The sequence below is a fragment of the Oreochromis niloticus genome, linkage group LG3 (assembly GCF_001858045.2).
Source record: "Oreochromis niloticus isolate F11D_XX linkage group LG3, O_niloticus_UMD_NMBU, whole genome shotgun sequence".
Lineage (NCBI taxonomy): Eukaryota > Metazoa > Chordata > Actinopteri > Cichliformes > Cichlidae > Oreochromis > Oreochromis niloticus.
The window spans coordinates 82,603,327-82,891,684 of record NC_031967.2 but is presented as its reverse complement, the minus strand read 5'-3'; the positions used below and the strand labels follow the sequence as shown (position 1 = coordinate 82,891,684).

The 288,358-nt window shown below is 41.6% G+C and overlaps 7 protein-coding genes, 2 long non-coding RNA genes and 1 pseudogene across 25 annotated transcripts; 8 read left to right on the top strand and 2 right to left on the bottom strand.

The window, feature by feature from the left end:
• The first annotated feature begins 15,829 nt into the window (after positions 1-15,829).
• LOC102075977 (macrophage mannose receptor 1-like) lies at positions 15,830-18,324 on the top strand (annotated as a pseudogene).
• A 19,843-nt stretch (positions 18,325-38,167) lies between these two features.
• LOC102076506 (C-type lectin lectoxin-Phi2-like) lies at positions 38,168-39,503 on the top strand. Its single transcript, XM_005465224.3, has 2 exons — positions 38,168-38,522; positions 38,822-39,503. The coding sequence occupies exons 1-2, from the start codon at positions 38,168-38,170 to the stop codon at positions 39,166-39,168; spliced, it is 702 nt and encodes a 233-aa protein (XP_005465281.2). The 3' UTR covers positions 39,169-39,503.
• A 12,797-nt stretch (positions 39,504-52,300) lies between these two features.
• On the top strand, positions 52,301-115,184 carry LOC100699891 (CMRF35-like molecule 1). Of its 8 annotated transcripts, none has more exons than XM_019357269.2 (7): positions 52,301-52,414; positions 57,023-57,064; positions 57,148-57,417; positions 57,506-57,748; positions 58,602-58,609; positions 69,966-70,110; positions 70,280-70,593. In XM_019357269.2, the coding sequence occupies exons 1-7, from the start codon at positions 52,378-52,380 to the stop codon at positions 70,330-70,332; spliced, it is 798 nt and encodes a 265-aa protein (XP_019212814.1). In that variant the 5' UTR covers positions 52,301-52,377; the 3' UTR covers positions 70,333-70,593. The 8 variants fall into 8 exon arrangements, with proteins under 8 accessions (XP_019212814.1, XP_019212816.1, XP_019212815.1 ...); XM_019357271.2 differs by having other exon boundaries at positions 52,302-52,414; positions 69,966-70,173; positions 70,280-70,592; XM_019357268.2 differs by lacking the exons at positions 52,301-52,414; positions 57,023-57,064; positions 57,148-57,417; ... (2 more) ...; positions 69,966-70,110; positions 70,280-70,593 and adding exons at positions 80,442-80,604; positions 80,946-81,101; positions 84,089-84,130; ... (2 more) ...; positions 114,708-114,986; positions 115,093-115,184.
• Positions 115,185-134,424: 19,240 nt separating this feature from the next.
• On the top strand, positions 134,425-256,125 carry LOC106096543 (uncharacterized). 4 transcript variants are annotated; one of them, XM_019357233.2, is made up of 10 exons: positions 134,425-134,567; positions 136,146-136,502; positions 139,102-139,218; positions 139,662-140,003; positions 249,417-249,755; positions 252,859-253,200; positions 253,273-253,608; positions 254,122-254,206; positions 254,562-254,628; positions 254,745-256,125. In XM_019357233.2, exons 1-9 carry the CDS (start codon positions 134,531-134,533, stop codon positions 254,602-254,604), a joined length of 1,998 nt encoding a protein of 665 aa, XP_019212778.1. In that variant the 5' UTR covers positions 134,425-134,530; the 3' UTR covers positions 254,605-254,628; positions 254,745-256,125. The 4 variants fall into 4 exon arrangements, 1 of the variants encoding a protein (XP_019212778.1); XR_003218991.1 differs by lacking the exons at positions 249,417-249,755; positions 252,859-253,200; positions 253,273-253,608; ... (1 more) ...; positions 254,562-254,628; positions 254,745-256,125 and adding exons at positions 140,723-141,061; positions 143,856-144,197; positions 144,272-144,599; ... (1 more) ...; positions 145,414-145,477; positions 145,675-145,829 and having other exon boundaries at positions 134,426-134,567; XR_002061590.2 differs by lacking the exons at positions 249,417-249,755; positions 252,859-253,200; positions 253,273-253,608; ... (1 more) ...; positions 254,562-254,628; positions 254,745-256,125 and adding exons at positions 140,723-141,061; positions 143,856-144,197; positions 144,272-144,599; ... (1 more) ...; positions 145,414-145,477; positions 145,594-145,829 and having other exon boundaries at positions 134,426-134,567.
• LOC100699628 (endoplasmic reticulum chaperone BiP) lies at positions 145,835-156,016 on the top strand. Of its 4 annotated transcripts, XM_019357238.2 has the most exons (10): positions 145,835-146,266; positions 146,467-146,560; positions 148,749-148,889; positions 148,979-149,210; positions 149,307-149,444; positions 153,561-153,673; positions 153,777-154,167; positions 154,265-154,502; positions 154,594-154,761; positions 154,914-156,016. In XM_019357238.2, exons 3-10 carry the CDS (start codon positions 148,771-148,773, stop codon positions 155,423-155,425), a joined length of 1,911 nt encoding a protein of 636 aa, XP_019212783.1. In that variant the 5' UTR covers positions 145,835-146,266; positions 146,467-146,560; positions 148,749-148,770; the 3' UTR covers positions 155,426-156,016. The 4 variants fall into 4 exon arrangements, with proteins under 4 accessions (XP_019212783.1, XP_025761207.1, XP_019212784.1 ...); XM_025905422.1 differs by having other exon boundaries at positions 145,835-146,560; XM_019357239.2 differs by lacking the exons at positions 145,835-146,266; positions 146,467-146,560 and adding an exon at positions 146,653-147,417 and having other exon boundaries at positions 148,753-148,889.
• Positions 192,398-213,085, top strand: LOC102082992 (uncharacterized). Of its 2 annotated transcripts, XM_025905470.1 has the most exons (5): positions 192,398-192,515; positions 205,872-206,105; positions 208,646-208,786; positions 212,701-212,732; positions 212,942-213,082. In XM_025905470.1, the coding sequence occupies exons 2-5, from the start codon at positions 206,029-206,031 to the stop codon at positions 213,046-213,048; spliced, it is 357 nt and encodes a 118-aa protein (XP_025761255.1). In that variant the 5' UTR covers positions 192,398-192,515; positions 205,872-206,028; the 3' UTR covers positions 213,049-213,082. The 2 variants fall into 2 exon arrangements, with proteins under 2 accessions (XP_025761255.1, XP_025761254.1); XM_025905469.1 differs by having other exon boundaries at positions 212,701-213,085.
• Positions 201,272-203,888, bottom strand: LOC109201546 (uncharacterized). Of its 2 annotated transcripts, XR_003219001.1 has the most exons (4): positions 203,525-203,888; positions 202,776-202,934; positions 202,331-202,417; positions 201,272-201,949 (listed from the first exon to the last, which is right to left on the bottom strand). It is a non-coding gene; the product is annotated as an uncharacterized LOC109201546 (long non-coding RNA). The 2 variants fall into 2 exon arrangements; XR_002061601.2 differs by having other exon boundaries at positions 202,776-203,888.
• Positions 227,156-232,773, top strand: LOC112846161 (uncharacterized). The gene is made up of 3 exons (XR_003219007.1): positions 227,156-227,168; positions 231,926-231,972; positions 232,127-232,773. It is a non-coding gene; the product is annotated as an uncharacterized LOC112846161 (long non-coding RNA).
• Positions 256,126-256,269: 144 nt separating the features above from the next.
• LOC102083078 (uncharacterized) lies at positions 256,270-264,638 on the bottom strand. Of its 2 annotated transcripts, none has more exons than XM_005460603.4 (6): positions 264,498-264,638; positions 263,024-263,065; positions 262,678-262,944; positions 258,026-258,265; positions 257,481-257,720; positions 256,270-256,759 (listed from the first exon to the last, which is right to left on the bottom strand). In XM_005460603.4, exons 1-6 carry the CDS (start codon positions 264,526-264,528, stop codon positions 256,662-256,664), a joined length of 918 nt encoding a protein of 305 aa, XP_005460660.1. In that variant the 5' UTR covers positions 264,529-264,638; the 3' UTR covers positions 256,270-256,661. The 2 variants fall into 2 exon arrangements, with proteins under 2 accessions (XP_005460660.1, XP_025761222.1); XM_025905437.1 differs by having other exon boundaries at positions 257,481-257,575.
• Positions 264,639-279,455: 14,817 nt separating this feature from the next.
• LOC100705893 (endoplasmic reticulum chaperone BiP-like) lies at positions 279,456-283,852 on the top strand. The gene is made up of 9 exons (XM_003455831.4): positions 279,456-279,558; positions 280,110-280,247; positions 280,340-280,571; positions 280,664-280,801; positions 281,890-282,002; positions 282,114-282,504; positions 282,593-282,830; positions 282,922-283,089; positions 283,231-283,852. Exons 2-9 carry the CDS (start codon positions 280,132-280,134, stop codon positions 283,740-283,742), a joined length of 1,908 nt encoding a protein of 635 aa, XP_003455879.1. The 5' UTR covers positions 279,456-279,558; positions 280,110-280,131; the 3' UTR covers positions 283,743-283,852.
• The last annotated feature ends 4,506 nt before the right edge of the window (positions 283,853-288,358 follow it).

Below are 288,358 nucleotides of genomic sequence, written 5' to 3'. Positions count from 1 at the left end.
ATTGATTGATTGATTGAATCTTTATTTTGAACATGTTGAAAAAGTACAACAAAATAGAATTAAAAGAGACCTTAATTGAACAAGTCGTCAGTTGCGGTAAACCCATCATCAAATAAACTGGAGCAGCCGGGCTACGTAAAAAGTATAGGGGGACGTGTTTGCGGTCATGTCCAGTGGGTGTGTGGGCGGGAGTGTGACACAGTCGCTCCCCCTCAGGACACTACTGCACAGACTCTGGCTTCAAAAATGCAAGATGGCAGCCTCCACAAGCGGGGTATTTTGGCTTTATTTTTGCACAATGGGAGGAGGCGGAGTCGCGTCGTTCATGTTTTCAACAGTCATTGGGCCAGACTGTGCTCCTTGCATGTAACTTTTCCACATTTGCAGCAGGTGTTGACAATTCTCCTTCTTTTGTCTGTGCAAAAGTCACACTGCCTCCAGCCCTTCGATTTAATGACTGGAGAGGGGCCTACAGCAGCACCCTGCGTGTGGATTTACTAACATTTCTCCCACCTTTTCAATTAACAGCCTCCTCCTGTATGGTTTCTGCTGCTGCCAGGATGGATCTGTCGCGGTCCAAAGGACATAGGCATTGTACAGCGAGATGTCAAGGAGGTTGTGGAAAAGGCCCAGTGGCCACCGATTTGTTCGCCTCCTGAATAAGTAGGTGCCAATAACCTAACCCTAACAAAAAAACCAAATAAACAAGCAAAAATACAAAAATGAAAACATTAAACCTACGTATATTTTACACAACAAAATATGAGCAAGAATGAATAAATGTGTGCGTAACTGATGCGTAATGAACCTACCTTATCAAGGCTGTCGACACCTCCTTTGCATTTGTTGAAGTCCTTTATTATCGTGGGCTTTCTCTTCACATCATCGCTTACGCTTGGACTTCAGTGTTTTGTGCTCAGTAGGATGACATTCTTGCCACGTCACAGGATGTAAGAGGCCAGCGTGTGTGTCATGGTAAGAGCGAAGATCGAGGAGAAGACCTCTCTCCCGCTTGTCTGAAGCAAATGGAGCGGAAGCTCAGACTTGTTTTGGCGAATGGTGCCAACCAGGGCCAGTTTCCTCCTGAGTAGCTAATCTCCCAGAGCAAACGAAGTGAAAAAAATTGTCACATGTGATGACGTGTACCTGGAGCCCCTCTGTTAGTTCCAGGACCACACGCATCCCCTGGCTGAGCTCAGTATGATCATCGGCTGCTTTTCCCATGTAAGCCTGCAGTCTCCATGCATAGAACATTTCGACATTGCAGATTGCCCATATCTTCAGACCATATTTTGCTGGCTTTTTTGGCATGTACTGCATGAAGCTGCACCTGCCTTTGAATGGAACAAGTTGTTCATCCACACATATGTCTCTGTCTGGGTTGAACAGCATCTCTAGGTGGTGCGTCCACATTTTCCGGAATGCAGCCAGGTTGACACCGCGGTGTTGGGGTCGGGAAAGTTTATCATCAAAACGCAGCGCCCTGTTGATTTGATGAAATCTCTTCTTGGACATTGTAGCCCGAAAAATACTCCGTCTGCATTTGTCACTCCAAAAGCTGAGTGTTGATTCGTTTTTTGACCGGTAAACGCTGGCCAAAATAAGCAGCCCCACATAAGCCTGAAGTTCCTCCATGTCAACATCATGCCAGTCTGCGACCTCACATCTCCCATGCAGATTAGTCATGGACACAATGTGCAGCACGATTTCATCAGTCAGAAACAGTGAAAAGCTGGATTTCGGGTCACTGATTCAGGCTGTGGCATAGTGTGTAAGTCCAGGGCTACATCTTGTGGCTGCTGGTACATAGTTTAGCGTCCCCGTGTTTGTGGAAGACCACACTATTCTTTTGTTTTTAGAAGTCCATTCTGCTGGTGCTTCATCCATCTCTCCACTCTCATTTTCAGACGACACTTCACACGAGTCAGAACTGGACTCCAGCTCCTCCGTTTCCACCTCCGATGAATTTTCCGTGTCATCCCCAGAATTCTCAGGGGATGGTACTGATTACGTTGAAACCAAGCACACCATTGTTTTTCTCGTGACATTACCAATAGGTTTGATGTGTCACATGGCCCTCTTCCTGTTGAAAAAACAAAAGTTGTATCCAAGATGGCCGACTTCTAAATGGCCACCATGGTCACCACCCATCTTGAGGAGTTTGCCCCCTCACATATACTAATGTGCCACAAACAGGACTTTAATATCACCAACCATTCCCATGTTATTACGGTGTATCCATATAAATGGCCCACCCTGTATAATACTCATAATAAAAGTACAGTAACGGTAGTTAGTTAGTGACTGAGCAGCCCGGTGTGTAAACGCTGGCCTTCCTCTCTGCCATGCCCCGGCTCTTTTTAGAGAACCGGCTCTTTCGGCTCGGCTCACTAAAAAGAGCCGGCTCTTTCGGATCCAAACCGGCTCTTCAGGCTGTTTTGTTGCTTCAATTAATTTATTATTAACAATAATATAAAATTATGCACAAAAGGAATTACTAATGTAAAAAAAAGTGGTTTTATTAATATATGTTTATATATAAATATATACAGTGGCCCCTAGAGACAAAACACATTTCTAGCGTTAACTGAACTTCAAAACAGAGCTACCTAGATAACTTAAATTACACAATTGAAAGCATATGTGTATTCTTTGTGTATTTATACACAAGCACTCATATATATTCAAATAATTTTTTAAAAAAAAGCTCATTTACCTGTTACTACCACACACCAAATCCGGTCGTTGGTACTTGCTGGCTTGTGTAGCCACTAGGTAACAAAACACTGCGCCTAGCATCCTGGAGCACTTCTGTTGTGTTTTGTATGTGTTTTGGAGTTTTTACGTGTTTTTGTTAGGATCCCTGGGTCATCGACCCAGTGGTTTGTGTTTTGGTTCTTTGAGTTTGTTATTTCATTATATTCTTGTTTTGCTTTTTGGGTTTTTGGATTATTCTTAGTTTAGCTTCTCTGGGTGGGTTCTGTTAGAGTTTTAGTGTTCTGGTTTTCTGTCTGTGATTCTGAGTTGCTGTCTCCCCTGTTTGCTGTATCCCCACGTCCAGTCTGTGTCTGCCCTGGTCCCACGTCTTTGTTCCCTTTGTTATAATGCCTGCCTGTGAGTCTGTGTTATGTTTCCTGTTTTACTTTGAAAGTCCATGTCTCATGTTAGTGTATCTGGTTTTGCTCTCCTTGTCTCGTTAGTCCTGATTTGCCCCAGCTGTGTTTCCCTCCTGTTGCCCATTCCCTGATGGCTCCCTCTGTGTATTTAAGCCCTGTGTTTTCCTGTGCTCTCTGTCGCGATCTACTGTTTACCTAGCTGTGTGTTCTGTCAGTTCTCTGGTTTAAGTTTATTTTGATTTTCCCAGGTATGTTTTGTTACCCTTTTTGAGTTCAGCATTAAAGCTGTTTTGAGTTCACCTTTTTGTCTCCGGAGTCTGCACTTTGGGTCCTTTTTCCTGTCTGCACACAGCCTTAACCTAACAGTTTTGGAGTTTTTACGTGTTTTGGAGTTTGTACGTAGGGGCCACCGTAAAAATACTTTTATTTATTCACTCTACATAAAATGTAATAAATCATATAATACAAAAACCAACTATTCACATTTCAACTTTTAAATTTGTTTAAAAGGAAAAAGCTGAAAATTTCAATAGTTAAAGTGAAACAACACAAAACACTGCAAACCACAACACAATTAAATATAAATTAAAATATGAAAACAAAAAGAAGATGCACATTCTGTCATATGGGCCTGCATGAATAAACTTTCTGAATCCTTTATCATCTGCAACTGAAAATAGTTGTGGATGATTACTATACCTTTCTAATGTGACGTTGTTGTCCCTGGCTCTCTTTCTCTGTCTCTCCCTCCCGCTCTGTTCCTCTGCTACTGAGAGTGTAACTACTGCTCTCCCCTCTGCCCAGCGCAAAGCACAAGGCTCGCGTGCGGAGTGAAGCAGAAAAAAAGTGCGAGAGAGAGGGTGAGATAAGGAGAAAAAAAAAGACAAACTACGGCTCGCGATAAGGAGCCGGCTCACGTCGTTCACGTCAACGATCCGGCTCTAAGAGCCATTTCGTTCAGGACCGACACATCACTACCGAACAGAGTTTCTGCGTGACTGCAGCTGCCAGTCAAAACTGTTATGATGACATCACACCCCAATTTCACAGCAATTTGGTAGTAATTACAATCAAACTTATGAGAAAGGAGACCCCTTGAACATAAAACAGCGTAGTGAGAACTACTGTCACTGTCGCGACGTCCATGTTTTCTACAATCATTGGCTGTGACCTGACTACAGTGCCACCTAAAGGAGGCAGATTCTCTCTGTCTGAGAGCTTTTGTGTTGACACCTGAGACCTGACGACTTTTTTCCTGAAACCTGACATTTTTTTGTCTGAAATGTACACCGTAGACGGGAGTCGCGACAGAAAAGCTGATCATTGATCAGTTTCATGACTGAAGTAGCAACAGGAGAGGGAGGGAGAGAGAAGAGGCAGTCGCTCCATATATCGGTTGTCAAGCTTAATGTGGGAATTGTCATGATCCTGGGTCTTTTGACCCAGCGTTTTAAAACGCTGGGTCAAAAAATTATTTTTTTTTAGTTTGTAGGACTAACCAACTAAATTGTTTGTGGCGTTTTTTAATATTTTTTTAAAATTCATTTTAAGGCCAGTGATCCAGTCAAGCTCAGATGAGGATTGGGACAACGCTGCGGAACAGCCAGAGAACTCATCACCATCAGCAATGGAGAATAGACATTCAAGTGAAACTCCCCACCAGAACATCACTCATCCATTTGTTCGGCTACCACCACCCTCAACTCCTTCACAAGCAGTTCCAAGACAACTTGTACAAGCCACCAATACCAGCATGTTTGTACATGTTCTCTCTGGTTTGCAGCATACTTGAAGACGTAGGAGGTCAAACAACCTGATCAGCCCCACCTTCAAAACAACTCCAGTAGTATTTCAAATCTGATGTTATTTGTGAAAAAATGCACTTTTTTTCCAAGACCAATGGATCAGTAAATGAGTGAGAAGCTGTGTTTCAGTGCATTTTGTTTTCTTTTAAACTGTATAACATTGATTTGCTATTGTTTTGTGTATACTAGGGACCTTTTTTGTCAACTTGTTCTCTAAACAAAAAAATTATTTGTATAGTATATTAATCAGTATTGTAAAATAAAAAAGAATAACTGACTTTGTTGTACAGGTGATTTAAATTTTAGCTTACTGTATTATCCAAAATCCCATCTGGGCAAGCACACTTGGGGCCACCATGGAAACTGCGGACAAAAGTAGCTGGGTCCCAGGTGGGTAACCCAAATGGGCCCCAACTATCAGACCCACTCCTACCCATCTGGGTCCCACACTTGTTTTTTGGCTGGGCCTGATTTGGGGCCCATCCAGGGCCCGTCATTAACCCATCTGGGCAAACACACTTGGGGCCACCATGAAAACTGCGGACAAAAGTAGCTGGGTCCCAGGTGGGTAACCCAAATGGGCCCCAACTATCAGACCCACTCCTACCCATCTGGGTCCCACACTTGTTTTTTGGCTGGGCCTGATTTGGGGCCCATCCAGGGCCCATCATTAACCTATGTGGGCAAACACATTTGGGGCCACCATGGAAACTGAGGACAAAATTAGCTGGGCCCCAGTTGGGTTTCCCAAGTGGGCCCCAAATATTAGCCCTGCTGCTCCCTATTTGGGCCCCACATATGTGTGTTGACTGGGTTGAGTTTTAGTTTATGGTTTATGTTTAAGCTCTTCAGGTTTTCTAAGTTCAGTTTTTATCATGCCTAGGTTGTTATAGTTGTTTGTTATTGGATCCCCCTTGTGTCTTCCACCCCTGTTAAGCATATTAGGTGATGTGCATCTCTGTAATGAGAAGGGGTGTGGTCTAATGACATCAACACCCTATATCAGGTGTGCATAATTATTAGGCAACTTCCTTTCCTTTGGCAAAATGGGTCAAAAGAAGGACTTGACAGGCTCAGAAAAGTCAAAAATAGTGAGATATCTTGCAGAGGGATGCAGCAGTCTTAAAATTGCAAAGCTTCTGAAGCGTGATCATCGAACAATCAAGCGTTTCATTCAAAATAGTCAACAGGGTCGCAAGAAGCGTGTGGAAAAACCAAGGCGCAAAATAACTGCCCATGAACTGAGAAAAGTCAAGCGTGCAGCTGCCAAGATGCCACTTGCCACCAGTTTGGCCATATTTCAGAGCTGCAACATCACTGGAGTGCCCAAAAGCACAAGGTGTGCAATACTCAGAGACATGGCCAAGGTAAGAAAGGCTGAAAGACGACCACCACTGAACAAGACACACAAGCTGAAACGTCAAGACTGGGCCAAGAAATATCTCAAGACTGATTTTTCTAAGGTTTTATGGACTGATGAAATGAGAGTGAGTCTTGATGGGCCAGATGGATGGGCCCGTGGCTGGATTGGTAAAGGGCAGAGAGCTCCAGTCCGACTCAGACGCCAGCAAGGTGGAGGTGGAGTACTGGTTTGGGCTGGTATCATCAAAGATGAGCTTGTGGGGCCTTTTCGGGTTGAGGATGGAGTCAAGCTCAACTCCCAGTCCTACTGCCAGTTTCTGGAAGACACCTTCTTCAAGCAGTGGTACAGGAAGAAGTCTGCATCCTTCAAGAAAAACGTGATTTTCATGCAGGACAATGCTCCATCACACGCGTCCAAGTACTCCACAGCGTGGCTGGCAAGAAAGGGTATAAAAGAAGAAAAACTAATGACATGGCCTCCTTGTTCACCTGATCTGAACCCCATTGAGAACCTGTGGTCCATCATCAAATGTGAGATTTACAAGGAGGGAAAACAGTACACCTCTCTGAACAGTGTCTGGGAGGCTGTGGTTGCTGCTGCACGCAATGTTGATGGTGAACAGATCAAAACACTGACAGAATCCATGGATGGCAGGCTTTTGAGTGTCCTTGCAAAGAAAGGTGGCTATATTGGTCGCTGATTTGTTTTTGTTTTGTTTTTGAATGTCAGAAATGTATATTTGTGAATGTGGAGATGTTATATTGGTTTCACTGGTAAAAATAAATAATTGAAATGGGTATATATTTGTTTTTTGTTAAGTTGCCTAATAATTATGCACAGTAATAGTCACCTGCACACACAGATATCCCCCTAAAATAGCTAAAACTAAAAACAAACTAAAAACTACTTCCAAAAACATTCAGCTTTGATATTAATGAGTTTTTTGGGTTTATTGAGAACATGGTTGTTGTTCAATAATAAAATTATTCCTCAAAAATACAACTTGCCTAATAATTCTGCACTCCCTATATAAACATAACACTAACTTTGAACAAGTTTACATGGATGTTTATTAAATGACAAGAAAGTAAATGACAATAACAATAAAACAAGAATATTTCTAAAACATCAACAATAATTAAATAAGGAGAAACAAGTGTGCAGCTATTTACAGTTGTTCACACAGGATTAACCTGAGGGACCTGATCCTGGACCTTTTTTTTTCCTTAATAAAGTCTCTGATAGTATTGCTGGATCTGCTGAAGCCAGTTTAGAGACATGGGTGGGTGCTGCAGCTGAGACCCGCGGCTTGTGTGTTCTGGTCAACGAGTGGAGCATCACCCAAGCTTGCTGTGCCAAAGCTTCAGGTCATGTGAGTACATAGCCCCTCCCTTCAGAGCTGGTTTCCAAGTTGACTTTGAAACAGTTGTAAATCAATGATACCTGTGTGTGGCAGAACTGAATGTAACTGTACAGGGTGGGCCATTTATATGGATACACCGTAATAACATGGGAATGGTTGGTGTTATTAAAGTCGTGTTTGTGGCACATTAGTATATGTGAGGGGGCAAACTCCTCAAGATGGGTGGTGACCATTTAGAAGTCGGCCATCTTGGATATGTCTGTGAAGGTTCTCAGTCATCCAGGTCATCGTAGTCAAAGGAGTTTGCAAAGAAAAGCGTCTGGACTTCTTTAAGTTGCTTGAAGACGTTTCACCTCTCATCCGAGAAGCTTCTTCAGTTCTAAGGTCAAATGGCCGAGAGTCCCAGATTTAAACCCAGTGGGAGTTTCCCCCCAAAGAGGGGGATACAACTTTTGTTTTTTCAATAGGAAGAGGGCCATGTGACACATCAAACTTATTGGTAATGTCACAAGAAAAACAATGGTGTGTGTTGTGGAAGTTTTCCACTTAAATAAAGCCTGCAGATGAGCGGTAGCTAACATTCTTTAATCAAAACACACAGAACAGAAAACCAAGCTTGGTGGAGAGCGTGCATGACCACGGGGCAGGGTCAGCAGAGTCTCACTGAGCCTAGTGTGGCTCTCAGTTAAATACCTTCTCCAGGAACAAAAGGCAGTACACAGCTGTTTCACACCTTAAGGTTCACACTCCCTTGCTACTTCCCAGAGTCCTTGCAGAGACAAAAGACTGGTCCTCTGGAGTTCCTGTTTCCCCCAACATCCTACTACACCCCCTACCATTTGTCTTAAGTATGAGTGTCAGACATGCTAAAATCACCAAGGCATTACAATAACGTGATTAACACATAGGTGAAAGAAATTCCATTACAATCCCACCCTTTGATTCTTAAATCAAGAATCACATTAATACCAGAATTTCTTTTCTGACATTCTGTAATCACATCAACATTATTGTACACTTAAAGGAGTTTCACACTGTGTATCCTCACTGCACTTTTCTCCCACCACCCTTTGTTCATCTTTAATCTTCCCCACAATCTAAGCTCTCACATGCAAATGGAAACAACAATGATACAGAGGAAAGGTCTTCTCCAGAGTGTCAAAGTACTTTGCATGGCAAAGTGAAAAAGCATTAGATGGTCATTCCCAGTCACCGTCATGGTTCCTGGTGTCTGTGCCGTTTACAGAGTCATAATTCCAACGCTGGTCTCCCTCTGTGCTGTCACCTTTGGAGCTTGGCATGCTCTCTCCATCCCTCGATTTCTGTTCCAACGCGGCTGTAGATTAGGCAGAGCACGTCGTACACCTTAGTTGTCTTCCTCAACGTCAACGACGAAACTCTTTCATTTTAAGATTTTGCTGTTCAAAATCTCCTCGTGACAATCCTTTGGAAGCCCCAGTGGTGCAGCCCACTGTCGTTTGTCTGCTGTCCTGCAGATGGTCCCTGCTTGTCACTGGTCCTGTTGAAGCGTTCTCTCCCGGTCATGGACTGTATCTGCGTCAATCCTTCCATATCCCTCATGTCACGGTCACTGCAATTTAAAAATGAAAACTTCCCCGGAAAACCCTCTTTTGCCAAATGTTAGTTTAACACAATTAGACTTGCACAATGAAGTTGTGCATTGTCACTTAAAAATTCCCAGGGATTCTCCCCTGGAGTAGCTTCACTCCAGGCCCTATCTTAAGAAAAAGGTAAAACATTAGCCAGCGATGTGTCCTGCTGTAGATCATGTGATTAGATCATATGATTAACCCTCTGCTGTGGAAAAAATAGATGTTAGCGTAGCGCATCTGTATGCACACTTTCTCACAGTGACCTCTGTACTGTAAACAATACAAGGTCAAGAATAACACACCGCTGGTAAATTCAAAGACACAGAAAGTGACAATTAAAAGGTTAAATCAGCACGGCCCCAATGCCCATGCAACCCAGGATGTTGCTGTCACCTTTCTGCTCCTGTAAAAAGAAACATACATACATCCATCCACCCTTTTGTCACTGTCTGGGTGGAGGTGCAATCTTGCATACTGGTGTCAAGTCAGTAAAAGCTTTTGTCAGTCCAGTCAGTCCCCATTTTTTATTTGCTGACAGTAGAACCTTTCGTGACGCAATAAGTTTCTACTGCCAGCAATGACGCCATTTCAAAAAAGAAAAAAATAATTTAGACTGGATTACCTCGCCGAATCCTTTTTGGCAGGGACTTGTTTTCTGATTGTCCCAAATAAGTGGCTTTCTCCCGAGCCCATTTTAATTTTTTGGAGAAACTCACTTGCGATTGTTCAACATGTTGTGTAGCGCTTTCGATCCCGATCTTGCAGGCCTGCTTCAAAAAGAGAAAATTGCCAAACAAAAATCTCAGTGCACTGTTAAAAATCAAAAAATATGAAGGCCTCTTTTTAGAAGTTGTCTAAGCATGCTCTCTTAGAATGATAGATCAAAACAAAACTAATTGGCAGTTTCAAAGTGGTACCAAAGGAAAATGCAAAATCCCCAAAACTTTCATCCACCAGTCACACCTCACACAACAATATTCTATTAGATAACGAGTTTTTGTTTTCCCCCATGTAACCAGATGTGTGTCATGATAAGACCTCCCCCACACATCAGAAACCAGAAACTCAATAATCTATTAGTCTCCACTCATCTGACCCCCCTGCAGCATTCTGTTCACCCCTGCAATGATTCAATCATCCTTCCCCAAAATAATACTAGTTCACTAGCCTATGTATCACTTCTTAACCCACTAAGTGAACCGGACAAGATGATGGTAACAGCAATGCATGCTTAAAATACTATTTGATCTTCATGAGCTTCATTGCATGTGTATATGTGTTAGTAGGATTAATGCATTTTTCTGTTTGTGTAATTTTTGTGTACCTCTCCTCTTTGCAGTGCTCCAGACACTTTTCAATTCTCCACGCAAGGCAGTCGTTTTCCTTCCCAGTTTCCTAAACCCAAATTTCAGTTCCCACACTAAAACAGCCATGTTCTCCATGTTCTCCCCTGCTCCTTCCACTGTGGTCTCATCTCATCTCTCCCCCTTGCAGCAGTCCAGTGAGAGTCAGTTGTCTTTCAGCTTTGTCCTGTGTTTTCCACTGTCTCATCTTGCCATTTTGCTCCAAAAGTGGCAAATGTCCAGCTCAGGCAGACTTTTCAAAGGTCCATTTACACACACTAAAGTTGCAGCTCATATGAAATGCACACCCATCCATCCAGTCATGATGATGCCATTTTTCTCCTTGCTGCCGCTGTCTTGCACAGCTGCTGCTGCTAGACCTTTTCTTCACTGCTCAGGACACTGCTGTGAGCTCTTGATATCCATCTCGTTGTTCTGGAACTGCATTTCTTGTCTTCAGGAAGAGAATCTTGGAGCTTGTGTTCTCAGGGTGACAAACACATGGAAGTTAAGCTGTAAAACAATTCAGCCAAAACTTGGCTTGAGTGTTTCTAATGATGTTAACCTATAATTTCTTCCGACTGCTGCACATGGAAAATTGATCAGGGTCTGCTCTTCACCTGCAAGTGACACGCTGAGACATTTTGATCATTCTTATCACTGCTTAAAGAAACACGTCTCCCCTAGAGCTGGGCGATATAAGATTTTTTCATATCACGATATGTTTTTTTCATTTCAGGCGATAACGATATATATCACGATATAAGCCAAATAACTATATTTGTAAGATTTAAATGTGCCGTTGCTCACAAGTAAAATGTGAAATAATTAGCAGCTTGTTTTAATTAAAATATTTATTTCCCATAATAAGTTCAACAGGGTAGATGTACTTAAGGAACATGAGACTTCAGTTTCAGATAAAGGCAAATATTGTAAACTACACAAAAGGCAGCCGCTAAAGCGTTTAAGTTTCAAAATAGAACAAACAAAACAGACCACTAAATTGTCAATTCCACTTAGAAACAAAATTTTAATTCTAAAAATAAATCTTAGGTCGTTTTACAGAAGAACAGACAAAATTGACTAACTTTTGTCAATATCAAATAAACTGAGAACTAAAAGGAAATTCTCAGGCTACGTCCACACGTACATGGGTATTTTTGAAAACGGAGATTTTCCGTTTTCGTTTTAAAAAATAATCCCGTCCACACGTAAACGCAGAAATGAAGGAAAACGCTGCTGGGAACATGCCAAAGCAACAGGTGGCCATATATTCCTAACCGTGTAGAAATGTTGGCCAATCAGAAGTCTAGAAGCCTCGGTAGGAAATAGTAAACAAAGATGGGGCATAGAAACAGAACCGAGTCGTATGTGTGGAGGGACAGTAACTATGTGTGTATATGTAAGCATTTAAACACTGCAGAGAGTACAATTAACAGTAACAGTATTGTAGAAATTCATTTCACCGAAACAATAACGTGGCGCACAGTGTGATGTCAAAAAAGGCGCACACCTTTGACGCTGCGTTTTCTCCGTTTTTCTTGTCCACACGTAAATGCAAAAACGGAGTTTTCGAAAATATCCACCCTGGCAGGCGTTTTTAGAAATCTCCATTTTCAGTGACTGAAAACGCCGTTTACGTGTGGACGAAAGGTGCAAACGCATAGAAAAATCTGCGTTTTCAAAAATACCCGGGTATGTGTGGACGTAGCATCAATCTCTCCTTGTTGTATAGCTTAGCTTTTCAAACAGTTTTAACAGTTACTTTAGTCTGACAAAAGCCGAATGACGAATTAGCGCTTTCAGTCAGAGATTGAGCATGCACCGGTTTATTGTATTTCCAGACTTGCTTTCGGCACAATTTACAGTGCGCGCTACTCTGTTTTTTGTCAGACTTGAAATAGCCGAAATACCTTCACACTACGGAACTTCTGTGGCCCTTCCGTTTGACAATCTCTCCAGCATTGGAACCATCATCTGTTTTTTCTTCGGTAACCTTTGCTCACGCTCTCGGTTGATTTTTCTCTAGCAAACTCATTTCCTTCATTACCTGGGCGGCCCGGCTGCAAAAACAAATACACATGAGCGCCTTGGCGCTTGTGCTGTACGTAACAAGTCATGTGACGTGACGCTGCGGCTGTGATTGATTCGGCTCTGCGCTACTTAATTTGGATTGGCTGTTCTTTTTTTTTTTTTTTTTAAGAGGACAAGAGAGATGAGGCCTATCGCAATAGTTTAATTTTTCTATCGAGAAAAAGTTATTTCGCAATACATATCGTTATCGTTTTATCGCCCAGCTCTAGTCTCCCCTCTCTGGTTCTGAAGTCCCCTTTCTTAAAAACCCAGAGAGATTGTAGTTGTTCTACACTGAAAATCACCAAACCCTCTTCCTATTTTTTTTACTTATTTTCATCAACAATTCTGCTAATTTTGTGTGTGTGTCCACCCTAGGGGAGCTGGTGGCCTGCAGTACCACCGTCTCCCGCTAGCTGGAAACAACTTTTACGCACATTTCTACACTCCTCTCTTTTTTTTTTTTTCTTGTTTTTGTTCCCTATTTTCAACATTTTGAACCCCATTTTTCACTGGTTTTTCACACATTGAGTTTTGTCCCTGGCCGCCTGGTGGAACGTCTGCCGCAGTCGCCTCTCGAGCCGCTAATCCGGCTCCGCTGACTGCCCCTGGAATCTAGATTCTCTTCCTACTACACGAGGCGTCCCCCGTGAGGTTCCTTGCCTTCTACGGACCAAGGAACGAACACCGCCACCCCCAGTCTCCTTTGAAGAAGTTAGGATCTTTTAGAAGACGCTAGGGATGTCACTCCGTGATTCTACACGAAGACTCTCCGTGATTCTACACGAAGACTCCCTCGGAGCTCTTGCCCTGGAAGGTCGTAACACACCTTCTTGGGCTCCCCGAAGGCTGCAACACGCTCACTTCTTGCCAGACACAAAACTCTCGTGACTTGTAACAAGTTAGCTATCACTCACCCATCTGCAGGAGTCCCCTCAAAATCGATGGTCTCAGTGGCTGCTGAAACACACGGCTCCGTGACTCCATTTCCTTTGCTTCAACAGCCGGTAGGACAAAGGTACCTTTTCCCTCAGGGGTGATCAGCCCGTCCACGGAACCGTTGTTCAGTGACCACACGGACCACCCTGCTCGCAGCGCCATTCTGTTGTGGAAGTTTTCCACTTAAATAAAGCCTGCAGATGAGCGGTGAGCGGTAGCTAACATTCTTTAATCAAAACACACAGAACAGAAAACCAAGCTTGGTGGAGAGCCTGCATGACCACGTGGCAGGGTCAGCAGAGTCTCACTGAGCCTAGTACGGCTCTCAGTTAAATACCTTCTCCAGGAACAAAAGGCAGTACACAGCTGTTTCACACCTTAAGGTTCACACTCCCTTGCTACTTCCCAGAGTCCTTGCAGAGACAAAAGACTGGTCCTCTGGAGTTCCTGTTTCCCCCAACATCCTACTACACCCCCTACCATTTGTCTTAAGTATGAGTGTCAGACATGCTAAAATCACCAAGGCATTACAATAACGTGATTAACACATAGGTGAAAGAAATTCCATTACATGTGCTTGGTTTCAACGTAACTTTATTCTTTCATTCTTTCAAAACAAAAATAGAATTAATTTGTTTTCTCAGGTTAGTAGAATCATATTTATTTAACCAGAATTACTAAAAGCTCTGAGAAAACCCATATTTAGGTGTTTCTTCAAAAAAAAAGAAAACACAGAAAGGGAGTGTGTTTCTGTCACAGAGAGGCAACCTGTCCAGGTGTACAGGTGTAACCTTTGCTGTCATAGCCACTGCACCAAATCAAGAAATGTTAAACAAGGAAGTCATATTTAAATATTAGAATGAAACTTCCTGTTTCTGCTTAATGTAAATGAGTCCCTATATAACTCATATGTACACTGTATCTTTGTGTTAGGGGCAAAAGGTATATTTGTTCATATTCAATAGGGATGCACCGATACCGATACTGGTATCGGGTATCGGTGCCGATACTGTAAAATGTGTGCGTACTCGTACTCGTAAAAGTTAACCGATACCATGAACCGATACTCATAATTCCCATGGACTTAAACGCCACGGTAACATAAGGTGTTCACAGTTGATGTTATGTGATGTAACTCTACCCTGAATATAATTTGCCCTGTAATATGTCGCAAGGTAAATACAGGTAATTAGAGCAATCAAACTGTTACGTTAATCATAAAAGTATTATTTTATGGTATGTAACTCTGAAGGGAGTTAAAATATTTTTCAGAGTTCTAATTTTCTGGAGGCCTGTGAAGGTAGCATAAAACGGGACCTTGCATGGGGAGATGCACGAGGTTAGCTGAACCAAAGTGAGAGACTCGGCTAGTTTTACTGAGGTTAACCAGCACAAAAGAGTGTGTGACTAGAAAGCTGACCGTGTGAGAGCTTCACAACAGAGTGTGGGTGAAGTGACTTTTTGTTTCAACGGTCGCACCACCGTGCTGTGTTTCCAGCTACGACCGCCGAGGCTACAGGCTAGCCCGGACTGCTTGGCTGCGCCTCGGAGGCAGCCGCTATGGACTGTCGGAGAGCTGGACAGTGACTCGCTAACGCGCTGTAGCAGAGACAGCATCGGGTCCGCAGGGAGTGGATTTAGTGTGGGACTGGTGAACGGCGACCTACCGATCAGCTGAACTGTAAGTCAGACTTTTGTGCTCTTACTGGGGAGAAGAGGATTTTTCTCCATCGTCCGGCGTGAGCAACAAACAGGCCTGCAACAAGTGTGAATGTGAGTGTGTGTGGGGCCCATGTGTGAATATTGTATGTTTAGTGGATTTATATAACGTGTTTTGGAGTGTATATTAGTGAGTCACTTACCAAAAGGTGATAACATAAGTTGGGTTGTTTAATATAATTTGAAAGGGAATTATGTCATTTATACAGTGTATTTCATTTGGTTAAGGAATTGGAATATCATTTGAGTTTAAAAAAGGGATGTGTTGTACAGTATTTGTCTCTGCCCTTACGTTCAGTAAACGTTTCGTTTGTGTTAAAGAGTTGTGTGGGGTCGTTTCTTTACTACTGGTTAAGTTTAACTTGTGTGTGGTAGAAGTATCGGTTTTTGTACTCGGTATCGGCAAGTACTCAGATCCAAGTATCGGTATCGGATCGGTTTGAAAAAATTGGTATCGTTGCATCCCTAATATTCAAATACTGAGTACATAGAGTGTGTGTTAGTACAGATGGTTATTCACTGCAGAGCTGTCTGAACACCAGAGAAGAACCAGATTCAAACCTGCAGGCTCATTTCATGTCTGTGTACAGAGGTGCTGTGTGGACCACATTTGAACTGTTGCTTTTGTCTTCATGGACAATTTTAAACAGATGATCATTTATTAATAATAATCATATATTTCTTACAGCAGTGTGTGATAAACTAGATATCTGTGTTTAATATAAAGTGCTGCGTGTCCATCAAACAGTGAAGAGCTGCTGGATTCATTGTTTCCTCCAAATGAAAGAAAAGTCATTTTCATGTGACAGAGCGACGATGCAGTGGAGTCTGTTTCTGCTTCTTCTGATGGGTGAGTGATCATTTTACCAGGGCTCCTGATTGTTTCCACCTAAAATCCTTTAGTTTGATCAGGAGTCATTAAACAAATGAACTCTGACTGAGAAAATCCAGGATTCACCTGTAAACTGGACAGTTTGATGGGAACATGAGTTTCCTGCTTGTATCAGCAGATATTCAACAGTATTTCTTCTGTTTTAGGTCAGTGTGTCTTCATCACATGTCACCTGCATGAGTACCACTTTATTAAAGAGCAGATGAGCTGGGATGAAGCACGGGCATACTGCAGAGAGAAATACACAGACCTGGCCAAAGTGTTTGACCTGACAGACATGAGAAGACTTCAAGACTCTGCACAGAGTCAAACAGAAGCCTGGATTGGACTGTACAGCGAGCCAGGAAGAGACAACAGGAGGTGGCACTGGTCTCTGCCGGGGGAGGAATACACTGAAAATAAGACCTGTTGGGAAGCTGGAGAACCAAATGATGGAGCATATCCCGAGAACTGTGTGATGAAAAAAGACAAGTGGGCAGATTATTCATGTACATCCAAATTTCAGTTCATCTGCTATGACGGTGAGAATATGTGGACAGTAACATGATGAAAAAATATTTAATATTGTTATAATCAAGTTTATAATCTGTGTTATATCATATGTTCCTGAAAATGAGTTTTAAGAATGAGACAAATTAGTTGATAAAGATGTTTTTGTGTTTTTCTGTTGACTCGACAGAAACAATGAAAAACAACAAAACCTTTCATTTGAATGAGACGTTTGTGACCTGGACTCAGGCTCAGAACTACTGCAGACAGCATCACACCGACCTGGCCAGTGGACTCGATCAGATATAGTGAAGAGTTTAAGAAGCTGCAGAAGTCTACAGCTTTGTGGATCGGCCTGTTCAGAGACAGCTGGAGGTGGTCAGATGGGAGTAACTTCTCTTTCAGATACTGGGACATGGACTCATTTAATGATGGACTAAACAACAGGACATGTGCTACGACTCTGTTAGAGAGATCAGGAAGATGGAGCTCTGCTGGATGTAACCACAGAAAGCCTTTCTTCTGCTATGATGGTGAGTTTACACAGATTTATCTCAGCTGTTTGTCCAATAGATGAACTGCTGGAATCACTGAGAGGATTTAGGTCAGGTTTCTTTGTATCTCAGTTGGCTCCCTCTGAGATGTACAATTTAACCACACTGTTTATTAAATGTTTAGTTTATAAATGTAAACTGTCTTCATCGTCCATGCCATCACCTTCCTCCCTCCTAACAAAGCTCTCTCTCTTTTCTCATCGTTCTTCCTCAAATGTTCATTAGAGCTGTGTACCTAACACACCCTACACAGCACTACACAGTCACAGGTGTAACTGTCCTAATGTTTGTGCCTGTCTGTCTTGTTTCTGTAAGTGTGGACTGTTCATGTCTGTCATTGTTCATAAAGCACAGCAAAGACTCAGAGCTCTTTGGGTTTTGTGGTGACAGATAACATGATCCTGATCCAAGCAAACAAAACCTGGGAGGAAGCCCTTTATTACTGCAGAGAGAAACACCATGACCTGGTTTCCATCACCAACCTTCGAGAGCAGGCGTGGCTTCAGGAAAAGGCCAAAAGCGCCTCGACTCCTTTTGTCTGGCTGGGGCTGCGCTACACCTGCACTCTGGGCTTCTGGTTCTGGGTCACTGATGATGTCATTGGATATAATAACTGGGACTCTAAGAGGAAAGTTGATGTCTGTGACATGTCTGGAGCCATGGACACAGCAGGAGAGCAGAAGTGGGTCAGTAAGCCTGATAATAATAAGTTTAATTTCTTCTGTTCAAAACATTAAAAGCACTGTAAACAGCACCAACAGCTTCTTATCTCCTCAGCAGGTTTATGGTTGTGCATCATAAAAGGGCTCTTTAGAGGGATTATGGGAAATTTAGTTTTTCATAGTGAGGTTTTATTTAACGTAATTTTTATTTTCCTACATCAACAGAAAGTGAATTTCTCTGTAGAAAACGCATGTATACACACAGAAAATATATAATGTGTAAGTTTTATTATATTGATGTTGTGGTTAAAATCTGGTGATGGTTATATAAAGTAATAATACAGACAAGTCATGAAGTGTTGTTAATGGAATTCACTGTTGTTGAATAAACTGTTAAACCACAGAACCACAGAGCTGTGTGTAAATTTAACATAATTACAGATGGGACACACATGACTGGGAGAGAGGAAGAAAGGGAGGGAAACAAAAAGAGGCAGGAAGAGGGACAGTGAGAGAAGACAGTAAAAAAATCTGCTGGATCACCTGTTGAAGAGAACAAAAAAAGAAAACAAGAAATAAGATGGTACACATAACATCTGTCTGTGAAGGTTCTCACTCATCCAGGTCATCGTAGTCAAAGGAGTTTGCAAAGAAAAGCGTCTGGACTTCTTTAAGTTGCTTGAAGACGTTTCACCTCTCATCCGAGAAGCTTCTTCAGTTCTAAGGTCAAATGGCCGAGAGTCCCAGATTTAAACCCAGTGGGAGTATCCCCCCAAAGAGGGACAAAGGACCCCCTGGTGATCCTCTAATCACATGAGCCAAGGTGTGAAAGTGGGTGTGGGACCTAATCAGCCAGGGTTTCGGGTGAGCACATTGTGAAACCTGGCCCCACCCTATCATGTGATTTCCTGAGGTCAGATGGCCCAGGATGTGAGTGGGCGTTAAGGCGTCTGGGAAGGGAACTCAAAACTGGATTATAGATGGCAGACAGTTGGTGTCGTAAACCACCGCCTCTGTTCAAAGATGGTCGCTCACAGTGGACGTAGATAGCTTCTTTCACTCCTCTTTCAAACCATCTGTCCTCTCTGTCCAAAATGTGAACATTGGCATCCTCGAAAGAGTGACCTTTATCCTTAAGATCAGCAGTCCATCTGCATCTTAAGGATAAAGAGGCCATCTATGTCCACTGTGAGCGACCATCTTTGAACAGAGGCGGTGGTTTACGACACCAACTGTCTGCCATCTATAATCCAGTTTTGAGATCCCTTCCCAGACGCCTTAACACCCACTCACATCCTGGGCCATCTGACCTCAGGAATTCACATGACAAGGTGGGGCCAGGTTTCACAATGAGCTCACCTGAAACCCTGGCTGATTAGGACCCACACCCGCTTTCACACCTTGGCTCATGTGATTAGAGGATCATCAGGGGGTCCTTTGTCCCTCCTTGGGGGGATACTCCCACTGGGTTTAAATCTGGGACTCTCGGCCATTTGACCTTAGAACTGAAGAAGCTTCTCGGATAAGAGGTGAAACGTCTTCAAGCAACTGAAAGAAGTCCAGACGCTTTTCTTTGCAAACTCCTTTGACTACACATAACATCATTGCACAACCTAAATAAATGTAACAGTAAATACTAAAATTAAATGATGTTGTGCAGGACTGACAGCGCACAATGTGCTTTGAGGTAGCAGCCAAGAAAGGTGTAGTTTGTGTCTGTGAACAGTGAACACCCATGTGCACACCTGTGTTGGGTGTGCACAAGGTCTCTCCATGTAGATAGATGATGTGTGGGGAGGGTGTGGGGAGCCATAGCCCCGTCCCCCAGGTCATGAAGCAGACATGGAGGATATCCAGGCCCCAGAGTGCAAGAGTCTAAGGAGGACCATCGGAGGGGCAACCTTGCCACCCTCCTGGGAAGAGCTGAGGAGAGCCCCAGATATGGGATCACCCAGAAGCTGTGGTGCAGAAGCCACAGGGGGCTGTAGTGACACAGGCTCTGCTGGCAGCCAGCCACACCAAAGTGGACCGATCCCCACTACCAGGGGCCCGAGGGTTCTACACCCCCCGGATGGAGCCCAAATGAGCCACGGGTGCCAGGCCTCGTCAACCAGCCACAGGGAGTGAGCCGGTACACACCTAATCGCCCAGCCCTGGACACTGAGAACCACCAATGCACCAAGGTCCAAAAGCATCAGCCACCGGCAGGTAGTGTGGTGGGCAGAGATGCTTCGACATGACATATGGACACAGGCGAACAGGCACACACAGACACAAACGTACATCCCCACCCTCATTAACACTTATCAGCACTCGCCCAATGTGGAGACAAACATAAATTGACACTGTACACACAATCACACTTCCCAAACATACTCTACACCCCAGGTCCAGGCACAACCACCCCCAGAGGGGTGATGGTAACCACAACTAGGAGATATTCCCTTTTCCCTGGGGTGGAGACAAACAGACTGCCCAGGTCCTGTGGCTGTTTTGTTAAAATAATAAAAGCACTGCATTAAAAAATGTGACTAATATCACTTTATAAAATACCCTCCCGCATCCCTCTTTTAACCTCTGTATAAATCTCAGTTAGTTTAATCTCAGAATAAATGGATTCTTCTCTGTTTATCTCAGAGTTATTCACTTGCAGGTGCATCTGTATGACCTCTGTTCCTGAAGATTTACTGTATCAGTGTGTTACGTCCAATGATGGGAATAACGGCGTTACAAGTAACGGCGTTACTAACGGCGTTACTTTTTTCAGTAACGAGTAATCTAACTAATTACTATTCCTATCGTTACAACGGCGTTACAGTTACTAACAAGGAAACGCGGTCCGTTACTATTTTTCAACAAACAGACGGTTGAAGCTGTGTTCAGTTTACCGCATCTTATATCAGTTGCAGGAAGTAGCTGTAAGTAATCTGGACGCTACAGCTTTAAGCAGCTGCGCGCTCCCGCGGACGGTAATCACGATCACTGTCTAGCACAACACCTGGAGCTCAGGGGGCAAAACAATCGCATGAGTGCTGCTGTTTGACTGAGGAAGAATAAAGTAGTCGTGGTAAGCCGATCACATGACCACTTAAAGACAAAGCAACACGGTGATATATACCAGTTTTTAAATTGTGTCGATAGGCCACGTAAAACCAGAGTCATGATAAACAAGATATACGCGGCATTTTTTCCTCAATAGTTTCGCCACCTTAGCGCTAGCACTGACACATCGATTGCAGCTCTCTCACTGTAGATCGTCTGTCGATCTAGAGTGACCTAGAAAAAAGGGGGAAGTTTTAAGATTGACGGCGGGAGAAAGAGAGAGGGAGAAAGAGAGAGAGCGAGTTTTGAGATGTGAGATTTGTGACGTTTAGCGTGTTTGGAGTGTGTAGTTAATGTGTTGTCTTGTGTAGTTAGTGTGTAGTGTTGTGGATAGTTTTGTGTTGTGTGTCAGAACAATGAGGCGACTGCTGTCTCCAGGTAGAAACAGCAGTGATACACCTGCTGCTGTCAGACCTGCAGGTATCAGGCTGTGATGTTCTCCTTTATAGTGGACAGAAATGATGTTTTTGGAGTGGCACAAATAATTTGTGTGGCATCTTATTGAAGAACAGCTGATTGTTCTGTAAATAGTTTGAAATGGTTATTTTAAAAAAGGGTAAAAGGTAAATGGATGCAAATAACTTTGTTGTTTGCAAAACTTGTGCATAGGATTTTAAAATTGACAATTAATATTTGCATTTAAAGTTATGAAATATGATTCATTAAACATGTCTGTGGTTGTTACAGTAAAAATATAACTTTTTCTACTCTGATTTTATGTTTTTTGTCTGATTTTAGATCAATTCTGGTTATACAGTATGACAAAATGAGAACATAACTGTAAATTCAGACACGTGAGGTTGTGCTAAAAAGAATGATACCAAACAAGGCAAAGCAAATAGTTTTTAAAGGTAAAATGTGGAGGAAACATCAAGAGTAGTAAAAAAATGGCCAATTATACCCTGGACCCCAGAGGGTTAAACGTTCTTTGTTTTTTTTTAAAGTAACGCAATAGTTACTTTTCCAAGTAATTAATTACTTTTAGAATATTGTAACTCAGTTACTAACTCAGTTACTTTTTTGAAGAAGTAACTAGTAACTATAATTGAATTACTTTTTCAAAGTAACTTGCCCAACACTGGTTACGTCCCCAGGCTAGTCTAGGGGGTACAAGGTACTAACATGCTAACATAAAGGTAAATACTGAAGGAGGAACCAACATGGTACGTTAAAAGGTTCATTTCTAGCTAGAAATTCTGGTTGAGTTTTAGTTCAGACTAAGGATTAACTTTAGGGAGAGCCAAGGCCAACATAACAAACCAAACATCCCTGATATGAACATAAAAGGATCTTACCTAACACAAAATATAAAATGCGGCCTTTAAGGCTGCAGACCCTGAATTGGGATACAGCCTTGGTCGCATTGCTTTAAGGCTGATTACCTCACAGCGATGCGATGAAGGCTGTCCCAATTCAAATACTGCTCGAAATGCGGCCCTCAAATGTTTCCTTCATTTCCCTGAATTTGAAGGATGTGGCGGTGTAGACTTCGTGGCCCAATATATCCCAGAATGCATAGCACGGCGGTGGGTGTGCATAATTTTTCCGGTGATGGCAGTTTGTGAATGGGTGATTGACTGAATGTAGTGTAAAGCGCTTTGGGGTCCTCAGGGACTATTAAAGCGCTATACAAATATAGGCCATTAGTGATGCTTGTACTAAGTCGTTACTTTAAAATATACACCATTCAATAGTTGACCTTAATCTTAGAAAGAATGCGATGATTTAATGGATATTTAAAGCACTGAGAGAAATTTAATAATGCCAACATATTAAAAGAACAATATTTGTCTCTTATATATAATAGATTTACATATACAGTGTCAAAGGAACCTGTCTTTGAGTGAAGATTTAAGGTGACAGGAAATATAAATAAATGCACCTTAAATGACAACAACTACAACTTACTGAAGCTCAGTATCTGACACAGAGTTCATTCACTGCTGTAATAACTAATAATGATTAAAATAATAATTTTAATATTGGCCATATTTTGTTTACATTACCAAAGTAAGATGACTTGTCTCATGAACAACATGAGCTAATTGTTATTTAATGGCTCTTGAGGACCATTAAAGCTGTGTACTTTAAGGCTGCACACCCTGAATTGGGATACAGCCATTGTCTTTCAGCAGGTGTCTGTTTCTGAGTGAACCTGTGGTGGGAACAAAGTTAGGTCCTGTGACAGAATCCAGTGATTCTGCCACAGATGCCTGTGGTTCAGCATTTTAATATGCAAATACAGCAAAAATATACTGTATGCAAAAAAACACTCAAACAGAACTTTATTTACATAACATGTTGTAGCTCAAAGTGCTTTACAGGAAAAACAGCAACATATTCCACATGATTCTAGGTAATCTGATCCACTCTGAGTTCTGGATTTTTGTTTTTCTCTTTATTTCATTCCTATTTGTGACCCAAGGTTTGTTTAATATTTTATGTGATGTATTCTTTGGGGTATTTAGTTTTGCTTCCTGTTCTCAGTTGTGATCGGTCCTCTCATGTCAAGTCCTCCGTTTGTAGTCCATTCATATTTCCCTTCTTTTGTCTTCTCTGCCATCATTTTTTCCACCTGTTTCTCATTCTCCCCTCCAGCTGTCTCCACTTCCCCTAATCACCCTTCTCTGTGTATGTAGTCACTATCTACTCTTGCTTTGTGTTAGACCATACAAGGAATAAAAAACCCTGACGGATTGTCAGCTCACACTCTAAGTTTTAGGTTTTCCATCCTTTTTATGTTGCATGTCTGTATCTTTGCAGTCAGCAACTAAAAAGCTAGCTTTTTTATCACCTCAGTCACCCTCTGCATATCTGCATGTGGCTCTTCACATGTGACATGAGCAGTGGCGGCTCGCTGTGCGCCACGTTATTGTTTACATAAAATTAATTTCTACAATTGCAGATATAGACAGAATATTGTTATTGTTAACCTGGCTATCTGCAGTTTTACACATTTACATGTGGCCGGAGATATTTTTTTTTAAACCGCATGTGAGGAAAGGATAAAGAAACATTAAATAAAACTTTAAATCAGTTTTTAACTGAAGAAGAGAGAGACCAGCTAATAACAACAGAAGATAACAAAGCAAATTATATAAATAAAACACTAAATAATTCAAATATGGTGTGTAAACAGAATAGGTGCTGAGGGGAGAGTTTTGGTTAATAATCCAGTGGCAGGTCTGAGTAATGCTCCCAAATTAGCCAAAACAGCACAACGTGAGGAACATTCGTAGATGTCAAAGAGACCTTTTAGGGAAGCAGTTACAGTACTGTGCAGTTCCCAAAAACCAGACTGGATGGGAGATATCTGGATGAAAATATTATTTTAAGTTATTTATTTATCAGCCTCCCAATGACCTTAGACAGAGTTTGGAAATTGACCTGTAATTATTAACTGTTGAAGAATCACCACCTTTCAGTAGGAAGAGTACCAAGGCACACTTCCACATCCCCTGTGTAAATGTTCTGTTGTATAGAAAGATTAAAAATATACGACACTGGCTCAACTATGATAATTGCAGCCAGGTACAGGAAAAAGGAGAAAGATTGTCAGGACTGGTTGACTTTTTGGTGTTGAGACTCTTCAGAGCCTCTTCTACCGTGAAAGGTGTGAAAGAAAAGGTATCAGGGAACTACTAGCAGAGTTTTATGCAAGAAGTTTACTATCAGATACTGTGAGAAACAAGGAACAAGAAACAACAAAGTGTTTGTTAAAACAATGAAGGATTTCAGTTTTGTCTGACACAGGAGTGGAGTCAATAATTAAGTGAGGAGGTAGCTCTGAGGACTGAGAGCTGGCAGAGAGAGACTTTATAGTTTCCCCAAAACTCCTGGGTTCATTTATACTGTAAGTGGTTAAAGGGACGAAAAAAATAGTCACATTTGGCTTTCCTGATGGAGGCTGAGGGCCACATACATAAAAATATAGGAGGGGCTGGGCCACTTACTAGAAATTAGGTATATAACCTTAACTTTAGTCAAAGGAGTTTGCAAAGAAAAGCGTCTGGACTTCTTTGAGTTGCTTGAAGACGTTTCACCTCTCATCCGAGAAGCTTCTTCAGTTCTAAGGTCAAATGGCCGAGAGTCCCAGATTTAAACCCAGTGGGAGTATCCCCCCAAGGAGGGACAAAGGACCCCCTGGTGATCCTCTAATCACATGCGCCAAGGTGTGAAAGTGGGTGTGGGACCTAATCAGCCAGGGTTTCGGGTGAGCTCATTGTGAAACCTGGCCCCACCCTATCATGTGATTTCCTGAGGTCAGATGGCCCAGGATGTGAGTGGGCGTTAAGGCGTCTGGGGAGGGATCTCAAAACTGGATTATAGATGGCAGACAGTTGGTGTCGTAAACCACCGCCTCTGTTCAAAGATGGTCGCTCACAGTGGACATAGATGGCCTCTTTCACTCCTCTTTCAAACCATCTGTCCTCTCTGTCCAATATGTGAACATTGGCATCCTCGAAAGAGTGACCTTTATCCTTAAGATGCAGATGGACTGCTGAGTCTTGTCCTGTGGAGGTGGCTCTTCTATGTTGTGCCATGCGTTTGTGAAGTGGCTGTTTGGTCTCTCCAATGTAGAGGTCTGGGCATTCCTCACTGCACTGTACAGCATACACCACGTTGTTCAGTCTGTGTTTTGGAGTTTTGTCTTTCGGGTGAACCAGTTTGTGTCTGAGTGTGTTGCTGGGTCTGAAGTACACTGGGATGTCATGCTTGGAGAAAACTCTCCTGAGTTTCTCTGATACACCGGCTACATAGGGGATGACGACGTTGTTGCGTCTGTCTTTCTTATCCTCCCTCGCTGGTGTCTGATCTTCTTTTCTGTGCCTCTTTGCTGACTTTATGAACGCCCAGTTAGGATAACCGCATGTTTTCAGTGCTTCCTTTACATGTGTGTGTTCCTTCTTTTTCCCTTCAGGCTTGGAGGGAACATGTTCTGCCCGGTGGTGTAGGGTCCTAATTACTCCAAGTTTGTGTTCCAGAGGGTGATGGGAGTCAAAGAGGAGATACTGGTCCGTGTGTGTGGGCTTCCGGTAAACTTCAATGTTGAGGTTGCCATTTTCTTCAATGTGCACAGCGCAGTCCAGGAAAGGCAAACAGTTGTCCTTAGTGTCTTCCCTGGTGAACTTGATGTTTTTATCCACAGCGTTAATGTGCGCAGTGAAGGATTCCACTTCTTGTGTCTTGATTTTGACCCAGGTGTCGTCTACATATCTGTACCAGTGGCTGGGTACTCTCCCTTTAAAAGAGCCAAGAGCCTTTCTTTCCACTTCCTCCATGTAAAGGTTGGCTACAATAGGTGACACAGGGGAGCCCATGGCACAGCCATGTTTTTGTCTGTAGAAGCCTTCGTTGTATTTGAAGTATGTTGTGGTAAGGCAGAGGTCTAACAGTGTGCAGATCTGATCGGGTGTGAAGTTGGTCCTGTCTTCTAAGGAGCTGTCTTCTTGTAGTCGTTTCCTGACAGTCTCCACTGCTTCCGTGGTGGGTATGCAAGTGAAGAGAGAGACTACATCAAAGGACACCATGGTTTCATCTGGATCCAGGGTAAGTTTCTGGACCTTGTCGGTGAAGTCGGTGGAGTTCTTGATGTGATGTGGGGTGTTCCCCACGAGAGGTGCCAGGATGGTAGCAAGGTGTTTCGCAATGTTATAAGTGGCTGAGTTTATGCTACTGACTATGGGTCTGAGTGGGACCCCTTCCTTGTGGATCTTAGGAAGTCCATAAATGCAAGGTATGGTATCCCCTGGATAAAGGCGGTGATATTTGAGGCGGTCAATGATTTTGTCCTTTTCAAGGTCTTGAAGGCAAGCTATAACTTTCTTTTTGTAGCTGCTTGTGGGGTCTTGTTTTAAAGCTTCGTAGGTGTTGTTGTCACTGAGGAGAGTAGTGATCTTTGTGTGGTAATCTGTTGTGTTTAGGACCACAGTGCACCTTCCCTTATCCGCTGGTAATATAGTGATGTTGTGGTCTTTGCTCAGGGAAGCGACGGCCTTCTTTTCTTGTAGTGTGAGGTTAGACGGAGGGACTTTGGCACTGGAGAGGGTGGCTGAGACTTTCATCCTGATTTGCTCTGCTTCTGTCTGTGATAATTTATTAATCCGTATGGCGGTTTCTGTGGCTGTGATGAGGTCCACTATGGGCAACTGTTGCGGAGAAATGGCGAAATTGAGTCCTTTGGCTAAAACCTTCTTTTCAGGTTCAGTGAGATTCCGGTCTGAAAAGTTCTTTACCCATTTCTCCCGACTGTCTTCAGGTGTGTTTTCTTCTCTGAGTTGTGTGGTTTCAGACTGAGGAGTGTGGGTTTTTGAAAGCAAGGTGTGAAATTTCCACATATCTGTACCAGTGGCAGACACCAGCGAGGGAGGATAAGAAAGACAGACGCAACAACGTTGTCATCCCCTATGTAGCCGGTGTATCAGAGAAACTCAGGAGAGTTTTCTCCAAGCATGACATCCCAGTGTACTTCAGACCCAGCAACACACTCAGACACAAACTGGTTCACCCGAAAGACAAAACTCCAAAACACAGACTGAACAACGTGGTGTATGCTGTACAGTGCAGTGAGGAATGCCCAGACCTCTACATTGGAGAGACCAAACAGCCACTTCACAAGCGCATGGCACAACATAGAAGAGCCACCTCCACAGGACAAGACTCAGCAGTCCACCTGCATCTTAAGGATAAAGGTCACTCTTTCGAGGATGCCAATGTTCACATATTGGACAGAGAGGACAGATGGTTTGAAAGAGGAGTGAAAGAGGCCATCTATGTCCACTGTGAGCGACCATCTTTGAACAGAGGCGGTGGTTTACGACACCAACTGTCTGCCATCTATAATCCAGTTTTGAGTTCCCTCCCCAGACGCCTTAACGCCCACTCACATCCTGGGCCATCTGACCTCAGGAAATCACATGATAGGGTGGGGCCAGGTTTCACAATGAGCTCACCCGAAACCCTGGCTGATTAGGTCCCACACCCACTTTCACACCTTGGCGCATGTGATTAGAGGATCACCAGGGGGTCCTTTGTCCCTCCTTGGGGGGATACTCCCACTGGGTTTAAATCTGGGACTCTCGGCCATTTGACCTTAGAACTGAAGAAGCTTCTCGGATGAGAGGTGAAACGTCTTCAAGCAACTCAAAGAAGTCCAGACGCTTTTCTTTGCAAACTCCTTTGACTACGATGACCTGGATGACTGAGAACCTTCACAGACAAACCTTAACTTTACTGTATTAAAAATCACTTAAAAGTGGTCAAATGTGTTATATTGTTGAATATAATTAAAGACAAAACTGCCTTCATCACAGTTTTCTATAAATGGATCTTTATTGATTTATTCAGAAAAAGCTTTGGTAGCTCATTCTCAGAACAGCAGCCTCAGATTTCTTCTTAGACAGAAGATTTACTGTACAGCGAAAAAACAAAGCAGAAAATGGGACGGGGACATTTCAAGCTTGTTATTTAAGTTATTAGGCTTAGCAACACACCTGTTAACGTTCGTTTGAAACGATTATCAGCATTAACAGACTGAACTGGACTTAATAACAGGAGTCCATATAATTTTAGTAAATTATTCTGGTGAGTATCAGCTGCGCTGGGTATGTAAATCGGGCCATCCAGCCGCGGTGCTGATCCGACGCCACTCGTGCCAAAAATCCGGACAAATGTCACTTGATCAAGGAGCAGAGCTGCATCAGATGAGATCAGCTGACTGCGTGTGCGTGTGCTGTGCACAGCGGTGTGTACTCTGTGTGTTAACAAGAAAAACGCAGATAAGAAAGTGGTGCGCAAAAGCAGGGTAGTGACAGAATTGATGCGCATTATTGATATTTGAAGCATGTGCACCTGCACATTAACACACGGGTACTGTGGAATATATTTTTTACTCACCTAAAGCGCTCGTGCTCACGTCCACTCCCCGCAAAAAATTAGCAGCTGTGCGGTGTCTGTGGCATCGGTGCTCTCATCGCATGCGATGGAGTAAAAATCAAAAGCACAGCTTTATCAGACAGTTGCAGTTTAATGTTGGCTGACAGTCTTCAATGCGTCGCACAACTGGATTTCTGGACATGCTGACGTTGTTGAAGTCCTGCACTGTTTCCGGGCACATTATTTCGGTGACTTTAACGAGGCAGTGTTTTATGAGGTCTCCATCTGAAAAAGGCTTGCCATGTCTTGCGATGAGTTGGGCGACCTCATAGCTGCTATTGGAGCCTTTTCCTGGACAATTTGAGCACGAAAAAAATACTGTTGCTGACCCCGCAGGAGAGCTACCCTTTGCTTTAATTTCTGCTCTCGCTCAGCACCAGTGTAGGATGCATAGGCCTGTTTGGTTTCATAATGACGTCGTACATTATACTCTTTCATAACTGCCACAATTTCAGTGCAGATCAAACAGACACACGTCCCCTTGAATTCTTTGAAGAAATATTCACTCTCCCACCGTGTCTGAAATTTTCTGCACTCACTTTCTACCTTTGGCTTCTTTGGTTCTGCCATGTTTGGTAACTTGGGGGTAAATTTCTTTTGTGATTGTCCTTTTTGGTGGAGCAACTGGCTTGATCAACAGCCCCCTGGTGTTAAAACTAAGAAGTGCAATAAACTCAAGCAAAAGTTGAAGTGCGGGCCATTTTCTATCCTATTTATAAAATTACTTGCGGGCCAATTAAAACTGGACCGCGGGGGCCCGCGGGCCGGACTTTGGACACGCCTGCAGTAAACCAATACAGAGCTGATAAAAACATAGCCAATCAGGATCAGATCCAGACTTTCTCGCAGCTGCTCATTCCTGGTTTCTCTCATGTAGAACTGAACCAGTGGTTGTCCCGACCTTTCACTCTGACCTGGCAAAAATGGGCATGCTTGTCCACAAAGTAGATAAAACTCTCCTATAAATATTCCCATTGTAAATTGACATTGTCGATCAGTTTAATACGACCCCAGCTAAAACTATAAGTTTTGAAGAAAAGCTTGCTCATTGAAAAGCTTTAAATTTCTTTTTGTGATGATGCCAGGCTTGGAGCATGTGATTTCTGTGTTTCTCACATTAATTGCGCAGTGATCACTCAGGTTGTTAGTTAGGAAAAAAAGAGCCAGTAAGAGAAGATTTATCTGGTGATTTGGGATTAAAACTTGCAGGGCTTTGAATAATTTAAATTAGATTTTTTTTTAAACACCTGACACAGAAGAAAGCCAGTCCCTGTCAAAATCACCTACCAGAATGATTTCATTAAGATACAGTTCAGATAAATGTTTACCCAGAGAAGGTAACTTGCTGGGGGGAAGCAGACAACCACAATCAAAGACTGATTTCCAATCAGATTAATAGTTAAGGCCTAGATTTGGACAGCCAAGTTTCAGAAACGACAATTACATCAGCACCTGTGGAGTGGGCCCAGATTCCAGTCATATCCATGTTAGGAAGCACACTTATATGAAGGATGTGTAACCTATGAAATACCAGCTATGTGTTAATAATTTCATAAATTAAGCATCTGCATTTTAATAGAGCAGAAATTCAGTTATAGAAATGAGAAATAAGTAAAGTTTTTCCTGTTGAAATGGCTGCTGTGACACGTTGGTGCTCGGATGTAGTCATTAAAATGAGCCGGCTCTCGGTGCGTGGTTGTCTCTGCTGTAACAGAAGTTGATCATATCTAATGTTTGTTTTCTCAAAACAGCACAGATATGCGATTGGTTCAATCTACTTTGCATCAACAAACAAATTATCGAGGTGCTGAAAGCAGAAACATTCAAATCTGCATGACTCACAGACTTCTCATGCTCATCTTCCATTCATGACATACTTGCAAAGGTCAAATCTTTATTAGTGTTACATGAGCTTTGTTCACATAAAATGGAAACTTTTTACAGTGTAAACAGCAAGACTGACTCTGACACTGAGTGTGAACAGCGTCACTGATTCTTATGGTGAGACAGTGAAGTGGTCTGAAGTGTGCAACAAAGAGTTTGTTCCAGCTGAAACATTTCATGAAGTCATATAAATGGACAGGAAGTATTTCCATTTTAAAATGACACTTCCTGTTTTTAACTTGTTGGTGAAATTACACTTCAGTCTTTACTGTTTCTACTGCATGACGTAATGGAAAAGGTCAGTCAAATACACACATCATCAGATGGCTCTGGCAGTGGTCATTCTTACAAACTGCTGTATATGAATAAAGTTTAAAAGCTGCCACATTATTTTACGTTTGTGGATTTTGGCTGGTGAGGAAACATGAACTAAGCATTGCTCACAAACTAAATTAAATGATCTTAAAGTGATAACTTATGTGAGCGATGTTTGAAACATCACTTTTAATACAGAAACATTTAATACAGAAAAAATGCTGTTCACGAGCTGAACTGGTGGTCGGTGGTGCTGACAGCCCAGGCTGACTCTCACTGTTGCAGGGAAGGCTGATGCACCTGCGCGAAATATGCAATTACACCCGCCGACTTAAATAAGGGGAATTAGGGTTGTGGGGAGTTGTTGTGGTGTGAAGCATGTGTGGCTGGTAGCTCATTAGCTGCCACCGCGTCAAATGAAATGGTTCTGAAATCCGACATGTGGACTGGCCATGCCTCATTCATGCCACACTGACTTTTTTTAAAATTATCTCCTTATATGGTTACATTGAATAGTATTTTAAATCTTCTGGACATGCTGTAAAGCTCAACGTGTTCAGTGAAAAGATGTTTATACCCTTTAAACTTGTACAGATTGATTATGTTACCACCACAACCTTGATTGTGTTTTAAATGTGTGATAGATCATCATAAATTATCTCAGGATTGTGAAGTGGAAGGAAAATTATCCATGGTGTTCAAAGGTTTTTACAAATAAAAGTCTGAAATGTTTGGCATGCATTTGCAGTCACCCTCCTGTACTCTGCAGAAGATGGTCTGGTCAAACCATAACTGAACTTCAAGGCCTATATGCAAAAAACGACGAGTGGTGGAATCCTAACACTCCACAGGAACCTGACCACACTATCCCCACAGTGGAGCATGGTGGTGGCGGCATTTCTTCAGCAGGGACAGGGCTGGTGCTCAGAGGTGATGGGAGGATGGATGGAGATAAATATACTGAAAACAAACCTGTTAGAGGCTGAAAATACTGGAAACTGTGGTAGAGGTTCACCTTCCAACAGGAAAATGACCCTAAGAATAGAACTAGAACTGCAATGGAGTGCTTTCAGATCAGAGTATACTCATGTGTTAGAACAGCCCAGTCAAAGTCCAGTATTATAATACTGCTGAAAAACTGTGGAAAGACCAACACTCTAGTGATGTGTCGGTCGCAAACGAAATGGCTCTTAGAGCCGGATCTTTGACGTGAACGACGCGAGCCGTGTTTTTTTTTTTTTTTCTTTCTCTCACCCTCTCTCTCTCTCTCGCACTTTTTTCCGCTTCACTCCGCATGCGAGCCTTGTGCTTTACGCTGGGAAGAGGGGGGAGGGGCGGTAGTTACACTCGAACAGAGCAGGAGGGAGAGAGAGAGAAAGAGAGCCAGGGACAACAACGTCACATTAGAAAGGTATAGTAATCATCCACAACTATTTTCAGTTGCGGATGATAAAGGATTCAGAAAGTTTATTATGCAGGCCTATATGACAGAGAATATGCATCTTCTTTTTGTTTTCATATTTTAATTTATATTTAATTGTGTTGTGGTTTGCAGTGTTTTGTGTTGTTTCACTTTAAATTTGCAAAAGGAAAAAGCTGAAAATGTAAATAGTTAAAAGCTGAAATGTGAACAGTTGGTTTTTGTATTATATGATTTATTTATTACATTTTGTGTGGAGTGAATAAATAAAAGTATATTTACGGTGGCCCCTAGAGACAAAACAACTTTTTCTCTGCTCATTGTTGCCATGTTAGATGATTAATTCAAGAGGATTTGGAGGTTACATCACTCTTGCTTTCTTGTTGGGTAACTATCATCAACTAATCAAATATCATCACCACAGAGATAAGAACATCCTCGGATCCTGTTGGGCTTTATCTTCTTCAGCCTTTCTCCTCCATAAATAAGAACAAAATCAACATCAGCTCAAAGTAGATTAAGTCGGTTAATGTAATTTAGGTAATTTATTACACTGTGACTTTTATTTATTTGCTTTTTCTTTTGCTTTGCTCGTGCTAAACGGCTTCAATAAAATATCCTGCAGCTAAAGTCTAAATTGTCGCCACTTTTAACCCTTTGAGAAACAGTAAAGATAAAAACCCGAGTATTAATCCATTTTAGTGTAAATAACAGACGTCCAGTCTCAGGTTCCTGGGACCTGACAATCAAAACCTGTGTTCCTGCAAGGCTATACTGTGAACCATCAGAAATAAATTTCTCTGAAAGGTTGCAGGGTCTGAAGAAATGTCATCTGCTGAGAGGTGAAACAACTTCAAGAAACTCAAAGAGGTCCTTTCCAAGCTTCTTTAACTTTGTATGAGTGGGTTTTAAACCGAAAGCATGCTGTGCCCAAAACTGGTCCACCCCAAGGATAGGGGGTCCTCAGACACAGAGTGATGTAGTGTTAAGTGTAGGGATGGGTACCGGTATCTGGTGCCATGATGGCACCGGTTCTGGCATAAACGGTAGTAACCAGACTGAAAAGCAGCGCACATTTCGGTGCTTTATTTCGGTGCTTTATTTCCCCTGAGATGTCATACACTTTAGATTCTAGCCAATCATTTTACGTTTCCGAGGATAGTAGGCGGGCCCAGGTACGTACGTTCTTTTAGAGCAGAGCTACACATTAAAAATGCCCAAGGCTAAGCGATCAAAAGTCTGGCTGTACTTCACAGCAAAAGATGCAAACTCAGCAGCCTGCAACAAGTGCTTTAAGCTGATACTGTGATACTGTCAAAGGAGGTAACACCTCGAATCTGATGAAACACCTGGTGACGCATAGCGTTTTTTTTTTAAAGCCGAGAAATGCGCCGTGTTTGATAGCTTGCAGTGAGACCTCACACCGTGCACATCTACTGCGGGTGTGGTGCCTGTTATCGGACCTGGAGTTAGCAACATCCCCCAAAAACCCGAAGAGGAGAGTCCTGGCCCCTAGCCCTGTCAGCGTAGAAATGATGAGGATGATGATGGCAGCAGCAGCCGTTCTCCTCTGTGGGAGTCTAATGTGTAGTAAGAAGGAATACTATAAGAAACAATTAGATGATAATAAAATAAAAGAACATCTGAAATATCGAACAGTGTTATAAAACATTAGGCTAGAATAAATAACTACAATACATTTTATAATGAGTGGTGGTCACTGAACGGGCTGCTGTTACAGCTCTCTCCTGCACCAGCATCACATATAGAAATGCTGAACGAACAGTAAAAAGTTATATTTAGACATTATAATCACACTTCCTGTTTCTGCTTGTTAGGCATTCATTGTTTTCCTTTTAAATGGTGAAATATAAACATAAAAGTCCTTTCATAACTGATATCTACACTGTGTCTTTGTGTCAGGGGGAAGTCTGTATCTTAAAATTCAAATGCTGAGTACACAGAGAGTGTGTGTTAGTACAGATGATTATTTACTGCAGAGCTGTCTGCATGAACACCAGAGAAGAACCAGATTCAAACCTGCAGGCTCATTTCATGTCTGTGTACAGAGGTGCTGTGTGGACCACATTTGAACTGTTGCTTTGTCTTCATGGACAATTTTAAACAGATGATCATTTATTAAGAACAATCATATATTTCTTACAGCAGCGTGTGATAAACTAGATATCTGTGTTTAATTTAAAGTGCTGTGTGTCCATCAAACACTGAAGAGCTGCTGGATTCATTGTTTCCTCCAAATGAAAGAAAAGTCATTTTCCTGTGACAGAGCGACGATGCAGTGGAGTCTGTTTCTGCTTCTTCTGATGGGTGAGTGATCATTTTACCAGGGCTCCTGATTGTTTCCACCTAAAATCCTTTAGTTTGATCAGGACTCATTAAACAAATAAACTCTTACTGAGAAAATCAAGGATTGACCTGTAAACTGGACAGTTTGATGGGAACATGAGTTTCCTGCTTGTATCAGCAGATATTCAACAGTATTTCTTCTGTTTCAGGTCAGTGTGTCTTCATCACATGTCAGCTGTATGAGTACCACTTTATTAAAGAACAGATGAGCTGGGATGAAGCACGGGCATACTGCAGAGAGAAATACACAGACCTGGCCAAAGTGTTTGACCTGACAGACATGAGAAGACTTCAAGACTCTGCACAGAATCAAACAGAAGCCTGGATTGGACTGTACAGCGAGCCAGGAGGAGCCAACAGGAGGTGGCACTGGTCTCTGCCGGGGGAGGAATACACTGAAAATAAGAGCTGTTGGGGAGCTGGAGAGCCAAATGATCATGGTGGCACCCCTGAGAACTGTGTGATGATAGAAGACAAATGGGCAGATTATCCATGTACTCACACATCTCAGTTCATCTGCTATGACGGTGAGAATATGTGGACAGTAATGTAATAATACAATATTTAATAATGTTATAATTTAGTTTATAATCTGTGCTGTATCATATGTTCCTGAAAGAGACAATTTGAAGAATGAGACAAATTAGCTATCCACAAACTTCCAGAAGCTTGTGTTATAACTAATGATGTACAATCATCAGTGTTTCCACTGCAAAGAGCTACGAGGCAGGGCTGTCCTCTGTCCCCTCTCCTCTTTGCATTAGCACTTGAACCTCTAGCTGAGGCCATTCGCCAGCACCAAGATGTGGACGGTACAACAGTGGGTGAAACAAATCATAAGATAGCATTGCTGACAATATTCTGTTGTTCTGTTCAAAACCAGAACAATCAATACCAGCCATTATGTCCATTATATATGAGTTCAGCTCATTCTCAGGTTACAGAATTAATTTTGGGAAATCAGAGATCTTGCCACTGGGTGACCAGATTAACTCTTTGCCAGATATTTCTAATCCCTTTCAATGGTCCCCCAGTGGCTTCACATACCTTGGACTAAACATTCCACCAGTTCTTAAAGACTTATGGAAACTGAACTTATCACCAGTTTAAAAAAAATTAAATTAAAATTAAAAAAGATTTAGATAGATGGCAAAAATTGCCTCTTTCTCTTATGGGACGTTTGAGCCTAATTAAAATGAATATTGTCCCGCGTTTATTATATCCCCTACAAATGTTACCTCTATGGATAACCCAGAAAGTTTCTTGTGATATAGAAGAAGTCTTTTAAAACGTATCTGGCATGGCAAGAAACCTAGATTAGGAATTAGAATTTTACAGCTGCCTACAGATAGGGGAGGCTTAGGGTTACCAAATTAAAGTTTTTATAATTCGGTATGTCATGGCTGGGTTTTAATGGAGTGGCTACATGCTTATCTAAATTCTCATTCCAACCTAGACTCTTGGTCTACTTCACCTTCTTCCCTTTGGAGCTTAGCTGTCTGTGACAAAAAATATAAAAACTGAGATTAAGAATCTTCCCAATTTGTTATAATACAATAAGGGTTTGGATGGAAATGCGTAAAACGTTGGGTAGAGAAGACTTCACTTCATTCGTGACTCCTTTATTGAGAAACAAAGACTTTGTTCCAGGAATGTCTCGCAGTATGCTCGATGCGTGGTGTAGAATATATATACTGGAAGTGGTATACAAGTCCGGCCTAAGTCTTCAGTCTGAAAGACTGCAGTGCAGGACTTTAATTAAGCTCCATAGAGGAATTGGTTACATCAGAGCTTAACATGTTTAAACCAAATGTGATGCAGCCAGATGTGAATTTAGTTATATAGTTGTAGCAGATGCAGTATATGTGACTATATGCATGGTTGTCTGGAAACAGAAACAGGTAATTCTATAAGTAGTAGGGCCAAAGATAACTAAGAAACAATCATAACACATCATCTACTCAGACACAGCAATATTATACAATGTCCACAAGGGGTCAGTGTAAAACCATAAGTTGGCTAAATAGCTTTAACGGGCACAAACGACTATAGCTATTATCATACCAGTTAACTTGTCAAAGGTAGTAACACTTACAGGTTCATTAATGCACACATAATCACGCGTTACAACTAATAATGGTAATGGATTGCATTTATATACCGCTTTTCGGGACCCTCAAAGCACTTTACAATTCCACTAGTCATTCACACACACTGGTGGAGGCAGCTACAGTTGTAGCCACAGCTGCCCTGGGACAGACTGACAGAAGCGAGGCTAGCCAACACCAGTAGGTGAAGTGTCTCGCCCAAAGACACAGCGACCGAGACTGTCCGAGCCGGGCCTCGAACCGACAACCTTCCGATTACAAGATGAACTGCCAACTCTTGAGCCACGACCACCCTGCCATGCTCTGCTGGCTTTCGCCTCTCACTCTCCCTCTGCATGATGCGCACATGACCACTGTTACGCTTCAAAACAACAAACTAATTAACTTTTTGCAATTGCAGTCAGATTTTAATATTCCTACAGACAATTTTTTTGGCTTTCTCCAGGTTCGTAATTTTGTTCATTCCAAAACTCCACAGTGTTCAAAAATCATTTTATATGATGATATGGAGACATTTCTTATTAAGTGAAAAGAGAGAACTCATTTCATTTCTGCTTTTTATTCTCTTCTATATACTCTCAGTAGCAGCACACTGAGCGCTATTTATAAATGGGAGAGAGATCTTAATATTTATTATACCGAAGAAGAGTGGAAAGCAGTCATTAACATAAGTTAGATCCATTAGATCCATTTAACATTAGATCCACTTTTACTTGCAACTGCTTGAGAGAAACCCAATACAAAATCCTACACTGCCTATGCATAGCTCCTAATGTTTTGCATAAGATCACACCTCATATTTTCCCCCTTCTGTAGTCAATGTCAGAAAGAAACTTTTTTTCATTACTTTTGGGAATGCAAACTCAATTTCATTTGTAAAGGTATGTAATGACTTTAATGTATGGGATTTCCTTTGGGTGTGTTTTTTCATTTCTTGTTTGTCTGTTTTGTTATGTTTTTATGCTTTTCCTAAAAACGAATAAAAACTGTTACAAGATAAGAAAGTTTGAATAGCTATAGACACAAGAAAATGTTTGTTTTTGCTGAGAAAGAAAAGGACAAATTAGTTGATAAAGATGTTTTTTTTGTTCTTCTGTTTACAGAAATGATGAAAAACAACAAAACCTTTCATTTGATTAAGACGTCTTTGACCTGGACTCAGGCTCAGAGCTACTGCAGACAGCATCACACCGACCTGGCCAGTGGACTCGATCAGATATACAGTGAAGAGTTTAAGAAGCTGCAGAACTCTAAAGCCCCTAAGGTGAACTTGTGGATCGGCCTGTTCAGAGACAGCTGGAGGTGGTCAGATGGGAGTAACTTCTCTTTCAGATACTGGGACATGGACTCATTTAATGATGGACTAAACAACAGGACATGTGCTACGACTCTGTTAGAGAGATCAGGAAGATGGAGCTCTGATGGATGTGACCAAAGAAAGCCTTTCTTCTGCTATGATGGTGAGTTTACACAGATTTATCTCAGCTGTTTGTCCAATAGATGAACTGCTGGAATCACTGAGAGGATTTAGGGCAGTATGTTTCTTCAGCCACTTATTTCTGCATGTATGTTGAACTTCTGTCAGAGGTGAAGATGTTTAGCTGATGGTTGGAACAAAGATTTCTCTGTAGAGCGACTGATTCATCTCAAGAATCACTGGATGTTTGGTCCAATTTCACTGGAAGAACAAAATAAAACATTTCAGAGACTTGAAGTTCAGATTTAACTGATTTAATGTTTTCTCTGATTTTTATGGCAGATAAACTGATTCTGATCAGGGAAAACAAAACCTGGGAGGAAGCCTTGAATTACTGCAGACAGAAACACCATGACCTGGTTTCAATCAGCAACCCTGAGGAGCAGCGATGGGTCCACGAAAGAGCCAAAAACGCCTCGACTCCTTTCGTGTGGCTGGGACTGCGCTACGGCTGCGCTGCACGTTTGTGGCTTTGGGTCACTGATTATGTAGTGTGCTATGAGAGGTGGGCTTCAGGGGGAAGGACTGAAGACTGTGACATGTCTGCAGCCATGACCACAGGAGGGCAGCACGAGTGGGTCAGTCAGAGGAAAAATGAGACATTTAATTTTATTTGTATAAAACACTGAGGTTTAAACCTAAAGTCACTTCTTAGCTGCACATGTAGATTTTCTGGGGTGAACTCTGTGTTTCTGCTCAGTGTTTACAGTCTCTGGGTTTGAAATGGGAGAAAAATGACCAACAGATTATTACCTGCAGGTTAGATATGTGCAGAGAGCAGTCTGTGTTTCATTTCCTCTCCTTTACCAGAGTCAGGAACATCTTGGTTTCTTCCTTCATTGTTGCTGGATTGGTTCATCATTAAACTGTAGCAGGATATTTGTTTTGATTTAGTTCAGATATGTTGATGGTTTGAATGTTTCTGCTTCATGTGCTGTAAATCTTTGTATCACATCATTGTATCCTCAGCTTACAAAGCCTGTCACTAAAAGCAGGTAAAACCATGTTTGTGTCATGATTCCATATGAGCTCTATAATCTGATCATGTTTGTTCATGAAGACAAATAAACCTTCATCTAACCAAGTCTGTCACTGTTTCAGCTTTTACAGGAACAAATGCAAACAGCGCCACCTAATGGTGAAACCAGTTAACATCCAACTAACATGTATTTCCACAGCACACATGTCACACTAAAACCACTTTGCACGTACACACATCACATACCACATATGGAATTATCTTCAGTTCATGTAATGACAGCATTAATTATTAATTCATATCAGAATCTGATTTGGATGAGAAAACTGTGCTGCACTGCAATGTGCACACTGGAGTGTTTCTCCAACACGCTAACCACTATTTGATATAAAGCTCGAACATCTGCTTAGCAGCCATATTAAAATACATCCAAGCACTTAGATTTGAAATTATTTTGATGAATTATCTAAATGTCAAAAGTCAACAGGACAAAACTACTTGATGTTCAGAGTATTCACCCAAATCTAACCCAAATCTCCTCCAAGAACATGACTTTAAAAGCTTTCCCCCTGATAGTTTAACCTCCACCACGACTTTTATGTCTAAAAAAAAAAAAGTGCCATCTCTCTCCTACAATGCTTCTGCTGCTACACAGGAAGGTACCCCGTTTAGCCTGCACTTACTGCCCAGTGTTAACTTTGAATAATATACAATTATTATCATTTCAGTTTTGTCCTCTGTCTACATTTCCAAGGCACGAGTATAACCTCTATGAAGAGTGGTTATCTATAAGATCTATAAGATGTGGTGCCCAAATAGCCTGTGTGGGTTCAGGAACGTGTGTCCAGAACAAAAGGAGTCTGTCATGCGTCTCTCAGTGAGTGTGCGATGAAGGCACAAAAAAGCCATATTCAATTCAATTTAATTCAATTCAATTCAATTTTATTTATATAGCACCAAATCACAACAAAAGTCACCTCAAGGCGTTTCATAGATAGAGAGAAAAACCCAACAATCATTTTTTCCTTCCCACGACAGTGGGAAGGAAAAACTCCCTTTTAACAGGAAGAAACCTCCGGCAGAACCAGGCTCAGGGAGGGGCGGCCATCTGCTGCGACCGGTTGGGGTGAGAGAAGGAAAACAGGATAAAGACATGCTGTGGAAGAGAGACAGAGATTAATAACAGATATGATTCGATGCAGAGAGGTCTATTAACACATAGTGAGTGAGAAAGGTGACTGGAAAGGAAAAACTCAATGCATCATGGGAATCCCCAGCAGCCTACGTCTATTGCAGCATAACTAAGGGAGGATTCAGGGTCACCTGGTCCAGCCCTAACTATATGCTTTAGCAAAAAGGAAAGTTTGAAGCCTAATCTTGAAAGTAGAGATAGTGTCTGTCTCCCGAATCCAAACTGGAAGCTGGTTCCACAGAAGAGGGGCCTGCAAACTGAAGGCTCTGCCTCCCATTCTACTTTTAAATACTCTAGGAACAACAAGTAAGCCTGCAGAGCGAGAGCGAAGTGCTCTAATAGGGTGATATGGTACTACAAGGTCATTAAGATAAGATGGGGCCTGATTATTTAAGACCTTGTATGTGAGGAGCAGGATTTTGAATTCAATTCTGGATTTAACAGGAAGCCAATGAAGGGAAGCCAAAACAGGAGAAATATGCTCTCTCTTTCTAGTCCCTGTCAGGACTCTTGCTGCAGCATTTTGGATCAGCTGAAGGCTTTTCAGGGAGTTTTTAGGACATCCTGATAATAATGAATTACAGTAGTCCAGCCTGGAAGTAATGAAGGCATGAACTAGTTTTTCAGCATCACTCTGAGACAGGATATTTCTAACTTTAGAGATGTTGAGCAAATGGAAGAAAGCAGTCTTACATATTTGTTTAATATGTGCATTGAAGGACATGTCCTGGTCAAAAATGACTCCAAGGTTCCTCACAGTGTTACTGGAGGCCAAGGTAATGCCATCCAGAGTAAGAATCTGCTTAGATACCATATTTCTAAGATTTTCAGGGCCGAGCACAATAACCTCAGTTTGATCTGAATTAAGAAGCAGAAAGTTAGCGGCCATCCAGGTCTTTATGTCTTTAAGACATTCCTGCAGTTTAACTAATTGGTGTGTGTTACCTGGCTTCATGGATAGATAGAGCTGCGTGTCATCTGCATAGCAGTGAAAATTTATGCTATGTCTTCTAATGATGCTGCCTAGGGGAAGCATGTATAATGTAAATAGAATTGGTCCTAGCACTGAACCCTGTGGAACACCATAATTGACCTTAGTGTGTGAAGAGGACTCTCCATTTACTTGAACAAATTGGAGTCTATTAGATAGATATGATACAAACCACTGCAGCACAGTACCTGTAATACCTACAGCATGTTCTAATCGCTCTAATAGGATATTATGGTCAACAGTATCGAACGCTGCACTAAGGTCTAGCAGGACAAGCACAGAGATGAGTCCACTGTCAGAGGCCATAAGAAGATCATTTGTAACCTTCACTAAAGCTGTTTCTGTGCTGTGATGAGCTCTGAAACCTGACTGAAACTCTTCAAATAAGCCATTCCTCTGCAGATGATCTGTTAGCTGTTTGACAACTACTCTTTCAAGGATGTTTGATATGAAAGGAAGGTTGGAGATTGGCCTATAATTAGCTAAGACAGCTGGGTCTAGAGGTGCTTTTTAAGTAAAGGTTTAACTACAGCCAGCTTGAAGGCCTGTGGTACATAGCCGATTATTAGAGATGGGTTGATCATATTTAAGATTGAAGAATTGATTAATGGCAGGACTTCTTTGAGCAGTTTTTTAGGAATGGGGTTTAAAAGACACGTTGATGGTTTGGAGGAAGTAATTATTGAAGTTAACTCAGAAAGATCAATTGGAGAAAAATTCTAACTTAACATCGATGGTACTAAAAGTAGCTGTAGATAATATTACATCTGTGGGATGATTATTGGTAATTTTTTCTCTAATGATAAAAATTTTATTTGTGAAGAAGTTCATGAAGTCATTACTAGTTAACGTTAAAGGGATTGTTGGCTCAGTAGAGCTCTGACTTTTTGTCAGCCTGGCTACAGTGCTGAAGAGAAACCTGGGGTTGTTCTTATTTTCTTCAATCAGTGACGGAGCAGCTTCTGTATGTTAGCATTTAGCAGCTGGCTGCTGACAAAAAGGCAGTTCTGCCCAACTGAAGAGCAAACTTAAGAGTTCAGCTGCCTGAAAATCTGTGACTGTAGGATCTTTTGGCCCTACGGTAGTGTCAGGTCTTTACCTTACAATATAAAATAAAAAAACTGTGGTTGTGGTTTCGTTCTCTAAAAATGAACTGAATTGAGTAAAGGGGGAATAATGATGAATAACAAAGTTTTGCAGCTGCTTCTTTTGCACTAACATACATTTGAAGATTGTTTATGGAGTTTTCTCAGAAATCTAAAGAGATTTTTCCAATTCATTGTGATTCAGTGTTTTATTATGAAGGGACATCCTTTGAAGTCTTTATGAGAGACAAACAGGACGTGTGCTCTGTGAATGGTGTGATAGAGTCAGAGGTTTTCTCAGGCTGTACTCATTCATATAAAAAAATCTGAAAGCACAAACATTAAATTTATAACCTTCTTCAGTTCAGAACTGAAGAAGCTTCTCGGATGAGAGGTGAAACGTCTTCAAGCAACTTAAAGAAGTCCAGACGCTTTTCTTTGCAAACTCCTTTGACTTGACTTTGGAGAGTTCCTGTAAACTGTTAGGGTTAAAAGTTTTGATTTCTCCTACTGAAATAAACGATTATAATCATTTTCATATGCACAATGCAAGTGTCCTTATATGAGTTAGCGCTCAGTCTTTTGAAGGTTAAAAGCTTCGTCGGCATGATTGCCAGGACTGATTATTTTAGGAATGATGCAGAGTGCAGAGGGTTGTTTGCAAACACGCTCACACATAGATAATGTTTAGTCTCTGGGTCAGAGAGTCCCGAACATGATATTCTGAACCAGAACTTTTCTCTTTTACAACCAGCATCATTTCATTTCTTTTTGTAGTGAAAGTTAATTTAGTTTTATTATTTCGGTCATTTAGCCAGGAGCTCATCTCAGAATGAACCCCACTGTCACCAGTGTAACAAATGATAATTTGACAGGCGTAAGCCAACAGAAGAAAAATAAATTCTAAAGTTTGTACTCAGAATCTATTGTTAGAATATTTCTAGACAGTTAGTGACTTAAATAACCTACTGGACTGAACTTCTGATGAGTTGACAGATCAGCTCTCGACGACTAAAGGCTGCTGTTGTTCTTCGTCTCTTGGATTCATTCATTAATCTGCATCACGGCCCGTCATTCCACCCAGGAGCTCTCAACCTTTCAACTCATCCAACAAATAATGATTAGGTCCCCCTGCTGGTTCAAATATCTCTTTGTGTTTTTTCTCTGCTGAACGTGTCCTTTCATAAAGGACGCTCCAGTTTCTCCTCAGCTAAAGGTGACATTAAAGGGAGCATTTAAGCTCCTTTCCTTCATGGTGGGATATCACACTACCCCTGATTTTGGCTGCAGACACTCAGACACTTCCTGTCACATCTGTCACTGTGGAGCTCTCCTAAGCAACACCATCCAACCTCCACCTGCAGCAGCTTGCACTTGATTTTATGAGAAACATATATTTCTGAAATATTTCCTAACGTGCTGCAGCTCGTCCTCTGTGAGCGGTTGATGTCTTGGCTCAGGTGATCAGTTTCTGTTTCAGGTCACTTTCTACATGCTGATCATAATATGCAGGTGACCTCAGTCAGGAGGATGATCCAGGTGTTCTGTTTACCTGTCTGCTGTGTTCTACTACAGATACCAGACTGTATCAGCTTGGAGCCTCTGTCCAGAGCTGTTGGCTGGACACTCAGATAAACACTAACTCAAAACTACACTCAGACGTTATGATTGACCTTTGTAGAAAAGCCCCAGAGCTCTCTCGCTCTTCCTCACTTTGCAGAAGACCAATTAGTGGACAGAGTGCATCACACCTGTAGTCTTCACATGCCTGAAGCAGAGGAAGGGCCATGATGAGGTGAAATCACTGTTTCTGGATCCTTTATTCCTTTTCATTAGGACTGGATCTGTGTGTGCAGATGAAACATGTAGTTTCTGCTTTTCCTTATTTGTCATGGATTTGCTGTGTTAGTGAGTGATGGTTGTACTTGTCAGCTCAGGTCTGTAGGTTTCTGCAGGTGTTAGCATGTCTGGCGCTGGCAGTCATGCTTTGCTTCATAAGCTGAGGCTAAGTTGTTGTTTCTTTCTGTTTGTTATGATCTACTTTATTCTTCACTTTTCCAGAACCACAAGCAACTCCATGTCCCTGTGTGACCTCAGTCAACACTCCTGCCATTAGAATCAGACATCTTCTTATGTTCTGGTCAGTCATCCTGCTCCTGCTGGTTTCTTCTTGATATTAAAATAAACATACACTACAAAAAACGGGGACACTTGAACAACACAATGTAACTCCAAGACAAACACACCTCTGTGAAATCAAACTGTCCAGTTAGGAAGCAATACTGATGTTGTGTAATGGGATAGACAACAGGTGGAAATTATAGGCAATTAGCAAGACATCCCCAATAAAGGAGAGGTTCTGCAGGTGGTGACCACAGATCACTTCTCAGTACTTTTGCTTTGTGGCTGATGTGTTGGTCACATTTGAACGCGGTCAGTGATTTCACTCTAGTGGTGGCATGAGACGGAGTCTACACAAGTGGCTCAGGTAGTGCAGCTTATCCAGGATGGCACGTCAATGTGAGCTGTGTCAAGAAGGTTTGCTGTGTCTGTGAGCATAGTGTCCAGACCATGGATGCACTACTAGGAGACCGGCCAGTACATCAGGAGACGTGGAGAGGGCCGTAGGAGAGAAACAACCCAGCAGCTGGACCGCTACCTCCACCTTTGTGCAAGGAGGAACAGGAGGAGCACTGCCAGAGCCCTGCAAAATGACCTCCAGCAGGCCACAAATGAGCAGGTGTCTGCTCAAACAGTTAGAAACAGTCTCCATGAGAATGGCATTTCTGTGGGGGGCGGCACAGCCCTTCATGAGCTTGCTAGAGGTAGCCTGATTCCCATCAGGTACCAAGATGAGATCCTCAGACCCCCTGTGAGACCGTGTGTTGGTGTGGTTGGCCCTGGGTTCCTCCTGATGCAAGACAGTGCTAGACCTCATGTGGCTGGAGTGTGTCGGCAGTTCCTGCAAGACCAAGGCATTATTGCTGTGGACTGGCCCGCCCGTTCCTCAGACCTGAATCCAGTTGAGCACATCTGGGACATCATGTCTCACTCAGTCCACCAACACCACATTGCACCACAGACTGTCAAGGAGTTGGTGGATGCTTTAATCCAGGTCTGGGAGGACATCATCAGGAGCATGCCCAGGAATTTAGGGAAGACATACAGGCTACTGAGCCTCATGTTGACTTCTTTTAAGGACATTACATCAAAGTTGTATCAGCCTGTAGTGTGTTTTTCTACTTTAATTTGGAGTGTGTCTCCAAATCCACATCTCTATGGGTTGCAACATTTGATTTCTATTGATAATTGGAGCCTCTGTCCAGAGTTGTTGGCTGATCACACAGATGAATAAGAAAAGTTAAAGGTCAAATGAGGAGAGAACTATCCCTGCAGTAGACAGCTCTGTGGCGATGTGTTTCAGTACAGTAGTTACTTTATAGGTGATAACAGTCTTCCCTGGGTTAATGCACAGTTTTCACTATTCAACATCTAGGTAAAAATAGTTGATGCTGTGCTTTGATGATGAAGGTCCAAGAAAAGGAACATCAACATGTCCTGTAAAGCGTAATCCCCCGCCTGTACTCATGGCATCAAAAATGATAATCTCTCCGTTTTTTTGTCTTTTTTAAGCCAAATAAATGTTTAAAGTGCAAGCAAGAATACACATGACTTATAAGAACCAGTATACTAAACACGTTGCCCCTCTACAGCAAACGTACACCACACAGTATATATGTCACAATAAATGGAAAGAACTGCAGTTCATAGTGCTGTGACAAAGGATTCACATCTTTCCTCTTTTCTTACTTTTGTACATTTGTAACATGTTTCAGATCATCAAACAAATGTTAATATTAGACAACGATTACACAAAATAAATATGGAATTCACTTTTTAAATGATCACTGAATTCTTGGGGGAAAGTTTTTCAAACCTACCAGCCAAATGTGAAAAAGTGATTGGTAACAAGAACTGAAATCAAGCTCTTTTGTTAACTAGCAATGAGGAACTTTGGCCCACTCTTCTTCTTCTTCTTCTTCTTCTTTTATAACCTTGTATTTTGTCATTTTCATGACAAAAAGCACTGGCAAAACAAAAACAAGTACGAGTTGGCAACCAGGATGTTAGCATTCTCTGACATAGGACCATGAAAACCAAACAGACCAAGGCCAACGAGAGAGAGATTTCATGAGGGGAGTTTATAACCTTATAGTACAGCGTTCTGTTTCAGTCACTGGGGTATCTGGCCACACAGCTCCACCTCTGTTGGAAGATATCCAGTTTCAGTTGCAAACTTGCTGTCACTCGCATCCTTTTGTTTTCTTAGCTATCAATAGGAGTATCGTTGGAATAGTTTTTGTCAGGACTATAGGTCTATCTAGGTAATGCTCCTAAAAGAGATATGTTTGAAGTTAGTGGAGAAATAACTTTTGATTTTGTCTGTTTCTTTTTTTATTCTTATCCAGAATCCTTGGATTAATGGACAATCTCAAAATTTATGTGAATAATGTCCTGTTTCCCCAAATTTTCACCAAAATAGTTCTATATCAGGTTCTTTATAATATGAGGAGATAACAAGAGCTGTATTAAAAATATTAATTAAAATTTCCAGTCAAATTATCTCCACAGTTGACTGTTTATTCATTTGCGACAGCTTTTGCAGAGCTCTTCCCACACATACATCATCAGTGATGATAACATTTAAGTCTAGTTCCCATTTCTCCTTAATACATCCCTATTTTAGCAGCACTTAATTAAAAGCCTTTTGCATACATAGAACACATGTTTCTTAGGCGAGAGGTCATTTTCCATATTATAAATAAAGTATTCTTCTATGCTGTTTGCATCTTATCTGAAGATATCCATCTAAGTCTTCAGAGGGGAGTTGGAACTGTTTCTGAAGCTGGTTGAATCACTCAGGCTCTGTTCCATTAAATACTTGATATATTGTATGAAGGCCTGATTGGCCCACCTCTTAAAGCCACTGTCCCACACAGAAGGCTGGAATTCTAGATTGCCTCTCACTGGTACGACCTTTGAAATAGATAAATGACTACAGATGATTGTTTTCCACATCTTCAGAGTGTGTTTTATCCAATCATGAATGCAAAGTTGGGTTTTTGATGGACTTTGCATTCATGAGAGATGAGAGGTAGTGTTAATAAGACATGTATGTTCTTAGCTGACTTTCTTCTATCTGGATCAAGATTTCTGGTCCTTTCTAAGTTCGGCAGTCCCAGGCAGAGTGCTAAGTCTTATTCTGCGTCTCTTTTTCTGCCAAATGAATGTGGAGATTTGTGTATTTAGTATATCAAAGATGGACAGAGGGACTCTTACTGGTAATGTTTGGAATAGAAACAAAAGGCAAAGAAGGTTCATCCTCACCACTTTGGCTACTCCAAGTAATGAAAGGGCCAGAATATCCCATTGTGTTATGTCTTTCTTTATTTGTCTAATGGGCTTATTATAACTAGCCTCAAATAATTGCTGGGATATTGCTGTGGGCCCACTCTTCTTTGAAAAATAGCTTTAATTCAAACACATCAGAGGGTTTTCCAGCATGAATGGCCTGTTTAAGGTCACACCAAAGCATCTCGGTCTGATTAAAGTCCAGATTTTGCTCATTTGAGCCAATCAGAGGTGGACATGCTGCTGTGTTTCACATTGGTCTTTCACAGAGGGCAGCTAGGTTTGGATAGCTTTTTCCTCCTTAATTAATGAAATCATCATTTCAAAACGTCTGTATTTACTCGCATTTTCTTTGCCTAATATTAAAATGACAATCTGTATGTACTGCAGCAGGTTGCTGCCTGCTGCTCGAGCTAGCACCGCTCTCGTGCCAGAGGCAGTTCCCAGCATTTGGTTTCTGGCACAGGCTCAGGTACCTGACAGGTGTACCCATCTGTGAGTAGAGAATGGCGGGGGAGGGGCAGCAGCATATTCCATTATTGGTTACTCTGTTGGCCCTCTGCCTCCATCCTTCAAGTATTGACTTTCCTTTGATATGAATCTAATGTCAACAGGTTTTGTCTGAGGGAACATTTGGAATGAACACTCACTGAATTAAGACATGAAACCAGCTCTCCTCTCAGAGTCCCTGAATACCAGCAGATGTTGGGAAGCCAAACCTCTCTGATGTATGTAGTATATCATGATCCATAAAGATCATATAGACATATTCATTTTCCTTGTTTCAAATAATATGAATCAATAAAAAAACAATTAATCAAGTTGATTGATGCTGAGTCTTCCCTCGGACTGGGGTTGTTGAACTTCAGGACACACATGGACACAATAAGCAGGAGGGAAGCTGGACAGGAAGTAGAAACTCATTTTCCATAATGAACCAGAAAGATGAAGGTACAAAAAAAACACATGTATAAGATAGAGGGAAACATGACGCATGAGAAAAACGACATGGATTTACAGTAAAGTCAAAACACAGCTGGACCCAGAGCAACAACACAAGCTGGCATCTGTCTCACTCCATAGATGAAAAGCACTGTCAGGCTGCTTCACATCACCTATGAATTCATCAACAAAGAAGAAAGCATTTGCAGACACTGAGAATAAAAATGCTAACACCACCATCATCCAGCTGCAGACTCCAGGACAATGTGTCTGGAGAGCCCTCATCGCTCCTCTGTTTTTCTGGGCGTCACATCAGGAGGGAGTGATGAGCTACAATCATGTTCTGCTTTGAAGCTTGAGCTGTCTGTCTGGGGAGACTGTAAGCAGAGCTGTGCTCTCTGGGCTGAAAACATTTTGCATTGACAAGGGAAATAAAGCCCTGCAACAGATTTCAGACCTGTCCAGGGTTTACCCCCCTTTCACACTGTGGTAACTGGCATGGGTTCCAGCCCCCCTGAATTGGATAAGTATAAGAACATGGATGGATGGATGGATAGAATTCAAAGAAAAAAACAGAAATAGTTTTATCAACAGGTCATGAGAGGAGTTTTGTAAACTGGCTCATTTCTGACTAAAGACTGTGCAAAGAGAAGAGGCTCCATTTAAACTGTCCCAGTGGTATTGGTCTGTGGCTCTTTTCTTAACCCTTTAAAACTGCTGGGAGTGTGCAAGCTTCATTTTATGTAACTGTTTTTAAATCACTGTAGGAATGGAACAACCTAAGCTAGCGCAATAATTTTTTTTTGCATATGAAACAGGAGGAGTTGTACTTACATCTTCCATCAGCTTGTCCTAAGTCACGGTTTCCTTCCACATATAGCTTTACAAAAATTGCATAAAAAGCACTTCCATCCATCCATCCATCTTGTTCCGCTTTATCCGGGGCCGGGTTGTGGGGCCAGCAGCCTAAGCAGAGAAGCCCAGACCTCCCTCTCCCCAGCCACCTCCTCCAGCTTATCCGGGGGAACACCGAGGCATTCCCAGGTCAGCCGAGAGATATAGTCTCTCCAGCGTGTCCTGGGTCTGCCAGGGGCCTCCTCCCTGTGGGACATGCCCAGAACACCTGACCTTGCAGCAACAAAAACATAATATTCCAAGAACACGCCTTGCTGATCCGATCAACTGTTTGTAACATTTCCTACATTGGAATAGACGTCAGCGCGAACTATCTCATGTCCGCCATTACCTGCCTGAAACTGGAAGTGACGTCATTTTTGCGGAAAATGTAGTTTTTTTGCCTTCAGGGCCTGATTAGTTTAAAAGTTATGTTTGACTTTATGCTTTTCTGTATCGCTTCTGGGATGCCTAGAACTCAAATTGCTCTGCTGGAAAAAAGGCATGTGCTGTTCAGTTGTGCATTATCGCAGTTGTGATCAATGACGTTTCACACGACAGATTTTCCTCAGATAGTTCAGGTTTATTCCCACAGTTGTTGAGTTTTACTGGGAATTTATCTGACCAGCACGGCATCATTTTAAACATATAGAATCTTTTTTGACAGCATCAGAGCTCACGGCCGATAAACTTGTGTCAGATGTCAACAATCAAAGTGCCCCAAAATTTTACAATACTTTTTTTTTTAAAAAGGTAAATATGAACCTTCTCCCTGTATCATTAGCTGTTATCCATAGTGATGTTGGTAATGGCAGTTTTACTGATGTTTGAATCAGCCTCATAAGAGCTTTGGAAGACCGTGCTTTGTTATTAAGGAAAAAATGCACAACCTTTGAAGGGATAATCATGTCTCTGCAAAAGGAGATATAGCTGCAGACAACGTCAGTGAGTTCATTAATGTCTCTACATGATTCTATTAACACTGACCAGTCTGTACAGTCAAAGCAGCCCTGCAGGGCTAAAGAGGAGTTCTGACCAGCTGCATCTGAGTGTGGTTCAGAAACTGCAATGTTGGCCATTTCAGCCAGTTATAACGGATTAAAGTATCTTGGTTTTTGTACTGGAGCCTTGTCATCTCATGGTCTATATACTGCACTGAGCTCACAATAAATTTACTTTGACTTGACTTGTTTAGAGACAGGAGCAAGTTTTAGGAGTGATAGCAGTATAAACGCTGTCTCCAGGTGGAAAACAGGAGGAGTGATACACCTCCTGCTGTCAGGCCTGTATCAGGCTGTGATGTTCCCCTTTATCTTATAGACAGAAACTATTTTTTGCAGTGCCACAAATAATTTGTGTGAAATTATTTGATGCAAAACACCTGATTGTTCTGTAAACAGTTTTATATGGTTATCAAAAAATACCGTAGCTGCATTTTTAGGTAAATAGCTGAAAATAACTTTGTTCTTTACAAAGCTTGTGCATAGGATTTTAAAATGTACAATTTATATTTGAATTTCAAGTTGAAAATATAATTCATTAAACATTTTTGTGGTTGTTACAGTAAAAAAAACAACAACTTTTTTCTACGCGGAGTTTATGCTTTCTTGTCTGATTTTAGATCAATTGTGTTAATACAGTATGCAACGAAAAAATAACAGTAAATTCAGACATGTGAGGTTGTGCTGAAAAGAATAATACCAAACAAGGCAAAGTAAATAGTTTTTAAAGTTGAAATGTAGAGGAATCATCAAAAGTAGTCAAAAACGGCTGATTATACCCTGGACCCCACAGGGTTACCCACTGTTTTCTAAGTAATGCAATAGTTACTTTTTCTAGTAATTAATTACTTTTAAAATATTGTAACTCAGTTACAAACTCAGCTACTTCGTTGAAGAAGTACCTAGTAAGTATAACTAATTACTTTTTGAAAGTAACTTGGCCAACACTGCTGATAATGACTTCTCCCAGTTTGAGTTCTGACTCACTGTCCAATCAAAGCTCTTTGTTTCTCTCTTCACTTTCTTCCAGCAAAGTTTAAGAACGGCTCATGTTGAACCATCTTGATCAGATCACTGTAAATGTTTTATTTATATTGCGTCAAATCAAAACCTCAAGGTACAGAAAGAAAACCTGAAGACTAATCCAGTGTTGGCTGTGGTTGGGAGGCCTGTGCAGTCTGAGCATGATGCTGGATACTGGTTAACTTGTACCTGTGTGTATCTAGGACAGCTTTTATTGTGGAGGAGCCTCCTGTTAGAGTGGTGCAGCTTCCTGTTGAGAGTCTCCTGAGAGGAGGGTGAGGTCCGAGGCAGTGAGGAGCTCTGTAACGGGACTGTGAGGATGAAAATGAGGCTGCTGTCTGTGATCCTGCTGTACGGTAAGAAGAATTTCTCACCTCGGATCCATCACACACACTGAAGGAGCAGTTTTTTCAGTGTGTGTGTCTCCTTTACACAAACACACACAGATATTCGCAGGATTTACGTTCAGCCTGCTTGGATTTTCTGAAATAAATGATTTTCTAAAATACCACAGGTGTGGTGGATAGCGGGGTTGTTCCTTTGGGTTTCTAACCATGTATCAGAGTGTGTGTGCATGAACTTCAGTCGACTCTGAACTCTGTTAGAGAGTCTGCAAACTTTGACCTCATCTACTTGTAAATGCTTGTTTAGAGCAGTGAGCACAGAGTTTGGAAAAACTTCTTAAAGAGAGAAGGTTGTCATAAACTCTGCTTCTGTGCTCACAAGTCTTTATGCATCAGAGCTGTGTGCCTTTATTTATATTTCTTTATATTTTTGGCTTCACGCTACATGTGGTTTGTTACCGTTTACAGGCTTTATTGATCAGCACCTTCCTGTGATGGTGCTGGAGATTGATTTTGTGCATTTTATGTAAAAAGATTTTTTTTTGTTTTGTTTTTCAAAGGGGAAAGTCTGCATGTTCATGTGGACACAAGCCTGTTCATGATACAAGTCAGGGTGATGCGGGGGTGGGATTGACAGTTTCTATTGAAAAGGACACAGAAAGAGAAAAAGAAGGATGAGACCGTTACACTGATGATCCAGACGACTCTCCACTAGTCTGTACTTGTCAAAACTGGCGTCCTACATCATGAAACTGTTCTTACACTGTTGTTTTATAACCTGTTTAATACACTGACATGAGTCCACTATCAGATAAGATCATCAGTAATTATCACTCCCTCCAGTTAATACACAACACCACGGTTCTTCATTCACTGATGGATTTATTCCTCCGTCACACTTCTCCTCCGAAACACCATAAAATCCACCGTCAAACTGTCATTACATAAAAGTACAGAATGACCAAACATAAATATTACAAATAAACATTTAAACCCAAGTTAACAAATATGCGATAAACAAACAGTTAACATACCTCGCTGGCTGCACGTAACCGTGAGGGAATGAGTCCGCTTCAGGAACAAAACTTAACGAAAATAATTCCCAATTTCTTCTTCTTCTTCTTTACAGCTTTCCTTTACTTTAAAACAGCTTATCTATTCCTTCTTGTGACTTAGTTAAGTTATAGCTTAGCTTCTTTGCACATGCTCTTTTGACTTCCCTTTACGTTACTTAAAGGGGCCTGTGCGCAACACAGAATGAAACTTAGTTCCTACCCCCAAAAGAACAACAATAAATAAAGGAAATAAACATAAATGAACACAATAAATTAAACTAATTGACATAATTTACATTTATGGCAGTTAAAGTAATTTTCACTAAAGCTGTTTCTGTGCTTTGATGAAACCTGACTGAAACTCTTCAAATAAGCCATTCCTCTGCAGATGATCTGTTAGCTGTTTGACAACTACTCTGATATGAAAGGAAGGTTGGAGATTGGTGTATAATTGGCTAAGACTGCTGGGTCTAGAGCAGCGGTCCCCAACCCCTGGGCCCCGGACTGATACCGGTCCATGAGTCGTTTGGTACAGGGCTTTGAGAGTTGAGGCTCAGGTGTTAAATTTATGGTTTTAAGGGTTTTTATCTTTATATTTTTATGATTTTTATCAGTAACTCGGTTTACATGGGTCTTTTCCCGTGTGTTATGAACAAATCTTTTATTTTAGGTACCGGTACTGGTTTTATTTTTTTGTATTTATCGGCAACACCTTAAAGGGCGGCCTGTAAAAATATTGTCGGACAGAAACCACTACGTGGCTAAAAAAAGGTTGGGGACAGCTGGTCTAGAGAGTAAAGGTTTAACTACAGCCAGCTTGAAGGCCTGTGGTGCTTAGCCGATGATTAGAGATAGGTTAATGGCTACCCTGGGTATTTTATGGAAGTCTTGGAATCTTTCTAGTTCTAAAAAAAGCATTTGATTCTGTTGACCACAAAATTCGAATAATCAAACTGGAAAAATGTGTGTTTAGGGATGTAGTATTCGATTGGTTAAAAGCTATGTGATGGATTGACAGCAATATGTACAAATAAATGAGTTTAAGTCTAAACTGGTGGATATTGAATGTGGAGTACCTCAAGGATCAGTATTGGGTCCAAAAATATTTATTGTGAATATAAATGATATTTGTAAAGTATCAAAGTTACTAAAATATTTGCAGATGATACCAATAAACTTTGTTCAGGTGTGGAATTGCAAGAGGTTTTGGACGTGATCGCACAGGAGTTAAAGATATTAAAGAAGTGGTTTGATAAAAACAAAATGTCATTAAATTTAAATAAAACAAAATTTATTCATTTGGAAATTATAAGAAAACATTAACATTGAAATTTGTGTTGATAATGTATATGTAGAAAGGGTTAATACCATAACATTTCTTGGTGTGATCATTGATCATAAGGCCTGTTGGAAATCAAACATTACTTATGTGACGGGAAAGTTAGCACGGGGGATTGCTGTCTCGGGGAAAGCAAAACAATTTCTGGATAGGAAAACATTGTACATGCTATATTATGCTTTACTAATACCATATATGAGTTATTGTGTAGAGATTTGGGGAAATACATATAAAAGTAATATTCATGGTATAATCATAATGCAGAAAAGGGCTATTAGACTAATAAATCAGGAGGGGTATAGGGCTCACACAAACAGACTCTTTATTAAGACGCAAGCTATAAAATTCCAGGATCTGGTGAAGTTTAAAACAGTGCAAATAATATATAAGGCAAGGAAAGGGATGCTCCCAATCAGAATGAGTAAATGGTTCTTAGAGGGAAGTGGAATTTAGAAATACAAAGAGTAAGAACAACATTGAAAAGATTCAATTTTCAATAGTCAGAGTTAAATTCTGGAATGAGTTAAAAAAAGAAATAAAGGTCAGTATGGATGAAAACCAGTTTAAAATAAAACTCAAAGAAGAAATTTTAAATAAGTAAAAGAAAGAAGAAAATGCAATTAACCCAAGACAGCAGTCAAAGTGATGTTTATTTCATTTGCAAGTCAGGAAATGTAAACATATTTTTAGTTGAACATGAGAAAAACAGTTCAAAGTGTTCTAATGTGAAACCATTGTATGAGTTTTTGTTGTTCAAATTTAGATAGAATGATGAGGAAATTATTAATATGTCAACCAAAGGGGTCAGAGCTAAATGAGTATATACTTCTGCCTACTCCCTTTCAAACAACTGCATGGAAAGATATTATGAAATGTTGGTGGATGTATGTGTTTGAAATAAAAATGAACAGAACTGAACTAAAATATTATCACTTCTGTAGTTGTGAAAATATCTGCTGTATCACCAATAATGATTGAAATTATGAACTAACACCTTTTTCAAATGCTATCTGCTCTACATCATCATCATTTTTGCCAAGAGGAATCTAATCTCTGTTTTGTGTCTCATGTCGTTTCAGATTTAATAATAATAATGGATTGGATTTTATATAGCGCTTTTCTAGGCACCCAAGGCACTTTACAATTGCACTATTCATTCACTCTCACATACTGGTAGAAGAAAGCTACAGTTGTAGCCACAGCTGTACTGGGGCAGACTGACAGAAGCGAGGCTGCCATATCGCGCCATCGGCCCCTCTGGCCAACACCAGTAGGCGGTAGGTGAAGTGTCTTGCCCAGGGACACAACGACCAGGAAAGAGAGGACAGGGGGATCGAACTGGCAACCTTCCAATTACAGATGAGCTTCCCAACCTCCTGAGCCACGGTCACCTGATATTTAGATTAAAGCACTGCTCGCCCTACTTGTCCAGACAGCGCCAAACTTTACTCCATGGTACTTCACCACCACTCCATCCAAACACCATGGATGGAGTGTGGAGCAGAAGTCCTTCCCTTTAAATCTAAGTTCTCTAGTTCCTCTCCTGTCCTTCTTTCTTTTTTTCTCCATCTCTGAGTTAAGTTAGCTCTCTTTCTTTCCTCTCTTTGAAACACAGCAGTTCAACCTTTAGCTGCAACACACTGTGAGACAAACTGCACACAAAAAGTTTGTGTTTTTGCTGATGTTTCTTATGCTCATAGAAACGCTGCATTTGAAATGACCTGACATATAATAAACCGTTACTCCCTTTATGCTCGCTCCACTTCAGCAGGGCTAGCTAGATGCTGAAGTACTGTGACTTATTGCCCCGCCCACTTTTACCCGAGTATCCACTTAATTACAGTAACTAAATATTTGTACTTTGGTGCCCACCTCTGTTGATAAATCATGCAGGGTTTATGCAGGTTTTTTTTGTTGGCACTACAAGAGAATGTAGCTCGTACACCAGGGGTGTCAAACTCCAGGTCTTGAGAGCCGGTGTCCTGCAGGTTTTATATCTCACCCTGGGTCAACACACAAGAATCCAATGATTAGTTCATTACCAGGCCTCTGGAGAACTTCAAGATATGTTGAGGAGGTGTTTTAGCTATTTAAATCAGCTGTGTTGGATCAAGGACACGTCTAAATCATGAAGGACACTAGGTCTCGTGGTCTGGAGTTCCCAAACCCGGTAGTGCACCGTCACACTTTCTCTAACCCTCAGTGACCTCTGTCCTCCTGTTGCAGGTGTGTGTGTGCTGCTGCTGTCTGCACCGATTGTTTCTAAAGGTGAGTTGATGAAGTGAAAACAATCAGTGAGACTCCAACAAGAACACAAATACATTTACTCTGTGTATCTGTCTGCCCTTCAGTCTCTCTGAGTGTAACTCCAGATCGCAAGCAGTTCTTCAGTCGTGGTGCTCTGGTGATTCTGACTTGTGATGATGATGATGAACAGAGAGTTGATGGATGGACAGTGAAGAGGACCAGAGCAGGACTCACTGAGAGGTGTGGAGCAGCTGCAGGCCTTGTTCTTAAAAATTCTCTGTGTCAACTCATATTGATTAACCCCTCTGATGGAGCTTACTTCTGTGAAAGCTCATCTGGACAGCGTAGTGATGAAGTCAACATCATTATTTCAGGTACAGATGTTCCGGCTGTGTCTGTATGACTCTGTGTGTTGGTGGAAGTCTGTCTCTGTATCACTCTGTTTGTGTCTCTGTTGGTCAGCTGGTTCCCTGATCCTGGACATCCCTTCATCTCCTGTGTGGACAGGAAGTAATGTGACTCTGCTCTGTCAATCCAGAGAGGGTAAACCGGGGAAGTCTTATTTCTATAAAGATGGTGCTATGATTGGACCTGATCCCAAAGAAAATTTGACTCTCACTAACGTTCAAAAGTCTGATGAAGGTCTCTACTCGTGCTCAACTGATGATCATCCACATTCTCATGAAAGCAGACTGACAGTCAGAGGTCAGTGCAATGATCTTTCTTATTCAACTTTTCCTTGACTTTAGTAGAAATGTCATAGAGATCAATGAAAGGTGGCAGGTTATATCTTACTTTATCGATACATGTTCTGTTAATGTATTCAGGTCACATAAACTAGAGCAGCCAGAGAAAATTATCCCATCATAACAAAACACTGCTGGATTTACTAAAGAGACTCAGTGTCAGGTTGTGACTGACAGATGTGAACATTAGTTTCTTTTCAGGCCCATGTTTCTCTTTCAAGAGGAGAATATTTGAATGAATCACACAAATTAGAGTCACTAAGGTTTTAAGCGCAGAGAAAAGCACATCTTATAGCTGCTGTGATAAATGCAGGGAGTCTGTTTGGAATGAGACCATCTCCTCTGCTGATCGGGCCCACCACAGTTGACACACCTGTCCATTGGTATTGCAATCATGTGTGTGAGGGGAGTACAGGAGCAAGTTGGCAGTGAATATGCAAAAGTTTAATCAGATAGCATCACTCGATCCAATCGTCTGTAATTGATCCTGATCTAACTCATTTATTCTATAATGCTGATTTCTGTCAGTGGTCTTGGGATGAATATGAGAGAATAAGATGGGTACACCCAGACTGTCACTGCACTCCTCTCCATCCTTTGCCTGATAAAGTCCATAAATAAAGACTTTCATGACTGATAGTCTCAGTGTATCCTCTTCTACAGGAGGCGACAAAACCTGAAGCTCCTTTCTTTAGTCTTTCAAGAATTCAAACTGCTCTGTCTATCAGTGAGGAAGTTTCCACAGACTAATGGAACTGATGAACTGACCAGATAATAAACTGACTGAACCATCTTTGTCATTGTTCCCACAGATCCTCCTCCTTCTGTAATAGCTTCTACTACTACTACCACCTGTAAACCAGCCACTCGTCCTCTTCGTCCTCGTCCTCGTCGTCCCCGTCCTCGTCGTCCTACTCCACCTACTCGTCGTCCTCCTCCTCCTCGTCCTTCTCCTCGTCATCGTCCTCCTCCTCGTCATCGTCCTCCTCGACCTCCTCGTCGTCATCGTCGTCCTCCTCCTCCACCTACTCGTCCTCCTCCTCGTCCTCCTAATCGTCCTCCTCCACCTACTCGTCCTCCTCCTCGTCCTCCTAATCGTCCTCCTCCACCTACTCGTCCTCCTCCTCGTCCTCCTAATCGTCCTCCTCCGCCTACTCGTCCTCCTCCTCCTCCTCGTCCTCGTCCACGTGTGATCAGGTCCCACTCCTTCGGCCCTCCTCTGACTGCCTCCATCATGTAATGTCTGGTTTCTGTGGTTCTCCTGGTTCTGGTTTGAGTTCTGCTCCTTTGGAGGAAGCTAAAATGTAAGCAGTGTATCAGTTGTTCCACAGAGCACAAAGGTGTGTGTCCGGAAAGTTCAAAGGTCACCAGATCCGAGCTGAAATCACTGATGTGTGTCTCTGAACAGGAAAATGAAGACGCACCTCTATCCTACTGTCTCTGATTATCTGCTGTTCTGTGATATCATTGGCCCATCCTGAAGCTCCAGTAACCAGTATAAAAGGGGGTGTGTCTTCAGAGTGTCAGCTTTGCTGTTGTATCTTTACTGTCAGGCCTGGGATTTTTCATGTTTCGTCTTTTTATGTAGCACTTTGTGATTGTTTTTAAAAGTGCTGTCAAATATTTTGGGATGTTTAAAGGTTTTCTTGCAGCTCTGCAATGACTTGTATTTTCAGACATGACAGCTGTGACTGTGTCTGTATTACACTATTTCTCTTTTGTAATAATAAACCATTAAGGTTTCTCACCACAAACATATTCATGTCCGAGTCTTTGTTCAAAGGAACCCTGACTTATGGAGAAGAACACAGCACCATGACAGGGTTGCAGTCAGTAGAAAAAAATGCCCACTGGTAGATGTTCCTGCTCACCAGTGGGATGGTATGTGATTAAGACTGTTAAATGAATGTTAAGCCAGCCACTGGCCTCACACACAGTGCATCAGCTCACTATCATGTTGACTGTTAAATGTTTTAAAGGTAAAATATGATGTCTTTTGATCTGGTTTACTTCCTGGATGATGCTAACTTTCTTCAGTGTCTCTGAGTCATGTTGATGATGGGCAGTGAGGAGGACCGAATAAAAAACAAAACACATTGCAAATGTGATACCCGCTAAGATCATTTCCTTTAACTTTGATGATCTTTTCATTTTTAAATACCCTAAATTCCCTAGTTTAAACTAGAGGCCTGGTATTATAACTGTAGCATGATCAGTGTTTGCCTGTACTGTACGTGAGCTTAAATCTTAAATCTTGAACTTTTTTTTTTAAGAGGTTCCTGTTTGGGCATTCTGTGAGGAGCTTGCATGTCCTCCCACAGTCCACAGATATACATCTGAGGTCAACTGCTGAGTCTAAATGAGCTGCATGGATAATTGTGACTCTGAGGGGGAAAGTTCCACCTGTTGTTCTGTGAGCCAGACTCTTGAGGACAGTGCTATTTTCCTGTGTATGCAGATATCCTTCATTCATCCTTTTCATATAGTCAATAATATTATGAGAATTGTGATTTATTTTCAATATATAAGTTTTTATTTCAGTTTTTAATGACTTTGTTGAACTTGTTAGTGCTCCAGGATATAGTCTTTATACACTGTAATATCTAGTTAGTTCACAGAACTCATAAAAACTATGCAAACTCATTGCCTCAAAAAATTGAGTACAGTTTGCTTAAGACAATTAAATTAGGGCAGCTTACTCATTTTGAGTACACTGTACAACCTTGTTAGTTCCCAGAACTAAAAAAAAAACTATTCAAACTCGTTGCCTCAAAAAAACTAAGTAAAGCTTACTGAAGATGACTGTTAGGACACCTTATACATTGCATGTCTAAAGTATTAAGAATAACTTGATATTTCTGACTGAACACTACCTACTGACAAACACTTCAAGTTCAACTAAATGAAAAATAAAATTGTGTTAACCTGAATATGATTAAAAATAATTAACAACACTTTTTGTAATGGTGTTAAAATCAGCCCAACTTTTATTTTCAAACACAACAAAGTATAACAGCCAACATACTGGACACTGTTCTGCTGAACAACAAACAATTATATTGCCATCACTGTTATAATCTTACAATGAAACAAAGTCTCAGATGTAATTATTCTGAAAATAAGTTTAGGCCTACCACAGTTTGTTTTGTACTTACATTACTTATATAATCAAAATAAAATATTTATTGTTCTGTCACAAGTGCAGTCTCTAATTTAAACAACACATTTGTTTTTCATTCCAACACAGGAGCTGGTATGTTGTATTATTTTAAGGATGCTTGTTTCCAGTCCAGGCATTACTGCCTGAATGACTGTCATGGATCGAGGTGATCCAAATGTAGGTGTAGAAGAAAGTCTTTAACTTCCCTTAAGTACAGTGGCAGTGGATGTGGGTTGGAGATGCAATGAGCTTGAACCTGCAGGCGACCATCTTCACTGACCACAGCATCTGTGACGGAGGACTCATCTCTCCTGGTGTCCTATTTTTTGGAACACAAACTTAATTGCTTTCTTAAATTTTTTTTTCTGCATTTGGTATAGAACAGACTCAAATTCAAGACAATCCCAGGCTCCCTCCCCACCGGTGAGGTGACATTCAATGTCCCACTTGTCAGTCTAGATAGCCCTAATATAAATGTCACTGAAAATTGCTAATATATTGGAAGACCAAAATACTTACCACTGAGTTGACGTCTTTCTGTCCAACAGCAGAAGTGCTGGTCCCGAGCCTCAAAGATAGTAAGAAGCAAGGAAAGGCAAGGTACATTGTAGCCACAGCCACCCTGGGGCGCACTGACAGAGGCGAGGCTGCTGGACACTGGCGCCACCGGGCCCTCTGACCACCACCAGTAGCCAATGGGTGAAGTGTCTTGCCCAAGGACATAACGACCGAGACTGTCCAAGCCGGGGCTCGAACTGGCAACCTTCCGAACAAGGCTGAACAAGCCACGATCGCCCCACGATCCTTAAGGGCTGTGCAATCATTGTAACTTATAACACAGAAGGTCAATGTAGACCCCATACAATCAAATTAGACTAGCACATATAGTATTAAAAACACCATCTACTACTGTGTCTGAATGTGTGGTATTGGCACTGTCAGCTTAGGCCTAAAGAGATATGTGTTTGAAAGAAGACCACCTAATTTAAATATAATCATTACATGCTTGTTAAAAGCTAACTTTCAATATATAAAGTTTCTAATAAGCAAAATGACCAGATCTAACATATGGCAGGGTTTATATGTAACATATTGTTTCTTATGATTCAACTGTGGAATTTAACTTAATTCTTTAGAAGGACAAGCTATATTACTTTATTCTCATGTAAAGCCAACCTAGAATTTAACCATTTAACAGGCCACTAATCTGGATTAAAGCTTTATAAACACATTTTTTTAACAAAACAAATACTATTGTTATTATTATAATTATTTAAAATGTAATTAAACAGAAAAGTCGGTTAAATATAAAAGCAGTTTGCTTATGTTGTTAAAGAAAGGCTAGATTTGACATTAATAGGTGCCACAGATGTTCAAAAGCTGCCACAAAGCATTAACCAAAATAGACGTCTCCGAAAATGTTGGAGCGTTTTTGCAAACATGTGATTGATAAATCAAGTAGATATTTGAACTTTACACAGCTATATTCTCGCTTGAAAATATCTTAAAAGTTTGTTTTGTGACCCAGAAAAAGTAATATTTAAAAATCTTTTAGCGGACGGCTCAAGCAGTGTGGCTAAAGAGTAACCTTTTAAAAGTACGGACTCACTTTTATGTCACTTATCTATAAGCGATACAAATGTTTACAAAGAACATTAAGACATTACTGATGGCAAAGTTATGTGACATTAAAATTTTTATTTGGCACATACAGTACAACATACATACAACATACAGTGAACATGTAGTGAAATGCTTGTGTCTGAGCTGCGGACAGGCTGCAGATGTAGCTGCGTCATTCCAGGGCTTGGATTGAGTATGGGGGGTCTAGCCAGGACCCTTACTGGATACCAGGGGGGAATCGAACTTGCGTCTTCCACTCCAAAGGTCTTACCACGTCACTATCCAGCCTCTTTTAGTAATGTTAGTGTCATGATTAGGCTGTGTGCAGGCAGGAATTGGACCCAAACGCAAACTCACGGGAAACAGGACTGAACTCAAAATACAGCTTTATTGCTGACAGAAGTTTAAAGGCAATACAAAATAATATAAAACTAAACTGGAAGATTCTAACAGTACTGATGCATGAGGAAACACACGGAGGGGCACACAGTCATTGTTATGGTCCCCATGTCACAAGCCCGCATGTGTTTTTGTGTACATTCTCCTCTCACCTGCCCTCTGGGGCAGAACTCACTGCGGGCTCCCACCCTTGGCGCACACACACCTGTGTGTCATCATGCTCCAATTACGGGTTGGACACTTAAGGCAGGGATGCAGACAGTCACATCGCTGGGTGGTTGTGCGTGGCACATTAGTGCACCTCAGCTTTGTGTATATCACCGGGTGCAGATATAAACAGTGATGGAGAAACAGGTTTACCTTGTAGGTGACATGAATGAGTTGAAGGGAAGTTATGAACTGTTTCTGAGAGACAAATAACACCAGGATCCTTTTCTATGTAGCTGACAGCTGGTAACTGTGCAGGGGCGGGTCTAGCAAAGTTTTACCAGGGGGCCAGGTAGGGCATTAACAGGGAAAGGGGGGCACAAGGAAATACTTTTCTTTCTTATTCTCATTTAAAAAGTCTGGCTGTTATTAAATAATTCTGAAGCTTACAACCAAAGTTTTTATCTGATGTACAATGTATAGAAATCATACATATACCAACAAAACAGTGTACACCACTGTCACAACAGCATTTCTTTTCATTCAAAGGCTTTATGGCTTTCCCTATAATACCAGGTGGGCCGGTCTCTAGGCCAATTTTTTTGTCCCAGTCCAGCTCTGGGCACGACACGCAGTGAATTAATCTGAGACGGTGCATTAAAAAATAAATGGCCAGGCCAGTGGTGTACATTGCAAATTAGCTCGCAGAGACACATTAGTTGTACCGCTTCTTAATGACGGTATCTTAGCTAACAAACCCAAGTATCAGATTCAACTTGTAATTGGCTATAAATCACTTAGCCTACTGGTGAGAGGGACGTTGCTAGGTGGCAGTTTTTTCGAGTCATGTTGAAATTTCCACATTCTGACACTTCAAATGCTTCAGGAGCTGTCTGCTCAGTGCAGCAACTGTTAATATAGAGCATTATTAAATTTATAGCTAATGCAATTATATGGCACATTGACTTCTGAGGAAATTTTAGATAGCACTTGTCATCAAAAAAGTTGCCTACCCCTGCTCTACCTAATCACATGAGCCGAGGTGTGAAAACGGGTGTGGGTCAAAATCAGCCAGGGTTTTGGGTGAGCTCATTATGAAACCTGGCCCCACCCTATCAAGTGATTTCCTGAGGTCAGATGGCCCAGGATGCGAGTGGGCATTAAGGCGTCTGGGAAGGGATCTCAAAACTGGATTATAGATGGCAGACAGTTGGTGTCGTAAACCACCGCCTCTGTTCAAAGATGGTCGCTCACAGTGGACGTAAATGGCTTCTTTCACTCCTCTTTCAAACCATCTGTCCTCTCTGTCCAATATGTGAACATTGACATCCTCGAAAGAGTGACCTTTATCCTTAAGATGTAGATGGACTGCTGAGTCTTGTCCTGTGGAGGTGGCTCTTCTATGTTGTGCCATGCGCTTGTGAAGTGGCTGTTTGGTCTCTCCGTTGTAGAGGTCTGGGCATTCCTCGCTGCACTGTACAGCATACACCACATTGTTAAGTTTGTGTTCAGGAGTTTTGTCTTTCGGGTGAACCAATTTTTATCTGAGACAGTTTCAGACTGTCTGAACCAGTTTCAGACCCAGCAACACACTCAGACAGAAACGTCCAACCATTATCCTCGTGTTTTGGTGTCTTCAAGTCCACCAATTCATCCACCTCAACAACCAATATTCCAGGCCGTAGGACAATCTCTTATGTGGTTGGCAGTCCTGTTCCCATCTCAGGAAGCAACTCTGAGCTCAGTCTACAGCTATGTCACTATTACCAGTGCAGGCACTAGCTCAACTACCAGCTCAGCCATCTATTCAACCTCCATTCAATCTTTTGTTTGGCCACCAGTTTATTCTCGAGCTCTGTTCTCTGACCTGCAGCCACATAATCCAGAGCCGACCTCAACCAGAGTTGCCCGCACCAGACATCTTACAGTATTAGCTTCTGGTCAGTCACTTTGCTGATCCTGGATTTTAAGATAAACATATATTTATGACATATTTCCGCAGATAGTAACGTGGTGCAGCTCGTTCTTAGTGAGTGTGAGGTGTCTTGGCTCACGTAATCAGTTTCTGTTTCAGGCCACTTTCTAGTTTGTTTGTTTGTTTGTTTGTTTTTTTGATTAATTTTAGATCAATTGTGTTAATACAGTATGCCAATGAAAAAATAACAAATAACAGTAAATTCTGACATGTGAGGTTGTGCTGAAAAGAATGATACCAAACAAGGCAAAGTAAATAGTTTTTAAAGGTGAAATGTAGAGGAATCATCAAAAGTAGTCAAAAACAGCTGATTATACCCTGGATGAAGGTTACACATTGTTTTTTAAGAAACGCAATAGTTATTTTTCCTAGTAATTAGTTACGTTTAAAATATTGTAACTCAGTTACTAACTCAGTTACTTTCTTAAAGAAGTAACTAATAATTATAATTGATTGCTTTTTGTAAGTAACTTGGCCAACACTGCTGATGTTGACCTCTCCCAGTTTGAGTTCTGACTCACTGTCCAATCAAAGGTCTTTGTTTCTCTCCTCACTTTCTTCCAGCAAAGTTTAATCACAGCTCATGTTGGATGATTTTGATCAAATCCCTATAACTTTATCAGTAATTTTCACTCCAGTTTTATTTATATTTTGCCAAATCAAAACCTCAAGGTGCTTTATATTATAAGGTAAATACAGTACTACAACAACAGAAAGAAAATTTGAAGCCTAATCCAGTGTTGGCTGTGGTTGGGAGGCCTGTGCTGTCCGAGCATGATGCTGGATACTGGTTAACTTGTACCTGTCTGAAACAAATGAACAGGAAGTGACCAGCACAGGTGTTTATCTAGGACAGCTTTTATTGTGGAGGAGCCTCCTGTTAGAGCGGTACAGCTTCCTGTTGATAGTCTCCTGAGAGGAGGGTGAGGTCCGAGGCAGTGAGGAGCTCTGTAACGGGACTGTGAGGATGAAAATGAGGCTGCTGTCTGTGATCCTGCTGCACGGTAAGAAGAATTTCTCACCTCGGATCCATCACACACACTGAAGGAGCAGTTTTTTCAGTGTGTGTCTCCTTTACACAAACACACACAGACATTTCTAAAATACCACAGGTGTGGTGGACAGCGGGGTTGTTCCTTTGGGTTTCTAACCTGGATCAGAGTGTGTGCTAATAACTCTAAACTCTGTTAGAGAGTCTGCAAACTTTGACCTCATCCACATGTAAATGCTTGTTTAGAGCAGTGAGCACAGAGTTTGGAAAAACCTTTTCCTGAGAGAAGGTTGTCATAAACTCTGCTTCTGTGCTCACAAGTCTTTATGCATCAGAGCTGTGTGCCGTTATTTATATTTCTTTATATTTTTGGCTTCACGCTACATGTGCTTTGTTACCGTTTACAGGCTTTATTGATCAGCACCTTCCTGTGATGGTGCTGGAGATCGATTTTGTGCATTTTATGTAAAAAGATTTTTTTTTTTGTATTGTTTTTCAAAGGGGAAAGTCTGCACGTTCATGTGGACACAAGCCTGTTCATGATACGAGTCAGGGTGATCCGGGGGTGGGATTCACAGTTTCTAATGAAAAGGACACAGAAAGAGAAAGAGAAGGACGAGACCGTTACACTGATAATCCAGACGACTCTCCACTAGTCTGTACTTGTCAAAACTGGCATCTTACATCATGAAACTGTTCTTACACTGTTGTTTTATAACCTGTTTAATACACTGACATGAGTCCACTATCAGATAAGATCATCAGTAATCTTCACTAAAGCTGTTTCTGTGCTTTGATGAAACCTGACTGAAAGTCTTCAAATAAGCCATTCCTCTGCAGATGATCTGTTAGCTGTTTGACAACTACTCTTTGACATGAAAGGAAGGTTGGAGATTGGTGTATAATTAGCTAAGACTGCTGGGTCTAGATTCTTTGTCATGGTTCTGTTTTTTGTTTTTTAATTCATGATTCTTAGTTATTTTTGAAACTCTGTAATTTCCTAGCCTTTAGGTTTTTTTCTCCTTGCCTCCCTTGTGTTCCTTGTGTAGTGCCATTATGATACTTAATTCTACCAAAGCAATGTTTATCCTTAGCCAGCAGTGTCAGGGATCCCTCAGTGCTGCCTCAGGTCCGCTGTTCCTCATAGATCTCAGTCTGTAATGGTACATCTATCCTCTGCATGCTCCGTTCGTTGACCACCCCAGAGTGTAAAATATTATCACTTCTGTAGTAAATATCTGCTGTATCACAAATAATGATAGAAATGATAAAGTAAATGAGTTATTACTAGCTTTTTCAAATGCTATTTGCTCTAAATCATCAACATGATTTCAAGAGCAATCCAATCTGTCACCATGCCTGTTCACTAAGAGATGAGGAGTTTCATGATGTTGCTGTCTGTGATGACAGGAGTTTTATGATGGTCCATTTTATGTGTCATGTCTTTTCAGACTTAGTTTAAAGCACTGCTTGCCTTACTTGTCCAGACAGACCCCAAACTTTGTACGCCATGGCACATCACTACCACTCCATCCAAACACCACGAATGGAGTGTTGAGCAAAGGGAAGCCACTTTTGACGTTCCTTTTGCACAGTATAGTTACATGTGTTAGAAAATACTCCAGTAAATGATGAAGCACTGAAGAAACTTCTTCACTCAATAAATGTACAGGCTGTGAAATTAATTTTAAGAAAATTAAAAGTAGCTCGTTTAAGAAAAATGTCTAGCATCAATTTTTCCAGGAACTGAACCTTTAAATTAATTAAATATTACTCCCTTTATGCTCGCTCCTCTTCAGCAGAGCTAGCTAGATGCTGAAGTACTGTGACTTACTGCCCCGCCGACTTTTACCCAAGTATCCACTTAAGTACACTAACAAAGTATTTGTACTTTGGTAATGTCCACCTCTGTTGAGAAATCATGCAGGATTTATACATTCTTTTTTTTTGCACACCCTATAAGAGAATGAAGCTCGTACACCAGGGGTGTCAAACTCCAGGTCTCGAGAGCCAGTGTCCTGCAGGTTGTGGATCTCACCCTGGGTCAACACACCTGAATCCAATGATTATTTTATTACCAGGCCTCTGGAGAACTTCAAGACATGTTGAGGAGGTTACTTAGCTATTTAAATAAGCTGTGTTGGATCAAGGACTTGTCTAAATCATTAAGGACACTAGGTCTCGAAGCTTGGAGTTCCCCACCCCTGTAGTACACCATCACACTTTCTCTGACCTTCAGAGACCTCTGTCCTCCTGTTACAGGTGTGTGTGTGCTGCTGCTGTCTGCACCAACTGTTTCTGCAGGTGAGTTGATGAAGTGAAAACCATCAGTGAGACTCCAACAAGAACACAAACACATTTACTCTGTGTATCTTTCTGCCCTTCAGTCTCTCTGAGTGTAACACCAGATCACAAGCAGTTCTTCAGTGGTGGTGCTCTGGTGATTCTGTTTTGTGATGATGATGATGATGAACAGAGAGTTGATGGATGGACAGTGAAGAGGACCAGAGCAGGAGTCACTGAGATGTGTGAAGAAGCTGCAGACCTTGTTCTTAAAAATTATCTGTGTCAACTCATGTTGCGTAACCCCTCTGATGGAGCTTACTTCTGTGAAAGCTCATCTGGACAGCGTAGTGATGAAGTCAACATCACTGTTACAGGTACACATGTTCCGGCTGTGTCTGTATGACTCTGTGTTGGTGGAAGTCTGTCTCTGTATCACTCTGTTTGTGTCTCTGTTGGGCAGCTGGTTCCCTGATCCTGGACATCCCTTCATCTCCTGTGTGGACAGGAAGCAATGTGACTCTGCTCTGTCAAACCAGAGAGGGTAAACCGGGGAAGTCTTATTTCTATAAAGATGGGAATATGATTGGACATGATCCCAAAGAAAATTTTACTCTCACTAATGTTCAAAAGTCTGATGAAGGTCTCTACTCGTGCTCAACTGATGATCATCCACATTCTCATGAAAGCAGACTGACAGTCAGAGGTCAGTGCAATGATCTTTCTTATTCAACCTCTTTTCCTTGACTTTAGTAGACATGTCATAGAGATCAATGAAAGGTGGCAGGTTATATCTTACTTTATCGATACATGTTCTGTTAATGTATTCAGGTCATATAAACCAGAGCAGCCAGAGAAACTTATCCCATCATTACAAAGGTTGGAATATTAGAGAAGGAACAAAGAAGTCCATCTTCACTGTGGTGGCACAAAACCTCTATTTGACATTAAAACACTGCTGAATTTACTAAAGAGACTCAGTGTCAGGTTGTGACTGACAGATGTGAACATTAGTTTCTTTTCAGGCCCATGTTTCTCTTTCAAGAGGAGAATATTTGAATGAATCACACAAATGTGAGTCACTAAGGTTTAACCGCAGAGAAGAGCACATCTTATAGCTGCTGTGAAAGATACAACTAGTCAGTTTGGAATGAGACCATCTCCTCTGCTCACCAGGCCCACCATAATTGACACACCTGTCCATCGATATTGTAGGCAGGTAATTTGGCAGTGAATATGCAAAAGTTTAATCGGGTAGAAACACTCGATCCAGTCGTCTGCAGTTGATCCTGGTCTAACTAATTTATTCTATAATGCTGATTTCTGTCAGTGGTTTTTGAGATGAATATGAGAGAAGAAGGTGGGTACGCCCAGACCGTCACTGCACTCCTCTCCATCCTGTGCCTGATAAAGTCCATAAATAAAGACTTTCATGACAGATAGTCTCAGTGTATCCTCAGTGTAACCTGAAGATCCTTTCTTTAGTCTTTCAAGAATTCAGACAGGTCTGTCTATCAGTGAGGAAGCTTCCACAGACTACTGGAAGTGATGAACTGACCAGATAATAAACTGACTGAACCATCTTTGTCATTGTTCCCACAGATCCTCCTCCTACTGTAAAACCTACCACTACTACCACTACAACTACTACTACTACTACCACCCGTAAAACAACCACAACCACTCGTCGTTCTCCTCGTCGTCCCTCTTCTGGCCTTCCTCTCACAGCCTCCATCATGTCAGGTCTGGTTTCTGTGGTTCTCCTGGTTCTGGTTTGAGTTCTGCTCCTTTGGGGGAAGCTAAAATGTAAGAAGTGTGTCAGCCGAGTCACAGAGCACATACATGTGTGTGTTAGGAAAGTTCAAAGGTCACCAGATCTGAGCTGAAATTGCTGATGTTTGTCTCTGAACAGGAAAGTGGGGAAGCACTCTGCCTTATGGAGGACCTTCATCCTATTGTCTCTGATTGGCTGCTGTTCTGTGACATCATTGCCCCCACCCCCCACCCCCCCGAAGCTCCAGTAACCAGTATAAAAGGAGAGAATGCGTCTTCAGAGTGTTAGCTTTGCTGTTGTATCTTTACTGCCGGGCCTGAGATTTTTCATTTTTGGTCTTATTATGCACCACTTTATGGTTGTTATGGTTTGTGCTTTTAACCCTTTAAGACCTACCATTGAACCAAGTCCGCCAGAGCTTATCTTTATATTTTTACATGCTGCAGTGCCATTTTTGGGAGAATTTCAAGTTACTGTACATATTTTTATTTTTGAAATACACCAATTTTTATATACTGCAGGAAAAATGAAAATAAGTATTATAATGCAGATTTACAAAAAAAAAAATAGCATGTGCATCAAAATAAACTATTTCCAGCAGTGCAATTTGACTTCTAAGCATCCCAGAAATGACACAGAAAGTCATAAAGTCAAACATAACTTTTAAAAACACCAGTATAGGCTTAGAAGGCCCTGATGGTAAAAAACTACATTTCCACGAAAATGACATCACTTCCAGTTTCGGGCAGGTCATGTCGGACATGCGATAGTTCACGGTAATGGACATAGGAAGTGTTACGACATCGGATCGGTAAAGCGTGTTTCTGGAATATTATGTTTTTGTTGCTGCAAGTGCTTTTTATGCTGTTTTTGCAAAGCTATATGTGGGAGGAAACTGTGACCTAGGACAAGCTGATGGCATAAGATGTAAGTACAACTCCTCCGGTTTCATATGCAAAAAAAAATATTGCGCTAGCTTACGTGGTTGCAGTGCTACCAGGATTTAAAAATAGTTACGCAAAATGGAGCGTGTCCGCTCTGACCAGATTTAAAGGATTAAAGACACAGACAGGCAGAACAAAAAACAGCCACCAACACACATTATGGCCGGGGCCGTGACAATTGTTTTACAGCTTCACTTCCATGTGTTCCTTGTCCTGAAAAGCAAACTCCAAGGATACTAATTTCTCCCTGAAGACAAGAAATGCAATTCAAAAGCACAACATGTCAGGCCAAGAGACGACAGCATTGTCCTGAGCAGTGAGAGACCCAGCAGCAGCAGGAGTATGGGCAAATGGCATCTGCAAGGAAGAGAAAAACACCATCATCATGACTTGATGGATGGAGATGCTTTTCCAAAAAGCTCCAACTTCACTTTGCATGAAAAGGCCTTGAAGAAGACTGTCTAAGTTTGACATTTGCCATGTTCAGAGTGAAATGGCAATAGGAAGAGACAGTCGGATGGAACGGAACAAAGCTGAAAAAGAGAACTGCCACTGGACTGCTGCAAAAGGGGGAGGAGACCACAGTGGATGGAGCAGGTGAGGACACAGAGGAAAGCTGTTGTTTAGTGTGGGAAATACAAAATAGGGTTAGCGAACCTGGGAAAAAGAAAAATTGACTGCCTTGAAATGGGAAAATTGGGTGTTTTGGAGCGCCACAAATTAGGACAGGTACACAAAATCACACACACAAACAGAAAAGGCATTAATCCAATGAAAAAATCAAAACCCAAGAAGTGGAATTCTTCACTGCTAAAATTAACGCTGTGGATAAAAACATCAAGTCCACCAGGGAAGACACAAAGGATAATAAAAGGGACAATGGTAGAAAATTAGCAATAGCTATAAATTTTTTCTGCTTAGCTATGGAAAACTGCACTCTCCTTTAAAAATAAATTAAACAACTGTTAGCCTTTCCATGACATTGCCATGCACATTGAAGAGAATGGAAACCACATTGAAGTTTACCAGAAGCCCACATACACGGACCAGTACCTCCTCTTTGACTCCCACCATCCTCTGGAACAAAAATTTAATTAGGATCCTACAACACTGGGCAGAAAATGTTCCCTCTAAGCCTGAAGGGAAAAATAAGGAACTTGAATAAAGTCTGCTGTTCTGGGAATCCATCCTACCTGACAAACCATCCTTCCCATTGTTTCTGTGAATGCGCACAACACGAAATTAAGTGGTAAACGGTCCTACCTCACACTACCATTGTTAATAAGAGCTAGAAACATACCCTGATGGGTGAAATTAGTCCAGTTAGTCTTTATTAGCCCAGTTAGTGTTTATTAGTGTCACTGCAGAAAAGTGGACAGTGCAAACAAAAGCAGCAAAAATCAAAACTGTAATGTAATGACAGGGATTGACAAGAACTAATATTGCACATAGAAACTACAACGGTGTATTGTAGGCTGCAGGTACTTTGTTGTAGAGTGTGACAATGACTGGAAGTCAAGACCTTCTGACCTTCTGGTTATTAAATCTAGTAGCAGGGACTTGCACCAGAAGAAAATGGGTCTGTAATTGTAGTGTTAAAACCTGAAAAGGCTCACTTTGAGTTTAATCTATAAAAAGCAATAACTGCATAAAATACGGACAATGCGACAGCACTTCCTCTTATTTCGCAAACATGAAGCCAAAATATCCTGGTTGTGGGAGCAGCCATGTTGCACTTTTGGAGCCAGAAGCTGTGTCCCAATTCCTAGGAGGCCACATCCTTCAGAGGGCACATTTTAAGGTCAATTATGTCACAGCCAGGTGAAATTCAAAAGTTGATCCAAATAATAATGGAGCCCGTAAGTGCAACTTACTGACTCTACTCCCCAAAAATCACCAACATGTCACCATTCTTACCCTTGACGAGAACATCCTGGATCACGAATACAGCAACATGCACAGTGCATATAGGGCTGCACCACATCCCCACTTTGGACAATCTCACCACATCTACTTTACAGTCAGAAGCTGAAACAATCAAACCCTGTCACCAAATCTGTTAAACTCTAAACCCCAAAGACTGAGAGCATACTGCATGACTGCTTTGCTCAAACAGATTGGGATGTGTTTCAAATTGCAGCCACTATAGAGGGCTGTTCTGTGAACATACAGGACTATGCTGAATATCTGATTGTGGTGGTCCTGGCCTACATTGAGAGCAATATTCCACACACTCTGGATTCCCTGCAGTATGTCTACGGGCCAACAGAAACAAAGAAATGTCTTCGATCCTGCTGTTTGAATTAACATTTTCGGCACCTATCAATTTGCATACTCCTCCTTGAGATGCAGTTACCAAGTCCAAAGTCAGCCTATTTTGCACTACCCTTGTCCGTATGGGTTTTTACTCCTCAGCTAAGGCTGTCTCGAGGGTCTGGGTCCAGTTTATGTGTCTCAGTGGTGCATACCTGTTGATTTCTACATGAGTTCAGACTTCCCTGGCCCCGAACCATTCAATCCTTCCAAGAACTTGGCTCCGGGTCCCCAGATTCGAAATTCCTAGGGGACCACACTCGGATCCGTGAGCCCAGTGCTCGCACTCAGTACATCCCTCTCCATTCTTGATGCTGGATGGTGTTCAATCCTCTAGATAAGAAAAAGGCATGGTCTGATAGTTTCACAATGGCGCACAGACCACCCCACTGTGCTGGTAAAGATGGATAGGCTTTGTGTTCACATAAAAAATACCGGTTTGCCAACACCCATGTACCTCTAGGAGTTTTGCGATACATCAGTTTTATGTACTGCAGGAAAAACTCAAATAAATCATGTGCACCAAAATAAACTATTTCCAGCAGTGCAATTTAAGTTCTAAGCATCCAAGAAACTATATAAAAAAGCATAGAGTCACTTTTAGATACACCAGTACAAGCCTATAATGCCCTGAAGGTAAAAGAAACAACATTTTCTGTGAAAATGCCATCACTTCTGTCGGGAAGAGGGATAAGATGTAAGTACAACTCATTTTCATATGCCCCCCCCCAAAAAAAAATGGCACTGGCTTATGTGGCTGCCGTTCTACAGGGATTTAAAAATAGTTACGCAAAACGGAGTGTGCCCGCTCCGACCGGTCTTAAAGGGTTAATATCTTGTCTTGTTTTTATCCTTATTTATCTTGTTCCTTCAACCCTACCTAATTTTGCATTTGTGTATGGACAACAAAGAAAAAATTTCACTGCACAGACAAATGCTATTTCTACCTTACACATGACAATAAACACTTTGAAATGCGTCCTCCTCTTTGCTGGACTTGAAGAATGGGTTGGGTGTATCCTTTGTGGCGCAACCTACCCTAGAATTCATAGCACAGCAGTGGTCGTGGATAATTCAAAAAACGACGGATGGTTGAAGCAGGGCCGCTGAAGACTAAACTTTTGGGGGGGGGGCTGGAGCCTATGCCAGCTGTCTTCAATTCAATTTTATTTCATATACCGCCAAATCTGCTGTGACCAATTGGGACGAGAGAAGAAAAACAGGATAAAGACATTCTGTGGAAGAGAGACAGAGATTAATAACAGATATGATTTAATGCAGAGAGATCATGGGAATCCCAAGCAGCCTAACGCGAGGGGGGTTTCGATTGTTTAACCAAAATGCCCTACACTGTTTGCCATTCATTCTCTATGGTAGTGCTAAAAACTACGGATCTAATATCTTTTTGGCCACTATAGTCTTCCAGTGCTTTTGCGAATTTGAGATGCGACACTTTTTAAAAATTTCCACTTTTAAATTTCAGGACACAAAACGAGTAACGCGCCACTCGCAACAAAGATCTCAGAGATCCTTGTTCATTGATCAAAGGTAATAAACCTAGTTTGAAATAAGAGAAAACCAACAGAATAAATTGTCAGGTGTATCTTTAAGGTAACAGGCATGTTGCGAGTTCATTTATGAAGCCTTCATCACTTGGTTAAAGATTGTTTAATTTAGTTTACGTTTATAATATACGTCAGGCTAAATTAAAGGATACAATTTAATATGATAAAGCATGAATGAACCTGCTCCTTAAAAAAGTGTGTGTTACATTGACATGTTTCACTGTTAAATAAACTTGGTAGGTTTCTGACTGCTCTGACACTTGCATTACTATAATTTGGTGTAATTAAATAACCTATAAATAGCTTGTTATAAGCTGACATGCTAAATGACTGAACTTACTTTTTTAAAATTTTGTATTGCTTTCATATTGCAATGGTAATTAATATTATCAGTGCAACAGTCTGCCTTGATATCTCACTAACATGAGCAATGCCAACTAGTGTATCAATAATCACGATAGCTCAAGTAGAAATGTTGATAACTGCCCGCAGTTCTTCCCATATGGGAAAGAAATAGAAAAAACTTATATAAGACTTGCATCAGATTTGGCTTACTTCATATAGTGAATCATAAATGGCTTATATGAAAGTGGCCACTTTCATATGTTGTTTTAGTAAGTGTCTAAAACATACAAGTTTCATTTATATAATTTTTCAAGGGATCTTATGTCTGTTTTCACTCTTGTATGCTTTTCATACAAGTTTCACACAAGACAGATACAAACTTTAATATTTATATATATCTTTTCCATATGGGTACTGCACATTGGCACAAATTTAGCAGATAGTCACTCAACCACGAAGGGTTTTTATTTACGCACAGAAGAGTTTGTAATGCCTGGAGAAAATACACCTTTATCGCAAATGTTGTAAATGTTTCAAATTCTGTCTCTTTATCTTTCTCCTGCATCTTGCTGTCTGAACCCAGCCACAATGTGAAGCAAGATTATAACCCAAATGTCCTAATTTGTTTTTGAAATATATTTTTGAAATAATTGTTTATTTTTTCACTGCATATCAAGATGCATAAGAAAATTGTATCCAACCCAGGGAAAATCTCTGTCGTGTTCCGCAAGGGGCCACTTGGATACTGTCAAGACATTTATTCTAAAGACACTTCTTCAGCTAAGAGTCTAAGAGTGGAGACACACAGGCTGCAGTTTTTCCTTGCAAGGGCGATCACAGAACGCCCACACCAGAGTGGGGACCCTGTGATGTGCGACCATTTTCAGCACGTAAACCAGAACAACAACAAACTATAATTTTTACATAAACTAATCACCCTGTCTATAACACCCTCTTAATCTCTGAGCTTGTTTTATATGTTATGTGACAAACACCTTAATGAACACTTAAGGTTGGGTTACTCAGGCCTTGATCTATAAAAAATGAGGACACAATGAGACAACTCAGTCACTGAGAGGAAGATTTCCTATATTCATGCATTTTATTATTTTTGAACAATTGTGTGAATTTTTGTATTGATGTACTTGTCTTGATTTCATCTGTACAGGTGTTCCACACACTACCTCCTCTGACTGTAATGCTCTGATATTTTACATTTGTCCTTACTACTGGCTGGCTGAACATAAGTATTCCTCTCAGGTCAGGAGTATTTGGTCTTATGTGGAACAAGTTCTGAATGTTGTGGGGCAAAGATTTATTTGCTGCTTTGTACATTGTTTGCGCAGTTCTGAGGTCAACCAAATCTTTAAATTTGAGAATATTTAATTTGATAAAAAGTGAATTTGATGGTTCTCTTGAAGTAGCTTTATTTATTATTCTTATTGCTCTTTTTTGCAGAATGTATTGTTAAGGTTCAAAAGTTGGAGAAAAGGAGTACGGAGGGCTCACAAGCAAATAACAACTCTGGTCCGGAAGATGTGATCAAAGCGAAGATTTATTCATTACACGCGTGGAGTCCGAAGCTGGGCAAAGTCAGCAATCGAACTGAACTCACAACGATTAAACAAAGGTTTTATATGGGTACAATAACAAAGCCCCCCTCTTTTACAAAAATAGACAAAGTACAGCTTACGTCACTTAAACCACAAAATGTTCCGTGAACTTTAACATAGTTTAAAGAACATTACGTCTCTTGTCTCGACATCAGTTGCACTTCCTCTAAGTACTTCGGCACAATTCTGCAATTGCAGCAAAAATACATCTCCACTTCTGCCCTACCAAAATAGATCTGTTATGGTGTGTATGTGTGTCTGCAGTGTATGCTAAGTATGTGTCATGACCTGGTCTGCACCCCAGCTTCACCTCACACCTCTGTCATAGCCAGACATAAGGCCTGAGCTTTTACACAGCTAAACTATGAGTGACTCCTAGACTAAAGGTCACACTCGAATGATGATACTCAAACCATAAAGGAAACTTACTTAAACTGAACATAAATGAAACTTAAACTTACTTAAAAGGATATAAATGATAAATGATACAAACTTAACTCTTAGCTCTCAAGGATATAAGGATATAAGGATATAACTCCAGGCATCTGACGTGTAAGCAGGTGTGTTGCCATTCCTTTCAGAGCTCCTGTCCTCCTCACCGTGTATTGGCTGATCCTTAACGCCTGCCAAGAGTTTCTGACCTTCACTTGACCAGGAGCCACAGCTCTTTAATAAGCTCAAATGCAATCATGTGTAAAAGATTAAAATCATTTTCATAACAAAAGTTCTCTCTTCTCAGATCTACCAATATGTTTGCTCGTCTCTAATACAGTTCAATCATTGAAAATTACACTGATCAGCATACCTTGTGGAAATTACAGATTACATCATGGCAAAAGCACTTTTCAGACCCCTCAGTATATTGGATAAGTGTGTGTCTTATACGTGTTTCCCCACACTTCCACACAGTATGTCATGTATGGCAGTATAATAGAACAAAATAGAGTATATAATGATGTTTGATTTATGAGATCCTTAACCTTATAGAGAATTGCCAGAGACTTCGATATTTTGCCTTTGATATGAGTAATGTGGGGAATCCAGGATAGTTTGTGTTGTATTATCACACCAAGGAATTTTATTTCAGATACTCTGTCTAATTCAGTGTTATTTATTGTCAGTTTACTGTTAGTAGAATATGTGCAATTCCCAAATATTATGAATTTTGTTTTGCTAAGGTTCAATGTTAATTTATTATGGTCAAACCAGGTCTTCAGATTATTTAATTTAATTCATTCAACATTATGCACTCCATACTGTACATTAATGCCACTGTTTTGCACATACCAACCTCTGTATATTTTATATTTTATATATCTTATTTTATTGTTTACTCTATTTCATTTGTAAAACATGTATATACACACTCACACACACACACACGTAGAAAAACATATTTAGTACACACATTCAGTAATGTATATACCTTTATATATGGTACATATATTTATTACTTTTAGATTAACCATTTTTATATTTTGCTTGTTGCACGTTATTGTATTTTGCACAACTCTGTTGCTTGTGAAGCTTGCACACAAGAATTTCACTCGCATGTACTGTACCAGTGTACCTGCACATGTGACGTGACAATAAAGGTGATTTGATTTGATTTGATTTCTAGTTCATTCAGAAGTTGTTCCAAGTTTCTTCCACAGCACAGTAAGTTTGTATCATCTGCAAATAATATTATTTTCAAAGACTTTGAAATAGCACATATCTCATTAATATACAATATGAAAAGCAGCGGCCCCAAAACTGATCCTTGGGGAACCCCACACACAACAGGTTTCAGTTCTGACTTCATGGCATTTATTTGGGTAAATTGTTTACGGTTTTTAAGGTAACTGTTAACCCATGATAATGCCACCCCTCTGACCCCATATGTACATAGTTTGTTAAGTAAAAGCTTGTGATCAACTGACTCGATTTTTTTCTTTAAATCTAAAAAAACTCCGACAGCATATTCTTTGTTTTCAATAGCAGTTGTTACTGTATCTATAAACTCCATTAAGGCATGCGTTGTGGTCCTTTTGAGTCTAAATCCATACTGCTGTTCATATAGTACATTGACTAAGGAACTTGGAAAGAAAAGCGTCTGGACTTCTTGAGTTGCTTGAAGACGTTTCACCTCTCATCCGAGAAGCTTCTTCAGTTCTAAGGATCAGTGGTGGAGAGTCCCAGATTTAAACCTAGTGGGAGTTTCCCCCCCCAAGGGGGACAAAGGACCCCCTGATGATCTTCTACCTAATCACATGAGCCAAGGTGTGAAAGCGGGTGTGGGTCCTAATCAGCCAGAGTTTCGGGTGAGCTCATTGTGAAACCTGGCCCCACCCTATCATGTGATTTCCTGAGGTCAGATGGCCCAGGGTGTGAGTGGGCGTTAAGGCGTCTGGGAAGGGATCTCAAAACTGGATTATAGATGGCAGACAGTTGGTGTCGTAAACCCCCGCCTCTGTTCAAAGATGGTCGCTCACAGTGGACGTAAATGGCTTCTTTCACTCCTCTTTTAAACCATCTGTCCTCTCTGTCCAAAATGTGAACGTTGGCATCCTCGAAAGAGTGACCTTTGTCCTTTAGATGCAGATGAACTGCTGAGTCTTGTCTCGTGGAGGTGGCTCTAATTCCCACTAGGTTTAAATCTGGGACTCTCCACCACTGATCCTTAGAACTGAAGAAGCTTCTCGGATGAGAGGTGAAACGTCTTCAAGCAACTCAAGAAGTCCAGACGCTTTTCTTTCCAAGCTCCTTAGTCTACGATGACCTGGATGACTGAGAACCTTCACAGACATATAGTACATTGTTTTTTATGATAAAGTCATATAATCTATTGTAAAATATTTTTTCCAGTATTTTAGAGAACTGCGGTAGTAGAGAGATGGGCCGATACTTTGTGAGATGTTTATCTCCTGCTTTATATATTGGAAATACCTTTGCAATTTTCATCTTATCAGGAAATAAACCACTTTGTAATGACAGATTACAAATGTACGTAAATGGTTTCACAATACATCCAAAAATATCTTTAATTAAGTGCATATCAAAGTGTAATAATACAACAGTGAATATGTCTATTCATAGACAGAGGAATGTTAGTGCGTATGTATGTGCGTATGCAGGTGTATGTGTGTGTGTGTGATTCTGAAGGACGCGGCCCCTCTTCTTGTTAGGGAGCTCAAATAAAAGTGTCCAGCTCTCCTCTTCCTGGTAGGAGTGAGGATATCGCTGTGGGAAAGAATTTATAAAACAGTCTTGTAGTGGACAACAGTCTAAGTCATCAAAAGGTCATCATGCAGTATTCTATCATATGCAAACTTATATCATTAAAAGCTTATACTGACTACTAAGTACAATTTTCCATTGACAGATACTTTCTCCAGAAGATGTTGGATGAAGCTAGATGGACTAATAATAATGTATATTTCATTCATCCCTGTGGGAAAATTCCTCTCTACATTTAACCTATTCACTCTGTGAAGCAATGGGCAGCCACCGATCTAGCGCCCAGGTGACTGGCACAGGTGTGTATCTAGGACAGCTTTTATTGTGGAGGTGCCTCCTGTCAGAGCGGTACAGCTTCCTATTGAGAGTCTCCTGAGAGGAGGGTGAGGTCCGAGGCAGTGAGGAGCTCTGTAACGGGACTGTGAAGATGAAAATGAGGCTGCTGTCTGTGATCCTGCTGCACGGTAAGAAGAGCTTCCCACCTCTGATCCATCACACACACTGAAGGAGCAGTTTTCAGTGTGTGTGTCTCCTTTACACACACACACACACACAAACACAGATGTTGTCAGGGTGTCAGGATGTTCAGCCTCTGTATGCTTGGATTTTCTGAAAGTTTCTAAAATTCAGCAGGTGTGGTGAACAGCGGGGAACCTTGCTCACAAGTCTTTATGCATCAGAGCTGTGTGTGCTGTGTTACTGTTTGCAGGCTTTATTGATCAGCACCTTCCTGTGGTGGTGCTGAAGATTGATTTTGTGCATTTAGTGTAAAAAGAATGTTTTTTGTTTTGTTTTTTGTTAAAAGGAAGATCTGCACATTCATGTGGACACAAGCTTGTTCATGATGCGAGTCAGGGTGATCCGGGGGTGGGATTGACAGTTTCTAATGAAAAGGACACAGAAAGAGAAAGAGAAGGACGAGACCGTTACACTGATCATCCAGACGACTCTCCACTAGTCTGTACTTGTCAAAACTGGCATCCTACATAATGAACCTGTTCTTGCACTGTTGTTTTGTAACCTGTTTGATACACTGACATGAGTCCACTATCAGATAAGATCATCAGTAATCTTCACTAAAGCTGTTTCTGTGCTTTAATGAAACCTGACTGAAACTCTTCAAATAAGCCATTCCTCTGCAGATGATCTGTTAGCTGTTTGACAACTACTCTTTGATATGAAAGGAAGGTTGGAGATTGGCCTATAATTGATCCCATCATCTAGATTTATAGACAACAGCAGGAAGGACTCCCTCAAGCTTTCTTTATGGCAGCAAGGTTGAATCAGTCTGAGGGACGAGGAGCTCTGCTGCCTCAGCAGTGAGGATTGTGATGGTCATCCATGATGAAGAGCAGTTTGCTTAGTGACCTCTGACCCTCACTAGCTCAAGACATACTAAATAACTCATTGAAGTGCTGCAAGCTAACCTGTTTATCCTGCACTAAACTACCCATGATTTTCATGTATTAATGGAATAACATAAAATAAGCAGTGTTGGGGAGTAACGGAATACATGTACCGCCGTTACGTATTTAAAATACAAAATATGAGTAACTGTGTTCTGTTACAGTTACAGTTTAAAAAGGTGGTATTCAGAATACAGTTACTTTGTGGAAATAAATGGATTACACGGCGGTGTTTCATATTGTGACAGGACTGTTTGGGTTTGTTTGACAGCTACATTTCTTTTGTTCCAGGCGGCAGCGTTACGGTTGCCATGGTTACAGGGTGATGTGCTCTCTCTGCGACTGTGTGTTTCCTGGGTGAGAGAGCGCTTTTTGTTGTTGTTGTGCTAAGCTAATAGGCAGAATGCTACAGGCATACCCCTTAAAAATGTAGTCTCATGGGCAGTGTAGTCCGTGCTGCTGGGAGAATGGACTACCATACACGTTATGTGTCTGTGAGCGAGGGAGGGAGAGAAAGGAAAAGCACGAGCTGTCACGGAGCAGATTCAGGAGCTGGAAGCATGTAAATATAATAATTCCTCCGAAACAATAAGTTCTGTTGGAGCAGCCTTTCAGCACCTCTCTCTGTCTCTTGCAAGCAAAGTTGACCCAGACAACAAAGTAAAGCTAGTGTTTGGCTACGAGCCCAACATAGAACCTGACGTATTAGTCAGAAGTCCCTTTACTAAGGTCCGGAGCTGTGGACCATCAGTAAAAGTACTAAATCACACAGCAATAGTACATTCATTTAGTTGTAAAAAGCATGATAATATATACTCAGAATACTCAGAATACGTTACTCTCATTGAGTAATGTAATGGAATACATTACAAAATACATTTTGGGGCAATTTCTGTAATCTCTAGTGGAATACATTTTAAAAGTAACCTTCCCAACACTGCATTTAAGTATACTTTACTTTGTTTGACAATATGAAAGCACTTCACATACAGGTCCAATATGTGATTAAAATCATGGCTTCTTTGCATTTCCAGTTCATGACATCACACTAAGCAGTCCTTCTCTTTAAATCTGAGCTCTCTTCTTCCTCTCCTGTCCTTCTTTCTTATCTTTCTCCATCTCTGAGTGAAGTTAGCGCTCTTTCTTTCCTCTCTTTGAAATACAGCAGCTGGACCTTTAACTGTAACACACTGTGAGACAAACTGCACACAAACAGTTTTTGTGTTTGCTGATGTTTCTTATGCTCATGGAAACGCTGGATTTGACATATAATAAACCATTACTCCCTTTATGCTCGCTCCTCTTCAGCAGGGCTAGCTAGATGCTGAAGTAGTGTGACTTATTGCCCCGCCCACTTTTACCACTTAGGCACAGTAACATTATTTGTACTTTGGTAATGCCCACCTCTGTTGATGAATCATGCATGATTTATGCAGGGTTTTTTGTATGCAATATAAGAGAATGAAGCTCGTGCACCAGGGGTGTCAAAATTCCAGGCCTTGAGAGCCGGTGTCCTGCAGGTTTTAGATGGTCCCCTGGGTAAACACACCTGAATCCAATGATTAGTTCATTACCAGGCCTCTTGAACTTCAAGACATGTTCAGGAGGTTACTTTTCAGGAGGCTATTTAAATCAGCTGTGTTGGATCAAGGACACGTCTAAATCATGAAGGACACTAGGGGCGTTTATCAATATGCGTACTTGTGCGTACTTGCGTTCTCGTGTACTCGTGATACGTCATCAGTCGGAGACCAAGTACTGTTCCAATTCGAAGTACGCATCACGCCGAGAACGCGAAAAAGTCCCGGATGTGTTCTCGATCTGCCCGTTTTATCGAGCATGCATCGGTGTAGACTTGGTACAGCTATATATCCCAGAATGCATTTCGTCCAAAACTCAACAGCGGACTCCCAGCACATCGCCCCCCCCCCACCCCCACCCCCCCCCCCCCCATTCGCGGTCTTCTCACTACTCAGGTTAAAGAAACCCCAGCAGCTGTCTATAGTATTGAGTGTCCACTAGAATAGAAATAAAAGCGTTCTAACATCTCACCTGCTTGTTTTTATTAAGGTATGTACATGTACACTATTTGTATTAATAGAGGTTTCACTACTGAGGTTAAAAATGATATATAAGTCACGTAGATCACTTCTAAATGTTAATGTTTGGTTCATTTCAGTGTTTTATTTGTTCCTGAGTAAACCGGTTTGGCTGTGATTAAAGTTAAGCTTCATAACATGTTACTCACAGTTAAATTAGGAGGGGACGGCAGTAAAAACTCCGGACCTGTGACATCATCACGTACGCTGGTGTTCCGACTGTACAAATCACGAGTCCGTGCTCGCGTACTTGAGAATTGAGAAACGGCCCACGAGTCCGTGCTCGCGTTCTCGGCGGGTACGTACTCACCGAGCACGCGAGTACGTACTCGCGTACTTGGGCATTGATAAACGGCCTAGGTCTCAAGGCCTGAGTTCCCCACCCCTGTAGTACACTCTCACACTTTCACTGACCCTCAGTGACCTCTGTCCTCCTGTTGCAGGTGTGTGTGTGCTGCTGCTGTCTGCACCGACTGTTTCTGCAGGTGAGTTGATGAAATGAAAACAATCAGTGAGACTCCAACAAGAACACAAATACACTCTATGTGTGTATCTCTCTGACCTTCAGTGTCTCTGAGTGTAAATCCAGATCACAAGCAGTTCTTCAGTCCTGGTGCTCTAGCGATTCTGACTTGTGATGATGATGATGGAAAAACAGTTGATGAATGGACAGTGAAGAGGACCAGAGCAGGACTCACTGAGAGGTGTGGAGCAGCTGCAGGCCTTGTTCTTAAAAGGTCTCTGTGTCAACTTCAGTTGAGTAACCCCTCTGATGGAGCTTACTTCTGTGAAAGCTCATCTGGACAGCGTAGTGATGAAGTCAACATCATTATTTCAGGTACAGATGTTCCAGCTGTGTCTGTATGACTCTGTGTGTTGGTGGAAGTCTGTCTCTGTATCACTCTGTTTGTGTCTCTGTTGGTCAGCTGGTTCCCTGATCCTGAAGGCCCCTTCATTTCCTGTGTGGACAGGAAGTAATGAGATCCTGCTCTGTCAATTCAAAGATCCCGGGAACTTTTCTTTATATAAAGATGGTGAGAAAATGAGATCTGATCCTGAAGGAAAGTTGACTCTCACTAATGTTCAGAAGTCTGATGAAGGTCTCTACTCATGCTCAACTGGTGTTGATCGGTCTCCTAAAAGCAGACTGACAGTCAGAGGTCAGTTCAATGATCTTTCTTATTCAACCTCTTTTCCTGGACTTTAGTAGAAATGTCATAGAGATCAATGAAAGGTGGCAGGTTATATCTTACTTTATCGATACATGTTCTGTTAATGTATTCAGGTCACATAAAGTAGGAGAGCCAGAGAAACTTATCCCATCATCACAAAGGTTGGAATATTAAAGAAGGAACAAAGAAGTCCATCTTCACTGTGGTGGCACAAAACCTCTATTTCACTTTAAAACACTGCTGGATTTACTAAAGAGACTCAGTGTCAAGTTGTGACTGACAGATGTGAACATTAGTTTCTTTTCAGGCCCATGTTTCTCTTTCAAGACGAGAATATTTGAATGAATCACACAAGTGTGAGTCACTAAGGTTTTAAGTGTACACCTTACTGTAAATTGCACTGAAGCAACCACAGAGAAAAGCGCATCTTATTGCTGCTGTGATAAATGCAGGGAGTCTGTTTGGAATGAGAACATGTCCTGCTCATCAGGCCCACCACAGTTGAGACACCCGTCCATTGGTATTGTAGGCAGGTTTGCAGGCATGTGTGTGAGGGGAGTGCAGGAGAGGAGTCAGGACGCAGCCATGTGGAGCTGCTGTAGTGAGAGACTCAGAAGATTTAATATTTTATTTGAGCAATTTGGCAGTGAATATGCAAAAGTTTAATCAGGTAGAATCACTCGATCCAGTCATCTGCAGTTGATCCTGATTTAACTCATTTATTCTATAATGCTGATTTCTGTCAGCGGTCTTGGGATGAATGTGAGAGAAGAAGATGGATACGCCCAGACCGTCACTGCACTCCTCTCCATCCTGTGCCTGATAAAGTCCATAAATAAAGCCTTTCATGACAGATAGTCTCAGTGTATCCTCTTCTACAGGAGGCGACTCAGGAAAACCTGAAGCTCCTTTCTTTCTTTCAGCTCTGTCTATCAGTGAGGAAGCTTCCACAGACTACTGGAACTGATAAACTGACTGAACCATCTTTGTCATTGTTCCCACAGATCCTTCTTGTAATGTAAAAGCTCCTCCTCCTTTTACCCCTAAAACACCCACTCATACTATCAGTACAACAGCCCCTCATACTACTAGTACAAAAACTTCTTGTGTTACCAGTAAATCAAAAAAGAACAATGATGGGTGGTACTGGTCCCCATCCTCTGGCCCTCCTCTCATAGCCTCAATTATGTCAGGTCTGGTTTCTGTGGTTTTCCTGGTTCTGGTTTGAGTTCTGCTCCTTTGTTGGAATCTAAAATGTAAGAAGTGTGTCAGCTGAGTCACAAAACACATACATGTGTGTGTTAGGAAAGTTCAAAGGTCACCAGATCCAAGCTGAAATTGCTGATGTTTGTCTCTGAACAGGAAAGTGAGAACACACTCTGCCATATGGAGGACCTTCATCCTACTGTCTCTGATTGGCTGCTGTTCTGTGACATCATTGGCCCATCCTGAAGCTCCAGTAACCAGTATAAAAGGGGGTGTGTCTTCACAGTGTCAGCTTTGCTGTTGTATCTTTACTGTCGGGCCTGGGATTTTTCATGTTTGGTCTTTTTATGCAGCACTTCAGATTGTTTTTTTAAAAAGTGCTTTTAAGTAAAATATTTTGAGATTTTTAAAGGTTTTCCTGCAGCTCTGCAATGACTTGTATTTTGAGACATGACAGCTGTGACTGTGTGTGTATTACACAGTTTTTGTAATCATAACCCATTAAAGTTTCTCACCACAAACATATTCATGTCCGAGTCTTTGTTCAAAGGAACTCAGAAGAGAAGAACACAGCACCATGACAGGGTTGCAGTCAGTGGAAAACTACGCACATTAGTAGATGTTCCTGCTCATCAGTGGGATGATATGTGATTAAGACTGTTAAATGAATGTTAATCCAGCCACTGGCCCCGCCCACAGTGCCTCAGCTCACTATCATGTTGACCTTTAAATGTTTTAAAGGTAAAATATGACGTCTTTCCATCTGGTTTACTTCCTGGAGGGTGCTAACTTTCTTCAGTGTCTCTGAGTCATGTTGATGATGGGCAGTGAGGAGGACCGAATAAAAAACATAACACATTGTAAATGTGATACCCACTAAGATCATTTCCTTTAACTCTGATAATCTTTTCATTTTTAAATATCCTAAATTCACTAGTTTAAACTAGAGGCCTGGTATCATAACTGTTTGCCTGTACTGTACGTGAGCTTAAAGTCCCATCTTTCTTCTTCAACTTGAATATTGTGAAATCTACTGCAGCATCATGCTTCCATCTGCAGATGATCAAGCTTGATTTGAACTTTTTTTTTTTTTAAAGAGGTTCCTGTTTGAGCATTCTGTGAGGAGCTTGCATGTCCTTCCACAGTCCACAGATATACATCTGAGGTCAACTGCTGAGTCTAAATGAGCTGTGTGGATAATTGTGGCTCTGAGTGGAAAAGTTCCACCTGTTGTTCTGTGAGCCAGACTCTTGAGAACAGTGCTGATGAATGTCATGAGACCTTTGCACATGCAGTAAGTAAGGAAGCATTTTCCTGTGTATGCTGATATCCTTCATTCATCCTTTTCATATAGTCAATAAGATTCTGAGAATTGTGATTTATTTTGAGTATATACGTTTTTATTTCAGCTTTTAATGACTTTGTTAAACTTGTTAGTGCTCCAGGATACGGTCTTCTTATGGTGTCCGTTCTTCATTGCCCACTTTGCTGCTACTGAAACATCAGTCTTTACATTTCCTGCTCATTAACAAATCTGAATGTCTTCCAGTCAGCAGCTCTTCATCACTCCTCAGTATCACTCCTCTGCTGTTCTGATATCGTTCTGCATTGCAGACAGGTGAATGTATACATCATCACAGCTCATTTCTTCATTAATGGAAGTTAATGAAGTATTGGATCTGAATCTAAATCAGAGCTCATCATAATTAACGTCCACCAGTCTGATGAAGGTCTCTACTCATGTTCAATTCAATTCAGTTTAATGCAATCCAATTCAATTCCATTCAAATCAATTCAATTTTATTTACACAGCGCCAAATCAAAACAACAGTTGCCTCAAGGTGCTTTATATTGTAAGGTAGACCCTACAATAATACATACAGAGAAAACCAAAACCCAACAATCAATCCATAAACAAGGGCTTCCAATGATTTTCAGGTCATTGGTCTACCGACCTAGTGCTGGACTTAACCAATGCTCAGCTGACGAACTTCTGCGACTTCGCTTTCACCTGGCTGCTCCACCGCCGGCTGCGCTTTATCTCCACACAGATATCGCATTCCTCCCTCGTTGAAAGTACATTCACCGGGACTCTGGTAAAATTTTCAGCATGACGACTCTAAGCCAGTACAGTCCCTCTGGTCTCGTCGCCCTTCACGGAACTTTGAAAGGGATGTTGACCACAGTGTTTTAGCCAGCCTGCCCAGGTCGCCTAATACCTCTCTCCAGTCTGACAGCACCGATGTCAACTTTGGCTTCCTTAACATCCGCTCCCTTAGGAGCAAGGAGATCATCTTGGATCTCATCTTGGATCTCCTCACAGATCGTAAGTTTGACTTTTTCTGTTTGACTGACATGTGGCAACAGCCCAATGACTTTTCGCAGCTCAACGACTCCACTTTTTTTTTTTACACCTGCCAACCTCGTGGGTGCGGCCATGGTGAAGGTCTCACAGTAATCTATCGTGAGAACTGGAAAGTCATGCTGTTGTCTGTACCTGTCTACAATTCCTTTAAATCCATTGTCTGTCAACTCTCAGCACCTGTTCCAACTGTTATAGTTGTCATTTACTGCCCTGTATAGTCTAATTCTGTCTTCATAAGTGACTTTGTTGATCTGCAGACTCACATAGCTTTCCCCAAATATCATACTCCCAGAAGTATGATATTTGGGGATTTAATAATCATATGGATAGCAGTGATCATCCTCTCACCAAAGATCTCTCATCCTGCCTCGATACTTGTGGCTTTAAACAACATATAAACCTTCCTACTCATACTAAGTGCCATACTTTGGACCTAGTTTACTGCTCTGGACTTTTTCCTTTTAACTGCAAAGCTGATGAACTGCTAATTTCTGATGACTTTGCTTCTTTCAAAATGACCTTTTAACCAAGAACCCTCATACCATTTCTTTTCAGAATATTATGAATATCAATCCTGATACCCCTTCCTTTGCTTTCTCTAGTCATTTGCATTTTCATAACCTGCTCACCCAAGAGGACTTGGTTTCCTATTATTATTACGTCGTTGAAGAGAAATTGTTCAAGCCATGTTTCTGAAGTAACAAAGAGGCGACGAATGGCCTGGATTGCAGCCATTCAAAGACCAAATATAACGTCCCAGAGCACTCCAGCTCACATGTTAGTCTGCTCCAAGCATTCCCACAAAGGTCAGTGTTTTGTAGTAGTTAATACGTCATTTTTCATAACATAATTGGTGATTTAAGTTACAAGCAAGTGTGGCGCTGAACAGAAATTGTGGCACTATGCTCCTTTGTTTATTGTGCATAAATAGTGAAATGTCCTGACAGAATATTGCGTTTCGCTTCTGTTATTACCACGGTACATTGACAAAAAACATACTTTTATTCACAGGATAAAACAGGGTTTTTTGTATCACTAATTGCCCAGTACGATTACAGCATACAATATTATTGTCACTGCTACATTTCTGTGATGCGTACCAGAAATTATTTCCACTACTAATTAATTACCGTTGAGCTCAAAGGTCCTATTAATAAACGGTTAACGAATGTATATTTATGAAGACGATTTGTGAGACTGGTAAACTTACCTTTGTTTGTACGATGGTCTTTCGTTCTACACGGCGTATTTCAAGGTCCTGTACCCATCCGTCGGTAAACTGTACCCGGGCTTGTGTATGTGTATGTACTCACTCCAAGAACCGTATAATTATAAATATGAGCGTAGTGAAAGTTGGGCAGCACGCTAACGTTTTTTATCCACTCTGTGTGCTCGTAAGGGTCTGACCCTTTCACTCCTTTGATTTTTTCCTTGTATCTTTTCTTTGACTTTTCATTGAATATGTCTTTGTACGGTCCGGCATTATTCTCCTTCGTTTTGTACATTCCTTTTGTGGGGGGCAAAGAAAAACCAAGAAGGTATTGGAACGGGAGAAAGAACGTTTTGCGGTGCTGAAAATGTTTGCGTTTGATGCGGTACTTGGATTGTTTTGCCACAGTTTCCCGCTGCCACGGTTTGTCCTTACTCAAGGACAGCTTTTACAACAGGGCAATAGCCCTAATCAATGCAAATAGCTGACCTGACTGGCTACCTACCTGGACTTTTTTGGGGAGTGAGGTAACAACGGTAAAAACAATAACAATAATAATATTTATATTTACAACAAGGTGCATTAACAATTAATGTACAATAATAACAGTGTGCAATACAAATACACTTATTCTTCTTTTTTAATACTAAGTTATTATACTGTGTTGTGTTGTTTGTGTTGTGTTGTGATGTGTCGTATCAGGTCGTGTTGTGTTATATGTAGTGCCGACGTAGGACAGTTTTCCAATTTCATTGTACTATTGTACTATGTAAGACTGTGCAATGACAATAAAGAGTCATCTTATCTTATCTTAACCTCCTAGGACCTGGCGTCCACATATGTGGACATCACATTTTGGGTTATTTAGACCAAAATACTCAATTTTGCTTTACAAGGGCCTGATATCCACTTACAAGGACATTATACTGCTACTGTTCTATCAAAATTTTAAACAAATATCCTCATATGTGGCTCTCATTTTTCTTTAAAACAAAAATAAGGTAAAAAAATTAATCTGGTAACTCTTTGTTTTTACGTTCATTGGGCCCAAATATCAAAGAGAAATTAAAAATGCATGCCGTGGAAGAGTTCGGGTCTTAGGAGGTTAATGCACTTTTTAAAACATCTGGAACCAGCTCCTTCATCTATTCGAGAGCGGAGCTGCTGGCACTAAGAAAAAAGGCACAGACCGGCATGCGACACAACATACCGACTGAGATTAAGAGGAGCTACCGAGACTGCAAAGCTGGAACGAGGAAAGCAGATCACCGGAGGCGATTCAAACCATCAATCCCGACAGGGATAATGGGCAACGTGAACTTGCAACAGAATAAAATGGATGAACTGTGTGCTCTGAACAACCACCGACTATACCGTGAGTGCAGTTTGTTTATCTTCAAGGAGACATGGCCAACCAAGCTAAGGCCACAGGCTAACATAGACCTATGTGGATTCACATCCGTGAGAGGTGATAGGGACACACAGGCCAGTGGAAAAAGCAGAGGTGGGGGACTCATTGTCTACATTTACAACAGATATTGTAACCCCAGACACGTCTCCGTTAAAGTATCGGTATTCCGTCCGGACCTATGCCAATGTATGCCACTGTGAGAGATGCATACAGAGCCACCCCCTCATCCCATTAGGGAAGTCAGACCACAACCTGGTTTACCTACAGCCACAATACACACCCCTCGTCCAAAGGCAGCCTGTCACAACACGCTCCATCAGGAGATGGACCCCAGAAAAGGAGGATGCTCTGAGAGACTGCTATGACACCACAGACTGGGATGTGCTTCTGAGCCCACATGGTGAGGACATAGAGAGGGCAACGCACTGTCTGACGGACTACCTCAACTTTTGTGTGACACGGTCGCCCCTGCTAAGACGGTACAGTGTTATCCTAATAACAAACCGTGGGTAACACAGGAAGTCAAAGCTGTCCTCAACATGAAGAAGAAGGCTTTCAGGAGCAAAGTGAAGGAGGAGATGAAAGCAGCACAGCGGGAGGTGAAACACTGCCTGAGGGAAGCAAAGGACACCTACAGGAGGAAGGTGGAGCAGAAGTTGGAGAGGAACAATATGAGGGAGGTCTGGAATGGTGTGAAAACCATCGCAGGCCACAACACCAAGAACAGCACAGTGGGGGGGACTGTGGAGAAGGAACTCTCCTGTTGAAGAACTCAACAACTTCTTCAAGAGATTTGACCAGCCCACAACCCCCCCCACCCTCACCTTTACTACAGAGCCCTCTCCCCACTCTCCTACCTCCCTCGCTTCCCCCTCCCCCTTCCTGACACTATGACACCCCCTCCTCCAACCCTTCTCTCAACAGCAGGATATCCCCCCCCCCTTCCAATCATCTCCCAGTGTCACAATGGATCAGGTCAGGAGACAACTGAGGAAGCTTTGCCCCAGGAAGGCAACAGGTCCAGGCAAGGTGTGTCCTAGGATGCTAAAGGCGTGTGCTGCTGAACTTGGGGAGCCACTACAACAAGTCTTCAATCTCGATCTGCGACTGGGGACAGTGCCTGCCCTATGGAAGACATCCTGCATCGTCCCGGTCCCCAAAAGGAACCGTCCCAATGAGCTGAATGACTTCTGACCGGTGGCACTGACGTCACATCTTATGAAGACTCTAGAGCGGCTCTTCCTCAACCTCCTCTGACCACAGGTACAACATGCCCAGGAACCACTACAGTTCGCATACAAGACGGATGTCGGAGTGGAGGATGCACTCACACCTGGACAAGGGAAAAGGCACCAGGATCCTGTTTCTTGACTTTTCCAGTGCCTTTAATACCATCCGGCCCTGTCTGCTTCAGGAAAAACTGGACAGGATGGAGGTGGACCCCTGCCTGGTCGCTTGACTCTCCGACTACCTCACTGACAGACCACAGTACGTCAGGCTGAAGGACATCATATCTGACACTGTGGTCAGCAGCACAGGAGCACCACAGGGAACTGTGCTGTCCCCTCTTCTCTTCACCCTGTACACCTCTGACTTCTGCTACAACTCTGAATTATGCCACATTCAGAAGTTTGCAGATGACACTGCCATCATGGGGTGTATCTGGGATGATCAGGAAGAGGAGTACAGAAGTCTGGTGAGGAACTTTGTCGCATGGAGTCACACAAACCACCTGCAACTCAACACCTCAAAGACCAAGGAACTAGTTGTGGACTTCGGGAGGTCCAGAGAAGGTCCACTGCCGATTCAGATAGAGGGAGAGGAGGTGGAGGTGGTCAACAAGTACAACTACCTCAGGCTGTGGGTGGACAACAAACTGGACTGGTCATGCAACACAGAGCACCTGTATAAAGAAGCCCAAAGCAGACTGTACTTCCTCAGGAGGCTGAGGTCTCTTACCATCTGCAGGAAGCTCCTGAGGATGTTTTACCAGTCAGTGGTTGCTGGAGTTCTTTTCTATGCTGTAGTGAGCTGGGAGAGCAGCACAGCAAAGAAGGACTCATCCAGGCTGGAGAAACTGATCAGGAAGGCTAGCTCTGTGGTCGGCATGAAGCTGGACACTCTGGTGTCAGTGGCAGAGAAAAGGACACTAAAGAAATTGCTGGACATTATGGACAATGCTGGGCATCCTCTGCACACGGCCATAAACAACCAGAGGAGTCTGTTCAGTGACAGGTTGCTTCTCCCAAAGACAAGAACCAACAGACTTAAAAACTCCTTTGTCCCACATGCCATCAGACTGTTTAACTCCTCACTGGAGGGGAGAGGGAGGGGAAAGAGGAGGACAAAGGAGGGGGGAACAACTAAGCTGTAGTACTTTTTCACTGTGCAATACTTTTATTTAATATCCAACGGTGCAATAGACTTCAATACTTGAAATGTGCAATTCCATTGTATTCTTATTCCTATTTTTTCTATTTATCCCTTTGTATACTCTTTATTTATATATGTCTCTGTATTTATATATGTGCATATATGGTATATTTCTGCTCACATTCTGTAACTTCTGTCGGTGCTGTGCTATTTGGAAACCGAATTTCCCGGAGGAACCCACCCAAGGGATTAATAAATTTTATCTAATCTATTTGTCATGGATTTGCTGTGTGATGATTGTACTTGTCAGCTCAGGTCCGTAGGTTTCTGCAGGTGTTAGCATGTCTGGTGTGCTGGCAGTCACGCTTTGCTTTGTAAGTTGACGCTAAGTTGTTGTTTCTTTCTGCTTGTTATGATCTACTTTATTCATCATTTTTCCGGAACCACAAGCAACTCCATGTCCCTGTGTGACACTAACGTGCTGCAGCTCGTCCTCTGTGAGCGGTTGGTATCTTGGCTCAGGTGATCAGTTTCTTTTTCAGGTCACTTTCTACATGCTGATCATAATATGCAGGTGACCTCAGTCAGAAGGATGATCCAAGTGTTCTGTTTACCTGTCTGCTGAGTTCTCTTACAGATACCAGACTGCTTGAAGCCTCTGTCCAGAACCGTTGGCTGGTCACACAGATGAATAAGACAAATTCAAGGTCAACTGAACAGAGAACTGTCCCTGCAGTAGCCAGTTCTGTGGTGATGTATTTCAGTACAGTAGTTACTTTATAGCTGATGACAGTCTTTACAAGGTTAATGCAGCGTTCCAGGATTCTGGTCCAGTAACTGGGGTATCTGGTCACACAGCTCCACCTGTGTTGGTAGATTCAGTTGCAAGCTTGCTATCACTCTCTTACTATTGTTCTCTTAGCTATCAATAGGAGTATCATTAGAATATACAGGGAGTGCAGAATTATTAGGCAAGTTGTATTTTTGAGGAATAATTTTATTATTGAACAACAACCATGTTCTCAATGAACCCAAAAAACTCATTAATATCAAAGCTGAATGTTTTTGGAAGTAGTTTTTAGTTTGTTTTTAGTTTTAGCTATTTTAGGGGGATATCTGTGTGTGCAGGTGACTATTACTGTGCATAATTATTAGGCAACTTAACAAAAAACAAATATATACCCATTTCAATTATTTATTTTTACCAGTGAAACCAATATAACATCTCCACATTCACAAATATACATTTCTGACATTCAAAAACAAAACAAAAACAAATCAGCGACCAATATAGCCACCTTTCTTTGCAAGGACACTCAAAAGCCTGCCATCCATGGATTCTGTCAGTGTTTTGATCTGTTCACCATCAACATTGCGTGCAGCAGCAACCACAGCCTCCCAGACACTGTTCAGAGAGGTGTACTGTTTTCCCTCCTTGTAAATCTCACATTTGATGATGGACCACAGGTTCTCAATGGGGTTCAGATCAGGTGAACAAGGAGGCCATGTCATTAGTTTTTCTTCTTTTATACCCTTTCTTGCCAGCCACGCTGTGGAGTACTTGGACGCGTGTGATGGAGCATTGTCCTGCATGAAAATCATGTTTTTCTTGAAGGATGCAGACTTCTTCCTGTACCACTGCTTGAAGAAGGTGTCTTCCAGAAACTGGCAGTAGGACTGGGAGTTGAGCTTGACTCCATCCTCAACCCGAAAAGGCCCCACAAGCTCATCTTTGATGATACCAGCCCAAACCAGTACTCCACCTCCACCTTGCTGGCGTCTGAGTCGGACTGGAGCTCTCTGCCCTTTACCAATCCAGCCACGGGCCCATCCATCTGGCCCATCAAGACTCACTCTCATTTCATCAGTCCATAAAACCTTAGAAAAATCAGTCTTGAGATATTTCTTGGCCCAGTCTTGACGTTTCAGCTTGTGTGTCTTGTTCAGTGGTGGTCGTCTTTCAGCCTTTCTTACCTTGGCCATGTCTCTGAGTATTGCACACCTTGTGCTTTTGGGCACTCCAGTGATGTTGCAGCTCTGAAATATGGCCAAACTGGTGGCAAGTGGCATCTTGGCAGCTGCACGCTTGACTTTTCTCAGTTCATGGGCAGTTATTTTGCGCCTTAGTTTTTCCACACGCTTCTTGCGACCCTGTTGACTATTTTGAATGAAACGCTTGATTGTTCGATGATCACGCTTCAGAAGCTTTGCAATTTTAAGACTGCTGCATCCCTCTGCAAGATATCTCACTATTTTTGACTTTTCTGAGCCTGTCAAGTCCTTCTTTTGACCCATTTTGCCAAAGGAAAGGAAGTTGCCTAATAATTATGCACACCTGATATAGGGTGTTGATGTCATTAGACCACACCCCTTCTCATTACAGAGATGCACATCACCTAATATGCTTAATTGGTAGTAGGCTTTCGAGCCTATACAGCTTGGAGTAAGACAACATGCATGAAGAGGATGATGTGGACAAAATACTCATTTGCCTAATAATTCTGCACTCCCTGTAGTTTTTGACTGGACTATATGTCTCTCTAGGTATAACTCCTAAAAGAGATCTGATTGGATTCAGTGGAGACATAACTTGTCTGTTTCTTCTTTGATTCTTATCCACAATCATCGGTTTAATGACAATCCCAAAACGTATGTGAATATTTTCCTGTTTTCTCATCTGATTTTAAATTCCAAAATGCCTGCATTGTCCCACCTACTAAAGCCACTGCCTCACACAGAAGGCTGGAATTCTTTCAACTGCCTCTCACTGGTACGGTCTTTGAAACAGATAATTGTTGTCCACACCTTGAGAGTACTTTCTATTGTTGGGTTTTTGACCGACTTTGCATTAATGAAAGGTAGTGTTGATAAAGACATGTTCTTAGCTGTACTTTCCTTAATCTGGACCTAGTTTTCTGTCATCAGTTAAGTTTTGTAATGTTTTGTAGCGGCTCTTATCGCGGTCAGCAAATCAAGTTGCATTTTGAGTTTAAGCCTAGTTTCTGTGAGTTTGCACTTTGGTCCTGTCCTGTCTGCACACAGCATCTTTCATTACAGGATGAAGCTTGTCATGTTCTTCTTTGTCTTATAGTGGCCAGAAATTGTTTTTTTTAAGTCGCACAAATAATTTGTGTGGAGCTTATTTGATGCAGAACACCTGATTGTTCTGTAAATAGTAAATCATTATCAGAAAAGCTGCATTTTTATGTAAATAGCTGCAAATGGATTTGTTATTTGCAAAACTTGTGTATAGGTTTTTAAAATGTACAATTTATATTTTTTATTTCAAGTTATGAAAATGATTCCATAAACATGTTTATGGTGGTTACAGTAAAAAATAAAACTTTTTCCACTGAGAGTTTGTTTTTTTTATCTGATTTTAGATCAGCTGTGGTAATACAGTATGTCAAAATGAAAAAATAAAATAAGAGTAAATTCAGATATGTGAGGTTGTGCTGAAAAGAATGATACCAAACAAGGCAAATACCTAGTTTTTTCATGTTGAAATGTAGAGGAAACATCAAAAGTAGTCAAAAACAGATGATTATACCCTGGACCTCAGAAGGTGACACACTGTTTTCTAAGTAATGCAATAGTTACTTTTCCTATTAATTACTTACTTTTAAAATATTGTAACTCAGTTACTTTGTTAAAGAAGTAACTACTAAGTATAACTAATTACTTTTTGAAATTAACCAACACTGCTGATGTTGACCTCTCCCAGTTTGAGTTCTGACTCACTGTCCAATCAAAGCTCTTTGTTTCTCTCATCACTTTCTTCCAGCAAAGTTTAATCATGGCTCATGTTGGATGATTTGTCCAGTCATTTTCACTCCAGTTTTATTCATATTTTGCCAAATCAAAACCTCAAGGTGCTTTATATTATAAGGTAAATACAGTATTACAACAACAGAAAGAAAACTTGAAGACTAACCCAGTGTTGGCTGTGGTTGGGAGGCCTGTGCTGTCTGAGCCTGATGCTGGATACTGGTTAACTGTGTCTGAAACACATGACCAGGACGAAACTGGCACAGGTGTGTATCTAGGACAGCTTTTATTGTGGCGGTGCCTCCTGTCAGAGTGGTACAGCTTCCTGTTGAGAGTCTCCTGAGAGGAGGGTGAGGTCCGAGGCAGTGAGGAGCTCTGTAACGGGACTGTGAGGATGAAAATGAGGCTGCTGTCTGTGATCCTGCTGTACGGTAAGAAGAATTTCTCACCTCTGATCCATCACACACACTGCGTTCAGCCTCTGTGTGCTTGGACTTTCTGAAAGTTTCTAAAATACCACAGGTGTGGTGGATAGCGGGGTTGTTCCTTTGGGTTTCTAACCTGGATCAGAGTAAAGCAAAGGATATGTTGGATCAGAAAGCACTGCACATTTTATACTGTGCTTTACTACTGCCATATATGAGCTACTGTGTAGAGTTCCGGGGAAACACATGCAAAAGTAACACACAAACAATAGCTATAAAACAGAAAAGGGCCATTATATTAATAAATTATATGGGGTACAGGGACCATACAAATGTACTCTTTGTCAAAATGCAAGCTATTAAATTCCAAGACCTCGTGAAGCTTAAAACAGTGCAAATAATGTATAAAGAAATAAATTGCTTGAAAAAAGAAATCTGTAAATTGTTCATTGAAAGAGAAGGTGGGTATAAGTTCTAGAACAACTTTAAAAATTATGTCTATCTCATCTCGCAGGAGTTAAATTATGAAACAGTCTAACAGAAGAAATAAAAGAAATTAAAACATAAACCAGTTGAAAATAAAATATAAAAAATGTATTTTAAATAATTATAAGAGTGAAGAAAACAGGGTAAACCCAGGACGGTAATGTTGCTGACAATGGCGTTGTAGTTCTTTTCTGTTTTGTTTGTTTGTTTCCATAACTTGTGAATCTACAAATTTACACATTCTGTCTTTTTCATATGAAAAGAACTATACTGTGGTGGGGCTTGTTTTGTTTTGCTTTACTTTTGCTTCATATGTTGTTTGTTTAATTTAAGACTAAAAGAAAATTAAATGAATGAGAGGTCAAACTTGAGGAGGTAGGGACAAATAACTATATACTTCTACCTACTCCTTTTCAAACAAATAATGGATATTTTGTAACGATTGTGAAGGCACATGTTTGAAATAAAATGAACTGAACTGAATCAGAGTGTGTATGCATTAACTTCAGTAGACTCTAAGCTCTGTTAGAGAGTTTGGAAAAACTTCTTCCAGAGAGAAGGTTGTTATAAACTCTGCTTCTGTGCTCACAAGTCTTTATGCATCAGAGCTGTGTGCAGTTATTTCTATTTATTTCTATTTTTGACTTCATGCTGTGTTACTGTTTAGAGGCTTCATTCACCAGCACCTCCATCTGATGGTGCTGGAGATCGATTTTGTGTATTTTATATTTATATAAAATGTATGGAGATGTATAAAATGTATAAAACTTTTTTTGTTTTTGTTTTGTTTTTCAAAGAGGAAAGTCTGCATGTTCATGTGGACACAAGCTTGTTCATGATGCGAGTCAGGGTGATGCGGGGGTGGGATTGACAGTTTCTAATGAAAAGGACACAGAAAGAGAAAGAGAAGGACGAGACCGTTACACTGATAATCCAGACGACTCTCCACTAGTCTGTACTTGTCAAAACTGGCATCTTACATAATGAACCTGTTCTTACACTGTTGTTTTATAACCTGTTCAAAACACTGACATGAGTCCACTATCAGATAAGATCATCAGTAATCTTCACTAAAGCTGTTTCTGTGCTGTGATGAGCTCTGAAACCTGACTGAAACTCTTCAAATAAGCCATTCCTCTGCAGATGATCTGTTAGCTGTTTGACAACTACTCTTTGACATGAAAGGAAGGTTGGAGATTGGCCTATAATTAGCTAAGACAGCTGGGTCTAGAGATGCTTTTTAAGTAAATGTTTAACTACAGCCAGCTTGAAGGCCTGTGGTACACAGCCGATTATTAGAGATAGGTTGATCATATTTAAGATTGAAGCATTAATTAATGGCAGGATTTCTCTTGGTCTTTACAGATTTTTTTTTCAAAAGTAATTAGTTACTTTATTACTAGGGATGGGTACAGGTATCCGGTGCCATTATTGCACCAGTTCTGACATAAAGGGTAGTAACCAGACTGAAAGGCAGCGTACATTTCGGTAGTGATGTGCAGTTCGATCCTTAAATATTGATTTCTCCGATACCAGTCATTTATGTTCTAGAATCGATTCTCACATTAAAATTTTGATATTTTAGTATTTTAGGGTAAATTTGTAGTTTATCATTAAGAGGAACACAGTGGAAAGAAACTATAACATTCGGATTGTCTACATTGGAAGGAACTACTTCCTCTTCTGCCCTTCAAAGTCATGTGTGAAATACGGCTGTATAAATGTGTCGCAACCCCTTGGCGTGCGCACTCACAACAACGGCTGAGCGTAACTGGAGTCATGTGCGGACGTATTTTACCTCCACAAACAGCTGAGACGTGGTTTGCGATACATGTGGCAAAAAAGTGAAGTGTTGCCGCAACACCACTGACCTTGTTAAACAGCTCAGAGTAAATCATATCACAGAATATGATGAGCGTATGTTGAGGTGAACTGAAGAGGAGGAGAGGGACAGGTGCCGCTAGGGCGAGACAGACGTCTCCCATGGCGTCCTTTAGTGCTGCAGGCAGGCAAGGTGTTCAAATAGCACATAGCTTCAGGTTTTTTTTATTTCTGTATGATGAACTCTGCATTATTGAGTGATAAGAACAAGTAATCTGATGTCCTGTAATCATTATGACACTATAATTTGAGATACAATAAATAAAATACGTTTTTGTACAATGTATCGGTATCGGATCAGTATCGTTGATACCACCCTGAATTTTACTTGGTATCGGATCGGAAAGTAAATCAGTGGTATCGCACATCACTATATTTCGGTGCTTTTTTCCCCCTTAGACTCAGATTTCCTGAGTCATACACTTTGGATTCTAGCCAATCATTTTAGCTTTCCAAGGATAGTAGGCGGGCCCAGGTACTTAAGTTCTTTTACAGCAGAGCTACAGATTAAAAATGCCCAAGGCACAGAGGTCAAAATTCTAGCTGTACTTCACAGCAAAATGTGCAAACTCAGCAGCCTGCAACAAGTGCTTTAAGGTGATACTGTGATACTGTCAAAGGAGGTAACACCTCAAATCTGATGAAACACCTAGCGACGTATAGCTTTTTGTTAAAAGCCGAGAAATGCACTGTATTTGATAGCTTGCTGCAACACCGAGCACATCTTCTGCGGGTGTGGTGCCTGTTATCGGACCCAGAGTTAGCAACATCCCCCAAGAACCTGAAGAGTAGAGTCCTGGCCCCTAGCCCTGTCAGTGCTAGGGGCCAGGGGTCAGTGCTAATGGAGTTAGAAATGATGACAGATGATGATGGCAGCAGCAGCCGTTCTTCTCTGCGTGAGTAGCTTAATGTTGTACGTCTGTGAAGGTTCTCAGTCAGTCTGTGAAGGTTCTCAGTCATCCAGGTCATCGTAGTCAAAGGAGTTTGCAAAGAAAAGCGTCTGGACTTCTTTGAGTTGCTTGAAGACGTTTCACCTCTCATCCGAGAAGCTTCTTCAGTTCTAAGGTCAAATGGCCGAGAGTCCCAGATTTAAACCCAGTGGGAGTATCCCCCCAAGGAGGGACAAAGGACCCCCTGGTGATCCTCTAATCACATGCGCCAAGGTGTGAAAGCGGGTGTGGGACCTTAATGTTGTACCTGTGTAATTTACGTTGAGTAGGCTAACCACGTTATTACATTAATGCATGTAAGGTGAACTAGCAAACACAGTTGTAGTTACATGCGGCTGTTTTCTTGTTTGATGGCAGATACTCCCTTCACCCTGGCTAAAATGACCAAAGAAAAAGTGGGAAACCGCTAAACATGAGAGTTTTTTGGACAAAGTTTGTGGGTTTTTTCCCATTGTTTAAGCACTGCTTCCAGCCAAGAGTGATACCACATATACCCTATAGCTGCCGAAAAGGCTAACATTGTTATCTTTTTACCCCCCCTCCCCCCAAAAAAACAGCTAAACATGAGAGGTTTTTGGACAAAGTGTGTGTTCTCCATTCTTTAAGCACCGGTTCGAGCACCGTTTAAGCACCGGCACCGTTTCAAAAGTACCGTTTGGTGCTGGTATCAGATAAATCCTTAACCACACCCATCCCTACTTATTACCTAGTTTGGTTTTAAAACACTCTAGGCACCCTGAATAGATAATAAAGCAATCGACCTTTCAGCCCAATTCTATTTTTTCTGCATAATCCATCATATAAAATTGAATCAAATGAAAAAAGTCTCTAGTCCAACAGAGCTTATCTTTATATTGTCACATGCTGTAGTGCCATTTTTGGGAGTATTTCAATACAATCATTATAGCCCAAATTTTAATAATATTTATGCATTTGGTCCATAGTAAATACATAAATTGCAAAACAGTGCAATAACCTACAAAAAAATGAAAATTATTTCTCATTTTTAATTTTTTTTTTTTACATATATTTATATATTTTATAGCAGAGGTTTATCCCTCAAAACTTTAAATACAAAAAAGCCTTCATAGTTTTATTTTTGAGATACATCAATTTATATATATACTTCTGAAAAAACGAAAAACAATCCTATAATTCAAATTTGCAAAGAAAACAGCATATGCATCAAAATAAACTGTTTAAAGGAGTGCAATTTGAGTTCTAAGCATCCCAAAAACTATTCAGAAAAGTATAAAATCAAACATGACTTTTAAAAACAGCAGTATAAGTTTTTAAGGCCTACAAGTGAAAAACTACATTTTCCGCGAAAGTCATGTCACTTCCGGCAGGCAATCCGGTCGTAAAGTCTGACGTCACTAGCCATGTCTGGGCCTAAACTCTGCTGCAGGTCCATATATCAAACGATCACTATGGCATTACTGAGAGTTGAAAAACTGTCTAAAATCTTTCATCTTTAATAAAATGATCAGCGTTCTGCTCTACCAGGTGTAACAATTGAGTTTAACATCCAGGCATCCATGAAAATGGAATTTATGACATTTAATGGAGTTAGAAGTTAGCAGGAAGTTAGCTCGCTAGCTTCTATCTAAATACAATATATCATGTCCTGACTGCGGGGTTTTGGAAACAAATTAAAACGTACAGCTCTGCTATAACTTCCAACATAAATGAAGACAGAAAACTAAACAGCAGTGACGTTTGTAGGGTTACTGAAGTTTGGCTAGCTGGTATACAATGATGTGCTACGTGACCACTAGCGACACAGCTATGTTAGCATAATATAAACAAGCTAACTTTTTTCCCAATCGATAAAAGTTAACGTGAGTGTTCTCGGTGGTCAGGAACAAATGTAATCACATGGCAGGATGCTGTAAAAGGACTAAACTTCAGTCACGAGAACAACTGAGATAATCCATCCACAATACGAGGTTAGTCATTCATATACTGCTGCATGGGCTGGTTTTAAAAACTTAGCTTAAATAAATGATTAGCGGTAATAAAAGCCGAGGGAGGTCAACAGTGATCACTGACTGTTTTAGGAGCTTTTTGAGATTAAATAGAAGAAAATACAAAACATTAAATATGTTAACAACACAAAAGCCATATAAAACGCAGACTACTTAGGCCCAGAAGTAGGATTCATCATGTCATCACTTAACGACCGGATGGCGGACATGCGATCGTTTGCGCTGACGTCTATTTCAACGTGGGAATTGTTACAAACAGCTGATCAGATCGGCAAAGTGTGTTTCTGGAATATTATGTTTTTGTTGCTGCAAGTGCTTTTTATGCAATTTTTGCAAAGCTATATGTCGAATGAAACCGTCACCTAGGACAAGCTGATGGCATAAGATATAAGTACAACTCCTCGGGTTTCATATGCAAAAACTTTTGATGTGCTAGCTTACGTGGTTGCAGTTCTACAGGGGTTTAAAAATAGTTAGGCAAAACAGAGCGTGCCTGCTCTGACTGCTTTTAAATAGAGATGGCACGGTACCATTTTTTTATGTCCGACACCGATATCATAAATTTGGATATCGGACGATACCATATTCTGGTAAGTTAAAGAGTAAGCAACCTAACTACTAGGGTTGCAAACTCCCAGCAAAAACTAAAATAAAATAAAATAGGGAACCACCCTCAACCTCATGATGCTTAATCGACGTAATCAACTTTAATTTGATGCAGTGTGAAAAAATGCTCAGAAATAAATTATTTTTCAAGAATAATTAAATAGATTCAACATTTTTCTTCAACAGAATTGCAGACTGCCCAGATGGTACCTTCCGAAAGGAAAAAGTACTATAGCTTACTAGGGTATATCAGACTTAATAGTTACTATATACAGTAATGGACTTCTATACATTTTACATCAGATTAAAACTTTGGGTGTAAGATTCAGATAATTATTTATTAAAAGCTAGACATAAGTGTCTTTGTGCACCCCCCCCCCTTTTTTTTTTTCCTGTTAATGCCCTATTGGCCCCCCTGGCTAAACTTTGCTAGACCCGCCCCTGCACAGTTACCATCCGTCATCCGTAAATAAATTCTAACAAGCTTAAACGTGCTGCTGTTGTTCAGCCGCTGGTTTCCTCTTTCTGGCGCGTAGTGGGCGATGAACAAACAAGAGAGACGGACTCGCGACAGAAAAGCCGATCAGCTGATCATTGATCAGTTTCACGTTTGAAGTAGCAGCAGGAGAGGGAGAGAGAGAGAGAGAAGGCAGTCGTTCCATATATCGGTTGTTAAGCATAACACTTGAATGCTTTACAAACATTCAGAGATGAACGTACACACTTGCTTTACTTCTCTCTGGGATAACTTCCTCGGAGATGAAATGCTGGTTTGGTAGCGAGGCTCCAAATACTCAACCAGACCGCCGAGAGGTCTCGCACGCCACATCCACTCGATCATGTGATGCATACTGCTCCGACATGCTACGTTTATGAGCCGAGTTAAGCCATGTCACAAGTTTTTTTAATATTTAATGGATCGGATTACGTTTTTTATTTCTCTCCGATATCCAATCCAGTAATTTAGGTCAGTATCGGACCGATACTGATACGTAATAACGGATCGGTCCATCTCTAGTGAGTATGGAGTCATGTGACTCCATGGTTAGGATTTGTCTATTCTTCATTTTGATTCTTTGTCATGTTGTTTTTTAGTTTTTATTTCATGTTTCTTAGTTATTCTTTTGCAGTTCTGTGATTTTCTAACCTTTAGGTTTTTTTCTTCTTCCCTCCCTTGTGTGGTCCCAATATGAATTTTAATTCTACCAAATCCTTGGGGGGATACTCCCACTGGGTTTAAATCTGGGACTCTCGGCCATTTGACCTTAGAACTGAAGAAGCTTCTCGGATGAGAGGTGAAACGTCTTCAAGCAACTCAAAGAAGTCCAGACGCTTTTCTTTTTTTTTTTTTATAATTTTTTATTTTTCAATAGACATTTAGAAACAGACCTTCATAACATATACATCACATGGGGATACTTCTTGCATCTGTTGTCTGCCCTTATTGCCGAAATAATATTTTAGTTCATATCCTGTTTATAAGAAGAAAAAAGAAAAAGAAAAAAAAACAAACAAGCAAACAAACAAACAAAAAAAAACTTACAACCATAACAATAATTGAAAGAAACAGACAGAGAGAAAAAAAAAAAAAAAAAAAAAAAAAAAAAAAAAAAAAAGAAGAGGAAAAAAAATAAAAATAAATATGTACTGATAGGGAGTGATCTTACTCTTACATACTCTCATACTTCATAACTACTGGTTTGTGAAAGTAAAATCTGGCCTATGAGGCGTGACATATTTGACCCATTTTTCCCAATATAATGTAAATTTATCCAATTTATGATTAACAAAAGCTGTTATCTTTTCCATTTTATAAATGTCCATTGTGATGTCCATCCATAGATTTATAGTTGGGCTCTCCGATGATAGCCATTTTCTGGTAATACCCTTTTTACAGGCCACCAGCAAAATATTTACTAAATGTTTATCGCTTTTCGGCCATTCCTGAGGTACGTGTCCAAAAAACATAGTCTTACTCTCAAGGGGTATTTCACATTGGAAAATGTACTGTAGAGCGTTGTGTATTTCTCTCCAATAGTCCCTCAGAACAGAGCAATCCCAAAAAATATGGTAGTGGTTTGCACTTTGATTTCCACAGTTTCTCCAACAGACAGGGGGGTTATTATCATAATGAGACTTCTGGGAGGGTGTTATAAAATACCTAATTAGGCTCTTCCAGCCAAATTCCCTCCATTTTTGGGAGCTTGTACACATCCATTGATACTTCCATATTGCCGTCCATTCTTCTTCAGATATATTTATCCCTCCTTCCTTCTCCCATTTTATTTTAATATATGAAGTTGAATGTAATGTCAAGTCCAAAAGACCCTTATACAGACATGAGACAATTCTATCGATAGTTTCTGACTTATAGCTTTTTATAAACAAATCAATCAAATGTGTGCCCGTCTTTGTTGCATTTTTCATCTTTATATCAACATAATGCCGTAGCTGCAGATATCGGTAGAAGTCTTGTTTTTCTAGTAAATATGTCCTTTTAAGGATTTCAAAACTAAGCAGTTTTCCATCTTTCATTATACTACATAGGTCTGTAATACCCTTAGCTATCCAATCCTTGAAACTAGAATCCAATTTATTGGGTATGAACTCTGAGTCATAAGCACACCATTTAAGAGCTATAATGTTAGCCTCTAGTTTATGTTCCTTTATAACAGTTTTCCATGTTTTTAGGGTCTGTTTCACCCATGGGTTATCCATGTTATTTATGTAAGTTTGTAAATTATTATCAGCTAAAATTGCCTGGATGGGAATAGGCAACATTTTTTCCTCAAGGTTTTTCCATTGGGCAGTGTATGACGGGTTACACCAGCATATCACTGCTCTCATCTGCGCTGCAAAATAGTAATATCTGAGATAAGGCAAGCCCCATCCTCCCTTTTGCTTAGCCAGCTGTAGAGTTTTGAGGCGAATCCTTGGTCTTTTACCTTGCCATACAGACGCTTTTCTTTGCAAACTCCTTTGACTACCAAATCTATATTTATCCTTAGCCAGCAGTGCCAGGGATCCCTCAGTGCTGCCTCAGGTCCGCTGTTTCTCATAGATCTCAGTCTGTAATGATAGTTGGATAAATATCTGCTGTATCACAAATAATGATAGAAATGATAAAGTAAATGAGTTATTACCAGCTTTTTCAAATGCTATCTGCTCTACATCATCATCATGATTTCAAGAGGAATCTAATCTGTCACCATGCCTGTTCACTGAGAGATGAGGAGCTTTATGACAGCGCTGTCTGTGATGATACGAGGGGGATGATTTATGATGGTCCATTTTATGTCTCATGTCTTTTCAGATTGAGATTAAAGCACTGCTTGCTTTGCTTGTCCAGACAGAGCCCCAAACTTTGTACTCCATGGTACATCCTCACCACTCCAGCTAGGGGTGGGCGGTATAAACAGTATACGGTAGAAACAATATAAATTTGGCCAGCTAAGAGATTTTGACTATACAGGGAGTGCAGAATTATTAGGCAAGTTGTATTTTTGAGGAATAATTTTATTATTGAACAACAACCATGTTCTCAATGAACCCAAAAAACTCATTAATATCAAAGCTGAATGTTTTTGGAAGTAGTTTTTAGTTTGTTTTTAGTTTTAGCTATTTTAGGGGAATATCTGTGTGTGCAGGTGACTATTACTGTGCATAATTATTAGGCAACTTAACAAAAAACAAATATATACCCATTTCAATTATTTATTTTTACCAGTGAAACCAATATAACATCTCCACATTCACAAATATACATTTCTGACATTCAAAAACAAAACAAAAACAAATCAGCGACCAATATAGCCACCTTTCTTTGCAAGGACACTCAAAAGCCTGCCATCCATGGATCCTGTCAGTGTTTTGATCTGTTCACCATCAACATTGCGTGCAGCAGCAACCACAGCCTCCCAGACACTGTTCAGAGAGGTGTACTGTTTTCCCTCCTTGTAAATCTCACATTTGATGATGGACCACAGGTTCTCAATGGGGTTCAGATCAGGTGAACAAGGAGGCCATGTCATTAGTTTTTCTTCTTTTATACCCTTTCTTGCCAGCCACGCTGTGGAGTACTTGGACGCGTGTGATGGAGCATTGTCCTGCATGAAAATCATGTTTTTCTTGAAGGATGCAGACTTCTTCCTGTACCACTGCTTGAAGAAGGTGTCTTCCAGAAACTGGCAGTAGGACTGGGAGTTGAGCTTGACTCCATCCTCAACCCGAAAAGGCCCCACAAGCTCATCTTTGATGATACCAGCCCAAACCAGTACTCCACCTCCACCTTGCTGGCGTCTGAGTCGGACTGGAGCTCTCTGCCCTTTACCAATCCAGCCACGGGCCCATCAAGACTCACTCTCATTTCATCAGTCCATAAAACCTTAGAAAAATCAGTCTTGAGATATTTCTTGGCCCAGTCTTGACGTTTCAGCTTGTGTGTCTTGTTCAGTGGTGGTCGTCTTTCAGCCTTTCTTACCTTGGCCATGTCTCTGAGTATTGCACACCTTGTGCTTTTGGGCACTCCAGTGATGTTGCAGCTCTGAAATATGGCCAAACTGGTGACAAGTGGCATCTTGGCAGCTGCACGCTTGACTTTTCTCAGTTCATGGGCAGTTATTTTGCGCCTTGGTTTTTCCACACGCTTCTTGCGACCCTGTTGACTATTTTGAATGAAACGCTTGATTGTTCGATGATCACGCTTCAGAAGCTTTGCAATTTTAAGACTGCTGCATCCCTCTGCAAGATATCTCACTATTTTTGACTTTTCTGAGCCTGTCAAGTCCTTCTTTTGACCCATTTTGCCAAAGGAAAGGAAGTTGCCTAATAATTATGCACACCTGATATAAGGTGTTGATGTCATTAGACCACACCCCTTCTCATTACAGAGATGCACATCACCTAATATGCTTAATTGGTAGTAGGCTTTCGAGCCTATACAGCTTGGAGTAAGACAACATGCATGAAGAGGATGATGTGGACAAAATACTCATTTGCCTAATAATTCTGCACTCCCTGTATGCTCTACTGCGATAGTGCATGTTTATGGTGTCATCATCAGGCCGTGCCCATTTTGGTCGAAAGCACTGTAGCAGCTGCAAACAACATCATCTGCAAATTATGCCGGGCGACAGTAATAGCAAAGAGATAAAGCATTTTGGAATATGCAAAAAGCTAAAACTGCACTTCCTCCAGTTCTGTACCATTGATTCATTAATGCTGAATTTTTTCGCAACTGCTCTATTCCCATGTTGTTGAAGTATATGAATGACTAACCTTGTATTGTGGATTGATTATCTCAGTTGTTCTCCTGACTCAAGTTTGGTCTGTTTATAGCATCCTGCCATGCGATTGCATTTGTCCCTAACCACCAGAAACCCTCACGTTAACGTTAGTGTTCCTCCTTCAGCTTCACTGTGCTAATGTTATGCTAACATAGTTGCTTTGCTAGAGATCACATAGGACCAATGTTCCCTCTAAGCTGCGCACGTGCGCAATTGCGCATTGCTGGCACGGTGTCTGCGCACAGAAAATCTGCGTTGCGCACACAAAAAATCTAACCTGAATTGAAATTAAAATTAATGCTTTAACAATTCTGTTTTGCAGTGTTAGTCAGTAAGTGACTGGCTGCTCCCATACGGGATTAGAACGATGCCACCTTATCCCATAGTCCAGCCAATAATGCGTATATAGTAGCCAATCAACGTCGTTGACAGGCTATGACAGCGTCCTTATGTGCCGACACCGGTGTTTTAGCTAGCAAAGCGGCGTGGCTGATGTGGAGAGAAGCCACATTAATGACAACGTGTACAACCATTGGAGATGTGAGCAGGACAGACGGAACAATTGACGAAAACGTGTGGACTTTATACCAGTTTTTAAATTGTGTTGATAGGCCACGTAAAACCAGAGTTATGATAAAAATATCTGCAATGTTTGGTTTTCTTCCTGAATAGTGTCGTTGTTTATATTTACTGCGGGAAGAAACGGTAAAAACGGCGTTTTATAAGAAAAAATGCTCAAAGCACTCTCTGCCTGTGAGCAAAAACAAACCCCACCTCCCTCTTCCTTTCCTATTCGTCCAAAAAAAAGTACCATGTCGACCAATCAAAAAATGATATGGCAAGGTGGCATCTAGTTGTTAAGAAACGGGGGGAAGTTTTAGGAGTGACGGCGGTGTTTTGAGATGTGAGAGATTTGAGATATTTAGCGCAAATCTTGTGTAGTTAGTGTGTAGTGTAGTCAATAGTTTTGTTGTGTGTGTCAGAACAATGAGGCGACTGCTGAATGTTACAGGTGTTACAGCAGTGATACATCTCCTGTTGTCAGGCCTGCAGGTATCAGGCTGTTGTTCTCCTTTATCTCATAGTGGACAGAAATTATTTTTGGAGTGGCACAAACAATTTGTGTGGCATCAGATTTGATGCAGAACAGCTGATTGTTCTGTAAATAGTTTGAAATGTTTATTTAAAAAATGCCTTGGCTGCATTTAAAAAAAATAGCTGCAAAAAACCTTGTTGTTTGCCAAACTGAGTTACTTTTTTGAAGAAGTAACTATATAATTAATTGCCCAGCATTGGTCATTATATACTGTATTTGGCAGACAGAGTTACAGGACTCTCTCCCAGACCACAGACTCATACTCATGACTAGATTTTTTTTTTTAAATTTTCATTGTAAGTGGGCTAAAGCAGTTTAAAAGTAGTGTAACATAAATGTAAATGCTGTAATTTGATTATTTTAATAAACCATGTAACTTGGATGGATTAGATGCCGGTGTGACCGAAGTGCACACGTCTGATGGCGCTCACAGTGGTCCAAGGGATCGCTCACGGAGTTTGCGTGTTCGCTCACACACGTGAAAAATTAGAGGGAACATTGCATAGGACATAATTATGTATCATTTATATCATTATACATCATTATATATCAGCTAGTCAAACTTCAGTAGCAAACATCACTGCTGTTTAGTTTTCTCTCTTGATTTATGTTGGAAGTGACAGTCAGAACATAGTATATCATGTTTAGGTGGAAACTAGTGAGCTAACGTCCTGCTAACTTCTAACTCTGTTAAATTTAATAAATTCTGTTTTCATGGATGCCTGGATGTTAAACTTAATAGTTACACCTGGTAAAACAGCAACGCTGATCGTTTTATTAAAGATGAAAGAGTTTAGACCTTTTTCTAACTCTCAGTGATGCCGCAGTCTTTGTTTGAGTTTGGGACCTGAAGAGGCAGAGTTTTGAACCCAGATTACTCCGTGGGGGTCCTGACTATGGTAGCCGTAATGCTCCGGCAATCCATCAAGCGGTGCGGCTTCATAGCTTACCAAAGTCATACTAAAAAAATTTTTGGACAGATTTCTGCACGCCATGTACTATATAAAATCGGTTCATGGTTAGTAAGCACAACCAGAATTCATACTAATGTAAAAATGAAATTAATTAAAAGCAGTAAAGGTCAGATTGACATAGGAAGAACTTCATGTTCTTCCGCTGGGTTGAATCAGTGTGAGGGATGAGGAGCTCTGCTGCCTCAGCAGTCAGGACTGTGATGGTAGTGCATGATAGAGAGCAGTTTGTTCAGTGACCTCTGACCCTCACTGGCTCAAGACATTCTAAATAATTCACCACAGTGCTGCAAGCAAACCTGTTTATCCTGCACAAAACTACCCAGGATTTTCATGTATTAATGGAAGAACATAAGTGAAATAAGTATACCTTTGTTTTGCACGACATTTCACAATATGAAAGTACATCACATAAAGATAGGGCTGCCACAAACCATTATTTTGATAGTTGACTAGTCACTAATCGGAAGATTAGTTACACTAATCAGATCATGCATCCTTTGGACGTACAACGTGCACCAGCATGCATCTGCTCTAATATATCTATCATTAGCTTAGAGCTTTAAGTGTTTAAGATATGCGCTATCTAAAAATAAAGACAAGATGATAGTTTGTTGAATTTAAATGAAATTTGCAGATTGTTTCAGTGATTGTTTAATAAACTCGGCCGTCTACTCTTTGCTATCTAAAATATAACAGGACATTCTCGAGCATCTCACAATTCTGATAATCAGTTGTCTGCTTGACGTTTATTCAGCTGTGTAAAAACTATAACTTTAATCTCAGCCAAAGCGATTTACTCAGGAACAAATAAAATCCTGAAAAAATTTTTTTTAAGTTATTTAAGTGACTTATATATCATTTTTAACCTGAGTAGCGAAAGACGGCGGTTGGGTTGAAAACAATTTGGAGTCGGGTGTTCTCACCGGCTCTAGTGAGCCTTGCCCCCGGCTAGTTATCGAGCAGGTGAGTAACAGACGTCTCCAAAAACGTCAGAGTGCTTTTGAAAATATGTGGTGTCTTGATAAACTGAGCAGATATTTGAGGTTTACACAGTTACATTCTCGCCTGAAAATATGTTAAACATTTATTTCATGACCCAGAAAGAATAATAAAAGTAGTAAAACTAACTAGCTGCCGCCATGGTTAGAAACTGGGCAGGACCGTGATGGGTCGCGCTATGAATTCTGGGACACAGCTTCTTCTTCTTCAGGGTTTAATGGCAGCTGGCATTCTTGTACATGCAGTGCTGCCATCTTCTGTTTCTATCTGTTATTACACTCTTAGATCTTACTACTTATTCCTGCGAGATCTTACAAAACTTCAAATGACGCTTCGACTATTAGTCGTCGACGATTTTCATAGTCGACGTAATTGTGACTAGTCAGCTAATCATAGCAGCCCTGCATACAGATGATTCAAATCCTGACTTCTTTATACCTCCAGTTTATGACATCACACTAAGCGATCCTTTCCTTTAAATCTGAGCTCTCTTCTTCCTCTCATGTCCTTCTCTCTTGTCTTTCTCCATCTCTGAGTGAAGTTAGCGCTCTTTCTTTCCTCTCTTTGAAATAGAGCAGCTGGACCTTTAACTGTAACACACTGTGAGACAAACTGCACACAAACAGTTTGTGTGTTTGCTGATGTTTGTTGTGCTCATAGAAACACTGCATTTGAAATGACCTGACATATAATAAACCGTTACTCCCTTTATGCTCGCTCCTCTTCAGCACAGCTAGCTAGATGCTGATGTAGTGTGACTTATTGCCCCGCCCACTTTTACCACTTAAGCACAGTAACAAAGTATCTGTACTTTGGTAATGCCCACCTCTGTTGATGAATCATACAGGATTTATGCACAGTTTTTTGCACACGTATAAGAGAATGAAGCTCGTGCACCAGGGGTGTCAAACTCCAGGTCTCGAGGGCCAGTGTCCTGCAGGTTTTATATCTCACCTTGGGTCAACACACATGAATCAAATGATTATTTTATTACCAGGCCTCTGGGGAACTTCAAGACATCTTGAGGAGGTTACTTAGCTATTTAAATCAGCTGTGTTAGATCAAGGACATGTCTAAAACCTGCAGAACACCGGCCCTCGAGGCCTGAGTTGGCCACCCCTGTAGTACACCCTCACACTTTCTCTGACCCTCAGTGACCTCTGACCTTTGGTGACCTCCTGTTGCAGGTGTGTGTGGGCAGCTGCTGTCTGCACCGACTGTTTCTAAAGGTGAGTTGATGAAGTGAAAACAATCAGTGAGACTCCAAAAAGAACACAAATACATTTACTCTGTGTATCTGTCTGCCCTTCAGTCTCGCTGAGTGTATGGCCACCTTCAACAAAGTTCTTCACTGGTAATAGTGTAGGAGTTCTTTCTTGTGATGATGATGATGGAAAAACAGTTGATGGATGGACAGTGAAGAGGACCAGAGCAGGAGTCACTGAGATGTGTGGAGCAGCTGCAGGCCTTGTTCTTAAAAATTCTCTGTGTCAACTCGAGTTGAGTAACCCCTCTGATGGAGCTTACTTCTGTGAAAGCTCATCTGGACAGCGTAGTGATGAAGTCAACATCATTGTTTCAGGTACCGTTGCTCCAGCTGTGTCTGTATGACTCTGTGTTGGTGGAAGTCTGTCTCTGTATCACTCTGTTTGTGTCTCTGTTGGTCAGCTGGTTCCCTGATCCTGGACATCCCTTCATCTCCTGTGTGGACAGGAAGTAATGTGACTCTGCTCTGTCAATCCAAAGAGGGTAAACAGAGGAACTCTGATTTCAATAAAAATGGTGAAAGAATTGGATTTGGTCCTGAAGGAACGTTGACTCTCATTAATGTTCAGAAGTCTCATGAAGGTCTCTACTCGTGCTCAGCTGGTGTTGATAAGAAGTCTCCTGAATTCAGACTGACAGTCAGAGGTCAGTTCAATGATCTTTCTTATTCAACCTCTTTTCCTTGACTTTAGTAGAAATGTCATAGAGATCAATGAAAGGTGGCAGGTTATATCTTACTTTATCGATACATGTTCTGTTAATGTATTCAGGTCATATAAACCAGAGCAGCCAGAGAAACTTATCCCATCATTACAAAGGTTGGAATATTAGAGAAGGAACAAAGAAGTCCATCTTCACTGTGGTGGCACAAAACCTCTATTTGACTTTAAAACACTGCTGAATTTACTAAAGAGACTCCGTGTCAGGTTGTGACTGACAGATGTGAACATTAGTTTCTTTTCAGGCCCATGTTTCTCTTTCAAGAGGAGAATATTTGAATGAATCACACAAATGTGAGTCACTAAGGTTTTAAGTGTACACCTTACTGTAAATTGCACTGAAGAAACCACAGAGAAAAGCGCATCTTATTGCTGCTGTGATAAATGCAGGGAGTCTTGCAGTCATGTGTGTGAGGGGAGTACAGGAGAGGACTCAGGACGCAGCCATGTAGAGCTGCTGTACTGAGAGACTCAGAAAATAGTGGACAATGTATTCAAGCAATTTGGCAGTGAATATGCAAAAGTTTAATCAGGTAGAAACACTCGATCCAGTCGTCTGCAGTTGATCCTGATCTAAATCATTTATTCTATAATGCTGATTTCTGTCAGCGGTCTTGGGATGAATATGAGAGAAAAAGATGTATACGCCCAGACCGTCACTGCACTCCTCTCCATCCTGTGCCTGATAAAGTCCATAAATAAAGACTTTCATGACAGATAGTCTCAGTGTATCCTCAGTGTAACCTGAAGATCCTTTCTTTAGTCTTTCAAGAATTCAGACAGCTCTGTCTATCAGTGAGGAAGCTTCCACAGACTACTGGAACTGATGAACTGACCAGATAATAAACTGACTGAACCATCCTTATCACATTGTTCCTGCAGATCCTCCTCCTACTACTGTAAAAGATCCTTCTTCTACCCCTAAAGCAATCACTCAGTCTTCCAGAACATCAACCCCCCAAAGTACCAGTAAAAAAGACCCTGAAAATACAAATAAAAAAAACCCTCCTGCTAACAATAAATCAAAAAGGAAAGATGAGGAGGATGAGTGGGACTGGCTCCCATCCTCTGACCTTCCTCTCACAGTCTCCATCATGTCAGGTCTGGTTTCTGTGGTTTTCCTGGTTCTGGTTTGAGTTCTGCTTTGGAGGAAGCTAAAAGGTAAGACGTGTGCCAGCTGAGTCACAGAGCACATACATGTGTGTGTAAGGAAAGTTCAAAGGTCACCTGATCCAAGCTGAAATCACTGATGTTTGTCTCTGAACAGGAAAGTGGGGACACTCACTGCCTTATGGAGGACCTTCATCCTACTGTCTCTGATTGGCTGCTGTTCTGTGACATCATTGCCCCCCCCCCCCCCCCCCCGAAGCTCCAGTAACCAGTTGGGGTTTTCTCTGTATTTATTATTGTGCTATCTACTGTACAATATAAAGCGCCTTGAGGTGACTTTTGTTGTGATTTGGCGCGATATAAATAAAATGAATTGAATTGAATTGAATTGAATTGAACCAGTATAAAAGGAGGGGGTGTGTCTTCAGAGTTTCAGCTTTGCTGTTGTATCTTTACTGCCGGGCCTGGGATTTTACATGTTTGGTCTTATTTGTGGTTTTTATTAAAAGTGCTTTTAAGTAAAATATTTTGGGATGTTTAAAGGTTTTCCTGCAGCTCTGCAATGACTTGTATTTTCAGACATGACAGCCATAACTAAGTGTGTATTACACTGCTTCTCTTTTGTAATAATAAACTAGTAAAGTTTCTCACCACAAACATATTCATGTCTGAGTCTTTGTTCAAGACTGCTTGAGAACAGCTGGTCTCCAAGCACAGCACCATGACAGGGTTGTAGTCAGTAGAAAAACAGAAGATGTTTCTAAACATCAGTGGGATGATATGTGATTAAGACTGATAAATGGATATTAATCCAGCCGCTGACGACGCCCACAGTGCCTCAGCTCACCATCATGTTGCCTGTAAAATGTTTTAAAGTTAATGTTACAAAGATTCTTGTTTTTTCCTGCCCCTTTTCCCCTCGCTCTCCCTCACCTCACCAGACTTACATTGTTTCCATTTCTCTCCTTTGAAAGGCTCAAGTTTGCCCTCAATTGCACTCACCTGGCACACATTATATAAGGACTGCACACACTTACAGATCACTCTTTCTGCTTTCACATGAGGCAGCAGCTAAGAGTTTAGCCATGTGTGTCTCCCATTAAGTTACGCTACCTTACCTTCTTAATGTGTTGATGTTGGGAAATGAGGAGGACTGAATAAAATAAAAAAAAACAAACACACATTCTAAATATGATACTCACTAAAATAATTTTCGTTTAACTTTCACTGATCTTTTCATTTTAAAATGTCCTAAGTTAAGTAGTTCACACTAGAAGTCAGGGACATTGCAGCTGCCATTCCATCTTTGTACCAGTAGGTGTCGGTGTTAAACCACAGTTTGCTCTTTTGTTGGCAGTGTCCAGGTGTGACAGTGGGATACGTGATAACAGTTTGATAACAGAATATGTGAGACGTGTTTGGGAAAAGTTGGTGCACAGCTGTAATACTGTCAAGTAACGAAAGACTGCATAAGTATGAGGAGGAGTAGATAATGGTGACAAGCCCCGCCTCCCTGTCTAACCGTTCCTCTCCTGTTTATAGGACACAGTTGCTGTGACCCGTACCAGTAAATCAAAAAAGTAAAATCATCACGCTGCCATGAATAACTCTGTACCACAATAACAATAATTTTATATTAGTGTCATGACGATCTGAGAAATCTTAAATGATGACTTTAATTTACTGCAATGCTGCTTTTATATCTCCAGCTTCTTTACTTTGATATTTAATCAGTTCTCTAAATGATATTCTTTTTCTTTTTTACAGGCATTTTGTATTCTTTGAACATCTACCACTTATTTTTATGTTTTCTACTAAATGTTTGATCTTTGAATTTGTATCACACAAAGTTACAATGTTATTAGATGCTTTATTATTAAGATATTTGGGTTATATACGGACTCACAGTGCAGTTCCATGGTGTGGATGAGTTTTTCTTTTGTGTCTTTACTGGATCCAGCTGTTGTGTGTATGCAACATAAGAATCTGTCTCCTTATGTCGTTCATCTCTGTCCCACTGAAGTTAATACCCAGATCACATCTGTCTGCATGAACCTGGAAATCCACCATCCTAATAGTCTCGTGTCTTCTGTCCACTGAACATCAAACAGTACTGGGAGCATCTCTGCTGTGCACACTGATCACCATCATCATGGATTCATTGCTGAAACTCATGAACAGTGATTGGTTGGATTCTGTGTAGATCAGGACATAACTGTAGTATGATCAGCGTTGCCTGTATTATACATGACCTAAAGCCCCATCTTTCCTTTATTGAAATAATGTGAAATCTACTACAGCATCACACTTCCATCTGCAGATGATCAAGCTTGATTTGAACTTTCTTTTTTTTTAAAGAGGTTCCTGTTTGAGCATTCTGTGAGGAGCTTGCATGTCCTCCCACAGTCCACAGATATGCATCTGAGGTTAACTGCTGAGTGTAAATGAGCTGCGTGGATAATTGTGGCTCTGAGTGAAAAAGTTCCACTGATCGCTTTGTGAATCAGACTCTTCAGTTCACTTCAGAGAGGACAGTACAGATGAATGTCATGAGACCTTTGCACACACAGTAATGAAGCATTTTTTCTGCCCTCATTCATTCTTTTCATAGTCAATGAGAGTCAGAGAACTGTGATTTATTGTCAATATTTAAAGTTTTATCCATCCATCCATTCGCTTCTGCTTATCATTTTCAAGTTTTATTTAATCTTTTAATCACTCTTTTGAACTTGTTAGTGCTACAGGAGACAGTCTTCTTTTGCTCTTTCCTCTGTTCTTCTTCATCACCTGCTTTGCTGCTTCTGAAACAGCGTGAGAAACAGAACAAGTGCTCACCAACAAATCTGTACGTCCTCCACTCAGCAGCACTTCATCACCCCTCAGTATCACTCCTCTACACTCAGCTCTGTGTCATCATTACAGGACAGAGGTCACTTCCTGCAGGAGTCTGTGTGACTACCTGACAGTCAATATGAGACCAGCCTGAGATCAGCTGCTGACTCTGTAACTGCTCCAATATCTACTCCATGTTTGAGGTGGGTGTTATTCTGGCGCCCCCCGTGTGCGGCAGCCTGTTACAGCAGCTCTGCTCATTCTGAGTTTCTTTCTTTCTTATCTTTTCTTGTCGTAATTTTTTATAACTAACGTATTAGTAATTAGACTTTGCAACCATGTTCTACCGTTTTGTGTTAGTTCTGGTCGTTTTTCTTAGTTTTTTTCTACTTTTTTCACCCGTGTCTGGGGACCCAGAGCAGGGATCCTTTGTTTACAGTAAGGATCAGCTGTTAGCGCTCCGTCCCGCAGCGGTACTGCCAGCGGACAGACCCGACATTCCCAGCGAGCTGAGGAGGAAAAGACGGGGGTGTCGTGCTGGGAAGGAGCGCCGTCGCCCGAAAAGGAGACGTTATTGACCATCTCTTCCTTCTGTAATTATTGGAAATGTAAGATCTTTGCCCAATAAGATGGATGAGCTCACGTCGCTAACCTGGTCACAGAGGGAGTACCGGCAATGTAGCATCATGATGCTAACGGAGTCGTGGCTAACACCGCTAACTCCGGACACGAGCGTGACACTACCGGGATTCCAGCTGCTGCGAGCGGACAGGACGAGAGAGAGCGGTAAGAGGAAAGGCGGGGGACTGGCAGTGTTTGTGAATGACAGATGGTGTAACCCCGGGCACATCACTGTGAAAGAACAACTCTGCAGCAGAGACATTGAGCTGTTAGCCGTTAGCATGCGTCCGTACTACCTGCCCCGGGAATTCTTGAATGTTATCGCGATAACAGCGTATGTCCCCCCCTCGGCCAACGCGGATGCAGCCTGTGACACTCTCCACTCTGTGGTCAGCAGACTGCAAACACAATCTCCGAGAGCCCTCTTCATAATATCAGGGGACTTTAATCATGCCTCACTGGACTCCACACTGCCCACCTTCACCCAGTATGTGACCTGCCCAACCAGAGACAATAAAACACTGGACTTACTGTATGCCAATGCATAAGAGGCATACAGTTCATCACCTCTCCCTCCCCTGGGCAGATCTGATCATAACCTGGTGCACCTTGTCCCTGTGTATGAGCCCTTAGTGCGCAGGGAGCCACCAGCCACCCGCACAGTGCAGAGATGGTCGGAGGAGAGCGAGGAGGCTCTTAAGGATTGTTTTGAGTCCACTGTGTGGGAGGTGATCTGTGATGACCACGGAGAGGACATCGACAGCCTTACTACATGCATTACTGACTATATTAATTTCTGTGTGGATAACACCGTACCTACCAGGACTGTACGGTGTTTCTCTAACAACAAACCTTGGATTACCCCATAATTAAAGCTGTCCTCAAGCAGAAGAGGAGGGCCTTCAAATCCAAAGACAAAGAGGAGTTGAAAAGGGTGCAGAGAGAGCTGAGGGGACTGATAAGGAATGGGAAGGACAGCTACAGGCAGAAGACGGAGAACCAGCTTCAACAAAATAACGTTGGTGAAGTCTGGAGAGGCCTCAGAACCATCTCAGGCCACAAACATCAGAACTCTCTGCCTGGGAGGGATGTGAGGTGGGCAAATGAACTGAATCATTTCTTCAACAGATTTGATTCAGCCATGAGGCAGTCTCCAACATCGGCTGCAGACTCACCCACCCCCACTGCTGCTGTTCCACCTCTGACACCTCAGACACTTCACACCTCCTCTATTCACCCTGCTCACTCCTCCCCACCCCCAACAACAGCATCCAGTACACACTCAACACAAGGCTCCAGCCTGTCTCTCTCAACCACCCAGGTTCGGAGGGAACTGAGGAGGATTAAAGCCAAGAAGGCAGCGGGTCCAGATGGCATCAGCTCGAGGGTCGTCAGGTCCTGCGCGAACCAACTGTGTGGGGTGATGGAGCACCTCTTCAACCTGAGCCTGAGGCTGGGAAGAGTCCCACAGCTCTGGAAAACCTCCTGTGTTGTTCCAGTGCCAAAGACTTCACGCCCCAAGGACCTCAACAGCTACAGGCCGGTGGCTCTGACATCCCACCTGATGAAGACCCTGGAGCGGTTGGTCCTGGCTCAGCTTCGGCGCCTTGTGAGCTCATCACTGGACCCACTTCAGTTTGCCTACCAGCCTGGCATTGGAGCGGATGATGCCGTCATTCACCTCCTACATCGTTCCCTCGCTCACCTGGAGACCGCTGGGAGCACTGTGAGAATCATGTTCTTTGATTTCTCCAGTGCCTTTAACACCATTCTTCCCTCGGTTCTGAAGGACAAGCTGGAGAACTCTGGAGTGGACCATCACCTCACTACCTGGATTTTGGACTACCTCACCGACCGACCACAGTATGTGAGGACTCAGGGCTGTGTGTCGGACAGGGTCGTCTGCAGTACGGGGGCCCCACAGGGAACGGTTCTGGCTCCGTTCCTCTTCACCATCTACACTGCAGACTTCTCCCACAACTCCACCCAGTGCTTCCTGCAGAAGTTCTCTGATGACTCTGCTATAGTCGGCCTCATCACTGATGGGGACGACAAGGAGTACAGAGAACTGACCCAAGACTTTGTGGACTGGTGCCAGCTGAGCTACCTCCAGATCAATGCCAGTAAAACCAAGGAGCTGGTGGTAGACTTCCGCAGGCACAAGCATCCTCCACTGCAACCACTGAACATCCAAGGTATGGACATTGAGGCTGTGGACAGCTACAGGTACCTTGGTGTTCATCTGAACAGCAAACTGGACTGGACTCATAATTCAGACGCCCTCTACAGGAAAGGGCAGAGCAGGCTGAACCTGCTGCGGAGACTCAGGTCGTTTGGAGTATAGGGCTTTGGAGTTGACGTCACGCCGCAATGCATTGTGGGAGCGCAGCACCATTTTCGGGGTCTATGAATCAAAACAAACGCACTGTTGGAACGACGATTACAAGATGCTTAAAAGCAGCTCAAAAGAGAATGGACTGTATGGAGACCGATTGCGTCCAGAGGCGAAGCGGCGGTACCTGCAGAAATAGCGTGCATTGGAAATGTGGACCCGTATGAAATACGGCTGTGGAGTAGAAACCCTGAAGACCAACCACTATTGATGTAGCCTGACATATTTTCGTACCTTGTCTGTGGAATCAGCGCGTACAAGTCGTCATTCAAACAAAGGTAAGTCAGCTCGAGTACTGCGAGTAAAATGCGTTTGATTTTCCCCTGAACATTCAGATTAGTGCAGCATAAATTCATTCATGAGGGGGAAATTACAGTGAGAACATGTGGAGGCTGTTAGAGGGATAACATAGTGAGTTCAGTGCATTGATGTGACATTGTCCTGAAGGATTTAGTTATTCTTTATGGTTAAAGAAATTGCAATGATTTATTCATATTTATTGTAAATAATTCTAATTATACATCTTGCTTCAATATTTGTATCTTGTGTCACTAAAAATACATTTTATTTTAATTTCATACATTGATTAATGACCTGCATAATCTCCTTATCATATAAGTGATTCATAATTGTCACTTTATGCTTTCTCCATCTTGAAAGTGATTACATCCTTGCATTACATACTTTAGGTTCATTTTCTGCAGGCAGGTTTCTGACAGAGAACAGGCAGATTTAGAATATAACATGCAGCGTTCTATAGATGGATACATAAAAAAATGAAAGTGTATGTGCTAACTTTCTAAACACTTTGTTACATTTATGATAAAGTAGATAAAACACATTTATGTCGGCCTTGGCTCATAGTTCTTGTCTTTAAATGAACTTTGTGTGTGTTTCAGGTGCTGCACTCTCAAAGACTGAATGAACCAGCATTGCAGCCATGGGTCACTGTGAGCATCACAGGGAAGGTTGAAGCCGCCCACTGCACCTGTATGGCTGGAGTCATGGAGACCTGCATCCATGTCGCTGCTCTTCTGTTTAATGTAGAAGCAACAGTGCGGATCTGTGGCACAAGGACTGTTACAGATGAACCTGCATACTGGGTTTTGTCTGGGTTATATGACCAAGATACAGCCAGAGGTTGGCCATAAGATAGACTTCTCTTCTTCAGCTGCCCAAAAAAAGGCTCTTGATCAAAACATAAACAGACCATCCGTATTGAAAGGTAAAAGGAGCCGTCCTCAAAAAAGAAAAATCCCACCTGCTACTGTGGAGGAGTTGTCACTGCTATAATGCCATAATGTTTTATATAGGGGTCCAGATTTATGCCTGTAGTGCACTGCCAGATAAATAATTTGCATTTACTGAATATGTACTGACTGAGTCCCACTGTTCAAAAATTTAATAAAGAAACAAACTAAGTTTTGCCTCTTTTTTTTTTTTTATTAAAACCACTTTGTAACTGATGTGATGTTCTATAATGTAGAATCCATGTCATTTATAGTTTACAAATGACAAAATGTTTACACAAAATCATGACAGTGTTTACATGATATCACCCACTACTAACATTATTTACTGTATCATTTGAAAAAATTTTTACCGCTATTTAAACAGCAAAAGACTTAAGAATATTTAACAGGAGCAAGTTTCATTTTTCCCTGGTTTTACTACCACACTGTTCCCCAAACGCAGCAAACCTTCACCATCTTATCCAGAAGGGTCACTTCTTCACCCTCACATGGAAGAAGTAATCTGATTGGCATGGTGGTATGTTTGAAGCAGGTCCCTTGTGTAGCGCTGGAACCCAGTCACGATGTGTTTCATCCATTTCATAGGTTGGTTTGCTGCAATAATGCCAAATAATTAGCAACTCTATAAATAGAAGATAGTTCTGCAAAATCACTCAGTAGGATGTTTGTTCTAATTTGCTATGACCTCAGAGCGCGTCGAAAACAAAACTAATAGGCTATAAAGAGTGATATGAACATATTTAGAACTTACTGGAATGAAACTGTCTGGAGCACCAACAGATATTTGGAGATGGAAGAGAGCTGGATATCAGCTCGTCTCACAGCTGCTATCCAGGCTAGACGCCTTCGTTTGGTAACATCGATACACGAGCTGCCTCATGTTGCTTCCAGGTTGGGAAAGAATGAAAAGATAAACCATTTTCAAGCTTATTCTCTTGCCGGTCGTGCGATCGAACATTGCAGCCGACCGCGCAGCAAGTACGAACCATGGCTGTTGTGTGTGCCTTCGCTCCCTTTTCACTTGCGCTAGACCCCCAAAATGGCGGATCGGGCCAAAATCCTTTCCACGCCCACCCCCGTGACATCACGCTCCAAAGCCCTATAGGGCCCACTCCTGAAGACCTTCTATGACTCTGTGGTGGCCTGAGCCATCTTTTATGGTGTGGTCTGCTGGGGCGGCAGCATCTCTGCTGGGGACAGGAAGAGACTGAACAGGCAAGGGCCAGCTCTGTTCTAGGATGCCCTCTGGACCCAGTGGAGATGGTGAGTGACAGGAGAATGGTGGCTAAGCTGTCATCCCTGTTGGACAACATCTCCCACCCCATGCAGGAGACTGACAGCACTGAGCAGCTCCTTCAGTGGGAGACTGCGGCACCCACGGTGTGGGACGGAGAGATTTCGCAGGTCTTTCCTCCCCACTGCTGTCAGACTCCACAACAAAGACTTTAACTGATCAAACACACACATCCACACGTGCAATAATCTTTTCTGGCATCGTTGTATTTTTACTCAGTTGTATATAGCATTTCTATTCTATTTTTATCTTATTATATATTTTATTCTACTGTATATAGTATTTTATTCTATTCTATTCTGTACAGTTGTGTACTGTATTTATTCTTATTTTATTCTAATTTTTGCTCCATAACTTTTGCACTGTCCACTTCCTGCTGTGACAAAACAAATTTCCCACGTGTGGGACTAATAAAGGTTATCTTATCTTATCTTATAGAGTTAACTGTTATTGCTGAAGACACATGGGTGAAATCTTGGGTGCCAGGTGGGGGCAGTGCACTGCTGTGCTGGGATTGTTGCTTTGGGTTTCTAACCGGGATCAGAGTGTGTGTGAGCATGGACTTCAACATACTCTACGTTTTCAGCCTCTAAACTCTGTTAGAGTTCTACAAACTGTGTCCACTATAAAAAAAGGGGGGCTGTGGTGATGCAAACCATAAACCTCCTAACACCTGTCCCCCAAACCCTGCTATAGGCAAGCAGCGATCAGTGATCAGCATATTGACTGTCTCAATCAATGCTGCAATAAGTGTTATATGTAAACCTGAAAATGTTCCATTGCTGTATTTTTAAAGTGTATTTGAATTTTTTTTCAGTTATCAGACTGCTTCAGGTCAAAGTGGTAGGTAGACAAAGGCTCAAAATTAAAAATAAGCACACATTTTGTGGTGTAATCTATATTGATATACATGCATGCGCCACTAGGCGGCAGTACTTACCGACTAGACAGGAAATGTGTGGTATGTGAACAGCATGAGAGTACGCTAAAATAAAAGATAGTTGTTGCTCCACGTTAACGCCAGTGTTGCCAACTTAGCGACTTTGTCGCTATATTTAGTGAGTTTTCAGACCCCCTAGCGACTTTTTTTCTATAAAAAGTCGCTAAAAAAAGACGTGAAAGCGCGTATCGCTTTTACTCTCAACAAGCAGCGGGTGCTGTAACGCAGTCAGTTCTTCTTTTAATCTTTTACTCTTATGCTGTTTTGTGGATCACAAGGTTTAAAACTACTTATAAACACACACAAACACAAAGTAACTCCACCAGAGTGCCTATTTCGGGTCACTTTTGCCGGTCCAAGCCCGGGTAAAGGAGCAGGGTTGGAATTGTGACATTAAAAAAACAATAATTGCTAAAAGAAATTTAATTTGTAGTTCTAAATAAACTCTAAATGCATTTAGGACGTTTTTTACTCACTTTATGTCTCTTCCACGATGTTATTTCTCTCTCCAACAACATAGGTTACAATTATATTAGCGTGACCAATTATGCAAATTAGGTGATGACGTCATTTAGCGACTTCTAGCGACTTTTAGGACAGCCAATAGCGATTTTCCTTACTGAGGAGTTGGCAACACTGGTTAACGCTTGAGCGGGAGTTTATTCAAGAGCCCAGCACAACATGGTGTCAGAAGTGCACTCGCTCTAAGCGGTGAACTGAGAAAACTGAATAGAAAGTCAGCTTGGCAATCGGCTAGCGACAAACATGACGGAGCAAGCGGCAGCTCTACTGCCGGCAGCAGCGACACTTGGCCCAGTTATGGCAGCTCCACCAGCGGCTACTTTCACCATCAAGCCACCGGAACCGTTCGACTTCGCAAAGCCCCAGGAGTGGGAGAAGTGGATCAGACGTTTCGAGCGTTTTAGAATGGCAAGTAATCTGAACAGCTCAACAGATGCTAACCAACTGAACACATTAGTTTACTGCATGGGAGACGAGGCTGACGACGTGCTAAGGGGGACTTGACCTAACAGACGGGCAGCGCCAGCAGTACAATGCCGTCAGAAACGCATTTGATAGACATTTTGTCCCCAGAAAGAATGTGATCTATGAAAGAGCAAAGTTTAATAAGCGAGTACAACAGCCAGCAGAAACAGTTGACTCCTTCATAACAGCTCTATATGCTCTCGCTGAAAACTGTGAATATGGTGAACTTCACGATGAACTTTTGAGGGATAGGCTCGTTGTGGGTGTTAAAGATTCATCGCGGTCGGAGAGAATGCAGCTCAACAAAGATTTGACCCTAGCTAAAGCTATCACAATGGTGAGGCAATCTGAGGGAATAAAAAGACAGCAAACAGACCTAAGAGGTGAAAGCAGCACTGGCAAAACAGCCATGGATGCCGTGCATGTCAGAAAATCACAGCCAAATAAATTCAGAAGCAGAGGCCAAAAGCAGTTCAAGCCACAAAAACCACAAATAACAAAACAAGAGAATAAAACATGTTCTAAATGTGGAAAAGCACCGATGCACCCAGCAGCACAGTGCCCAGCCAAAAATGCAGAATGCCACAACTGTGGGAAACGTGGACACTACGGGAGAGTTTGTAGGTCTACAACTGTGCATGAGGTGGCAGACAGTGCAGATGGACTTTTCCTAGGTGAACTGGATTCAGGAGAAGACCCATGGCTTGCTAACATCTGCGTGAGAGGCAAAAGCATGACATTTAAATTAGACTCGGGGGCAGATGTCACAGCTACCTCAGAGGAAACATTCAAAGACATTAAGCAGCCAAATGAACATTTGCAAAAAGCTGAAAAGCCACTGTATGGACCAGGAGGTGCAGCACTGAGCGTACTTGGGTCTACAAAGGAGGACATTTCCTACAGTGACAGGAGCACTACAGAGACAATCTATGTAGTCAGAAATCTGCGTGTAGCTCTCTTAAGCAGGACAGCTTCTGTGAGACTGAAACTAATTGCCCGAATGGACAATGTTGACCTTGAGACAGTGAAGAAAGCGTACCCGAAACTATGTGATGGGCGCTAAACCTTATTCACTGAAAGTGCCAAGGCGTGTTCCACTGCCACTACTGGGCAAAGTCAAAATAGAGCTGGAGAGGATGGAACAGTCGGGAGTAATCAGTCGTGTGGAAGAGCCCACAGACTGGTGTTGCGGCATGTCGTAGCCCCTAAAAAGGACAAAGAGAATGTCCGCATCTGTGTGGACATGACACCATTAAATGAGTCAGTGTGTCGTGAAAGATATATCCTCCCCTCTGTAGACCAAACACGAGGCATGCTCACAGGTGCGCAGTATTTCTCCAAGCTCGATGCTAACATGGGCTTTTGGCAAATACCGCTGTCCAAAGAATCTGCTCTCCTCACCACATTTATTACGCCATTTGGTAGATACCATTTCAATCGTTTGCCATTTGGTATTTCCAGTGCACCAGAGCATTTCCAAAACATGATGGTGACGGAAGTGACAGCCGGCCTTGCGGGAGTCGTGTGCCACATGGACGACATCCTGGTCTGGGGATCCACGAAAGAGGAGCACGACAAGAGACTCCACGCTGTCCTCGACCGTGCAGAGAAGGCGGGCGTCACCCTGAACATGTCAAAATGTGAGTTTGGCAAAAAAGCAGTGAAATTCTTAGGCTTCATTGTGTCATCTGAAGGTATGAGTCCTGACCCTTACAAAACCAGTGCGGTGCAGAATATGAAAGAGCCAAGCACCGTGAGTGAGCTTAGGAGCTTCTTAGGAATGGTGAATCAGCTGGGGAAATACATCCCAAACCTCTCCGAAAAAGACAAACCACTGAGAGACTTTCTTTCAACTAAAAACATGTGGTACTGGGGGCACGAGCAACAAAACGCGTTTAGCAGTTTAAAAGAAGAACTGTCATCTGCTCCAGTACTGCAGCTTTACGACCCAAACAAACCCCAAAAGATCTCAGCAGATGCCTCTTCATACGGGTTGGGGGCCGTTTTGCTGAAGAAAGACAGTGACGTGTGGTCACCGGTCGCGTATGCCTCACGATCATTGACACCCACAGAGCAGCGCTATGCTCAGCTGGAAAAAGAAGCGCTGGCGCTCACCTGGGCCTGTGAAAGATTCAGTGACTTTATTCTAGGGCTACACTTTGAGCTTGAGACCGACCATAAGCCACTCGTGAGCCTACTTGGAGGGCAGGCCTTGGATTTGCTTCCACCGCAGATACAGAGATTCCGCATGCGCCTAATGAGGTATTCTTACACTATAAGGCACATTCCAGGCAAAAGCCTCACCACAGCCGACACGCTGTCACGGTTACTGCTGACACACAGTGTGATACCCAGTGACAATGATCTTATGGAGGACACTGATATTTACGTTGATGCAGTGCTGGAGGGCCTTCCTACTAGCAGCAAATACCTTGCAGATCTCCGTGAGCAGCTACAGTCTGACAGCGTCTGTTCCCAAGTCATGAAGTTCTGTGCAGAAGGCTGGCCTGACAGGAATCAGCTGCAGGGAGTAGTAAAGCACTACTGGTCAGAAAGAGCAGTTTTGAGTGTACACAATGGACTACTCCTGCGAGGCACAAGGTTGGTCATACCTGCAAACATGCGAAATGCAGTTTTGGACAAAATACACGAGGGTCACCAAGGGGTAGTTAAGTGTCGAGAATGCGCCCGACAAGCAGTGTGGTGGCCAGGCTTAAGTAATCAGATCAGTGAACTTGTCCTTAAGTGCAGGCTGTGCATACAGGAGAGAGTTAATGTGAGGGAACCTCTTACGCCCACACGTTTACCTGAGAGGCCGTGGCAGAATATAGGAGCTGATTTGTTCACACTAAAAGATAAACTATCTGTTGGTAGTAGATTATTTCTCGAGATACGTCGAGATTGCTCAACTCAGCCCAACTCGTTCAGCCAATATGATTGTGCATTTGTTACGTCCCCACATGAAAGCTAGGCGAAGAGGGTGGGGGACAGTAACAGTTGGATCCGGGTTGAAATGAAAAGAACGCCAGGCAGAGGTATTTAACACAAAATGAGTCTTTATTATAATCAATTAACTCAATAATCATAAATGGTAACAACAGAAAGAGACAGCACCACTGCTTCAATGATAACTCATGTGAACAGCACGAGAGTACGCTAAAATAAAAGATGGTTGTTGCTCCACGTTAACGCTTGAGCGAGAGTTTATTCAAGAGTTCAATTTAACACAATTACCTTCAGTTATTATGAAAGTGCATCTTCCAGAGTTTACTTCTTTTCAGATTACACCCTTTGTGGATATTTCTGATGGGACAGCTGGTCATATTTGCTCAGTCCAGCATGAAGGTGGAATGAAGAAAGTATGTTCTTCATTGTTTCCTACATGCTCTTTTTTGCGTTATTGTGAAATACAACTATATACCATTCAGAAAATGAACTATTTGGGGTTTGCATTTTGCAGGTTTTTATTTGTGTGCGTTCAAATACACTTTACAACATGGCTGGATTTTTTTCTCATGTATTTTAACAAGCCAACACTCAGGCACTTTTTAAAAATATTTGAGTGTGAAACAAACCCTGAAAAAGTGTAGATGGGCCATTTATCAAAAAAAGCACATCTTGAAAAGTTTTAGATATATGAAGCAAAAATATCCCAGCACTTATTCTATGTGTCAAAACTTTGGACCATAAAACTTAAAAAAACAATGCTGTGGTCGCCAAGTCTGACAAAAAACCACAGACCGAGCAGGTGTATCATTACCTCAACATCCTCGTTTGGTGTGGCATTTGTTCTGCATGCTATTTACCTCAAGACCTTCTGTGAGGCAACAGTGTTAACCACTGCACCACCATGCTGCCATTTACCACCATTTATGCAATCCATATGAGTCCTGCTTTACTTAGTGACCTCTGTCCTCCTGTTGCAGGTGTGTGTGTGCTGCTGCTGTCTGCACCGACTGTTTCTGCAGGTGAGTTGATGGAAGTGAAAACAATCAGTGAGACTCCAACAAGAACACAAATACATTTACTCTGTGTGTGTGTGTGTGTGTCCTCCAGTGTCTTTGTCAGTCAGTCCAAACCTTCGGCAGTTCTTCAGTGTCTCTGAGTTGTGTTGATGATGGACAGACAGCTGATGGATGGACAGTGAAGAGGACCAGAGGAGGACTCACTGAGGACTGTGGAGCAGCTGCAGGCTTTGGGAGGCTTCTTGGTTCCTCCTGTGTTCTGGATCGCTCCATCTCCTCTGATGGAAGTTACTTCTGTGAGAACCCATCTGGACAGCAGAGTGATAAATTGTCCATCAGTGTTTCAGGTAGAGACAGGGAGATGTTCCAGCGGTGTCTCTGTGCAGATGTTTCCAGAGGTTGGATGTAACATTACTGTTTTTCCAAAGACATTGTGTCATGCTCTGTTTGTGTTTCTGTTGGTTAGATAAAGGTGTGATCCTGGAGATTCCTGCACTTCCTGTGAGGACAGGAAGTAACATGACTTTGTGTTGCAGACGGAGGAATGGTGGCACAGTCAGAGCATATTTCTTCATTAATGGAAGTCATGTTGGGTCTGAATCTAAATCAGAGCTCATCATCACAAACGTCCAGCAGTCTGATGAAGGTCTCTACTCATGTTCTACTGACACATTTGGAGAATCTCATCAGAGCATTCTGTGGGTCAGAGGTCAGAACACTGACATCACTTCTGTTTTAATGACAAGCACTCACCTGCTGACCTGATAATGAACTGACTGAACCATCTTCATCCTCACCACAGCCTGCACCTCTCCTGTAAACTCTCCCGATACTTCTGCATGTCCGTGTACTGGGACAGCATCTCCTACTCTTTCCTCCTCCTCCTCCATCGTTGCCATGATAGCCGGTCTGGTTTCTGTGATTCTTCTGGTTCTAGTTCTGCTTGGAGCTCTGCTCCTCTATAGGAAATTAAAAGGTATAAAGTCTTTTAGATTTGACAGTTTGCAGTCAAATCAGTGTGGATCATATAAGAGAGTCTAGAGTGCAGCAGTGTCACATTCCTAAACCGTCCTCTGAAAGGCAGTGGGAAACCATTTTAACAGTGCTTCAGATGCTTTTTCATAATGATGATGATAATAATAATAATAATAATAATAATAATAATAATAATAATAATAATAATAATGATAAAAATGATGTGACAGCTGTTTCTCCTCTACCATCACGATGAGTGCCCAGGCCTATAAAAGGGTTCACTCTGTTAAGTTGTTAGAGTTTAAACCAGTGCAGGACCAGAGTACTGTTTAGTTTACTTGCTCTTGTACTTTAAGAAGTAAGTGATTAATTAATTAATCTTTAGCTGAGTGTTAATGTCCAATCTGGGCTCTACAATATATTTTGCATTAGAGTTTAAACAAGTAAGACCTGTGTGGTTTCATCTGCTTCTGACACACTTTATAATGTGAAAGTTTATGAGCTCTCATCTCTGTCAACAGGAAGCAGCCCATGTGTAAACTTCATATCCTGTGGTCTACATACCTTATATGTACCTGTGGCTGTAACAGGATATGGTGTTTATGCTGCTACTCTTTGTGTTTGATGCTTGGTCAGCTCAGCTGTGAAAGCATTAAATTAAACATAATCTCATCCTACTAACATATTTTCCAGGCACGTGTTACTGACTGACCTCCCAATAATAATAATATTAATGATAATAATAATAATAATAATAATAATAATAATAATGATAATAATAATAATAATCATTGTCATCATCATCATCATCATCATCATCATCATCATAATTAACAGGATGAAACCTTGAGCAGAACCTGGAGCCCAGATCTACTGTTTAACTGCAGTATAACTAAGGAAGGATTTGAAGTGCTCTAATAGAGTGATATGGTACTATAAGGTCATTAAGATAAGAAGGGCTTCAAACAAACAGTTTATTCACTAGAATATGTTTTTGTTTCCTGCTTCATTTATCAGGAAGGAGTGACTCCTCTCCTCTTTCAGATGTCACCTATGTTGATGTCTCCTTCACACAGAGAGCCAGCTGGACAGGTGTGTGTCACCAAAACAACCCACACACACCATCCTTTATAGTTTCAGTCACACACAATTTCTCACAGTGTGTGTGTGTGTGTGTGTGTGTGTGTCCAGACAAACATCCTGCTGATCCATTGAATGCCCACTTGGATGTAAGGTCTTACCCTTCAGGTAAACATGAGCAAAAACTGATGATGATGGTGGTGATTCAGTGTTCACCTTCACAACTACCTGATATTATTCCCTCATATTTCTGTCCCCAGGGTGTGCTCAGGTCAGTTATAGTCAGGTGGTCTTTAAAAAAAAGAAGAAGTCTGATGGGTTGACAGGTAACCTTGACAACAACTCCTGAAATCAAACGTCATCAGCAAATTCAAAATAATCACCTCAACCTGACATTACATGTTCTGTTTGAGCTCGTAGGGGGAGCTAGAGACAGCTTCTGTGCTCACTAACATTAAACACAAAATGTTAGTTCTGCTGGATCAGTTCAGTTTATTTTATTTTAGCTGTGAACTTTAACCACCTGAGCTTACAGGTGTAGGGGCAAGTGGAAATGTGGTCCCAAATCTTAAATTGCACAAAGTCAGTGCAAATCCAAAAAAGGAAGCAGGAAGAGAGGGCAACCCAAAAGTTGGATGAGGAGAGGAAGATCAGAGATGCACAGCTCCCTCCGCCAATCAGGATCTCGCCTGGACAACAACATATGACAACTCCATCACCCCCAACCGGGTGGACCTGAGTCTGGTTATGCCTGGGAGTTTTTCCTTCCCAGTGTCACCAAAGCACTTGCTGATAGCGGATCATAAGATTCTCTGTATGTATTATTGTAGGTTCTACCTTACCTCGAGGTGACTGTTGTTGTGATTTGGTGCTGTATAAATAAAATTGAATTGAACAGGAGAGGATCAGGGTTCCTGAGCGCACAGGAACACTCAGGTGATCTGTGTGTCATGTGTGTTTTACAGCACCGGCCCCCAGGCCACGGACCCGTGGTCCGTGAGACGTTTGGTACCAGGCCACGAGAGTTGAGCTTCGGGTATGAAATTTATGGTTTTCAGGGCCTTTATCGTTACATTTTTAAATGTTTTTATCATTAACTCGGTTTCCCTGGGTCCGTGTGTTATGAATAAATCCTCTTTTTTTTGTTACTGGTACTGGTTTTATTTTGTTGTATTTATCCACAACACCTAAAGGCCGGTCCGTGAAAATATTGTTGGACATATACGAAAAAGGGCACCACTGTTTTACAGCACAGAACAACAGTTATGAGGTGTTTCACACAGAATGACCAAAGCCACTCTGTAAATGAATGAATGCATGAATTAATCATTTTAAACATTAAAATGTTTGCAGTGATTTCCACTGATTTAGACTTGTGAACTGGCCAGGTCGTATCATCCCACTCACCTAAGGTGAGTGGTAACAGGATGCAGAGAGAGAGAAGACATTGTGGGCTGGGGAAACATGATGGAATAAAACACAAGCAGGGAAACAAGGCACCAGAACTCACACAACTATATAAACACAGACACAAAGAGGGAGACAGAGGGCAACAACACGGGGAAATCTAATAAACAAATCTAAACAGACTAACCTAGGTTATGTAGAATTAGCTCCACGCTGACAAACAGCTACCAAACAGCCATCATAATTCGTCATACAATGAGAACAGGACAAATCAAGAATTGACAATGACTAATTAATATTGTGCTGAACACAGGCTCTTTTCTACTCTGGAATATTCTCATCAATTTTCTTGATATTTATTTATAATCACCTCTGTTAATCCTTGATATTTATAATTGAGTGATCTATATATATTAGTGCTATTTCTTAAATGTGTAAAATCTATAATATAATGTATTGTTTGGAGTTTAGTCTGTTACTGTTACTATTTTTACCATTTCTTCTTGGAGCAACTGTAACCCACATAATTTCCTTAGGGATTAATAAAGTATTCTGATTCTGATTGTTTCAGGATGACCTGCCATTATCCAATGACACATCTGCTTACCTGTATCTTTTGCTCGTTTCTCCTCTTCTTTTCTCTTTTTTCTAAACTGAGCACCTGATGGCTTTGAACTTTTCTTGTCCATCTTCCATTGGTTTTTAATTTTGCACTCCAGTATGAACACAAATCCCCCAACCCGAGGATCACCACAACATATCCTAACAGACCTACACCTTAGTTCACAGATTCGCTTTGTCTAGGGTTTATTTCTGGGATTTCACACAACCCAGGATTCAAATCATGAATACATAATGGGCTTGGATTTACATCATTATGAAGGAAATGTGCTCTATTTGGAAGCAGCCGGCCCCCCTCCCCTTTCGACGGGTTGTGTGTGAGACTCTAAATAATCAAACTGTAAATTATAAATTTTAAATTGTTATTGATCCCTTTACCCCGAGTCCTAAAGTGTATATTTATTTTCTTACTCTTCTTATATTTATTGTTCGTTTACTTGCACTGCTGTAACTGGAGCCTCGTCGTCTCGTCTCTCTATATACTGGACTGTATATAGCGGAGATGACAATAAAGTTTATTTTGACTTCAGCAGCGAGCAGGCGCACCGAGGGCTCTCGCGCTCACTTTTCGCGTACAGAATTTCGAAAAAACATCGGTGCAAATTATAAGTCTGTATCATGATGTCTGGTGTTTTCGTGTTTGTTTTTGTTTTGTTTTATTTTGCCAGTTGGTTATTAGATGCTGCTCCAGCCAGCCAGAGATTCCCCCGCCGCCCCGCCCTCTCCTCCCTGTGCCGCAAGCAGCAGGCGCACTTCGCAAACGGAGGGCGCCCTTACTCCCAGCAAATGGGCGATAGAAAAGCGCTCGGTGCCTATGCCATTCCCAATATGCGCTGGCTGATGTCGGGGCAGCATGAGTACGATGCTCGTGATGGCGCCCCCCACCACGATTCCGCCCCGGGCAACCGCCCGTTTCGCCCATATCAAAAACCGCTACTGACAGAGCTTTACAAACTACAAACACTTTACATTACAAACTACGACACAGAACGATTAAAAAAAGAACGATAGTGAGAATAAAAATAGAGCTTTTACTGAGCTCCTGCTGTCACTGCAGCACTTTTCCCTCTGATGGAATAAGGAAGTCTCTGAATACGTCTCTATGAGCTTTTACTTTGAAGGTTGAAACCGAAAGTAAAACTTTCTTGTTACAGCTGGAAAGTTAGAGCCGTGTGATGTTTTGGGTGTCGGGTGGAGCAGAGTTGTTTATAGTCTCTGTCACAGGAGGATGAAGAGCCTCGTGTCCTTCCTGCTGCTCGTGCACGGTAAGAACTTTGAACAGTCTATAGTTGGGCTGCCGTCAGCCACAGGGGGATGTTTTCAGTTTTACCGTTCCCTGCTGCAAGTCAGTGAATAACAGAGTGCTGGGTGAGCCACACTCAGTCACAGCTTAGTCTGTTACTCTCCAGGTTTATCTGCTTTCAATCCATCCAGTTTTCATCCAAAGTCGCGCCCACGGCAAACACACGAAGTAGTTTTGTATTTTACAAATGAAGTTTTTTCTCCGACTGAATGCAGAGTTTATTTTAACTCTTATATGTTAACCCAGCTTTTTTTTTTACTTTTAAGAGCATGATTAGGATGTTTCACAACCTTTTCACAGTAAAGCAAGCGGTTGGCTGATCTCGGGTGACCTGTAGGAACTTTTATTAATGTCTTTCAAACAGAAGCAGCACAAATGGTTGACATTTGTGCTGCTTCTGCTTCTTCTCAGTTTTACGTCATTAATACACCATAATTACTGAGCTTTGACCAGGAATGCTCCCACACAATCTGCAGTGATCAAACGTTTGCATTTCACTGATTTTACTGTCAAAATAGGGGAGTGCTGCTGGTGTGCTAGGAAGAAGTTTCCGTGTGTGTTTTTTTAGCTGGATTGAAAAGGATTTTTACCCTGTGGCAGGAATGTTCAGGCTTAAAATGACTCTATATCATTTATGACAGATTATAGACCAACAAGTCATTTACAGCAATTTGAATAATAATAATAATAATTTTTTTGCCAATTAGCAGAAAATGTGTGTGTGAGGATTTGACTTACAGCAGACAGAGAAGCGCATATGCTGAATGAGCTGCTTTTAAGGAACTGCTACTAAAAAAACAGGAAATAAAAATGACTTGTGTCATGTGTGAGGACTTTACATCGAGTCTGAGGTCAGGTTAATCAGGGAAGGGGTGCAGTGACGTGAGATAATGAGCTTGTTTCAAATGTAAAAAGTGGAGTTTTGAAAACATAGAGGGTAAAAATATGAGCTCCCTGAGAAATGCTCAAAGTACAGAAACCTGAAAACGAAACATCTGGAATTCAGAGAAGCGCTGGAGTTTGAAAATGGAAAATTTCTCTAAAGTAGGACAGGTCCATGTGTCCTCTTTAACGTCAGCCTGTGAGCTGAGGATAGCAGCGGTTCGGGTATGATGGAGGGTTCTAGCTGCTCAGCAGTCCTGGCTCTGCTTCGTCCTGTTGTTGAGCTCATGATGCTCCAGATGTTGTCAGCTGGTGAAAGGTCCGGACTGCAGGCGGGGCGATTCAGCTGCCGGACTCTTCTCTTATGAAGCTGTGTTGCTGGAATAGATGAAGTCTGCGGTTTAGCATCCTTTGCTCAAACATGAAGGCCTTCCAAGAAAAACATGTCTGCATGGAGCAGATGTTCCTTTGGCTCCTGATCATACCTTTTAGCACTGATGGAGGCTCCTGATGGGCTTCAATATGTTTTCAAAGGTTTCTAGTGTTACACACTGTGGTCATTACTGGTACTAATTTAAAACCTGTTGTTAGAACTCATCCCGACATGTTACCCACCCTGTGGACAGACTGAATGACGACACTCTGGTTCTCTTATCAGTTTCCCAGAATGCCTCAGGGGTGGAAGTGTATGAGGTGTATGAAGGGGAGGAGTCTGTCCTGGTGCCCTGTCAGGTACCTGTTAATGTTTCCAGTAGCTCCACAGCAGTGGTCTGGGACCGTGATGAGTTCAAGATCCCAACAGTCCACATGCGTGTGCAGAGCAGAGATGATATTCTGAATGATCAGAACCATCGTTACACCAACCGAACATCGATGAAAGCCGACGCCCTGCAGACTGGAGACCTCAGCCTCACCCTGAGGAACCCTACAGTCTCTGATGGTGGAACCTACACCTGCATCGTCCGCAAATATGGAGAAGATCAGAGCAAGACACATGTGCAACTGAAGGTCAAAGGTCAGTGTGTGAAATCGTCAGTACTGTCGTTATGATGTGTGTACCGTAATGTGTGACTGGAGTCTGAGATGTTGTAACTCTGAGCTCACACATCACCACTGGCTGATAACTAGGGCTGCCACAAACGATTATTTTGATAGTCGACTAGTCACCGATTATTTTTGTGATTAGTCGACTAATCAGATCATGCATCCATTGGACGTAAAACGTACAGCTTATTGCACCAGCAGCATCTGCTCTTAAATAACTATCATTAGCTTACAGCTTTAAGTGTTTAAGGTATGTGCTAACTAAAAATAAAGACAAGATGATAGTTTATTAAATTTAAATGAAATTTGCAGATTGTTTCGTTGGAGTTTAATAAACTCAGCCGTCTGCTCCTTGCTATCTAAAATATAACAGGACACCGGAGTATATTCTCGAGCATCTCACACTTCTGATAATCAGTTGTCTGCTTGAAGTTTATTCATCTGTGTAAAAACTATAACTTTAATCTCAGCCAAACCGATTTACTCAGGAACAAATACAATACTGAAAAAAGCCAAACAATAACATTTTAAGTTATCTAAGTGACTTATATATCATGTTTAACCAGAGTAGCGAAAGACGGCGGTGGGTTTGAAAACGATTTGCTGGGAGTCTGGTGTTCTCACGGGCTCTAGTGAGCCTTGCCCCCGGCTAGCTATCGAGCTAGTGGGTAACAGACGTCTCCGAAAACGTCGGAGCGCTTTTTGAAAATATGTGGTGTCTTGATAAACTGAGCAGATATTTGAGGTTTACACAGCTACATTCTAGCCTGAAAATATGTTAAACGTTTATTTTGTGACCCAGAAAGAATAATAAGAGTAATATTAAAACTAACTAGCTGCCGCCATTGTTGGAAACTGAGCAGGGCCGCACTATGAATTCTGGGACACAGCTTCTTCTTCTTCGGGGTTTAACGGCAGCTGGCATCCTTGTACATGCAGTGCTGCCATCTTCTGTTTCAGTCCGTTATTACACTCTTAAATCCTACTACTTATTACTGCGTCTTTTGTGATCTTACAAAGCTTCAAACGACACGTCGACTATTAAATTTGTCGTCGACGATTTTGATAGTCGACGTATTCTCGACTAGTCGACTAATCGTGGCAGCCCTACTGATAACACACATTCCAAAACACTGACTAAAGGTTCGTGGAATTATACAGGTTCCATGGCCATTAAGTACACTCATGGGACACTTCATTAGGTACACCTGTAAGCTGTTCATTGATTTAAATATCTAATCAGCCAGTCACATGACACCAACTTACTGCACCTAGGCATGTAGACATGCTGAAAACAACCTGCGGAAGTTCAAACTAACCAACAGAATGGATTCAATTCAATTCAGTTAAATTCAGTTTTATTTATATAGCACCAAATCACAAGAACAGTCGCCCCAAGGCGCTTTATATTGTACGGAAGGACAATGATGGAGAAGGAACAATGACTTTAGTGACTCTAAATGTGGCAATAAGTGCTGGTTTGAATACTTCACAAACTGGTGATTTTCAGGGATTTTCCCTCCAATCATCTGTGAGTTTACAGACAAGGTCTGAAACACAGAAACACAGCAGCAGGCTAAGGCCACACCTTGGCCACACCTATCTGCTAAGACCAGAGCACAGACTCACTGGACAACAGAGGGGTAGCACATGTTTCCTGGCTTCTGCTGCAACATTCAGAGGTAGAGTCAGAGTTTGGTGAAAACATCATGAAAGCATGGATCCATGCTAACTTAAAGGCTTAGACAGCTGGTGGCGTGATGGTGTAGGGGAGATTTTCCTGAGACACTTTTGGCCACTTAAATACCAACTGGGCATTGTTTAAACCCCACAGCCATGAGTACTATTGCTGACCGTGTCCATCGCATAATGACCTCAGTGTATGCTTCCTGCAGGGTAACAAAGCTGAGATCATCTCAGACATGACAATGAGTTTACTGCACTCTGACGGCCTCCACAGTAACACATCTCAGTTCAACAGAGCGTCTTTGGTATGTGCTGGAACAGAAAAGTCACATGATAAATGTGCAGCGTGTGAGTGATGATGTCACATCTGAGCCATTAACAAGCAAAGGAACAGGATACCAGCAAGGTGTACCTAATAAAGTGTCCAGTGAGGCTCTGTGACAGTGACTCTGTAATGGTGTAAAATCTAAACTGAGAGATGTCCAAGTGTCTCCAGCAGGGGGCGTAATTCAACTTCAACACATATACACTCATTGCCACTTTATTAGGCACACCTGTTCAGCTGTTCTTTAATGCAACTATCTAATCAACCAATCACATGGCAGTAGCTCAGTGCATGCTGTAACCAATAAAATGTCTGCTTAGTAAGAACCTATCATCTTTTCACTTATAGGTTGCTGACATCTTGCTAGTTTAGCAGTTACTGCACATCTCTGAGCTGTAGATTGTACGGTCCACTTTTGTTACATTAAATAAAAATTGCATCTAAAATGATTTTATTTTGTGAATGAGCTCATTGATCAGGACGCAAAGTAGTGAACGAGTGAGGAAATCTGCTCTGAATTCAACATGTTTCATGTTCAGGTTTCTTCTGTTCACCATAGAGCGTCCTCCGACCTGGCCCTGGGTCCTCTCTGGCATCCTGGCTATCTTGGCTGTCCTGGCTCTCAGCAGTGGGATCGTCATGTGTTATAGATATACAAGGATGAAATGCCCAGCAGGTATGATGACCTTGTGTCTGTGTGTGCTGTTGTTTGGTTTGTTGTTGTAAACCAGAACTGGACAGGAAGTAATGAGTGAATGATTTTCCTCTTTTTCTTCCTTTGTGGGCACTCATTTCCCTGCAGAGGAAGGGGAACCCCGACATCCAAATGTGTGTTATCTGTCAGGAGAAGCTAGCTAATGTGAACATGGCTTAATGGTTCATTGTTAGTAGCTCTACATTGATCTGAGCTTTGTGCAGTTGTGGCTTGATGCTAATTTGCAACACTTGAGATTTGTGGCCCTAAAGACCTCCAGTGGATACAGTTGTTCTTATTTTTCTGTCCTCCATGACTTCAGCACTGAAACAATCGAACACTTTCTCTTTAAACTCCTGGTAGAATGATGTGTGGGTTGTTGGTGTTGTGTGCACACGTCATGTTCTGCTGTGTTCTCCTCACAGACAGCCAGGTATTGATGGTGGAGATTTCAGAGGGAGAGAAAACGTCTGTCCTGCTGCCCTTTAAGACCACAGAGGATCTTCCCCAGGACGCCACAGTGGAGTGGAGACTCACTGAACCCAAACACATGAAGGTCCACGTGTATGACAGTGGAAAAAATCAGCCGGACAAACAGGACGAGGTGTACCAAGGCCGCACAGAGATGAAGGAAGAGCCACTGAGAGATAAAGACCTCAGTCTGAAACTAAAGGAGCCCCGCGTTACTGACACCGGAGTCTACACCTCCACTGTCAGCAGCAAGGATGGAAACCTTCTTCAGAAAGTGGTGTCTCTCTCTGTCAGAGGTGAGTGGAACAGCTTTGATTGTTGTCTGGATCCTCCATATATCTGAACAAGATCAAACTGCTGCTGACACATTTTCATTTGAATGAATAAATGCAGACATTTTGATTAAACTTGCGAACTGAGAGAGCTGTGTGAATCCGATTAAGGCCTGCACAGACCTCTGAATGAAAAAAAAACATGGGATAACATCTGCCATTTAATTCCCTGTATAAGCTCATTAACTCATTAATTTCCACACTGTTTCTTTCTTCTACAGAACTTAATGGCAACATATTCATAACAATAATTTTTGTCAATAGATTTACCACTGTCAATATAACAACACAAAAATAAGGGTCCATCACACCACATGTGACACACACAGAACCAGAGTCCAAACAAAAGTTTGATCCATGCTGTGCAGCAGAGACTGTGATTCCTGCTGACTCACTGCTTTGTTAAAAACACAAATTCCCCAGCATCATGCTGAACAGTAGACACTGTAAGTTTCTGCAGGTGTGACAGAATAAATCCAGAAGATTAAAGAAAGCAGCAGATATCAAAACAAAGCAGCTGTTTGTGCAGCCTCACACATCAACACACAAGCAGTCGAGCTCAAAGTCAGAGAAACACTGAAAACAGGAGTGAAGAGCTGCTGGTTACACAGCAGAGGACATGATGGAGGATCAACCTCACTGATGTCTGTCTGTGTTCATGTTCTGCTGTGTTCTCCTCTCAGAGAGCCAGATGGAGACAGTGGAGGTGACAGAATGGAACAAATCTGTCCTGCTGCCATTTAAAACCAAAGACGACCTTCCACAGGATGCCACAGTGGAATGGAGACGCTCAGACTCCAAACACAGGAAAGTTCACAAGTTTCAGAGCAGCCAGCACCTTTCAGGTGAACAGGACGAGATTTACAGAGGTCGCACAGAGATGAACAAAGAGGCACTGAGAATCGGAGACCTCAGTCTGACCCTGAAAGAACTTGGCATCACTGACAGCGGAGTCTACACCTGTACTGTCTCCACGCATGGAAAAGTCCTGAAACAAAAAGTGGTGGTGCTCAGTGTCAGAGGTCAGTAAGCACATCACAGAGGCTGTGGTATGTTGTCATTTCCTGTTGTCAACACTCTGGACTCCATTGACTGTATGAAAAACATGAAAAAAGGAAATCTACACTACTGGCCAAAAGTTTTAGAACACCCCACTTTTTCCAGTTATTTATCGGAATACAAGTCGTTCAGTTCCAGTGAATAGCTTGAAATGGTACCAAGGTAAGATGTGAACTGCCAGAGAAATCTTCACTTTCTAGTTTGTACAATGCTTTCATTTCAAAGTGCAATGAAACATTTCACGACATAATTTTCAATAAAAAACTGGGGTGTTCTAAAACTTTTGACAGGTAGTACATCTGACCAAGCATAACCATCTTAAACTTAACATATAGGTAAATAAGCAGTTAGCAGTGGCATTGCTTCATTACTTTGTGTGTTAGATATTTAGTAGTTGTTCTGCCTCGATTAGAGTTAACATGTTCATAGTAAATCCCAAAAAGTTGATTCTGTTCATCTGGATGTCACATTTTCAGTGGGAGAAACGTTTCATCGTGTGTGCTCAGCCTGTGTGAGGTTTATGTGTGTATAGATGTGTGTATTACTTTGTGTGCCTCCGACTGAGTGTGAAAGAAACTCATCCCAACACCTTCCTACCAAGTCCAAGGTGTTCTGGTTGTGGTGTTTAGAGCTGCCTACAAGTGGGTTCAGGATCGAAGCCAAAAACTTTGATCTTTCACCATCTTACAATGCTGAGATTGCAGGCGTTCCCCAACTCTCTGTGAATGGTACTCATAGCCGTTGATCCTTGGTCATGAAAAATTGCATATTAGTGATCATGAAACCTAACCTAAACCTAACCTCCAGGGCAACTGTTCATTCAGTAGGCTTGTTTAAAAAAAACATTTTTCAACTGTATTTTCTGTTCCTGTTTTATCATATGTTATTCATTACAAAGAAAAGCTTATGAAGATTTATAACCTCCTTTGGGACCTGGAATGAACAATTGATAGGAACAAAGGAAACAAAGGTGGAGGAAGATAAGACTTCAGTTTCAGTAGTGAGTAAAAACTGGGTGGTTTATTTTGATCAACGGGTTAGAAAAGCAAGGGCTGAAATTTCTCTGAGTTTCTCTGTAAGCACTCATTTAAATCCTGCTGTTAAAGGTATTTTACTGTTTATTTGAATTTTTCTAAATATCTGGTAGGGCAAACTCACCTGCAGCTAAAGTATCATTGAGAGAGTGAAGAGCTGGTCCAGTTTCAGTGACCTAGAAGAAAACCACATTGTTCTTCCTCTACCCAAAGTACGACTAACAGATGGACTCTCCCTTCCAGCACCCTGGCACAGACTTTCCCAGGGAGGGTGAGGAGTGTGATCCCCCTATAGCTGGAACACACCCTCAAGTCCCCCTTCTTAACCTCATAAGACCCAAACTCTTCCACGGCATGCATTTTTAATTTCTCTTAGATATTTGGGCTGGTCGTAGGAGGTTAACCATCTTAAAGCCAACCAGACTCTGCTTCTTGGAGTGGAGTCCTGCTGACTCCAACTGCACACAAGGCCCATGACAGAATCCCAACAAGACAGTTGTTGTTGTTTTTTTTTGTTTTTTGTTTTTTTTCATGGCTTCTCCTAGTTTTTCCTTCAGCTACCACCCAAGCCACGTTCTGCTTAGCGTGCTGGTACTCATCAGCTGCCTCCTAAGTCCCACAGGGAAACAGAGCCCGATAGGACTCTTTCTTCTGCCTGATGTCTCAGTCAGAATGCTGTAGGTGATGGGAGTTGAAGATCTTACAGACCAGGACTTCTGCCAGGCATTCCCAGAGAAAGCTTACTATTTATTTAGGTGCGCCAGGTCTCCAATGCATACAGCGTCCAAGACATTCAGCTTCAGATTGATCATCAATCACATGCATACACGTGCTTACACGTCACACACATACACACATAGTGCCTTGCCTTTTGTAACCATAGGGGGGCTTTTACAATGGGAGGTGCTTGTGTGTACTGTAACTGTTTTCAATAAAAGCAGCAAGCGGAGGCCAGAGTTGAGGTCGTCTGTGGTTGGATTCAGAGTGCTTTCCTGACACAAAAGGGGGCCTCCCTTGGAAGCAAGTAAAAGATGTTTGTCTTGTTTGTCGTTAACGAGAATAAGTTTCTAAACCAGCGGGGCCTGTGGAAGCGCAGACCCAACATCTGTATTGTCTGTTTGTCTATTCTGGCAAGTACATTGAAAGTAAAGCAAAAAGATGGAGTACTTTTCCTTGTATATGTATACACATAAAAGGCCAACAAATGTGCCTGTGTGAACATTCACATTAAATAAACACTGTACGTGGAACTGCTTATATCCCTCATATACGCTCCTACAGGCTCTGGGGGTTTCCGATGATGCACTAAACAAATTTTTTTTCATGCCCATATTTCACTCCCTGTATGTTCATACGCCACTAGTTCATGTCCTGAACTTTGTCTTCTCTCTGCTGCAGTTTGTGATTTGTCCTGTTTGTTATGTGTGGTCGCTCTGATCTTCTTCCTCTACCCCCTCACCACCCAATAGATGGCTACACCTCCTTCATCCTGTTTTTATTGGAGGTCTCTTCTTTTAAAAGATCATTTTGCTTCACATGTGTTGCTCAAATGAGATTACCTGATCAGTGTGGTTCTTTCTTTGGTATTTTAGAGTTATTTTCATTATAAAGCACTCGGATATACTTTTGTTGGGATCTGACACTACATAAATCAAACTGATATGAATTAACTGCAGCACACAACTTCTGCCTGTCTATACAACTTGTCTTCTACTTTCTTCAGTCTACGAGCTTCAGACAGTGGAGGTGACACCAGGGGTGAAGCGTGTTCTGCTTCCCTTCAAAACCACAGCTGACCTGCTTGAGGACGTCAGAGTGGAGTGGAGACGTTCAGACCTTGAAGATGTGAAGGTCCTTGTATATGAGAACAGCCAAAAAAAGCATGAAGAGCAACACCAGGACTATCAAGGCCGCACTGAGATGAATGAAGAGCTACTGAGAACCGGAGACCTCAGTCTGATCCTGAATTTCCCTCAACTTACTGACAGTGGAGTCTACACCTGCACCGTCTACAAAAAAGATGGAGACATCCTGAAACAGAAAATAGTGATACTCAGTATCAGAGGTCAGTAAACTCATCTGAGGTCAGTAAATGTATAACTTGTGTCTGTATTTACAGCTCAAGTTGTATTTTATCAGGTTACAAGGTGGAAATAGTCGAAGTAACAAAAGGGAAGAAGTCTGTGCTGCTGCCCTTTAAAACCACTCTTGATTTGATGATGTCACAATCGAGTGGAGACGTGGTGATTCCAGAGACACAGTCCACACCTATCAGCACGGCCAAAACCAGCTAGCAGAACAGGGACCGGATTACAGAGGTCGCACAGAGATGAATGAAGAGCCTCTGAGGACTGGAGACCTCAGTCTGACCCTGAAAGATCCCCAAAAAAGCCACAGTGGTTTCTACATGTGCACAGTCTCCCAGGGTGAAGACATCCTGAGACAGGAGTGACGCTTACTGTCAGAGGTCAGTAAATGCATCACTAGAGGTCAGTAAATGTAGCTCCCTCCACCTACTGCTCTTTTAGTTGAGGAACTGCTGTGAAAACATCAAGTGTCCATTTTTGTTGAGTGTCAGATGCCAAATAGATTCACTTAATACACTCATTCTGAAACTGACACTAAAATAAAACAATATTTAAATGTTAACTATTAGTGTCATTTTATGGTTCTGCTTTGTCTTGAAATGAATAGTTTCCCATAGTTTTCTTTGATATCACTGAGTAATGGTTGCAGTCCTGATTCCGATGTTTCAAATATTCTTGATAACTCGCACCAGAGATTGAAGACAAGTTAAATGAGACTCTGAATCAATGTTGTTTGTTTCCTCTGAAGGAAAACATGGTGCAAGCTTTACAGAGCAGTTTCAAGGCTTCAGAAATAAGAGAAAATCCATGACTGATGGACCTTCTTCCTCTATGTAAAGTCGTCTTCCTCTTTTTTTCTTTTTGTTGTCTGTTGTAAAGTTGGTGTGAAATGTAAAGACTAGAGCTGCACCATTTAAAATGAATCTTTAACTCAGCGCACATCCTGCAGGTTTAAATCCAATATTTGCTAAAACCTGATCTCACATCAGAACCTGAATACTGAAAGCATCATTCATCTTTCTTTCAATCTACTTTACTGATCAAGTTTGTTTTATATATATTAAATATTTATTTATTTATATTAAGTGTAATCATGTGACTCAGTATTTGGTTCTTGGCATCAAACTGGAAATAGCAATGTTACATATGTTGATCTTTTGCTTGCTTCTTCCTGTTCTGTCTTCTCTGAACCAGGATTCCTGAATCTGTTCCACTCACTACTAAAGAAGCAAGTTAAATGGAGGAGAAGAGCTGGCAGGTAGGTCATTGTGCACAGCCGTCCTTCTCACAAATGTTTGATTAGAATTACATGCAGATCTGTGTTTGATCCAGTGTGTATCTCTGACTGACTGTTCTCTCTCACCTTTGGAAAAGGACGATCTTCCGGATTACCACAGGCTTTATATTAGGGCCACTTACTTTTCCCTGTATACTCTTCTTTGGTTCCACTTTTAGAAAACATAATCTGGGATGAACACCTGCTCATTCTCTGCAGCTGGATCCTTCACTTCCTGTCTGACAGACGCCAAGTGGTCAGACTGGGCAGCATCACCTCATCCCCCATCACAATGGACACTGGTGCTCCACAGGGGTGTGTACTGAGCCCTCTCCTGTACTCACTCTGCACCTACGACTGCACGGCCACTAGAAACTCCAACATCATTGTGAAGTATGTGGACAACACTACAGTGGTGGGTCTTATCACCAAAGGTGATGAGACGGCCTACAGGGAGGAGGTCAGTACCCTGACCCACTGTTGCCGAGACAACCATCTTACCCTCAACGTAGCAACGACAAAGGAGTTGATAGCGAACTTCTGGAGGTGCAGAGAAGTACACACCCCCATTACCAACATCGGAGCTGCTGTGGAGAGAGTGAGCAGCTTTCGTTTCCTGGGTGTACATCTGGCTGAGGATCTTACGTGGTCGGTACACACAAACAAAACAGTCTCCTTCGTTCTCAGGAGACTGAAAAGATTTGGCATAAGCCTCCACATCCTCCACCGCTGTGCCACTGAGAGCATCCTCACTGGATGCATTGCCACCTGGTATGACAATAGCACTGCTTACATTTATAGGTCGACATTCCTGTAATTGTCGATTTCGACACTATGCACTCCATACTGTACATAAATGTCATTTGTTTTGCAACTGCTGACCTCTGTATATTTAATTTTTATTTAATTTTGTATATGTGTATATGTGTGAATTCAAAGCAGAAGGCAGGTAAACTAACTACTGTGATCAGTCTGTCTCTATACAGCCATTTGTGCTTTGACTGGAGATTCTGATGCATCACTGATCTGCTGTGTTACACAGAACGTCCTGCTACAACGCCTCAGGTATGCCTTGCTCTGACGTATCTGCCTGGCATGCATCCCTGCAGGATTCCCGTCAGGGGAAAATTCTCGGTTGTGTGAACGGTGGAAACTCCTGAGGTCAAAGCCTTCAATTAAACTAACATTCCTAAGTGACTCAAGGTGTTATGGAGTAACTCTCTCACCAAGTCTTGAAAAATATAACCTTAAAAAGAGAATAAAAAAATAAGATGAAGAATAAAATAAAATACAGATCTTTACGACCAATAACAAAAAATTTATCTTAATTGATATATGCACATTTTTTATAATGGACTTCTCATGGAACAGGATCAGCAAATTCCTCTTTATTTTATGTAACGAAAGTGAAAGAACTTTACTAAAATCGTTGTGATTACATCAGTATGTGAAATGAGGAACTTGCTAAGCGCAGACTTGAACGCTGGGATGGTGCTTTGTGTTGGGTCTGACAGACACAGGTCCTCCAGTGCAACAGACGGGTTCATAGAGAGAACCACTTCTATCAGACTGAAACTGTTAGGTGAACAATGGACTAGTCTCCTACTCTCCCACTGACTGTACAAATACAGATGTATTTTTTAGTTGTTAATTATCTTACGAGTTGCTGTGATGTTGACGACATAGATTTGCAGTTTCATTTTGCTCTGCCCTGCCTACTAAGAAACCTGACACCCACTAACTTGCATACTAAAAGCGATGAAATCTTTAGGGGGAGGTGCTTTGCCGAGTGCTGGCACAAACAGAGAGTGAACAGAAAGAGCGAAAGAGACATGGGAATTGGAACTTCAAGGCTATCACTGTTTATACTATTTTATTTCTAAAAGAGATGCTTTTAGGACCTCAACAACAAAATCGAGCAGGTGAGACACAAAGTGGTGCCGGTTGTGTTATGGGGCCTAGGTTGTTGTGTGTTAATGTAGTGAGCTAAGCTGGCAAAGTCAGGAACAGTGTCACAGTGGTATATATGTGGGTTAAAACATCTATCATCAGCATGATAATTATTTACATTTTATACAACACTTTTTATCGGGAAGTAGTCAGCGTTTAGGAAATGTGAAAGAATAATATTTAAAAATGTTGAGTGAATTTTAAATTTGTTTTATTTATTAATTATTTTTTTTAATTGCCATTGAGTATAAAAAAATTTATTTTTAAGAGGAGCTGGCTAAGAAGGTGGTAGGAATTGCAACAAAGATTACATCAGTTTTGTCAATATAGTTTAAGGTACCAAAAGAGGACTGGACTGATTATACTCAAGGTACAATAATTTAGTCACAATATATACATAAATAAATACAATGTATAAATACAGTTCCCTCTAAGCTGCACGTGTGCGCAATTGCGCACTGCTGGCACGGTCTTTATTGGTCTTGGTCTTTATATATTGTATTTTGGAGACAGAGTTACAGGACTCTCTCCCAGACCACAGACTCATAATACAAGTCAGAGCTTTATTAAGATAAAAAAGAAAGAAAGAAAGAAAGTTGTCTTTTCAAAATTTCCAAACGTGTTTATATGCTACACAGGTCATGAACAAGATTTAAAAAAAAAAAAAATTAATTGTAAGTGGGCTAAAGCAGTTAATTAAAAGCAGTCTAACATAAATGTAAATGCTGTAATTTGGTTATTTTAATAAACCATGTAACTTGGATGGATTAGATGCTGGCGTGACCACAGTGCACAAATCTAATGTTGTTCACAGTGGTCCAAGGGACCACTCAGGAAGTTTATGTGTTCGCTCAGAAACATGAAAAATTAAAGGGAACATTGTTAGCTAGCCAAACTAAAGTAACCCTAAAAACACCACTGCTGTTTAATTTACTGTCTTCATTTATGTCTGAAGTAATAGCAGAGCTGTACGTCTTAATTTTTTTCAGAAATCTCTCAGTGAGGACAGGCTATATTATATTTAATTGTTAACTAGCGAGCTAACTCTTTGCTAACTTCTGACTCCATTAAGTTTAATAAATTCCATTTTCATGGATGCCTCAATGTTTAACTTAACTATTACACCTACAAATAATTTAAGACAGTTTGTTACTCTCAGGCATGCCACTGTGATTGTTTGGCTTATGGACCTGCAGCAGAGTTTGAGCCCAGACAAGTCCAATGATGTCAGACTTAAAGACCAGATTGTTCTCAAGGCCACGTTAATTTACGCTGTATTTCTTTCCTGCATTTCTCCTTGTAGATAGTAGAACAAACAAACAAAGATGAAGCTGTTGTGGGTTGTAATGCTGCTAGTCGACACTGTGTTTGGTGTCGCCGCCGATAACAAGAAGAAGAACATTGGGACTGTGATTGGGATTGATCTGGGGACCACATACTCATGGTAAGTCACTTCAGACTCTTTAAACAATGGCATGATGCCTCTGTGGAAAAAAATGGGATTGAGACTGAATTCAAACCGTTTTCTTGCAGTGTTGGAGTGTTCAGGAATGGGCGTGTAGAGATTATTCCAAATGACCAGGGAGGCAGAATCACCCCCTCCTACGTGGCCTTCACCAGTGAAGGTGAGCGTCTGATTGGTGATGCTGCCAAGAATCAGCTGACCTCTAACCCTGAGAACACCATTTTTGATGCAAAGAGGCTGATTGGTCGGACATGGGGTGACTGGTCTGTGCAGGAGGACATCAAGTACCTGCCCTTCAAGGTGAGCTTGTAAACTGAAAGTAAAACTTGTTGGTTCTTTGGGTCATGTTTGAGTGAAATTCTTGTTAAATTAATATTGTTGTATATTCCTGTGAAGGTTACTGAGAAGAAGAGGAAGCCACATATCCAGGTTGACATTGGTGGTGGCCAGGTTAAGACCTTTGTTCCTGAGGAGGTCTGTGCGATGGTGCTGACTAAGATGAAGGAGACTGCTGAGGCTTACCTTGGCGAGAAGGTACAAAAATGTCAGAGATTCTAAATCAGGGAAAAGGTCAATCTTAATTAACCCCTTTATGGGCTAATTAAGAGCGATAAGAGTGGGGACGCTCCGTTTAGCTTAACTATTTTTAAATCCCGGTAGCACTGCAACCACATAAGCTAGCGCAATGTGTTGTTTTTTTGTTTTTTTTTTATACATATGAAACGGGAGGAGTTACTTACATCTTATGTATTCAACTTGTCCTCGGCTCTGCAAAGATTGCGTAAAAAGCACTTGCAGCAATAAAACATTATATTCCAGAAACACAATTTGCTGATCCCATCAGCTATATATCATATATCATAGCACTTCCCATTTTGGAATAGACGTCAGTGCCAATTATAGCATGTTCATCATTACTTGCCCAAAACCAGAAGTGACGTCATATTTTGTGGGTAACATAGTTTTTCCTTTTAAGGCATTTGTAAGCCTGTACTGGTGTTTTTAAAAGTCATGTTTGACTTATTCCTTTTTTGTTAAGTTTCTGGGATGCTTAGACCTCAAATTGCTACTGTTATAATTTATTTTGGTGAACATCCTGTTTTTTTGCAAGTTTGCAATGCATTATTTATTTCCGATTTTTCCACAGTATTTAAAAGTTGGTGTATTTCAAATATAAAGCTGTGAAGACACTCAAAATAAATTTCCTGTGGTTGGAAACTACTTTGTGCAACTTTATTGTATATACAGTTTTGAGGGATAAAGCTCTTAAATTTATCTAACTAGAAAAACCCCAAACAACAATTTACATTTTTTTGTAGTTCATTGCGATTTTCTGCGATTTCTTTTTAGTTACTATGGACTTAATGCATTCATGTCATTAAAATTTGCGATATAATGATTGTATTGATTATTTTATTAATATGTATTGTGTTAGTTAGCAGCAGTTTCACACTGGTTCTTTTTTATTCCTGGGGCATCCAGAGACGGCACCGGACTCAGTTTCATTTCACAAAACCTTTATTCATCTTCAGTTGTGCATGGATCTTCTAGAAGGGAAGATGTGCAAATGGTAATGTTTGCACAAATGGTAATGTGCAAATGGCCTGTATTTGTATAGCACTTTTCTAGTCCCTAAGGACCCCAAAGAGCTTTACACATCCAGTCATCCCCCCATTCACACATTGGTGATGGCAAGCTACATTGTAGCCACAGCTGCCCTGGGGCGCACTGATAGAGGCGAGGCTGCTGGACACTGGCGCCACCACCAGTAGGCAAAGGGCACAATGACCAAGACTGTCCAAGCCGGGGCTCAAACCAGCAATCTTCTGATTACAAGGTGAACTCCCAACTCTTGAGCCACGATTGCCCCAAGACCAATATCCCTCTGCAGATCTTCACTTCTTTGTTTGTTACAACCAGTTTTATAGCAGCAACCCCATCATAAAACCCACATGGTGTGTTGTAAACTCTGTGTTTGTATATGTCTGTGCGAGCACGTGAGTACCTTTATGTGCGTGTACCTGTGTGTTTATGTGAGTCCATGTGAGTGACTGTGCGTGTGATTGTGTGTGCGTCGTAACAGTTAAAGCACTGTGTGTGTGTCTTATGTATGTGACTTCCTGCTGGTCATAAAAGTAATCTCCCCTCACGCAAGCTGCACCAAATTCCTTTACAAAACATACAAAACATATGACAAGCACTGAGACCCCCACTCTGCATCCACTGGGCCATTGGCCTCTTGTTGTCTTACTTTTACAGCTAAGCATGTGGAAATCTCCTGCAAACCTACTTCTAAGTTATGACAATTATGAGCTTTTATTACATTCAGGGACAAGCATCAGCATCAGCATCCCTCAACTGTAGCTTCCTGTCTCCTTTTATGACCGGCTGAACTCCCAGAGTCCATAAATTCCTCTCCCTCTACACAATTACACACACTCAGGGGCGGATCTAGAGAAATTTTCTTAGGGTGGCATGAGGGTGGCAAAGAAATCAAATGGGGTGGCAAAATCAAAGCCCCCCCCCCAAACACATATGCAGGTGGTTAGATATGGTTAAAATGATTCAAATGCAGGAACTATACATGCTTTTCATATAAATATAGTCTATAACTTAATTATTGTCTGTAGCCCACATAATTACACACTTTAGTTACATAAAACATGTGAGTTTTGATGTTATGTACTGTACAGCCTGTATAACAAATAAACATGTAGCCCAATAACTATAAAATACAAACACAAGTCTAACTTAAGTTTCACTGTTTTTTGTTAGAAAACAATCACATTGTTACATGTTAAATTACACAAAATGTCAGAAATCTGCACTGTCATGAACAAAAATTTTAACCCAATTTTTCATGATTTGTTGGATTAACCCACTGAGGTCTGAAATACAACCGGCCATTTTTGACTTCTTTTGAGTTTACGTTTGTATTTCACCCTCAAATTGTTTCATTTTATTTTTTTTCCCCCTTGCCTTGTTTGGTATCTTTTCAGCTCAACTGAATTTAGTTGTTTTTTTCACTGACATACTGCATTAGTACTACTATTACTATTAATAGTACTACTACTGATCTGAAATCACACAAAGAACTTAAAATCCTAGCAGTATTTTTTACTGTAAAAAAACCCCCACAGACATGTTGAGTAAATTTCTATAACATGAAATGCAAATATAAATTGTACATTTTGCAAACATATACAACTATTTATTTAAAAATGCAGCCAATACACCTGCTGGGTTTTCTTTTTCATTTTCTACAACCATTTAAAAATATTACTAAAACTAAAATGAGAGAACAATCAGGTGTCGCAATAAGATGCCCCAGTAAAAAGAAAGTTAGTCCACCAAAAGACAGAGGAGAACAGCACAGGGATAAACTTGCAGGCCTGACAACAGGAGGTGTATCACTCCGCTGGTTTTCTACTTAGTGACAGTGTTTACACTGCAATGTGCCTTTGTGACATTCATTAGTGCCCTCACTGACACACAAAACAAAATGACTACACAACAGAACAGCTACACAAGACAACACAACACACTAACTATACACTCCACACTAAACGTCACAAATCTCCCACATCTAAAAACTCGCTCGTTTGCTCGCTCTCTCTGTCTTGCTGCCATTACCGTCACTCCCAAAACTCTCCCCTCTTCCTAAGCAACCAAATCACATATGTTGACTTTTTTTTAAATTGGTCGACATGGTACATTTATCCACCAATAGGAAAGAGGTGGCTTTTTTTCCCTTTCTTTACTGTTTTCGCGCTGTCCTTAGAAAATGCTTAAAACACACACACACACAAAAACGTGACGACAGTATTTAGAAAAAAGCGTGGCTTAACTCTGGATTTACTGGCCTGTAATTAAAATTTAAAAACTTTAAAGTCTGAACTTTCAATGTGGGCTGAAACAGAGACTCAGCGTGGCTGCAGCTTGTTGCTATGTCAGCTTACATCAGTCATGTGATTTGGAGGTGCAGCGTGTCCGTGGACCACAGAGGGTTAATAACACTCACCTTCCTTCCATTTCTAGAGTGTAACATCCAACCACCTGTGTAAAATCTGAAATTCCCATGGTGTTGTTCAAAATGTGTTCTGGCACAATCAGAAGCATCACTTGCTACTGAAAACAAGAAAAAAGCCGATCCTGCTATGGGCTGAACCATTTGTTAATGGTGGAGGGGGGAACACTATGCAATATATTCAGTTTTAGCATTTATATTCACTGCTGACTATAACTACTCTCAAACTGTTAATGCTATCTTATTTTAATAAACAACACTGTCATATGCAAAACTGGGGTGGCACTTGGGGTGGCAAGGGTACATTTTAGGGTGGCACTTGCCACCCCATGCCACCCTTCTAGATCTGCCCCTGCACACACTCTCAGGTCTATAACTAAACCAAACTGAAACACACAGACAGATCCTTCCCTATTCCTCTGATCTACTGCTGGACTCTCTCATCTAAGCTAATAATTCTTTTCTTGTAGTCACAATAGCAACTTGAAATATTCCCCAAAATGGCACTACAGCATGTAAAAATATAAAGATAAGCTGTTGCGGACTTGGCTCTATGGTAGGCATTACAGGGTTAAAGAGTTAAATGGTCTATCATGAAATCTAACTTTATCCTTTTTCCTCAGGTCACACATGCTGTGGTCACTGTCCCAACCTACTTCAATGATGCCCAGCGCCTGGCAACTAAGAATGCTGTTACAATTGCTGGTCTGAATGTTATGCGAATCATCAATGAGGCGTAAGCATCCAGTCAAAAATGAATTTGATCATCTGCAATTTGAAACTGCCAAACAATGTCCCTGCCCTCCCTCTGAAAAATAAATTCTCACTGTATTCTTTAGAACTGCTGCTGGTATTGCTTATGGCCTGGACAAGAAGGATGGAGTGAAGAACATTCTTGTCTTCGATCTGGGTGGTGGCAGCTTTGATGTTTCTATTCTGACCATTGACAATGGTGCATTCCAAGTGGTAGCCACCAATGGTGACACTCATCTGGGAGGTGAGGACTTTGACCAGCGTGTCATGGAGCACTTTATTGAGCTGTACAAGAATAAGACTGGCAAAGATGTGCGCAAAGACAACCGTGCTGTGCAGAAGCTGCGTCGCGAGGTTGAGAAGGCAAAGAGGGCACTGTCTGCCCAGCACCAAGCCCGCATTGAGATCGAGTACTTCTTTAAGGGACAAGACTTCTCTGAGACCCTGACTCGTGCCAAGTTTGAGGAGCTGAACATGGTGAGATATTACTTTGGTTCTGAAAATATTGTGTACCAACCCCTATTGGAGAAGTGGCTGAACAAGCTTTTTAACTTGTGTGTTCTTTAAAACCCAGGACCTTTTCCGGTCCACCCTGAAGCCTGTACAGAAAGTGCTGGAAGATGCTGAATTGAAGAAGTCTGATATTGATGAGATTGTCCTGGTTGGAGGCTCCACTCGTATACCCAAAATCCAGCAGTTGGTGAAGGAGTTCTTCAATGGCAAGGAGCCATGTAGAGGCATCAACCCTGATGAGGCTGTGGCATACGGAACTGCTGTGCAGGCGGGTGTGCTTTCAGGAGTAGTGGACACTGGTGAGTCATAACTCTTACAAATATTTTATTAAATAGGGTTGAGCTTTCAAATTTCAACAAATGTTAACAAAACCTTTTCCTTCACTTGCAGGTAATGTGCTTCTTATGGATGTGTGCCCCATGACCCTTGGTATTGAAACAGTTGGAGGAGTAATGACCAAGCTGATCCCCAGGAACACAGTGGTGCCCATCAAAGAATCCAAGATGTTTACTACACCCTCTGATGACCAGACAACTGTCGCCATCAAAGTCTATGAAGGTAAGAGCTTAGATGTTGTTGTTTTTTTAAGTTGCCAAACAGTGTTTTTATAAAAAAAAAAAAACAATCCAATGACAAGAAATGTGTGACACTGGAATTTAATGTTCCACAAGTCTAATTGTGAATGTTTTTCCTTTTCTTTTTTTTTTTAGGTGAGCATCCTTTGACCAAAGACAACCATTTCCTGGCTACCTTTGACCTGACTGGCATCCCCCCTGCTCCTCGTGGTGTACCGCAGATTGAAGTCACCTTTGAGATTAATATCAATGGCATTTTATGTGTCACTGCTGAGGACAAGGCCACAGGCAACAAGAACAAGATCATAACTGACCAGAACTGGCTAACACCTGAGGACATCAAACGCATGGTGAATGACGCCGAGCACTTTGCTGAAGAAGACAGGAAGCTGAAGGAGAGGATCAATGCTCACAATGAGCTGGAGGGCTACGCATACTCCCTGAAAAACCAAATTGAATCCATTGAGAACGCAGTGGAGGAGAAGATTGAGTGGTTGGAGTCCCACCAAGATGCTGAGCTGGACGACGTCCAGACCAAGAAGAAGGAGCTTGAGGAAGTGGTTCAGTCCATTATCAGTAAGATCTGTGGTAGTGCAGGTGGTCCACCAGCAGAGGGCAGTAAGCAAAATGAGAAGGATGAGTTGTAGGCAAGTCTGAAGTCTTAACACTCCTTGACCCTCTGGCATGTTGGTGTACATATTGGACTGATGGGACTGAAATTGTCACAGGAGTGGTTGGGAAGGGGCTAACAATAACAAGTGACCATACTGAATGTAGCTGACGCTAAAATGTTTGTGTGGGTTGCCATGACACCAGAATCGCGTCTGAGATCGTTATATTGTTTTCTATTTGTTTTCCTGTATTTAGAACTCATGTTTGTGTAAACTTGCAGTAGAAAGAGACAATCTATGAGTCCAGTGATACATTTTTCTTATAAAAAATGTTTCTGTTAAAAATGATCCTGAGGTAGTCACTTCCTGTGAGACGCAGGAACCAGAAGTTTTGTGCGGGAGAGACAAGACAATGATAACATGGAATCTGCAACTTTTCTACTGCTGGTTTTAGCAGGCGTACACAGTAAAAAAATGCTGGTTAATTTGTTAAGCACTTGTGCACTTTGTGAAAAGTAATAACTGGTTGGATGGATGTCATATGTGCTATTGATATTATTTTACTTGTTTCTAGTTTTCATGGCGCTCCATGATTGTGAGAGGAATAAAAAAGAATTGTGGACATCAGTACGAGGCGTTCTTTTGACCAGAGTCGATACACTGAATTTCCTGAAATACTTTAAAATAAGTTTCAGTGTGTGGCTGTAACTCAGGTGGTGGACCAGGTTGGTAGGTATCTTGCCCAAGATACCCATGCTGCTAATGATGATGCCTCTATGTGTTAATGATAGATAACGATAAGATAGATAAGAAAGATAAGATAGAGGATGCCGATTGTTACCTTGCTCTTTATGTACGCCAGTATAGTAAAACAGGCCAGCTTTCAGTCATAAAGTGTGTGAAAGGTTATAGATTGCTGAGCAAGACAGGAAACTGTGCAGAATACGACGCTTTGTGCAGAGCTGCAAAAGAACAGGATGCAGACAGGAAGCGGAACTAGGCAGAATGTAGCGCAGAAGTTGTTTTAAACGAAACTGTGTGTGATGTGTGAGTGCCAAAATAACAGACTATATTATACGCATCCAGCTTAATGCTTCAGATCTGCAGAGCAAGGGTGTAGATTTGGCATGGATGGAAGGGACATGACCAATATCCAGCAACTATTGAATTGTCCCCACCTATAATTTGATCTCTTCGAATAAAGAAAAACAAACCTGATACAAAGACTAAAAACAATCTGTCAACGTCTCATTCACCTAGCGGTGCAGAAAGAGTTAAATTACGTTCTCTACTGGAGTCCTACCTTCTGTGAAAAATATGGCCAATGTGATTGGCTGTGCCTTTCAGGGAGCTCTGTTTAGTTTTAGCAGCGGTAAGCCTGCGCTGCGAGGACCTGCAAGGAGGAGAGGAGGATGGCAGCAAAAAGGAAGAACCTGGATATAAGAAAGTATTTTTCAAAGGAACCTGTAAGTCACTTAAAGTCAAGTTCACTCATAAAATGAAAATGAGTGAAAAAAATGCCCCTCCTGAAAATCTCCCTGAGACACCATTCTCCCGAATTTCTCCCCATTTTACACAACAAAATTGAAAAACCCGATTGACCTAGCCAATTCCAGTTTCCAACAATGGCTACTACTACCGCAGCTACTTAGTTTTAATATTGCTCTTATTACTCTTTCGGTCTAGCAAAATAAACTTTTAACATATTGTCAACTTCAAATATCTCAGCCGGTGTTGTGCCAGAAACTGATTTCCAATGTTTTTATGCGTAATATCGTTACGTATGTTGCTAATTACACTTTGGTGAACATGTAATTCAAGTAGTTATATATAAAATTAAAAATTTACCTGTTTTTCAGGTATCTTTGTACCTGTGTTATTGTACCTATACAATCAGCTCCCTTTTGTGCACTTAAAATATATTTACAGAACTATTTTTGCATTTCTTGCAATTTCAGCTGTCCTCTTGGCCAGATTACTTTTAAAAGACACATTTTTAAAGTAAACAAGAATTTTTTTTAACTGCATAAATTAAGGATACATATAAGTCACTGCCAAAAACTGATTACCTTCTTACTGGAATGTTGTTTGTTGCTCCAGATGACTTGATATCATTCATGAGGGATACATTTGACATATGTTTCACATATTATAGACCAACAAGTTATTTATAGCAGTTTAAGTACAAACAATCAGTTTTTGGCAAATGCCGGAAATCAGTTTTTGGCAGACAATCACTTTTTGGCACAACACATTAGACATTAGAACTTTTTTAAATAATGTTTGGAACAAATTCAAAGAGAAGCTACAGATTCTTTTTTTCGTCAGAGGCTCCATAGAGAACTTGGTGATTCATTCAAACATTCAAACCTTCTCTGGAATTTTGTCTATCTCAAGATTCATTGACGATGCAATGAATAGAGAAGCAGTGAATACATTACAGTCCTTAAATGGACAGCTGAATTTTTTACTGACTGCTTATGAAACCAGACAAGGAACTACATCTGAGAACAGACTCGTCTTGCTACCTCCACCTCTCATGACTTGCTCTCAAGGTCGACCGTGATACAGCATTTCAAGAGAGCAAATATCTCATTTAGTATCTCTTGGAATGAACTGGCAAAGCATTGCAACATGCTTAGGGGTTAGCTCCCGCACTCCGTACAGGCACAGAGAGGAGCTTGGCATTGAGCCACTGACTTACATAACATTATCTGATGAAAACCTGAACAGGGTTGTTAGGGAAATTCTTCAGTATACCACAAATGCAGGTGAACGATATGTGCATGGCAGCTTGAGGTCACATGGGTTACGCATTCAAAGGTGGCGTGTAAGACAAAATCTACAAGAAATTGACCCCTTTGTACGTTCCCTTAGAAGACGCAATGCAATACGTCGACTACTGTACAATGTTCCTTTCCCCAATCAGTTATGGTCAGAAAATTCTAAGAGAAAAACAGTCCTGATTCTAAGTCTATAGAGAAATGGATTATCTAAAGCAAAATAACTCATTGTTTTATTTACTCCAACTTGTGCATATCCTTGACCATGTCATAGTTTCCCCATACATAACTTATATTTATTTAATTTTTCTATAGGCATATAGATGGAAACCACAAACTTGTGAGATGGAGGATGGTGTTCCATGGCTGAGTGGATGGTTTCAGTAGAACCATCATCTACCTTGCATGTTTAGATAACACCAGGGCATCAAGTGTTTTGTCACTGTTCATGGTTGCAGTTCAGAACTTTGGAATGCCATCCAGAGTGAGATGTGATCATGGACTAGAAAACACTGGTGTTGACCGTTTCATGCTTTACAGGCAAGGACTGAACAGACATAGTGTTATCACTGGCAGGTCAGTGCATAATCAAAGAATTGAGCGATTATGGGCAGAATTAAATCGAGTGGTCTCATATCATTTTGTTAATCTTTTAAATTTTATGGAGGCGCATGGTGTATTAGATTCACTTAATGAGGTCCATTTATTTTGTCTTCATTATATATATTTGCCACGTATTCAAAGAGCTGCCACAGAATTTCAGAACCAGTGCAATAACCATGGACTTTCAACACAAGGCGGACAAACCCCTCTTCAGCTGTGGCAAAGGGGCATTGTCAGCAATGCAGGAATACATAACCCAAATATGAATGGTATTTTGGAAATGACTTTGGTATTGATGAATGTAGACCACTGCCAGAGCTGGAGACAAACAATAATGTCGCTGTTCCAACAATTAACATTTCCATCAGTGACACCATAATGGTTACACTTCAACAGGCCTTTGATCCATTTGGAGATGATGGCAATAACGGTGTAGATTTATTTTGCAACCTTGTTCGTTTTCTTGAGAGACAATCCTAAAATATCAATAAGGCCTCTGGAGAAATTTCATTTACTGTACTTGTGGTTGTGCAGCTTAAAAAGAATACAATGCCAAGACTGTTGTTAGTTCAGTATTATTAGAAGTTTAGTCACAGCTTTAAATTTCAAGAATGCTACTATCAACCTTTACATGCATGTTGATGGTTTGTATATAATTTTAAAGAATTTATGAGTTGTATTACTTGTGTTTAGATTTTACAACCATGTTTTGTTTTAAAACACCTTGTTAAAAGAAAAAAAATTAATTTGTCCAACAACATTTTATTGAGGTTTTTGGTAATCACAATCACCAGGTGTATTGTCTTGGAACAAGATGACTCAAACTGATAACATTAACATTAATACAGTCAGTAAATACATCAAACATGGATCACTGATCAAATAGAAGTGTCAGTGTCATTTAGCAGGCTAATGTAGCTACCACCTCCCACATTAATACAGAAGATTTAGTATAAAGTAATCTTAAAGTAAGTCTCCAAAAGTTGAATCTGTTCATCGGGACGTAGCATTTTGTGGGAGAAACGTTTCGTCACTGATCTAAGTGACTTCTTCAGTCTCAGCTGACTGCAGGTTTCCCCAAACCTTATAAACAGTACATTTGCATAATGACTGAAACCAGCCCACTGAAGGAACAATGGGCTGTGAGGTCAGTTCCTTAATCATAATTATGCAAATTCCCATGACCATTGATCAACAATCACTGACCAAAACCCACTGATCAAAGAACACTGATCAATGGCCATGAGTACCATTTACAGAGAGTTGGGGAATGGCTGCAATCACAGCATTGTAAGATGGCGAAAGATGTACCCTTAGGCCCCCTCCTCGATTCAGAGATGGTCTTTCCCTTTTCACGTAAATGGCCTCCTTGACTCCGTGCTCAAACCAGCGTTCTTCCCTGGTTTGAGCACGTCCAGATGAACAGATTCAACCTTTGGAGATTTACTTTCCTGGATGATTGAGAATGCATCAAGACCTTAAAGTAAGCATTAACTTACACTCGGGTCACAAGTACAAACAGCCACTAATATTGAAATAAATGCCACGGTCTTTACTGTTTTTAATGTGGATGCTGCTGAATAAATTAGCTAGGGCTAAAATTTTATAAGGGTAACAAAGTGCATTGCTAAATCAGCAAAGCACATTTCATATTTCGCAGTTGTACAGTTAAGTGACAATCTGTTTTGTTCTTACCTTTTCCTTGATCTGCAGTTCCAGTTGCCAAAGTGTTTCTGGGTCTGATATCACAAAGACTGCCCCACTCCAGTTGAACTCCGCGGGTGTTAGCTGGTCTAAAAAGTTCCCTCATCTCACTTTCCACCGTGCTGTGGGTAACAGTGGGTGCAGTTGAGCCGTCCCATCTCGATCAAGTGACAAGGACAACGATGTGACCGTTTCAGGAGATGATAAAATATTTCTTAACACCCCGATAGCTTGCTGAAGAACTCGAGTTTCTTCTCTCCCCTCCATGCTGTCAGACACTTGAAAGTGACCCGCTCGTGCTTCTCAGCCAATCACAGCAATACAGACACCCAGCCTTCCGTTTCCATTAAACTCCTTCCATTTCCACTATACTCTTCACATACATTATTCTTTTGCATACATATATTTTCTTCTGACATGTATGCATTCTCTTCTTACATACATATATTATTTGTGAGATTAAATGCATATTGAATGCATGTAAATGAGAGCAAAATGTAGGAATGCATAAATGAAAATGCATGTATGTTAGAGGGAAAATGTGTAAATATGTACATTAAAATACATGTATAAGAGAGCACAATATTGCAATGTGTGTGTTAAATATGTGTAAACATGAGAATAAAAATATCTAAATATAAAAATTAAAATAAATCTATGCGAGAGTGAAAGTATATGTGTGTGAAAGAAGAATATATGTATGTGAGAGTGAAAGAATGAATTTAGGCTTGTATGGCCCCTCATACTACAGTGTGCGCTGTACACCTACTTACTGGTTTTGTCGCATCAGTCTGTGTCTCTGAGTTAATTTGTGTTTCTCCTACAGCTCCAGACCGCCCAGGCAGAAAAAATGTGCGTGCTCTTCGTGAGCTAGTTCCCAGCTTGTAACCAGCACGCCTTGCTATCAAGGGCAATCATTGGTTAATTGTCATCATGCGACTGATGCAAGCCAGATCCTTTTACTTAGTAAAAATGCGATGAATAGTTAAATATTACTGTTGAGGGGCACAGAGACGACTCCGCACGCACACACACATTATAAAAAATGTAATTAAAAAAACAAGATTTCCTCAACAAAAGGGCACTTTGGTCACCCATCAGGAAAAGCCCCCCCCCATTCAGAGTTGGACTTGCTGGTCTCGAAAAGCGCTATATAAATGCAATCCGTTATTATTATCATAATTATTATTATTATTAACTTGACAAACACTGGTGACAAAGACCCCAAAGCGCTTTATACATTCAGTCATCCACCCATTCACACACTGGTGATGGCAAGCTACATTGTAGCCACAGCTGCCCTCAGGCGCACTGACTGAGCCAAAAAGGGGGGAAAAAAAGAAGAAACAGGGCAGGGTTCGGTGGTTGAATCATCTGTCACCACCAATGCCAAAACAAAATCTATGCCCTTGCCCTGTAATAACATAGAGCAGAGCAGGTACCTGAACGCTACTCCAACAGAGATTGGGAAATCTTTTTGTAGCCTAAGCCTGCTTTAAATTTCTCAATAACTTTAGTCCTGACCAGGGCCGTGCAGAGACGTTTAAAGGGGCGGGTGCTCAAAGTTAAAAAGGGGCACATTGAACCAGGCTGAATAACAACAACACACATTCATCAAGAATCTAATATGGGATCGCATCATACTACATTACTGTTGTGAGGTGGCAACAAGGCAAAGCAAACGTAGCCTATGTTTTACCTGATGGGTACAATGTTGCTGTTGAGGGGTTGTTGCTGCTCCTGCTGCTGATAGTGCTGGAGGGCAGGGCTGTGCTGATCTGAGACTGTAGACATTAAAATGTTCATAGGAGAGATGGTAGCTGACTAAACAAGTGTTATGAGATAATAACTAAACGCAAAGAACATAAGAAAATGGGCTTGGAACCACAAAGCAACAAAAAACTGTGAGAAATAAACAAGGCTCTGCCTGTGAATCACACTGCTTCTCTTCTTCTTTCCATCCCCTCATTTCACATATCACTCTCCACTTGCTGTCTATCTGAGAACAAGGCACAACTTGCTATTGCAATAAACTATTATATAATTATCCACACCTAACAACTGCTGCATTTAATCTATGATAAAATGATGACAGAAAAATGTTATAGAAGCAAAACATTCCAGTTGTGCTTATTATTATTTTTACACTGGAATACCTCTCCAACAACTGGTACATGTGTTAATGTTACCTGTGTTCTTTGTAATCCAGCTGCTGAGGGATCCACTGCCTTTAGTAACCTCACACAGCTCCTACTGTTTCCTCCTCATGTCCTTACCAGGCATGTCTGGACAATGTTATATCATGAGTAATAATTTAAAAAAACCATATACATAAAACACACACATGCACGCACACACAGGGACATTTTAGACCTTCAGAATACTGTATATAATGTAGGCATCATGGTGCTGATCCAGAATCCTTCCCTTATTATTTATTACTAGAGCTACAATAATAAAGCAATGAGGGAAAAACAATAATAAATATGAAATAATGTATTTATGATGATTCCATTTGTTTCACTAACCACTCTGTGCAGGCAGAAAGCTTATTACATTTTTAAACTGTAGAGATACAATAATTTTACTGCTATAAAATCAGCATTTTAAAATATAAATCTACTATAATCTGTGTCTTAATGCATGTTCTTTAAAATACAGCGTATGTTTTTTTAAATATTATAATTATAATAATCCATAATTATGTGGACATGCATATTAGATGGTTTTTAGTGAAATATAATCCCTCCAGAAAGGCAGGAAAAGCCCTGTAACTTACTTTAAAACTAAATATGTTCCCTAAAACGGTGACAGAGCTACAGACCCATGACAGCCTTACCAAGTGAGCCAGCAGCTATGACCAGCACTACTTGTGCAGTTAATAAAAGGACAGCTAATGTTTGTCGCGCTGTTGCACACACAGCACGCTCATTTGTTTCAGTTCGTCAGTTGTCACAAGACAACTTACCAACGTGTACGTAATAAGCTAACACTCCTGTGTGCTATACACTACAGTGTGCGCTGTACACCTACTTACTGGTTTTGTCGCATCAATCTGCCTCTGAGGTAATTTGTGTTTCTCCTACAGCTCCGGACCGCTAAAAATGCGTGTGCTCTTTATGAGCTCGTTCCCAGCTCGTTCCCGGCTCGTAACCAGCGCGTTCTGCTGTCAAGGGTGATCATTGGTTAATGGTGATCATGTGACTGATGCAAGCCAGATCCTTTTATTTAGCAAATTGTGATTAATAGTTAAATATTATTGTCGAGGGGCACAGACAGGACTCCGCACACACACACACATTTAAAAAATATATATATATATATTTTTTTTAAAAGTTGCCTCAAGAAAAGGGCACTTTGGGCACCCATCAGGAAAGGGGCAGGTGCTCAAGCACCTCTAGCCCCCCCCTCTGCACGTGCCTGGTCCTGACCTGTCTGGTGTCTAAATCCAATCGAGAATCTGTGGCAAGATCTGAAACCTGCTGTTCACAAACGCTGTCCATCTAACCTGACTGAGCTGGAGCTGTTTTGCAAAGAATGGGCAAGGATTTCAGTCTGTAGATGTGCAAAGCTGGTAGAGACATACCCTAAAAGACTGGCAGCTGTAATTGCAGCAAAAGGTGGTTCTACAAAGTATTGACTCAGGGGGCTGAATAATTACGCACACCCCACTTTTCAGTTATTTATTTGTAAAAAATGTTTGGAATCATGTATGATTTTTGTTCCACTTCTCACGTGTGCACCACTTTGTATTGGTCTTTCACGTGGAATTCCAATAAAATTGATTGATGTTTGTGGCTGTAATGTGACAAAATGTGGAAAAGTTCAAGGGGGCCGAATACTTTCGCAAGCCACTGTATAGAAAATGCAGCCATTTATAAAGCTCATAACATCTAAATAATTGTGTTCCATTCAGTCGAGTGTCTCTGCACAGTTTTAATGGTCATTGTTCACTTTAACCTCATGGTGGCAGTGTTGTTACACTGGATCATGAACATTTAGCTCTCCACAGAACACTTTAATCTTTCCTTTAACATGTCACTGATTCATGGTTTTTCACAGTGAACTTATTTAAAACTGATTCAAACCCTGTTCATTAAAAGTTAGATATTGGAATCAGATATACATGACCTGAAAAAATGAAAAGTTTAATGTTTATTTATTATTCATTTGTCTTTGAGTTTGAGCGTCGTCTCTATGATCCACCACGGGGTGCACTTCAGCATCTCTCTTCCCACAGCCCTGAATCCAGCGCTGTTCCTGCCTGATTACCAGTGATTAAAATCCAGAGTGGTTTCTGACTGCTTGATGGCCACAGGCGGCTTCTTCTCTGGTGGCTATTTAATGATTCCTGTTGGTCACAGTTTGATCCACATTTCTTCTCTTATGCTTTTTAGGCATGTGTCCTAATGTCTTTAAGTCATATCTCTGTCTCTGTCATCACCTCAGTAGAAGAATAATAGAGTAGAGTAAAACATATACATTCAAGGAAGCTGCAGTTTTCCATTCTGTTCATTTTGATATTATCTCTTTAAAAACTGTTTAAAAAATGTTGTATTTAAACACTGTATAAGAATAGTGTTAAATACAATATACAGTAAAATATATAGTTTTTAAATTCACTATAAATTCACTATAATCTAAGTTAGCAGAAATAATAATAATAATAATAATAATAATAATAATAATGACATTCAATTTCAAGATTTTCTGAACTATGTCGTTGTGTCACTATTAGACAGGCTGAGGTAACCACCTTGTTAACATCTAAGTAGCTATGTTAGCTCTACTTCCATAGAAAGAATAAAAATGGAGAAGGAAAGAAGCTATGACTGTTTTTATTGATGCTGTACATACCATGTGATATGAAACAAAACACAGCCCATTTGTACAATCAACACTTCTCACTGCTGAACCAGTCTGACCAGGATACTGACAAACACGCACACACACACACACACACACACACACACACACAAACTGAACAGCTTCACACAAGTATATACTAACCCCTTTAGACTTGCAACCATGCACAATAAGCAAACAGCCAATTACACAAACACAATTGCACACAAACAGAAGCCCCATGGGTCCCTCGTGGGTTTTTGTCACAGTCTGGCAGGGTCAGACTGTATGAAGTGTTGAAGAGGACCCAAAATGCAGACACCATGAAACAAAACTTACATGTTAACAGAAAGCCAGCCGTTTATTAAGGCTGGTGAAAAACTTTACCAAACAAAAGGCAGTGGAGAAGCTAAACAATAACTTAAACTGCAAAAGCTAAGACAACATGAAAACCCAAAACATGAACCCTAACATGGACACAAAAATACCCAGAGCACAGAACCAGGAAACATGGCACAAAGGACAACAGACGACCTAACAATGAATGAACAGAAACACACAGACTAAATACACACAAGGGTGATTAGGTGGAAGTGGAAACACATGGGGAAACAGCTGACTCATGCCACGAAGACACAATTGGAACCCAGCGGACTCTGACCTTTTTGAGTGGCAGGAGGCAGTGCTCTCCCTATGGGCGGAGAAGCTCCGGTGGAAACAGCGGCTCTTCTCAGAGAGGGAGCCTGTCTTTGAGGAGACTCATCTGGCTCTGGGCGAGCCTCGGAGATACCGCAGTCCTCCACTTGCTGCCTCACCTGCAACAGAGCACTCGCTGTGGAGAGTGGGCGTCACTGGCCAAGCTTCAGACACTCGCTCTCTCGCCGCTTCGCTCCTCACTCGCCCGCTAGCCGCTTCTCTCACAGGACCTTCAATCTCGCTGTGCCAAAGCGGCTCCACCTCCCACCTTGGCTCTACTGAGGCTCCCTCGTTCAGCAGCTCAGCTGCTTTCGCTCAGCTTAGGCAAGGCCCACGCCACCATAAAAAGGACACTACAGAGCAACTCCCAGTGGTGAGTGACAATGACTTTTATTCTCACCTCCCATTTGACGTTAAAAGTAACAAACTCACCTCTGATCTGTGGGGAGCTTCCATTTTGGACGATGGCGTGGACTGGGAAAACTTTTTTCGTTCTGCACCCTTGGTGCTGGTAAAAGACAATAGCCCTTCTAACACTACTAGCACTCCTAATTCAGAGACTTTCAGCCATGTTTCTATACCTAAGACTGCTAAGGGTGTTAACAATGATAGTTCGGAGACAATTTTGTCTGGTCCAGCCGCCTCCCATGCCAATCCCAGCACCGAGGGTGAGGGCAGACAGGATCCAGCCTTACGTCCCTTAAGGCTAAGCTGAGGCTCTCCAGCCATTGTCCTCATGCCCTGAAGACTCGGAAGAGCTAGCCTGTCCACCCGCCAGTTCACCATCCCATTCACTGCCTCATTCAGCTTTCCATGCCCTAGCACAATCTCTGGTTAGGCTAGCCAACTTATTTCCAGCTCAAGCACCAGGTTTGCTCGCCCAGGCTGCAGCTTTGTCTCCTTCGATAACCCAGTCTTCAGCTCAGCCATTAGCCTCCCCAGTCCAGTCAGTTCTGGCCTGGCTGCTCCTCACCCATAGGTTTCTGCACCTGCTGGGCCCGCCCATTGTCAGCCAGAGGTTTCCGCACCTGCTGGCCCCACCTGTCTTCAGCCAGAGGTTTCCGCACCTGCTGGCCTGGCCTGTCTTAAGCCAGAGGTTTCCACACCTGCTGGCCCTGCAGCTGCTCCTCCGCCTCCGCCAGCTCCCCCGCCGTCGCCTGCAGCTGCTTAAATAAAATGATTTTGAACTATGGAAGGTTGAGTGTGGCCTACTAGCTGTCACTGATTTGGTTTTGTTTCTATGTTTATGTTTTATTAAAGATGCTGGCTTTTCATTTAAAGGTTTCTGATTCTGGTTTCTTCACTGTGCTTTGATCCACTCCCTTCCAACCTAGAACTGTTCCAGTAGCTTTTATATCTGTCATACAGTTGCAGCATCTTACAGAAGGTAGTCCCAGGATGGACAAGCACGCACGCACGCACGCACGCACAAACAAACACACACACACACACACACACACACACACACACACACACACACACACACGTCCATCCATCCATCCATTTGCTTCTGCTTATCCTTTTCAGGGTCGCGGGGGGTGCTGGAGCCTATCCCAGCTGTCATAGGGCGAGATGCAGGGTACACCTCGGACAGGTCGCCAGTCTGTCGCAGGGCAAACACACAAGTTAATTTAAAAATCTAAATTGCCCATAGGTGTGAATGCACAGTGTTGGGGAGTAACGGAATACATGTACCGCCGTTACGTATTTAGAATACAAAATATGAGTAACTGTATTCCGTTACAGTTACCGTTTAAAAAGGTGGTATTTAGAATACAGTTACTTTGTTGAAATAAATGGATTACACGGCGGTACTTCCCCGTTTCATGCTGTCGCAGGTCCGGACTTTGGGTTTTGTTTGACAGCTATGTTCTGTTGTTCCAGGCGGCAGCGTTATGGTTGCCATGGTTACAGGGTGACGCTCTCTCTCTCTGCGTGTTTCCTGGGTGAGAGAGCGCTTTTTTGTTGTTGTTGTGCTAAGCTAAAAGGCAGAATGCTACAGGCATAGCTCTAAAGAATGTAGCTTCATAGGCAGTGTAGTCCGTGCTGCAGGGAGAATGGACTACCATACCCGTTATGTGTCTGTGAGCGAGGGAGGGAGAAAAAGGAAAAGTACGAGTTGTCATCGAGCAGAAGCGGAAGCTGGAAGCATGTAAATATAATAATAACCACTGCAGCCAAGAAGAGTGCCTGACGAGCCCAGCTGTAAGTAAGCTATTATGACTCAACTGTACACTGTGTTCGTGTTTTCCTCGGGAAAAAATAAGTTCCGTTGGAGCAGCCTTTCAACGCCTCTCTCTGTCTCTGGCAAGCAAAGTTGACCCAGACAACAAAGTAAAGCTAGTTTTCAGCTACGAGCCCGACACGAACCCGACGTATTAGCCAGAGGCCCCTTTACTATGGTTCGGAGCCGCGGACCTTCAGTAACAGTAATAAATCACAGCAATAGTACATTTACGTAGCTGTAAACAGCACGATAATATATTAAGTAATCCAAAGTATTCAGAATACGTTACTCTCATTGAGTAACGTAACGGAATACGTTACAGAATACATTTTGGGGCATGTATTCGGTATTCTGTAATGGAATACATTTTAAAAGTAACCTTCCCAACACTGTGAATGCGGGAGTGAATGTGAGTGCGAATGGTCTGTTCCTATCCCCACACATGTGTTACCTTCAATTCAATTCAGTTTTATTTATACAGCACAAAATCACAACATCAGTCAGCTCATGGTGCTTTATATTCATACCTTATATTCTAAGGTAAAGATTGTACAATAATACAGTGACTCATAATTAAATGCAGAGTGTATAAGCACATGGTGAGTGAAAAAGAAACACCCAGTGCACAAAAGTAATTCCTTAGCAGCCTACGTGTATTGCAGCATAACTAAGGGAGGATTCAGGGTCACCTGATCCATCCCTTACTAAATGCTTTAGCAAAAAGGAAAGTTTGAAGCCTAATCTTGAAAGTAGAGATAGTGTCTGTCTCCTGAATCCAAACTGGAAGCTGGTTCCACAGAAGAGGGGCCTGAAAACTGAAGGCTCTCCCTCCCATTCCACTTTTAAATACTCTAGTGACAACAAGTAGGCCTGCAGAGCGAGAGCGAAGTGCTCTAATAGGGTGACATGGTACTACAAGGTCATTAAGATGAGATGGGGCCTGATTATTTAAGACCTTGTATGTAAGGAGCAGGATTTTGAATTCTGGATTTAACAGGAAGCCAATGAAGGGAAGCCAATACAGGAGAAATCTGCTCTCTCTTTGTAGTCCCTATCAGTACTCTTGCTGCAGCATTTTGGATTAACTGAAGGCTAACCATTTCTAAGTCACTGTGGAAACACTGATCAAAGTTAAAGTCTTGATTTGAAACTCTGATTAACTACATGGGTCTCACATGGAAAACTACAGGCTGACATTAACATTAAATTACATTTAGAGCTTAAGGCATTCCACTGAGTTTTCCTGAAGTGCACATCTTATAGTGCACTTTTTACAGCCTGGAACAAACATTTCAACAATATGACTTTATAAATCTGAAACTTCAAATACACTTGATTGATTTGAAATATTCTAATATTATAAGATGATGAGAGGAAAAAGGTTCATGTCCTGAAAATCAATGTTCATATACATTGTAGTCAGATCAAATGCTTTAATACTATATCTACATGTTGATATTTGTGTGTTCCCAATTGTTCATTTTTCCCTCTTTCACACTGAAAAACAGAGAGACTAAAAAACATCTGGATCATGTGCACTTTGACTCAAATCAGATTTATTTTGTACAGTCACAAGTCCCCGCAGTGTTGTAGCTGGATGGTGTAGTGGTAAGACTATGCAACTTGGGAGTGGGAGGCGCAAGTTCAGATTCCCACTTGGTAAGCCTTAGAATGGTGTGGCTACGTCTGCAGCTTTCACTACATCTTATGATTGTGTGCAAGCTTTGATTTAGCATTACTATATAGCATAGCATAGCATCTTTATTTATAACGCACTTTACATCCAACAATGTTGACCAAAGTGCTACAAATATAAAACAGAGCGGAAACAGTTTAAATTACATATAAAATATCTTAAAATTAAAAATAATATAATTAATAAGAAAACATATTAAGAGACATCAACAAGTCCTGCTGTGCTAAAAGCCAAGGTAAATAAATATGTTTTAAGACGTGATTTAAAAACAGATAAGGAAGGTGCCTGTCTAACATGTAAAGGCAACTCATTCCACAATTTTGGTGCTGCCACAGCAAACGCCCGATCCACTCTGAGCTTATGATTTGTCCTGGGCACACTCAGGAGGAGCTGGTCAGCCAACCTGAGGGACCGGGAAGGTATGTATGGATGAAGAAGCTCAGAGAGGTACAGACGGACAAACATTTAAAAACAAATAAATGCAGCTTAAAATGGATCCTAAAATGCACAGGCAGTCAATGAAGTGAATATAAAACTGGGGTGATATGCTCGTATCTACGAGAGCCAGTTAAAAGGCGTGCAGCAACATTCTAGCTGCAGTCGAAAAACAGAAGATCGACTCACCCCAATATAAAGAGAATTACAGTAATCCTGCCGAACGGTTACAAAAGTGTGGATTACTGTTTCAAATTGCTGTCTTGTAAGAAACTGCTTAATTTTGGCCAGTTGCCTCAGATGAAAGAAACTAGACCTTACAACCAACCCAATCTGGCTTTCAAGCTTAAACTCAGGATCCATTTTAAAACCCAGATTAACAATCTCTGGTTTACAGAATGATTTCAGCAATTGCAAATCAACACACGGAACAGCAGTGGAGGCAGGTCTAAACACCATTACTTCAGTTTTAGAATCCTTAAAACAAAGAAAGTTTAGCGCCAACCATGACTTGACGTCCTCCAGACATGTTTGCAAACGATTTACAGACGACCCATCTTTCATTTTAAGAGGAACATAAATCTGGCAGTCATTTGCATAACAATGAAAAGAGAGTCTGTGCTTTCTAAGAATTGAGCCCAATGGAAGTAAATAAAGTGAAAACAGCATAGGGCCCAGAATGGAACCCTGTGGTACTCCATGAGACAATGGAGCACGGGAGGACTCACAGTTTCCTAAGCGAACTGAAAAGGTTGGAGTTTTTTAAGTAAGACCTGAACCATTTCAGAGCCACACCTGTTATACCAACACACAGCTCCAAACGCGAGATTAACATTTCATGGTCTACAGTGTCAAATGCAGCAGTTAAATCGAGTAAAATAAGAATGACACTTTCACCAGAATCACATGATAAAAATATATCATTAAAAATTCTTAAAAGTGGTATGCATTGTATACAAACCATATTGAAAAATAACCTGAACATTTTGTGCATTCAAGTACGAGATCAATTGGTCATATACAATTTTTTCCAAGACTTTAGATAAAAAGGGTAGCTTAGATATTGGTCTAAAGTTTTCAACAGCATTTGTATCTAGCCCAGGTTTCTTAAGAAGTGGTTGCACAATTGCATCTTTGAAATTCTTTGGAACCATACCTGAAGTAAGGCTGCTATTTAAAATGGTTGGACCTATGGTAGAAAAAAAGTTCTTTCAGAAAAAGGGGATAGGATCATACGGTGAGCCTACAGGCTTTAAATGATCCACCACCTCCTGTAGCTGGGCAAGAGTAACTGACTCAAACTGTTGAAAGACAGCTGAGCAAATTGGAAGATCAGAGGGGTCAGATGTGGGTAAAATAATCTGCGCCCTAGCCGAGGCTACCTTGTTTATAAAGAAGTGCAGAAACTTTTCACACATTTCATGTGAAGGCTCAAAACTAAGAGCAGAGGGAGGGCTTAAAATAGTTTTAATTGACTTAAACAATATATGTGGTTTCTGATAATTCACCATTATAATGTTTGCAAAGTGTTTCCGCTTTGCTTCTTTTATTGTAAGCTGATATAAGGCCCAGCACTCTCTTAAACTTTGTAAAGAGACCTGTAAGTTATCTTTTTTCCATCTCCACTCAGCCCTATGACATTCACACCTCGCAGCACAGGTTTCATTGCTCAACCAGGGTTCAAACTTAGTCTTAGGATGCTTAATTTTTAGAGGGGCAACAATATCCAAGACAGTCTGACAAGTGGTATGAAACCAAAAACTGAGTTCCTCTACGTATTGGAGTGTCTCAGGAATAGAGAACTGATTATAGTAGGTGGAGAACCGTGCTGCCGTGGAAGAATTTAACAAACGAGATGTCTTGGCAGGGACATGCCCCCTGAGTTCATTTCTAGATAAAAAGATGTCAAACAGAACCGACATATGATCAGAGAAAACAGGATCCGAGACTTTCAGATTAAAAACAGGCAATGAGTGCGCTAAAATCAGATCGAGAGTGTGGCCACACTGTTGCGTGGGTGCAGACACACATCGAACTAAATTAAATGAATCAGTAATATTCAAAAAGTCTTTAACCATAAGCTTATTTGGACAGCACACATGCATATTAAAATCCCCAACAATAAGAAAGTCCTTACTGTATTTTGGGGCCCTGTATATTATTCTCCACAGTACGGGGGGAGAACAGGCTATTTCAAACAGTAACAGTTCAAAACTGGAAAAACAAAATTCCAACTAAACCTGCTTGCACTTGTAGCGATCTCTGAAGATAGTAGCTACTCCTCCACCTCGACCAGATCTGCGTGGGACATTAAGATAGCAGCAGTCTGAAGGCAAAGGCGCTGGAATCACCAGCAGTTATCCACGTCTCAGTTAGGCAGAGAAAGTCCAAGTAGTGTGATAAAAAATATTCCTTAAGGATAAAAGTCTTATTCGATACCGATCTGGCATTTACCAGGCCACATTTGGCCGGAGTTGAATAGTCACTAGACTTAGAAGCTCGCGCAACATAACGCAGGTTTTGCAGACTCACTCCGCGCCGCCGTGGACAGGGAGGCAGGGAGCGGCCGGGCGGGAACAGCCCAGAGCCAGCGAGCGGCACTAGACACGCATAGGACGGCCTACGAAGATGCCAGGGAAAAGGGGGGCGACAGGCAACGCCAGGGACAGCAAAACCAAACGGCAGACAGGCCTTCAGTTTCACCAATCTGCCACTCCTTTTGCCGCGATGGCAACCCCGCCTCCGCGGAGACGGCACAGGTACACGGAGCAGGTGAGTAGGAACCAACGACAGGAGTGGAGGCAGTATTTTGTGTGCATTTCCCAGTCTACACACCGGCGTATTGGGAGATAGTTGAAGATCAAGTAAAACTTGGCAATCATAGACCAGCAGGGAGTCTACATCATAACAAAATAAAAACATTAAAACAGAAACTTGGAGGAACAGACGGCAAGCCATACACATCGACACCATCTTGATAGGAAGACAGAAATGTGATAAATGACTGTACAAACCAATCATTATAGATGTATATGTTATTGTTTAAAGTGATATTTTAACATACTATTGTGCTGGAGCAGAGCTCACCGTTTGAGATGGACATGAATCTATCATGTTAAATTTTAAATTTTATTGCTGAACATTTGGAGAATACTGTGGAAATTTGGAGATGAAAGTGAAAAATCTATTTGGAGAAAAAAGTGGAATTGTGCAGATTGCAGTTGTTGTTTCAAGACCAACTGCCACGGCTGCTGTACCCTTTATAAAAATGCCTTGTGTAGAGTTAGTGAAACAAACTGATCAGTCATCGAGTGATACAACATCCATCCTCTTTATTGCATGAGGGTGGAACCATCGATAACCTTGCATCTGTCCATGACCAGCCGTTTCATTTTCTACAAATCCACCCAACTTTTACAAGCCTGTGTCTTTTCTCCTGATTTTTCCTCTTTCTGCACCATCTTTTCAACGTCCTTATACTGATCACCGCATTGTGTTTATGAGCTCAAAGACAAATCATTGGACACTTTGGAGGCTTCCCTCCACATTTGGCTGTTGCTCATAACTTCCTATGATTGCTTGTGTCACGCAGAAACCGGAGCTGCCGTTTCCCGACAAACAATCGTCTGAGGAAGCGAGGAAGAAGAGTGGGCAACCAAGTGAGAATACGGAAATACAGGGATATCCTTGATTTTGCGTCCTGCTCGGGGCTGCCAACGTTGGATGTTTTAGCTAAAACGGGCTTCGAGTTGAGTGCATGCCTTCCCCGCATGGTTTTCATCAGGATGCCAAGCTTTCCTAGAACATGTGAGTGACCATCTCATTGTCCCATGGCTTATGATAAAAGTTAAGAAGTCTCGGGTAGTGTGCAGGGCGAATGTGTGCCAAGTGTCACGTTCCTGGGTCTGTTGACCCAGCATTTTGAGTTTTAGTTTATTTTGATGTTTATGGTTTATTTTTAAGTTCATTAGGTTATCTAAGTTCATTTTATTTAGATTCCCCTTGTGTCTTCTACCCCTGTGTTTTAGTCTCCTTTTGCTCTTTGTGTTTCCTGCTGCGTGTCTTATGTTGTCAAGGTTATATTGTCTTGTCTGCATCTCATGTTTCCTGTCTTATTTTGAAGGTCTGTGTCCTATGTCAGTGTAGTCAGCTTTGCTTCCTTTGTCTCGTTATGTCAGACCAGTGTCAGCTGTTTCCCTATGTGTTTCCACTTCCCCTAATCACCCTTGTGTGTATTTAGTCTGTGTGCTTCTGTTCATTCCTTGTCAGGTCGTCTGTTGTCCACGCCATGTTTCCCATGCCATGCCATGCCATGCCATGCCATGCCATGCCATGCCATGCCATGCCATGCCTCGCCTCGCCTCGCCTCGCCTCCAAGTTTCTTACCCTAGGTTTTTCTTATTGTTTGTTTAGATTTCCCAGTTTAGGTTTGTGTTAATTTTGCTTCAGTTTGCCTTGCCTTTTGTTTGTACCTTTTACCAGCCTCATTAAACGGCTCACTTTTTGTTAACATTCACGTTTTGCTCCCTGTTCCTTGGAGTCTGCATTTTGGGTCCTTTTTTGCAATTCATACAGTCTGCCCCCGCCAGACTGTGACACCAAGTCTCTCAGGATTTAACCAGAGATGCTTCAGCCTCGCCAATTAAGATGGCCCTATTAAACTGCCGTTCGATCTCAAATAAGGCATTTGCCCTCAATGATCTTTTGATTAGGAATAACTTGGATTTTAAGTTCCTAACCAAAACTAAGTGGAATATGTAGTTTTTTCATTTTAACCCTCTGGGGTCGCTGGACGCGCCGGTGCGTCAAAATCACATGACCAATTTAAGACGACACAGCTACTACTTGGGTCGAAGGTGCGGACTTCAAACTATATACCAGTTTTTGAATTGTGTCGATAGGCCACGTAAAACCAGAGTTATGATAAAAAATACACGCGATGTCTTTTTTCTGAACAAAACAGTGGAGTTTACAGCGGGAAGGACGGTAAAAACGGCGTTTTCTACAGACAGCGCTAGCAAACACCCTCCGCTTGCGAGTGAAAAAAGAAAAAGAAAAACACCCCTTCCCTATTGGTGTTAGAGTTTACCATGTCAGCCAATCAGAAAAATGATAAGGCAACATGTGACATTTGGTTGTTTAGGGAGTTTTTAGGAGTGACACCCGCGACGGAAAGCGGGCGAGCAAAAGACAGAGAGAGAGAGCGAGTTTTCATATGTGAGACATTAGTGACGTTTAGCGTGTTTGGAGGCTATAGTTAGTTTGTTGTGTAGTTATTGTCTTGTATTGTGTGTCTGTTAGACTGCTAAATTTCACATTTGCTCTAAAAAAGCCGTCAAAGGCAGATTCTAGTGTAAACGCTGTTCCCACATGGAAAACTGCACTCATGCACCTCCTGCTGTCAGACCTGCAGGGTTTAGGCCTTTGGTGTTCTCCTCTGTCTTATACTGAACACAAACTACATTTTTTGGACTGGCACAAATAATTTGTGTGCCTTCTTATTTGATGCAGCACACCTGATTCTGTAAATAGATTTAAATGGTTATATAAAAAACGCCTGAGGCCTTGGCTGCATTTTTAGGTAAATAGTACCATATAACTTTCTTGTTTGCAAAACTTGTGCATAATTTTTAAAAATGTACAATTTCTATTTGCATTTCAAGTTATGAAAATGATTCGTTAAACATGTTTGTGGGTTTTACAGTAAAAAATATAACTTTTTTCTACTCGGATTTTGAATTTCTTGTCTGAATTAAGATCAACTGTGCTAATATAGTATACCAAAATGAAAAAATAACTCAAATTTCAGATATTTGAGGTTGTGGTGAAAATAATGATACCAAACAGAGAAAAGAAAAACATATTTTAAAGGTGAAATATAGAGGTAAAATCAAAGGTAGTCAAAAACGGGCAATTATACCCGGGACCCCAGAGGGTTAATGAACTGTGCCAGGCAGACCATAATTCTCTAACTACACTGCGTCTTTCAGGAGATGGAGTTGGGTTGACTGTTAAATCCCGTGGATTAACATGGACATTACATGGCTCACTAAGTGATTCTCTGCATTTAACCCATTCACTCAGTAAAGCAGTGGGCAACCATTTTGCAATGTCAAAAATTCTAGATAAAGTGGCTCGTCTTAAAATCAGGAAAGCCAAAACTGTCTAAAGAGTTTGGAAAGAAAAGCGTCTGGACTTCTTTAAGTTGCTTAAAGGCGTTTCACCTCTCATCCGAGAAGCTTCTTCAGTTTTAGGGTCAAATAGTGCAGAGTCCCAGATTAAAGCCCTGTGGGGGTGTCCCACCGATAGGGGCAAAAGGGCCCCCTAATGATCCTCTACCTAATCACAGGAGGCCAGGTGTGAAAGCCAACACTGTTAAATCCTGCCCTGGTTTACAGAAGCTATCCACAGCTTTAGGCAAGTTTGCCGTAAAACTGTTTTTTCCTGTCTGTCTAAGGCTTCCTCAAATCATCTTCAAGCAAAATGCCGCATCAAGGCAGTCATAAATTCTCCCAAATGTCTCCTGTGTTAAAATCCTTGCACTGGCTTCCGGTTGGGTACAGATATCAGTTTAAAATTCTTACTTTTACATTTAAGCCCTTACAAGATGAGGCCCCCACTTATATCATTGTGATTCTTACACCTTACTCTCTATACCGGATCCTTAAATCCATTGATAGTAGTCTTCTAACTATTCCACAGACCCGTTTGAAAACAAAGGAGGATCATGCTTTTCAAACCCCAGCTCCTGTGGAACAGTTTATTCCCCGCCCTCTTCCCCCCACTATGCACCATTGACTCTGTGACTTAGACAGGCATTTGGTTAACTTGGGTTACTTACTACTTACTTGCCTCTGTGCTTCATGTTCTCGCTGTCTCCCCTGTCAGCCATGTCCCCTTATCAACTTTGCGTCTCTATGCCTGTCTCCCACTTCCTGTTATCCTTTGACATTCAAGTCAGCACAGAGACACTGAGGAACCACTACGATGAAGCCAGAACCCAAACCCAGGATAAAGCGTTTCAGTGAATGTGGTGTTGAAGGTTTGGAGGTGGATCAGAGTGTCAGAGGAGACTCTGTAGAAGGACAGAGTGCCAGCAGGACAGTCCACATACACTGCTACTCTGTTAGAGACAGAGGAGGAGGTGGAGGAGGAGATGGATGTTTCTCTGTTATTGTGACAAACAGATTCAGGACCATCATGAGAGCAGATCAGGCACCAAGACTGATCATTCCCTCCAAACAAACAGTCCTTACAGCGTCCCTTTCTTCTGATTCTTCGGTAACTCACTGATATATCAGCCCATCCTCTCCACTCAACCTCCCAGTAACAGCGACCAGTCAGACCATTTCTACACAGCAGCTGATAACAGTTTTCAAATCTGTCTGGATGATCAGGATATGACTGAATCTCCTCCACATGTGTCACCTTCCTGTTGTTGTCAGAAAGTCTGAGGTATTCGTTGGCTGTGTTTGTGTTGATTGTGAGTTGACAGGAATCTGATGGAGAGAACAAACACAATCCAGCTGCAGTTATTGATCCATCATCTGTTCATTGATTGACACTTTGATGATGACTCCTGACATCAGAGATGTGAATGAGTGATGTGACAGTTTGAAGATGGTTGAATGTGTGCTGCTTTGTTTTCATGAATCACATTAAAAACACACTTACAGTTCCTCAGACCTGGTCTCAACCCCCCTCCACCCTGAAAGGAGGAGGGGGGTCAGACCAGTACAGTCTCTTTCAGCATGCACACATGGCTCTTGTACACATACTGTTAGACACTGATAAAGGAACAGTCCAACATTTTCACAAATACACTTCAATCCATATGCGGATCAACCTGCTGACGATTTGGACTGATCCTGGATCTGTAAGTTCTTTGAAGTAATGGTTCGATCAATTGTCAATTGCTGATGCTAAGGTTGCTGCTGCTAACAAACTCAGTAAAAGGCCAGTGATGTTGTGGGGATGGAGCTGGACTATCTTAGGGTTCTTATGGAGAGGCACATGTTATTCAGGATAAAGACAATGCTGGATAATTTCTCCAACCCACTCCATGAAGTGCTGACTAGCCACAGGAGCACGTTCAATGAGAGACTGAGACTACTAAAAAGCACCATTGAACAACAGGAAACCATTCCTACCTGTGGCCATCTCCCTGTACAACTCATCCACCTAACACACTGTATAATGCTATAGCTACACTCTTTTTGCACATGCTCAGATATTTATTAGAACAATATATGCAATATATATATACTGCATATATTGTTCTATTTCTTACTTCTTGTAGTGTCTGTTTTTACTAGAGCACTGTAACCAACACAATTTCCTCTAGATGGTAAATGGCCTGTATTTGTATAGCGCCTTACTAGTCCCTAAGGACCCCAAAGCGCTTTACATATCCAGTCATCCACCCATTCACGCACACATTCACACACTGGTGATGGCAAGCTACATCGTAGCCACAGCCACCCTGGGGCGCACTGACAGAGGCGATGCTGCCGAACACCTCTGACCACCACCAGTAGGCAAGGGTGAAGTGTCTTGCCCAAGGACACAACGACCGAGACTGTCCGAGCTGGGGCTCGAACCGGTAACCTTCCGATTACAAGGCGAACTCCCAACTCTTGAGCCACGATCGCCCGTTCACCGCTGCCATGATTTTAGCCTATGTCACAGCGTCATGTGCACTTTTTACATCCAAGACAAAAACTGCAGTCGTGGTGCTTTCGATTGTACTCAGAACTCAGAAATTCTGCCTTCCGAGTCGGAAGATGTAAGTAACACCAGACTGCAGATGAGCTGCATATAGGGCTGGACTGGGACAAAAAAAGCCGGGGCTCGAACCGGCAACCTTCCGATTACAAGGCGAACTCCCAACTCTTGAGCCACGATCGCCCGTTAGTGATAAAAAAAAGTATTCTGATTCTGACGGTTCTGAATTGTGACAGCAAGAAATCCAAGTCACTTATGACTGAGAATGCTACTATTATCTCCAAACACATACTGAGAGGATGTAGTGTTTGATGGAGACCTCAATCTATAGTCCCTTTTCAATCAGTACCTTCTTGGATCGTCTCACTACAGTTCATCAAGGTTTTCAGGGTTTTCCATTAGGTACCTGGTACCAGGTGCTTTTTTAGTACCCATTCCGCCAAGGTTCTGAGCGATCCAAGCAGGTACTAAAATGTAACATTATGAGACTGCATACCATTAGCTTTTAAATAGTGATACTCGATGAGCCACTTTTGAAACCCTGCAATGAGGGAAATGGCTACAAAAACATTGCCGTATTCCCCGGGTCTCTCTACTGGTTTAGGCAGAATTTAATCAGTCGTAGTTTAGTCTGTCACCTATATTCAGTGTTCAACATTGTAGCTATCTGATAACTAATACATTCCGATTAGAAGCAGAGAGCATGTCCAGCCTGCCATGCTTTTTCAGTGGTACCGTGTATCTGTGCTTAATAGGAATCAACTGTAACTCTTATCATCATATGCAATCTGGTTTCTCTTTGATGGATTTTCTGATCATCAAAAACCTGCATCAAACTTACTTGTAGATTCTTTTATACTTGGGTGTCTTTTATTTCTGTTTTTCTCAGTTTCTCATGTTTTACAGCATTTTAATAAATCATGATACATCAATGTAATGTTGCTTCCCGTATTAAACATAACTGTGTTCAGCGTTCCACACATTCAGATAATGTAATAATTGCGTGGAAGTAACAAAAGAAAAATTCTATATTGATAAATGGTAGATGAGGCAAACAGTTTCTGATTAGCTCATAAGTGAATAGGTAAGAAACATATCTACAGGAATAATTTCTTCTAAATAGAACGCAACATAATAATGTGTATGTGTTAGTCCCCGCAGGGAAATCTCTGCTCTGCATTTAACCCATTCACCCAGTGAAGCAGTGGGCAGCAACCAATTCAACGCTCAGCGTTCATTGGAGTCGAACCCCCAAGCTTCTGATCATGGGGTCACCACTCTACCTACAGAGCTATCCCGCCCCTGACTGAGCTATCCCCCCTGAACTGAGCTACCCCCCACCCCTGCCTAATCTGGCAGTTTCAAGACAGATTTCCTTCTATCATTCATGAATTTATCATCCAAGTAGACTAGTATTTCTTTTCTGAGTAAAGAAAAACCTACTGTGTGTGGTTGCTCAGATCATGTCTGTGGGACCTGAGTGAGGGACACATAAAATGTTTCCTCTTCTTCCTCCTCTATCAGACATTCTCTCCATACCTGAGAGTGTCCAGTCTCCAGCCTGGATCCTTCAGTCCAGCCGACAGCAGCTTCACTCCTGAGTTTCCTGGATGATTGTAGCTCAGGTCCAGCTCTCTCAGATGGGAGGGGTTGGAGCTCAGAGCTGAGGCCAGAGAGGTACAGCCTTCCTCTGTGATCAGACAGCCTGAGAGACTGCAGACACACAAAACAATACATCTGTGAATAATTAACCAGAACTTTAATACTTGCTCAGGAGCATTTCTAAACTCAAAAATATCCAGTCATCTAAAGGCCTGGAAACTGTTATCCATGCTTTCATATCATCACGTCTTGACTATTGTAACTCTCTCTATCTAGGCATCTGTCACTCAAGCCTGTCCCTGCACTCGAACTCTGCACTCCTCCAGTCAGATGCTTTTATTAGTTCCCCTCTCCCAGTTCAAATCTGAAGGTGACAGGCTTTCTCCATTGCCGCCCCGAAACTCTGGAACAGTCTTCCCCCTTTCATAAAATCCTCTTCGTCCTTGGAAGTCTTCAAATCGAATCTGAAGACCTACCTATTTTCCAAGGCTTTCGGATCTCTCTGACACCCCTTTTATTCTGTTTCAGCTACCCTGGTCTTTTATCTCATTGGATGATGTTTGAATGTGTAGACACGTATACATGTATTTTATGTTCACGTATGTGTGCTTGTGTGTGAATGTGTACATTTTTGTATACGTATGTGCATATTTGCATGTACAATTTTTTATTTTTTTTTACAAAAATATATGGCTGTCTCACAATGTTTCTATGTTTTCATCTTATCTATTTTAATTCTTCTTATTATATTTCTCTGTTCAGACACCTGACAACTTTGGCCGACACCTGATGTCTTTTAAATGTACTATATAAATAAAGATGACTTGTTTTGACTTGACTTATTGGGGAAAACAGGATCATCACACTGTCTTGGAACTCTGGCATGCAGGCCATTTTGCTCAGTCTCTTTCTTATGGTGGAGTCATAAACACCGTCCTTAACTGAGGCAAGTGAGGTTTGCATTTCTTTCAATGCTGTTCTGGGGTCTTTTGTGACCTCTCGGATTAGTCATTGCTTCATTGCAACAAAATAAGTTGCAAAATATAGTTTACAAAAACAGGAAATTTATTTTGAGTGTCTTCATAGTTTTGTTTTTGAAATGCACCAATTTTTATATACTGTAGAAAAAAACAAAAATAAATCGTATAATGTAAATTTGCAAAGAAAACAGCATGTGCATCAAATTAAACTATTGAAAGCAGTGCAATTTGAGTTCTAAGCATCCCAGAAACTATTCACAAAAGGATGAAGTAAAACATGACTTTTAAAAACACCAGTATAGGCTTATAAGGCCTATATGTAAAAAAAAAAAAACCCTCCATTTTCCGGGAAATGATGTCACTTCCGATTTCGGGCAGATAATGGTGGACATGCGATAGATCTCGCGCTGACGTCTATGTCAATGTAGGACATGTTATGACCAGCTGATCGGATCGGCAAAGCGTGTTTCTGGAATATTATGTTTTTATTGCTGCAATTGCTTTTTATGCAATTTTTGCAAAGCTATATGTGGAAGGAAACTGTGACCTAGGACAAGCTGATGGTATAAGAACCGGGTCTAGGTACCCTTTCCCCTGGAGGGGGAAACTGCACCCAGACCCAGGTGGTGTTACCCTTTTCCCTGCGGTGGGGAGAAGCAGACCGCCCCTGACTCCGCAGCAGCAGGGAGGCCCCACATTCCAGACCCCAGTCGGACGGCCATCTCCTCCTTCTAGCCCCCCCGCTCCAGCAGGCTGCAGAGAACGGGGGTGTGAGAAGACTCCAAACCTCCCTCCGCCCGCTCATATCTAGTGTTGATGCATGTGTGTTCTAAGGTGCATTTAAAACCCAGGAGGGCATGGAGCTACCTGCCAGAGAGCAGCAGGTAATTGCATAGCCCCTCCTGATAGCCCTCAATGTCTACGTGTATTTAAAATTGAGAGGTGGGCAATGACGCCAGGAGTGAGGTATACACCCTGATGGTAATTTGGATTACGTGTAGCGTGCCCACCCCCAAGATCCTATATGTATGTGTTATGAGAGTGTGAGTAATGTGAATGTCTAAGTTGTGGGATAAAATTGAGGCACAGGCAGCCAGAAGGGGACAGAGGGGGGGGATGCCTCCCCTGCACCCTGGTGACACACCTTTAACCCAAGGCCCTGCATGTGTGGGTGATTGTGGTGGAGCGGGAAGAGGGAGGCAGCGGGAGATGGGGAGGGAAGGAAGGGAGGGGCAAGTGAACCCTCCCTGGGGCCAGCTCCCCCGCTGACCCAAGTAGGCACCCCCATACTCTGCAACCCGCCAGGGAAAGGGGGCCCAACCGGACCGGGGCCCAGCACAGCAGTGCCGCCCGGCCCCACAGAGCCTGGGACAGCCCACCCGACCCCACCACAGAGAAAACTGCACCCACCCCGTCATCCACTCATCTTCCAGACTACACGAGACAATAGACACCGAGGCTGAGGTCTTCCTCCACCTCTCCTGTATCTCCCCCTCCTGCAGAGTGAGTTCCTGAAGAGAGGAGAGCTCCTGCAAGATGTAACAACCTCCCCCACCAGTCGAAGAGCCCCACAGGTGGCTCGATGCACTGGTGGCACCCTGCGAAAGGGCTGGGCCCCCATACACCCACCACCCCACAACCCCGGCAACACACCAACCAGAACCCAAGCCCCTGAGGCCCAGCCAGGGCCCCAGCCCGGAGACAACCTGGGACAGCAAGGCTACCAGGTCAGTAACCCATGTCCTTCAGCACAGACTCTCCCCTAGCCCTGCTGCACGCAGCCATGAGGAAACCGTCACCTAAGAGCCAACAGAGCCCTTAATAGGCCATGACCGCAACCCCGGGTTGAGCCCTCCAAGGAAGATGCTCCTGGGGAACCCCCCGACGCCCTAAGCCCGTCCCTACCCCCACACCAATCACAACAGCGAAGGTGGGACCAAACTATGACCCCCCACCCCCACTAGGTGATGGAGCTAATCAAAGGAGCCCAGAGCAATTGATCTGATGTGGTGACAGAGGCTGTATCAAGACTAATGTAATCTAATAGATAATTTCCATATTGGCTAGAATTAAGATTATTTTTATTTTTCCAGTTCATGAGGACTGTTTTCTTGGCTATGCATAGGGCAGTGAAAACCATATGGGCTATTTTCTTTTCTCTAGTGACATTATCTAAGCTTCCCAACAAACACACTAAAGGGGAAGTTGGAATGTTACATTTCAGACACTTTGACAAGTCTTCACATATCTCGTGCCCAAACTTCAGAACTGGTGGACAGAACCAAAGAGCGTGGATATAATTTCCGGTGAATTGGTTTGGCAGTGTGAGCAGTTGTTGGTAGACGTATAACCCATCTTGAACATCCGATGACCTGTATAGTGCATTCTATGTAGTATTTTGTATTGAATTAATTGAAGACTGGGATTTCTAATTAGATGAAAGGTTTTTAAGGATATCTGAGACCAGACGTTTTGGTCTAAGTTAACTGATAAATTCGCTTCCCATTTTGCAATAGGAAGTGATATTGATTTATCTGTTTTAGAAAGCATTCTGTAAATTTTGGAAAGTAATTTTGGGGTTTTAAGAGTAAGAAATTGAACCACACTTGGTGGTGTTTGTAGTTCAACTTGGCCCGGTTTAAATTCCTTTTTTATTATGGATTTAATTTGTTCATATTCTAAAAATCTTTTCTTGTTTATCCCATATTGTGTAACTAGTCGGTCAAATGAAATAAATTATGTTCCTTCTAATATATGTTCTAAGTATTTGATTCCTTTACCACTCCAATCTGAAATGTTTATCATATTATTGTTTTGTAATATGTCAGGGTTGTTCCAGATAGGTGTACGTTTGCATGGGATTAATGAAGACTCCGTAAATTTTAGAAACTCCCACCATGCTGTCAGAGAAGAGCTGATGTTGACGCTTTTGAAGCATTCATGTCGTTGGATGTTTGAGCTGATAAATGGTAGGTCTGAAATCTCTAGATTATTGCAAATTGCTTGTTCTACATCTAGCCAAGGTTCATCTAAGAGGGTATGTTTTAGCCATCCTGAGATAAACTGAAGCCTGTTGGCTAAGAAGTAGTGCTGAAAGTTAGGTAGTTCTAATCCTCCTTTATCCTTGGTCTTTTGTAGTGTTTTTAAGCTTATACGTGGGGGTTTATTTTTCCAAAGGAACTTGGACAAACATGAATCTAGAGATCTGAACCAATCTTGTGGAGGTTTAGTTGGGATCATTGAGAATAAATAATTAATTTTTGGTAAGACCATCATTTTTATAGCGGCAACCCTTCCCATGAGTGATATGGGTAGACATTTCCACCTAGCCAGATCACCTTCTACTTTCTTTAAAAGTGGGATATGGTTTAATTTAGTTAGAACTGCAAGCTTGGGAGAAACATTAATACCTAAATATTTTATATTTCCCGATTTCAGTGGAGTAGAAGAAAAATTATGGAAGGAGCGATTAATCGGGAGGACTGTAGATTTTGACAAGTTAATTGAGTAGTCTGATATTCTTGCAAAAGAGTTTATCAATTCAATCACCCCAGAGATATTGGTTTGTGAGTTTTGGAGAAAAAGTAACACATCATCCACATGAAGGCTGATTTTATGTTCCACGTTCTTGTATTTTATGCCCTTAATTACTGAATTCTGTCTAATTGCTGCTGCTAGTGGCTCAATAAAAATTGCAAACAGTGAAGGGGAGAGTGGGCATCCCTGCCTGGTGCCCCTCAGGAGACAGAAGCTGGAGGATGTCTGGTCATTTGTTCTGACACAAGCTGTTGGGGAGTTATATAATATTTTTAACCAGTTTATGAAAGAGGATCCAAAACCAAATTTGTGTAAAGTTGCAAATAAACATTTCCAATTAACTCTGTCAAATGCTTTTTCTGCATCTAGACATAATATTGTGGTTTCAATGTTTTTGCTACATGAGTAATCTATTAAATTAAGTAATCTGTGTGTATTTGTTGATGAGTGCCTAACTTTTATGAAACCAGTTTGGTCAGGATGAATTAAGAGGGGTTATTTTCTCTAGTCTCTTTGAGAGAGCTTTGCAGATTATTTTAAGGTCTACATTTATAAGGGATATTGGACGATAGCTTGAGGGATATACAGGGTCTTTGCCTGGTTTTAGCAGGAGATTAATGTTTGCAGAATTCATATTTGATGGAAGTCTGCCATTTTCTTTGATTTCCAACAACGTTCTGTAAAAAACTGGTGCTAGAATCGTCCAGAATTCTTTGTAGAATTCTGCAGGAAAGCTGTTTGGACCTGGAGCCTTATTATTGGGCATACTTATCAGGGCTTCCTGGAGTTCACCTGATATCAGTGGTGAATCCAGTGCCATTGCTTGAGTGTCTAATCATTTTGGAAGAGTTATGTTGTCTTAAAACTGATCAATTTCCTTTTTAGATGGGTTTATTTGTGGTGAATACAATCTTTTATAGAAATCCCTGAAAATGTTGTTTATTTGTTTCGGGTCATATACTGTGTTCCCAGATGAATCTTGAACAGCACCTATAGTTGTTTTTTATTTATTTATTTTTAGCTGGTTTGCTAGAAATTGACCGGATTTATTACCTTGTTCATAATTTTGGAAGCGTAGTCTTTGTTCTAAGAATTTTTTTTTTTTTATCAATTATCTCATTTAATTCTAGTTTTGTTTTGTGTATTTTGTTCAATGTTCCCTGATCTTGGTGGGACACGTAGGCTTCTTCTAGGGATTTGATGGTTTTTTCTAATTCCTGAATATTTTTGTTTTCTTCTTTCTTTTTATGTGATGAGAAAGAAATTGTTTTACCTCTCATCACAGCTTTCCCTGCTTCCCATAGAACAGAAGCTGATGTTCCGGGAGTGTCATTATAGTCTAAATATGAAGTCCACTCTTTTTTAAAATATTGAATAAAGTCTTCATCTTTAATCAGCAGTGTTGGGAAGGTTACTTTTAAAATGTATTCCATTACAGAATACTGAATACATGCCCCAAAATGTATTCTGTAACGTATTCCGTTACGTTACTCAATGAGAGTAACGTATTCTGAATACTTTGGATTACTTAATATATTATCATGCTGTTTACAACTACGTGAATGTACTATTGCTGTGATTTATTACTGTTACTGAAGGTCCGTGGCTCCGAACCGTAGTAAAGGAACCTCTGGCTAATACGGTGGGTTCCGTGTCGGGCTGGTAGCCGAAAACTAGCTTTACTTTGTTGTCTGGGTCAACTTTGCTTGCCAGAGACAGAGAGAGGCGTTGAAAGGCTGCTCCAACGGAACTTATTTTTTCCGGAGGAAAACACGAACACAGTGTACAGTTGAGTCTTAATAGCTTACTTACAACTGGGCTCGTCAGGCACTCTTCTTGGCTGCAGTGGTTATTATTATATTTACATGCTTCCAGCTCCCGTTTTTGCTCCGTGACAGCTCGGACTTTTCCTTTCTCTCCCTCCCTCGCTCACAGACACATAATGTGTATGGCAGTCCATTCTCGCTGCAGCACGGACTACACTGCCCATGATGCTACATTCTTTAGGACCATGCCTGTAGCATTCTGCCTTTTAGCTTAGCACAACAACAACAACAAAAAAGCGCTCTCTCACCCAGGAAACACGCAGAGAGAGAGAGCGTCACCCTGTAACCATGGCAACCGTAACGCTGCCGCCTGAAACAACATTACGTAGCTGTCAAACAAACCCAAACAGTCCTGACCCGCGACAATATGAAACAGGGAAGTACCGCCGTGTAATCCATTTATTTCAACAAAGTAACTGTATTCTGAATACCACCTTTTTAAACGGTAACTGTAACGGAATACAGTTACAGTTATTTTGTATTCTAAATACGTAACGGCGGTACATGTATTCCGTTACTCCCCAGCACTGTTAATCAGCGATGTATTAAATCTCCAGTTTTTACTTGGCATAGTATTATTCTTGTGCATTAGTGTTAAAGATACAGGAGCATGATCGCTGACAGCTATAGGGTGAATCTCAGTGTCTGAAATGTCACTCAGCAGTGAGCTGCTGACCAAAAAATAATCCAGATGAGAGTAGGAGTGATGAACATGTGAGAAAAAAGTATATACCTTACTGGTGGGGTGAAGGGAGCGCCATGCATCGCAAAGACCAAAGTCGCTCATATACTGTTTGATTATATTTGTGGACTGCCAATTGCGCTGAGTTCCTGCTGTGTTGAGCCTATCCATTTCTTCATTTAGTCCAAGGTTGAGGTCGCCTCCAAGAACAAGTGTGCCATCTAAGTGTTCAGAGAGTGCACTGAAAAAACTGTGAAAGAATGAGGGATCATCAACATTTGGACCATATACACTTACAATACATAGCTTTTTATCAAGTATAGATAGTTTAATGATTAAGAATCTGCTCTCTGGATCTATAACTGTATCGAGTACTGTGAAATTAATTTTTTTATGTATTAAAATTGCTACTCCCCTTTGTCTAGAATTATAACAAGCTGAGAACACATTAAGAAACTCAGGTGTTTTAAGTTCATTCGAACCTCTAAGAGGTCTGTGGGTCTCTTGTAAAAGGACAACATCTGCCTGTAGTTTTTTGAGTTGGTTAATTATTTTTAAACTCTTTTCTCTGGAGCCAGCTGCATTTACATTCCGTGTAACGAATCTTAGTGCACCCATAGATGTCTGTGTATAACTAGGGGTGTATGCTGTGTGTGTCGCTTAGACAGGTGGAGAGAATACATCACTTGTTCATAAATAAAGAGAGGGAGAGAGAGAAAGAATGTGTGGCAAGATGCTCCCTGAGTCTGACTATGTGTTTGCATATTTACTAATAGGAGTACGCTTGGCTTAAGTGTGTGTATCCTGTAGGTCTGTATGCGCTGTCTGACTGATGTAAATGTGCTGCCGTTGAGCGCATGATTGAGCGTGATCGTGCTATGCGTATGTGTCGAAATAAAGGATGTTGTTTGTGGATGAGTGTGGAAGCAGGTGATCGAAGCAGTGAAAGAAATAAAGAAAGAAAAAAAGGACAAGGGTGAGCAGCATAAAAACAAGAGGGGGAAAAAGAGAGAAAAAACAAACAAACCCGGAAACATTCCAATCAAACCTTTGACGGAGAGTGATGGTATTAATTCTGCTATGATATCACACTTAAGATGCGATTTGATACTGGTAAGTTAAACAGATGTTAATGTTAAGTTAATGCAAGTTAGTGTGAGTGGATGGGGAAAGGGTGCAGCGGATTCTTATCTGGTGTGAAGTTAATACAGCCACGGAGTGATGCCGGGGTCGTGGTAAAGCTGTCCGTCCACGTACAGCCGGTCCACAGCGAAGACAGTGCGGGAGCCCTTCTGGATGAAGCCGTGTCGGATTGGGAAGAGGACCCTGCGTTATTCCAGGATCTCTTTGGGGAACTGGTCGTTCACGCTGAAGTCCGTTACTTTTAATTCCCTGCCGCGGCTTTTCACCTGTTCCTTTTGTTTGAAGTGGCCGAATTTGGCCACTATAGGACGTGGTCTCGTGGCCGGCGACCTCACGGCCCCCAAGCGATGCACTCTATCGAAGGCGATGTTCTTTTCGGTGTCCTCCGGCACCTTCAGGTGGATTTTAATGAAGCTTTTCACCGTTGCCTCCGCGTCCTCTCCGGCAGATTCTGGAATACCAGAAAACACAAGGTTGCCTCGCATGCTACGGGCTTGTAGATCGATAACGGACTCTTTTATTTTTTTAATTTCTATGTTTAGCTGGGTCACGTTATCGGTGAGAGATTTGACCGACTCCCGTAGCGTGGCATTTTCAGTGGCAAGCGTTTCTACCTGCTGCTGGCTGAACTCCAGGGATTCTCACAGAGATTTAAATTCCCGGTGTGAAATCTCTACCAGGGACAGCCTCGCATCGAAACTGGACAATCGCTTGTCGATTGACTCCAGGATGTCTGCAATGTCTTTGCCGGCAGGTGGTGTTGTGCCGGGGGAGTCTGCCGGGCGACATCTCTTCGATGACGGTGTCTCAATTTTGGCCGGGGAGGATGCACTCTGAGCCGTCTTCATGACTAAATCCTGGAAACAGCAGTCGATGTAATCTTGGAGAGCGTCTATACTCTCCCCGTTGTCCTCCAGGGTGTTAGAGATGATAGGACAGATGTTGTTAGTTATATGACAATTGATTAGTATATTTGGTAATACTGAAGCTTAAAGAAACTTTGTTCAATTCTAACCTACCATTCGCTTTAATTTTCCGCCAAAATCTCCGGCGTCTGACGTCAGTTACAACACGAGTCGTTTACCTTGTCCGTCACTTCCGTCACTTACCTCCTCACTTCCCTCACTTACCTCCTCACTGCTGTTGCAGTCTAACTACCGCCCTGCCCCCTCAGCGCAGTGCTGAGCAGAGGGAGGAGGGGCGCAAACGCAAGGCTCTGTTTGCCGTCTCTGCTCAGCGCAAACACATGGGTGACTTGCAGCGTGAAGCGAAAAAAAGTGAAAGAGAGAGCAAGAGAAAGAAAGAAAAAAAACCCCACGACTCCCAATAAGGAGCCGGCTCGCATCATTCACTTCGAAGATCCAGCTCTAAGAGCCATTTCATTCGCGACCGACCCAGCACTACCCTCCACAGCTTCTAATGAATTCTAAAAGACAACTTGCAGGTCAGTTTCACTGTTCACTTATCAGCAGTTTTGGGTAAGTTACTTTAAATTAGTAACTTAGTTACATTACTAGTCACTTCTATCAAAAGTAACTCAGTTACTTCAAGTTACCCGTTACTTTCAAAGTAACTAGTTACTAGGGAAAGTAACTTTGGTTTTAGTCAGAATTGTCTTGTTAATGTGTTGCTTCCGTAACTGGATACCCAGCAAGACTGCCCAGTCTTCTAGCTTGCTTACTTGCCACAAAGTGCACTGTGCCACCTGCCAACATAAAGGGAAAAATAATGTGCATATTTCCACAAGAGAAATCCCACGCCTGGACCGTCATTGGTAAATGGCCCGTATTTATATAGCGCTTTTCTAGTCCCTAAGGACCCCAAAGCGCGTTACATATCCAGTCATTCACCCATTCACACACTGGTGACGTGGGCCACTGACAGAGGTGAGGCTGCCGGACACTGGCGCCACCGGGCCCTCTGACCACCACCAGTAGGCAACGGGTGAAGTGTCTTGCCCAAGGACATAACGACCAAGACTGTCCGAGCCGGGGCTCGAACCGGTAACCTTCCGATTACAAGGCGAGCTCCCAACTCTTGAGCCACGATCGCCCGTTCACTGCTGCCATGTGTAATGGAATTTCTTTCACTTATGTATTAATCACGTTATTGTAATGCCTTGGTGATTTTAACATGTCTGACACTCATACTGTAAGACAAATGGTGGGGGTCTATTTAGGAAGTTGGGGGAAGCAGACAACTCCACAGGAGGGAGAGTCTTTTGTCTCTTCGAGGACTCTGGGAGGTAGCAAGGGAGTGTGAACCTTAAGGTGTGAAACAGCTGTGTACTGCCTTTTGTTCCTGGAGAAGGTATTTAACTGAGAGCCATGCTAGGCTCAGAGAGACTCTGCTGACCCTGCCCCGTGGTCATGCAGGCTCTCCACAAGCTTGGTTGTCTGTTCTGTGTGTTTTGATTAAAGAATGTTAGCTACCGCTCACCGCTCATCTGCAGGCTTTATTTAAGTGGAAAACTTCCACAACACATGATTTTAGCCTATGTCACAGCGTCATGTGCGCTTTTTACATCCAAGACAAAAACTGCAGTCATGGTGCTTTCGATTGTACTCAGAACTCAGAAATTCTGCCTTCCGAGTCGGAAGATGTAAGTAACACCAGACTGCAGATGAGCTGCATACAGGGCTGGACTGGGACAAAAAATTGGCCCAGGCATTTTGACTAGAGACCGGCCCACCATTATAGGAAAAGCTAGATACATATTTTAAATGAGAATAAGAAAGAAAAGTATTTCTTTGTGTCACTGGAATATTTCTAACATTTTGAGTTATTTTCCAGTGTTAGAAAATCAGCACTGCTCAGTGTTAGTCATTGTAAATCTTCAGAACTGACTAGGTGACTAGGCCATTTGTTTGGCTACATATGTTTTGGCTACATACATTGTTACATATGTACAAACTGTCTTTCCTGTGCTTGGCTGGAGCACACAGTTGGGGGGAGGGGCTAATGCCCTCTTTAAAGCTGCAGTATGAGTACAGGTGTTTGAACAAACAGCACTTTCTTCTTCTCTCCTGGGACTCGATGTTGGCAGATGCTTTCTGGACACATTTGTCACTTTGAGCTTTTTGACCTGAAGGGTCTGTGCAGCCTGGATCTGCTCCAGCATCTGCTCGGAGAATGAAAGTCACGATCCGATTGGCTGTGAGCAGCATGTGGGAGCAAAGCTGGAACACCTGAGGACAGGTTTGAAGAAGCAGGGAGTCAGTGCAGACAGAAAGCCTCAGAGCTTTGAAGGAGAGGCTGCAGGAGCCGAGAGCATAGACTGGATATCAAAGATGGCATGTTTGGAGTGAGTGTATTTGGAGCGGATGGTGGAGCGCCCAGTCTCTCAGTGGATTCATGTTTCAGTCCTGGACGTTGATGCTTGTTTGTTTGAAAGGACACAGATGGACACTGTGGTGGTTACAGTGACATCATGCAGTTTGTGTTTTGACCTCTGGAAAACCAGCAGAAATTAAGGACTTGGTGAAGATTAGTGATTTTCCGAGTTTCACCTGAATGCAACACAGACTTGTTGATGCTTTTGAGTGTCCTTAAATGCCTCTCTGGGTGTTTCCTTCCTGCTCAAAGTTCCTCTTTGCTGAACTTCGTGGAGTGGAGCTTTTTTTTTGGTGTGTGTGAAGAAACTGTAAGTTTGCTTTGTTTCCTCCTTTAACAATTTGTCTTTAGGAACTTTATTGTTTGTTCAGCTCATGTTTCATTTCTTCACACAAGTCAGTGTGTAATGTTTCCCAACGAGGCCGAGTGTTTCCGCTATTTTCTTTCTGTGTGTGATCAGACTCTGGGTATCAGACTAAACACACTGAATGTGTCCTGAGCTCGGCCAGAGAGCCTCTGAGCTCTGGGTGTTTATATTCACAGGGACAGCAGGAGAGGGAGAGTGGACTTTATAAATGAAAATTTAGTATAGATGTGTGTTGGATACAGTTTCAACATGGTGGTCTTAAAAATACTCACAAACTGTTGGATCCACCCCAACAGGAAGAAGTGTTACATAGCACACAAAAGCTATTGTAGTTCCCTAAAACTGAACTCACAACTAAAACTAGATGTGTTTTATTTGTTAGTTAATTAAAATTTAAATTAAATTAAAATTTGTACTAACGAGAATTCAAAAGGCATTCAGACAGAGGATGAACTGGGTAGGAGGCTCCAAAGGATTATTTTGAACTTCAAATCATATGAAGTTTTTCTTGTAGTCTAAGAATAAATTTCAGTATAAGAGATTCTTTTTAACCTTTTGAAATAGTTTTGTTATCACAGCATATCTGAGTGAAAAAAGTGCGAGGTTTTAAATCAAGTACTGCACAGGCTTTATAAAATATGCTTAATTAGTAATCAATAATTGAAAATAAAAATACATTCATATATGTAATAAAATCATAAACCTCAATAAAAAAAAATGAAACCTCATCAAACCATGGGTGTGTCCATAATAAAAGCAATGATTTTATGTTAACATGGAGCTGAACACCAGTGAGCTCTTATGATAAGTGTTGAAGTGAATTGTTAAATGTTGTCATTTTTATGCTTACTATCTCTACATTGTTGGAGGTTCTGGGGCGGGGGGGGGGGGGGGGGGGGGTGGCGGGGGATGTTATTGCAGATGCATCCTATCTGGAAGATCTGCTTCTTGTGATGTTGCTTCCTGCTTTTATGACCCTTTTGATCAGGAGGAGGTCACACACACACACGCTCACATAACACACACACACACATTCTTACCTGCATGCACACACACACACATATACATACAGTGCCTTGTCTTTGTAACCAAGGGGGGTTACGAGGGGAGGTGCGAGTAAACTATTGTGTATTCTGTGAAATGTTTCCCCAATAAAAGGCAGCAAGCAGAGGCTGGATTTGGGGTCATTTTGTGGTAGATACCAACGAGGCCTCCCTTGCAAGTAAATCGATCGATCGCTGTTGCCTTGTTTTTCTTTCACGGGAATAAGTCCTGGATACAGCGGGGTCTGAGTTTAGACCCAACAATAAGGAACAGGTCAAAGATCAGGAGCCACGACCAAAAAGACTCTGCTACCTCTGTCTTTGAGCCCAGATTCAAGAATGTCTACAGCTGGTAGAGAGCTGTGAGCTCAATGGACATAATATAACGGGTGCAATATACTAATATAACAACAATAATACTTACAATCATGTGAGAAAATTAGGACACCCCATTAAAAAAATTAGCTCTTTATTATGAACTGTTCAAATATATCAATTTCCAATCATGTTTTCATGTATTATTGGAAAAGAAAATGACTTCATTGCAACTAAACAACAAAAGTTAACATTTTTTTTTACTCATCAAAAAAAGATATGGACATAAAAGTGTGTGAATGTGTGTGTGAATGGATGGATGACTGGATGTGTAAAGTGCTTTGGTGTCCTTAGGGACTAGTAAAGCACTATACAAATGCAGGCCATTTACCATTTACCATTAATGAGTATTTTAATAGAGGAAAAGTTAGGACTCCCTACCCCCTAACAACTAGTGTTGCCCCCATTGGCTGATATAACTGTAGTCCACTCCTCAATGCAGAATTCTTTCAGCTGTGAGATGTTTGAGGGTTTTCTTGCATGCACAGACTGCTTCAAGTCACCCCACAGCATCTCAATGGGATTAAGATCAGGACTCTGCGCTTAGTTTTTAGCCAGTCCTTGGTGGATTTGCTGGTATGATTTGGGTCATTGTCATGTTGCAGTGTCCAGTTCCTCTTCAGCTTTAATTTTTTAACAGATGGTTTCACATGTTCTTCAAGCACCCTCCGACACACAGTCAGATGATGATCTATGAAGGTGAGCTGGCCAGGTGCTGCTGGAGCAAAGCATCCCCAAACTATGATGCTGCCACCTCCATTCTTCACAATTGGTTTGAGGTTCTGGATTTGATTTACACCAAACATGTCTACTGCTCTGGTATCCAAATAATTCAGTTTTAGACTCATCTGTCCAAAGAACATTATTCCAGAAGTCGTGGTCATTGTCTACGTTCACTCTGGCAAACTTCAGTCTGCCCTAATGTTTCTCCCAGAGAGCAGGTTTCCTCCTTGCACACCTCTCATGAAAGTCAAACTTGTGTAGTCTCTTTCTGATAGTAGAGTCACGCACTTTCACATCGACAGTAGAGAGCCTGCTTTAGTTCCTGTGATGACATTTTAGGATTTTTGACAAACACAGATATTCTTGTTGAGTAATCATACAATTCTTACTCCAGTGAGTTGAAAATTTACCTATATAAACAAAGGAAAATGTATGCTGTTATTACACTTAATAAATGATATAGAATAAAACAAAGCACAATTCAATGTTATTGTAACGTTCTCAAGAACCAGACGTTTTGGTCTCAGTTTGTCCGTTTATTCGGCGACAGGCAAACGGGCCGTTAACTCCGGGAGCGTGCTCTCATACAACACCTCCCTCAAGCTCCGCACAGTCACACACCCACAACAACAACAACCCAGGACCCCCCTCCCCTTCCTGCACACATTAACACCCTTTTTCCTGCAGCACAACCAAACATGTATCTTAAGAAACAACAGCGTGCAGAGATAAACAACCTGACTGTAACACAACATTTAACCATCGTTACATTATCTAAAAGCTTATTTATTTTGTTCAACAGTCTTTTCAGTACATTTCAGAATGTCATGGGTAGTAGGGTGAATTTCTGTTAAAAAAAACAAAAAGAAAGAAAGAAAAGAAATAACAAATAAACAAAAACGTGTTGCCAGTTTCTTTTGGGTGCTTTGAGCACCCCAGCAGAGACGTTAAAATTCCAGAGTCCAGAACCAAAAAAGAAAAGTGTCCAGCAACTTAATAATTCACCCACACACACCCTGAACGTCTTGTAAAAGCTGAACATAACTATTGCACATTTAATAGGGTAGTGGAGCCGCGGACCAGGATGGCAGCATAAAGTGGTTGCTCCGTGTAACCTGCATTAAAAACCCAGAACAACCCCAAACTAGAAACTTAATTGCTATTGGAAAAAGTCAAAAACGACTAATCTCAAGGACTGTGATATTTTCACTCGAAAACGCGGTTCCCAAAAACCCGTTAAAACCGATATTTTGGCAACGCCTGAAAACAGCGAGGGAGCTGCTAGCGCTAGTAGCATGAGTGACCTTAGCACGGTGTTAGCTGAACTTCGGTCATTGCGCTCTGAGTTTAGTGTATTCGGAACTAAACTGGACAGCATAGATAACCGTATGGGCGAAATGACGAAGTCAGTTGCTGCTTTGGAGAAAAACATGACGGAGGTAAAGCAAAATGTTGCTGCAAACGCTACACGACTGGAGGAAGCTGAAAACAGAATAATGTCGGTGGAGGAGCTCCTGGGAAAGAGCGTGGCCGATCTCAGCAATGCCATGAAGCGGATATCCTACCTGGAGGCAAAAACCGACGACCTGGAGCACCGGGGCCGAAGGAAGGACCTGCGGCTATTTGGCCTCCAGGAGGGCGCCGAGGGTCAGCGGCCACTGCTGTAGTTTATAAGGGAGATGTTACCGCGCTGGCTTAAGACCGACAGATCGTTCATTGTTGAGAGGGCTCACCGCACCCTAGCACCTCCAAAGCCAAACCAACACAGAGCTGTCCTTATCCGATTCCTGAACTTCCAAGATCGGGAGTTTGTTTTCCGCTTCACAAAACACAGTAACATCGAGCACGATCGACCATCCGGCAGCGAACTGAGTTCAACGCGATCAGAAAGTTGTTCGCCGACAAAGGAATGTTCCGCGGGTTTCAATATAATCCATGCAAGATGAGGATCCTCCACGATGGGAAGATACACCTGTTTTCATCTCCAAAGGAGACAATGGATTTCCACCGTAGACACACTGGGCAGGACTAACTGTAGCGGTGAGTGTTTCACTCCCTGAACTGCAAAATCAGCTGCTCATAACTGATAGACGGGCTGTAAAAAATCTGTATTTTCGCTCAGTTATAATATTTGGCTTTTTGCCACTCACTGATTTGCCATGTTATTGGATAGAGGAAGTTTTTGTTTTTTTTATTTTCTAGAGCTTGAAAATTTTCCATTGCGTTTTAGTAACGCTACTGCAAATGCAATTTTTTGTTTGTTTGTTTTTCCTTTTTCTCTCCTTCTCCCTCTTGAATACAACAATGTTACCTACTTTGGTCAAACTTTTATCCTTTCAAGAGGGATTCTGTAAGTCACAAAAAGGACACTGCCGTGGATCTGATATGTTAACACATATGGGTTTGTTATGTTTATGTCTTTGAATATGGTGTATGCATGGTTGATGGACACCACTGTTGCTTTTGTTGGGTTGGGTTCTTATAGTTCAGCTATTCCCCTTTGTAGTGGAATAGCACTGCCCCTAGTTTACTACTCTGAGTAAGGGAAGGGGGGGGGACTTTAAGTGTTATGGGTCAATGCCAGGGTTTTTTTCTCTATTTATTTCTCTATTTTATTTTATTCAAAGTTTACTTGTCACTTTTGTTTACTCGACATCAGCATCACGTGTTGTTATCTTAATATTACAGAATAAAACTTCCAAGTATGGACCAACTAAACACCCGCAATCTCTCTGACATAAAAGTCACTAGTTGGAATGTCCGGGGTCTCAGGAAACTAATCAAACTGAAACAGGTTATAAGCAGGATCAAGCAACTGAAATCAAAAATAGTTTTTCTTCAAGAAACACATCTGACAGACTGTGAACTAAAGTCTGTGAGGAACAGATGGCCTGGCCAGGTGATCCACACATCATACAATAACTATGCGAGAGGTGTAATTATTTTGATTCATAGAAGCATACCATTCCAAATGATGAAAATAATAAAAGACCCTGCTGGTAGGTACGTAATCACTCAGGGTACCATCCTTTCTATTACTTTAAACTTGGTGAGTCTCTATGGCCCAAATGAAAATAAGCCCAAATTTTTTGAAGATCTGTTTCTTACTGTATCTGCTTTGCAAGGACTGTATATAATTGGAGGAGACTTTAACTGTACTCTCAATCCGAGTATAGATCGCTCAACAGGCTCAGATACATATAAAGCACAAACTAGACGACTAATAAATCAATTTATATCAGATATCAACTTGGTAGAAGTGTGGAGAGAACAAAATCCTGATAAAATAGAATTCTCCTGTCATTCAAGTATACATAAATCCCGCTTACGTATAGATTACTTTCTTGTCTCAAGAGAACTTTTATCAAGGATCAAACGGTGTCAGTATGATAGCATAGTGATCAGTGATCATGCAGCTATCTCACTGAGTATCCATCTAGGAAAGTTTATCCATAACCCCCCTCACTGGCGGCTTCAAACAAAATGGCTGCAGAATCCAGAATTTGTTAAATTTATAGAGGAGAAAATAGAAAATTACTTTGAGTTAAACACAGATCAAACTTGTGCCTCAGTGAGATGGGAAGGATTCAAGCATATATTAGAGGTGAAATTCTTAGCTTTATGAGTACAAAGAATAAACAGCAAAGAAAGCGAATGGAAACCCTAGATAAACAGATTAAATCTTTGGAATTAGACTTAAACGTTAGCGACGACTCAACAAAACAAAGTGAGTTGCTACGTCTGAGAACTGAATATAATAAATTATCATCTGATGCAGCAGCAAAAAGTCTAATGTGGCTGAAGCAATCTTATTATGACCAAGGAGAGAAAGCAGGTAGACTTTTGGCATGGAGAATTAAGAAAATGCAGAGTGAAAGAGCAATTAATAGTATAAAGACCTCTTCAGGGAATGTAACAGTAGATCCATTTGAAATTAATGACAGCTTTAGAGAATTTTATGAAAAAATTGTATAAATCAGAATGTGCTCAAACCTCAGAAGAACAGGACATATTCTTAGATCAACTTCAGTTTTAGACGCTAACAGAAAACACAAAGCAGGAATTAGACAGACGTCTAACTATTGAAGAGATATCTCAGGCTATCAAAAGCATTAACAGTGGTAAAGCACCTGGGCCAGATGGCTTTCCGATTGAATTTTATAAAACTTTCCAAGACAAATTATTAATTCCACTTTTTAACATGTATGAAGAAGTGTATCAAAATGAGGCTCTCCCACCCACTCTGAGACAGGCAATGATTACTTTGATACTGAAACCTGGCAAACCACCTGCAGAGCGTTCATCATTTAGACCAATAAGTCTGATGGGTGTTGACACTAAAATGCTTTGTAAAGTTTTAGCAAGAAGATTAGACCCCTATATATCACATTTAGTTCATAATGATCAAAATGGCTTTGTGCCAAAACGTCAAGGGTTTCACAATATAAGAAGGGTTCTAAATATAATTCATGAGAAATTTGATGCTAAAGATACAGCATTATTATCACTTGACGCTCGTCAAGCTTTTGACAGAATAGAGTCGTCATATTTATTTACTGTTCTCCCAAGATATGGATTTGGAAATAATTTTCTCAAATGGGTTGAACTTTTGTATACAAATCCCACACCTAGTGTTTTAACAAATAACATAGTTTCTAACCTATCACATAGAACCCCTGGCGATGACAGTTAGAATGAGAACTGACATATTTGGTGTCCAGTTAGGAGATCAGGAGCATAGATTGGCTCTGTATGCTGATGACCTGATAGTGTTTCTGACTAGGCTGTCCATTAGTATACCAAAATTAATGCAACAAATGGAGTTATTCGGACAATTCTCTGGCTATAATATAAATGATTCAAAATCTTCAATCCTATTTCTGAACAAGGATGAAAGGCTAAATCCTATTATACAAACCCCGTTTATTAATGCAAAAGAAGGATTTGTGTATCTTGGAGTTAAAATCACCCCAGACATTGATACCATTGTAGCAACAAACTATGATCCTCTGATTAGTGAAGTGGAGGAATTTCTAAATAAATAGATGACAATGCCCATATCAGTGATTGGCCGTATTAACATGATTAAAATGAATATATTGCCCAAATTTTTATATCTCTTCCAGTCTCTTCCAGTTCCTCTGCCTCTTCCAAAAGAATTCTTTGATAAGCTAAACGGTATCTTTAATAGATTTATTTAGAATAACAAAAAATCTAGACTAAGACTTCGCTTGTTGTACCTGCCGTATGAAAGAGGGGGGTTACAACTCCCTAATCTTAGACTGTATTACTGGTCTGCACAACTGCGCTCAGCCATGTTCTACTTTTCCACTGAGACATCCCCGGCCTGGTTACAAATTGAACAAACATCAGTAACAAATCTTCAGTTAAATCTGTATTTATATTCTGCAAGCCTGAACAATTTAAAAAAATGACAAATAACCCTTTTTTAAAAAACACAATAGATATTTGGTATAGGGCCCATCAGTATATGGGAGATAAGTCTTCTATCTCTCGTTTTACACCTATTTGGGGCAACATATGTTTTAAAGCAGGAAGAGCTGATGGGGGTTTCAAAATCTGGGCAGATAAAGGTGTACAGAAGGTGGCAGATCTTTATAAGGATGGCAACCTTCTTACATTTGATCAGCTATGCCAAATATACAGCATCCCCAAAAAACTTTTTTTTTTTTAAATATCTACAAGTTAAACATTTCGTTATGTCAAAATATAAACAGATTGTATCTGAGCCACCATTATCACACTTGGAGAATGTCATACTTCAAAAGCCAGTGGGTAGAGGTCATATCTCTTCAGTTTATACAGCTCTATTAACACATGATAAGGAATCTGCCACTGACAAGTTGGACGCATGGAGGGCTGACATCCAAGAGGAGATAGAGGAGGTGGACTGGGAAACTGCATGTTTAAAAGCCCAAAGACAATCAATTAATACAAGAATGAAACTCCTCCAATATAAGTGGTTGATGAGAACTTACATAACCCCAGTCAAACTGAATCGCTGGTCGCCTGTCATCCCAGATAGCTGCAGTAAATGTTTAGATGAGAAGGGCACTCTGCTTCACTGTGTATGGAGCTGTCCAAAATTACAACAGTACTGGAAATTAATCACGCAAACTTTATCTAAGATTGTTGGAGTAAATATACCTGTTGAAGCAAAAATGTGTGTGTTGGGTATATATCCAAAGAACTGTGATTTTAGCATCAGACAGGTAAAGTTAATTGACTTTGGACTCCTGCAAGCTAGGCGCTTAATATCTTTGTATTGGAAGAAAATGGATGTACCCTCACCCTATGTGGGTGAAGGAGATGGCATCATGTATTGTGTTGGAACGACTTACTTATATTGTCAGAGGAAAGGGAGTAGATTTTGAAGAAATATGGTTACCTTTAACTGAGTTTCTGAGACATTATGAAGTGAATTACTTTAGAAAGTGATACTTGGTGCTGAATTTTTTTTTTCTTTGCTGTCTGTTTCTTTGTTTTTGTTGTTTTTTATTTTTCGTTCGCATCTTGCTTTGTTTGTTTTACCCATGCTGTACATCGATTTTTTTTTTTTTGGTTTATTATTATTGTTGTTTCTTTTAATTTATATTTGTTTATTTTGGGGACTATGTTCTTTAATATAAATCTCATGTTAACTGTACTATTATTCTTTGCTTGTTCTGTATTATAAAAATCAATAAACATACTGTTTTAAAAAAAAAAATGGGGTAGTGCCACAAACGATTGCCTATGTACCCAGACATTGACATTTTACACAGGCTTACTATGATGAACTATGGAAGTTAAAAGTTATTTCGAAATGTTACCATCAATGAAGAGGAAACTAACACTATAACAAGTTTTTTAAAATACTACAAGACAAATTTTCACCATATATTCTCAACAATACAGATTCATCTGACTAAAATTTACATTTCGAATAATGATTTATCCACTTCGCCTTCATATTGTCCGACCAGGTCAAAATAAGATGGTCTGAATTGCTTCAAAGTTAAAACTCATCTGCTTTGGATAATCAATGTTGAGGGCATACAGAAGGCCAAAGAGGTATGCCAGGGCAGTAGAGAGGTCTGGAATGTTATGTAGCATGATGTCCCCCTCCAACACAACTGCATGTTCTCGCACAGACGTATCGGCATCGTCATCTTGTAGGATGGTGAGGATGGCAACTGATGCACCGTTCAACACTGGTTCCAAAATGTCAGTGTCCTGAAGAAAAGTAAAATATGAATTATTGAAAGCTAAGAAAAACTAAAGACAAAACAAATTTCTAAAGATTTTAACTTTAACCTCTATACCATGCTGGTCGTTTGACTCATGGAGGTTTTAAGAAGAAAAAGCTTATTTTCCTTTAATTAATGCCACCTTGTGAGTTTTGTACAAAAATATTTTCTGCTATGGAACAACCACTAACAATGCCCAGCTGCTGCTCAGCAGAAAAAAAGGAATGAGAGTTGTGACAACTGCAATCCCCACTATAAAATTATCTGGACTGCACTGAGGAAGTGTACATTTCCATTTTGGATTAACTCATCCTTTAAAAACATCTCATAGCAATTAGTTTTACTTGCATTACTTTTTTGTACTTACTAAGCACTTCAGGAAAACCTCTGTTGCATCTTCCCTTGAGGAAAAAGGGCAGGCCTCTCAGTGCCCGTTGGACACAGTGTTGGATGTCTAAAGAGTAATCAGTGGAAAACAAGAATTTCAATTAGTGAAGTAACATGGTGTACTATACACAATGCAAAATCAATCTCATAGTAATGAAAGTAAAGCACAGGTCAGACCCAGCAACACGCAAAACTTACAAAAAAAAAAAAAAACACCCAACAACAACACCATGTTAACAATTTTACTTTCTTTTTACAAATTAAATAAAATACTGCCAAATAAGAACAAAGGAATGACTGATGACATTCATTTTTACTGACATGTCCACTGATGTGTTTTGTTTGAAGCCAACATCTTTTTCAGTTTCTGTTAAGAGAAAAGTATACTCTTCTAAAAATGTCAGATAAAGGAGCACTTCACTCACCTGTTCATCAAGTTTATCCAGGAGGTCTTCCATCTCCTCACAAAGAACTCCCTTCTTAGACCAGTAGAGTTTCAGCAGGCCAGGCACAAATTTGTCAAAGGATGCATTGAAGGTCCCCAGGAGGTCTTTGCTTGTGAGCCGATGAAGTTTTTCAGATATCTAAACAATACATTCACCAAAATATTGTCATTTATTCAGCACAGAAAATTCCTGGGTAGCTGTCTTGGACAGTCTGCACCATGTTATATGCCTGACTGTGTTATCAACAGCAAAACCTACTTCAAAAATCTCTCATGAATACGTCTTTTGCACAGGAATAGAAACACCCCCCACAAAACCCAGTATCAAGATGAAAATACACATTATGTTTTAAGTTGCACCAAAATCTGTGACCAATCAGATTCTGTGACCTACCCTAGTATTCTTTCCCTAACCATCTCAGTCTATAGAAGTCCTATTTCTAGCACAAAAAAAAAAAAAAAAAAATACATGCTAAGTCAAAATTATGAGATTGCCTTTCTGTTTCACAATTTCGATTTAGCATGGGGACTCTTTTCTTCTACTGGCAGAAATGTTCAGGGTAAGGATTTCAATATAACACTGGCAAGGGCCTTGACTGGAGTGGTAGCACAAGATAATAAAGTTGGCCAATGCATTACCCCAGCAAATACCGTACTATTTCAATATAAGTATAAATAATGGCCAATTTGAATAATAATTAAATTGTAAATAAATTAGGACAGTCTTACCTCCTCAGAGGAAAACAGCGCAGGTCATCTCTCCTGGACCTCAGATACCATAGGCTGACACTCCACGACCTCTCTCTGCCTGAGAGAAAATGTTTGCAATAATGAAACATTTCAATATAATGTAGAAAAAAAAACGAGAAAAAAAAGTTACGAATCGGACTCCTCGATCCTTACTGCGCATGTGCAAAGTCGGACCGTACAGATCGCGTCTACCCGTGGAATTGTACATAAAATCAATACTCCACCAACAAAAAGGCTCTCAAAACAATACAATACTTTCCACAGCTTTGAAGGATGGGTCAGGTGTATCCTTCGTGGCCCACCCTATGCCAGAATTCATAGCGCGGCCCAGCCGATTCTAGTTTCAAACAATGGCGGCAGCCACTTAGTTTTAATATTACTCTTATTACTCTTTCTGGGTCACAAAGTAAACTTTTAAGATATTTTCAGGCGAGAATGTAGCTGTGTAAATGTCAAATATCTGCTCAGTTTATTAAGACAACACATTTTTGCAAAAATGCTTCTACGTTTTCGGAGACGTCTGCTACCACCAGCTTCGATAGCTAGCTGGGGATTCAAGGCTCGCTAGAGTAGCGAGAACAGCGAACTCCTGGCATATCATTTTCAACCCCCCGTGCGGTCCTTCGCTAGCTTAAACATGATATATAAGTCCCTTAGATGACTTAAATATGTTATTGTTTGGCTTTTTTTCAGTGCTTTACTCGTTCCACCCTCCTGGGTCCTCAGGAGGATGCAGCCAGCGCTTGTAGAAAATCCTAATAACAGATGTCGTTAGCTTACCTGCTAGGGCAAATGGCCGGCAGCTCCCGCACCTGTCCAAAAAATGGTCAAATAATACACTCCAACTTCAGACCAGGTAAAATCCGTAATGGTCGAAAAATTGTAATTTTCATCCAATTTTGGCCACGTTTGTTCCAATTTTCTTAGCAGGTTTTCAGTTCAGAACACGTCGACAAACCACTATCACACAATCTGCTCAGGCTCGTTTGGTCTTGTTCAAACTTATTCAGACCACGACGTGTGCCAGTCACCTACGGGGTTTCCCACTGGTTCCCAACTCGACTCAAAAACTCTACTCAAAAGTTGATAATCTTTGTTATGCTCGCTAGAAAATCTTAGTTAGGACAACAATGGAAGAAATTTGTTGGGCAGACAAGCTATTTTAGGTTGTAAATGGAAAGTTCTATTTCTAAGTCAGTTTAATTTGAAAACTTTACTCAAATCAACAATTACTAGTTATCATTTTTAGAGTGTAGTGTATTTCTTTATGTTATAACCAAGTAACACTTACTGATTTCTGTTTGTACACAGACATGATTTAAGTGAAAAGTGCAAAAATAATAAGATATAATTTTACTTTTATATTTCAAAATCACAATAATCTTTCAATTTAGAACTACAAGTTAAAAAAAGAACTAAACACAAATAAAATACACTTCAGCTAAATACTTCTAATTTATTTTCCCAAACCACCCGGAGCTGCAAAATAAAGACTAAAGAGCCGCAGGTTGCCGACCCCTGGGATAGACATTCATTTGCCTGGAATCATGTTTGTTTGTCACAGCTGAACCCAGAGCAAACTATGCTAAATTAGCATTTTTAGCTAACAGCTACAGTAAGTATAACAGTTACTGTACGGCTATCATTTGTTTAAATGACGCTTGTTCTTATACATGTAATACATTTATTACCAACCTAAGAGTTTACCCGCTGGTCTGACATGGTGAATGACTTCTTAGTCCAGCTCAAGATGCTGTACATTCCCGTCAGTAACAGTTTCAGTAAAACGTAGTTCTATTAATCTGCGCTCGATTACTCTGGAACCAGAAACGGATGTAAGTCCCAAATAACTGAATTGTAGGACTGAAACCGAAATTATTCAAGAGCTACATTTTTAAAGGATAAAATACAGTTTCAAAGCAAACGAATTCATTTTCAAAATATAAAATTCAATTTTAATTTAGTGATGATCATTTTCAAACCAATACATTGAATTTCAAATTAGGCAAATTCAAATTACATTTTACAAAACTTTTATTCAAGTTACAATTCAGATTCAATCTGAGCAATGCAAAGTGAATTTAACTTATTCAAATTCAGTTTCTAATGGCACAAAGTTCTGCCCATATCATGGCTCCATCTAGTGGACTGATAGTAGAAGTAAAGCAGCTGATGGCAGCTTCCTCTGCCTCACACTGCTGTCTAACTGCATTCAGCTGACACTGAGATGAAGCAGGAAAGAAGCAGCTGATATTTGGACAGCACACATGATGGGAAGGAGGATTTCAGTTTATGTGCACATGAATGATTTGTGTTTCCTCTGCAGGTGAAGGTAGAAAGTGTGTGTGAGCTGATGTGAATTGAGCAGCATGGATCAGTGTGAGGACAGAGAGGAGGGAGTCCCTCCCTCTAAAAGCACTCTGTGTGGGGAACATGAGAGCCAGACCAAAGCTCAGAGGTGAGACGACCATCTCTAACTGTCCATGACTCTTCCCCATGTCACAGCCCAGCACTCACATCGCTGCTCCATCATTATTCACATGAAGAAACGAGGAATGGGGTGGGTTTTGATTATCGATTTATCTATTAAAATTGATTCTAGCTTGGATAACGTGATATCGATTCATAAAAATCCTGAATCGTTTTTTTAATATAACTTTATTTTGCCCGAAACGCCAGAATCTCAGGTTAAACCTCACTAAATTTCAACAACCACCAAACAGCTAAAACAGTCAATGAGAGCAGGTACACGGATTCTGCACAAAGACGTAAACACAAAGCGCGGCCCGCTGACGGATCAGAATCAGTGACTTTCTCACCCGACGGCACGGACACGGTCAGGGCTGAAAGCCTACAGCTCACTGATTCTGATCTGTCGGCAGGTCCGTGCTTTGTGTTTACGCCCTTTTTGTGCTAGATTCAAAAGCTGCAGGTTTTTATCTCTCTCCAAACAACATTGACTGAACCAGCAGCAAAGGAAGATCCAAACTACGCTTTACATAAATATCGTTATGAATTCCCTCTTACTTTTGCTGTTTTGCTTCCACCACGATAAAATCACACTTCATGCACAGTTCTCTCTCTCTCTCTCTCTCTCTCTCTCTCTCTCTCTCTCTCAGTATACTTCAAGAACAGTTTCCCATCTAAAAATCTCTGTTTTCTGCATTATTCGCTTGCTTGTTATGCACAAGTCTACCGTTTTCTACAGCGCTGTCGGCCGCTGTTTTTTTCCTTTTACTTACTTCCGAAAAGAAAACCAAATTTCTTCTACTGAAAAAATTTTAACTGTTTAAAATTATGCAAAATTGCAAAACGCTTAGCTGTGTCTCTAAAACATCTGTAACTTTGCTCTGCTTCACTTCAGCAGCATCAGGTACTGTTCATATGTTGATTAATGGTTTTCTTTCGTTTTTGATCTACTGAAGAATATTTTTATGAAATCCCAGGCCAGGAAAATCACCTTCATGTTTTTCTGTGTTTTATCCTCAGTTACACAAAGACATCTGCTGTGATGCTTACACCTTTGATAAAGTCTCGCAAGTGTCAGCTTTCTTTTTTATAGATATAAAAATATGGAAATGTACTGATGCATGATTTGAGGCAAAATTTCCCCGAATCGAATTGTGGATCGAATCGATTCAGGACCTTGTGAATAGGAATCGAATCGATTCTAGAAATCAGTGACGATACCCAGCCCTAACGAGGAACTAAACGTAAACATGAACCAGCACCGAGAAAGAGCGTCAAGGCTACAAGTCCCCCCTTGAATTTTAAAGTCCAGCCTCATTCTGCTGCAGAGAGGTGAGCTGTTAGTAAAATGAACTCTTTGATTTAACTGCTTGATGTTGTTGGATATAAACTGCAGTGCAAACACGTCACTCTATGAGGTGCCGGGACATTATTACTGAAATTTTCTCACACACTACTGAAACACTGATCATTTCCTGATAACATTTAGTGGGGAGTAGAATTTATCACAGTAGATGTCTTTCTGAAAGTGCTGTAACTACGTTTAACAGTGCGTTCACACCGAATGCGATAGACGCGACCAAAAAGCACCAAACGCCCCTAGCTGGTCGCATGCACATTCGCACCACGACGCGCAACCAAAGCGAATTGGTCACGCTTCAAAATATGCAATTTTCACACACGTGAAGCGGAAATGTGGATGACGGCCACTTTCAGTGGTACCACCGTCTTTCCCTCGCCCAGTTTGAGGACCTGTTGTCCCGCGTCGGTCCAAGCATCGCCCACCTAGACACCAACTACAGGCGCTCAATCCCACATGCAGAGCGCCTGTCCATCTGTCTGCGGTTAGTTAAAGTGTTTAATACGATAGGCCTTTATTGATACCTGTGCTAATATATGCTCATTTGAAGTCCCAGTGACTTCCCCACAACGGCTCTGAGCCACCCACAAACCTCTAAAGTGCATTTCTGCCTTTTTAAAAAAATTTTCTTAATAAATGGAGCTTGCCTCCAAAATAAACTAACCTCTCTTTATTCTATTAAATAATTGTTCTTCACTATGTTCCTATATAGTAGTATATTTTTTCATTAGTATAATATGAAATAAATTCTACATGTGTCAAGTTGTGTGCCAATATTTGCTGTGTAGTAGAACTGAGACATTAGTCATTACAAAAATTTATTTGAAATAATATTAAAATTCTCGGTAGAGAAAACAGCTGGTGTCGTACAGCTCCGGGTGGTTTGCTATGGCGTTGATTAGCCTGTCGTCCATATTGAATGAAGAATGAAGGGCTTTAGATGGACCTGCCCCTTTGAACTAGGTCAGAGCATCACGTCACCAGGCTCCTGGTTGGTTGTCTTGGCGCGACTTGACACTTGAGTTCAGATTTTTCCAACTCGAGCGGTAGACGCGATACACGCAAATCCACAAAATTTACCACACAAACTGCCACGAGTATTTTTATTCGTGCTTCAAACGCGTCAGTCAGGTGAGACTGACGCGTTTTCGTGACGCAAATCTGCTTCTGAATTTTCACGGGACCCCCAGTCGCGCTTCATCGTGCTCCTCCATTGACTTTACATGTAAACCTGATGCTCACTCACTGAGTGTTTGTGGTTTACTTCTCAGACTGACTGAAGTCCACAAGAAGATGATGATGGAGAAACAGGAGGACAAAGCAGAGTCTGCAGGGTCCAGCTGTCCGTCTGTGAGGAGTGACCGGTCCAAACCTCAACCTCCAGGCTTCAGTGCTGAACCTGGACCAACGAGGTCAGAGACCTGTGATGAGCTCCTTTACATGTTTGTGTTTTCCTGGATAAATATGACCTGAAACATCCTCAGATTGTTACAAAGATTCATTAAAAAGAAAACGATGAAAGAGAAAAGATAAAAAATGTTAGACTTGGTCATTTGCTGTTTGAGGACAGTGATGCTTATATCTGTGGGGAAACTGTGACCTGAGTGGGTTCATGTTTGTCTTTAAAGAACAGAGCTGCTCTGATTCTCTTTGTGTCTGATCTGTTAAACAGTCTGAGAGGTCACACAGAGACCCAGCAGCTAAAGCCTGGATCATACTGGCTGCTGTTAATGAGACTCCATCAGGACAACACTGAACCACAGTGCTGTTCATGACAGGGCTGTGGGGACAAAAATTCTGCCTACAGCTAAATGTAAATCACATGACAAGAGACAGAATTAAATGAAACGAAAGAATAAAGTGTTTTTCTATGTGTGAAACATGTCCTTGGTAGAGCTTTGGCCTGTTTTCTCGTTTCTGGGTCAGAAAGGCTCACCATCATTAATGAAGCCATGAATTCTCAATACAGAACAGCTATATGTGGACTGAGTCAAGTAAGACACTAAAACAAAGAAGAATACACACAAAGAATATACAATAATAATAATAATAATAATGTGTTTTAGAAGCACCAAAGAAACTAAAACTCTGGATCCTAATCCAGCAGAAATATTGTAGACGTTTCTGAAGTGAAAATCCACCAACAAGCTGCTCTGTGTGAAGGACTGAGCTCAGATTCACTCAGTAATGTAGGATTGATCAGCAGGTACACAAATATTTAGAGTTGCTGCTCAAAGCAATAACAGCAAACACTTTCAGCAATGTCTGACATACTTTTATGATCTTATAGATGGGTAATACTGAAATGAATAGTCACCTGAAGAATTTTTGTTTCTTTAATTGGTTTCTTTTCCCCTACTTCCTGGGTATGCCTGCTAAAAGACATGAAAAAATGCAATTTATTTTCATAGTTGAACATCACAATATGAGAACAAGTTTTTGAAAATTATGTTTAAAAGACTTTAGTTTCAATCAAAGAGTTGTAGTTTTATCAACAGGAGACCAGAGCTCTGATAAGTTATTCTAGTGAAGCTACACTCCCTAAGACTATGATCTTGAAACATTAAATTTGTACACAGCTTTTAAACCTATTAGTCAAGAATAAACATTTATATCTAGGTCAATCTCCAGCCTTCCTTTCATATCAAAAATCCCTGAAAGAGTAGTTGTCAAACAGCTAACAGATCATCTGCAGAGGAATGGCTTATTTGAAGAGTTTCAGTCAGGTTTCAGAGCTCATCACAGCACAGAAACAGCTTTAGTGAAGGTTACAAATGATCTTCTTATGGCCTCTGACAGTGGACTCGTCTCTGTGCTTGTCCTGCTAGACCTCAGTGCAGCGTTCGATACTGTCGACCATAATATCCTATTAGATCGATTAGAACATGCTGTAGGTATTACAGGTACTTAGCTACAGTGGTTTGTATCATATCTATCTAATAGACTCCAATTTGTTCAAGTAAATGGAGAGTCCTCTTCACACACTAAGGTCAATTATGGTGTTCCACAGGGTTCAGTGCTTGGACCAATTCTGTTTACATTATACATGCTTCCCTTAGGCAGTATCATCAGACAACATTGCATAGCAGTGAAAATGTATGCTGATGACACCAAACTGTATCTATCCATGAAGCCAGATAACACACACCATTTAGTTAAACTGCAGGAATGTCTTAAAGACATAAAGACCTGGATGGCTGCTAACTTTCTGCTTCTTAATTCAGATCAAACTGAGGTTATTTTACTCGGCCCTGAAAATCTTAGAAATATGGTATCTAACCAGATTCTTACTCTGGATGGCATTACCTTGGTCTCCAGTAACACTGTGAGGAACCTTGGAGTCATTTTTGACCAGGATATGTCCTTCAACGCACATATTAAACAAATATGTAGCACTGCTTTACAATATCTCTAAAATTAGAAATATCCTGTCTCAGAGTGACGCTGAAAAAGTAGTTTATGCATTTATTACTTCAATCAATCAAACCTTTATTTGTCACATGCAAGTTTGCACCTGCAGTGAAGTTGGGCATAATAACAAAGAGACAGATTTCACAGCTGCTCTGTTCCCAAGTTCTACTGTGTGACTGACAGCCTTGAGTTTGAAATCCGCTTCGTAACCATGTCTCTTAACATGTGCATTTATGGTCCTTATACACACACAATAGTAATACGTTGAAGCACAGTACGTATTACTCCGCGAGGCTCCAGACTATGGTAGCCGCAATGCTCCGACAATCCATTAAGCGGTGCAGTGCCATAGCTTACCAAAGTCGTACTGAAACATTTTTTGAGAGATTGCTAAGCGCCGTGTACCACATAAAATCGGTTCACAGTCATCAAGCACAACCAGAATTCATAAATTAAGGTGCACTGTCAACTTTTGAGAAAATGAAAAGATTTTAGGCCGTGCAGCCCCTGTGGGGGCTGGGAAGAGGGTGTCAAGACTGCCCATATGGAAAAGAAATAGTAAAAACTTATAAAAGACTTGCATAAGATGTGGCCTACTTCATATAGTGAATCATATAAGGCTTATATGATTTACTCATGACAGTGGCCACTTTCTCATTACTTTAGTATATTGTTTTAGTAAGTATCCAAAACATACAAGTTTCATTTACATAATTTTTCAAGGGATCTTATATCAGTTTTCACTCTTGTATGCTTTTCGTACAAGTTTCACACAAGACAGATACAAACTTTATAAGATTTACATATATCTTTTCCATATGGCTGGGCTACTGTAATTTACTATTATCAGGAAGTCCTAAAAACTTGCTGAAAATGCTGCATCAAGAGTACTGACGGGGACTAGAAAGAGAGAGCAGATTTCTCCTGTATTGGCTTCCCTTCATTGGCTTCATATTAAATCCAGAATTGAATTTAAAATCCTGCTCCTCACATACAAGGTCTTAAATAATCAGGCCCCATGTTATCTTAATGGACTGGTTCTTATATAGCGCTTTTCTACTCTTCTGAGCACTCAAAGCACATAACTTGTGCATTCACCCATTCACAAGCAAATTGTTCTAAGTGCTTTCTACGTAACATTCACACACATTCATCCAATGGATGCATCGGAGAGCAATTTGGGGTTAATATCTTGTCCAAGGATATTTGGCATGCAGACTAGGGGAAGCCAGGAATCGAAACACCAACCTTCCGATCAGTAGATGACCTGCTCTACCGCCTGAGCTACAACCACCCCAATGACCTTGTAGTACCATATCACCCTATTAGAGCACTTCACTCTTGCACTGCAGGCTTACTTTATGGCCCCTCTTCTGTGGAACCAGCTTCCAGTTTGGATTCGGGAGACAGACACTATCTCTACTTTTAAGATTAGGCTTAAAACTTTCCTTTTAGCTAAAGCATATAGTTAGGGCTTTTTTTCTGTTTATTGAAGTTTTCAAAATTTCTTTTGAGCTGCCGCAAATTCATACCTCCATCAGCACAAATAAATTTGGAATTACAAAGTTAATTTATACAGACAAGGAGTCTGTATTGTATTGGGTTATCTGATTATAGGTTGACAAAATGTTTTGAGTCTAGGGTTTTGATATTTTTAAGATTGTTTTATTTCATATGAGAGTAGTACAGAAAATGTGTTATTGACTTCTGGATGTAGTGCAGACTCTATAATGTATTTATCAGGATAAAGCTGCATGAACTAAACTCCCCTGGAAATGAAGCTATCTTTGGATCTATGAGCAGACACTAAACAATTACTTCCTTTTACAGAAAGACTTGACCTGATTGTTTCTTAGCAGACAACTACTGGATCTTTATCCTGTGCTTGAACTAATTCTTCATGGTTCCTCCACAGAGTGGACCAGCAGAACTCAGAGGTTCCCAGTGGTCAGTCTGCCCAGCAGCATCAAACACACCTTGACTCCATATTTATGGTCTGCACATGTACAGCAACTACTTTTACATCTATTCTGTTCACAGTCATCTCCATGCTGCTCTTTGTAGACCAGTGGATTGTCAGTGTGTCCAACATGGAGCTGATGTTTGGCTCCATGATTTCAGTTTGATTGGCTCATTCATAAAATATTCTGTTCCAGCTGCTGGAGGACAACATCATCACTTTTGTGAAGAACGAGCTAAAGAAGATCCAGAAGTTTCTCAGTCCAGATTACCCAGAATGCTTAGAGAGTCAGAGGGAGGGTGATGAGCAGATGAGGAGCAGCAGAGAGGCATTTGTGAAGATCACGCTGAACTTCCTGAGGAGAATGAAGCAGGAGGAGCTGGCTAACCGTCTGCACAGCAGTAAGAGGATTTATATTAAGATTTAAGCTGCTGGCGATGAATGAAAAATTTATTGATGTCTTGAGATGTATTGAGTCATTTCTTAGAGGGACTGAAATGTCATAAAAATTTTGTTTGATATGTTTGATTGTAGTTTTATTGTTTTTCAGAACATTTAGGTGCAGCTAATCCACAAAAACTTAAATCTGCTCTGAGGAAGAAGTTCCAGTGTGTGTTTGAGGGGATCGCTAAAACAGGAAATCCAACACTTCTGAATGAGATCTACACAGAGCTCTACATCACAGAGGGGGGGACTGCAGAGGTCAATGATGACCATGAGGTCAGCCAGATTGAAATAGCATCCAGGAAACCCGACAGACCAGAAACAACAATCAGACAAGAAGACATCTTTAAAGCCTCACCTGGAAGAGATGAACCAATCAGAACAGTGCTGACAATGGGAGTGGCTGGCATTGGGAAAACAGTCTTAACACAGAAATACACCCTGGACTGGGCTGAAGACAAAGCCAACCAGGACATCCAGTTCATATTTCCATTCACTTTCAGAGAGCTGAATGTGCTGAAAGAGGAAAAGTTCAGCTTGGTGGGACTTGTTCATCACTTCTTTACTGAAACCAAAGAAGCAGGAATCTGCAGCTTTGAAGACTTCCAGGTTGTGTTCATCTTTGATGGTCTGGATGAGTATCGACTTCCTCTGGACTTCCACAAAACTACAATCCTTACTGACCCTAGAAAGTCCACCTCAGTGGATGTGCTGCTGATAAACCTCATCAGGGGGAAACTGCTTCCCTCTGCTCACCTCTGGATAACCACACGACCTGCAGCAGCCAATCAGATCCCTCCTGACTGTGTTGACATGGTGACTGAGGTCAGAGGGTTCACTGATCCACAGAAGGTGCAGTACTTCAGAAAGAGATTCAGAAATAAAAAGCATGTCAGCAGGATCCTCTCCCACATCAAAACATCACGAAGCCTCCACATCATGTGCCACATCCCAGTCTTCTGCTGGATCACTGCTACAGTTCTGGAGGATGTGCTGGGAACCAGAGAGGGAGGACAGCTGCCCAAGACCCTGACTGAGATGTACATCCACTTCCTGGTGGTTCAGGCCAAAGTGAAGAAGATCAAGTATGATGGAGGAGCTGAGACAGATCCACACTGGAGTCCAGAGAGCAGGAAGATGATGGAGTCTCTGGGAAAACTGGCTTTTGATCAGCTGCAGAAAGGAAACCTGATCTTCTATGAATCGGACCTGACAGAGTGCGGCATCGATATCAGAGCAGCCTCAGTGTACTCAGGAGTGTTCACACAGATCTTTATAGAGGAGAGAGGACTGTACCAGGACAAGGTGTTCTGCTTCATCCATCTGAGTGTTCAGGAGTTTCTGGCTGCTCTGCATGTCCATCTGACCTTCATCAACTCTGGACTCAGTCTGCTGGAAGAACAACAAACCTCCCAGAAGTCTGAAACAAGAGAATCTGCAGAGAATCACTTCTACCAGAGTGCTGTGGACAAGGCCTTACAGAGTCCAAATGGACACCTGGACTTGTTCATCCGCTTCCTCCTGGGTCTTTCACTGAAGACTGGCCAGGTTCTCCTACGAGGCCTATTAACACAAACAGAAAATATTTCAGAGTTCCATCAGGAAACTATTGGTTATATCAAGAAGTTGATTAGTGAGGAAGACCTCTCTGCAGAGAAAAGCATCAATCTGTTCCACTGTCTGAGTGAACTGAATGATTTTTCTCTAGTGGAGGAGATCCAGTGGTCCCTGAGATCAGGACGTCTCTCCACAAATAAATTGTCTCATGCTCAATGGTCAGCTCTGGTCTTCATCTTACTGTCATCAGACAAAGATCTGGATGTGTTTGACCTGAAGAAATACTCTGCTTCAGAGGAGGCTCTTCTGAGGCTGCTGCCAGTGATCAAAGCCTCCAGCAAAGCTCTGTAAGTAAATTGTGTTCATATACTTCTTCATTTTTTAAATGTTGATTTTGCTTAGCAAAAAAGGATGAGCTGTGAAAAAAATTGAAGACTGTAATGCAGGTTTGGCCAGCTCCAGGTCTCGAGGACCAGTGTCCTGCAGGTTTTAGATATCACCCTGGGTCAACACACCTGAATCAAATGATTAGTTCATTACCAGGCCTCTGGAGAACTTCAGGACACGTTAAGTAGGTAATTTAGCCTTTCAAATCAGTTACGATGGATATGATGGATCAAGAACACGGAGCCTTGGTTTGGACACCGCTGTTGTAATAGGTGTCTATTAGCCAAAGCCATCCATTTCTAAAGGATTTGTGTGTACTTGTGAGTAAGAATTATCCAGATGCATACTATGGTAGACCTATAGTAGGTATCTGTCGATATACTCTGTATTAACATATACAAAAAATGTGCATGTAAATTCATTAGAAAACCACATGGAATAATCTGTTTCATGGTATTCTAAACTTGTCAACTAAATTCACTTTATTAGTGTACTGCTCAGTTAAAGATGCAGCTGGAGATCTTGTATGGTACAAGATCTCACTGATCTGGTACAAAATCTCTCACTATTGCTTATGGTGTATCCAGTTTGTGGACCTGGAGGGTTTTTGTTGCCAGATATAAGAAAATGGCTGCGCACAGAAGGGAATTGGCAGGAATACCAGAGGGACAAAACACAATCTACTGGTAGACAGAGAAGTCTCCAGAGACTGTAAGAACACACTGACCACCCTGTGCACTGCCTGAATTGACTACAAGAAGGCCTATGGTATAATGCCTCACACCGGGATCCTGGAATGCCTAGAACTCCATCCATCCATCCTTCCTTCCATCCATCCTTCCATCCTTGTCAGATGCCCATTTACACGACTCTGACTTATTGCCTGCTGTGTGGACCAAGCTCTTTCAACAGTTATGTAAAAATCAAATGGCCTGTAGCAATGGTCCACATCCCATACTCCCGAAGCACCTCTTACAGGACACTTTGAGTGACATGGTCAAATGCCTCTCTAAATTCACAAAACAAATGTAGACACATGGGGGTCCTAAAGGCCCTTTCTCAATTCTCAAGTACGCGAGTCCGTACTCGCATACTTGAGAGTCTCATTCCATTTGGCCTGATGGTACCTATTAGCTGGCTCTGAAGTCCCACTGCTATCAAAGCCTGATAGGTGTCTGTCTTCACCTCTGGTGTCTAAAATTTGCTTCGGGGATTAACCACCACAAAAGGAACCAACCACTTTGCCACCGCAGCTCAGTGCAGCTGCTTTGGCAATAGAGGTGCTGGACATGGTTCATTCAGAATTAATTTCCCCAGTCTCCCTCTGAATGCTCTTGAAGCTCTGCTGGAGGTGTACTATGAACATCTCGCGGACTGGGGCCTTTGCCAGGCGTTCCCTCACTATACGTTTAGGCGTACCAGGTCTGTCCAGCATCCACCTCCGCCACCTGATCCAACTCACCACCTGGTGATCAGTTGACAGCTCAGCCCCTCTCTTTACCCGAGTGTCCAGAACATATGGTTGCAGGTCTGGTGATACGATTACAAAATTGATCATCAACCTGCGGACTAGAGCATCCTGGTGCCATGTGCACTTATGGACACCCTTATGTTCGAACATGGGGTTCGTTATGGCCAAACTGTATTTTGCACAGAAGTCCAACAACAAAATACTACTCGGGTTCAGATCTGGGAGGCCATTCCTTCCAATCACGCCCCTTAAGTTCTCACTGTATTTGCCCACATGAACATTGTTTTTGTACTGAGAGACTTCAGAGCCCTCAAGTGGAGCACCCTCAAGCACCCTGCCCTGGGTACTCTGAACCATTGTTTGGGGCCTGAGTGCAGATGGCAGTCAGGACCCGTTCCCCGACCCGAAGGCTCAGGGAAAAATCCTCCTGTCCACTAGGTGAAACCCCAACACACAGGAAGCAAGCCGAGGGGATACTGTATACCCACCCCAGCCCACCATCTCTCAAGAAGGGCATCTCCAGAGCCTCCGCCTGACACACATTGGACCCAACCTCTTTGGTGCCTCCTGTGAGTGGTGGGCTCAAGGGGGATGGGCCCCACAAGGAAAGCGGCGGGGCCAGACGGCATCATGGGCCGTCTGCTGTGCTGACCAGCTAGCAGGTGTGTTCACGCACATCTTCAACGAGTCCCTGGCGAAGTCTGTGGTTCCCACATGCTTCAAAAGATCCACCATCATCCCTGTGCCCAAGAACAGCAAACCCTCATCCCTGAACGACTACCGGCCAGTTGCGCTGACCTCGGTAGTAATGAAGGTGTTCGAGAGGCTGCTGAAGAACATCATGTCCTCCTCCATCCCAGACACCACAGATCCGCTCCAGTTCGCCTACCGACCCAACAGATCCACTGAGGACGCCATCGCCCACGTTCTGCACACCACCCTCAGCCACGTGGACAAGAAACAGGGTAACTATGTGAGAATACTGTTTGTTGATTACAGTTCAGCGTTTAACACAATAGTGCCCAGCAGATTGTTCAAAAAGCTGAGGGATCTGGGACTCAACAGCCGTCTGTGTGCGTGGGTGTTGGACTTCCTCACTGGCAGAACTCAGGTGGTGAGGGTGGGTAGGTGTGTCTCCGACAGCATCACCATCAACACAGGAGCACCACAGGGGTGTGTCCTCTCGCCACTGCTCTACTCCCTCTACACTTCAGACTGTGTGGCCACCCACGGCTCCAACACCATCGTGAAGTTTGCTGATGACACAGTGGTGTTGGGTGCCATCTCCAACAGCGATGAGGCGGCCTACATGGACGAAGTGAAGAATCTGGCATCATGGTGCCAGGACAACCACCTCCAGATGAACGTCGGCAAGACCAAGGAGCTGGTGGTGGACTTCAGAAGGAGTCAGCACAGAGACTACAAGCTCATTATCATTAATGCAGCTCCAGTGGAGAGGGTGCAGTCCTTTAAGTATCTTGGCGTCCACATCTCCTCAGACCTGACATGGGCTGCCCACATTCAGGTCCAGACCAAAAAGGTTAGGCAGCGCCTGTACCACCTACGACAACTGAGGAAGTTCAGGGTCTCTCCAAAGATCCTCAGGATTTTCTATACAGGCGCTGTGGAGAGCATCCTCACACAGAACATGACATTGTGGTTTGGGAACAGCTGTGTGAAGGACCAAAAAGCTCTCCAGAGAGTGATCCGTACAGCAGAACGCTGCTGCAGGATTGCTCTCCCCCCGCTTCAGGACACCTACACCAGGAGATGCCGGACTAGAGCAGCGCAGATACTGAAGGACCCGTCCCATCCTGGCAACAAACTGTTCCAACTTCTGCAATCTGGTAGAAGGTTCCGCATCATCCGGGCAAGGACAGAGAGACTCAAGAGGAGCTTCTATCCCCAAGCCATCCGGGCCCTAAACTAACCCCCCCACCCCCCCACCCCCCACACACACACACCCGCCCTCTCACATCATCTATAATTGACTGAGACTCTCCTCCAGACACTCAATTCCTTTAACTTTAAATATGTTTATATTGTCCACTCTGTAAAATAGTCAGATGTCTATTCATATTAATGTACAGAATTCACCTGCTTGCTGCTCCTACTGCACATTCACCCAATGTATATACTATATATATATATATATTTATAATGTTATTCCTCTACCCCCCCCCCCCTTTTTTTTTTTGCACATGTCGAGGAGCGTGTCAGGTTGCATTTCACTGTGTGTTATACTTGTATAACTATGCATGTGACAAATAAAGAACCTTGAACCTTGAACCATGTCTCTTTTCCGGGCTGTGCCCCCCATGGACTAATACCCAGCAATCAGAAGCTCGCCCTCGGGCACCCTCCCCAGGCCTGGCTCAAGGGTGGGGTCCCAGTAACTTTATCTGGGCTATTCCTTTGATTTTATACTCATAGGGGTCCAGTGTTGTGCCAAACAAAACTGGGGGCCAACTTTAAGCCCATAGCACAAGTTAGCATCAAGTGCGGAATCTACCAAGGAGGTGCTCTGGCCCCAGTGCTGTTTTCTATCAATCCTAACTCCCTCAGTGAGATAATTAATAAGACTGGCTACCGGTGTTATCAAGCTGTATTTCAGAGTGAACGTGACATCAATTCACTGATCCACATCAGCAGGACCTACAGCATGGACATCGGAATATCGTTCTGACTGGAGAAGTGTACAGGGATGGTGACGAAGAGAGGGACGGTAGTCAGAACTGGGTACATTTGAACTACAAGAAGCAACCACCAAGTACCTGCAGATGGTTCAGAGTCCTGAGGTGTTAGGTAAACGGCAAGAACAGGATCCTGGCTATTGTTAAAATCTCCCAGTTCTTTTAATCTTTGGGCTGAAGGAAGGACAATACTCGGTGTATAATAATAATAATCAACCATTATTTATTTCCATACAATTCAACACTTTTGAGCATAAACCATCATGATGGGGAGACCTGCATGCAGAGGGTCACAGCAAATCTCAAAATGGTGACGGGTTAGTCAGCCTTTTATAGTCTCTAGTGGCCCCCACCTAGTTGTAAAAGCCTAAACATTCACATTCTTTCTCTCTTACGGCGCCTAAGTTATGACCTCGGCTCCCTGTCTTTCTGCTCTCCGTAAAGATGGGGGTATGGAATGTGGTCTTCTCTTCTTCTATTCTAGGCACAAGGTCTCCTGCACACAACATTCTCTTCATGATTCAGCAGTATGAAATGTCAAGAAACAGTGTAACACATTCAACAGTGTTGAGTAATACAGGTCAATCCAATAGATCTAATGATTTTCACACTCTCTTAGGTCAGAAGTATAATGCAAACTAAAACTACATACTGATCACACACTCTATATTAAGGGGTATAATATGATCTACAGCAGTATCATAATTCAACTACTTTAATTACATATATAAGGTAACATATGATAAGGGTCCAGTGTTGTGCCAAACAAAACTGGGGGCCAACTTTAAGCCCATAGCACAAGTTAGCATCAAGTGCGGAATCTACCAAGGAGGTGCTCTGGCCCCAGTGCTGTTTTCTATCAATCCTAACTCCCTCAGTGAGATAATTAATAAGACTGGCTACCGGTGTTATCAAGCTGTATTTCAGAGTGAACGTGACATCAATTCACTGATCCACATCAGCAGGACCTACAGCATGGACATCGGAATATCGTTCTGACTGGAGAAGTGTACAGGGATGGTGACGAAGAGAGGGACGGTAGTCAGAACTGGGTACATTTGAACTACAAGAAGCAACCACCAAGTACCTGCAGATGGTTCAGAGTCCTGAGGTGTTAGGTAAACGGCAAGAACAGGATCCTGGCTATCAACACCTAAGCTCTGCCCGTGATCAGATACCCTGCTGGGATAATAAGTTTGCCAAAGGCCGAAATGGAAGATGCTGGCATGCAGGGCATACATGGAATGCCATAACCAAGTGCCTGATATAGTATACAGAAACATCTGTGCCAAGTATGGCCTGGAAAGTGGTGGAGAATGACCAAGCTAAGATCCTGTGGGACTTCAAGATACAGACGGACAAAATGGTGATTGTTAACCAAGTAGACATAGTAGTTGTGGATAAACAGAAGAAGATGGTAATATTGATAAATGCAGATGTACCGAATTCAATTCAATTTTATTTATATAGCGCCAAATCACAACATAAGTCATCTCAAGGTGCTTCATAGGTACAGAGAAAAACCCAACAATCGAATGAAAGCAACATCAGGAAGAAGGAACACGAGAAGCTGGAGAAGTACCAAGGGCTCAGTGAAGAGCTCCAGAATTTACCTTCTTTCTCTCACGCCAACTGGTAGCGGCAGATGGCCACCCCTCCATGATCCTGGTTCTGCTCGAGGTTTCTTCCTGTTAAAAGGGATTTTTTCCTTCCCACCATCACCAAAGTAGTTGCTCACAGGGGATCATGTGATTGTTGGGTTTTTCTCTGTATGTCTTATTGTAGGGTCTACCTTACAATAGAAAGCCCCAACAGGCAACTGTTGTTATGATTTGGTGTCGTTTAAATAAAATTGAATTAAATTGAGAAGATGTGGACGGTAAAGGTAACAGTGATCCCAGTGGTAATCAGAGCACTAGGTACGGTGACTCCCAAGCCAGGTGAAGGGCTCCAGCAGATCCCAGGAACAAAATCTGAGGTCTCTGTCCAGAAGAGTGCAGTCCTAGGAACAGCAAAGATAGTGTGGAGGACCTTCAAGCTCCCAGACCTCTAGTAGAGGACCTGGGTTTGATGGATAGACCGCCCGCAGGAGCGAGAGGGGATTTTTATTTTTATTTATTTTTTTGTTATGTGTATATGTTTGCGTGTGCATTTCTGTTTTTGAGAGCTGCACTAAAAGTTTTCAGACCACAAAAGAGCAATAGAAAAGTATGTTTCAATGGAAAGCTGAACTGTTTGAAACAGTCCTCCACCCCAAGCAGATTAAATAATTTAAAATGTACCACACATTGAGATCATGCTGTAATCTTTGTTGAGATTATGTATCCAGTCATCAGCTGGAAACTGTTTTTAGTTCACCTCAATTCAATTTCATTTATATAACACCAAATTGCAAGAACAATTGCCTCAAGATGCTTGGTAGGTTTAGAGTTTGTTTTCCCAAATCCTATATCAGAAGGCTAAGAAGGTGAAGCAGCAACTGGCCAATCAAAATAAAGTGGACTTTTATTTACAGGTGAACTGAAAGGGCAAGGAGGTTGTAGAACCACAAAATCTTAAAGGTACTCATTGTTTTGGGTTTTTTTCCCCCATTTTATTTATACTCTCAAGCCCATAATGATTCAGGGGCTGAGCTGTCAACAGATCGCCACCTGGTGGAGAGTTGGATCAGGTGGCGGAGGAGGATGCTAGACAGACCTGGCACACCTAAATGTATAGTGAGGGCATGCTTGGAACGACAAGCAGAGGCCTTGGTTGGTGAGCTTTCAAAGCACACCTCCGTCAGAGCTTGAACAAGATTCGGAGGGTGACCGGGGACATTGAGTCTAATAGATCATGCTTATTACTTCCATTGGCAAAGCTACCTTGTAGTTAGGGACCGAATGAACGAGGTTGAGGATACAAGCCGCGGAAATGAGCTTCCTCCAAAGGGTGGCTGTCCTCTCCCTTAGAGATGGGGTGAGAAGTTCAGCCATCCAGGAGGAGCTCAGAGTAAAGCCGCTGCTCCTCCACATCAAAAGGAGCCAGTTGAGGTGGTTCGGGTATCTGACAAGGATGCCTCCTGTGTGAAATGTTCCAGGCATGTCCTACCAGATCCAGGGGGGGCAGATCCAGGACAAACTGGAGAGATTATATCTCTTGGCTGGCCTGGGGAACCCTTACTGTTACCCCAGAAAAGCTGGAGGAAGTGGCTGGAGAGGAGGAGGTCTGGGCTTCTCTGCTTAGGCTGCTGCTGGCCCCGCGACCGAAGATGGATGTATTGCTCTTATTTTCATAGTGTCGTTTACTGTGATTAGGTTTCCTAGTCCATTGGCTAAAAAACACCCCCAAAACATTAGGTTCCCACCTCCATGTTTGACATTGTTCTTAGGGTTGAAGTCAAATTAATGTCAAATGTCAAATAAAGGAAACATCTTTGTGGCCAAACAATTCAATGTTTGTTTCATCTACACATAACACAGAAGACCAGAAGTATTCTTTTTAGTCCAGATGACCATTTACAAAGGCCAAGTGGGCTTTTGTGTGCCTTCTTTGGACAAGTTGCGTTCTCAATGATAAGCATCCATTGAAGTAGTATGCAGTTTGGGTTGGACTGTCTGCCTTGTGACATTGGCAGCCAGCAGAGCACATATTTACCAGGATGGCCTTGGATTAGTTTTCACCTCTCTCATTATCTTCCTGGCCAGCACAGGTGTCATTTTTGGCTTCCGACACATCCTCTAAAATTTTCCACAGTTCAGGACATCTTGTATTTTTTTTAATAATAATTTGCACTTTAGCCACTGAAACTTGAAAACTTGTAGTCCTTTCCTTGCTTGTGAGCAGCCACAATGCGCAGCCGCAGGTCCTCACTGAGCTTCTTTGTCTTAGCCATGACTGTCCGCAAGCCAACTGCAGACAGCTGCTGTTTTTTCATCTGGTATTGAACTTTGGATTTTCCCAAACACTGTGACAGTTCATAAGGGTATGAATAATTTTGGACATGACATTTTTTGCTCAAATGTAAATAAAAGCTAAGTTTTTTTTCTTTTTTTTCTACAGTGATGCCTCTTGTACATTGTGTTATGTACAAGGAGACACCTGTGTTATTTCTGTTCAAAAAAAGTTGCTAGATTAATAAAACTTAAAGTCAAAATTGCCAGGCATATGAATAATTGTGGGCTTGACTTTATATTTATTAATGTTAAAAAATGTTTTGCACACTAATATATTCCTTGTCTTAGTTCAAAATATGATTTCATTTTTTTCAAATTCTTTTTCAGATTAAGTGGCTGTAACCTCTCCGAGAGAAGCTGCTACGCTCTGTCCTCAGTTCTCAGCTCACAGTCCTCTAGTCTGAGAGAGCTGGACCTGAGTAACAATAACTTACGGGATTCAGGAGTGAAGCTTCTTTCTCTAGAACTGCAGAGTGCACATTGTAAACTGGAAACTTTGAGGTCAGATGTTCTGCTTGTTGTTTTTACTATGTTTTATGGCTGATATCTGATGAGTTCTGATCTTAAATGGTCACTAGGCTTCCTTTCCTTTTTTTTCTTGAGAGCCATGCCTAAAGATGTCAAAAACTGTAGCAGAGCAGTACAAACTACAAAAAAAAGTTTTGTATTTTTGTAAATAACACCCTTTAACTGGGACTCTGTTTTATATGATTAGTATTTTGAAAAATGTTCCGAACACTCACAATATGTAATGTTTACAACACACTGATATCTTTTGTTGAGGTCATGTTTCCAGTCATGAGCTTGACATTGGTTTTTTGGAAACTTGCCAATCAAAATAAATTAGTCTATTCGGGATCGGTAAACTTAAAGGGGGAATGAGGTAAAATAAGTTATTTCAGATAAAGGATTAAGTGAGGGACCACACCAAGGTCTAGGATTTGATAAATAAGGATTACCTTCAACAAATATTACATTTATAAAAGTGACTAGCAGTTCTTTCTTACCAGCAGGTACAGAGCTTCAACCAATAAGTCTTCTAGCTCCTCAATTATTTATTAGGGGTGGGAGTTTAATCCTGAAATTCCTTCTGAAAAATTTAAACACAACAGTATACCAGCAAACTGTGCATTGACAAAAGTTCCCCTTTGCTTGGAATGCAAAGTGCGATTAAATGCGTTAATTTTTTTAACTCATTTTTTAAAATTAATTAAGCGCAATTAAGGCAGAAAAATCTGTCTTTTTAAAAGATGTAATTTGCTTTGGCAGTTGAAATTAGAAGTTTTGCAGTAAAGTTTTACAGAGCTGGACTTTTGAGTGAGATCAAGCATCTGTTTAACAATAAGGATGACACTGAATCAGGCGGTACAGGTTTTATGCTATAAAAAAGATTATTATGGCTACCTCTTCCCAGCACGGATGTGGCAGTCTGCTGCAAATTCTCTTTGTACTGTCCACATTCGCTCACTCCCTCGACCTTGCCTTGGATCTGCTCCCTCCTGTGTAAGAGACAGAAAAGAAAAACAACCCCTGCCTTGCCTTGATAATGTTATTATCCATTGTTCTTCTACTGATTCTAAGGTCTGGTTCAGGATATCTTGTTCAGACCCAGTGTTATGGCCCTAGCAGGGCCACCTGAAACTGCACTTGTGTGAGTGTGGTGTTGTTCTCTCTCCTCCGCCTCCTCTCTTGCGCCACCCCTCTGTCTCTCTTTTACTCTGCCCTCGCTACAGGACCCAGCTGCTGTTCATTACCCTCGTTTGGCACCTTTGATTGGTTTTTACCTTTATTGTGTGACCTATTCCTTTTTTTTGGTTTTATTGATAAAGCGGCGTTGCCATCTCTGTATGTTAAGATTATTTGTAATAGAACTATATTACATGCTAAACACCTCTGCCTGGCTTTGTTTTCATTCTGTTTTTGCCTATTTTACAAAATAATGTTTGAGCAGTTTGAGCAGTGAAGCTTATTTTTTTAAGAAGAAAAATTGCACTTTATTTTGAAATTATTGTTGTTATTTGAAGATGATACCATTTAGAGAGTGCACTTAAAGTACTTAAAACAGCACTTTATTTTTAAGTCTGCCCAGTTTTGTCAGGGGATATAATTTTTGTTTCTCTGTTTTGAATTGATATACAGTTTAAACTTTTTTTTTTCTGTAGAAAATGAAAGCGCTTGAGTTTACAACATTCATGTCCACGTCTATTATTTGATTCTGTCCCCCACTAACACACATTAAAATTTAAAAAAAGCACTTTGGGGCAAATTTTCTCAGGCAATTAAATGCGGTTAACCAAGATCAATTAATTCCAAAGTCTCTAATTGATTTAAAACAATTTCATAGAGTCACATTCCTAATGATGACAAATTGTTTTTCAGATTAAGTGGCTGTAAGCTCTCAAAGAGAAGTTGTGAAGCTCTGAGCACTGTCCTCAGATCACAGTGCTCTAGTCTGAGAGAGCTGGACCTGAGTAGCAATAACTTGCAGGATTCAGGAGTGAAGCTTCTGTTTGCAAAACTGCAAAGTTCACGTTGTACACTGGAAACACTGAGGTCAGATCTTTTCACTTTGTTTGGTTTGTGTATATATACATACATTTTTTTTCTCACATTCCCCACCCCCACCCCACAGTTTAAGTGGCAGAAAATGGATGGATCAATGAATGAATCGACAAAATGAACCAGTTAAAACTTTAGCTTATATAGATTAACTTTGTGTTTATTGCAGTTTCTTAGTATTTTTTTTCCAGTTGTAAGTTTAAGTAAACTGTTGCCTTTATCTGACGATAAGATTCCTTAAAAACAAAAAGTTCATATTCTTCATGTTTTATTTTCAGGCTGAGTTGCTGTAACCTCTCAGAGAGTAGCTGTTACGCTCTGTGCTCAGTTCTCAGCTCTCTGTTATCTAGTCTGACAGAGCTCGACCTGAGTAACAACGACCTGAAGGATTCAGGAGTGTCACCTCTGTCTGCTGGACTGAAGAATCCACAGTGCAAACTAGAAATTCTCAGGTCAAGATTCGGGCTTTTCCTTTCATTACAATCTTATATCTGAATCATGAAACCCCATAAACGGTTTCTCTTTTTAGTGAGCGTCACTTATGTTTTGGTGGAATTTTACACACCAAATTACTTTATGTAGATTTGAGCAGATGTTTCATGCGTTGTCCTGGCTGATTTCCATCCGCTACACTGACAGTACACTGTTTATGCCGTCTTAATATTAAGACTGTATAAAGTTGGTATGAAGGTGGAGTTCGGTCAATAGATCTCAGCATCATCTGCTAAAATTCATATGAATCTCTACTACACTTGATCTAAGCTAACTGACCATGAAACCACAGCCACTGTGCACAAGTCACACACTTTTCTTTATTTTAAATCCTTCACAGTACAACAAACGAACCTCTTTATTCTACACTAACCTCCCTTTATCCTCGCTCCTCTTGTATAGCTCGATAGATGCTTAAGTGTCGCAGGCCTTTGTTTTTATTTCCTGTTGTTTGCTTGGTACTCCAGCTTCCTCCCATGCAGTTATGGAGTTTATGTTAATTGGTGACTCTCAGTTGGCAATGTGAGTGTGAACGGTTTTGTCTCCATGTGTATGCCTCTTCGCCTATGGCAGCTGGAATTGGCTCCGGCTCCTCCTAGATCCTAAATTAGATAAATGGAAGAAACTGAATAGATGTAAATGGATAGATGTTGTTGTATCTGACAAACAGAAAATAATTCTTCACAGACTGATTGTTTTGTGTGTCTGCAGTTTGTCAGGCTGTCTGATCACAGAGGAAATCTGTACTTCTCTGGCCTCAGCTCTGAGCTCTAACCCCTCCCATCTGAGAGAGCTGGACCTGAGCTACAATCATCCAGGGGCCTCAGGAATGAACCTGCTGTCGGCTGGACTGAAGGATCCAGGCTGGAGACTGGACACTCTCAGGTATTCAGAGAATGTCTGATAGAGGAGGAAGAGCTGGAAACTGTGTCCTTTACTCACTTCCTGTTTGTTTCCTGCAGATGAGACATGAACAATCACACATGCAGGAATATTTTCAGGGACAGACACACTAGTCTAGCTGGATAGTACATGGATATTTATGTAGGGGGTCTCCAAGGAGTCTGTTTGCAGGAACATTAATGATAACTGATAAGTCATGTTGAGAGTTTCATTAAAGGTAGACCTACAGTTAGGTCCATAAATATTTGGACAGAGATAACATTTTGTAGCTTTAGATATACTTTATTAGGCCACAGGTGTACTGTACCTGAGATAGTGGCCACTGTGTTCCTAATAAAATGTCAGCCATGTGTATGTTTCTCATGCTGTATGTCCACAGTCTCAGTGACAGTCAGTGACACTGACAGAAAAATGAAACAAGGCTGTGAATCATTTCAGTCTGTGTGGGTGACAAAGAAGCAGACAGAAGCAGCTAACATTTGGAAATGGCAGCTTAAATATGTGATTCTCTGATAAGCTAATGCTGCTAATGGGCCTTTTTAAAATCAATATTTCATTCTTATGCTGTTGTTTGACAACAATAACAGTAAAATATGTACTTCAGAACACATTTATTGTGAGTTCAGCTGTGAATGTAGAGTTTCTCAGAATACATCATGGTCACACAAAAGAGGCAATCCTAAGAGTGTTAGCATTGCCTTCTCACATTGTTAAAAATGAAGGGAAAACAGTTTTGGCATTAGTGGATAATACAAATTCACCTGGAATTAGTATTAGCTACTAATGGTTTTTCACCTGAAATTAGTATTAGCTGCTAACAACACCTTACTTATCAGTAGCTTCTAACATTGTTAAAAAGCAAGGGAACACGGTATTAGCAATATCTGCTAACAGTTTTAAGCCTTAAATTAGCATTAGCCGCTAATAGCAGCCTACATGACATTAAAACCTCACGTCATTATAATTCAGGGGAAAAAAGTAGCATTAACTACTCTTTAGCATTAGCATTAGCTACTCACGTTGGGGTTATCCAAATTCATGGGCTGCATCCTCCTGAGGACGCATTTGTAGACCGATTACATCTACAAGGCTGTCCAAATTCGTAGACTCCTCTCAATGCAGCCAACAAATGCGTCCTCCTTTTCCCAGAATTTGAAGGAGTGGTCGGGTGTGTCCTTCGTGGCCCACCATATCCCAGAATTCAAAGCGTGGCCCAGCCATACTCCAGTTTCCGGCAATGGCGGCCGATACTAAGTTTTAAAATGACTCTTATTAACCTTACTGGGTCACAAAATAAGCTTTTTAAATATTTTCAGGCAAGAATGTAGCTGTGTAAACTTCACATATCAGCTCGGTTTATCAAGATATCGCATATTTACAAAAGTGCTTTGATTTTTCGGAGACGTCTGTTACCCACCAGCTCGCTAACCGAGAGCTTGAGGGTCACTAGAACCGCCGAGAACGGCAAACTCTCGGCACATCATTTTCAGATCACCGCGGTCTTTCACTACTCAAGTTAAACGTAACATATCACTTAGACAACCTAAAAATTTTATTGTTTGGCGTTTTTCAGTGTTTTCTTTGTTTGTGAGTAAATCGGTTTGGCTGGGATTAAAGTTACTAGATTAGATTCGATAAAATAAAACTTTATTAATCCCCCGGGTGGGTTCCTCCTTGGTTTTCACACAGCTGAATAATTGTCAAACAGAAAACTGATTAAACAGAAGTGTGAGACGGAAAGAATTTACATCAGTGTCCTGTTATTATTTAGATAGCAAGGAGCAGACACCTTATGAAACTCCACCGAGACAGCGGTGACGCTAATCAGAAGGCTAGACGGTCCAATTTCACAGCCGTTTACTTCCAGCCTACCAGACCTTCGGAGGACCCGGCCCACATAGACCGCAAAGGCCGGGTCCTCAGTAGGATGCAGCTCATGAATTTGGACATGACTATTGTTGAAATTGAAGACAAAACAGCAGTTAGCATTATCAGATAATGCTAACTCCACTCAAAATTGCATTTGCTAATAACGGCATCCTACTTAGCATTGGCACTCACATTGTTATAAAGCAAAAGAAAACAGTATGAGCATTAGCTGCTAATGCTTATTCACCTAAAATTAGAATTAGCCACTAATAGCGACCTACTTAGCATTACGTACTTACATCGTTATAACGCAAGCGAAAAGACTATTAGCATTAACTACTCACATTGGTAAAAAGTAAGGGAAAACAGTGGTAGCATTATTGGATAATGTTAATTTACCTCAAATTACCATTAGGAAAACGGTATAAGCGTTAGCTATTCACATAGTTTAAAAGGAAGGGAAAAAGGTGTTGCCGTTAGCAGATAATCCTAATTCACATGAAATTAGTAATAGCCGTGAACTGTGCTAATCAGTGCAGTTAATACTGCTAATGGCCCCAAGAGCTTTTCCCCAGTAACTGTAGCCCTGACAACACTTCAAATAAAGCCTATATTTAAACTGAGAGTGATTGCTGTTGGAAAAAATATGTTTTGCTGCTAATCATCCACAGTAATACAATTAATGATATTAGGCTGCTGTTAGCTAGCAGTGGGGGTTGTTGGGGGGTGTTGGGGGCGGGACTTCTTTCTGTGACTGACTGGAGGATTCAAACCAATCAGATGACAATATTCCACCCCTTGAAGTGTATTTGTCTTTATCAGTGTCTAACAGTATGTTTATGAGAGCGGTGTAATGTCGAGAGAGAGAGGGAGCAAGTTTTGATACGTGAGAGATTTGTGATGCTGCTTCGTGAATCGCTACCTTATTGTGGTGGAGGGGTTTTTGTGTCCCAGGGATTCCAGGGGATATATTGTCTGGGGGCTTTTGCCCCCTGGTAGGGTCTCCCATGGCAAAATGGACCAGACAAAGAGCGATTCAGAAGACCGTCAAAGGAGTTTGCAAAGAAAAGCGTCTGGACTTCCTTAAGTTGCTTGAAGACGTTTCACCTCTCATCCGAGAAGCTTCTTCAGTTCTATGGTCAAATGGCCGAGAGTCCCAGATTTAAACCCAGTGGGAGTATCCCCCCAAAGAGGGACAAAGGACCCCCTGATGATCCGTTTTCCTGATGATCCTCTAATCACATCCTCTAATTCAGAAGACCCTTATGAGAAAAACATCGAGGGAACAGTTTACCCTTCCCGGGATAGGGCTACCGGGGCCCCGCCCTGAAGCCAGGCCCGGGGAGGGTGCCTGAGGGTGCGCGTCTGATGGCCGGGCCTTAGTCCATAGGGTCAGGCCGGGCACAGCCCGAAAAGGGGACATGAGCCCATCCTCCCGCAGGATCACCACGCGCAGGAGGCGCCATAGGGGTCGGGTGCATTGTGTACTGGGCGGTGGCCAGAAGCGGTGGGCCTGGCGGACTGATCCCCGGCTACCAAGATTGGCAATTGGGACATGGAATGTCACCTCTCTGGTGGGGAAGGAGCCTGAGTTAGTGCGTGAGGTTGAGAGGTACCGGCTAGATATAGTCGGGCTCACCTCTACGCATGGCTTGGGCTCTGGAACCAGTCTCCTGGAGAGGTGCTGGACTCTGTCTTCGTCTGGAGTTGCCCCTGGTGAGAGGTGGTGGGCTGGGGGGGTATTCTAATATCCCCTCGGCTTGCTGCCGGTACGTTGGGCTTCTTCCTGATGGTTGAGACAGTTTGTTTCCTGCGCCTTAGGGTCGGGGAATGGGTCCTAATGGTCATCTGCGCTTATGCGCCGAGTGGCAGTTCAGAGTACCCAGCCTTCTTAGAGTCCCTGGGTGGGGTGCTGGAATGTGCTCCACCTGGAGACTCTGTTGTCCTACTGGGAGACTTCAATGCTCAAGTGGGTAACGACAGCAAGACCTGAAGGGGCGTGATTGGGAGGAATGGCCTCCCTGATCTGAATCCGAGCGGTGTTTTGTTATTGGACCTCTGTGCAAATCACAGCTTGGCCATAACAAACACCTTGTTCAAACATAAGAGTGTCCATAAGTGCACGTGGCACCAGGACGCTCTAGGCCGCAGGTCGATGATCGATTTTGTAATCGTATCACCAGACCTGCGACCATATGTTCTGGACACTTAGGTAAAGAGGGGGGCTGAGCTGTGAACTGATCACCACCTGCTGGTGAGTTGGATCACATGGCGGGGGAGGAAACTGGACAGACTCGGTGCACCTAAACGTGTAATGAAGGTGTGCTGGGAACGCCTAACAGAGGCCCCAGTCCGCGAGATCTTCAACGCACACCTCCGGCAGAGCTTCATTGATACAGGCCATTCGATCCCTATACAACCGTTGCAAGAGCATGGTTTGCATTGCCGGCAATAAGTCAGACTCGTTCCCGGTGGGTGATGGGCTCCGTTAGGGCTGCCCTTCGTCACCGATTCTGTTCATAATTTTTATGGACAGGATTTTTATGGACAGGATTTCTAGAGATGAGATTTCTAGAGATGAGATTTCTAGGCGCAGCATTTGGCTCTAACACATCCATTCACATCATGAATGGGGTAACAGATCCAACACATCTCTACACACCTTTCACATCATGGAGATAAACTGTTCACATTTCTTCCTTCAGGCAGACGATACAGAGTGTTGTTAACAAACAAACAAACACCACAGACAATTCATTCCCCCGGGCTTTCACTTTGATGAACACTGTGAATGTTCATGTGTATGACAGCCATGTAATGTCCATGTGTGCATGCTGACTGTGCTGCTCTGACCCCCCTCCTCCTTTCAGGGTGGAGCCTGCTGGAGTCCGATGGTTGAGACCAGGTCTGAGGAAGTGTAAGTGTGTTTTTAATGTGATTCATGAAAACAAAGCAGCACACATTAAACCATCTTCATCATTCTGATGTCAGGAGTCATCATCAAAGTGTCAATCAATGAACAGATGATGGATCAATAACTGCAGCTGGATTGTGTTTGTTCTCTCCATCAGATTCCTGTCAACTCACAATTGACACAAACACAGTTCACCCAAAGCTCCAACTGTCTAACAACAACAAGAAGATGACAAATGTTGAGGAGGATCAATCATATCCTGATCATCCAGACAGATTTGATTTTAGTCCTCAGCTGCTGTGTAGAAATGGTCTGACTGGTCGCTGTTACTGGGAGGTTGAGTGGAGAGGAGACATTTATATATCAGTGAGTTACAGAACAATCAAAAGGAAACGAAACATTAATGACTGTTGGTTTGGACACAATGATCAGTCCTGGGGTCTGAACTGTTCTGATGATGGTCCTCGTTCTCTCTGGCACAATAACATAAAAACATCCTGCTCCTCCTCCTCCTCCTCCTCTGTCTCTAAAAGAGTAGCAGTGTATGTGGACTGTCCTGCTGGCACTCTGTCCTTCTACAGAGTCTCCTCTGACACTCTGATCCACCTCCACACCTTCAACTCCACATTCACTCAAACTCTCTATCCTGGGTTTACAGTCTTGTCTCCCTATGCCACAGTGTCCCTGTGCTGAGTTGAGTGTAAAGAGTGTACTCCTGGTAGAGAAACACTCTGACTGTTGAACAGATAGTTCAGTCTGTACATGTCTGTCTCTTTCACTCACAAAAATGTTTTCAGATTCATGGATTGAATCAGTTGATGTTTGAAACTCTTCTAAATGATTCCTTGTAAACTTTTTCCGCTTCAGTCCTTTAAAGATGGAAGCTCCCGTTATTCCAGGATCCACATGTTGTTTTCTGCCTTTTTCCACTCAAAGCTTCACAGTGAATCTCAGTATGTTGTGTTTCTCTGAAGCTCAGTTCACAACCAGCTCCTCTGCATTTTCAACAAGTCTGAGCTCATTAAAATGAATCCAAATGTTTGATTTCTCTTTCTTAATGGGATGTTTCCATAATGGCTGAATAAGTGGACATCCAATAGTACTCAGTGTATCAAATATTAAAGACATTCAGCATCTCTCATGTGTTCTGTCATTCTGTAAAAACAGCTGCTTTTAAAAACTGATCCAATCAAAGAAACATGAACTTCCATATTGATCAGATCAATACGTACAGCTCTGATATCACTAACATCTCCTTGAACTCTTCATTGTTGGTGATTTGTGTCCCTCTGCTGGTGAGAAGATGAACTGCATGGTATCATTCTAAAGAGCACAGATGACATGAAGTGTTTTACAAACTGCTTTTTCTAATTGTTCAGGGTCCTGCTCCAGGAAACAGCTTCAACAGACTCTGGCTTTCAAAATAAGACCTAAGTCTGAGTTTTTAAAAAAGCTCTTATTTTGGAGGGAGCTGACATTTAATCTTCATGTTATCCAGTAGCGGTTTTAGATACGGGTGACACGGGCGGTTGCCCGGGGCGGCATCGTGATGGGGGGCGGCATCACGGGCATCGGCAAAAACAAACAAACAAAAAAAAAAAATGCTCGTACTCATGCTGCCCCGACGGCAGCCAGCGCATATTGGGAATGTCATAGGCACCGATCGGTTTTCTATCGCCCATTTGCTGGGAGTAAGGGCGCCCTCCGTTTGCGAGGTGCGCCTGCTGCTTGCGGCACAGGGAGGAGAGGGCGGGGCGGCGGGGGATTCTCTGGCTGGCTGGAGCAGCATCTAATAACCAACTCGCAAAATAAAACAAAATAAAACAAAACAACAAACACGAAAACACCGGACATTATGATACAGACTTATAATTTGCACCGATATTTTTTTCGAAATTCTATACACGAAAACTGAGCGCGAGAGCCCTCGGTGCGCCTGCGCGCTGCTGAAGTCAAAGTAAACTTTATTGTCATCTCCGCTACAGACAGTCCAGTATATAGAGAGACGAGACGACGAGGGAGTGTTCGCCCAGGGCGCCAAACAGGCTAGGACCGCCACTGATGTTATCAGTCCATCAATGGGCGTTATTAGCAGTTATCACCATATAACTGTGGCTCACATTGGCCCTCCTGCACCTGCTAGCAGGCTCAGTAGGTCGTTATCACCAATTGGTGAGCCGGATCGCTGTGTCACTGTAGGAGGGATGACGATGAATCCAGATCCAGTACAGACAGACTCCAGTTCACTTCACACTGAGACGGGCGCATAGCAGCTAACTTCTGAAAATTGTCAATTTAATCAGTTTCAATATGATTTCCTCATGAACAGAAACAGATTTCATAATGAAAAGGCGTCTGAACTTTACTCTTTTGCCACAAGCATCATCTGTATGATGGAAGTTGAGCCTGGACATAGTTTTTTGCTAGTATATTACTTTAGCTGACGCTAGCTTCAAAGCATGCAATGAGAGTGTTAATAACGTTACTAATGTTCAGTTACACTTTACTAGGTCACATCTGTGAGACACGTCACTTAAATAAAGAAGGAAATATTGGCTCTGTTTTATCTGCTGTGCCCAAAAGTGACTCCCTGTATTTAAACTGCTATGAATAACTTGTTGGTCTATAATATGTGAAACGTGTCAAATGTATGTAGTTTGTTGCAGAGGGACATTTATATATCCAATATTTATCCAGTTAAAAGTCACATTGAAATTCAAAAATGTCTTTTCAAGAGTTGTCTGTCCAAGATGAGCAGAAACTGCAACAAATATAACAATAGTTATTTAAGGCTATTTTAAATGGCCAAAAAGGACCAGATTGGTTATAATGCACCTGCTTCAGAGGAATAAAGATACTTGAAAAACTGTTTTTATTTTATGTATAACTGACCGAGGACACCATCAGTCAAAGACATTAAGACAAAAAGACATTACTCATACACAAACACATGGAAACATTGGAAATCTGCTTGAACAGTGCTCCGTGGGATGCTCAAGGCTTGGGAAATCTTTTTGTAGCCTAAGCCTGCTTTAAATTTCTCAATAACTTTATCCCTGACCTGTCTGGTGTGTTCTTTGGACTTCATGGTGTTGTTACTCCCAATATTCTCTTAGACAATCTCTGAGGCCGTCACAGAGCAGCTGTATTTGTACTGACATTTGTTTACACACAGGTGCACTCTATTTAGTCATTAGCACTCATCAGGCAATGTCTATGGGCAACTGACTGCACTCGGACCAAAAGGGGTTATTTATTTGTAAAAAAAATGTTTGGAATCATATATGATTTTTGTTCCACTTCTCACGTGTACACCACTTTGTATTGGTCTTTTACGTGGAATTCCAATAAAATTGATTCATGTTTGTGGCTGTAATGTGGAAAAGTTCAAGGGGGCCGAATACTTTTGCAAGCCACTGTAAATATGTGTTCATCGCTTCATTCTTAGAATTATGAGAAATAAATCAGAGGTGCTCAGTTTAAAGAACACTGCCTTTATTAAAAAATTAAAAATAGTCACTTTGTGGAGGTAAACACAGACGACACGAGAGCTCCTGATTAACACTGCTCGTTTATTGCTCATCACCACACAACTGAATACTTTTCCCTCCAAAACACAGCAACAACACTTCCTGAGAACTGGGTGTGAGTGGAGCCCTCCAGTGGTCCACCACACATGCCCCATCCGAACACCCAGTAGGGTCATCCCCTAGTCCAGAACCCTTTCTTTAATCAAACCTCCAGAACGGCTGAACCAGAGAGGTGGAGAGCTAGCGGAGGGGAAACGAGCCTGAGGACCAGGCTGGCATGGGCGGTCAGGAAAAGCTGAAGATAGCTCGGGCCCCGCCAGGTGGGGGGCACTCTCAGAGGAAGAAGCAGGGTTGTCCAGTCCAGATAAAGGCGGGCGGCCACGGCGGGGGCCCTGAGCCGGCATCACCTGATCATCCAGAAGCACATGTGCTGGTTTAAGTCTGTCAATAGAAACAGCCTCCTGCCGATCCCCAAAGTCCAAAAGGAAATGCTTCCGGCCCGGTTGAATAACCCTAAAGCGGCCGTCATACAGTGGACGCAGCGGAGGCCTATGAACATCATGCCTTACATGAAACAACAAAACAAACTGCGAAGAGTCCAACGACCTCGGAACAAAGGTGTCGGGCGGTGCCTTTCAGGCCAAATGGCATGCGCAAAAATTCAAACAGGCCTAAAGGGGTAATAATAGCAGTTTTGGGGACGTCTTCGGCCGCACTGGAACCTGGTGATGTGGGGAATGGGGTAACAGTTGTTCTCCGTGACATTATTCAAACGGCGAAAATCCCCAAACGGCCGCCACCGACCGTCTGACTTGGGCACCATGTGTAGCGGAGAGGCCCAGGCACTATTCGAGCGCTGACGTATGCCGAGGCGCTCCATTGCGGCAAACTCTTCCCGAGCGACGGGGTCGAGGCGGCGCGGGCGTGCGAACACCGGGGGACCGACCGTCGGAATATAATGTTCAACCCCGTGCTTCGTTGCCGTGTTTGAGAAGTTAGGAACAGGCAGTGAAGGGAACTCCAAGAGCAAACACTGAAAAACATTCCCTGAAGTCACTAAATTAGCCCGATTCAGAGGCTCGATAGCGCGAGTGAAACAGGGTATTGAAGAAAAAGACAGGGCATCGATTAAGCGTCTGTTTGCGACATCGACCAGCAGTCCATGGGCACAAAGAAAATCGGCGCCCAAAATAAGTACAGAGCTAGCGGCAACAACAAAGGTCCATTGGAAATCCCGACCATGAAAACAATCACGAACCTTTCCCCGAACATTGCGATGGGAGAGCCATTAGCCGCAATAAGCTGCGGTCCGCAGCCCGCTGCTAAACTGTCGGCGCCAGACGGGGGAAGGAGGCTCTTCTGGGAGCCGGAGTTGACCAGGAAACATCTCCCGGAGCGCGAGTCTTCTATGAAGAGCAGTTTTTCTTTGTCACCAGCGGTCGTGGCCGCTACAGCGCGCTGGCAGGGCCTGTGTCCCAGGGTCGGAAAAGCGCAAGGCAGCAGGCAGCGGCACGCTCTGGCGCCACAATGCTGATGGTAGAAACAGAGGTCCCGTCCATGGTGTCGCTGTGCTGCGATCTTTGCCATCAGCGAAGGATCGAATACGTCAGGGCAGGTCAGCAGGGAAGTGGAAGGCGCCGCCCGCGAGGCTGGAACTAGGTCGTGATCGTGGAAAGCGCGGGTAGCCAGGAGAATATGATCCTCGTCCTCAGCTAGGGAGCGATAATCCTTCGTGCCCAGAGGCGGAGAGTTGGCGAGGCCGGCTCTCACAGCCGCCGGCAGCTGTCGGAGGAAGATGTGGGTGAAGAGGAATTCCCTGTCGTCCGGTCCGAGAAAGGATAGCATATGCTCCATCAGTTCGAGAGCCGTACCGCCACCCAGGCCTGAGAGGGGGAGGAGCTTCTTGGCTCGCTCTGCATCGAAAAGGGCATAGCGCCGAAGAATCAGCTCCTTAATGGCGGCGTACTTCCCTCGGGTGGGTGGGTCCCGGAGGAGAGTCAACGCACGACGGGTTGCTAGCGGGTCGAGAGAGAGCACCACATGGTGATATTTCGTGTCGTCAGCCGAGATGCCACGAAGGGCAAACAGCCTCCACGTGGACGAACCACGACGGGGATCGTGAAGCCAAAAGTCCGGCAGCTCGAGCGCCACAGCAAATGCAGCTGCAGCCGGAGGCAGAGGGCTGGTGGCTGCTGAGTCGGTGCCACCATCGGACTGCAGCATGTTCGAGTCAGGGGTCACCAATGTGGAGGTAAACAAAGACGACACGAGAGCTCTCGATTAACACTGCTCGTTTATTGCTCATCACCACACAACTGAATACTTTTCCCTCCAAAACACAGCAATAACACTTCCTGAGAACTGGGTTTGAGTGGAGCCTTCCAGTGGTCCACCACAACTTAGTCAAATATGATACTTCAAATATTTCACTCCAGCAGGACATGTCAGCATTTCTGAAATATTTTTGTATTTAACTCTAATCAAAGCACGATCCAGATCCAGCCTATAAGAACATGAGCTCTTATCCTTTAGCCCCTCTGACACATTGTTATGTGTTTCACGGAGACATTCAAGATGGCGCCACGGCTGGCAGCCTCAGTACTGCGCTCTCTCACACTTTTCTTGTTTCTGTTTATTTTCTGCGCTTTTGGTCACTCAGACCACATCAATTTCTCCAGAGATCAACTGCTAAACATCAGGCAGTCGTCTTACTATATTTCTTATCCATTTTTCACAAACCCAGAAAGTTTATTGGAGATTTTAGTTGGAGGTGCAGCAGCTCTCTGTGGCTCCTGGAGGAGACGTAGACGGGGGACTCACGCTGGTGCGCTGGTGAAACTACGTCAGCGAGGATTCCGCACGGCACTCCCCTCCATTCACCTCGCAAATCTCCGCTCTCTTCCAAACAAAGTCGATGAATTACTGCTCTTAAACAACTAACAAGGACTTTGCACGCTCTGCTGCCCTCTGCTTCACTGAAACCTGGCTCAGTGAGTGAGTCCCAGACGCTGTCTTAAATCTGCAGGGCTTCCAACTTCACCGGGCGGACCGCGAAACGGAGCTCTCAGGGAAAACAAAGGGTGGTGGAGTCTGCTTCTACATTAATGAAGGTTGGTGTACTAATGTCACAGTGTTACAGAAACACTGCAGCCCACACTTGGAAAGTTTTTTCATCAATTGTAAACCATTTTATTCACCGCGGGAGTTTTCTTCCTTCATGCTGGTTGGAGTTTACATCCGTCCTCAGGTCAACGCGAACAACGCACTGTGCGAGCTGGCTGACCAGATCACCACCCTGGAAAGGAAATTCCCAGATTCGTTTACAATTATCCTTGGGGATTTTAACAGAGCAAACCTTAAACACGAACTCCCTAAATACAGACAGCATATAGACTGCCCCACCAGGGACAACATCATACTGGATCACTGTTACACCACTCTAAAAGATGCCTATCGCTCTGTGCCCCGGGCAGCTTTGGGACATTCTGATCACTGCCTGGTCCATCTTAATCCAGTTTATAGGCAAAAACTCAAACGTGCCAAGCCCGTAGTCAAAACTGTGAAGAAGTGGACTAACGCAGCAAAGCAGGAACTGTAGGACTGTTTTGACTGCACTGATTGGACTGTTTCTGAAGCTGCATCTGATAACCTGGATGAGCTCACGGACACTGTGACATCATACATCAGTTTTTTGTGAAGACGTGTGTGTGCCAACAAAGACCTTTTGCAAATGCAACAACAATAAACCATGGTTCACTCCTAAACTCCAACATCTTCGTAAGGCCAAGGAGGACACCTACAGAAGTGGTGACAGGGCCCTGTACAAGCAAGCCAGGAACACACTGACCAAGGAGATCAAAGCAGCTAAAAGGATCTACTCCCAGAAGCTGGAAGAACGGCTCTCAGCCAACGACCCTGTGTCAGTGTGGAGGGGCCTGCAGGAAATCACCAGCTACAGATGCCCCCCACCCACTGTTAAAAGCAAACAAAGACCTGGCAAACGAGTTAAACACATTCTACTGCAGGTTTGAGACGGACAGACTCCCACGCCTCACCCTCCCCTCCCCAGAGACACTGCTTCAGACACTGACCCCCAACACACCTCCCACCTCTTCCCCTTCACCCTCACCCTCCCCAATCCAGTCTTAATGACCACCCCCACCCTCCCCAATCCAGACTCAACGACCACCACCACCCTCTCTTCTCCTCTCCTGCTTCAAACGCTCCACCATCATCCCTGTTCCCAAGAAACCCACCATCACAGGACTGAATGACTACAGACCTGTTGCCTTGACGTCTGTGGTCATGAAATCCTTTGAACGACTGGTGTTAGCCCATCTGAAGGACATTACAGACCACCAGCTGGACCCTCTGCAGTTTGCCTACCGGGCAAACATGTCGGTGGATGATGCAGTGAACATGGGGCTGCATTACATCCTGCAACACCTCGACCGCCCGGGAACCTATGCCAGGGTCCTGTTTGTGGCTTTTAGTTTGGCTTTTAACACCATCGTGCCTGAACTTCTCTCCTCCAAACTCTCCCAGCTCAGCGTGTCACCAGCTACCTGTCAGTGGATCACCAGCTTCCTGACGGATAGAAAGCAACAAGTGAGGGCTGGGGGAGATCACCTCTGAAACTCGGTCCCTCGGTATTGGTGCCCCTCAAGGATGTGTCCTCTCACCACTACTGTTCTCCCTCTACACTAATGACTGCAACTCCAAGAACTCGGCTGTTAAACTCCTAAAGTTTGCAGATGACATCCCCGTCATTGGCCTCATTCAGGATGGTGATGAGTCTGCATACCGGCAGGAAGTTGAGTGGCTGGTACTCTGGTACAGTCAGCACAATCTGGAGCTGAACACTCTTAAAACTGTAGAGATAACAGTGGACTTCAGGAGACATCCCTCAACTCTGCCCCCCCCCTACCATATCAGACAGCCCTGTGTCGACTGTGAAGATCTTCAAATTCCTGGTTACCACCATCTCCCAGGACCCGAAGTGGAAGATTCATCCAGGATCTGTACCTCTCAAGAACCAGGAAACGGGCAGGGAAAATCATCACAGACCCCTCACACCCTGGACACAGACTTTTTGATCTGCTGCCCTCTGGTAGACTGTACAGAAGCCTGCAGACCAGGACCACCCGACATAGGAACAGTTTCTTTCCCCTCGCCATCTCCCTTCTAAGCAGTTGACCTGTCACATTGCTCCCACTGCCAGACTGCAACTGCACCTTATGTACATTCTGTTGTAGTCATTCCACCTCATTTCATTTCTGTATTTTATGTATATAAGTTTAGATTGGTTATTTACAGTTTGTTTACACAGCTTTGTGTATGTATGTGTATGCATGTGTAATGTATATATAGACACGTGTGTGTGTGTGTGTGTGTGTGTGTGTGTGTGTATGTGTATGTGTGTGTGTGTGTGTGTGATTTACATTGCTGTGCTTGAGAGCGTCCATCTACCGGAACCAGTATTTAATGTTCGCTCCATAACAAACATTTATTCATTTATTCTAAGCGATCTCCTTATTAAAGGGTCTCTAGATTTTATGTGTCTGACTGAGATGTGGTTGCAAAATAAGGATTATGTCCAATGTTCCCTCTAATTTTTCATGTGTCTGAGCGAACACACAATGTCCCTGAGCTGTCCCTTGGATCACTGGATCACCTTGTCATTAACATCAGCCACGCCGCTTTGCCCTTTTAGAGCTGTACATGGTGAAGCTCCTCCATACATCTCTGACCTGTTGAAACCTTGTGCTTCATCCCGAGCACTTACGTCTTTAGGTCAGAGGTTACTGTTGGTCCCACGGACTCGGTTCAAAACACGTGGGGATCAGGCTTTTTAGGCACCGAGGCTGTGGAACTCCCTACTGTTGTCTTTACCCTTTCTAGACTCCACTGACTCTTTTAAAAAGCAGCTGAAGACATTTCTATACAAACGAGATTATGTGCTATATAAATATATTTTACTTACTTACTTGAATAAAAGTTGATTTATGAATATAGTTCACAATATTTTTTGATTAAAATGTGATTTATTTTTTACTTTATCACCTAATTAAATTATAATTCTGTAAATTAGGGTAAATGGTAAATGGTCTGTATTTGTATAGCGCTTTACTAGTCCCTAAGGACCCCAAAGCGCTTTACACTTTCAGTCATCCACCCATTCACACACTGCTGATGGCAAGCTACATTGTAGCCACAGCCACCCTGGGGCGCACTGACAGAGGCAAGGCTGCCGGACACTGGCGCCACCGGGCCCTCTGACCACCACCATCTGTAAATAAGGGTGATATGTGGCCTGTGTGGGTTCTCTCTGCTTCCTCCCACAGTCCAAAAACGTGTATGCTGGGTTAACTGGAGATGTGTGGTTGTTAGCATAAATGTTTGTCTGCCTCTGTCTAGCTCTGTTTTTACCTGGCTACATCACCATGGTTACTGATGCTTAACCTATAACCTGGTCTGGAGCAGGTTACGTTCAGAGTTTGTGTTTAAAATTGACTGAAGTGCCTCGTTTTCACTGATTCTTTCATTTACAGAAAGCTTTAAGTGTGATATAGATTGTCAGATGTCAGTGAATGAGGCCCAGCTGTAAAGTCGCAGCAGTCACACAGTATGTGTCTCATTGTCACTGAGTCTCTTTTACAAAGATAGAACTGCAGCTAATCGTGCTCGTGTAGCCAGTTAGTAAAAACCCAACCATCAGACACAGCAGACATTTAGTGATAATCTCACTGTATGTGGTCTTTTAGCGCCTCCTAGTGATGAACATGTGGAGTGGTGTTAGTCTGGGTGACGAGTGTAACTGTTGAGTGAGACACACCGAGCCTGCATGCTGGTAGCACCTTAGCTACAGCTCGGGTGTGGAGAAGCTGACAAAGAAGGTTTTCTAGTTTGTAAGGAGGAAAGAACTGAGAGGACTATTTAAAAGAGGCTGGAGAGTAACACAGAGCAGCCAGGAAAGTTGCTCACACAGTTTAGACAGTTTAGCATCAAATGTTTTAGTGAGTTAGCTCCCAGCTAACTAGCACACCAGGTGACTATCAAATCGGCTAACTAGCACACTGGCTAACTAGCACACCGGCTAACTAGCAGACCAGCTAACTAACAGACAAGCTAATGCACTAACTAGCAAACCAGTTAACTAGCTAACAACCTAACTGCAGCCACAAGCTGAAGGACGATTAAATATAGTGGAGATATCAGGGATGACACTGGTGTGTCTGATTCACTCTTTAGCACTCTGGTCACTCCGGTGTGTCAGCCAGAACACCACTGAAGGCCAAATGATCCCAGCGTGTGAAATAAGGAGCTTTTTTTTAGAGGGTGTGGGGAGCCACAGCCCCGTCCACCAGGGCATGAAACCAAACTCAAAGCAACAAATGAGTTTTGCATCAATCATTGGTTTTTAATTTGAGATCTACGTATGTCTAAGAATGCTAATCACAAACTGCTAATGAACTTCTACCATGGAGATCCTTCTGCTGCACACTGTGGTTCAGCTGCTGTGGAGGACAAGAGGAAACTGCAGTGGGTGGTGAGGGCTTGTATATAACTTGTACATTTCTGTGTAGATACTTAGTCATTACATACATTCCCTGTGTACTATGGAAGTGTACGCACCTCCTAAACTTTAAGTCTATTTTTTTTAGTTTCTCAATTTCTTTCATTTTTTTCTTATTCTGAAGGAATTTTAGTGTAAAAGTCAACCTGCTGCTGAGGGAGAGATGCCAAACTGTGTTTCATTGTTCTTGTAAGAGTGACAGTAAAGATCTGTTCTATTCTATTAATGTATAAAATGGTAAATGGCCTGCATTTATATAGTGCTTTACTCAGTCCCTAAGGACCCCAAAGCGCTTCACACTACATTCAGTCATCCACCCATTCACACACACATTCACACACTGCCAATGGCAAGCTACATTGTAGCCACAGCTGCCCTGGGACAGCACTGCCAGAGGCGAGGCTGCCGGACACTGGCGCCACCGGGCCCTCTGACCACCACCAGTAGGCAAACATGGGGTTAGTACCTTGCCCAAGGATATTTGGCATGCAGCCAGGAGGCAGCCTGGCTGTATAATAACCTACACTATGCCAAAAATACATTTTACACATTTTGCTAAGTTTTTCACTACATTTGAGTCAGACATGGATGCAATAGACTCACAGAATAAGTTTGAGTCCCTCACTGACTCAAACTCCTTCAGTGACACTTCCAGCCTTGCAGATTAGTTTGCTGATCCTGATGGCATCTCTGGAGCTGATGCTGTCCCCCAGCAGACAACAACAAAATAAATGGCACTCACTAGTCCACTTTACCCTCTAATCACATCTCTGACATCTGCAGGTTGCTCCAGTAGAGACTCTTGTGCAGTGCCAGGTGTTTATGTTTGTATTTGTCTATAGGTACACAATAGATATGACCATAGACGCACACAGGAGCACAGATGGTTTCCATCTTCACCTGCTTCCCTCTTTCTTCACACAACTGTGAGGATGATGAAGAGGTTTCAGGACGAGGTGGTCAGCAAGCACATGATAAAGCAGGGCCACTGAAACTCTCTCGTGCAGCACATGTTTAATAATACTCAGCTTTAGGGGTTTTTTTTCACCTGCCAGCAAAGTAACAGCTTCACTAATGTGAACAGTCACAATGTTAAACTTTTCTACATTTTTCATATATTTGTTATAGTTTTACATCATCTGTTTATGCTGCAGAATAAAGTCTGTTAACAGAGTCCAGGATCTGTAGAGCAGGTCCAGCACTCCCTTTACTGTGTCCACTTTCATCAGCCCCTGTGAAGTGACACAGAGTGCATGTGTGTCTGTTAGCTATTGTTTATTGTGAAGAAGACAGATGGAACAAATTAATACACACTTTTAGAGAAATCTGAAAAAGAAACACGTGCTTGGGCTCCTTCTGTGCTCGTATTTATTAATGCTGATCTTTCTTTCTTTCTTTGGCACAAGCTTCAGTCTTTTCTCTCAGGGCGCCTTCACACTTATAAATACACCTACATTCATTTATACACAAACATCATAAAACAAAGGTGCTTGCTTTGTAAAAGAAGACATAAGATCCTCTCTTAACAGCACATTGATATCAAATACAGGACTAAACAGGATATAACAAGTCTGTGGGTGTTTTCATTATTACTTGCTAAGTATTTTTCCAGTGGTTTGAAATGTGACTCAAGTCTGACCAACACTGGCTCCAACCGAAACCCTTGGTGCAGTTTCCTAAACAGGTTATCTTGTGCCCGTGTCCTGTGGAAGTGCAATTATTAGAATTAGAAAACACATGCATATCATATATAGCAGCTTAGATGAAGGTGGTGTCTGGCGAAACTCTGACTGACATGGCATCTCGGGTAAGCTTGCTAATCCTCTGCTAGCTCATGGCTGCAGTGGGACTGGAGGCCTTTGACCTCCACCAGAAGGAGGTGCTAACACAAACACACTGAAACAAACTTTTGTGCTTCCAAATTTACAATCACACATCTTCCTTGTTGTCGTGACTTGCCATGGCCTCACCCCCACACCCTTAGGGGGTAAATGGTTTATTTTTAGAGTGGGGCTGCATGCAGTGATGCTAGTGTTAGCATGTTAGCTTTAGTAGGTGGTCAGTGTGAAACCAGAAGAGCGTCTGAATCAGCAGGGCTCCATTTCACTGCAGTGTCACATTCTTTATATATCCATGCTGGACATTTGAATAGACTGAATATGTCACGGTCCCAGGTTTGGTGTTTTTGTACTTTGGACTTCTTGCTTATTTTTAGCTACTCTGTTTGGTTGGTTTAGGGTTTCTTAGTTTAGTTTTCCTGTTAGGTTTTATTTTCAGTTATTTCTAAATTTATTCACCTGTATAAAGTTTTATATATAACTATAATTAAGAGTTCATCTAGAATAATGTAAAATATTTTTCATATTTTTATAAAAATGTGAAATAATGGATTTATCAGCTAAATCCTTATTTATGTCTATTTTATTACTTTATCATCTAATTAGATTAAAATTCTCTAAATAATGGTGATACGGTGGCCTGTGTGCATAGCTGGACTGGCCATCGGGCATACCGGGAATTTGCCCGGTGGGCCGATGGTGATTTTTCATTTTTATGGGTGGATGGTTTTTTTTTTTTGGTTTTTTTTTACGGTATGAACACTGAAAAGTGGTCAATTGGCCAGAGGCTGGGAGATGTGTAAAAAGAACTCAATTGTTGTTTGGTAGTGGCTGTTGCGGAGCCACTACCGCAACACTGTTTGATTGACTCCTTTGACTATATGAAAGGTCAGTGTGTGTCTGTACACAGACTGTTGTGTTGGACTATTATTCAGTTGTCTGCTGAATGTTTTCAAATGTCTGCATCTCAGTGTAGATGAGGCTGGGGGTCATGGGAGGCCACCATAGCTGTCTCTTCAACATCATGATATCATCATAAATGCTGCTGGACTGTCTGATGGGCTGACGGTGAAAAAGCCGTCGGCCTCTGGAAGGAAACAGAAGACATTTCAGAGGCTGCAGATTTCTTTGATTTGGGGCCTTTTTCAGCTTTATTGGACAGAGCAGTGAAGATAAGTGACAGCAAAGCAGAGGGAGAGAGAAAGGGGGCGTGGCCCGGGTCAGAATCAAAGCCAGGCCAGCTGCTCTCCACCTCGTGGCACATGATCACCTGCTCATCCTAGTGAGCTCCACCAGCAGCCCTTTCACACAGTTTACACTGTCAAACACTGTGTGTGGACCTCAGCTAACAATAGGCTACATTTAAGTCTGGACTACATGCTTTTATATTGAGGCAGATTTTTCACTGTTTTTATTCCATCAGCAGCTCAACATCATGAGCAGCTTTGACATAAAGACATCAAACTCAAGCTGACTTTAAACTGGATCTACTTTTAATACAGGGGCTCAAAAACAACCAACATCTTTATTATATATCAGGACAGAAAGTCATTTCATCTCAAATGGAAAACAGCTTTATTTGGAATAATCAGCACTATCAACTGGTTTGGGATCTCCACCAGTTTCATGTCTTTACAGCTTCTCCAACAAAGTTCCTGTAAAATCAGCATCTTTATTGGTTTGATAGTGATTGATTATTCAGTCCCAATCTGCTGTCATCTAAAGAACAAAATGATGTTTCTATGAGTCAAAAAGCTCCAGATGTTGTTCACAAAGAAAACAAAGATTAGGAACTTAAACACAAAGTGTTTGGAGCCAAAATGTTCCCAAGCTGCTCTTTTTGAAATGGCAGAGGTACAGTGGTGTCTAACAGCACACTGTGGAAGGCAAACATGTTATTGTTGGATGAAACTTCATGAATCCTTTGTAGATTTGAGCTTTTGGAGCCTTTCTTTTCTCTTCAGGTGTACAGAGGCTGAGGAGGCAGGTGAAGCAGGTGGAGCTGTTGCAATGCTGGCAGAGGGTGTGTCTTAGTAACTCTGTGAGGTAGAACTGGATCGAACATTGTGGATGTGTTGATGTTGGAGCCATTAAGATTCTCTGCCACACTGTAGGATTTCCCTTTGATTCACTGTGGGGGCATTTTGGAGTCTGTCAATGAAACTCTTCATATTTGTGTTTGACACCAGTTTATAGAAACAGACAAATGTGTCATGCTTTTGTTTGGCCTCCGAACAAGCAGCTTCTGAAATTAGCAGAAGCTGCTGAGAATTGTGCTGATGAGAGGTGAAAAGGCTGAAAATTTTGCAGAAAAGAGGTGAATCAGCAGAGTTTCTGCTGAAAAGAGTTTTTTTTTTCTGAAAACAGCCAAAAAACCTGGAATTTGTGCTGAAAAGGGGTGAAAAAAATGAAAATTTTGCTAAAAAGTGGTGAGGAAGCTAAAGTTTACCAAATCAAAGTATTTGTGCCAAAACATAGTATTTCTGCCATATTGTGGTAATTGTGCCACAAAAGTTATTACATTAAAACATGAATACGGATTAAAGATGAAAGAAACTGGCAACAAATTCCTCCACTACAAACCAGTCTGATACCACTACTTTGCAGTGTTCACCTTTACTAAGGCACTACCCAAAAGGCGCCACAAGAGGGCACTCCAACACAAGAGATGACCTATGTACACTGATGCACTTAGTAACAGTCAGGCTCCTACTTTGCCACTACGTAATACAGCGGAAATACAGTAGCAGAAATACAATGTTTTTGCTTAAACACTGTAATTTCACTCAAATACTATGAAATAGCAGTAATACTATGATTTGGCAGAAATACTATGTTTCAGTACAAATACTATGACAAAGCAGAAATACTATGACTTAGAAGTAATACTATAACAAAAGGGATTCCTCAAAATACTATGAAATTGCAGTAATTCTATGATTTGGCAGAAATACTGTACTCCGTACAAATACAATGCTTTGGTACAAATACTATATTTTGATTTTAACTCTATGATTTGAAAAAGATGAAAGCATTGAAAAAGGTGAAAAGGCTGAAATGAGCAGAAAAGAGATGAATCAGCAGAATTTCTGCTGAAAAGAGGCAAAGAAGCAGAACGTTGCGCTGAAAAGAGGTGAATGAGCAGAATTTCTGCTGAAAAGAGGCAGAAGTTTCTGTATGTAGAAAAAGAAACACGATGAACCATGTGTGAAATAAATAAAGAAATGAAATGAAAGAACAACCTGATTCTGCTCAAATTCACCAATCAGAGCTACTGCCTCTGTCTGCTTCATTAGGCTGGGTACTTGTATGTATTTCGGTCCATATTAGAAAAGCTGCTAAAATTATAAAACTTTGCAGAATTGTAATAAATGATCAATATAAATGACAGGTCTGTGATAGTGTATAAATTTGTAGTGAAAAAACAAATGTTGACCAAGGTGGGATTGAACCCACGACCTTTGAGGTGCAGAGCTGTGTCATTACTGATTGCACCACCTGGCAAGGGGGCGGGCGGCTGAAAGACAGACATTTGGGCAGTCAGAAAATAGATCGCGGTGAGCGGCGAAAAGCGCCGTTTTTTGGAGTTACAAAACGTTGTGTAACTCAAAAACTAGGAGGGCTAGCAGCATAATTCTTGTACTGGGTGAATCAGCGGACTTTGGTGTATTTTGTCTGCGATTTTTATAGCTCTTTGTACCTCCGTCGCGGAGATATGACGAGAGAAGAAACGGCTTCATTTCCAGAGTTTGAAGACTGAGAGAAGGACAGATTTCTGCTAAAAAAGAGGTGTAGAAGGGTAAAAGGGCTGAAAATTTTGCAGAAAAGAGGTGAATCAGCAGAACTTCTGCAGAAAAGAGGCAGAACAACCTGGTTCTGCTCAAATTCACCAAACAGAGGTACTGTTTCTGACTGCTTCATCAGGCTGTGTACTTGTATATATGGTGAATCTCTGCAGAATTTCTGCAGAAAAGAGGCTGACTCTATGAATCCACAATCTCAACAGGGTTGTCCGATAAGAACAGATGGCTTATCCACAAAATCCACTGCCACTCAGGTATATGTTGTTCACTCATTTCTTTAACACGAAGCCGAGGTACACATCCATAATGTGAGTGAGGGGATTTAACAGGCTGTAAAATGCTATATGCCGTGTGGTGAAGTGATGGTGTGTGGTGTGGTTTAGTCTCATGGACGCACACCACTAACAGCATTAGAAGGAACGAAAATCCACATGGTGAGTAAAACTCTGCTGACTCTCCACACCTGCAGCTCCGACCAAACTCTCTGCGTCGACGTGTGTGCGTAATGATGAGGTAGAATTGTGTCTTCTTATTGGTGAAGAGGATGGGTTGCCTCACCGCTCATTGGCTGGTCGGCAGCTGTGTGCTGATGTATTTACTCGGCAGATGTGGCTCTGTTTGTCAGTTCCGCCGACTGGCTGGCCTTTTGTACACTCACTGATGTCTGTCTGTCTCAATTTCTGCTTTGTCCTCTTCTCAGAGAGCCAGATGGAGACGGTGGAGGTGACAGAATGGAACAAGTCTGTCCTGCTGCCCTTTAAAACCAAAGATGACCTTCCACAGGATGCCACAGTGGAGTGGAGACGCTCAGACTCCAAACACAGGAAAGTTCACACGTTTCAGAGCAGCCAGCACCTTTCAGGTGAACAGGACGAGGTTTACACAGGTCGCACAGAGATGAACAAAGAGGCACTGAGAATGGGAGACCTCAGTCTGACCCTGAAAGAACTCGGCATCACTGACAGCGGAGTCTACACCTGCATCGTCTCCACGCATGGAAAAGTCCTGAAACAGAAAGTGGTGGTGCTCAGTGTCAAAGGTCAGTAAGCACATCACAGAGGCTGTGGTATGTTGTCATTTCCTTTTGTCAACTCTCTAGACTCCATTGACTGTATAAAAAAACATGAATCTGTGGTCTTTACAAGAAACCTAGAGGTGTCCTATCTACAGTTGGCTGAGATGCAATATGAGAAAGACCCATCTTTGGAACGTCTTTTTGATCCTTTGATCTACAGGTTAGAAAAGCAAGGGCTGAAATTTCTCTGCGTTTCTCTGTAAGCACAACATTCATTTAAATCCTGCTGTTAAAGGTTTTTTTCTATTTATTGGTATTTTTATTTTCTATACAGTGGTCCCTCGTTTATCGCGGGAGTTATGTCCTAAAAATAACCTGTGACAGTTGAAATCTGTGTAGTAGTCAACGTTATTTTTTACAATTATTATAGATGGTTTAAGGCTGTAAAACCCCTCACTACACACTTCATATACTTTTCTCAGACAGGCATGAACAGTTTCATGTTTCTCTCTTAAAAACTCTCAAAGTTCAAACCTTCATAGAAAAATAAGTCCAGCATTATAGAATGAAACCAAAGATCAAACCCTGTTTTCAGGTCCAGAACATTGAAATAGAGCAGCTGCCAGAGAATTCAACATTAATGAATCAATGGTGCAGAATTAGAGGAAGCAAGAGTTACAAGTTGAGTAAAGTTTCACTTATCTGACTGTTTTGTTTCACTTAACGCGCCTTATAATCCAAAAAAACCAGTAACTTCTACCTTTTTTTTAGCATGTCCAGTGTTAGATTTGTATTGTTTATTGTCATTTATGCTTAGAAATATTAACTCATATATGCTTAGAAGTGTATAATCATTTGTAGATTGAAAGAATGTCTCATCCTAGGTCTGTAACAACTCTGTGTAGCATGAAGAGGGGAGTGCGTCCACTCCTCTTCAGAGTGTTCTGGCATAGATCACACACCTGCTAAGAGAGGTCGTATCTTCTCTTGCTTATATATGGTATAGCAAACACACGTATATCTGGTTAAGTATAAGAGCCTTTTGTTCAGATGGACCGCTAGACTCCTGGCACCAGCTTTGGGGAGTCTTCCTGGGGTTACATCTTGACCCCATACACACGCAGACACACACACACACACACACACACACACAGGGTATTCTTTGTTCACATGCATACCTATATAAGATGTCATATGTTAATGAACCTATGCATATTCATGTAACCACAATAAAAGGAGTGCTATGGGGAACCTGGCTGAGAGTCTGACGGTGGTCAAGTGGGTGGAACGACACTTGGCTCCAGGCAGGCCTCCTCATGCATGAGTAACACAAAGACGTTGCCTACTTGTGTCTTGTTCTTTGCTGTGTAGCAAATTGTCCTGAACGTTCCAGCGAATAGGTTCAAACTACAAACCTATCATCCAGAATAGAATAGAATAGAATAGAATAGCCTTTATTGTCATTGTACAGGGTACAACGAAATTGGAGTGCCACTCCCTTGGTGCAAAATGCAATAATAAATATAATAAATAAAAAATAGTAAGATATAAAAGGTACAATAAAACAAACATAAGTACTCAAACAAAAGTAAGTATGATATTTACAGGATAGCAGCATTAATATAATGACAGTATGACAGTATGAATAGCAGCATAATATAATGACAGTGACAGCCCAATTTCTTGTGCGATGGTTAGCATCAGCGTCTTCCTTTTGGGTGCTACCGCAGGTGCCTGTGACGGTGCAAAATGTTTTGTCAACATTGTTTTCTGTTGGGGAGAAAACTTGTCCAGAACCATCTCCATTGTGTTTAGGTCAGGTGACTGTGGAGGCCAGGCCATCCTTCTTTGTCAAATAGCCCTTACACAGCCTGGAGGTGTGTTCACATTTTCAACAAGTCATTGACTTGTTGAAAAATAAATGGTGGTCCAACTAAATGCAAACCGGATAAGATGGCATGTGGTAGGATGTTGTGGTAGCCATGCTGGTTCAGTGTGCCTTCAGTTTTGAATACATCCCCCACAATGTCACCAACTTAAAACAGCAGGAGAATCCAAAAAAACAAAGATCTTAAATTTGGACTCATCAGACCAAAGCACAGATTTCCACTGGTCTAATGTCCATTCCTTGTGTTTCTTGACCCAAACAAATCTCTTCTGCTTGTTGTTTTTCCTTATTGTCTAGTCATTGTTTCTTAGCAGCTATTTGACCATAAAGGCCTGATTCACACAGTCTCCTCTGAACAGCTGATGTAGAGATGTGTCTGCTACTGGAACTCTGTGTGGCATTTATCTGAGCTCTAATCTGAGCTGCTGTTAACTTGTAATTTCTGAGGCTGGTGACTCAGATGAATTTATCCTCAGCAGCAGACGTGACTCTTGGTCTTCCCTTACTGGGGCGATCCTCATGTGAGCCAGTTTCACCAGCACTTGGTGGTTTTTGTGACTGCACTTGGAGACACATTCAAAGTTTTAGCATTTTTCCTGACTGACTGACCTTCAGTTCTTAAAGTAATCATGGACTGTCGTTTCTCTTTACTTAGCTGTAAAGAATTCTAACTGTTGTCAAATAGGGCCGTCAGCTGTGTACCAACCTGACTTCTGCACACACACCTGATGGCCCAACCCCATTAAGAAGGCAAGAAATTCAACAAATGAACCCTGACAGGCACACCTGTTACGTTAAAATCATTTCAGGTGACTACATCATGAAACTCATTGAGGGGAGGCCACAGTCAACAAAACAAAGAGTGCCGAAAAAGTTGATTCTGTTTAGCTGGACGTAGCGTTTTGTGGGAGAAATGTTTTGTCACTCATCCAAGTGACTTCTTCAGTGTCCGCTGACTGCAGGTTTCCCCAATCTTATAAACAGTACATTTGCATAATGACTGAAACCAGCCCACTAAAGGAACAATGGGTTTGAGGTCAGACAATTTGCACATTAATGATCAAGGAACTGACCTCACATGTGTTGCTCAGAGGAGATTTTTTCATCAGTGTGGTTCTCTCTTTGGTTTTGTAGAGTTATTTTCCTCAGATATACTTTTGTTGGGATCTGACACTGTGTAAATGAAATGCAGCACATAGCTTATGCTTGTCTGTACAACTTGTCTTCTACTTTATTCAGTCTACAAGCTTCAGACAGTGGAGGTGACACGGGGGGTGAAGCGTGTTCTGCTTCCCTTCAAAACCACAGCTGACCTGCTTGAGGACATCAGAGTGGAGTGGAGACGTTCAGACCTTGAAGATGTGAAGGTCCTTGTTTATGAGAACAGCCAAAACAAGCATGAAGATCAACATCAGGACTACAAAGGCCGCACTGAGATGAAGGAAGAACTACTGATAACCGGGGACCTTAGTGTGACCCTAAATTACCCTCGGCTTACTGACAGTAGAGTCTACACCTGCACCGTCTACAAAAAAGATGGAGCCATCCTGAAACAGAAAGTAGTGATACTCAGTATCAGAGGTCAGTAAACTTATCTGAGGTCAGTAAATTTATAATTCGTCTGTATTTACAGCTCATGTTGTATTTTATCAGACGACAAGGTGGAAATAGTTGAAGTAACAAAGGGGAAGAAGTCTGTGCTGCTGCCCTTTAAAACCACTCTTGATTTACCCGATGATGTCACAGTTGAGTGGAGACGTGGTGATTCCAAAGTCACAGTCCACACCTATCAGCACGGCCAAAACCTGCTAGAAGAACAGGGACCGGATTACAGAGGTCGCACAGAGATGAATGAAGAGACACTGAGGACTGGAGACCTCAGTCTGACCCTGAAAGACCCCCAAAAAAGCCACAGTGGTTTCTACATGTGCACAGTCTCCCAGGGTGAAGACATCCTGAGACAGAAAGTTGTGATGCTTACTTTCAGAGGTCAGTAAATGCATCACAGAGGTCAGTAAATGCATCACAGAGGTCAGTAAATGCGTCCATTTCTGTTGAGTGTTAGATGGGTCAGAAAGGGATTAAAATAATACACTTATTCTGAAACTGATAATATTACAAAACAATATTTAAACATGATCTATTATAGTGTCATTTTTGGTTCTGCTTTGTGTTGAAATGAGGAAAGGTTCTCATAATTTTCTTCGATTTCACTGGTTGCAATCTTGATTCCAGTGATTCAAATATTCTTGATGAATCACACCTGAGGTTAAAGACACATTAAGAGCCACATGATGTGTGTAACCTCTCCACTCTGCTATTTTAAATTTGTTTTATGTCTTATGCTTTTATGATTGTGTAAACTGTTTGCTTTTATGTTGCTTTTATTATTCTGCTGTGTACAGTGTCCTTGAGTGTTCTGAAAGGCGCTTTCAAATAAAATTTATTATAATTATTAAGTTAACTGAGACTTTGAATCACAGTTGTTTGTTTCCTCTGCAGGAAAACATAGTGCAAGCTTCACAGAGCTGTTTCAAGGTTTCCGAAAGAAGAGAAAATCCATAACTGATGGACCTTCTTCCTCTAAGTAAAGTTATCTTCCTCCCTCTTTCTCTTTGTCATGTGTTGCAAAGTTGGCGGGAAATGTAAAGACTAGAGCTGGATCATTTAAAATGAATTCTTAACGCATCAGCGCACATCCTGCAGGTTTAAATCCAATATTTGGTAATGCCTTGACTTACATCAGAACCTGAACACTGAAAGCATCATTCATCCTTCTTTCAGTCTCCTTTACTGATATAGTTTGTCTTATTTCTATTATACATATCGAAAGTGAATCAAGTGAATCATTATTTGATTGCCATGTTAAACTGGAAATAGCAATGTTACTGATGTCAATCATTTGGTTGCCCTGACCGTCTGTTTTGTCTTCCCTGGACCAGGATTTATGAATCTATTCATCTCACGGCTAGTGAAACAACTTGATGTTAAATAGAGGAGAGCTGGCAGGTAAGTCATCGTACACAGCCATTCCTCTCAGAAATGTTTGATTCAAGTTACATGCAGATCTGGATTTGGTTCGTTGTCTATCCCCGACTGAATGTTCTCTCTCACATTTGGAACAGGATGATCCTCATCTTATCATCTTCTGTCTTCCGGAGTACCACAAGATCTATATTAGGGCAACTTAGTTTTCCCTGAATATTCTTCTTTGGTTCCAATTTTAGAAAACATAATTTTCTCCTGTGACATCATGGATATTGTTATTGTCTCAAGCGGTTCCAATGACCCACTTGGGACCACTTGAGGTACCCTTCATGTCCCTTTGGAGCTAAATAGAGATAAGGCTGGTTTTCTAGCTTGTAAAAACAAATGAAAATGTGTCGACCGTCAGTGTGTTGCTCACAGACTGCAACATGTTCCAGTGTAAGGTGAGTTCATTGATCAAGTCTGCACCTGGAGGAAAGGCGTCTCCTGTTTCTTTACACTATGACATGAAAGAGCCATATTTTTACATTTTTATATCTGTGGTACTGTGTGTGATTGTAATCATTCAAACCGGTTTGTGAAGCAGTTTAAAGTAAAGCTGTGTAAGCTTGACTTTGTTGCATATATCAGAGGAGCTCTGTCAGTATTTAATCTTTTCATTTATTTTCATGAATTTATTTTATGAAAAAGCAATTTCTACTTCCATCTTTCTCCACATTCACAGTTCCAGCTCATGTTTGTACTGCAGGTTATCAGACATGACCATTAATGCTGAAGCAAAGAAGAAGTCACACTGACCGATAGTGAAACTGAGACAGTGACCAGAGAAGTAGATAAGAGGAAACAAGCTTTATTTACTGATCTCAGTTCAGGATATTGCTCAGACGAGAGACACAAAAACACAAACCAAGTGTTAAAAATAAACACCAAAGATCAGGTGACATTTGTTTGCAAAGCACTTTATAAATAGTATTCTGTGTATAATAGTTTAAATGTATGTTTTTAAGTTGAAAATATAGTGCATGAATGAAATATGAAATAAGAAAACTTACATATGGTTTGTCTGTGACACCCCTGAGTTGGGTTTCTAGACACTGGAAACCAAACCAGTACTGTGCCATAATGACTCGTGAACCAGCCAAACCTCTGCCGAGTGGTGCTTTCTACTGTCAGGCGACTTTTTGTCTGTGTCACATCTGTTTTTTCACAAACTACTTTGTTTGATTTATACATGCAGTTTTGCTGTTAATGGTTTTATAAGAACTAGCTGGTAGGATGCTAACAGATCCATGTCATAAAACACAATTACCAAATAATCACCAGCAAACTGTCTTACAGACAGGACGCTGACTTGAACAGTTTATCAGTTCATCATTTTATATTAATGATAAATGTTCAGAATATTTTTATTTTTGATATACATGCATGATTTATGTTTCAGCCATAAATAGTTTTATATTCATATAAACATGACTGATCAGTGTGTAGCTCAGTAAAGTTCCATTAAATCTGTCCACACTGTTGTGGGTTGTTTTGATTATTTAATTCTGCTTATCAGGATTTTTAAAATGTTTTTATTCGATTGCATTTATCGCTCATATGAAACAATAATTTCATGTCTCTGTAAAGTTTCTCTGTCGTTGCTTTTTAAAGAAGACATGGGCGGTGTTGCTCATGTTCTTATGTTATACTCATAAAATAATGCTGTATAAAGCAGAAAGGCCCACTCTATTTTTTCTATTGTTTCATACATATTTATTTTATTAATATTGTGGATGTGGGAAATATATCTTTATTTATAGTTTTTAGTGACAGACATAAAGTATATAAAACAAGTTATTAACAGCTTCAGTGAGGCTCTGATGAAACAGCTTCGGGGGCTTCACAGGAAGTGAACAAGAGAAAACCAGAATTACGTTTTCCTTCTAATAAATGAGAAGCTGAAGCTTTCGGTGAGATGGTCGCTCTCTCTGATCACGTGTCATAAATTTTCATCAGACTTCAAGAAGATTGACATGTTTCAGGTCACTGCTGCACTGAAACATTAATTTGGATCACTCCGAGAAGTCATGCTCAGTGGTGACATGAACAGCAACATCCTCATTCTGCCCACCCTGGTGGGTCATCTCCATGGAAAGAACAACTCTGTTTCCTGTGGACAGAGTAAAAACATCACTGACCAGTACTATGAAACACATCTAACATAACTAGTGTGCCTTTAGGTTTCCTGGATTCACTTCATTTAGCAGTCACACAAAGAGTGAGTATGAAGAAAGTGTGAAGACGTTTTACTTCCTTTGCATACTGATTGATCATCAGTGGACCCAGATGCAGACACACTAATTAAAAAACCACTTTTATTAGACACATGAATGACGGGTAAACAGGAGAGTATCTTAACAGACACTCAAACAGAAGACAACTGAAAACTGGTGCTATACATACACACAGTCACAATGAGGACTAATCAGGAAACACCAGAAAACAACAACAGCTGAAACTAATCAGGGACACTGAGATAAGGGAAGCAAAACTAAATCAAGGACAGAAAAGATTAAAAAAAGCAACAATAAAAGTACAGTGACATAGAAACCCCAAACACGAAGTAAAAGCTAAAAAAACAAGAAAGTGAAAATGAACTACAACTCTAACCACGAGAATTTTACTTCTAAAATGTTCCAAACGTAAGAAGCATGAAGACTAAACTGAGAAAATAATTCAAGAACAATCTACTCCTACACCAGTAATAATAATTATGATAATGTAAACTCAAAACACCATGAATGCAGGTATCTAAACTCAATGAAGCAAAACTAAAAACAATGAAACACATCACCTAGCTCACAGTGATGCACCTGTGTGCAGATATCTACCTGAGCGTGTGGCGGAGATCCGGTCCAGGTAGATGGACAGCAGCAGACCGGTTGTGATGAAGTATGGACAGAAGACCAGCAGGTGGAAGAGAAGTCTGAACACAGACAGAGAGGAAGGAGGAGGTTGAGGAAGAGGTGAGGAAGAGCTGGTTGGATGAGAAGAAGAGGGAAGAGAGGAGCTGGAGCGCATGGTTTCAAGATGAGGAGGAGCCACAGAAGATGTGAAAGCAGTTATAGGATCTGTAGGAGGAGAGGTGAGGGAGTGATTTCAGTTCATTAAATCGTATTGTCACTCAAAGTACAATGACTTGGTCCAAACTTGGCACCGCACCCTCAGAAACACTGCTCATGATTTCAAACTGATGGTTGTTGATAGGGAATTGTCTTAAATTATGATTCAACTCTTCCTCAGTTCTTCGTGACAACACCTTTCCTCTACCTCATGGTGCTTTCCATCAAGGTCCATCAGTGTTTAGGAAGATGTTAAACAGGTGACTTTAGTACTATACAACCTCAATGACATGAAATGATGTCAGTGCACCTACCTCTGATCTTCAGGAAGCTTTTAGGAGATGGTCCAGCCAAATCAGTAGCACACCAGTACAGACCCTCATTAGACTGCTGCACATTGGAGATGGTGTGCTCTTTATATCTAGATCCAAGAAGACGTCCACTGAAGAAGAAGTAAGCTGCCACCGTGTCACCATTGCTTTGTCTGCAACGCAGAGTGACATCACTTCCTGTTATCACAGGAAGTGCAGGGATCTCCAGGATCACTCCTTTTTCTGTATAAGAGACAAAACGATTCATAAAGAGAGACAGATTTACACCAACAGACCAGTCAGAAGCTAAAGCTTCAGCAGGGGTCATCAGTCACCTGTGACTTTGGGGTCAGTCAGACAGTACAGCCCCTTTGGTATGGCATTATTTTTGTGTCACTATTCTTAGCGCACGTAAAAACAAATTGCAGGTGCAAGTGTTGCATTTTGAGGAGAAATTTATTTTGAGCGAAGAAAAGCTAAATATGGGTGAACAAAATTCATTGCTGCGTGCAAAAACTGTATTTCAGTGTTTGCTATTGTCCATACACACACACAATAGCAGCCCCTCTCACTCAGTTTTTGCATTTACGCTTGCTCACAATGTGTTGCTTGCGCTCTCAACATTTCTGCCCGTACGCACTCAACTCTTTCTGTACACCATTTTATTTGTGCTACAAAACCAGCCAATCACAGACTTGGATGCGAAAAAATCTGATTGGCTGTTTTGGTCTCCAATCAGCTCGAAATGACGAAATTAGATATCCCAGAATGCATTTCGTCCAAAACTCAAACAAGGCAGTGGCGGAGAAACACAGAGTGGTGGAGTTTGAAATATTTCAAAATCTATGTAGTTTTGGACACTGAGTGTCTTCCCAGATAGCAAGACGACATTGAATCTATGTTGATTTTTCATCCGAACCGTCGTATATGGTCGGGGTTGAAATGCCAATGTTGTAACAACATTGAAATACTGTGGTAAACCGACGGTCTTACTATAGAGACGTTGTAACGATGTTGATTCACCGTTGTTTTTTTGTCATTGATATTTGATCTATTTGTAGTCGACCAGGTGACAACAACAACGTCGAGAAAACGTCTATTTATAGTTGACGATCATTCGGCTCCGGTCACCATCAAAAACCATCGATTTGTAGTTGAGCATTAAATTGCACTGCAACTGATCGGGTATAAAGTACCAGAGAAAGTAGATTTATTGTTCATTTGTTATCAATGACTTGGTCTAGTTCACCAGCTTTAAAAAATTCGTGTCTACGTGCAATTTATGTATAGTTGACCGGGAAATTAAAGCAGCGATCACTTGGACTATTCCGCAGCACCCCTCTCACATTGGTACATCCCCCCAGGTATTCATTGTCTTCTACAGTAGAGCGGGACATTTGATTTACTCTCAGCGGAATTGACCAGAGAAGCCATCAGTTCATGCACTGCACTGGCCTGCACCACGATTAGTATAAGGTAAGAATGAATGATTTTTTTTTCCTACTCGTTATTTCCATGTTTGCATTTGAATAACAGTAAAAAAAACTCGTTAATGTTGTATATTAACAAGTTTTTTACTGTTATTTACGAGCCCGAAATTGTGTCTACTTCTTACAATCCGGCAACAAATAAACTGCACTGCGAACAAAGTATATCAACAAAGAAAACATTTTCGTTTCATAATTTCTTCGTTATATTCCCTTACAAAGCTAGCTTTAACGCTTCGAGTTTTCCTTTGTTCTTGCCGTGGCCTCGGCGCTTGACCCAGACTTTCGCTCTGTAGTTGCTTAGTACTACAAAAAATTCTAAATCTGTGATATATGATTGATAAACGTAAAGTTAACTGTATAAACGTGTTCAATGACTTTGTTACTTTTGATGATTGGAGAGCACTCGTTTCAATTCGCACACGAAAACTTTAGACTCAGTTTGAATGCCCACGTGACTGTACGTTGCACGGTCACCTAACTTTACGTTGCACGCGTACATGACTTTCCGTTTGTGCCTTGAATAATGAATAAGGCTACGTCCACACGTACCAGCGTATTTTTGAAAACGCTGATTTTTCTATGCGTTTGCACCTTTTGTCCACACGTAATTTATGTCTGGCCGTACATTGTGTTTGTATTTCCAGGCACATTTCACGAAGCAGAACGCAGTCTTCAGAGATATCCACGTGAACGCTGTGATACGTCTGACCTTCAGTCCGAAGAAGAAACCCAGACCAGTCTTAAAAGAAAGCACAAGTAAAACCTTTTTATTCACAAACATATCTTTGATTGTTAAGAATTTATGATCTTGTCTTTTATACATATCTGTGGTGCTTGCATACTGCAATATCACCACATAATATAGTCCAAAAAGTGGAAGTTTGTAAACTTTTTAAAAATGCAAAGCCGTGTACACTTGTGCACTTCAAAAATTCATTGTATACTGTACCTTCTTGCACGTCTCTGTTTCCTGTGTGTGTTGTTAGAAATCAAACTAACTTTAGGAAACAATATTGATAGCAACCATCATAATGCCCCACCCAGCTTCCGGCACAAACCGACACAGCTTTGCGATCTCGCCAGCATGCAGTCTGATGTCTTCCCTATAGATGGTATGCTTTTAAAAAAAGTTTTAAAGCTGCATCACAATGTCATTGTACTCTTATCTAAAAAAAAAAAAACAAACCCCAATTTATACTCCTGAATGTCATCTTGTTGTGATTTTTTTTTTTTTTTTTTTTTTTTTTTTTGTCCTGCAGATTCCAGAGACTCTGTGAGGCCACTATTACAAGGCAAGTTTGAAAATCTTGGAATTTCACAGTTTACATGGTATAACAAATATATGTGACAGGCAAAAACTAGTAAACACAAGGGAATAGAAATACATTGTACTGCCAATACTTTGGTTTATTCTTTGTATGACTTGAAAATCAGGCTTTAGGGAAAACTAAATGACATGTTTCTATCATCAATTACATGAAGTAAACACACAAGCACTTGCATACACATTTAAGACATGAGACATGCTAATTCCATCTCATAAAATGTGTCTATAGGTGAGACGCTTTGCGTTGATTGGTGCTGCTGGACCACACTGGAGGTGCGAGTCCGCCGTGTAATGGTTTATGCCATTACAAAGGAGCTGGCCTCTGTACTCAACTGGGCAGGGGAAAAAAAACCAAGGACCAGACAAAGCAAAAAAGGGCATTTAAAGAGACAGCGCTGTGCAGATGCATATTTGGTAAGTTTTAACATTTATTGTAGTTTTATGAGCTTAAAGTGAACAATAAAGGGATCAATTGATGTGCTGGGTGCGTTTCACATTTCCTATGTCTGTTTTTTGCTATATTACTTTGTCTTTCTTAATAACAAGACTTTCATGTCCGGTTAATCTGGAGATGGAGTCTTTGGTCTTCGGCTTGTTTTGTCCTCGGGTTGTACACTTTGTACAGCCCGAGGACCCCATGTTTTCTTTTTCTTTTTTTTTTTAAAGGATACACGGCACACCATGCTAAGACATATCACATTTTCAGCTTATAGCTCTTTGGGAATCAAATGCGGCAGTTTACTGATTTCCGCCTGGTGACTTTCATGTTTATCAGCCTAGGAGTTTACATACTTTCTCCCTGCTGAAGACAATTAACAAGAGCTTATTCATGTGCTCTAATTCCCTTTTTTTTGTCTTTGTTTTTTTTGTGTGTGTGTCTATTTTTGTCCTAGATGGCCTGGCGCAGCAGGTAGGGGCGAACTCTGTCTGAGTTGGTCTTTGCTCAAGCAGTCCAGAAATGGCTCAGATATGCTCCAGATCGTACGGGTGGCGCGCAGGACGCACATCATCCATCCCCATCCCGGAGTAAATAATAAAAAGTGACATGAAACATAGAAATGTAAATAGGAAACTTTGTCTTTTAATAAAGTATTTTGCAAATGATACATGTCTATTGACCTTTTTTGTTTTTTGTTTTCAATAAAAAGCAACTGTGCGAAAGAGGTGGAAAATCAATACCATAGCTCAACAGTGTTTCAATATCAGAATCTGACATTGTTTCAATGTCAACAGTGTTAGAAAATATAACATCGAATCAATGTCAGGTTTCAACATTGATTCAACATCAAAACCTGACGTTGTTTCAACGTTAAAAATGGGTGCAAGAGTGACGTTGGGTCAACGTCACACTTCAACGTTGCTTCAATGACGTCGCCTGATATTGACTCAACACTGTTTCAATGTTTCCTTGCTATCTGGGTTTAGTAAATCCAGCAGTGTTAAATGTCAAATAGAGGTTTTGTGCCACTACAGTGAATAGGGACTTCTTTTTTCCTTCTTTGATATTCCAACCTTTGTAACAATGGGATAGATTTCACTGGCTCTTCTAGTTTATGTGACTTGTATACGTTAACAGGAGAAGAACATGTATCGTTAAAGTAAGATATAAACTACAACCTTTCATTGATCTCTATGACATTTCTATTATACTCAAGGAAAAGAGCTTGAACAAGGAAAAAGATCACTTCCTTCAGAATCAGATCCAATTTTATCATCATCTTTATAGGAATAAGAGTTCCCTGAGAACCAGCTGAACAGCAGAGACACAAACGGAGTGACACAGAGACAAACCTCCACCAACACACAGAGTCATACAGACACAGCTGGAACATCTGTACCTGAAACAGTGATGTTAACTTCATCGCTACGCTGTCCAGATGAGCTTTCACAGAAGTAAGCTCCATCAGAGGGGCTGCACAAATTGAGATTACATTGAGAATCATCAAGATCAAAGCCTGCAGCTAATCCACAGTCCTCAGTGACTCCTCCTGTGGTCCTCTTCACTGTCCATCCATCAGCTGTCTGTTTATCGTCAACACAACGCAGAGACACTTGACCACAATTACTGAAGAACTGCTTTGAGTCTGGTTTAGCATGCAGAGAGACTGGAGGACAGACAGACAGAGTAAATTTATTTGTGTTCTTGTTGGAGTCTCACTGATTGTTTTCACATCATCAACTCACCTGCAGAAACAGTCAGTGCAGACAGCAGCAGCACACACACACCTGTAACAGGTGAAAAGTCTTTAAACTCCTTCTTATTGTCCTCAGAGAAAAAAAAACTGCTATAGCTCTTCTTCTAGGAGATATTAAACTCAGTTCAATTTAGTTTTATTTATACAGCGCAAAATCATAACAACCGTCGCCCCAAGGCGCTTTATATTGTAAGGTAGACCCTACAATAATGCATACAGAGACAAACCCAACAATCATATGACCCGCTATGAGCAAGCACTTTGGTGACAGTGGGAAGAAAAAACTCACTTTTAACAGGAAGAAACCCGTGGCAGAGCCAGGCTCAGGTAGGGGTGGCCATCTGCTGCGATATCCACTCTTCATGTCTTAGATAGCTATATTTAAAAGCATGATCTAATCTGGGCATGCATGGATAAAATTAGCCCAACCAAGTCATCAGCCTGTAAACCGCTAGACGCACTTTACAAAAATCTGCTGGGTTACCAAAGCTCAACCATCTGTGCAGCACTTCACGTATCAGGCCTTTTGGGATAATGTCATCAGAGGAAGTCATTCGTCACTGAAGACACCTGAACAGTTTTTAAATCGTGACAAGTTAAATCCTAAATCTCAAGTTTGATTGACTTCACAAAGAATAATGAGTTTGTTTCCAGCTTACTGGGCCAGAGCTCCTCCTTTACTGATTTTTAATCCCTCAGCACTTCTCATCAGTGATTGGGAGATACAAATCTTTCCACATTGAAGATTTCTTCTGTGACGTACCTGAGCACAACCACACAGTGGCTTACAGATGCTAATTCTGCTGTCTTATTAGCTTTTACAGCTAAAAAAAAATGCTGTCTGCAAAATTAGCCCATTTAGCTCATTCATATCCTTTCCTTTAAACTGTCAGGTGCTGTTGCTGAACTCGGTAGGACCAAATTTTAAACATTCTGTTTTAAGATGACTATCCATCTTCCTGAAACCCAAAAGAAAAAAAACATATGGTCCCGGGTCAGTTTAAGCAGTGTTTTTGAGTTTGGGACTTCAGCTCCCAAGTCATCTCGTGTTTCATTTTGTAATCACAGATATGTGTTTAGAACTATGTGTTTAGTGTTTGTGGTTTGATGTTAAAAACAGCATGACGTACTTAACATCAACCATCGGTATGGTCGAAACTGAACTGATAAAGACAGGAGACGTACAGTTTAATACACTTTTATCACGTATATTAATTGTAAAAAACGGGATAAAAGATGAAGCACATGTCCCTTTCTAGTTTCTTAATTTAATTTTTTTTTCTCATTTTCTGGTGGAGCTGTCTCTACTTCACACCTGTCTACAAAAACAAGCTGACTTCCTGTTTTAACTCCTGTAGCACCAAGAAAACTCAGCATTCACAGAGTATCTGTTCTTTAGCTGGACTCGCTCTGATCTCTGTGGGAGCTGAAATTATTAAGTGTAGGAGCTCTGTGTGACTCACCAAAGAGCAGTGTGACAGCTGCAGTCTTCATGTTGTCTTGATGATGACTGAAGATTAAAGTGTGCAACAGAATCTCACTTCAGCTCTTAACGGCAGCATGTTACCACATTGAAGACAGAAGTCTCAGAATGAAAGCTCTTAGTAACCCACCCTTCCCTGTTAATGCCCTACCTGCCCCCCTGGCATAACTTTCCTAGACCCGCCCCTGCACAGTTACCAGCTGTCAGCTACGTAGAAAAGGATCCTGGTGTTATTTGTCTCTCAGAAACAGTTCATAACTTCCCTTCAACTCATTCATGTCACCTAAAAGGTAAACCTGTTTCTCCATCACCTGTTCAGCTCTGATGATTCAGTAAGGACATCTCCTGGTTTCATCTGCATGTTTCCCTCTCACCAGATAACCAAACCGATATCATGACAATTAGAAAGTAATATTAAATAAACTCTAACAACAGCTTATCATACTTAAACGTGCTGCTGTTGTTCATCCGCTGGTTTCCCTTTTTAGCGCAAATTGACCGCTAAACAAACAATAGAGAAAAGCCGATCAGCTGATCATTTTCATGATTGAAATAGCAACAGGAGAGAGAGGTGTAGCATTTTCTCTGAATACTGGACGATTCCGTTTTTTAGAGGACAGTTGGCAACTCTACTAACTATTCTAACTAAGCATTCTTTGCTAAACTTCTCTTTTGACAGAATTCTCTTAAGAGACTATCCAAACTCTGCAGCTTGCTTAGAGAAACAGCAGCTATGCTTTTTAGACGAACCACAAGGCCAGACCACATCCTACCATTTCTTGCCATCATGCAGGTTTCCAGCCAACCACAGCCTCCAATGTTATGCAATACTGGTTGTTCACAAAAACAATACATGAAGCTGGACCTTATAGAGTACAGACACTGCTTTGTTCCTGTTTACTTAACACTGTATAAAGTCTGGAGGACTACAGAATGTGGTGAAACAGGTAAAGAGGTTACAAGCTGGTAAAGCAAACACTTTGAATCAGTCCTCAACACCACACTGTTCTTGGATGCTTTTACATATATATGGCAAGGTTCAGGTTCAGTTTCCTCAATGTCGCATCAGGCTTGTTTTAGGATTTTGTGTCACAGATGACATACTGATTAAATTTGTGTAATTATCAATTTATGTGAAGCATTGTTGACAACTGTATGGTTTAAGCATACTGAAAGGGAATTGTGAGAACAGAGTTTGGCTGTAATCATTATGTTAAGCCTGCTGATTGTCAGCTTGAAACACTCACACAAACTATGATAAATAAACCAGTGTAGTAAATTAAGAGTACCCGTAAATGCTGTGAAGCGCTGTGTTGGATGATTGTCATACAGTTCTCAGTGTCATTACTATGTTTCTGTCATTTCTGTGAACATGAAATACTTCAGGGGTATACATCCAGCTGTGTCAGCTGACAGGATGTCAGAACAGTGTTTGCTCTACTTCAGAAGGTCAGCAGTCTTCACAGGAAGCTGATTCTAGTCAGGTGTAAAGTTTCCATTACTGTCTTAACAGCTACATGATGATCTCCTTTGGTCTTACAGCAGAGGAGAAATGATCGGAATAACCTGTCCCAGTCACACTGCAGCTTTGAGGGTGGATGCTGATGAGTGAGAGGAACACTGGCGGAGTCTGAGATCCACATCTTTATCGTTATTATTATATTATTATCAGTGTTGGGCAAGTTACTTTAAAAAGTAATTAATTATAGTTACTAGTTACTTCTTCAAAAAAGTAACTGAGTTAGTAACTGAGTTAAAATATTCTAAAAGTAATTAATTACTTGAAAAGTAACTATTGTGTTACTTTTAAAAAAATGTCTAACCAGTTAACGCTACTTGGAATTAAATAGATTTATACTCAGATGTGCACCTTTATTGTTTCACAAAAGGTTAGAAAGTAATGTCCAAAGTTTAGACTTTAATTGCAGATTAAAAAATGATAATCAAATCAAATAAATTCTAATTAAACTGCGCAATAATTAGGCAAGTTGTATTTTTGAGGATTAATTTCATTATGGATCAATGACAGTGCTCTCAGTCAATCCAAACGTTTATGAAACCTAAACCCAAATGTTTAAGAATGTAAAAGTGAGGTTTTTAAGTCTTTAAGAGAATATATATATTTGAGTGCAGAATTATTATGAAACTAATTGAAAAAAATAACATTTTCCCATCTCATTAGTTTATTTGCAAGTGTGAATAATAAAACAACTCAAAATGTACATAAACATTTCTGACATATCAAAAAAAAAAAAATCAATGACTAATATAGCCCACTTCTTTTCAATAACTCTCCCAAGCCTTACGTCCATGGAGTCTGTTAGTTTCTTGATCTGATGAAGATCAACTTTTTGTGCAGCAGCAACCACAGCCTCCCAGACACTGTTCAGAGAGGTGGACTGTTTCTTTACACTGTTAATCTCCCGTTTAATCAGGACCCACAGTCTCTCAATAGGGTTTAGGTCAGGGGAGGAAAGGACCATGTCATTATCTCTTTATACTTAAGGCCTTTACTGGCTAGGATGAAGTGGAGTACTTTGATGCATGCGATGGAGCATTGCCCTGCATAAAAATCATGGTCTTCTTAGAAGATGCAAATTCTTTCCTGTACCACTGCTTTAAGAAAGTGTCTTCTAAAAGCCAGCAGTAGGTTTTGGATTTGATTTTAGTCCATCTTCAACCTGAAAAGGTCCAACCAGCTCATCTTTAGTATTACCAGCTCATACCAGTACCCTATGTCCACCTTGCGGGTGTCTGAGTTGAAGTGGAGCTCTGTGTCCATTACTGATCCAGCCACGGGCCCATCCATCTGCTCCATCAAGAGTTACTCTCATCTTGTGTTCTGGGGGCCTCTGGATGTCTGGAGTCTTGATCTCCTCCATACCTGCTTCATGCCCTGGAGGTCGGGGCAGTGGCCCCCCCACACCCTCTACCAGATCATTACATTAAGGAACCTTTTAAAAACAAGCGCGTCCATGCTCACAGATGCACACACGGGTGATCACACACAAACTACACCCTTTTGGGCTCCTACCTCAAAGCACACTGTGCGCTGTCGATCTCACGTGCTGCACCATAATGTTTAATATTTAGTATTTACTGTCATATTCCCATATATCATTGTGATCTTGTTTATTACTCTCGTCTTCTTCTGCTTGCTTTCTTTTTTCTTTCTCAACAGGTGATCCAGGTGATCGATATGTATTTTTTTGTCTGCTTATTCTGTTGGATTTTGTTTTTTGCCCTTTTTCCCCCGTCCCTCTTCTCAGGTTTTTTTTTCTTTCCCTCTTTCTTTCTCCCCTTTCCTTCCCCCAGTCAAGTCTGTCCCGTATTCAGCAAATGAAAATAAAATAAACAATAAAAGGTGAATCAGATGGACCATTACGGCAAGGCTGGGATGGTCCATTTGGTAAAGTAAATCTGTTGGGCATCTTTCTTCACCTTTAGACAATAATTCTGATGGCAAAAGAACCAAACGGGACAGGTTAAAAAAAAAAAAGAGTTACTCTCATCATCAGTCCATAAAACCTTTAAAAAATATGTCTTTAGATATTTCATTGCCCAGTCTTGACGTTTCAACTTGTGTGTTTTGTTTAGTGGTGGTGGGGGTTCAGCCTCCCTTATCTTGGCCACGTCTCTAAGCACTGAACATCTCGTACTTCTGCACACTCCAGTTCAGGAATGTGGCAGCACTGGAGGATAATGGCTTCCTGGTAGCTTCATGTTTGATTCTTTGGAAGTTAACTTGGCCTTTTTCCTTAGTGCGTTTCGTCTGACCCAACAAAACGGCTGATGGTACTGTGGTCACGCCCCATTATCTTCACAATTTCAAGAGTGCTGCATCCTTCTGAAAGACTTTTTTTCAATTTTTGATTTTCAGAGTCCAGAGTAACCACCTAAGATGCGAACCCTTTCAACGCATGCATTTTAAATTTTTCTTTGCCATTTGGGTTGATTGGGAACAGATGAATGTAAAAACAAAGAATTACCAGATTTTTTTTTTTTTTTACCTGATTTTTGTTTCTGAGAAAAATGAGATCCACATATGAAGACATTCGTTTAAAATTTAGATAGAACAGTGGCAGTACAATGTCCTCGTAAGTGGATATCAGGCCCCGGTAGAGAAAAATTAAGTATTCTGGTCTAGACATCCCAAAATATGATGTACACATATGTGGACGCCAGGTCGTAGGAGTTTAAATCTCTTTTTTGTCCCTTTTGCCTGAGGGAGAGAAGCTGCCTAATAATTATGCACACCTTTAGAGTGTTGATCTCCTTAGGCCACACCCTCACTTGTTAAGGAAATACAGATCACCTGATATACTTAAATCCAATAAGCACTCCCTGCTGGTAACTGATGCACTCAGGGGTTGGTGCATTGGTGGTTCTTGGTGTCCGGAGCTGGGCGCTCAGGTATGCACCAGCTCACTCCCGGTGGCTAATTGGCGGGGCCTGGTGCCTGTCGCTCGGTCAGGCCTCTTCCGGAGCAAAGGGGGCCCTCGGGCCTCCGGCCTCGGGGCCTGCAACTCGGTTCACTCTGGCACAGCTGGCTGCCGGCAGAGCCGGCGGGCACGCCGGTGCAGCCCCCTCTGGCTTCTGCTCCGTGGCTACTGGGTGACCCCCTCGTCTGGGGATCTCCTCAGCCCTTCCCAGGAAGGTGGCACGGATGCCCCTCCGGTGGTCCTCCTTGGGCTCTCGCACTCTGGGGCCTCTGGATGTCTGGAGCCTGGATCTCCTCCATGCCTGCTTCATGCCCTGGGGGACGGGGCTATGGGCCTCCACACCCTCTAGCAGACCGTTACATGGGGAAACCTTTTGTATACAAGCGCGTTGATCCACACAGGTGTGCACACGGGTGTTCACTGTTCGTAGACATAAACTACACCTTTCTTAGCTGCTACTTCAAAGCACATTGTGCGCTGTCTGTCCTGTGTGCTGCACAACAACTTTCAATATTTAGTATTTACTGCTGTTCACACTTAGCTAGATTAACGTGATGGTGTTGTGTTTAGTATGTTGCTTTGTTTTTTTGGTTTTTTTTGTTTTGTTTTTTTGCTTGTCTTCTCTTTTTTCTCTCAACAGGTGATCCAGGAGATTTTTTTTTCTTTCTCTTTGTCTTTGTAAGTGCCCTTTCTCACTGTCTCTTTTCCCTTCTGTTTTTCTTTTCCTTCCTCTCTTTCTTTCTCCCTTTCCTATCCCCCCGTCATGTCTGTCCCATCTGTAACAACTGAAAATAAAATAAATAATAATAACAAAGTTTGATCAAATGGACCAATACGGCAATGCCATGGTGATCCATTTGGCAAAATAAATCCATTTGGTATCCTTGTTGGTCTTCAGACAACAATTCTGACGGCTTAAGAACCAAATGGGACAGGCAAAAAAAAAAAAAAAAAAAAAAAAAATCCAATAAGCACTCAAGTTTATATAGCTTGAAGTTGGAGAATATGAGTAAAAATTATGTTTGTTCTTATATTTGGAGGAGAGAGGTTTCAACTCAGTGCTCTGTATTACTGGAAATAGTCAGGAAACAAGAAGTGACTGGAAAACCACAAACAACACCCTCTATTTTGACACATTCACACGGTAACTCAATGGCAGTACATTCACAACAGACTCACAGCACACACAGACATACAGGACAGAAAGACTCTAGCGCACATATGCTTCCTCATATGACTCAATATACACACACTTAGTTAGACTTATGGAGCGTCTCACCACACATTTTCTTCTCTCTATTTACAAACAAGTGAAGTATTTGCCAGACATTTCCATGTGTAAGTGAAACACGCAGCATGCATCATTATCTACACACACAACTAAGGTTTGGGTTTTTTTTATGTGGAATGTAAATGGAGCTGGCACCAGAGAAAAGAGGTTAAAGAGATTTAACCAACTAAAAAAAACTAAAAAAAAAACAGGCATATATTTTTCTATTACAAGACACTCACAGACCTGTCAGAGGTTTAAATTAACCTAAAACACCTGAGTTTCCTAATGTGTTCTCAGCCTGTTATAACTCTAGACAAAGAGGAGAAACAATTTTAATACTTTAATTAATTATTTTTATACCATTGTTAAAAATAATAATAATTTCACAGTAATATAGATGTGTATTGTATATGTATGCTATGTATTGTTAGTGTATATGGTCCAAATGTTGATGACCTGTCATTTTTCCATGTTTTTTTTTTTTCAGTGCACTTTCTGAACACCTAGATTGCACACTTAGTCTTACGGGCGACCTCAACCTGGGACTGAATGAAGAAATAGATAGGCTCAGTGCAGCAGGAACTCAGTGGTGCCCTGGGCACTTTGAACTTTTCTTGTCCATCTTCCGTTGGTTTTAATTTTGCACTCCAGTATGAACACCCATCCCTCAACCCAAGGATCACCACAACATAACCTAACAGACCTACACCTTCGTTCACAGATTCACTTTGTCTAGGGTTTATTTCTGGGATTTCGCACAACCGAGGATTCAAATCATGAATACATAATCGGCTTGGATTTACATCATTATGAATGAAATGTGCTCTATTTGGAAGCAGCCGGGCCCCCTCCACTTTCGATGGGTTCTATGGGAGACTTTAAATCATCAAACTGTAAATTATACGTTTTAAATTGTTATTAATCCCTTTACCCCGAGTCCTAAAGTGTATACTTATTTTCTTACTCTTCTTATATGTATTGATTGTTTACTTGCACTGCTGTAACTGGAGCTTCGTCGTCTCGTCTCTCTATATACTGGACTGTATGTAGCGGAGATGACAATAAAGTTTACTTTGACTTCAGCGAGCAGGCGCACTGAGGGCTCTCGCGCTCACTTTTCTCCTCCCTGTGCCGCAAGCAGCAGGCGCACCTCGCAAACGGAGGGCGCCCTTACTCCCAGCAAATGGGCGATAGAAAACCGATCGGTGCTCATGCCATTCCCAATATGCGCTGGCATGATGTCGGGGCAGCATGAGTACGAGCAATTTTATTTTATTTTATTTTATTTATTTATTTTTGCCGATGCCCGTGATGCCACCCCCCACCACGATGCCGCCCCGGCAGTTCCCAAAAATGAGTCTTCATTAATCCCTTGCAAACGTACACCTATCCTATCAGGAACAACACTGACATATTACAAAAGGATAATATGATTAACTTCCCAGATTGGATTAAATACTGGGAACATATATTAGAAAAAACAGACTTTATTCTGAATAGTTATACAGACTTGTTATACAATATGGGATCAACAAGAAACAAAAACATTTTTTGGTGAACCAATATCCCTTTTTATTGTAAATCAGTCAGCTGAGACCAACACTTCTGGTCTCAGATATGCTTAAAAACCTTTCAATTGATTAGAAATACCAGTCTTCAATTAATAAAATATAACTACATATAACTACTATGCAGGTCAAATGATGTTAAAGATGGGCTTTACTTCCTACTCACACTGTCAAGGCAATGCACCGGGCAATTACATCCACGTGCTTAAAAATAGTCTTAATTCTATGGTAAATGGCCTGTATTTATATAGCGCTTTACTGGTCCCTAAGGACCCAGTCATCCACCCATTCACACACTGGTGATGGCAAGCTACATTGTAGCCACAGCCACCCTGGGGCACACTGACAGAGGCGAGGCTGCCGGACACTGGCGCCACCGGGTCCTCTGACCACCACCAGTAGGCAACGGGTGAAGTGTCTTGCCCAAGGACACAACGACCGACAGTGTCCGAGCCAGGGCTCGAACCGGCAACCTTCCGATTACAAGGCGAACGCCCAACTCTTGAGCCACGATCGCCCCAATATAGAGACTGTTTAATAAATCACGTTAGTCTTGATACAGCCTCTGCCACCACATTAGATCAATCCCTCTGGGCTGCTTTGATTGGCGCAAATTTTGAAGCCAATATGATAACCTTATCCCACCAAAGCGGATCCAATTACAAACAAATCACTCAAAAAGAGGAGAATCCTTAAAATAGTGTTTATTAAACAGTTTCATATGAGCAGCAAAACAGTACTATACAGCAAGATGACATGGCAAAAGCAAACAAGCAAAGCGGCGCGAACCCAGGGGTGTAGCACCTTAAAACACAAACAGCAGAGACACACAAAATGACAGACGGGGGGGAAGCAACAACCCGGGGCATATCTGACCCTCCTCTTTAGTCAGTCTGTGACCCCTCCCCCTGCTGTTGTGTATTTTTTCATTCCTTGTTTTTTATTTGATCCATTTAAAATTTAAACTGATAAGTATTTTCTCAACTCTACAAATGTCAATATTATCTCAGTTATCAGTGTGATATGTTTGTCAATGCTTTCCCCCAATCAGTTGTCAATCTGCACTTTGTTCTTTTTCAATCACCGACACTTGTGTTACATAACTTCCTAGCATTACTCCGTATCTTCCTGAACGCTGTTCCCATCTTCCATCATTTTTGATTGGGTTCCTTGGACAGTTTTATGGTCAAAATGAGTCCAAAAGGGCACAAAACTACAGATATCAAACAGACTGCAGAGCAAACACAATTAATCCTCCTGACAACCTATCATGTTTTCCTGACAGAAGTGGGCTACTGTATCTGTTAAGGAAGGGTTTTTCACCACTTTTGGGCAGCGGAGACGGGCAGAGAGATTACGATCTGCCTGCAGACACAGTGCTCATGTATTCCTCCTTTCATAACTCTTATTTACAGCAAGAGTTATTTTAACCTTTTAACTACCACACCAAGAAACAAGCAATGGAAAAAGCGTTATGTGCTCAACAATTTGGTTTTATTTTAGCAGATACAAACAGATTATGCTTTAGATTACAGACTAGCAATAATTACAGCTGTGTGATTATACTCAGGGGTTAGTTACAGGTTTTTACACCGGGGGTTTAAGATGCTGTCATCTGGGAGGAGATTCAGGCTGCTGAGGCCGTGGACAAACAGACTTAAGGACAGCTTTTACAACAGGGCAAAAGCCCTAGTCCGTGCTAACAGCTGACCTGATTGTCTACCTCCCTGGATTTTTTGGGGACATTAAAAGTAACAATAATAATAATAATAATAACAATGTGCAATAAAAGTATACACTGATTCTTTTTATTTATTAAGCTAAGGTACTGTGTTGTGTTTCGCGTAGTGCCGACAGAGGAGAGTTTACAATTTTATTGTGCTATTGTACTAGGTATGACTGTGCCATGACAATAAAGAGTTATCTCTTATATCTATCTCTGAAACAAGCAATTGCCAAAATCTTTTGTAAGTAAATTAAGTTCAGTTTATTTTACAATGTAATTCACAGCAAGAGTGATCTCAAGGCTATTTATTAGAGATGTGCAAAGCAGCTGGTATTTGTATCTGTATTTTTATTTGTTGAAGGGGGAAGTATTTGAATAAAATAAAATAATAAAAAAAAATAAAACAGGCGTAAAAAAAAAAATAAAAATCTATTTTTTGCATTACACTTCTAATTAATGTTGTAGTGTAAGTGTTCTTTAACTACATCCATTATAATAATTATGGATATGCAATATTAGTTGATATTTTTCCATAAATCCAGCAATGAACATGTAACATGTAATTAAAATAAAATAACATGAATTGACTTGCTCCAAGAAGGACACTCTGTCAGAGTCATGTTATGAGTCAGAAGGAACTGTGTTCAACTGTTCTGTGGGAGCGTCAAAGCCATACGTAGACCATCTTAATGAATTAGTGAAGTCACAGAATCGCAGGTTTCAGGTGGTACTCCCCTAGTCACACAATATAAAATTAGTATTCCTAAGACAGAGATCTGTGCTCAGCATATGTTAGATTCCTGTAACATGGAGGCTTCATGTTACACTATGTGATACTGAACTTGAAACCACTAATGTACCTCTAGAAAATGTTGCCATGGGCAACAATGTAAATGTCTTTCATGTAGCCAACTTAACTCATATTAAGTCTGAGATAATGAACTCTGGTTTTGAAAAGTCTAAGACTGTTGACTCAGACTCTAAAAACTCAAAACCTGCTGGATCTGGATCATTAAGACTGTTCACTTCATGGAGACTTGTTTGAAAGCTTTGGGCACTAAGGACTTTTTTTCACCTGCCTTCTCAGAGTGTGGAATTATGCCTCAAGCGACTCTTTTCTCTTAGGCTTCAGCTCAGCTTCCATCTCAGCCAGCTCAGCCACCTGTTCAGGCTTTGACTCTACCACTTACTCCATGTCCACTCAGCCATTATCGAAGCCTGCAGCTCAATCATTAGTGCAGCCTGCAGCTCAGCCTTCAGTGCAGCCTGAGGTCTCTGCAACTCCTGGCTCTGCCTCAGCTGGGGGTTCAGGAGGACCCAGCCAGCAACTACTTGCGTCAGTTGTGAAATGAGCTGAGTTCATCCAGCGTCCTCATGTTTTCAGTGGAGGTTCTGGAGATATGCCGTCGTTTCCTGCAGGAGGGTTTGAGGACCTACTTGAGCCATCTTCACTTCCTGCTAGAGGGTCTGAAGGATCACTTCAGCCGTCTTCTGTCATTGTTGGATGGTCCAAGGACTCGCTCCAGCAGTCGGCTGGTCCTGCCTTGTCTGGTCCTGCATGGCCACGTCTAGCGTGCCTGCCAAACCACGTCCAGGCCTGCATGGAGGGTCTTCACACACACCAATGTCACTGCCGGCCGCCAGCCCAGTGAGTTTTCTCACTCAAGCCTACACCGGCTCAGGTTCTGTTGTCGGTCTCGGGGTTGACCTCCTGAACCAAGGAATATTGGATGCCTGGTTGGCCAAACTCCAGGTCAACCCCTCAAACACTCAGATTATGGACTTTTGTGGTGCCGAACTCCAAGTCGACCTCCAGAACTGCTTTCCTATAAACTTTGTGCCTTGGACCTGAACCCAAATGCAGACATGGATGCCTTAAACAGAAAACTAATTAAATAATTAAACAGAAAACAAACCTTTATTTTGGCTGATGAAACACTAGAGAAACAAAAGCATGGCAAAACCAAGAGAAGTCAACTAAACCTAAACTCGGTGAAGCTAGATATAATAACACAATGAACAAAACCTGAAAAATGGGTAGGTGGCAGACGAAACACTGGGAATGACAAACAGGTATGATATGCAGAATGACACGCAGATGCTCAGAAGAAGAACAGAGATAACCGCAACAGCTTAACATAAACATGACAAGACAGGAAGGAGGCAAAACTGAATGCAAGACATGGACCTTCAAAGTAAAACAGGAAACACAGAACACAGGGAACATTGCGTACAATGACCAAAACCTAAGAACTAGAAATCCAAAACAGAAACAAAATCAAACCAAAAATAAAAACAAAGCACAATAACACTGCAAAAACCAAAACACTGGGTCACCGACCCAGGACCGTCACAGCCCACAGTTTAGGTTATAGTTATAATCATAGTGATAGTCAATGTCATAGTCTGGTCTTAGTTGTTACTTTTTGGTTTTGTAACTCATGTATAAGCCCAAATAAATAAACGTTGTGCCTTGAACCTTCAAAGTTATGCTGTTTTGACTGTTTTTGCTCACGTTTTCGACTGGGGTTCCTTGGTGGGTTCGTTTTTTTTTTTGTGTGTGTGTGTGTTGTTTTTTTGCTTGGTTTCAGGCAAGACCAGGCCTGCTCAGCACTGCATCTATGATGGAGAATATCCTGGTAGATAGTTGTGGTAATAGTAATAATTTAGTTATCTTCACATTCAGGGGCGATCGTGGCTCAAGAGTTGGGAGTTCGCCTTGTAATCAGAAGGTTACCGGTTTGAACCCCGGCTTGGACAGTCTCAGTTGTTGTGTCCTTGGGCAAGACAAAAGAAAGCGCTATACAAATACAGGCCATTTACCATTCATTTTTCACATTGCAACTGGCAAATTCTTACTTTAGTGAACTCAAAAAGTATAAATTATGCTAAGACCCTGATCTAATACATTTATCTCACTAAAGCCTATGAACACGACAGTCACTGCAGATGGATAGATAGATACTTTATTGATCCCACAAAGGAAATATTTGTGTTACAGCAGCATGATAAAAACAATTCAGTCTACAATAAAAAGTTAATAAAAAAACAAATGTAAAAATGAAATTGGTAAGAACAATAAGGGTCAGACTGATGTAAGAGAGAAGCGCAGAGTGCATTAATAAATAATATGTACAGTATAAATACAGATGCATGAAGGGGAAATACAAAGAGTGTTTGGGCTATTGTGGCTGACAGGTGAGTTCACCTGCGACAGAATGAAGAGTGTTAGGAAAATACATTTTCTAGCGCTTATTTGCTGTGTATTTTGTTTTATGCATTTACAGGCCAGTATATTAAAGGCCACCTTTGAGTTATAAACTGTGTCATAGGTCATTAGATTGTTTAGCAAGACTGAAAACTGTGCAGAACAGGAAGCTTTGTGCAGAGTTGGAGAGAACATCGCCTATTTTTATGCAGCTTAACAGGAAACAGTGGGGCAAAAAGCAGTTAAGATAGATTTCTAAGTACTTGTAGAAGATCACCAAAAAAGGAATCGTATCTAGTTGTCACTAACTTTAACTGATGCATGTTATGTTATCTGTTTATGCATGAAGCGGCATGAACCCTGACATATAAAACTGTGTATCAAAGTACTTCCTCTTTGAGATCTACCGGACTGCGCTTTGGGTGTTGTCGTGTGGATCTCCCTCATATATGTGCTTAATAAATAACTGATGTTGACTGGATCTGCTCTGAGTATTGGTTGTTTGTTCTCAGCCCAACATCAAACAATTCGGGACAAGAGTCGTCATCCAGATATGTGGAGATCAGTAGGAAGGACTTTCTGAAGCGCTTTTTACCGTGTATTTTCATGTATTATTGAAAGAACATGAAATAAGTGTACCTTACTTTGTTTTGCAAGTCATTTCACAATATTAAATCACATCACATACAGATCCAACAGTCTAAAGAGCTTGGAAAGAAAAGGGTCTGGACTTCTTTAAGTTGCTTGAAGACGTTTCACCTCTCATCTGAGAAGCTTCTTTAGTTCTAAGGATTAAATGGTGGAGAGTCCCAGATTTAAGCTCTGTGTGAGTAACCCACTGAGATGGACAATACACCCCCTAATGATCCTCTACCTAATCACATGAGCCAAGGTGTAAAAATGGGCGTAGGTCGCAATCAGCCAAGGTTTCGGGTGAGTTCATTGTGAAACCTAGCCCCACCTTAACATGTGATTTCCTGAGGTCAGATGGCCCAGGATGTGAGTGGGCGTCTGGAAAGGATCTCAAAACTGTATTATAGATAGCAGACAGTTGGTGTTGTTGGTTTACGAAACAAACTATCTGCTATCTATAATACAGTTTTACTCTTCAGTCTACCCTTTCAAATAAAGCTGTCTTAAGCAAACACTTCAGCAGATATTTCTACTTCTTCATCTGTTTTTTTTTACCAGATTCCATTACACGGCATTCACACTACATTTTCACAGGAAATGCAGCTTTTCCTAGTTTGACCTTTGTCTAAGGTACACACACACACACACACACACACACACACACACACACACACCAAGACAGAGAAAAATGAGGATAGTGTACTACACATCATAAAAACACAATCATTAATATTTAACGATCATACTCTATCTTTCTGTTCTGACTTTAGAGTCTTTGTTTGTTTATTGAGCCATATTTTGGGAATCACACTACTGTGATAGTGGGGAGAAAAAGGGTACGATGTGAGAGACTAAACCATTACACATAAAAAAAACCCACTTCATCCACTCACACAGTGGCAGGTTCTGTCTCAGAGCCCTGCAACCAGTCAAAATAGAGACAGATGAGGCAAAAGAACATATTGAGTCATCTTTTTAGCAGCTACACCAGGTTATAAATTATACATTTATATGATAACACTCTGTCTTCATTCACCCCTCCATTCACAGATAAAATTGCAAGCCGATAATTGTAAGAGGCACAGACATGTACCTTATACCACGTTAATCTCCACAGTAAGAAGCTTAAATTACTGCACTGATTCAAAGTAAAGGCTGGTCTTACAAACCTACTGCTTTAGCTGAGTTATCAGCTAAAGCGATGGTTTGAAGGAACAGCCTTTACTTTTTTTTTTCAACTGTGTTTCTTTGAAACAGAATTCAAAGCAGAAGGCAGGTAAACTAATTACTGTGATCAGTCTGTCTCTACACAGACATTTGTGCTTTGACTGGAGATTCTGATGCATCACTGATCTGCTGTATTACCCAGAACTTCCTGCTACAACGCCTCAGGTATGCCTTGCTCGGACATACCTGCCTGGCATGCATCCCTGCAGGATTCCCGTCAGTGGGAAAGTCTTGGTCACGTGAAAGGTGGAAACTTCTCTTACTCTCTCACCAAGTCTTGAAAAATACAACCAGAAAAAGAGAATAAAAAAGTAAAATAAATAATAAAATTAAATTCAGATCTTAACAACCAACAACATAAAATCTATCTTAACTGATACATTCATGTTTTTTATAATGGACTTCTCATGGGCCAAGATCAGCACATTCCTCGTACTTTTATGTAACGAAAGTGAAAGAACTTTACTAAATTCGCTGTGATTACATCAGTATCTGAAATGAGGAACCTGTTAGGTGCAAAGTCGAAAGCTGGGGCGGTGCTTTGTGTTAGGTCTGACAGACACAGGTCCTCCAGTGCAGCAGACAGGCTCACAGAGAGAGAAACTTCTCTACAAGACTGAAACTATAAGGAGAACATTGGACTAGTCTCCCACTGACTGTACAAATATAGATGTATTTATTAGTTGTTAATGATCTCACGAGTCAGTGTGATTTTGACGACATAGATTTGCAGTTTCATTTTGCTCTGCCCTGACTACTAAGAAACCTGACACCAACTTGCATACTAAAAGTGATTAAATGTTTAGCCGGGGGGGGCTTTGCTGAGTGCTGGCACAAACAGAGAGCAAACAGAAAGAGAAAGAGCAAAAGAGAGGTGGGGATTGGAACTTGAAGGCTATCGCTGCTTATACTATTTTATTTCTAAAAGAGATGCTTTCAAGACCTCAACAACAAAATCGAGCAGGTGAGACTCAAAGTGGCGCCGGTTGTGTTAAAATGGGGTCTAGGTGTTAACGTAGTGAGCTAAAGTGGCAAAGTCAGAAACAGTGTCACAGAGGGTTAAAACATTTATTGTCAACATGATAATTATGTACATTTTCTACAACACGTTTTATCAGGAAGTAGTTGCGTTATTGTAAGGGCATAATCAGTCTAGTCCTAAAATATACTGACAAAACTGTGATGTAATATTTGTTGCAATTCTTTACCAACTTCTTTGCCAGCTACTCTTAAAAAGAAAACATTTTATACACAATGGCAATTTTAAAAAAAAAAGAAAAAAAACGACAATAAACAAAAAATATTTAAAAGTCACTCAACATTTTCAAATATTACTCTTAAACAGAAGTCATAATATATTTATAGTATTTATTTTCTGCTATTGTCCTGGGACTCTGCAAATCATATCTGCACCATTAGCTGCTAGCTTCTTAAACTCGAGAGGTTCAGACCACTTATTGTTCTCAAGGTCATGTTGATTCATGTTGTATTTCTTTTCTGCATTTCTCCTTGTAGATTGGCGAACAAACAAACAAAGATGGAGAAAATATGGGTTGGGATGCTGTTAGTCTGCACAGTCTTTGGTGCCACCGATTACAAAAGGATAACTGGGAAAACTGTGATCGGGATTGATCTGGGGACCACATACTCATGGTAAGTCACTTCAGACTCTTTAAATAATGGCATGATGTCTCTGTGGAAAAATAATATGGGATTCAGACTGAATTCAAACTGTTTCCTTGCAGTGTTGGAGTGTTCAGGAATGGGCGTGTAGAGATTATTCCCAATGACCAGGGAAGCCGAATCACCCCCTCCTACGTGGCCTTCACCAGTGAAGGTGAGCGTCTGATTGGTGATGCTGCCAAGAATCAGCTGACCTCTAACCCTGAGAACACTATTTTTGATGCCAAGAGGCTGATTGGTCGCACATGGGGTGACTGGTCTGTGCAGGAGGACATCAAGTACCTGCCCTTTGAGGTGAGCTTTCAAGCTGAAAATAAAACTGGTTCTTTGGGTCATGTTTGAGGGAAATTCTTGTTCAATTAATATTGATGTATATTACTGTGAAGGTTACTGAGAAGAAGAGGAAGCCCCATATCCAGGTTGACATTGGTGGTGGCCAGGTTAAGACCTTTGCTCCTGAGGAGGTTTGTGCGATGGTGCTGACTAAGATGAAGGAGACTGCTGAGGCTTACCTTGGCGAGAAGGTACAAAAATGTCAGAGATTCTAAATAAGTGAAGATGCAAATCTTAATTAACCCCTTTATGGGAAAATTAAGAGAGATTAGAGCCGGCACGCTCCTTTTACCTTAACAATTTTTAAATCCTGGTAGCACTGCAACTAGATAAACTAGCGCAATGGGAGGTTTTTTTCATATAAAATAAGAGAAAGATAAGATAAAACTTTCTTAATCCCACAGGTGGGTTCCTCATATGAAACCGGAGGAGATGTACTTACATCTTATGCATTCAACTTGTCCTCGGTTTCCTTCCAAATATGGCTTTGCGAAGATTGCAAGCACTTGCAGCAATAAAACATTATATTTCAGAAACACGTTTTGCTGATCCGATCAGCTGTTCATAGCACTTCCCATTTTGGAATAGACGTCAGTGCCAATTATCGCATGTCCGACATCCCCTGCCCAAAATCAGAAGTGATATTTTGTGGGTAATGTAGTTTTTCCCTCTAAGACAGTTATAGGCCTATACTGGTGATTTTAAAAGTTATGTTTGACTTTATGCTTTTCTGTTTAGTTTCTGGGATGCTTAGACCTCAAATTGCATTGTTTGAAATAGTTTATTTTGATGAACATGCTGTTTGTTATGCAAATTTGAAATGTAATATTTAATTCCGATTTTCCCACAGTATTTAAAAGTTGGTGTATCTCAAAAATAAAACTATGAAGACACTCAAAATAAATTTCCTGTGGTTGGAAACTACTTTGTGCAACTTTATTGTATTTACAGTTTTGAGGGATAAGGCTCTTAAATTTCTCTAACTAGAAATATATGTAAAAAAAAAAAAAAAAAAAAATCAATTTCAATTTTTTTTGTAGTTCATTGCAATTTTTTGCATTTTTTTTTTAGTTACTATGGACTCAATGCATTCGTGTCATTAAATTTGCTATATAATGATTGTATTGATGTATAGCAACTTGAAATTATCCCAAAAATGGCATTACAGCATATAAAAATATGAAGATAAGCTGTGGCGGACTTGGTTCTATGGTAGGTCTTAAAGGGTTAAAGAGTTAAATGGTCTATCATGAAATCTGACTTTATCGTTTTTCTTTAGGTCACACATGCTGTGGTCACTGTCCCCACATATTTCAATGATGCCCAGCGCCTGGCCACTAAGGATGCTGGTACCATTGCTGGTCTGAATGTTGTGCGAATCATCAATGAGGCGTAAGCATCTAGTCAAAATCACGAATCATGAATTTGGTCATCTGCAATTTAATACAGTGAAAAATCTCCCTGCCCTCCCTCTGAACAATAAGTTCTCACTGTATTCTTTAGAACTGCTGCTGGTATTGCTTATGGCCTGGACAAGAAGGATGGAGTGAAGAACATTCTTGTCTTCGATCTGGGTGGTGGCAGCTTTGATGTTTCTATTCTGACCATTGAGAACGCTGCATTCCAAGTGGTAGCCACCAATGGTGACACTCATCTGGGAGGTGAGGACTTTGACCAGCGTGTCATGGAGCACTTCATTGAGCTGTACAAGAAGAAGACTGGCAAAGATGTGCGCAAAGACAACTGTGCTGTGCAGAAGCTGCGTCGTGAGGTCGAGAAGGCCAAGAGGGCTCTGTCTGCCCAGCACCAAGCCCACATTGAGATCGAGAACTTCTTTAAAGGACAAGACTTCTCTGAGACCCTGACTCGTGCCAAGTTTGAGGAGCTGAACATGGCAAGATATTAAGTTGGTTAATTAATTCAAACCCTTTTGGAGAAGCGGCTGAACAAGCTTTTTAACTTGTGTGTTCTTTAAAACCCAGGACCTGTTCTGGTCCACCCTGAAGCCTGTACAGAAAGTGCTGGAAGATGCTGAATTGAAGAAGTCTGACATTCATGAGATTGTCCTGGTTGGAGGCTCCACTCGTATCCCCAAAATCCAGCAGTTGGTGAAGGAGTTCTTCAATGGCAAGGAGCCATGTAGAGGCATTAACCCTGATGAGGCTGTGGCATACGGAACTGCTGTGCAGGCGGGTGTGCTTTCTGGAGAGGAGGACACTGGTGAGTCATGACTCTTACAAATATTTTATTAAATAGGGTTGAGCTTTCAAATGTAAACAAATATTTAGTAAACCTATTCCTTCACTTGCAGGTCATGTGGTTCTTCTGGATGTGTGCCCCATGACCCTTGGTGTTGAGACTGTTGGAGGAGTAATGACCAAGCTGATCCCCAGGAACACAGTGGTGCCCTTCAAAGAATCTAAGGTTTTTACTACACCCTCTGATGACCAGACAACTGTCGCCATCAAAGTCTATGAAGGTAAGAGCTTGGATGTTGTTGTTTTTTTAAGTTGCCAAATAGTGTTTTTATAAAAAATAATCCAATGACAAGAAATATGTGACGCTGGAATTTAACGTTCCACAAGTCTAATTGTGACTGTTTTTCTTTCTTTTTTTTTAGGTGAGCACCCTTTGACCAAGGACAACCATTTCCTGGCTACCTTTGACCTGACTGGCATCCCTCCTGCTCCTCATGGTGTACCGCAGATTGAAGTCACCTTTGAGATTAATGTCAATGGCATTTTATGTGTCACTGCTGAGGACAAGGCCACAGGCAACAAGAATGAGATCATAACTGACCAGAACTGGCTAACACCTGAGGACATCAAACACATGGTGAATAACGCCGAGCACTTTGCTGAAGAAGACAGGAAGCTGAAGGAGAGGATCAATGCTCACAATGAGCTGGAGGGCTACGCATACACCCTGAAAAACCAGATTGAATCCATTGAGAAGGCAGTGGAGGACAAGATTGAGTGGTTGGAGTCCCACCAAAATGCTGACCTGGATGACTTCCAGACCAAGAAGAAGGAGCTTGAGGAAGTGGTTCAGTCCATTATCAGTAAGATCTGTGGTAGTGCAGGTGGTCCACCAGCAGAGGGCAGTAAGCAAAATGAGAAAGATGAGTTGTAGGCAGGTTTGAAGTCTTATCGCTCCTTGGCCCTCTGGCATGTTGGTCTACATATTGGACTGATGGGACCAATGTTCCCTCTAATTTTTCATGTGTCTGAGTGAACACACAAACTCCCTGAGCGTCCCTTGGACCACTGTGAGCGACATCAGACGTGTGCACTGTGGTCACGCCAGCATCTAATCCATCCAAGTTACATGGTTTATTAAAATAATCAAATTACAGCATTTACATTTATGTTAGACTACTTTTAATTAACTGCTTTAGCCCACTTACAATGAAAATGTAAAAAATCCTGTTCATGGCCTGTGTAGTATGTTAACACTATTGGAAGTAAAAATAACTTGAACTCCAATTTTGAAAACACAACTTTCTTCCTTTTTATAAAGCTCTGACTTGTATTATGAGTATGAGTCTGTGGTCTGGGAGAGAGTCTGTAACTCTCTGTCTGCCAAATACAGTATATAATGACCAATGCCGGGCAATTAATTATATAATTACTTCTTCAAAAAAGTAACTCAGTTTGGCAAACAACAAAGTGTTTGCAGCTATTTATTTTTTTCATGCAGCCAAGGCGTTTTTAAATAAACATTTCAAACTATTTATAGAACAATCAGCTGTTCTGCATCAAATCTGATGCCACACAAATTATTTGTGCCACTCCAAAAAATAATTTCTGTCCACTATGAGATAAAGGAGAACAACAGCCTGATACCTGCAGGCCTGACAACAGGAGATGTATCACTCCTGTAACACCTGTAACATTCAGCAGTCGCCTCATTGTTCTGACACACACAACAAAACTATTGAGTACACTACACACTAACTACACACTAACTACACAAGATTTGCGCTAAACGTCGCAAATCTCTCACATCTCAAAGCACCGCCGTCACTCCTAAAACTTCCCCCCGTTTCTTAACAACTAGATGCCACGTTGCCATATCATTTTTTGATTGGTCGACATGGTACTTTTTTCGACCAATAGGAAAGGGTGGGGTTTTTTGGTGTTGTTCTTGCTCACAGGCTTTCGAGCCTTTTTTCTTATAAAACGCCGTTTTTACTGTTTCTTCCTGCAGTAAATATAAACAACGATAGTATTCAGGAAGAAAACTAAACATTGTATATATTTTTATCATAACTCTGGTTTTACGTGGCCTATCAACACAATTTAAAAACTGGTATAAAGTCCACACTTTTTCCATCAATTGTTCCGTCTGTCCTGCTCACATCTCCAATGGTTGTACACGTTGTCATTAACGTGGCTTCACTCCACATCAGCCACGCCGCTTTGCTAGCTAAAACACCGGTGTCGGCACATAAGGACGCTGTCATAGCCTGTCAACCACGTTGATTAGCTGCGTATATACGAATGTGAATCGCATTATTGGCTGGACTATAGGATAAGGTGGCATCGTTCTAATCCCATACGGGAGCAGCCAGTCACTTACTGACTAACACTGCAAAACAGAATTGTTAAAGTTTTAATTTTAATTTCAATTCAGGTTAGATTTTTTTTGTGCGCAGCGCAGATTTTCTGTGCGCAGAGACCGTGCCAGCAGTGCGCAATTGCGCACGTGCGCAGCTTAGAGGGAACATTGGATGGGACTGAAATTGTGACAGAAGTGGTTGGGAAGGGGCTAACAATAACAAGTGACCATACTGAATGTAGCTGACAATAAAATGTTTGTGTGGGTTGCCATGTCAACACTAGAAGCGCGTCTGAGATCGTTGTATTGTTTTCTATTTGTTTTCCTGTATTTGGGACTCATGTTTGTGTACACTTACAGCAGAAAGAGATAATCTATGAGTCCAGTGATACATTTTTATAAAAAATGTTTCTGTTAAAAATGATTTTGAAGATTGCTTCCTGTGAGTCGCAGGAACTGGAAGTTGTGCGCCGGAGAGACAAGACAACGATAACACGGAACATGGAATCTACAACTTTTCTACTGCTGGTTTTACAAGGCGTACACAGTAAAAACATGCGGGTTAATTTGTTAAGCACTTGTGCACTTTGTGAATAGTAATAACTGGTTGAGATGGATGTCATATGTGTTATTAATATTATTTTACTTGTTTCTAGTTTTCACGGCGCTTCATGATTGTGAGAGGAATAAAAAAGAATTGTGGACATCAGTACGAAGCGTGGATTCTTTTGACCAGAGTTGATACACTGAATTTCCTTTAAGACTTTAAAATAAGTTTCAGTGTGTGGCTGTAACTCAGGTGATAGACAAGGTTGGTAGGTATCTTGCCCAAGATACCCATGCTGCTAATGATTCATCTATGTGTGAAGGATAGATAATGATAAGATCAAGGGCGTAGATTTGGCATGGACAGAAAGGACATGTCCCCACCAACATCCAGCGATTATTGAATTGTCCCCACCTATAATTTGACCTCTTTGAGTAAAGAAAAACAAACCCGATAGAAAGAAAAAAAAAATGAGCTGTCAACGTCTCATTCACCCAGCGGTGCAGAAAGAGTGAAATTACGTTCTCTACTGTAGTCCTACCTCATGTGACAAATATGGCCAATGTGATTGGCTGTGCCTTTCAGAGAGCGCTGTTTAGTTTTAGCAGCGGCAAGCCTGCGCTGCGAGGAGGAGAGGAGGATGGCAGCAAACAGGAAGAACCTGGATATAAAAGAAAATATTTTTCAAAGAAACCTGTAAGCCACTTAAAGTCAAGTTCACTCAGAAAATGTGTCCGTCATAATAACGTTACAGGCAATACCAGGCCATACATGCCAACACTCCCGATTTTTCTGGGAGAATCCTGAATTTCAGTGCCCCTCCCGAAAATCTCCCGGAGCCATCATTCTCCCCAATTTCTCCTGATTTTCCACCCGGACAACAAAATTGAAAAACCATATCCCAGATTGGCCCAGCCAATTCCAGTTTCCAACAATGGCTACTACTACTGCAGCTACTTAGTTTTAATATTACTCTTTCTGGGTTGTAAAATAAACTTTTAACATATTTTCAGGCGAGAATGTAGCTGTGTAAACTTCAAATAACTTAAACATGTTATTGTTTGGCCTTTTTCAGTGTTTTATTTGTTCGTGAGTAAATCGGTTTGGCTGAGATTAAAGTTATTAGATTAGATTAGATTAAATAAAACTTTATTAATCCCTCAGGAGGGTTCCTCCGGGGTTTTCACACAGCTGAATAAATGTCAAACAGAAAACTGATTAAACAGAATTGTGAGATGGTCGAGAATCTACACCAGCGTCCGGTCCGGTTATATTTTAGACAGCAAGGAGCAGAGGGGAGAGGTGATGTAATTATGAAGGGTAGACCGTCCAATTTCACAGTCGCTCATTTCCGGTCTACCTGGCTTTCAGAGGACCCGGCCCACTTAAACCGCCAAGGCCGTGTCCTCAGGTGGACGCAGCCTCTGAATTTGGACACCCTGGCCGGACAATAATGACGGTGACATTTAACTTCTTTTATCCGATAAGTAAACACTGTAAAAACCCTTTTGAATGTCTCCCTAATTCTGAGGTTTCAAGGTTGGCAAGTATGTGCTAGGCTTTGGCCCACATCCGTCTAAAAATGTATGTAACCATGAATAACATGATGCCATGTCCACCAGGAGAAACTGGACAGTATAGATGTGAAACAAATATGCCAGCAGTTTATCTCAGTTAATGAGATAAATGTGTTTGGCTCCTTCACATAGTGGACATTGAGTTGTTGTGTGGGGCACCAGTAGTCCATGTCTGTTGCTGTAACAGTATTTCATGTTTAGAATAAAAAAAATCCCAGCTCACTGATTTGACTAGTTTCAATTGGTAAATTCAGTATTTCATATTTATTAGATGATGATGATACTCCCACACAAACATTTTATCGTTATAAGTGCATTAAAATCCATTGAGCCAATATTTGCAGCTTCTATGGCAAAAGTGTTTATAAATGATGAGCTTCCAACAATAAGTTAAACATATGGGGAGTTTGGAAAAATCTCATTAAGAAAGAGAAATCAACCATTTGGATTCATTTTTAATAGATCAGACTTGTTGAAAATGTGGAGGAGCTGGAACTGTGTGAACTGAGCTTCAGAGAAACACAACATACTGATGTTCGCTGTGAAGCTTTGAGTGGAAAAAATACAGAAAAACAACATGTGGGCCTGGAACAATAGTAGCTTGCATCTTTAAAAGACTGAAGTGGAAGAAGTTTACAAGAAATCATTTAGAACAGTTTTAAACATCAACTGATTGAATCTATGAATCTGAAAACGTGTTTCTGAGTGAAAGAGACAGACATGTACAGACTGAACTATCTGTTCAACAACTGTCAGAGTGTTTCTTGTGAACTACACCTTGAGTGTCATCATTAGAGCAGATCAGACACCAGGAAAGATCATTCCCTCCAAACGTAGAGTCCTTACTGATTCCTTTCCTTTTGATTCTTCAGTAACTAACTGATACATGCACCTCTCCTTTCCATTCAACCTCCCAGTAACAGCGACCAGTCAGACCATTTCTACACAGCAGTTGAGGATCACCATCAAATCTGTCTGGATGATCAGGATATGACTGAACCTCATCAAATGCACATGTCACCTTCCTGTTGTTGTCAGACAGTTTGAGGTATTTTTGTGCTGTG

What these genes read in the sequence shown, in the direction of transcription:
- LOC102076506 (XM_005465224.3), top strand. Translation starts at nt 38,168, where the DNA reads ATGATGAAAAACAACAAAACCTTTCATTTGATTAAGACGTCTTTGACC. An exon ending in GCCTTTCTTCTGCTATGATG is followed by an intron (nt 38,523 to 38,821) that starts GTGAGTTTACAC and finishes TTTTTATGGCAG; the next exon opens with ATAAACTGATTCTGATCAGG.
- LOC100699891 (XM_019357267.2), top strand. Translation starts at nt 80,568, where the DNA reads ATGAAAATGAGGCTGCTGTCTGTGATCCTGCTGCACG. An exon ending in AGACGACTCTCCACTAGTCT is followed by an intron (nt 81,102 to 84,088) that starts GTACTTGTCAAA and finishes CTCCTGTTGCAG; the next exon opens with GTGTGTGTGTGCTGCTGCTG. An exon ending in ATTCAGACTGACAGTCAGAG is followed by an intron (nt 113,752 to 114,707) that starts GTCAGTTCAATG and finishes TTGTTCCTGCAG; the next exon opens with ATCCTCCTCCTACTACTGTA.
- LOC106096543 (XM_019357233.2), top strand. Translation starts at nt 134,531, where the DNA reads ATGAAGAGCCTCGTGTCCTTCCTGCTGCTCGTGCACG. An exon ending in AAGGATGAAATGCCCAGCAG is followed by an intron (nt 139,219 to 139,661) that starts GTATGATGACCT and finishes TTCTCCTCACAG; the next exon opens with ACAGCCAGGTATTGATGGTG. An exon ending in AGTGATACTCAGTATCAGAG is followed by an intron (nt 253,201 to 253,272) that starts GTCAGTAAACTT and finishes GTATTTTATCAG; the next exon opens with ACGACAAGGTGGAAATAGTT.
- LOC100699628 (XM_019357238.2), top strand. Translation starts at nt 148,771, where the DNA reads ATGAAGCTGTTGTGGGTTGTAATGCTGCTAGTCGACACTGTGTTTGGT. An exon ending in TCAAGTACCTGCCCTTCAAG is followed by an intron (nt 149,211 to 149,306) that starts GTGAGCTTGTAA and finishes ATTCCTGTGAAG; the next exon opens with GTTACTGAGAAGAAGAGGAA. An exon ending in ATGCGAATCATCAATGAGGC is followed by an intron (nt 153,674 to 153,776) that starts GTAAGCATCCAG and finishes TGTATTCTTTAG; the next exon opens with AACTGCTGCTGGTATTGCTT.
- LOC102082992 (XM_025905469.1), top strand. Translation starts at nt 206,029, where the DNA reads ATGACTCTTCCCCATGTCACAGCCCAGCACTCACATCGCTGCTCCATC. An exon ending in ATGAAGAAACGAGGAATGGG is followed by an intron (nt 206,106 to 208,645) that starts GTGGGTTTTGAT and finishes TTTACTTCTCAG; the next exon opens with ACTGACTGAAGTCCACAAGA. An exon ending in GCTGAACCTGGACCAACGAG is followed by an intron (nt 208,787 to 212,700) that starts GTCAGAGACCTG and finishes GTTCCTCCACAG; the next exon opens with AGTGGACCAGCAGAACTCAG.
- LOC102083078 (XM_005460603.4), bottom strand. Translation starts at nt 264,528, where the DNA reads ATGAAGACTGCAGCTGTCACACTGCTCTTTG. An exon ending in AGCTGTCACACTGCTCTTTG is followed by an intron (nt 263,066 to 264,497) that starts GTGAGTCACACA and finishes CACCTGTTACAG; the next exon opens with GTGTGTGTGTGCTGCTGCTG. An exon ending in GATCTCCGCCACACGCTCAG is followed by an intron (nt 256,760 to 257,480) that starts GTAGATATCTGC and finishes CTCTGTCCACAG; the next exon opens with GAAACAGAGTTGTTCTTTCC.
- LOC100705893 (XM_003455831.4), top strand. Translation starts at nt 280,132, where the DNA reads ATGGAGAAAATATGGGTTGGGATGCTGTTAGTCTGCACAGTCTTTGGT. An exon ending in TCAAGTACCTGCCCTTTGAG is followed by an intron (nt 280,572 to 280,663) that starts GTGAGCTTTCAA and finishes ATTACTGTGAAG; the next exon opens with GTTACTGAGAAGAAGAGGAA. An exon ending in AGGCTTACCTTGGCGAGAAG is followed by an intron (nt 280,802 to 281,889) that starts GTACAAAAATGT and finishes GTTTTTCTTTAG; the next exon opens with GTCACACATGCTGTGGTCAC.